Source organism: Muntiacus reevesi, chromosome 11, assembly GCF_963930625.1.
Source record: "Muntiacus reevesi chromosome 11, mMunRee1.1, whole genome shotgun sequence".
In the NCBI taxonomy this organism is placed as follows: Eukaryota; Metazoa; Chordata; class Mammalia; order Artiodactyla; family Cervidae; genus Muntiacus; species Muntiacus reevesi.
Genome location: NC_089259.1, coordinates 23,390,609 through 23,678,966, shown reverse-complemented (window position 1 = coordinate 23,678,966; position 288,358 = coordinate 23,390,609). Strand labels below are relative to the sequence as shown.

At 40.3% G+C, this 288,358-nt stretch overlaps 4 protein-coding genes and 1 long non-coding RNA gene across 8 annotated transcripts in view; 2 read left to right on the top strand and 3 right to left on the bottom strand.

The window, feature by feature from the left end:
- DCLK1 (doublecortin like kinase 1) overlaps positions 1 to 17,000 on the bottom strand; it is a 335,403-nt gene extending 318,403 nt beyond the window's left edge. For both annotated transcript variants that reach the window (XM_065901788.1, XM_065901789.1), the window contains exons 1-2: positions 16,721 to 17,000; positions 10,845 to 11,240 (exon numbers count right to left, since the gene is read on the bottom strand). In XM_065901788.1, the coding sequence (XP_065757860.1) occupies positions 10,845 to 11,220 (376 nt within the window). In that variant the 5' untranslated portion in view covers positions 11,221 to 11,240; positions 16,721 to 17,000. The remainder of the gene's footprint in view (positions 1 to 10,844; positions 11,241 to 16,720) is intronic.
- A 33,947-nt stretch (positions 17,001 to 50,947) lies between these two features.
- Positions 50,948 to 141,121, bottom strand: SOHLH2 (spermatogenesis and oogenesis specific basic helix-loop-helix 2). The gene is given in 18 exon segments (XM_065901738.1): positions 50,948 to 51,664; positions 53,091 to 53,347; positions 56,671 to 56,792; positions 57,431 to 57,522; positions 57,690 to 57,837; positions 62,241 to 62,351; positions 64,021 to 64,120; positions 67,950 to 68,054; positions 68,136 to 68,197; positions 77,373 to 77,587; positions 110,439 to 110,472; positions 112,722 to 112,798; positions 118,996 to 119,048; positions 119,255 to 119,357; positions 131,093 to 131,131; positions 131,218 to 131,330; positions 138,302 to 138,381; positions 139,898 to 141,121. Coding segments are annotated over 18 exon segments (1,815 nt in total). The 5' UTR covers positions 139,981 to 141,121; the 3' UTR covers positions 50,948 to 51,643.
- A 152-nt stretch (positions 141,122 to 141,273) lies between these two features.
- On the bottom strand, positions 141,274 to 170,810 carry SPART (spartin). 3 transcript variants are annotated; one of them, XM_065901734.1, is made up of 9 exons: positions 170,477 to 170,805; positions 160,733 to 161,544; positions 157,191 to 157,388; positions 154,728 to 154,883; positions 152,069 to 152,192; positions 151,343 to 151,537; positions 150,052 to 150,210; positions 149,884 to 149,974; positions 141,274 to 142,904 (listed from the first exon to the last, which is right to left on the bottom strand). In XM_065901734.1, exons 2-9 carry the CDS (start codon positions 161,540 to 161,542, stop codon positions 142,631 to 142,633), a joined length of 2,007 nt encoding a protein of 668 aa, XP_065757806.1. In that variant the 5' UTR covers positions 161,543 to 161,544; positions 170,477 to 170,805; the 3' UTR covers positions 141,274 to 142,630. The 3 variants fall into 3 exon arrangements, with proteins under 3 accessions (XP_065757806.1, XP_065757807.1, XP_065757809.1); XM_065901735.1 differs by lacking the exon at positions 170,477 to 170,805 and adding an exon at positions 163,334 to 163,355; XM_065901737.1 differs by lacking the exon at positions 151,343 to 151,537 and having other exon boundaries at positions 170,477 to 170,810.
- Positions 170,811 to 170,925: 115 nt separating this feature from the next.
- LOC136144211 (uncharacterized) lies at positions 170,926 to 178,683 on the top strand. The gene is made up of 3 exons (XR_010658501.1): positions 170,926 to 171,076; positions 175,577 to 175,642; positions 178,449 to 178,683. It is a non-coding gene; the product is annotated as an uncharacterized lncRNA (long non-coding RNA).
- A 52,754-nt stretch (positions 178,684 to 231,437) lies between these two features.
- Positions 231,438 to 241,856, top strand: CCNA1 (cyclin A1). Its single transcript, XM_065902380.1, has 8 exons — positions 231,438 to 231,611; positions 235,312 to 235,558; positions 235,745 to 235,869; positions 236,323 to 236,546; positions 238,171 to 238,375; positions 239,891 to 240,004; positions 241,121 to 241,254; positions 241,766 to 241,856. Exons 1-8 carry the CDS (start codon positions 231,447 to 231,449, stop codon positions 241,854 to 241,856), a joined length of 1,305 nt encoding a protein of 434 aa, XP_065758452.1. The 5' UTR covers positions 231,438 to 231,446.
- The last annotated feature ends 46,502 nt before the right edge of the window (positions 241,857 to 288,358 follow it).

The window sequence follows — 288,358 nt, the reverse complement described above, 5'->3', positions numbered from 1 at the left end:
CATAAAAATAAGTTTACTGAAAATAAAATGTGAATGTGTATATCAAGTCTATGGAAAATGTCAACTTCTCAAATATAAAGCAGCAAAAAAATAACATAAAGGAAAAGTTAAGGGACCCATTTTTTAATTTAAAACTGATACAACTGAAAACTAGAGAAGCTAAAATAAAAAGGGGAAAACAGACTGATGACCTACAATACAACAGTGGGTTAATATGCTATGCAAAGCCTTTTATAATTTACAAAAATACAAGGTACTAAAATATATGACAAAGGATAAAAACAAAATGTAGAAAATGCCCTAGAGACACTATAAATTGATATCAACCCTTTTGGAAAGCAACATGGCAAACTGTATTTGGAACCATGAAAATATTCTCATTGCTAAAAATTTTTCCTAAGTAAATAACAGAGCAACAAATAACAACACTGCAACAAATACAAGGAGCATTAGCCATGACATCAAAAAATTTTAGGCAACCTCCTAAATTCTCAATGATGGGCATAATACCTGAACAGAATTTTAAGTCATAACCTTATCTTCAAAGAGCTTTGCGAGCAAGATGTATATATGAAAAGATTTCACCACAAGACAATAAGTGATAATTGGTAAAGAAGTGGTCCAAGCAACTCTAATTCAGAGGAGAAAGAAATCATTTCCCACTTCCCACTGTGTGATCAATGAAGAAAAAATGGAATTCATGCTGACCCTGGAAGTGGGGGTAAGATTCTCATTAGCAGAAAAGAGGACAGCACTTCAGATAAAAATAAAATAATAATATGCTCTACTGAACAGTATAGTAAAGGGGATCGTCTGTTGGATATTAACATGTCCTTTTCAAAAAATAATATAAAAATCGTTCCAGGGACAAACAAGTTAGGCTAAGACTGCAGTAGGTTACAGCACCAAAGTTCTTATGCAAGATCAGAATCCAGGTTCTATTTTAAAGTCTTTACTGAATTTGTTACAATATTGCATCTGTTGTTTATGTTCTATCAGGGATAGAAGCTGCACCCCCTGGGCTGGAAGGCCAAGTCCTAACCACTGGACCTCCAGGGAAGTCTGGAGACCCAGGTTTTAGAAAGACCACACTGGCTGTAGTGTGAAGGCAGGGCTGCAGGTAGGACATGGGAAGACAGAAATCGAGATGCCTTTTAGAAGGCTATTCTAATAGCCCAGGCGAGAAGCTGGAGAGCTAAACTTTACACATCCCCATTAGGAACAAAGAGGGACGGCTGCTATGAGGAGTACTTACCAGACAGAACCAACTGATTGGATTGAAGAACTGGCAATTGACTGGATGCCAGCCTCACGGGAATACAGTCACTGGATTGATGCCATTGAAACATCTATTTTGGCCAACTCTCCATATATTACAATAGATCAAACAAGAAGGGAAACATGTTTGGGTTAGACGGTAAGGAATAAAATGAATTTGGTTGTGCACAAATCGAACTTCAAGTTCCTAAGAGCCAACTGGTTGGAGATTTTCCAGCAAGAAGTTAGAAATATACATCCAGGGTATGAGAAGTGGATGCATGGGGTAGCTGCAGTTTGGGGAACTGAAGGAAATGTTCAGAAAGACCCCACCCAGCTGGACAGGGTGAAGTCCAGGGCAACGCCAATACTGAGGGTGTGTCCAGAGATGGAGGGGCCGTTGAAGGGAACTGAGAGAAATCAGGTGCCTGGAGCCATGGAAACCAAGGGGTGGTGAGGATGCGGCTGGGAGAGACCCAGAAATCAGCATCCTACACTCCAGGAACGGCAGAGAAAATGAAGCTTCCTAACAGATCGCCAGCCGGGCCAGGAGGAAGCCACATGGGCCTCGGGACGGCCACTTCAGTTGGGCAGTGATGCCAGGTTGCTCTCATTCATTTATTTATCCATTCGGCCTCCCTCTCCTCTTGCTTCCAGTGATATTTACTGCGTTCTTGCCACTACCACGTTAACACCGAGGACTCCAACAAGCTCCCTGAAGTCCAGAAACACTGATATAAGATAAATAAGTATAATGATGCTAACTAAGCGGCTGAGGTTTGACTGGAAGTAGAGACAGCAAATGCAGATATTTCTCATGGAGGAAGAGCTCGTGGTTGAGAGGTAAGCAGGACGAAGCCAAGGACTGTCCAGACTGTAAGAGACTTGCGTGTCTGCTGGCTGAGAGGTGGAGCGGGGAGATGCCAATGGCAGAACAGGCTGAGTGTTTGCCATCAGCAGATCCTGTGGAAACCCATGCGCTGCGACCTGCAATCCTCAGCGTGACTCGACGAGCTAAGAAGGAACAGACCTCTTCTCCCAGGGCAGACAGACACACCAGGAGTGATGCAGTCTGCTCAGGGCCACCCCCAGCTTAACCCTGGCACGGCCGTGCGCCCACAGGAGGGCACCCCCAGAGCCGTCCTCACAGGGGGCGGGGAGGCCCGGGGTGGGCTGCACGAGGGAAGAGGGCAGCGGAGCAGCGTCAGTGGGTCCCGGGAGACAAGCCAGAAGAGACGCGAGGGCAGGGGCAGGCGCCGCAGAGAGAAACACGATGAAGGTCGTGGGCTGCATCCTCTGCGGACGCGAAGCAACGTGCGACACAAAATGCTTCGCCTGCAGCCTGGCTTCTAGGCAAGAAAACTGGCCTGAAGCCTGCTGTGTGGGACACGTGTCCGAAATAAAGGCCCCTAAGATGGATAAAGAAGATGTGGTACATACATATAGGGGAATATTTCTCAGCCATAAAAGTGCACAAAATTGGGTCATTTGCAGAGGTGTGGATAGACTTAGAGACTCAGAGAGAGTGAAGTCAGTCAGGAAGAGAAAAACAAATATTGTATATTAACACATACATGTGGAATCCAGGGAAATGGTACCAATAAACCTACCTACAGGGCAGGAATAGAGGCGCAGACACGGAGAACGGACATGTGGACACAGAGGGGAAAGGGGAAGGTGGGCAAACTGGGAGATTAGGACTAACAGAAGCACAGGCCATGTGTCAGAGAGATAACTAGTAGGACGCTGCTGCATAGCACAGGGAACTCAGCTCCAGGCTCTGTGAGCACCCAGAGGGGGGCTGGGGTGGGGGGTGGGAGGGAGGCTCAAGAGAGAGAGGGTGTGTGTGCGCGTGTGTGTGTGTGCGTGTGCGTGTGTGTGTGTGTGTGTAGCTGATTCATGTTGTTTTACAGCAGAAACTAACACAACATTGTAAAGCAATTATTCTCTAAGAAAAAAAAAGAGGTTGTAATAGTAACGGAAAGCAGGGGCAAATACAGATGCTATAAAAAGAAAAGAGAAAACAAACTGAAAAGGAAAAACTAAAACGCATGTTTTTAGCTTAGGACCCTAACAGTACAAGGAAGAGATGACAGGAGTCAGTGGCAGGAATATGAGGAGTTATTCTTTACTTTTTTAAAAACTTTTTTGCATCTTCCAAAGCTTTCTATAATGCTCACTGCATACAAATGTGTTACTCCTTCAGTTTAAAAAAAAACGTAACATTTTTAAAACAGTATTGAGAACTTAAAAACTATAATAATGGTGGCAAAAAAGGAACAAGCAAGCTGAAGAGATGTCTTAAGCAGGATGAACAGTAAATGACGACAGCTTGGATCTGTGGGATGAAGAAAAGGAGAAGCCAAGGGTGATGTTGAGTTAGATGGTGACACCATTTAACAGGATCCAGAGACGAGAAGAAGGTGCAATTCCAAATAACCTTAAAGAATGGGATTACATCTGTATGTGACAGGATGAAAGGACTCAGGATTAGAGGGCCACCTGATGCAGAGCCGACGCACTGGAAAAGACACTGATGCTGGGAAAGATTGAAGGCAGGAGAAGGAGGTGATAGAGGATGAGATGGTTGGATGGCATCATCGACTCAACAGACATGAGTCTGAGCAAACTCCGGGAGACAGTGAAGGACAGGGAAGCCTGGCGTGCTGCAGTCCATGGGGTCACAGAGAATCCAACAAAACGTAGCGACAGAACAACCACAAATAGGGTGAATATATGCAGGTTACTGAAGTGATGAAGAAAGGTCTGATCTGGGGCTAACTGGCCTTAAAAGAGTGGTAAAAATGATAGATTTGATGATGTCACAGTAGATGACCCAAAGACAGGAGAGTGAAGGAAGTATTTAAAGGAGAGGCAAGTCAAGAGGAAAACAGAAAGTCAGTCTTTGAACACCTTAATAATCACTGGTACAGGCAAAATCTAACAAGAAATACCAAAATTCAGAGGCAAAAGCTATTTAAAAAGCCACAAAGTTCCTCCTCAAAATATTTGTTAATTACAAAGGGGAAGAGAGGAACTTTAGAGTGAAGATAATTGGCAGACGCTCCTTAACCAACAGGTTACCCTCACCAGCAACAAGACGTGGCAACATGCACTCCTGCAAGGATGCCCCAAGGACACAGCTTCACTTCTATGGCATCCTGGCCACAAATGCGTAACTTCAACCTAAACAGCAGGTACACCCAAGTTGAGGGACACTTTACGAAATAACTGACCAGTACTCTTCCAACTGTCAAGTCATTAAAGACAGACTTAAGAACTGTCGGAGCTTGAAGGAGATGGAGGAGGCAGAATAGCTAAACGCAATGTTTGGAAACTCAAAAAAGAGGGGATATATGTAAACATGTAGCTGATTCACTTTGCACACAGCAGAAATTAACACAGCATTGAAAAGCAACTTTATTCCAATAAAAAATTTTTAAAGATTTATCACACACAAAAAACAAAAAATAATAAAGGTGAATGCAATGTGTGATTCTGAAACAACAACAACAAAAAGTCAATGGTGGGGAAATTGATGGAAGCCAAATAAAGCCCATAGTTTAGTTGCCAGTATTGTTCTCAAGTTAGTTTTTACTTTGATAATTGTGCCTTGGCTGTGTAAGATGGTCCCTCATGGGAAGCTGGGTCAAGGGTATATGGGAACCTTCCATCTCTGTGACACTTTTATTAAGTCCAAATTAATTTAAAAATTAAAACTCTTAAAAATGAGACAGGCATCCTGCAAAAAATAAAACTGAAGCCTTTCTTCAAATATTATATTAGTACAACTTCCATGAGAATATTTTTAATGAAAACATAAAAACATTAGAAGAAAAGAAGAGCAACAATTTTATCATCTGAGTCCAGAGGACAAGAAGCATGAAATTCAAGCCATAAATGAAAAGACTGATCCCTTTTGATTATATAATTTTGTTAAATCTGGCCAAAAAAGAAAAAAAAAAAAAAAAAACCACGATAAACAAAATCACTAAAGGACAAGCTGGAAAAAAACATACTTGAAATTAGTATCTTAAAGGGCTAATATCTTAAAAAATCCTAGAAGTAAAACAAACAAACAAAAAAAGACCCCAATCTGGTAGAAAAATGGACAAAAGCTATGGAGAAAAAAAGATATGGAAAGACGAAATTTAAAACTATAAGAGGGTACATGCTTTTCTTAACAGATTGGCAAATGACAAAACATTTGGTAACACTGTCTCATAGAAAAACAGCCACTCTCATACATTACTAATGGGGAGGACAAACTTGTACCACTTCTATGAAGAGAAATTTTCCAATAGCTCTTAAAAATTTAATGCCTGTACTTGTCTCTCCAGCAATATTACTTCTAGGAATTGATCCTGAGCATATTCCCCTACACGAGTGGAAAACTTAATATCCAAGGATTTCCTCGTCAAAACTTTTCTAATAACAAAGGATCAGACATAACCTAAACGCCCATAGATAAAAGACTGGTTAAATTAAAAAACGGTACTTTGTGTAAGGCATACCCTGAAGTCAGGAAAAAGGCTGCAGTGGTTCTACACTCACATCATGGTATATTGTTAAGCGGATGAAGCACAGTGCCAATGTGTGAGCAAAGAACATTAACTTATAGGCAAATGATATGTATATTCTTGACGAACACTGGTGTCTCTGAGAGGATGGATATTCAAGAAACTAGTGAACTATTGGCCACAGCAGTATTTTAGAGAGGCATGTTTTATAGTTTTTCAAAACTTAAATTTAAAACATCTTTAAATAGAGCAGAGAGGCATATAGTCAGCTAGTAAATTAGAGGGAAAAAGTACTGATAGATGATGACAACACGCCAGGGGGAAAGTTGCCAAGAGGGGTGGGGGCCCTGGAAATCATGACTGGAGAGACTCCCTGACTTTGGGGTGAAGTATGGGTTTATTCCTGAGAGGTTAATTCTGATGGGGACTTGGGAAAAGCCCTTAGGCTGGGGATTTGGAATCAAGCAGTGTCCACGGTGGGGGGGGGAGGGTGGGGGGGGCAGGTCACAGTATGTCACAGCTTGGTTGCCCAGGAACCCAGGGACTGCTCCTACGCAGATCTCACAGACATATTAACTTACTGGTATCCAGAAGACAGCACACTTGCATGTTTCTACCCTATTGCTTAAAGGAAACTCTGACTCTTTCAGACCGACATTCACACAGATACTAAAGGATGTTACTGAGACAGTGAAAAGGTCAGTGGACACCAGGGACTGGGGCACGGAGGGATGAACAGGCAGATTAGAGAGGACTTTTAGGGCAGTGAAACTCTCCCGTATGATACCACAGTCATGGATTTGGATACACATCATTATACCTTTGTGCAAACCCACAGAATGTGCACCACCAGGAGTGAGCCCCTGTGTCAACTATAGACCTGGGGTGATAATGACCTGTCAGTGTAGGCTCATCGGCTCTAACAAACGTACCCCTCTGGTGATAATGGGCAAGGCTGTTCATGGGTGGATGCAGGGGGATACGGGGAAGGGAAAGCTGCTCAGTCGTGTCCGACTCTTTGCAACCCCTTAGACTATACAGTCCATGGAATTCTCCAGGCCAGAATACTGGAGTGGGTAGCCTTTCCCTTCTTCAGAGGATCTTCCTGACCCAGGAATCGAACCAGGGTCTCCTGCATTCCAGGTGAATTCTTTACCAGCTGAGCTACCAGGGAGTTCCCCAGGATACAGGAAAACTGTACTTTCTGCTCAGTTTTGCCCCCAACTTAAAACTGCACTAATAACAAAGTCTATTTAAAAGTGTGGGGGAGGGGCACACCTATTCTTCAACACACAACCCTGATGTTTGAGCATCTGATAAAGAACAGTCAATCAGTCAGTGCTTGGGATTTATATATCATGTTGTATATAATAGTACATCTTTCTCCTAAGAGTTCAAAGGTTTTAAATTTTCCTCCTTCATTTATTCTTACAACATCCTCACACCTACAGTGGAATATAAACACTGTAAAATTGGGTAGAAAGAGGCAATATCGGGAGAATGAGGCCAAGTCTCAAGATGAATCACTTGCAGAAATAGACCTGCAATTCAACTTTCCTTATTGAGCATCACAATTTTTTCAAACATATAAAGGCCATGTTGAAAGCAAACAACTGGGAGTGTCATCTATGGTCTACTCTGAAGTGTATGTGTGTGCATGTGTGTATACATAAACATTCATGCACAGATAGATACACAATCATGCATTCATGCATACACACAGCCTTACTCATATAATTTCTCTCTCTCACACACACACACACACACACACCCTTACTCATATAATCATACTGCAGCCTAAGAGCCAGCTTTATCCTGACTGGCTAAACTTAGGCATTTTTTAAGCCAAACTTAGGCACAATAATAGTAAAATAGTGAAACTGACTATTAGCTATTATAAATAAAGAAACTCACATATGTCATTGTCTAGTCTGAGATAAGTGAGAACAAACAAACTACAAAAGACAATTACAAGTCAAATATACTTGTCACTGCTCCCACTAAAAGGATTTAATTTAAAACATCATCATATTGGAAGGAGAAATGAGAAGCTAATAACATGCACTGACTTTTACATAAAATTAGTATGTAAAGTGGAAGCTAGGAACCTAATGGTAAATATGAAGCAACGGCTTGCATTTTATCAGACTAAGCAAAAACGTAATTGACAGAGGCAAATCTAAATGAACTTCCAGCTATTTCAACACTAAGTGCAGCTGCATGCTAATTGTCAGTATTATAGATGAAAAAAATGCACTGAAACTGAAAAAAATTTTAAAGGCAGCCAATAGGCAAACTTACCTACTTTACTGATGTTACCATTTATTTAATCAGAAAAAGGTATTTTTTTCCAAAAAGGAATTTTTAACATCAGATTATTCCATCTGCAGTTACTTCAAATTGATTGAGGAGAAAAGTGTTTGGAGGCAAATGAAAATATTAAAATGTTTCTGGGAGCAGTATCTGCTATTCTTGAAATTAAGTCGAGGTTAAAAAACACTTGTTTTCAAGAACCCAATAAAATAATATTTCATTTAAGAGCCACTAAGAATATTTTATATGTATATATATAGGTACATACATAGGTACACACACACATATATATATGTAACAATCAGTTTTCTGTATACCAGAAACAAACACAATATTGTAAATCAACTGTACTTCAATTTTAAAAGGCCACTAAGAATACCCCACTCGGTATCTTATATTAGTGGCAGTTATGAGATCAAGCTCTGGCATCAGCCTTCTTGAGTTCAAATCCTAACTCTTTCTTGCTGTGTGACCCTGGCAGATCACTTAACCACACTGTGCCTCATTTTTCTCATCTTACTATGAGGGTGATTAACAGTACCTACCTCCTAGGATCATTGTAAGAATGAAATATGTTCACCTATGCCACACACATGCCCCATATCTGTGAGCGATCATTATTATCACCGCTCAGGACAGCAGTCTCTTAGGGCAGGTATTCTTTTGTACTAAAAAACTAACCAAGAAGATGGTAGCAACATGCCATGATTCTGCTGGTCCCCCGGATTATAAGTACTGTAATGTCCGACCTCTCATACCCTCTCCCTGGTCAATGGGAATCATGGGAATATCTTTGCTACTTTTGAGTCTAGATCAATCCTTGATGATAAACTGACTGAGGTACCACTCTCCCAGGAAATGTTGCACAAGTGACTCTAGACCAGAGGCTGCCAAGCCCAAGATATCTGAGAAGGTGCTCTGAGATTCTGGCATACCTTCCCTACAACACCATCAGTCCTTAAAGCGACGATTATAGGTGACTGGGCACACACCTGACTTTGCACTTGATCTTTATCCAGATCCCTTGGAATATCTCACTGAATTATTTATCCTGTATTTTCCAAGGTTATGAAAAGGACAAGGCACAAAAATCAAAGCTGATAACAGAAAGGTTTTATGTTCATTCTTCCCCTTTAATTTACTGGAAGTTCCAGCATCTGAATAGAAGGAAAAAGGCCAAGTCTACAGGCATCTTGGCAGGGTGACGAGTCATCGAAAAGAGAAGTGAATTCCCACAAAATAAACACACCAAACCCAGGCTTCTCTCAACTACAGTCAAACTGTGAGTGGACTGGCACCCCTGCCAAGGGATCAAGGGAAGAGAAATGGGAGAAAGACAGAGGAAGCCCTGAGGCTTGAATCACATACAAATTCTGATTTCAGAGGAGGACCAGAGTGCTTGCCTGTGCGCGGTCAGGGCATGGCATTCATCCAGGGTCCAGACAGACCACAGGGCCTGGCAAATATACCTGGAGTAGGGATAAACTCAGGGTGAAATCAAGCTCTCCCCACCTTCTCAACGTCCTTTTCCCTGTTCCTTTGTGCTGTTACTTCATCAGGACCTTGAGACTTCAACTTAGAAAACCTACTGCTCAAAGAGGATCGTTTACCTCTCAGCATGAATTTCATCCCAGTATTTCTCTCCAAATTATTTTGCTTCACTTATGATTTCTAAGGTGATCAGAGACTTCCTGCCATTCAAATGGGGTCGGTCCTGAAATAAGACTATTCCAGAGGAGGAAATCTACTCTGCTTGCATAAGATACCAGGTCTCACCTGTGGAACCAGACAGTCCTATTTTCACTGTGTGAGTGCTCAGTCGCTAAGTCATGTCCAACTCTCTGTGACCCTAGGACTGTAGCCCATCAGGCTCCTCTCTCCTTGGGATTTTCCAGGCAAGAATACTGGAGTGGGTTGCCATGCCCTCCTCCAGGGGATCTTCCTGATCCAGGGATGGAACTTGCGTCTCCTGCATTGGCAGATGGGTTATTTACCACTGAGCCACCCAGGAAGACTTATTTCCACATGAAATGTCTAAAGCAGATAATGACTGTTAACCACCGTTAAACTTTAAAAATAAACTGAGCAGATTAATTCCTCAAATACCATAGAAAGACAACAATCCTTTAAATTTAGAATTAGTCAAACTTCAGAATAATTTTAAAATTTAAATGTATCATATTGGAAAGAATAGCCAACAAGCCTAATTTTTTGATCCAACATCACCACTATCTTATCATGTAACCATAGACATATGTTACTCAAATTTTCAGGCCTCAGTCTCCAGTGATCAAAATTAATAGTTTTGGTATCTATCTAAGATTCCTTTCAACTCAAAATTTTCATGAATCATTAGTTATTTTCAGTTCACGTACTGGCAGACATGTGGGAGCAAAAGTTCAATTTGCAGCTAGCAATGAATATGAATCATTTGAATAAAGATACAGAAAATGGACTTTTAAAATTAATGTAGCATGGATGTGAGAAAAAAGAGAGAGGCTGCTGTAGAATTAAGACAGTTTTTCCTTCAGTCCATTATATAAGTTACCTGATCTAATATTACTAGGTCTTGTTTTGTTTTACACTACTGTAAAGCCACATGAATTTCCAAATGTGTAACATACAAGGACCACACCCACAAGACTAGATGCTGGCTCTTGGAGTTCAAGCAAGAAACGCTGAGAATAATACGAACTTTTGGGAACCGAGGCCATACCCTCCAGGGTCCCTCGGGAGGTCACTCCCAGTGCTCACCTTCCAGCAGTTGGTCCAGGCTGGAAATCTTCTTGAGTCCATCAATGGTGTAGATTGTTCTCACTCCCTGGGGCAAATTCACGTTATCCGACAGAGTTCGGGTCAAATCAGCCAGCAGGGCCTCAAAAGATCGGAACCGGTCTGGGGAGATGGCATACACAATCCCTTTGAAGTAGCGATCTCCGTTTCGATAGAAACGCACTTTCTTGGCCTTCTTCTCGGAGCTGAGGGTCTGCAGCGTGCGGGTGCGGTAGAAGCTGCAGTGGGCGCTGTGTGTGGGGCTGGGCAGCCCGTTCACCCGCGACCCTCGGCTGTACCTCTGGGCCTTGTCCCGCTCGTCAAAGTGCTCCAGCTCCATGTCTCTGCCGAAGGACATGACTTCGGTTAGAGCTGAACCTGGGAGGCACAGAAACACAAACAGCCACACACAGGTGTTATTTTAGCATCCAGACGGAAGGCTCAACTTGAGAGCAGCTGATGGGAGCACTGCTGTAACAGATGATGTGTTTCATATGAGTGATCAACTTGGGAGAGAAAAGACAATATTCAGGAGAGGCAGACCAAGGGAAACATTACTAATCAACCCCAGGTTTTTTACAATACGGCTGGTATGCGTTGACCATCTAGAACATGTCCGGCTTTGACCTGCTCTTATTTCTGATAGTCACAACAAACCTTTCAAAGTTTATTTGTTATTAACCCCATACACAGATAAAGAAACTGAGGCACAGAAAAATTTCTTCCAAATTTCTCTAAATAATGCAGTTGAGAAATGCTTGAGCCAAGAACTCTGACCCAGGTTTGTCTAACTCCAAGGATCCCTGCAGGTTAATCCTGATGGTAGGTAGGACATGAGCCTTCACATCAGTCCAGGGCTAAATATAAAAGATATAGCAGCGGGGGTGGACCAGGAATCAAAAGAGGGCAGGTAACATTTAACAGTCAGATTTTAGGGACCTCCCTGGTGGTTCAGTGGTTGTGAATCCACCGTCCAATGCAGGGGATGCGGGTTCGATACCTGGTCAGGTAATTAAGATCCCACAAACTGGGGAGCAACCAGGCTCACACACAGCAACTACAGAGCCCATGGGCTCCAGGTGCCATGCGCCACTAGAAAGAAGCCTGCGGGCCGCAAGGAAGATCCCCCACACTGCAGCTAGGACCCGATACAGCCAAAAATAAATGAATGAATAAATATATTTTTTTAAAGTCAGATTGTAAGCATTTTACCCAGTGTTTGTAGACTCCATGGCCAGACCAAGAGCAAAAAAATCCATGGGTTCTACCAATTTAAAAGTGATTTTTCCAAAAACAAACAAACAAATAAATAAATAAATAAATAAAAGTGATTTTTCTACATAGTGGTTTAGTCCCTAAGTCATGTCCAACTCTTACGACACCATGGAATGTAGCCCGCCAGGCTCCTCTGTCCATGGAATTCTCCAGGCAAGAATACTGGAGTGGATTGCCAAGTCCTTCTCCAGGGGATCTTCCTGACCCAGGGATTGAACCGGTGTCTCCTGCATCACGACAGATTCTTCACCACTGTGCCACCTGGGAATTTCCTAGGTAGTCAGTTGAAATTTACTTGAAAAGTGGACTCACAGTAACTCATTTACTTATACTTAATGCTTCAGATAAGGTGGATTTTTAAAAGGGGGGAAAAGGAAGGGACGGGGAGAAAGGGAAGGAGGGAGGGATGGAAGAGGAAAAAGAAAAGGAAAAGCAACAACAAAATAAAACCAAAAAGGGATCAGTTACTTCTTCTTTGGGCACTTGGCCCTTCTTTCCACTAAGACTCTGTGTGGAGGAAATCTAGACTTAAACACGCTGATCCAGACTTGATCCAGGACCAACTATATAACCCAGAGAAATCTACTTGTTCATCATCATTAAGCCCCGGTTTCCTCCGTCACACGTGGGAAACCCGATAGTACCTACCTCACAGTTAATATCAGCTATTAAATAAGTGAATACACATGAAACACTTGGGGTAATGTCTAGACTGTGATAAGTATTAATATTTTTCATTAATAAAATTTGCTTTTCTGTTCCTGACTCTGTCACAGAAAAAACTAGTATGAAGAAAATCTCCCCCGTCCAGTAAGGGGGGATCCGGGTGAGTGCGCACCTCCTATCCTCCACCATTTCCATGTCAGGACCTTCTGGAAGGCACACCTGTGCCCCCACAGTTCCATTTGATCTTGGACGGAGCTGGGTCGTGGGCAGGCTGCCCGTGGGATTATTTCACCCTTGCTCAGGAGTTAGCTGACGAAGGCACGTGCTATTGCCCTTCACAGGTGATCTGTGTTTTAACAGAACAATCTAGAAGATGGGAAAACCTCAGCATTCAAAGAAAGAAGTCTTAATGACAAAATCTCAAGCACACTGAAACAGAATATAAGGGAACTGAAAACTGGGGGCAAGAACTTTATGTGGTTGTTCAATCGCTCAGTTGTGTCTGACTCTTTGCGACCCCATGGACACACCAGGCTTCCCTGTCCTCCACCACCTCCTGGAGTTAGAACTTTATCAATGCCCCCCCAAACCCCACCATGAAGACGATGCCGCCGTTCTGAAGGTCAGTCCAAACCAAAGCCCTGCCAAGCCTCCCTGACCTTTCCTTCACCCTCCATAAACTGACCTCTGATCCACTCAGAGCAACTAAAAATTCATGCTCAAAAGCTTCATGCACTGCCAGAGACTGTGCACTCCTGAAATGCACGGAGTGGAAAAAGCTCACATTTATCTGATGTCTGTGATGTGCCTGGCACTATTAGGTGGCGATCAATTGCTGTGTAACATGCTAAAAATGCCCTCTAGACCTCAGGACAGTCCAGTGAGGGAGGGGATGTACTGTGACCGAGGGTGAGTATGGGCTGTATCCACGTGCCAAAGTCATAACTGAGGGCCTTGGGACTTGAACCCGGATTCACTCCAGTTGACCCTGAAGCTGGCACCCCTGGCCCCTCGTTTCTGACACGAGCTCTGTGTTCTAGAGGCCTAGACCCCCTGCCAGTGGCTGCTCATCACATGTAAAGCAGGCTTTTGAAAGCCTCTGCTCCTCTTGGGCAGACCACTTAAACTGCCAGAGAGACTCCAATGCACAGAGAGGAGGCAGGTCATCAGGCCTCCAACGTCGCCACCTGCGCACCCTGAGGGGTGTGGGGGGAAGAGCAGCGCAGTGGGATTCAATCTGGAGTGATGAGCTCAGGGCACGTTTTTCCTCCAGACATGAAAACTACCCCAGGCCACTGAATACCCCGGACAGCCTAAACTGGCATTTTCCAGGGGCTTCCCTGGTGGTCCGGTGGTTAAGACTCTGCACTTTCAATGCAGGGAGGCGAGGTTTCAATCCCTGCTCAAGGAACTGAGATGCTACATGCAGTGAGGCAAGGCCAATAAATTAACAATAATAATAAAATAACTTTATTAAAATAAAAACAAATTTGCATTTTCCAGAAAAAAATTTACCATATGTATGAATTGGTTTCACTGATTTTGAAGTTAGATAAGTTCAAAACAATTAATAGTTGATATTCAGTCCTTCAGATAGCGAGTAACTGAGTAAACAGAACAAATATTTTGCCTATGATATCATAACTGCTCCTACACTTATTAATTATTTGTTTTTAAAAGGCGTTCTTTGTCTTCCAAAAGGGAGTGTGTGTTGGGGTGATGACGCTGCCAGCACTCAAAGAGCCATGCCAATTCACTAGGTTCCTCAAACTTCGTGAAGTATAAAGGCCGGATTGGCTGTTGAAGATTTTATTTTTAAAGGCAGTGATAATTCTTCCTACCCTAGGCGTTTCCTCTCAAATCCAAATAAACTGAAACACACAGGACATGCGGAAAGGATGGTACAATTGTGTTGCAAATCTAATTCCAAGGGGCTCTTGTTGATTTGTAATTGGCAAGGGTCAAATGATTTAGCAATTGTTGGAATCCCCTTGAGGGAAAGGCTTCTAGAACCAAGAATCCCACACCAGACCCCCCAAAAAAGATCGATTTAGAACAGAAAAGTTGATTTTGTTTTATTTGTGTATTTCCCAAACTGGATCAGGCATTCAACCACAGCAGGGCCAAGAGCTTTTACTTCCTTTCACTGAGCCTGCTCCAAAGTAGGCAATGATGTTGGTGACAAAGAAAAACCACACTCCGGGTGAAATCATTCTGAAGGCTACAGCAACCACTAAATGAATGTCAAAAACCACACTACACATCCTCCTGTTCCAGATATTATGTGTGGCATTAAAATAGATGTTCTCTCCCTCGCTCAGCAATTCCAATGGATTAGTCGTTTATTTGAATCAAGAGCACCTGGGGAAGATTCACCAGACTTCCACGGCTCCCCTGCTTTCTGTGGAAGCCAGCTATGGAGCACAGCCACGGTCAAAGGGCCTGGGCACAGGTATGTCCTGATGCCAAGAAGGTAACCGCGAGGCCTGAGCCAGGCAGCTCACAGACGCCTGGGTGGGGAAGACCCCGGCCTGGTTCTTATCAAGAGATTTTCCTGTAAATACTGCCAGACTGAGAAATCAGCGTTTTAGATGGTTCTCTGTGGGATTTCTCACCATCATGAAGAACCTCTGTGTCCATCCTTCTCTAGATGAGCACATGAGTTCCTGTTCACAGATTATACTCAAACACTCACTCACTCACATTCACACCAAGAAATAACCTGATATAAAGACTACCGTGTTTATAAATGTTTATAAATAGATTTATATAAAATCTATATAGATGCTGGACCTAGAGATTCCAAGGCACATTTTGCCAGTAGAACTAGGATGTGCGGGAATGGACAGGCGTGCAATACGAGGCGCACACACATCTTCAGAGTGCATGCACCACCCTGGACGCAGCTGTATCACAGGATGCGATCGTTCCTTTCACAATGTTCTACACATAACCTCTCTCAGAATCCTCTCTGACCCGCATTCATGCGACATTTCATACTTAAAAAAACGCTGTCCTACTTTCCCGGGGAAAGGAGATATATTTAGGAACATTCATAAAACGTATTCACAGGACACCCTGCGGCGTGGCCACTGAACGCGTGTGCTCCGTAATCTGGACACACGTTCACAGGTGCGGAGAGGAGGCCGGTCTGAACGAGACCTTTCATCTGCTCCATCTCCCACAAGCTTCTCCCCGCCCAATCCAGCAGCGATTCGGAGCAAACCTGGTTTTCCACCGCCGCCCCTTTTGTGGGGCAATGCGGGGCTGTGCGTGCGCTCCCACTAGGAGGAGAATGCCATTTCCTCTCCGCAGGCTTTCTAGCACTGCGGGCACTAATTTGTGCAGGGGGCTGCCTCGCAGTCCCCGAAGGAACTTGAGATCCCGCAAATGTACTCGCTACATTTGCCCCCCCCCCTCCCCAAATGCAAGGACCCCCGTCCTCCACCCTCCAGGCCCACGGGAGAGCGCACACACAATAAGAGGCCTGGCCCGGCCACTCCTTCTGGGCGCAGACTTGGTTCCCGTTCCGCGGCCAGTTCTGACAATGACCAGCACTTCGCCCGGCCCCTGCGCCCTGGTTCTCCAGTAACAACGCGGCGGCCGGGAGCCTTGGCGCCCCACTCGCCCGACTCCCCGTTTCCAGCGCGGCGATGGCACCAGACAAAAGAGGCAGGTGCCCGCGGCCCCGGGGCCGCCCGCACACAGCGCCCCCGGCCGGGGCAGGACCGGGCAGCGCCTTTCGAGGAACGGCGGGCGGGGCGGCGGCGGCCAAGGGGGCGCCCACCGGCCCTCCGCGCCCGCGCTCCCCCGGCGCCCCGCGGCTGCGGGAGGAGCGGGCTCGGCCCGGCCCCCGGCGGGACCCCCGGCCGGCCCTCCCCACTGCTCCCTTCCCCGGGCGAAGGCAATCCACGCACCGGTCCGCGGAGAGACGCCGCCGGGGGTCTTTGTGGCCGCGCTCGGGCCGCCTCGTGCGCTGTCCTCGCCGGGCTGGGCGCGGCCGGGCCGCGGGGCTGCGGGGCCGGGGCTGGGCGGCGGCGGCAGGAGCGCGGGCGTCTGGGCTGCAGCCGCTAGAGCAGGGATGCGCCTCGGCCGGTCCTCATTGAAATGCGGCGCTTCGCACAGCCTCACTCCTGCCTCTCTCCGGAGGGCGGCGGCGGCGGCGGGCGCGCTCCCTTTTCTTGTGGCTGGCTCGCTCGCCCGCCCCGCTCCTCCTGCTCCTCCTCCGCGTGCGCGCCCCGCGCCCCCGCCCCTCCAGGCCGGGCGCACCCACCACGGCTGCGCCCCGGGCCCCCGCCTCCCGCGCCCTAGCCTGCCACGGCGACCTCGGTGCGTCTGGCTGGACAAACCCCCTGACCTCCCCGGGCCCCGGGAGTGGTTGTCTGGAGACAGGGGGCGGTCGGTGGTGGACCTGGGGGCCGGGAGAGAGAACGTGGACCGGGTCTGACCCGGGAAACGTGCACGGCGGAGACGTGAGGTGTGTCCTCCTCAGGGCAGGCCGGGGGTGGGGGAAGGAGGGACATTTCTCCCCTCAGGGTACACACACTTCCTTGTAACCTCATGGTTTGACGCCTTTCCCAGACCTGTGGAAGCCAACGTGAAGGCCTTGTCATCAGTTCTCACCCAGGACGCATCCATGCAGCATCTCTCGCGAGGAACATCCCCAGACACTCCCTACCTACAGACACGAGTGTCCCCCTCAGGCCCCCTAATTGGGAAGGGCCAGATCTGCGCAGAGATCCCACCCATCAACTCCACTGGAACCTGGGACTTGAGTCATCCTTGAAACTGTGACCTCTGCATGGAGCTGAATATGTCACAGCAGGCCTTTGATAACTTAGAGGCCACGTTTCGCTACTGGACACCTCGTGGCTGCCAAGGCTGGCGGTCAGCGCTGGAAAGCCCCATGAACTCACATAAGCCTTCCCTCCCGGAGCAGGAATGTTTTCGGAGCCCAGACTGCTCACAGCTTCCTCCCGATTTTGCACAAAAGTCCAAGGACTGGGATCAGGTCGCAGACTTCATGAAACCTTAGCCTGGTTCAGTGGGCTGCCTGAATTCCGGTCCAGTTAATCTCCTGACTGTGGGCCATGTCCCTTGAGACTTGTGGGTGTGCGTGAGCTAAGTCACTTAAGTCATGTCCGACTCTTTGCGACCCTATGGACTGTAGCCCACCAAACTCCTCTGTCCATGTGATTCTCCAGGCAAGAAAACTGGAGTGGGTTGCCATGCCCTCCTCCAGGGGATCTTTCCAACCCAGGGATTGAACCTGGGTCTCTTATGCCTCCTGCTTTGGCAGGCAGGTTACGACTAGCACCACCTGGGAAACTCCTTGAGACATGTATTTGTCCCAAATACTCACATACACAAATACACAGGTATTTCTCTCTCTTCCTGAGCTTACACCTTTTAATGGAAAATCATTTTTTTCTATCAGCTGAGCCCATTATGTATATTTGACTAGCTCTTATTATTAATAAGAGCTATTCTGAATTTCTTTCGAAGTAAATAATTACCGTTTGTTATAAAATGCAACTCAAATGAGATGCATGTTACATATTCAACAAGTGCTGCATATTTATTTTTGAACTCCTGAATAGCCCAGGGATGAGTACAATAAACTCACCAAATTAACTAAATGCAAAGTACTGAGACTATTCCTTCAAATTCTAATCAAAACGAGGCCAAGGGGTAAGTGCGAAGAAAGTAAGGAGCCAAGTGTATTATGAGAAGAGAAATAAGAGTTTCTGTTTATCTTTCCTATGACAGATGCCAAGTGATTTCTGCCAAAATGCTAAACCAAGAAATATATTCCATCTCCTAACCCCTATGGGTATTCTGTCAGGGTCATTTCTTAAGCACTTTAAGTAACTCAGCCATATCTTCCTCTTTCCTAGCTCTTCAACCTGGGATATGCAGATAATGTCCAAAGAAACACCTTTGGTTTGATCCTCGCAGTTGTGATGTGCTCTCACTAGGAACTGTTGGGCATTGTTAACCCTTTCACGACACCAAAGGGTAACTGATAAGTATAGATGGGCGCACTGAATAGTACCCACCAGCCTCCATACTTTGGTCCTGTCATTTAGTCAGGATAGCAGGCTGACACTAAATGGTACCCAGTAACCTAATGGAAGTAGCTATGTGTGCTGTGCTTACTCACTCAGTCGTGTCTGACTCTTGCGACCCCATAGACTAGCCTGCCATGCTTCTCCGTCCTTGGGATTCTCCAGGCAAGAGACCCACTGGAGTGGGTTTGCCTGCGTCCTCAGTCGCCTCACTCATGTCTGACTCTGCAACACTATGGACCTAGCCCACCAGGTTCCTCTGTCCATGGGATTCTCTGGGCAAGAATACTGGAGTGGGTTGCTATGGCCTCCTCCAGGGGATCTTCCTGACCCAGAGATCGAACCCATGTCTCTTGTGTCCCCTGCATTGGAAGGCAGGTTCTTTACCACTAGCGTCACCCGGGAAGCCCCCAAGTAACTATAGAAGTGCCTAAATTATTCCAGTGTGGCATATCTAACTCCTATTCAATAATAATTCCTGATTGAAATGAAATTTAACCAGGAAACTCCTTGTTCAAATAATTTTCAAAAATTGATGTTACTTTCTATACGTTACCAAGGTACTGATCAAAGACGTGACTGGAATCAATCCATCCTTTCCTCCATAAAAATCTGAAGGCAACAGAGATCTCACTGGAACTCCCTAAAACTAATGCTGTTTAAGCTGTGTACCCCAGCTGCTGCTCCGAGCAGCTACAGCGCTGCACCCCGCAAGATGACGATGGCTTGGACATTGTTCTGTCGATGGCACCTCTTAATTGAGTACTTGCTTTTTGCTGTGCTGGGGGGCTTTTATACATTTTCTTCCATACTCCTAAGAACCATTCAAGGTAGGCGTCACTATCCTCATCTAAGAGATGAAGGAATTTAGGCAGAGGGAGGTTACTTCATTTGCCCAAAGTCATGTAGCTAATAAATCTCAAGTCCAACTCCATTTTTTAAAAGTTCCTGTGTTTAAGATTCAAGTCAATTTTCCAATTGCTATGGCCTATAAAGCAATGCCAAATTCTAATGTGAAGTGTAATCTGTTCTGGAAAAATGCAGTCTTTTAACCAGTAGATTTATTATTTCATAACAGAGAGCGAGAACAACTCTTGCTTTTGTGAACACTGCTTTCTGTAGTGATGGGTACCATCAGCTTGTCCTTTCTGAGCAAGACTTTTCATGAGAACATTTGCCCTTCATGCTCATTCACAAAGTTGATGGACAATCTGATCTAAATGTGCTTTTTCATTTTCTTTCTTGAAATTAAGTTTTCAGGTGAGGCTAGGAAAGATAAAGAGAACGAAAGAATAATAATTTTTCGTTGACACATACCTCTTTTTTCAGGTACCTTTTATTGGCTTCTTCATAGAAAATGTGCTTAATCATGCAGATTCAAAGAGGCTTACCCAATAAGGGATATTAGCAGTGAGATGCACTTCCTGTTTTTCCCTCTAGGAGGGGGAATTTACCCTGGCCTAGTCATCATCTCTCTTCAGTCCTCCTCTGGGACCATGCAGCCTCTACATGTCCACTGGGACATCCATGCTCCTGAGTTGGGATACCCAGCATATTCAGTGCCCACCACAACAGTGGGAAATAGTTTTATAGAATATGGTCGTCATTTTAATTGTCCTTTGTATTTTTTCCCATCTGGTAAAGTCTCTTTACGGCATTTCCCACAGCGTTTCCTAATCGCCTCTAATTACAGAACACTTAACTTCTGCCTTCTTCCTGAATGAAAGCAACTCCCTGACGAGGGACCTTGTGGCAGCCAGTCCGGTTTTCACCACCCTGCGCATGAATCCCCGCCACCACAAGGGGCCTTTCAGCCTTCCTTCGGCTGCTTCTGAACATGGCACATTCAGAAGAGAAATGAGATTCTCCTCTGAGAGTAAGGATAGATCAGGGGATTCTAGATATGATGGACAAAAATCTCTAAAACTAGTTTTTTAACTGGCCGTTTCTCTCTGGCTTGGCACGTCAGACATGATGATGTGGGTCCCAACTACACAAGTTCTGGATCTGTACAAAGGAGCCAGGGACTCTGCCACCCCGAGAGGCCCTCCCAAAGCGGACAGAGAGCCTCCCAAAGCTCACATCCCACTTTCCGACGTGTGATTTCGTTTAGGAAAGGGGCGCTATGCACCACCCACTCCCCTGCTGGCAGAGCCTCAAGCTAAAACCCAGAGTCACTTCCCTCAAATTTGCCTGGTGGTTCCGGCCCTTCTCTTTGGATCCACAGAAGACAGATCTAATGGCCCTGCCTCTCCTTGACAGCCCTACTGTATTCTACCAAGTTCTGCTCCACTTTCACTAGGAACCCCAAGCCCCTCAACTGTTCCCCAGACGACATGGTTTGGAAGCGTCAGTGGTGGGCAGCTGTCAGGACCTCCCTCGACACCTGCCTCTGGACCTGGGTGGTGACAGGCGTCTGCCACAACTTCAACTGTCCTCCGCACGCGGCTTCTCTTAAAGCAGCCAGAGGCCACACGGGTGTGCCTGCAGGCGTGCTGCACTGTTGGCTCATCCAGCTAATGAAGATCTCCATGTGTCTCACACGCTTGGCTCTAAGGGCCCTCAATTCGTATTTGTTCAGTTAGATTCACAGGGCCTAAGTCCAGTGTTCTGTATCTTCCTTGTTAAACTGTGTGTTGTTATTGGATCCACCTTTCTAACCTGTTGAGTGGGATCCCTCTGGACACATTATGTCACCATCACACGCCAGTGACCTCTCCAGCCTCCCGTCAACCTGATCAACACCACACCAACATCCTCCTCTTATATGAATAAAAGCTTTCAACAGATGATGGTCACAGCAGGCCACATTAGCTACAGTGAATAAGAATATGTTCTCTACAGCAAATAAGTTATCTAGAGAACTGATGATGGCTGAAATTCCCATTTTTATATTTAGGATTATATCCTTGACTCCTGATATTTTGAGGTCCTGGATATTTACAGATATCACTATAAATCACTCACAAGTTTCCATTGCTTCATCCATTCATTTAATAAATAATTTTTGAGTGTCTCCAGTGTGCCAGACACTGTACTAGGAAGGAGCAGTATAACCATGAGATACATTTGCAAGTCCCCTGCCGATGACTTTGACAGTCTCTAGAGAGTAGGATGGTGTATGTACCCCTTACACAAATAATTCTTTAATTCCAGTATCGCTAAGTACCATGAGGGAAAAGAACAAAGAGCTTCATAGAGAGCTTCTCTTCCCTGAGGAAGTAACATTTAAGAAGAGACCTGAAGTTAGCTAGTAACAGGTGGAAGAGTGTGATTCCACGAAGAAATAGTCTTTTGAAAACTTAGTGGGAAGTGGCTTTTCAAGGAGCAAGAGATGGACCAAGGACAGGGGAGGAAACGATTCTCTAAGAATTGAGATACACAAGCTGGGCCTTGTGTAGGTTTGCAGCCTAAAGTCAAATTTTCTAAGGACCCCTAAAGCCTTCAAGTTCTCAATTAAAAATGGTCCCCAGGCACTTAAGAGAAGCAGACTAGATCCTCATTGAAGAAATCCATCTTTAACATCAGCCTCAAAGGTCACCACTGATAAACTTGCAAAGAATAAAGGCTTAGGGTTAAAAGAAAAATCACACAATATATCAGTTAAGAAGGCATCGTGAGTATGAACTAGAAAAAGAAGAAAAAATAGAATCAGAATCAAAATGATTTTTGACTGAATCAAAGTAATTATCTAACACGGGTTATAAAAATATATGTATGTAGAAGAAAGGATACAGCTTGCAAGCAAAGAGTGGGGTATTATTAAAAAATGACCAAGAGTATTTGAAAAAAGTATTAAAACAGGTTGTGAAAATTATAAATAAAATAACTGAAATTAAAAACTGAGCAACAGCTTGTTTAGCAAATTTGTACAACTACAGAAAGATTTAACAAACTGGAAATGAGATCCAAAGAATTAGCTCACAGAGAAATTAGCTCACAGAGAATTAGCAACACACAGAAATGAAGAGACAAAAGATATTAAGTAATAGTTCAATTATAAATAATAATTTAGTAAAAAGTTTAAAGAAAAAACATCTAAATAGAGTCTCAGAAGGAGAATGGGAAAAGGAATATCCAAAGAAGATATTTTGTTATTGTTGTTGTTCAGTTGCTAAGTTATGGCTGACTGTTCACGACCCCATGGATTGTAGCATGCCAGGCCCCTCTGGCCTCTACTATCTCCTGGGGTTTGCTCAAATTCATGTCACTTGAGTCAGTGATGCTATCTAACTAACCATCTTACCCTCTGCCAATATGGCAGATATGCCTATATGGCAGAAAATATGGCTTAGCTTTTTGAAGAACAGATTAGAGACATGAAGCCCAGATTTATGAAACCAACAGTGTCAAAAACTTAAATAAATTAAATCCACATATAAACCAACAAAAAGACCAACTACAGTTGATCCTCAATGTTCATGAATTCATATTTGCAAATTTGCCTACCTCCTAAAATTTATTTGTAACCCAAAATCAATATTTGTAGCAATTTCATGGTCATTCATGGCCATGCACAGAGTGGCAAAATATTTGAGTTTCTGCACAGATGTTCCCAGCTGAGGTCAAGTATAGTGACCCTCCATCAAATTTCAGCTCTCATAGTCTAAACATGTGTCCTTTCACAGTCTATTTAGTACCACATTTTCCCCAGCTTTGTGCTTTTTGCTGGAGACTTTGCAATTGAAAATGTCCTCCAAGCTTAGTGCCTAAGTGCTGTCTAGTGTCCCTGAGAGCACGAAGGCCGTGATGTGCCTTTGGAGAAAATCCATGTGTTAAGGAAGCTTCATTCAGTCCTGGATCACAGTGCTGTTGGCTTGAGTTCAACGTTAATGTTTCAACAATATGCATTAAATAAGGTATATTTTAACACAAACATATATAAAATAAGATTATACATTGGTCACTGATGAAAATATTTTAGCTAAAAATTTCTAGTGATGAAGAGATCTTACATAGTGATAGAAGATTCAGTTGATCAAGAACATACATTGGTTGTGAGTTGGTATGAACAAAATATGATCTCAATGACATAAGTCAAGAATTGACAGAATTATAATAAGAAAATGGAAAAAATTCACAAATTCCCAAGTATTGATGTCATATAGTCACTATTCTCTCCTGTAATGCATTTAAGACAGAAATGAATTATAGGGAAATTAATTTTAAAAACCCATACATTTAAAACTTTCCAAATATACTTTCAATAATACACTGTTCAAAGAAAAAATTATATGGATTTTAGAAAAGACAGGGGCTTCCCTGGTGGCTCAGATGGTAAAGAATCTGCCTGCAATGCAGAACATCTGAGTTCTATCCCTGGGTTGGGATGATCCCCTGGAGAAGGAAATGGCAACCCACTCCAGTATCCTTGCCTGGAGAATTCCATGGACAGAGGAGCCTGGTGGGCTACAGTCCATAGGGTTGCAAAGAGTTGGACATGACTGAGCGACTAACACTCACTTAGAAAATACATTAGAAAACCAATGAACTAACATCTAATATCAGACGTTAAAAAGAAAACAACAAAATAAAACCAACCTAACTTTTTTAAAAGGTAAATACAAGAACTTCTGGTAGGAAAAATTCTCAGATGCCACTCAAGATTTCTGCTTCTCTGTGCACACACTCAGTATAATCCCCACTTGTTGAGTATGGGTTGGCTTGACCTAATCAGGTTAGGTTCCTTTTAAAGAGAATCTAGGGGTCACAGACAGGCTTCCGTGGTGGCTCAGGCAGTAAAGAATCCACCTGCAACGGGGGAGATCCAGGTTCAATCCCTGGGTTTGGAAGATCCCCTGGAGAAGGGAATAGCAACCCACTCCTGTATGCTTGCCTAGAAAACCCCATACAGTGAGGAGCCTGGGCTACAGTCCATGGGATCACCTAGGGTTGGACACGACTAAGTGACTAACATTTTGACTTTGAGAAGTCATAGACAGAAGTCAAAGAGATCTAGAGCTTTGGCAGGGCTCTCCTACCAGCCTGGAACAAAGCAAATAGCCCTGTGGTGAAATTGTGGATCCACACTGCAAAGAACTGTGGCTTTTCAAAGTTGAGAGTGGTCCCCAGTCACATGCTAGCAAGAAAATATGTACTTCATGTAACCACAGGAAATGTTCTGCCAAAACCAGTGAGCTTGTAACTGACCGTCAACAAAATAGCTACAATAAGAGATGGGAAGAACAAGATTTCTGGTGGCTTGGGTGTCTAATTCGGATGTTCAATAAACGATGGATGATGAAAAGATGCTCAACATCACTCATTATCAGAGAAATGCAAATCAAAACCTCAATGAGGTACCATTACACGCCAGTCAGGATGGCTGCTATCCAAAAGTCTACAAGCAATAAATGCTGGAGAGGGTATGGAGAAAAGGGAACCCTCTTACACTGTTGGTGGGAATGCAAACTAGTACAGCTACTCTGGAGAACAGTGTGGAGATTCCTTAAAAAACTGGAAATAGAACTGCCATATGACCCAGCAATCCCACTCCTGGGCATACACACCGAGGAAACCAGATCTGAAACAGACACATGTACCCCAGTGTTCATCACAGCACTGTTTATAATAGCCAGGACATGGAAGCAACCTAGATGCCCATCAGCAGATGAATGATAAGAAAGCTGTGGTACATATACACCATGGAATATTACTCAGCCATTAAAAAGAATACATTTGAATCAGTTCTAATGAGATGGATGAAACTGGAGCCCATTATACAGAGTGAAGTAAGCCAGAAAGAAAAACACCAATACAGTATACCAACGCATATATATGGAATTTAGAAAGATGGTAACGATAACCCTATATGCAAGACAGAAAAAGAGACACAGAAGTATAGAACAGACCTTTGGACTCTATGGGAGAAGGCGAGGGTGGGATGATCTGAGAGAATAGCATTGAAACATGTGTATTATCAAGTGTGAAACAGATCACCAGCCCAGGTTGGATGCATGAGACAAGTGCTCAGGGCTGGTGCGCTGGGAAGACCCAGAGGGATGGGATGGGGAGGGAGGCGGGAGGGGGTTTCAGGATGGGGAAGACATGTAAATCCATGGCTGATTCAGGTCAATGTATGGCAAAAACCACTACAATATTGTAAAGTAATTAGCCTCCAACTAATAAAAATAAATGGAAAAAATAAAAAAATTAAAAAAAAAATATAGTCACGTCTCCCTCTTTTAAAAAAAAAAAAGGATGGATGAAGACAACTGAAATGATGTAATAGCTAGAATTTAGGTTTAAAGTTATTTGGGAAGTGACCACAGGAAGCAAGAGTGAAGGACTGGCAAAAGAGTATGTTCTATTTCCATTCTACCTCCCAGTTATGGAGCATGTAACATAAAAGTAAATGTCATGTTCCCCCTTTCTATTTTTTCATTTTTGATATAATTGTACAAATATAATTAGGATGGCATAATTCACCAACTGTATTGGCTCCATATCAGTCTACTTATACATTAAATTCTTTCTTTGCAACAAGTATGAGGAACCATCTCAGGATTTCAACTTTAAGTGTGAATTATCAGTTTCAGAGAGATTGAAATTAGGTTGAAATTAACAAAAGCATTGACATTTAATGATGGAAGCTACATTTATTAGAAAAGAGTAGATCTAAGCTTCTAAATCTATTGTATCATAGCTTCAAATCAAAATATTGTATTAATGTATTTTCATCATTACACAATGAAAAAGAGCATTACATTTACTAAGAATCTACTATATGACACCACTTAATATGTATTCTACCATTCACAACAATTCTTTTGACACAAGCTTTTCGGTTCCATTTTTATTTATTAAGAAAATTGGACTCATTATGAAATAAAGTAACTTTCCAAAGTTCTCATAATTATAAGGTGGCAGATTAAGAATTTGGGAGCAAATCTGTCTCAAAAGTCAGAGTTCCTTCTACTAAACCACTAAGCCTCGAAAATACTTAGAAAGCAAATGCAGTTCAGGAAAGATGAATGAAAAGCAAGTGGGTAGGAAAAACAAAAAAGAAATGTTCTCAAGGGTAGAGTCACATAATGTAATAATTCACACCTAGAATTGAACTAATATGTCAACATGACAAATAATTTTTCCTACAATGCTTATTGTATTTGTAAAGAAATTACCAAAACCCTGAAAGCAATTTGTTCTTTAGTTCCTTTTTTCTTAGTGTCAGCTATTGTTGAGATTATATGATTCATCACATTGGTAAAAGGCAGATCTAAAGATTCAGGATGCTAAATCTGGAAGGTATGCATAGCCTTTACACAACTATAGAACAAGCTATACAAACTGCAATGCTATGCTTCTTCTTGTCATTTCTTCTCAATATAGCAATTAATAAAGTAGCAAATAGCCCTATTCTCTAAGAAGTCAATGTTATTCCTAAAACCATATACACAAAAGGAATTTTCATTATAAATTCTACATATGATATCCCTGGTCTTTCTAATTAGTTTCCCAAAATAAAACCTAAGGAAATAAATAATGAAGATTAGAAAATAAATAGAAATAAAGTTTATTTATTTATTTTTAATAAAATAGAAAACCAAAACAATAGAGAAAATCAATGAAACCAGAGTTGGTTCTTTGAGAAGATCAATAAAATGGTAAACATCTAAAGAAACCATGAGAAAAAAGGGAGAAGAGACATACAAATTACCAGTATCAGGAATGCGAAAGGTTATAGCAATACAGATTTTACAGGTATTGTAGTATTAAAAAGAGACTCTTACTAACAACTTTATGTCCACAAATCCTACAGTTGAGAAGGACAATTTTTTTAAAGACAAACTACCAAAGCTTTGTCAAAAAGAGATAACTTAAATAGTCATTTACCTATGAAGGAAATGGAATTTGCACTTTAAAAACTTTCCCACAAAGAAACCTCAGACCTAGATGGCTTCACTGGTGTATTATACCAGATAAAGAAGAAATAATACTAATACTACACAAACTGTACCAGAAAATTGAAAAGAAGGGAATAATTCCCAACTCAATCTACAGACCAGCATCACTCTATACTAATTTCTGTCTGACAAAGCATCAAAAAAAAGAAAACTTTACACCAATGGGATTTTATTCAGTTGTAAAAAGAATGAAATCTTGCCGTTTGCAACAATAGCGATGGACTTTGAGGGATTATGCTAAGTGAAATAAGTAGACAGAAAAAGACAAATACCGTATGATTTCAATCAGATGTGGAATCTAAGAAAGAAGACAAATGAACAAACAGAACAGAACAGAATCACAGAGAAAAACAAGTGGCTGCCAAAGGGGAGAGGGGTGGGAAGATGAGTGAGGTAGGTGAGGGAGAGTAAGAGATACAGACTTCCAGTTATGCAATAAATGAGTCACAAAGATGAAGTGTACAGCATGGCAGCATGGGGAAGACAGTCAGTGATATTGCAATAATTTTTTATGGTGACAGATGGTAAGTAGACTTACCATGGTCATCATTTTGTAATGTATAGAAATAATGAATTACTATGTTGCTCATCTGGAACTAACATAACATTGTAGGTCAATTATGCTTCAATTAAAAAAAGATTAGAGCTGGTAATTTTGAAAGAAAAGTATAGGTGATAATGTAAAATAAAATAGTGGTGAGGCTAAAACAATAAAATAATGACATGCATTTGTTTCCAATGGAGATACTCGTGGCCAAGCTTCCCAAGAGTCATGCTTAACTGTAAGATGAAAACTAACACATTACTCAAAAAACATAAAATTATTCTGAGAATAAAAGCAAGGTAGGAATGTTCCCCATGGGGCTCTATAATAAGGATACTTTGGGATTTTAAAAAAATCTTAAATATTTCTAGGAGATGCTGCAATAAATACCACAGCATATTTCAGCATCTCTCAGTATGTTTGGGGACCTGCAAACTTCAGTCTGAGTAATTCTACAAGGGACCATCATAGTGAGTGGAGTCTAAAGAGGCCAGTCCACAAATCTGGCTTAAAACTCAGGTGCTCTAGCTATGTTCCTTATAAATAGTATAGGATTGGGCTCTGCTTTAGGAGCCAATTTGAGTTTTTTTCTTTTAATCAGTAAGTTAAACCCACTCACATTTATTGATATGATTGGATCTCAATTCTGTTATATTATTTTTATGTGTGTTATGTGTTTTGTTATATTTACCTTGCTTTATTCTTTATTTGGTGTATCTTCCTTGCTTCTTTTAAATGCTTGTTTTGGTGTTTGGAAAGATCTAAATCTTTGTTCTAGTAGGCATTTTGCATTTTTATCATTTCCAGTGCCATTAATCTCCCTTTTCTCCTGTTTAACCTTTTACTGTTTTGTCTGCCAGTTTAAAATGGTATACTTTGATACTTCCAATCACCTATAAGAGAGTCAAATCCTCAAGCTGAAAAGTGAATAAAAGTCTGAAGATTGACAAAGTATGGACAGATAAACAGCAGCATTCAAATTTCAGATAATGAATTCTGATCCTGAATAAGAATTAAACCTATCCATGTCAATTACACATAGAATGCGTTCAAACACCAGACTCACTGGTGCTAAAACTTTGGAAAACTTATAGGAATCTTGTTTTGTCTCATTCGTGAAACGAAAGTGATAATACTTTTCACACAGCTGTGTTAAGCATTACATAAGAAAAATGCATGGAAGATACTTAACAGAGGTGGAAAAAAGATGGTAAAATTTTTACCAAAATAGATACCTGGCAAATTGACCACAGTTAATTTTCCCTGACATTGAAGAGGACATTGCTGTCTGGAAATTGCACATGGAATTGCTACTGATCTCAGTCTGAGAAACCTCCTCAATTTTTGGAATTTGGTAGGTGTTCAGAAAGGGACTCAAACTTCAACAACTTATTTAAATGTTTCCTCTAAAACTGATGACTACCCTGGTGGTTTAGACAGTAAAAGTGTCTGTCTACAATGCAGGAGACCTGGGTTCGATCCCTAGTTCAGGAAGATTCAGTGGAGAAGGAAATTGCAACCCACTCCAGTACTCTTGCCTAGAAAATCCCATAGATGGAGGAACCACCAGGCTACAGTCCATGGGGATCACAAAGAGTCAGATACAACTGAGCGACTTCACTTTTTTTCTTTACAACTGAGGAAGCTGAAGATTGCTGGCCCAGGGCATTCAGCCTGTTGGTAGTAACTAACATGGAAGTTACTGGCCATAATCTGGCCATAATCAGCCACTACAGTCGTATTTCTGTCATAGCCTCCTTGTTCGGGAAAACAAAAACAGAGAGAATGACACTACAGCCCGAGTGGCAGAGAAAGAAATGATTCTTGCCTGGACCACTGCTTCGTGCTGTGCTTAAGTCGCTCAGTCATATCCGAGCCTTTGCAACCCCATGGACTGTAGCCTGCCAGGATCCTCTGTCCATGGGATTCTCCAGGCAAGAATACTGGAGTGGGTTGCCATTTCCTTCTCTGGGGATCTTCCTAACCCAGGGATCGAACCCAGGTCTTGCACATTGCAGGCGGATCCTTTACTGTCTGAGCCACCAGGGAAGCCTGGAGCACTGGTTTACTGAGCTATAATACTCTCCCCAGGTCCAGGGGCAGGAATTGAATCTATGACTTTAATAACCATTGGTTTCTAGATGCAAAAGCAGACAGTGAAGGGAATCTCCAGTAGATTCGCAAGCTGCTTGGAGAGCTGGGTCGTGTGCCTCCCACGTGAACAATGAACTCAATAGTAATCAGAGGTGGCAGGGGAATGGGAGGGCTGGGAGCCTGGCTGCCAGGCTCAAGGGCAGAGGTCACGACACATTAGAAGGGTCACACTTCCTCCCCGCCCCCAGCAGAGCCGGCCAGGGAGCCACATCCTGGAGGTGGGAGTCGCTGCAATGACCACGAGCTACACTTTCCCCCAGGCTCCCCATGTGGAAACAGCTTCTGTGTCTTCCCTCCATCCCCACCAGGGCCTCTTTGGGGCTCTTTTCACCCAGACCTGAACTCATCAGACTCCACAACAGCTGCTCATCCCCCTTGAGACGCAAAAGGTCTGTGAGAAACACAAGAAGGGGATGCGTGGTCATGCAGATATTCACACCCGAGCATAATTTTCACCACGTGATTGAGTGAGGTGCATACAAAATGTCTAAAGCCTCATAAATAAATAGCCCTGGGAGTTTAAACTGTCAGAGTAAGTTAAGACTTTCCCGACTCCACATAACACTACAACTACCTATGTTTTTAAAGTGGGGAGGAAAAAAAAACCTTCTTGAATATCTTAGACTCCAAATCATTAGGTCTATTAATTTGCTGTTTTCTTTCTCATCAATACAATTGGCTTCACCTTGTGCTTCCCTGGGTAGATTTTGTAATTAAAGGTCTCTGGAACTAAGAGTGAATAAAAATACAATCAGGGCCAGTGTGGAAGACCTTAGTTACAAGAATACATACCTATGTGAAAAAGTGGGATTTAAATTCCAAATTTCCCAAGTTAATTTCCCAAATTACCATTCTTTAAAACCATGAAGAAGGAAGTTGAAGTGGAGAAGGAACAATGTACTTACTGATGACAATGAATGAATATTTGATCTTTAATCTCTGAGACAGAAGCTTTTCATTTTAGGTCCTGATAAAACACCTTCTAGAAATTTTGACATTGCCCATTTTCTCACAGGCATTGGCTGCTGAAGGAATGCCTAGGATTGAGGTGCCCATAAAGAAGAGCCAGCGCTCTTTGGTGATAGAACTTTTGAGCAGTGACCTGAGTGAGTAAGTTAGCCAAGCAAATCTGGGGAAGAAAACACTTCATTCAAAAAGAACTGGAAACACGGAGTTCCCATGGTGGGCTTGTTCAAGGTACACCCGGGTGACCACCGAGACCGGAACAGGGTGATAGAGAGGAAGAGTTGTCCAAGAGGATGCCTGAAAGGGTGCAAGGACCACAGTTACAGAAGGTCTCTCAGACTCGAGATAAAGCCTTTGGTTTTTACTGAATGAGATGAGAAACCATTGGATGTTTGCAAAGGGATGATAGCTAATTTAAATATTTACAAGGTCATCTGGCTATTCTATGAAAAAAAAACAAAAAGAGACTGTATGCAGGCAAGAGTGGAAGCAAGGAGACCAGTTAGGAGGCTGGTTGCAATAACCCAGGTGAGAGGTACTGGTGGCTGGACCACGATGGGTGCAGGGCAGCTGGGGTGAAGTGGTCAGGTTCTAGTAAGCTTGTGAAACTCAGATAGGATTTGCTCATCAATTAGATGAAAGGTATGAGAGAAAGAGGAGTCAGGGATAACTCAGCGTTTTCTGGCTTGGTGAGGAACAGATTTGTCATTTACTAAGAGAGAGGAAGAGGAATGGTTGGTGGAGTTCAGCTTTTGTAACCTAAGAGTCCAGCAATAGAGGAGTGGATAAAGAAGATGTGGTACTTACATACAATGGGACATTACCCAGCTATAAAAGAGAAAGAAATAATGCTGTTTGCAACAACATGGATGGACCTAGAGATCATCTCATCATACTGAGTGAAGTAAGTCAAACAGAGAAAGACAGATACCATATGATGTCACTTACATATGGAATCTAAAATATGATACAAATGAACCTACGTACAAATCAGAAAGTGAAAAAGTGAAAAGGTTAGTTGCTCATTTCTGACTCTGCAACCCCATGGATTGTACTCCATCAGGCTCCTCTGTCCATGGGATTCTCCAGGCAAGGATATTGGAATGGGTTGTCATTCCCTTCTCCAGGGGATCTTCCTGACCCAGGGATAGAACCTGGATCTCCCGCATTGCAGGCAGATTCTTTACCATCTGAGCCACTAGCGAAGAGCTACAAATCAGAAAGGGAGTCATAGACATAGAAAACAGTTACCAAAAGGGGAAAAGGGTTGAGGGGAGGGATAAATTAGGAATTTGGTATGAATAGTTACAAACTACTACATGTAAGATAGATAAGCCAGGTCCTATTATATAGTTTATATCTTGTTATAAACTATAATGTAAAAGAAAAAGAGTTGAACTTTTGTTTTGCTTTAACCCTGAGTCTTCTTTTTAGCCCTGTGTTCTTTTACACAGTATGTTCATTGATCTTCAACCCCTTTCACCATCTTCTCCTTGACTTGATATAGTTCCTTCCCCCAAACCTCCCCCTTTCAGCATCTGCTTCATATCCCGATTATGCAGGAAAATTTTGTCAAACATCATTTTCAAAAGTTGGCATCATGAAGACATTGGGACTATTCTCTATCTTGGACTCCAGCCATTGAGAGCACTGCTCTCACCTGAACATTGTCTTCCATGCAGTTGTGATGTGCTAAAGAGACAAACCAAGACGTTTAAGCCCTCTTTGGCATAAAACTTTTTGCTCCTGCAGGAGGCTCAAGCTGGAAAGAAAGGACCCATAAGACTTGCTGGGAAACATGAATAAACATCACTCTTCTCCTCTGATCTTGTAGCTCCCTGGGATCACTGTTCTATCAGATCGCACCCAGAAAGTTGCTTGTTAAAATGGTGGAGGTGATCAGTGTGGACTGTCCAAAGTAACTTATTACGAACAGTGAAGGTAGGCTTGCATACTATCTATTTTTTTTAAAAGTGAATTGGAGCCAACTAAACTGTCCTCCTATCTTATTGTCACTCTCCCTTGCATTCTAACAAGAGAACAGGATGAAATTATCACTTGTTCCAGTGTTGAGAATTCCACTGAATCTTGAGCATCCCTTGAGAGTCAACGTGCATGGCAGCCATTGTGTGATTTGACAGAAAAGAGATTGAGGGTTGCTGACCTAGCTGCCTAAGGACAGCGGTGTGCAGGGGGCTCAGAAGAAATACAGGACACCCTCACTGCCTTTACAAAGCTTAAAATGCTCCTAGAGACTCCAAACGGAAGGCCAATCTAATGGTAGCATTTTTCAGTGATTACCCTCCCTCTCTTAAAGCCACCTTCCCCTGCCTCATCTCATACAGTTATTGATTGGTGCCCCAAGAAGCAAGGAATGGCACAAGGCAGCCTGAGGAAGAAGCAGCGGCAGTGGCTCAACTAGTAGGATTCATGGGCTGGAATCTATTGGCACAGGTCTCCTTTGCGCCCACTGGTCTCAGATGAGAACAACAATAGCATCATCACTACCGACAATAATAATATGGCTAACACACAATGCACGGTTCCTGTGTGCCAGGCCTGTCTTCTCATTTAATTTTACCACAACCTGGAGAGGCTGGTTCTCCGACTCCTCACTTTCACAGACAAGGAAACCAAGACACAGAGAGGAAAGGGTAACCTGTTCATAGTCCCCCACCAGGAAATAATGGAGGCTGGATTTCACGTGCAGCCTGGCTTCAGACTCTTGTCTGAATCACTCTTCACTGAATCACTGAATACAGGCAAAGGAATTGTCTTCAGTAGGCAGGTAGAAAAAATATTCTCAACAGTTGCTATAGAGACAGCAACACTGAGGCTCTTGGTTACCTTGCCAAGATCATTCTGGGGGGCAAAAGCTTGTAGAAGTGGGTTTAAGAGAGAATTCAAGAGAGAAATTTGGGACAAAAAGTAAAACTTTTTAAAAGAGTTTTGCCTCAAAGGGGAGCATTTCCTCACAGGTGGTAGAAGCTGAAAGTAAAATGCCCAGATATATGCATTAGAAATAAGTCTTTAATAGGTAGATGAGTGAGAAAACTGCATTTGGTACAACTCTAATCTTTAATGTTGATATATGAGGCAGGCACCCAGGCTACCCCACAAAAATAAATCTTGGTGCTACTACTCCAGAGAGATTATCTGCAGTGGACAGAGAAATGGTCTGGTATTATCTGCCATGTTCCTAAATTTCCTTATTTTCACATATTTACCTTTGTTTTAGAGAGAAATTTTAAGTTTTCTCTTAACAAATTTCAGTTATACAATATGGTGATATACATAGGGCTTCCCTGACGGCTCAGTGATAAAGAATTCACCTGCCAATGCAGGAGATGGCAGTTCAATCCCTGGGATGGGAAGATCCCCTGGAGAAGGAAATGGCAACCCACTCCAGTATTCTTGCCTGGAAAACCCTATGGACAGAGGAGCCTGGGTGGGGGGCGACAGTCCATGGGGTCACAGAGTTGGACATGATTTAGTGACTGAACAACAACAAAATATTTCATATTTTCTTTATCTGTTCACTGTCGACACTTAGCCACTTAGGCTGTTTCTATACCTTGGCTATTGTAAATGATTCTGAAAGGAACATGAGAATACAGCTATCTCTTTCTGATAATGAATTAATTTCCTCTGGACGTATACCTAGAAGTGGGGCTGCTGGATCACATAGTGGTCCAAGTTTTAAGTTTTTGAGGAACCACCATGTTGTTTTTTATAGTGACGGCACCAGTTTCCATTCCCACCAACAGTGTACATGGATTCCCTTTTCTCCACATCTTTGCCAGCATTTGTTGACTCTTGTCTTTTTGATAACGGGTATCCTAACCAGTGTAAGTATATATCTCACTGTGGTTTTGACCTGCATTTCCCTGATGGTTAGTGATATGGAACATTTTTTCATGTATCTGACCATTTGTGTATATCTTCCTTGGGATACTTTGACCATCTTTTAATTGGGGTATTTGTTTATTTGCTATTGAGCTTTGAGTTCCTTGTATATTTTGGACATTACCCTTTATCAGATGTGGTTTGTGAATATTTTCTCCCATTTAATAGGTTGTCTTTTCAGTTAATTGATGGTTTTCTCTGCTGTGCAGAAGCTTTTTAATTTGATGTAATCCCATTTGTTTATTGTACCTTTTGTTGTCAAATCCAAAAGCTCATACATAGCAAAAACCAATACTGAGTTGCTCATCCATACATATCTTCCAGGGTGTTACAGTGTCAAGACTTATATTCTTTAATGCATTTTGAGTACATTTTTGGATACAGTTTAAGATAGGGGTCTGTCATGTTCCTAGATTTGAAACTGACAAAGACCAATCCCATTTTCTGCCCAGAGTGCTGTGAAAACCAACACAGAACCAAATATTTGAATCCAAGTAAAAATGTTAAAACTTCCATTTCAAAAGATGAGGATTATCAGGACCAAGAAAAAATGTGCAGTTATAGCTGAGAATCCAACCGCAGGTAATCCTTGATTTCAACTGAGTCATTTGAAAACATGTTACCTAGAAGACAAATTTTTGTGATACCATAAGTGCTAAGAATAGCAAGAATAAATGTAAATCACATGCAAAACCTTACAGCTAGCTGGACAGGGTGTTACTGTATCTCCAATTATATATGTTTAGGCAATCCATAGCTTTAATACTGCCTATCAATCAGCTTTTGATGAGTCATTACTATCCCATCCTTCCCCCTTGGAGTTGAAATTAGATTGATTTTTCTAGCCTGGAGTTTGTTCTATGTTTGATGAAGTATTTACTTTTAAGACCCACCTTTTCAAAATATCAATGCTTCTATTTATTCTCAGCCATAAATTATCCTATTTTAATTTTGAAGATTACAGTTGCTTCCGGTGGCTATTTTTGTTGTGAAGGTGTTAATTATTTTCTGGGCCTCAATTGTGACAGCTGGCCTCATTATTGCAGGTCCAGCACTGAGCCCCGTTTATCACTGCTTTGATTTAGCTCCTCTGAGGGACTGACCTAAAATGCCTTTTATTTTTAAAACTGAAGAATTTAATAGTGTGATTGGGTCGTTGCAACAACTTCCTAACCAGTGTCTCTGGTTTTCATGTTCACTCTCCAGCCCACAGTCTGTTCTTAGGGTAGCAGTCAAGTGAAGCTTCTGGTGCAAACATCATATCATGTCACTCCTCTATTAAAACCTTCCAAGGGCTTCATTTCCCTTTGAAAAAAAAATTTTTTTCATTCTTACCTGAATTTCTTAGGCCCTATGTGATCTAACTGACCTCCACTCCACGGCTTGAGTGAATCTCACAGATGCAATGTTGGGCAAAAGAAAACATGGCAAAGACATACGCATGGCATGACTCCAAAACACTTTTTCAAAAACAGGCAAATCGATGTGTTAAAAATAATAATAGTAGTTATTTTGGAGGAGGAGGGGATGGTAGTGAGAAGAAAAAGGAACACGATTTCTGACACGTGCACAGTGTTCTATCTCTTGCTCAGGGGGTTGGTACGTAGTGTGTTCACTTTATGATAATTCATTGAGTTGTATACCTCCTATGTGCACACCTCCCAGTAGGTTAACTGTACTTCAGTAAAAATACATGCCAGAGAGGGACTTCTCTGGGGGTCCAGTAAGACCCTGCACTTCCACTGTAGAGGGTGAAGGTCTGATCCCTGGTCTGGGAACTAAGATACCACGTGCCGTATGGCGTGGCCAAAAAAGACACTTGCCAGAGGGAGAATAGGAGGTGAGGAAGTGTAGGAGGTGAGGAAGTGAAGATGGAAAGCATGAAACAGTTCTCTCAAGAAGCTTTACTCTAACAGAGGTAGAGAAACGGAGCATTAACTGAAAGAATGTGAGGTCAAGTCAAAGGATTTTTTGAGTTGGTTGGTTAAAATGAGATATATTAAAGTACGTTCACTGTGCTTATAGGATCTGCCCTGTCTGAAGCACTGTCCAGTGTTCAAGAGGAAGAGGAGTATTTGCTAAAGGGACTTTACATCTCCTCCTCATCGAGAGGGGATGAGACCCAGGACCCAGGAGTAGAAGGTGAGTCTAGAAAGTAGCATAGCAGAGTACAAAGGATCCGACAATGACTGAATTATATTAAGAAGAGCCTGGGTTCAGGGTAAGGGAGTGTCAGGGTCCCCATAGGGGATGTCAAAACGGTGGGAAAGGAACATGGGAAGCTTAGACTTCTGGTGGTTACTGCGTTAAATGACATGGAAAACTCTTTAGGAGTTGGTTTCAATTTATAGAGAAGGGGTAATTCTGTGTTGTAATAGGAGGAAGAAAATTGTATTTTTGTGCCCTTCTCATGTCTTGTATGGCCCCTCTGGAGGGGGAGAAAGTCTTGAACTTACAATGCATTCCTAGATATAGAACTGTGGGATTAAAAGTATGTACATTTGAAATTTTGATGGACATTGCCAAAGAAGTGATGCAAATTCAAGCTCCTTTCCACACCTAGGACAGTTTTCTCCCACCTTCTTGACAACCCTGTATTAACGTTTATAATCTTTGCTAAATCTCACAGGTGAGAAATAGCTCACTGTTATCAATGACTAGTGAAAACATTTGTTCATATACTCACCTCCTTTATGTTTCATCTTTATGAAATGCTGTACATGACTTTCACCCATTTTTCTCTACTTGTGTTTTCCTCATTGATTTAAAGAGGTTGGGTTTTTTTTTTTTTTTTTTTTTTGGATGCTAGGGAAACCTGCCACTTGTCAGTCATAATAATTGAAAATTTACAGTGTTCAACAATATGAAAAATCACACAGTGTATGTTTGTTTAATCACATGGGTCTGGACCTCACTGCCATTCTTTAAAATAAGTCATCACTAACAGCAGAAACCAATACAACATTGTAAAGTAATTATCATCCAATTAGAAATAAGTTAAAAAAACAAAGAAGTCATCACTTCAAGTTTACAAAAACATTCATCTGCTTTCTTTAATGACTTTTGGGTTGAGTTTTTAAATTCCTAAATCTTTATTAGGAATTACTTTTGTTGAGTGAAGTAGGAATAAAACTTTACTGCTGTTTTTTTCCTTCCAAAGAGCTAGCAGTGATCCCATCATTGTTTCTGGGGTAATCTGCCTTCCCTTAACATACTTGAAATGCCAACTTTATCCTCCCTGATTTTGAGAGCACTCACCACTCAGCTCTAGAGGAGGCTCATCTGGATCCAGTCACAAGCTATCAACCTAAGGACTTCCCTCCCTCCTCCTTGGCGCATACATGACTTGGCATTGACTCCTCGGCTCTGAGCTCTAAATCTGGGGTTACATTAATTTAAGTGTCTTACTGTGTTTCTGGGTCTTTCAGACATCAGTTTCTGCTTATTGCTATTGAGTGGAAGTAAACAAGATCAGCGAATAATTGACTCCCTTTCCTACATTTATTAAAATAACATTTTTTACCTTGTGAAAACTTTATTAACTCCCTGGAAATGGCTGGTTTTTGAGAATATTGGCTGATGGTAAATTATTCCTTAATGTGCTCATGTACTTTCTATCTCACCCTCTCTGTCTCTCACTCCCTGCCCGTATTCTATTCAAGTACTGAATACAATATCCCTCAGCAACATGACTGAAGCCACTCAGTTAACTGGCCATTAGAAAGAATCCTATCAGAATTCTTAAAATAAAACATATGCTTTATGTGTTTGCTTTCTGTAAGGTTCATATGAATGGGATTCTCAATTGCTGACAAGGCTGGAGAACTGAGGTCTTGCAGTTATTGGTGTGTGTGTTCTCTCAATAACCTTTCATAATCACACTTGACTTTTCCACAAACGAGAAAGCACGCTTGTCATTACACCAATAACAGCACCCTTTCCCCACCCAGGACCCTGAGTAACCCCTCTCTCGGTTCTACACCTGCTCTCACTCCCACCTTATCCTTAGTCTTGCTGCTCTATCTGGTGCCTGGTTCCAATCATTTTTTAACCAGACAGGACCAAGACCTGGATCCATGGGTCCCTTTAAGGTATACTTCCTGTCCTCCTTCCTGGTCAGAATTCTCTGGTTCTTTGTTTGAGTGACTCTGGCGTGTTCCCCCCACTCCCCAGCCCCCACCTTCTCTGCTGCTCAGGGCAACACTCCAGGTATATCTCCGCCAACTCGAATGGCTGCCAGGTAGGGGGATCCGCTGGAGAACACGCAAACACATGCTGACTGGTCTTACTCTAGGTTCACGACTGTGTCCCCGAGTGAACACTTGTGTGCACAGCAGCCCCACCCTGCAGGGCTTACTCCCTCTCCCGCTCTCCTGGAAAATCACTTCAAACTCCCTCCTCTCCACCTTCTGTGAGCTCCACCATCACATCTGTCATCACTCCTGCACCTGAGCCCCCTGGGCAGCCTCCCCTCCATCACCCACAATGGGCTGCACTGCTCTCAAACTGAACCACCCTCTGGCCACTCCAGAACATTTGTTCCAGCAATTACCCTTCATTTTTTGTAGTCTAAGTCTTTCATCCTTTACAGGATCATTTCTATCAGCATATGGTCATGCAGAAATTTCTCCTGTTCGGGGGGTGGGTGGGAAGGGAGGCTCAAGAGGGAGGGGGGTATATGTATACATATAGCTGATTCACGTTGTTGTGCAGCAGAAATACAACACTGTAAAGCAATCATCTTCCAATTAAAAATAAATTTAAAAAATTCTGCCTTAAAAAACCCTATTCTAACTCCACATGCCCCCAGCAACCACCCCAGGCCTCAGTACCCACTTTGGAGAGCTGTCTGCTCTTACCTTCTCTCCATCTTCCCCTGTTTTCTCATGGAACCCTCCAATCCAGGGGCTTCCCTGGTGGCTCAGCAGTAAAGAATCTTTTTGCAATGCAGGAGACTCGGGTTCAATCCCTGGGTAGGGAAGATCTGCAGATGGTGACTGCAGTCCTAAAATTAAAAGATACCTGCTCCTTGGAAGAAAAGCTATGACCAACCTAGACAGCATATTAAAAAGCAGAGATATTACTTTACAAGCAAAGGTCCATCTAGTCAAAGCTACGGTTTTTTCCAGTAGTCATGTATGGATGTTAGAGTTGGACTATAAAGTAAGCTGAGCACCAAAGAATTGCTGCTTTTGAACTATGGTGTTGGAGGAGGAGAGTCCCTTGGACAGCAAGGAGATCAAATCAGTCCATCCTAAAGGAGATCAGCCTTGGGTGTTCATTGGAAGGACTGATGCTGAAGCTGAAACTCCAATCCTTTGGCCACCTAATGCAAAGAACCAACTCATTGGAAAAGACCCTGATGCTGGAAAAGATTGAAGGTGGGAAGAGAAGGGGATGACAGAGGATGAGATGGTTGGATGGCATCACCGACGCAATGGACATGAGTTTGAGTAAACTCCAGAAACTGATGATGGACAGGGAGGCCTGGCATGCTGCAGTCCTTGGAGTCAAAAGGAGTTGGACACAACTGAGCGACTGAACTGACTGACTGAGGGAAGATTCCCTGGAGAAGGAAATGGCAACCCACTCCAGTACTCTTACCTGGAGAATCCCATGGACAGAGGAGCCTCATGGGCTACAGTCCACAGGGTTGCAAAACGGATACAACTGAGCGACTAAAACCACCAACCACTACCCCAGTCCGGCTTCTATGCTCACCAGGCCTCCCAAAGCAGGATTTTCATTAACTACTTTTCACCACCCAAGATAAAGCACCATCCTTAGTTGCCTAAAGAGTGTCTCACTGATCTTCTCCGGCTCTTGTTCCTGGTCTCTACTCTGCCCAGTGCTCAGATTGGTCCTTTCATAATGCACATTGGGTTCCATACCTCCTCTGCTCTCCCATTCTTTGGGAAGAGACAGAAGTCCTAACAGTGGACTTTGAGGATGGACACCGTGTTGCTCTCCACCCACCCCTCCTTCGCTCCACGCCAGCCTCGCGGGCCTCCCTCGCTGCTCTTCACACACAACAAGCCTGTTCCCACCTGAAGCCTTTGTGATCCTGGTGCCTTCTACCTTAAACAATCTCGTCTCAGATCATAGAATGGCTTGCTCATCTCCCAAGTGATGGCAACTTCTCAGAGAGTCTCCCGTGCCCTCCCTGTCTGAAATAGCATCCCAGCTCTACCCTGCCCCAACTTCCTTCCTTCCTTCAGATATGTATGACAGCCAGCTGACATGGCATTTTATTTTATGTATTCCCCTACCCCCGCCCCAGCCAGAACCTAAGCTTCTTGAGGTTAGGGAGTTTTCCAGCACAGGGTCTGTTACATAGAGGGTACTCGAGAAATATTTGTTGGCTGAATGTATCATGCAAATATATTTTCATAATTCTGCAAAGACACGATCGACATTTACTATAATATTGCTTGTAAAAATTAAAAATTAAATATGGGGGGAAAAAACCCTAAAGTCCTATCATTGGGAAATTAATTAAAGATATTTTGAGGTAGTCTGAAACATCAGAGAAGGCATTGGCAACTCACTCCAGTATTCTTGCCTGGAGAATCCCAGGGACAGAGGAGCCTGGCGGGCTGCCGTCTATGGGGTCGCACAAAGTCAGGCGCAACTGAAGCGACTTAGCAGCAGCACCCTGAAACATAGACTACAGAACACAGTGTCAAGTGTTAAAAAGGATGGAAGTCTAAATATCCTGACATGAAAATGTCCACAAATGAGTTGAGGGGGGTGGGGAGAAGGAGTGCAGAACAAGAGTATGACCATAATCCTATAAATCTCAAGTTTCTCCACATGCACAGCTTACGTATTTATGTGAGTAAGTCTGGAAGGAAACTCACTGATTTGTCAAGAATCGGTGTCAAGATTTGTCAAGAATCCTCCAAAGAACAGGATTTCAAGAGAAGGGAGAGAGATTTTTTTACTGTTTTTTAGTTTTGGTTTAGATTTTATAACCCAAATTACTTTCTTATTAGCAATTAGCATTATTTCAAAAGAAACGTTGATGAATGTTTGTTGGTGGTGTCTGTGGAAGAGGCAGGGAAGTGAGAGTTAGGGGGGAGATGAACCAGGGGAGACGCAAGCTTTCAGCAAATACAGGACACAGCGCAGCCTGTGCACAAGCACACACAAGGCTGATGAAATAGACATTTGATTCACTGAGCTCTGACCACCGGGAAGGTGCGATCCTCAGTGACAGGTCCCGCTGCCGTTTCTCAAATCCGCAGAACAAACTCGCAAGTTAGGTATTAGCTCTAGAGCAGTGGTCCCCAACCTTTTTGGCACCAGGGACTGGTTTCAGAAAGGGGGTTTGGGGATGGTTTGGGATGATTCAAGGGCATTCCATTGACTGTGCACTTTATTTCTACTATTATTACAGCAACTCCACCTCAGATCATCAGGCATTAGATCCCGGAGGTCGGGCAACCTCTCCTCTGTAGGATGAGGAAAATGGGACTCAAAGGAACTGATTTCTCAGGAGCCCTGAGTAAAGCCCAGAAGCCTTGGTGCCAGTTCAAATCTATTGCTGCTTCTCACGCGGGCCAGCCCCTGTGGCTGGGGTGACGGAAGTGCAATTGGGATCTGGAGATCCCCAACGCAGGTTCAGGTTCGGCAGCCTGAGGAGAAGCCACATGAACTCTTATTCCCTTCCTGCTTCTATATTGCTCCACCTGAGGCTGGCGGGGTAAAGATCCTGCCCTAGAGGAGAGTCAGGACCTCACATGCCACCGTCAGGGGCTAACGGAGCCCCACAGCCCAGAGGAAGCCCAGCATCCTCCGTGTTTAGGGTCCCGCACAGCTGGGAAGGATGCCCTGCAACACATGGAGAAAGCTGATTCTCTTCCTCCTGAGCAGCTGTCCTGGGGGGCGGAGGCTGCAGGCAGGGGGAGCCGAGCTCTCCGGTGGGCCAGGAACCTGATAAGCATTATCTCCCATCCTCCCAACCTCGGTAAGTAAAGGAATACTGCTACCTCTATTTTACCGAAGAGGTAATTTATGTAAATACACGCAGCTAAGAAGAGGTGGAACTGCGCTAGGATCACACGGCTCGCACGTCTAACCGCGTGCTCTTCCCAGGACACCAAGCTCTCTCTGGGTGGCCGAGGGGCCCACGTGTAGGTGCCCAGTGCCCAGAGCCAACGAATGAGCCAGGGCATCAGGTGTGGAGGAGGCCGTAAGGACCAGAAAGATGGCATCGGTAGGGCCGTGTTTCAGGAGCCTGGCCCGGCCAGGGAAGGATCGCAATCACCAGCGTTCAGCCTTGCCTTTGTTTAACTGGGAGCAGAATGTCCGTGTGTAGATAGTGAAAAACAATTTTCAGCTGGAAGCCTGGCTTGGCCTGGCGAATGGGATCTGATTAGTGTTTCTGAACTTTCATTAGCATTTGAACGAAATACCCAAGTGACACAAAGTCAATCCTAGTAGCAGAGACTTAACATTTTTTACTGTTTGTCTAAGGCAGTCAGGCACCTTCTTTTTGCAAACTACTTTGGGCCTCTGATAAGCAAACCATTTCTACAAGCAACCTCACATTCCCCTCCAGGCTGGAGGAGGTGGGTCCTGGGAGAGTTAATTTACATCACCGGCTGCTGGGCTGGAGAAGTAGGAGCCTTTTCCCACCCTCACTGGACCAGGGCCAAGGGCAGATCCCTTCACGTGATCTCCCTGGACCAGCTTCCGGAGCTGACAGGATCCCGCCCCTGAGAGCTGAGTTTTTATTGCCCCTTTTGTTGTAGGTTTTCCATTTTAGGGAGAATTGATAGCTGAGGCTAAGAATAAACACATTCTCTGCCAGTCAGATTCTATGGGGAGGTTTTTTAAAAGGACCTGGCCAACAATAATATTTATGTTGCAACTCAGCTCTTGCTTCACAGGGTGAGGGCCTGGGTGGTCAAGAAAGGAATTCCCTTCTCCGCATACACTTCTCACCCATCTCAAGAAAGCTGGGGAGTATTTGGAGCTCAGAGTAAATTCTGCATGGTTTCTTGGGATTAGGATTAACCCTTTAAAGTCTTTTAATGCCAAGACGGACCTTCCCAGGTGGCTCAGCAGTAAAGAATCCGCCTGCCAATGCAGGAGACCCAGGTCTGATCCCTGGATCAGGCAGATCCCCTGGAGAAAGAAATGGCAACCCATTCCAGTATTCTTGCCTGTAAAATCCCATGGACAGAGGAGCCTGGTAGTCCATGGGGTCGCAAAAGAGTCAGACATGACTTAGTGGCAAAACAGTAAAATGCCAAGAGGATATTTTCATAATTAAACTTCTCAAAATTTGATTTGTTTTCTAAAGAAAAAAAATGGTATCTCACTCTTTCTCTTAACTCTTGTCAATGGCTTTGAGGCATTTTTGTCCAGGTCCTGACTCACTAACCCAATAATAATTTAACTTTTTTTCACACCAAAATCCTTTAGCATTTTTTTCTTTTTGGCCACACCATGTGGCATGTGGGATCCTAGTTCCCTGATCAGGGACAGAACCCAAGTCCCCCACACTGGAAGCATGGAATCCCAAATATTGGACCGCCAGGGAATTCTCAGCAACTTAAATCATGATTTCACTAGTTTAAGGTCATGAAGGGTAGTTCAGTCACAGTGCTCCAGTATATGACAAAAATCAATGCTTCAACCACGCTGGCCACCCTTTTTTTTTTTTTTTTTTTTAATTATAGTAAATAAAATCTTAAAGTATTAAAAGAAGTAATCCCACAGGGAAACTCCTATGGGTTTTCCTACTTTTAATGGTTTAGAAACAACAGATTTGGGAATGTTAGAATACCAGAACATGAAATGACTAGTATTAGTCCAAACCAATAGATGGGGGGGAAATGAGTTTCTTCTTGTTTCTCTGCACCTGTATATACATGGCTACGGGAACTATTTCCCACTTCCCCATAGTTTTCAGCCCAACAATGAGATTAACTTTAGGTTTATGGGGAAAATAACCTGCAAGCAGTTTTCACGGTGTTTGCCAAGTTGAGATCTGTTATTGGAGATTTAAAAATGGTGTGGAGTCTAAGACCTAAGTCATAGTATTTTTAAAACTTTGGTTATTATTTTGAAGAACACAAGAAAATAGCTTGAGACAGGATACAGGAGGGGGAATTCAGTGTTTTAGAAAACACACCACTGCCAACACCCTCACATTGCCTATCTGGGGAGGAGAGAAGTGGAAAGGAATTTCTGTCTGCAAAGACTTCTTGGGATAAATGGTTTAGCAGACACCTTTTCAGAACCAGTGTATCTGTGCACATTAGAAGTCTATTTCAGTGCAGTACTCAAGCCCACCTAGTTTACAATCTGACCTCTTCTTCAAACAAATGTTTGCTTTGAGCAAAACTGAAAAATGCTTTTTTCTCGAGTTTGATGAGTAAAATTCAGCAGCATACAACATACTATGTAATGCAGTTTTTGTGTATGTGTGTGTATCTTCCTGTTCTTTGTTTTCAGAAAGGATATTATTCTGGGATGTTAAAAATCCCCCTTGAAAAACAGAGAGATAAGAGGTTTCTCTGTCTTGCATAGGGGTGTCACGTTTCCATAGTGATGAAAGCAGCTCTTGATACCTGATTAACCAAGGGTTTCCTGTTTCCTCATTCCATGTAATAGGGAGATAGGCAAAGGGGAAAACAACAGGGATAGAAAATTGCAAAGGCTCAGGTTTGGTCTCGAGGATTTTGTGATGATAAGTATCCGGAGACATGACATGTTTTCTGGTGTTAGTTATATTGCAAAAGGGGCTTTCTGCTTTTAACAATCCCTGTACTTTTACAAACATAAACATTTAATAAACTTGAGAAAGCACTTCCCTTCATACAAATTTTTATGCAATCAAGATAAGCACAAGCGAGCCAAGCAGACCTCACTTTCATGGTTTTCACTCTTCTTAGTTATTTCTGCTGAAACATTCCTGGGTCCTCTCCCGGAACCTTTGAATTGCCCCACAGCTATGCTCTGACCTGATCATCATTCTAACTTACCAAAGCAGTTTCTGAGACTCATCTCCTTAGCAAACCTTTTTCCGTCACCCAGTGGGGCAGTAATGATCCTCTTCCATGGGCTGCAGAAATTTGGGAGGCTGTGTTCCTCCTGTTTCGTTCCTCGACATATGCTCACAAGACACTTCACTAGCACGTTATAAATCAAGAGTGGGTTTCCCTCATAGCTCAGTTGGTAAAGAATCTGCCCACAGTGTAAGAGACCTGGGTTTGATCCCTAGGTCAGGAAGATCCCCTGGAGAAGGAAAAGGCAACTGACTAATAAATCTAACAGTGGCCCTCAAACCTGGCAGTGCATCCAAATCATTCTATGCTGATTACTGGGCCCTGTTCCAGAATTATGGAACCAGAGTCTCTGAGACAGGAACCCCCAGATGCATGGTTTTCATAAATCCACAAGTGCTTCAGGTTTAGAAGTCGATGACGTTTTACTGTGTCTATTCTGTTTCCCTGGTGGCTCAAATGGTAAAGAATCTGCCTGCAGTGCAGGAGACCCAGGGTTCAATCTCGGGATCGGGAAGATCCCCTGGGGAAAGGCATGGCAACCCACTTCAGTATTCTTGTCTGGAGAATGCCATGGACAGAGGAGTCTCGTCCATGGGGTCGCAGAGTTGGACATGACTGAGCAACTAACATTTTCACTTTTTACATTGCTTCATGTCCCCTCTGGGTATCTGCATCCATTTATGTGCACTGGGTGTTTTTAAGGAGGATAATCAGATGCCAGTGACACCTTGGGCAGTGTTGTTATAATATAAATTCCTTGGTACCGCCGTGACCAAGCCTGCCAATCTGACCGTGGGGCATGCTGCCTGGGAATGTGTGTTTTAATGTGCTGCCACTCTCCATCCCCCAAGTGTGGGGGACAAACTGGAATACCTATAGGGACCGGGCAAGTCATTTCAATGCAGGAAGCAAGCTGGGTGAGATGTGACTAGAAGGAACCTGATGCCCAATATAAAGGGCCAGGTACTACTTACCTGAGCAATGTGCTGGTATTTTGCCAAAGCAGAAACAGATCCAGTATTGCCTATGCTTTGAATTTTTCAGAAGCCAGAAATTCAGAGAAATTTAGTTTCTCACTGGGGTTGGGGAGAGGGGGAATTGGATGAAGTGGTTTCAAAAGGTACAAACTTATAAGATAAATAAGCACTAGGGCTATAATGCACAACATGATTAATATAAATAACCCTGCTGTATGTTATATATCAGAGTTGTTAAGAGAGTAAATCTTAAGAGTCATCATTGCAAGGAAAATTTTTTTTTCTTTGACTTTGTACCTATATGAGAAGATGGATGTTCCCTAAACTTACTGTCCTAATCATTTCATGATATATGTAAGTCATAATACTGTACACCTTAAACTTATACAGTGTTGTATGTCAATTACATCTCCATAAAACTAGAAGAAAAAATAAATAAAACAGTAAACACAGCCACCACAAGCAAGTTGTACCCCCTGCCTTAGAGAGTTCTACCCATGTCTCAAAACTCTGGTAACTTGCAGTGTCATGAGACACTTGCGGCCCAACCGAGTGACTTCTCATGATGAACTGTAATAGAATTGCAGGGTAAGGAGGCCCTCGTGCGTCACCCAGGCCACCATTTAACGACTGAATCCCCACCCCCGGCCACATTTTCCCACCTCAGGATGAAGACACCCTAAACCATCTCTCACCCCAATCCCTGCCTCTCTGTGTGCGCAGATCTGAGTGTTTTTTGGCCACCTCCATTAGGATACCCTACACACACAACAGACGTAACACATTCCCAGATGAAACTGTCATCATCCAACGCCATCCCTCCAAATGCGCGTTTCCTTGTGTCCCCCTAGTGCTCACTGTGACCCGTCCAGCAGCCAAAGCCCGGACCTGGGTGTTATCCTTACTACTTTGCCCTCCTTACAACCTCTGTATCGGATCATCTACCACCTCTTGCTAATTCTTCCTTCTTAGTATCAACCAAATTTGCCTCTTCTTTTCATTCCCATTGCCAGTGACTTATTTCAGGCCATCTCTTGTCTGAATTACTGAAATGGCCAGTCCTTCCCCTGCCAAGTTGGTTTTAGCCCTGCTTTGATTCATTCTGGCTTTAACTCACCAGAACCAGAATGGTCACCCTAAAATGCAAATCTGGTGACGTCAATACCGTGGCAGCAGTGAGGACTAGTCAGAGTGCAAACAGGGCGATGTCAAATGGCCTTCGCCTCTCTCCCTGCCCCATTCTTCCTCGATCCCATGCCTGAACTCTCTTCACAGCCACGGAGAATCACCTTCACTTCTCCAGGCGTGTTACACTGTTCTTTCCTTTGTTCCTTCGCAAATGAGTTTCTCTCTGCCTGAAAACTCATCTCCCTAACCAGTCCCCAAATCTCCACGACTTGGCTTAGTTTATGCCTACAGGCCCTTAAAATCTTAGCTTAATCATTGTTATAATTGTGGTGATGACAATCATATGATGAATTAACATGTATTAAATGCTTACTATGTGCCAGGCACTATTCTAAGAGCTTTCACATATTTTATCATTTAATCTTCACGACAAGCTCAAGAGATAAGTCATGTCACTACCAGTTTTAGAGGAGAGCACAGACTGGCAGGCTGCAGTCCATAGGGGTGCACAGAGTCTGACATGACTGAAGCAACTTAGCACACACCCACAGACATCAGTACCTCCATAGCCTCTTGTGAATCCCCAGAATGCTGTGGGCAGTGCTTCTGAGAACTTCATATTCTCCCCCTGCATAGCACTCACTAAACTCCACTGCAGTTTCAGCCAACCTGTCCCTCCCAACAGATTCTAAACGCCTATATATAGAACATAAAAAAAGACAATGTCTTATATAGTTTTCCCAGCATTTAAGACAATGCCTACCATGGGACTTCCCTGGCAGTCCAGTGGTTACGACTTTGCTTTCCAACGCAGGAGGTGTGGGTTCAATTCCTAGGCTGGGAACTATGATCCCACATGCCTCGGGGCCCAAAAAAATCCCAAAACACAAAACAGAATCAATATTGTAACAAATCAATAAAGACTTTAAAAAATGGTCCACATCAAAAAAAGAAGTCTTTAAAAAAAAAAAAAAGACAAAGTCTGCCAAATAAATAGTTAGAGAAAAGTTAATAAATAACGGAATGATTTTTTTAGTTGTTCAACATCTGACTGTTCTCCATTGAACAGACAACAGTTTGTTTGCAAACACTCCCAATTACTGCCATATCTGCTATGCTGGGAGACCATCCAACTCATCTATTAGAAAAGCATGGTTGAGGGGCAGGAAATAGGTGTAAACAGAGTAGTGATACCTTCTCTGTAAAAGCTATACTGATGGATGGCTAAGTATCTACTTCCACTCTTCCTTCTCTTTTGACTTCAAGTGGGTCCCTAAGTGCCTGACCCTGTCTTCTTTCCTTTCTCAGGATCATCACCCATGTTCAGATGACGCCTTCCTCTGGGCTCCTGCCCATCCAAGCACCTGGGCACCCGTCCATCTAACCAGCCAGATGGCTGACACGGAGGGTCTAGAGGCTAGCACAGCTAAGTCCCTCTCCTCAAAGGCAGATCTCCTAAACTGCCTGGGCCACAGAAAGGGCTCAATAAACAGTTGCTTCTGCCCCTGACCCCTATCTGGGGAAGGGACTGCTGTAATCATCAGTGTAAACCTGCAAGCCGCCACTTTTTCTCAACAAGCTCTTTATACCTTTTTCATTGTGAAAACAACATTGCAACTGCCTCCTGACCAGTCGTCCCGACTTCACAAAGGAAAACCATGTTCTGGTTTTACATGCTGAGGCCCAGCTAACCTTTCCTCCCCAGCTGACAGCTGAACTTAGTCAGAAGAGCAAATGTATTAAAAGTAAAATTCAAGTATTGGAAGCAATTTTGGACACTTGCATGAAGGATCATGGGAACCAGCACTGAAAAAAAGATGAATCTGGCAGCCTCTTTTTCACGTAGAAAGAGAAAAAAAAAGGGGGACTGAAAACTGCAGGTGGGTGGGATCTGTGTGTCATCCTTCTAAGTATTATAGAATTCCAAGCCACAACTGTGTCTCATGGTGCATGCATGGAGGGAAATGCTGAGGTAAAGAACAAGTCCCAGTATAAACTAACACCGACTGTGAACACAGGAAGTCATCCCAGTGCTCAAAACACCTCAACAGGTTCTCCTACGATGTCAAAGCCATTACTATTTCCAACAGCAAGAGTCCAGCACATGTTTATAATAAAAAGCACAGAATCTTAGTTAGAAACTTCGAGTTCCTTTATCAAGTTTGCCAAACATCTACAAATTCCATCATCTTGCCATCCTCAAAGAAAAGTTATACATTTTAACATTAAATGTAGGCTATGCCTAATTTTTAAACTGCTCAAAAATCTAGTAAAATTAATTTCCCTACATAGCACTACTAAAAGAGGGAACACGTATTCATTAAACAGAACAAAAACAGGTTATCATTTTCAGTATCAGAACTGAATATTTCCTTTAATAATAAAACTTATGCATAAGAACATTTCAGTGAAATATAAAACAAACATTTTTCTCCCCTTATTTCCAACAATCTTTTCTAATGCCTATAGGGAAAAGGACATGGAAAACAAAGAAAAACCTGCTAATCTGTAACTAAAGATCCAGAAAGAGACATTTACTTGTTAGCTCTAATTTCACTCAAGGGAAGGTGAAATGCAAAAATAAACATGTCAGTTTATTCATTAGTAGTCAAGTGAGGAGGTAAACACATCTCTCAAATTAAGGTATCTTAGTAGGAATAATGAAGGAAATGCTCTAAAATGCCAAATCTGGAAAAGATACTACCTAGAAATAAGTAACAGTAACTCACAGTGATACTAAAAATAAGAATCAAGTTGCAATATCTGTACTTAGCAACATCAATGCACTATGTGGATCTTTATAATGTAATTTTTGCATAAATTGTGGATCTTCTTTATAATGTAATTTTTGCAAAAATTGTGGAATATTTTTTGAGAACAAAAAGTGTCCAGGTCACCTAGGCCATTTGTTCTTAGAGCACTTTGGTTGGGGGAGATCCAAGTATATATGAAGCGAAGTATTAATAAAAACCTATGGCTAGCTAGTACTCTTGGTGCCTCTCTTTCTACCTGCAGAAGCTTTTAGCACATTTATCAGAAGCCATACAATGCAAACCCTTTTGATATTAGGTCTCTGGGTGTAGCTTTCAAGATCATTCTTTGTTCCATTCTTCCTGTATTGTCAAACGGCACCCAATAGGTGGTCTAGAGTGAATTTCAAACATGTGCTATTAATACGCCCAAAACTGTTGCTGCAAAGGTGAAAAAAAAAAAACAAAAAACACATTAATTGAATCCTGGCCTGTTCTTACTCATAATGACACAAATGTATTTTCTATGTCCTCAAGCAATAGGAAATAATTTGTAAAACCATGAACTCTTTAGGTGAATATGCCTACAGGTTTTAAAATATGTATTATTCATAGTTACTAAAAGTAATTATATTCTTGTAACAATTCTCCAACAAAAACTACATACAGTTAAGTGTAGGTCACAATTTAAAAAAAATAATGTTACAATCTTTTTTTTTTTTTTTTTAATTTACTCTAGTTTTCAGACTGGTATACTAATGATTATTAGCAACAGTATTATATCTGTAGATATTTCATGTTTTAAAATGTCTTTCTAATGCTCTTTAGAAAAGTTTTCTTAAATGTTTTTTGGGAAAGTCACTATTATTCCTACTCTAGAGATGTCATATGGAAATGATGTCCCTACCTCAAATGACTGTCAGAGGTTCATCAAATAACCCACATTAATACGTATGGTATTTGTATTAAGTACACATTACTTACTGAGTGCTCAAAACATGTTAGCTATTATTAATATACAAAAGTATTGACAGTTATATTAAGGCTATGAGAGTCTATTTTAAGCAGGCAAGTCTGGTTTGGCTCTTCCTCGGGAATTGCACAATTCTTGCCCAAAATGAAGATACCACGGTTTATATATGCTGAACCATCTGCCTGGAATGCTTTTCCCTTCCTCACTCACAATTCCTAACTGCTCTCCTGAGCTAATTCTCACTCTTCAGATCTCAGCATAGATAGTAGTTCCTCCAGGGACACACTGTCCCTAACCTTGCCCACATCTGTGTCACACTACATACACTGGGGTCTCCCCCTACATGCTCCAATGCACATCACCACTATCTGCTTCTACGTTTGCACCCTATGAGACTCAGCTTCATCAACGCAGGGATCGTGGTCTATCTTTAGACACTCCATTCTCGGTGGTTAGCACAATGCTGGAACACAGTAGGTGCTCAATAAATATCTGTGGTATGCAGACACCTGGGATGTGAAACCAGCCTGGCTGGCATTTCAAGAACAGGTTTTCATACAATGTAAGTGACTGGGGCCTAGAGATAAAGCAGCAGCCAGCCATGGGGCCAGTGGAGGATGAGGCTGGTGGGGTGGGGAGCAGTGAGGAGGGGTGCTAGAGGAGATTAGGTTCCATTAGGTCACGTCCGGTCAGAGCAGCAGGGCCACGTCCAGACTGACTCTGGGTATCTAGAGAGCCGTTGGGCAGCCCTGGGAACCAGTGCCTGGGCTGCCTCCCATGGCCCCAGTCTGAGAGATTTCTAACCCAGAGCGTCAGCAACAAGATGCAGGTCAGGGGCCCCTGTGGGCTGGAATGAAAGAGCCCGGTCTGACCCACAGACCCCAGGAGACTTACCAGACAGTTGGGGTGTGCTGTGCACGCCTGGCCCAGCACAGAATTGCAGTGCTGAGGAAGAAACTTGGAGACTTTGGGCACAGCTGTTGGGAAATGCACTGGAGTGTTCTGATTTGTTACGGCAGCTGCGTCATAGGAAGGGACCACTTTAGAATAGTATCTGACAGCGTGGAAGGAATTTAGAGACAGAGCTGTGCTGGGGATTCGGGTTTTATACACATCACCAATAGCGTTCTCTGACGCAGAGCTGGACTGACCTTTAATAAAAAAAGAGTATCTGTCAGTATATGCAAATTGATAACTCTGAACTACTGTATTTGAAATAAATCACCCTCTATTTAATTTCCCCACGGTACAAACTTAAGATAATGTGACACTCAAATGTTGATGAAAAAAACAAAGTGAACTTTTTGGTAGTGACATTTAGTGTAATACAAACACTATAAATTAGTGTTCACTTGTCATTTAAAGACAGAGATTTTAGAGAAGCATCAGATCTCTCTGCCTGTGTATGTGTGTGTGTGTCTTTCATCATAATAAGTGACCAATTCTATGAAGCAAGGACGAATGTTGGAAAGAAAAACTCCATTCAGCCACAAATAGTTTGGTCACTGATTTTTCCATCAGTGAGTGGGTTATACTGTTATATCGCTCTATTCTGTACAGTAACTAGAAGGCAGAAAAAATGTTTACTATCTAGTGAATGGTAACAATGTAGTCCATGTGCTGTGAATATTTATTTTCTTCGGGACACTAAAAGAAATGAAAGTAAAGGAATATAATTTTATATCGACTTTAAATACAAATGGACCTGAAATATTTGTGAAAAAAATCATTTCAGCAAAAGTGTACATAAATTTATGGAAAAGGACAAGTAAAAGCAGCTTAATGAAGTCTAAATGCTGACTAAGATCAGCACTTCTGGTTTACAGGTCAGATTTATCACAGAAATCAGGGGATCATAGGTGGCCACTTAACTTCTCTAACCTTCAATTTACTGGCCTAAGTGGTGAAAGTGCAATTTGAAAGACTTAACTGATTCCAACTGTTCCATTCCTCTCTCAAAAACCATTTTGCAACATGCATGGCCAGCTACACATGTGCTTACATCCAGCCCAAGGAAAGTCCAAAATATAGAAAAAATCCATTATATACAGAGATGTATTTTCTGAAATGTTATGTATAAAATCACTTTCCCCACAAACCTGGAAACATTAAGTGTAGCAAGAAAACTATAAATCACTGGATAAACTACTAAAACCATTAAACTGGTGATAAAAGCTGCATAATACAAAATATAAGTGTACAGGACACAATGTTAAGTAAAAAAGTCAGAGACAAAATCGGAGATCCGATATGATTACTACTATGTTGTTGTTGTTCAGCTGCCCCATCGTGTCCAACTCTTTGCGACTCCATGGACTGCAGCAGGTCAGGCCTCCCTGTCTCTCGGTGTCTCCCGGAGTTTGCCCAAGTTCATGTCCATTGCATCAGTGATGCCAACCAGCCTCTGATGCCCTCTTCTCCTGCCGTTGATCTTTCCCAGCATCAGTAACTTTTCCAATGAGACAGGTGTTTGCACCAGATGACCAAAATACTGGAGCTTCAGTTTCAGCATCAGTCCTTCCAATGAGTATTCAGGGCTGATTTCCCTTAAGACTGACTGGTTTGATCTCCTTGCTGTTCAAGGGACTTTCAGGAATCTTCTCCAGTACCATAGTTCAAAGGCATCGATTCTTTGGCATGTTGCCTTCTTTATGGTCCAGCTCTTACAACCATACGTAACCACTGGGAAGACCAATACTATAGAAGATTACTACTATAGTATTACTACCAAAATATATATATATATATACACACACACACACATGCACATATATATAAAGACTTGAAAGAAATACATTAAAAAATGAAGTTATTATCTTAGTTGGGTTTTGTTGTTGTTTAGTCACTAAGTCATGTCCAACTCTTGCAACCCCATGGACTGCAGTACTCCAGGTTCCCCTGTCCTTCACTATCTCCCGGAGTTTGCTCAAACTCATGTCCATTGAGTTGGTGATGCTATCTAACCATCTCATCCTCTGTCACCTCCTTCTCCTCCTGCTGTCAATCTTTCCCAGCATCAGGGTCTTTTCCAATGAGTTGGTTCCTCACATCAGGTGGCCAAAATATTGGAGCTTCAGCATTAGTCCTTCCAATGAATATTCTGGGTTGATTTCCTTTAGGATTGACTGGTTTGATCTCCTTGCAGTTCAAGGGACTCTCAAGAGTCTTCTCTAGCACCACAATTTGAAGGCATCAATTCTTCAGTTCTCAGCCTTCTTTATGGTCCAACTCTCACATCTGTACATGACTACTACTAGCTGGTTTTTAGTAAAGGACTAATATTGCTTTCAAATGAAAAAATGTATTTAAATAAAATCAGAATGAGGAGTTTGGTTCAATGACCTTCAAGGTCTCCTCCAGCCTGAACCTGACATAAGCCTATGGTCCTAGTGGATTTGTTTCTTCTTGGACCAGTCACTTTAGGTGATATAAAACCAAGAGATCTTGGGGCACAGAAAGGCCTGAATGCCTTTCTGAATGCCTTTCCTCATGCCTCAATGCATGAGGAGAGTGTTTCAGAGGTTCTGCAGGACATGAAGAGTGAAAACGCAGAACTGACAGGCATGTGCCTGTGGCCTGGTCCCTCTCAGATCTAATCTGGGCTGATTTAATTATTCTTTGTGACATTCAGCCAGAGCTACTCTAAGCAGTTTAACCATGGCTCATGGCTACTTTTTCCTTCTCTCCTTCCCTCCCCACTAAGTCAGGAAAAAAATCTAAAAGGACTAACAAACACCCTGAGGCTGATACATGAGCAAGGAGGGCTGTATCCTATTTTGGGCCCCTTTCTCCTTTGACTTTTGACATCAATCCCAGTAACCTCATTTGTTCATGTGGTCTCTATTATGTCCCCACAATATGCACATGACCTCAATGACACTGTCACATCTTTGATAGCACTACTAGTATTTGCTGAAAGTGCAGATTACAGCTAGCATTTTAAAGCAATGAACCTTTTTAAAATTAAGGCATGCATAAGACTCTTTAAGACATATACTACCATGTACTTAACAGACTATGGTATGGTGTAAACGTAATTTTTATATGCACTGAGAAATCAAACAACATGCGACTCTATTGCAAAGCTCATTTTATTGCAGTGGCCTGGAAGAGAACTCACAATATATCCACAGTCTGCCTGTACACTGTTAGCACTGAATTAACAAAAATACTTCCCTTGCTTTAGATTCTACTCACATAATACACACAGTCACCAGTGTGCTCGTCATCTGTGAGCAAGATGAACTTTCTGGTGATGATAGTCAATTTTCAGCCCACCCTCTGGGATAAGACTATTCAAATACCTGTGGCCAGCTGTGTCCTTCCAGTGGACAGCACCAGAAGACCCAGGGTGCAATCTCCCAGCTACGCCTCATCCCGTGGTATGGCAGTGGCTACACAGGAGCCCCGGGTGAGCAGGACACGCACACAAGCCCACATACACTGCAGCCGCAGAGCAGCGGGCAGAGCTCACCTCTCACAGCTTCATCCAAGGCCCCCCCTGAGGTAGGGACAGAATACACATTCAAGTGCTTGTTAGTCAGGAATCTGATGCCTGTCCCAGGTGAGTAAGTGCTGGTCAGCACACTGTTTCCCCTGAGAAGACAAAAAACATTCCGTAGGCATTTCTCAAAGAAGAGGATATGAACATTGCTGAGTTGAACTGCTCTTCTGTCATTCGAGTTCTAAAAGGCACAGAGATAAACTCTGCATTAAATATTAGAGCAAAGCATGGACTAGGACTCAGGATGGTTATTTAGGACATGAAGGAAAGGTTTACTTTTCCTTGTTAAGAGTTTTTCTTGGTTTACATATTCTAATCAATTTAAATAAGGAAGCATTCATTTGGCACACCACCCTTTACACTAGAAATTTCTTTAAGGACTCCTAACTGAAAAAAATGAGGCTGGATTACCCTGGTCACAGAGGAATGCTAGAATCTATCATGCCGTGAATACACTGTCAGTCACCACAGGCACTACTTGTGAAGTCTGGTTTAAAGAAACAACAAAAGAAATTAAGAGTGAGTCAAGTCATGAAGGGATCCCAGGCCTGAGACTATTTTATCCACTGTAATTCAATGATGCACATCAGCAGTGGGAAAGGTTCACTGATTCTTAGTAGATGCCTGAGTTCTCAGTATGGGTGGGTTCAGTGCCTGTCTTATTTCTAGTATTAGTATCAGAGAAAAATAACAAAGTGACTTTGGATTCACAAGATTCAGATTATCATACCTTTGTCCCATGATTGTGCCTGGGACAGATAGCTGGATGGGCATTTGTTGTTTCTTACAAAACTTCCTATTGCTCTGAAGTACTTCTGTAATCTAAGAAACAGACAGACAGAGACCTACTTTATCAATAGATAGCTATAGATGTTTTTCAAAATATACTAACAGGCATACATTTCCAATTATAAAACAAAAAGAAAGGAAACTACAGCATTAAAGCATTGTCTATGAGGATAAAATTCAAGGGCTTGAGAGTTGCATACCTGGCCCATGATGGCTGGAGGGATTTTCTCCCGGACAAACTTCACGTAATCAACTGTGGCCTCGAGGACAGAAGCCGCATCATTCTTTCTCCCCTTTATATATGGCAGCAGGGCGCGCAGCTGCTCACAGCAATACTTGATTCGTTCCCTGAGCAGAGAAGTGTGACAAGTAAGGAATAATTAGTCCACTTTCTTCCTGTCACAAGAACAAACAATCTTCCTCCTGGGTCTGTTTATAAAGGAACCAGCCCCTCTCTTTCTGGTCTCCGATTCAGAGGAAGACCATGTCCCCACAAGCCAGCAGCCTCCAAGGCCCCTGGAATCACAGCTTCCCGGGGCACTGGCTCACATGCTACCAAGTACAGTGTCTGTGCTGATGGCAGCCCAGTGCACTCGTCCTTGTGGGTGTGCAGGATGCCCAGACACTGAGGACCAGAGAACACCCCTTCTGCCTACGGAAATCCACAGGTGATGCAACCCTCAGAGGAAAGAATCACACACCACATGGGTAAATCCTTTTGTGACCCACACGAGAGAGACACCTGGAAGACAGAGTCCATGGGATAGTCCCGTCGCTCTGATCTGGACCACAATTCCAACAACACACAATTAGCATCTTGAAATACATGGGCTTTAACTGTGTTCTGAAGTGTCCAAAGGAAAATCAAAAGCCTGCTTCCTTGACACAAGGCGGGCACATGAGCAAAACAAATAAACCAATATGCAAATGAGAATGACGTCCAGGCTCATACCAGAAACGCACCTAAGTCTTTCATAGTTCTGAAGGGAAATATATAAGACATGTAACACCAAACTGACCGAAGCCTTTGGAACCTTCAGTTATCCAAGTTTTCATTTAACAAACATTCTTAAGCATGTTCTGTGCTGAATACTGCCTTGACATAAATGGGATCAAAGGGTGGCTTTGCCAATTTCTAGCTGGGATCTTAGGCAAGTTACTAAACTTTTCTGAACCTCAGAATGACAAAAATACATGGATTAAAAAATCCACTTTGACATATAGCCAATGAATAACTCAAATATTCCAGACCAGTGGGTGGTATTTTAATTGGGCTTTAAGCTTTGGGGGTTCCGTGGAAATGTCTCAGGGACCATTCTGTAAAAGGGGTGGAAGTGTCAACAATTTGACACATGGATGAAGGGCTTTGAAACTTCATACACCCTTCCATAGGGTACTTTCACTTATAAGGACTGCAAACACAGAATAAACTTTCTGTAGAATATCCATTATGGTAGCCTTTCAGTAAAATGACCTCCCTGTGGCTCAGACGGTAAAGCGTCTGCCTACAATGCAGGAGATCCGGGTTCAATCCCTGGATCGGGAAGATCTCCTGGAGAAGGAAATGGCAACCCACTCCAGTACTCTTGCCTGGAAAATCCCATGGATGGAGGAACCTGGTAGGGCTACAGTCCATGGGGTCGCAAAGAGTTGGACACAACTGAGCGACTTCACTTTCCATTTCAGTAAAATAGGAAAACCAATCTGAAGACACAAAATAAGCGGATGCTTAAGTAAGCTAGAGGATATTAGTTCAGCAGAATATTATCTGGACGTGGAAAGGATATAAAGCTTACTAGGGAAAAATAGGGTATTTCTATAGGATATAAGTACAAGATAGAAGATAGCATATAAAATATGATTACAGCCATTAACGCCAAAAGAGACAATAGTGTCAATTAGTCATTATTTCTAGATAGTTGGACTATAGAACATATTATTTCTTCCTTTTATTTTCTACATTTTCCAAGTATCTGTGGGGCATATATCACTTTTATAGTGAAAAATCATATTAAACATTTCTTCCATTAGGAAAATGTTCAAACATACAGGGAGACTGAGAGAATTAAAAATTCTTATTCCTTAAAAGCTGAAAAAATTAAGAATTTGTACAGGGAGCACTTAAATACCTATAACCTGGAGTCCACAGTGAATAGTTACTGTCCATGCTTTGTCATATATGAATCATCCCACTGGTCAGACATCAATCCATTTCATTACACTGAAGTATTTCAAAGTAAATTACAGACTTCAGTACACTAAATCCCTAAACATATTATGAGCTACAGTTAAAATTATTTTCTTTTCAGGTAAAAGTTACATAAAATAAAATGCACCAATCTTAAGGGTGCCATTCTGTGAGCTTTCATAATGCACAAAGCTGTGTGACGCGAGCCACCTCACCGACATTCTCATGACCCAGGAAGTTCCTTCTGTCCCTTCTCAGTCAGTCTCATTCCCCATAAAAGGCAACCACGTTTCTGATATTTTTCCCTCTCACATTAATTTTTTCCTTTTAACTTCATATAAATTAAATCTAACAACATGTGCCTTTTTATGTAAGGTTTCTCTCACTTGCATCATGTTTTTGAGATTTATCCAAGATAATCTGTTGTGTCAGTAATTTATTGCTTTTTATTAATAGCATTCCAAAGTATAAATATGCCATAACTTGTTTATTCAGGCTCTTATTAATCGGCACTTCCACTATTTCCAATTTTTGATCATTAGGAATAAAACTACTAGATCTTCTATACATCTTTTTGTGAATGTGTATTTTATTTCTCTTAGTAAATGTACAGGAATTGAATCAATGGGCTATTTTATAAATTTAGAAATTTAGAACTTTCCCCCAAATTCTACCATTTTACACTCCCACCATCAGTGTATGAGAATCCCTGTTGTTCCAAATCTATGACAACATTTAACATTGTCAGTTTTAGTTTTAAAATATTGGATTTTCTGAGGTATATGTGGTAGTGTCTCATGTTTTATAATGTGCATTTCCATGATGACAAATTACATTCAGCAATTTTTTCTGCTGCTTATTAGGCACTTTATCTTCCTTTGTGAAGTGTCTGTTCAAATAATTTACCTATGCAGGTCTTTTTATTATTGAACTTTAGGAGTTCTCTATATATTCTAGTGTCACTATTTTGCCAATATATTTGTTTTGCAAATCTCTTCTCCCTGTATGTAGTCTGCCTATTTATTTTCTGAGTGGGGTCTTATGAAAGCAAAAGTTGTAAATTTTGAGGAGTACTAATTCATCTACTCTTTCTTTTGTGGTTATTGCTTTGTGTGTCATAAGGAACAATTGCCTACCCTTAGCTAGTGAAACATTAACCTTTATTTTCTTCTAGAACTGTAGCTTTCAGTTCATTACCTATGAGCCACATGAATCTATTTAAATATAAATTCATAAAAAATTTATAAAAATTTGAATTCATTTCTTAAGTTGCAATACCCACATTTCAAATACTCAATAATATGACTTGCAGCTACCTTCCTGGACAGCAGATACAGGCCACTTCTAACACTGCAGAAAGTTCTACTGAACAGCCCTATTCTAGAAGCTTTACAGCTCTAGTTTTATATAGCAGCCCTGTCTATACTCCATGTTGAATTAATTTTCACATGATATGAGTAAGGGGTCAAGTTTCATCATTCGTTTCACATGGATGTCCAGTTGTTCCAGCACCATTTATAGAAAAGACGTTTGTTACCCAAGTTGTTTGCTCTGGTGATTTGCTGAAAATCAAGACACCAAAATATGTGGGTCTAATACTAGGCTATTGTGTTCTATTATCTACCAGTCCATCTTCATTTTAGTAAAATAACGATAAATGTAGCTGTATACTATGTCTTAAAGCCAGGTAGCTTACATACTCCAATTTTGTTACATGTTTTCAAGATTGCTCTATTCTGAGGCCTTTTATATTCAGAGACCTTTCCATACAGTTTTGAATTAGACTGTCAACTTTTTCCAAAAAAAAAAAAAAAAAAACTAATCAAATTATCTAGATATGAATAAAATTGTATTTCAGTTTAGTGAGGACTGAGGTCTTAATAACATAAATAGTTTAATTCATAATTATGTATAATGCATGATTTAGGGTTTTAGTTTATCACAGCAATATCTTGAGTGACCACTGTACAGATATTACATGTCTTTTATGCATTTTTGTTCCTAAATATTTTTGTTAGAAGTCTGTCTGAGCACTAGGCTAAGACCTCCTTGAAGGCAACAATTTATTTCTTATCTCAATTCTGCAATCATATTCTGGCACATTACACTCACACCTACTTGCTGAATGGCTAAATAAGTGGAATGAGTGAGTAGCATATATTCAGTTGCCAGATAAACTAGTTTCACAGTGATAACTTTTCTTTTGGCCATGCTGCATCTTTGCTGCTGCCTGCAGGTTCTTCTCTAGTTGCAGCAAGTAGGGGCTACTCTCTAGTTTCTGGTGCCCGGGCTTCTTTTGTTATGGAGCATGGGCTCTAGGCATGCAGGTTTCAGTAGTTGTGGTGCATGGATTTAGTTGCTCTGTAGCACGCAGAATTTTCCCGGACTGGGATCGAACCCAAGTACCCTGCACTGGCAGGCGGATTCTTAATCACTGGACCATAAGAGAAGTCTTCACACTAACTTTTAACAATGCTATAAAAAACTATGAAATTCATGAAAGTAATTTCTTCCTACAAAGGAATAATGCTAAAAAAAAGGGGGGTGCTGTATCAAAATTTACCTTCTCAGCTTTTCCTTGCTTGAATGAAGAAGAGAAACCTTTTTTTTTTCCTCAAAATTTGACAATGGAGCCTTTAAATCAAGTCCAAGGTCATTTCTTAGAGATTCAGAGCTAGAAAAAAGAAAAAAATTGTACCATATATTTAAAAGGAAAATTATGAGGCAATTGTAAAATAATCACCAATACACTAGTCAAAGGATGCTTCTCTAAATCCCTAGCTTTATACAATGGTGCAGTAATTATCAAATTACCTCATGTAACTGGTACAGAATATTTTATTTCAGAAGAATTTATTATCAAGATTATCATAAATTCAATCCAAAATTCTAAGATACTGATAAATAACAGACACAAACAGTACTATAATATTCTAACCTCACTGATTATAAGTATTCCAAATTACATGACTGTATTAAAGGTGCATTACAGGAAAACAGTACAGAGGAGGAGAAGGGCAAGATACACTATTCCAGCTTGATCAGCAACTGGTGAAGTTTCCCTCCATGTAAAAATGCATCATTTAATGGATATTTTCTGGCTCTACTATTTTTCTAGATTTGATTTTAATTGATTTAAAAATATATTTCCCTAAGAAACTTACAAATTAACATTATTTTCTTCATTTGAAGATAAATAAATGACTTTCAAATGACTTAATTTGAAAATTTACTTTTATTTATACTAGTAAGATAGTGAGGAAAAACAAAGATACAAGATGAGGAGAGCTCAAAAAGCAGTTTTAAGTAACACAAGAAAATCACAAAGCCTTCCAAAACCCTTCCCAAACTCAACTCCCAGAAAAAGTTTAACACAGAAAATTTCTTTGAGTTTAAAATCTTAAGTAAGATAAAGAAAGCTGTTGTTAACTCTGCACTATTGAAGTGAGTGCGTCCCTGGTTTAACCACACTTACTGGGTGCCAAGTCTCCTCCTTGTACAAAATAGTAGATGGTTACATTCTACAAATTCTGGAAGTGACTCAAAATTCTTACTGCCATCACCCAAATCCTCAGCACTTCTGTCCATTCTTTATAGTCAAATGCTCTATTTAAAAATCGCCTTGGAAATCAGCTTCAAGTGAAACAAATGAACAAATATAGAATTTTTACAAGCACTCAGTGTTAGAACTGAAAGGGTTTAAATGGCCTATCCTCTGCAGGTTTGAAGGCTAGTTCTAATATCCCAGAGGGACACAGACAGAGAGACTGTCTTTAAAGGCTCATTTTCAATAAACAGGGGGATAGTTCAGGAAAGACATTGGGGAAAAGCTTAGCGGCAGATGGATAACAGCTCAGGATTCCATTGTTTTCAAAGTCTGAACATCACTGCTTTTATTTAACCCAGTCTTTACTTGAAGGTGTCCAGTGATGGGAGTGGGTAGTCTACCCTTCTCCCGTGGATCTTCCTGACCCAGGATCTCCTGCATTGCAGGCAGATTCTTTACTAAATGAGCTATCAGGGAACCTGATGGGTAACTTACTACCTGACAATTCAACCTGCTCCCCTGTGGCTGTGGAGTGCTTCCTTACACTGAGATGGATACTTCTTTAATATGCACCCTCAGTGGCACCTCAGGATTCTGAAATACAGAACAAGCTGTATCCTTCTTCCACAAAACAGATACTTTCTTTTGCATCACACCCAGCACTGGAGCTGCTGTTCCACAATCAATAAGTCCTCCAGAAATGTTTTTTAATGAAATATACACAGTAAAAATTGCTATTAACATACACAGTAAAAATTGCTATTAGGAAAAAGTTAAGGAAAAAAAAAAAACTAACCAAGCAAATACATCAGTAGAAAAATATCCCAGGTGTTCACTGTAGGACTTCGGCAGAGGCAACTCAGGTTCTTCAGACTTCACAGAAATTTCATTCTTAACTGCAAGTTTTTAAAAAGGAACCATTTTAGTTATAAAATCACTGGTGAGGATGATGTCAATCACACATGCAAGCTCTAATCAAAAACAGTTGTTGTGTTTCACTCAATAGATTTTACAAAGCAGTGCTTTTAAAATAAAAAAGTAATTTATAGATTTCAGCCTGTGAAGCATAGAACAACTCGTGTAAGAAAGCAAAATTACAACACTACATACAATTTACTCCACAGCAGCCTCCTTTAACCAGAGTCTACTAATTAGTGATAGGTGTGCTTAAAATGCATTCAACTGAGCTTATTTATTATTTACAGGTAAATGTCAGAGGCAGAAAATGCACATGAGTCTTCAGTAAATGGCTGCATTGTCAAAGCATCTGATGGTTGTGTTGTTTTTTGGTTTGGGGGTTGTTCTTTTTTTGCTGTTTTGCCGCTGCCCATCCTCAGAGTAGAGCTGAGATGACTGGTGAGATGTGGTTATGACCAACAGGAATGTGCTAGACAAGTGGAGATGAGCAGCTGTTCTATTTCCAATGAGAACCAAAACTAGAAGAGATTACAAAAGGACCTTGGTCCAGAAGGGTTACCATTTCTCTCCCAGGAAGAACTCTGACACTTGCAGTGGCTGGGAGCCATTAGAATGCTACAAAACAGACTCACTCATCTTCCCTCCATAATGAAGAACATTTTAAAAAAATGAGAGGTGTACTGAATCTTGTGTCATCTGGGGTTTGAGCTTATCCATCACGATCCCAAAAGTGTCTTCCAGGTCCATTTGAAGAAAAATACCTTAATTTAAACAGATTCCTGCTTGTAACCCAGACTTTGAAAAACCATAAATAGTCACTGATCAACAATGATTCCAGTAGAATTTAATTTCAGAAATTGGAGTCTGCCCTTTTACAAGCCATATTAAAACTAATTTAATTATCTTAAGTGTTTAGATGCTGGCAATACACATAATACAGTATAGGTGAGGAGTTTAGAAATGTAAGGTCTCATTGAAGCACTGACACCAATTATCTGTATATAAAAATCTAAACCCCCCCCCAAAAAAGTAACACACAATAAAAATCTAAAGCAGAAAGGATAATCACTCTATTAACTTAAAGAAGTAAAATAATTTATATACAAGTGTTCACCAAAGCACAAGACTCAAGGTAAATGGTGCTGGCTTTTACATAATCACACAATGACAAAGCATGAATAAGTCCATTTAAATGACTAAGGAATGATGGTAGCAGCTACTAAAACAAATGACAAACCAAAAAAATACCCTGTGCTTAACTACAACACTGCATTTGTCTTTATGCAACACATTTGAAACCTTTGAAGACAAACTTTCTTCACAGGAAGAGTACATATGGTTCCCTTTATTTTATTCACACTTGTTTTCTTCAGTTCTGTTTAGTTCAGTGGTGTCTGACTCTTTGCAACCCCATGGACTGTAGCACGACAGGCTTCCCTGTCCATCAACAACTCTCAGACCTTGCTCAAACTCATGTCCATTGAGTCAGTGATGCCATCCAACCATTTCATCCTCTATCGTTCCCTTCTCCTCCTGCCTTCAATCTTTCCCAGCATCAGGGTCTTTTCTAGTGAGTCAGTTCTTCACATCAGGTGGCCAAAGTACTAGAGCTTCAATATCAGTCCTTCCAATGAATACTCAGGACTGATTCCCTTTAGGATTGACTAGTTGGATCTCCTTGCAGTCCAAGGGACTCTCAAGAGTCTTCTCCAACACCACAGTTCAAAAGCATCAATTCTTTGGCACTGAGCCTTCTTTATAGTCTAACTCTCACATCCATACATGACTACTAGAAAAACCATAGCTTTGACCAGATGGACCTTTGTTGGCAAAGTAATGCCTCTGCTTTTCAATATGCTATCTAGGGTTGGTCATAGTTTTTCTTCCAAGGAGCAGGTGTCTTTTAATTTCATGGCTGCAGTCACCATCTGCAGTGATTTTGGAGCCCCCAAAAAGAAAGTCTCTGTTTCTATTGTTTCCCCATCTATCTGCCATAAAGTGATGGGACCAGATGCCATGGTCTTCGTTTTTTGTACGTTGACTTTTAAAGTCAACTTTTTCACTCTCCTCTTTCACTTTCATCAAGAGGTTCTTCAGTTTTTCTTCACTTTCTGCCATAAGGGTGGTATCATCTGCATATCTAAGGTTATTGATATTTCTCCCGGCAATCCTGATTCCAGCTTGTGCTTCATCCAGCCTGGCATCTTGCATGATGTACTCTGCATAGAGTTAAATGAGCAGGGTGACAATATACAGCCTTGATGTACTCCTTTCCCAATTTGGAACCAGTCTGTTGTTCCATGTCCGGTTCTAATGTTGCTTCTTGACCTGCTTACAGGTTTTTCAGGAGGCAGGTAAGGTGGTCTGGTATTCCCATCTCTTTCAGAATTTACCATAGTTTGTGTGATCCACACAGTCAAAGGTTTTGGTGTAGTCAATGAAGCCGAAGTAGATGTTTTTCTGGAATTGTCTTGCTTTTTCTATGGTCCAACAGATGCTGGCAATTTGATCTCTGGTTCCTCTGCCCTTGCTAAATCCAGCTTGAATATCTGGAAGTTCTCAATTCACACACTATTGAAGCCTTGCTTAGAGAATTTTGAGCATTACTTTGCTAGCATGTGAGATGAGTGCAATTGTGGTAGTTTGAATATTCTTTGGCATTGTCCTTCTTTGGGACTGGAATGAAAACTGACCTTTTCCAGTCCTGTGGCCACTGCTGAGTTTTCCACATTTGCTGGCATATTTAGTGCAGCACTTTCACAGCATCATCTTTTAGGATTTGATATAGCTCAACTGGAATTCCATCACCTCCACTAGCTTTGTTCTTAGTGATGCTTCCTAAGGCTCACCTGACTTTGCACTCCAGGATGTCTGACTCTAGGTGAGCAGTCACACCATTGTGGTTATCTGGGTCATGAAGGTCTTTTTTGTATAGTTTTCTGTGTATTCTTACCATTTCTTCTTAATACATTCTACTTCTGTTAGGTCCACACCATTTCTGTCCTTCATTGTGCTCATCTTTGCATGAAATGTTCCCTTGGTATCTCTTAATTTTCTTGAAGAGATCTCTAGCCTTTCCCATTCTGTTGTTTTCCTCTATTTCTTCACATTGATCACTTAGGAAGGCTTTCTTATCTCACCTTGCTATTCTTTGGAACTCTGCATTCAGATGGGTGTATCTTTTCTTTTCTCTGCCTTTCACTTCCCTTCTTTTTCCAGCAATTTGTAAGGCCTCCTCAGACAACCATTTTGCCTTTTCGCATTTCTTTTTCTTGGGGATGATCTTGATCACTGCCTCCTTGATCACCAACCTCCATCCATAGTTCTTCAGGGATTCTGTCTATCAGATCTAATCCCTTGAATCTATTTCTCACTTCCACTGTATAATCATAAGGGATTTGATTTGGGTCACACCTGAATGGTCTAGTGGTTTTCCCTACTTTCTTCAATTTAAGTCTGAACTTTGCAATAAGAGTTCATGAACTGAGCCACACTCAGCTCATAGTCTTATTTTTGCTGACTATATAGAGCGTCTTCATCTTCAGCTGCAAAGGATATAATCAGTCTGATTTTGCTATTTACCATCTGTGATGACCATGTGCAGTGATGACCATGTGCAGTGTTGCCTCTTGTGTGTTGTTTTCTTCAGACTATGATAAACAAGGACTATATGTCCTTATAATATAGAGAATGTAGTTAGTCCTCAACATATAAAAGGCATCAGTGGAAAACCAAATGTATAAATACAGTTCTCAAAGAATTTTAATTAGAGTTTTTCAAATCTTTGGAAACTTGTTTTCCACTCACCAGTATGTGAGAAATACATTTTCCAGTACTTCAACACAACACTCATTTTTTCCATTGTTAGTGGTTCGGTTAAAGCAATATCAGCTCCATGTTCTGAAACACAACCTAAGAATCTTTGTATTAAATATTGACCTTATGATTTCTACTTGGAGAAAAAAACAAATAATATACCCAACAGGCACATACCTTTAAAATTCTCAGGGATTATAAAAACAAACAGCAAATGTGTATTTTTTTTCTTACCAAATCTGAAAGGGAAAAAAGAAGCTTAAAATGAAGCAAAATCATCACTAAAAAACTTGGGATTCATACATTTAGCTTATTAGGAAGTAACTACACCAGGGTGATTTTCTTTATTTCATTAGAATTTAAAACGGTGATGTTAACATGGAAATTTACTGACAGCAGCGTCTTTAATCAGTGAGGGAAAAGACTGCTGTTGTTCAGTCGCAAAGTCATGTCTGACTCTGCTACCCTGTGGGCTGTAGCCCGCCAAGCTCCTCTGTCCATGGGATCTTCCAGGCAAGAATACTGGAGTGGGCTGCCATTTTCTTCTCCAGGGCATCTCTCTGACCCAGGGATCAAACCCGAGTCTCCTGCATCTCCTGTACTGCAGGTGGATTCTTACCTCTGAGCCACCAGGGAAGCTCTAGGGATGAGAAGGATTTTTTTCTTTTTTTCAGTTTACAAGAGAAGATGTTGCATTTTGATTTCACGCAATTGCACAAAGAGGGTTCTGCAGTGTGTGGCTGAGGTGGACAGTACAGTTACAGATTATTTGAAAAATACAAGGGAAGGGGATATCCTGAAACTCATGCTTGCTCTGTTGAAAGTTTTATATATAATAGATGCTTTAGCTTCTCTGTTTCCTTTTAATGGGCAAGAAAATCCAAATTTTGAATCATTAATCAGAACCCTGGCTTCTCTGAGCAGGAGTTCACTCTGTTAATAAGAATAGTCTTTTTACAGTTCATTTCTATAGCAACCACTAATGCCAGCTATTTAAAACTGGGCAAGGGGTAAGTGAGAAAGAGGTGATTTTTTAAAAATAAACCTTTAACTTTAATATAATTTTACATTTACAGAAAAAATATGAAAACAGTAGACTTTCCATACACCCCAAACCCAATTTCCTATACTGCAAACACCTTGCATTAATTTAGAAAATTTCTTACAATTAATGAGCCAACATCAGTACATTATTATTAATTTAAGCTCATTCTTTATTCCAATTTCCTTAGTTTTTCCTAATGTACTTTTTATCCTATGCCAGGATTCCATCCAGGATCCCACATTACATTTAGTGATTAGGCTCTCTTAGGCTACTCTGCACTGTGACATTTTTGCTGACTTTTGTTTTTGATGATCTGGATATTTTTGAGAATACGACTCAGGTATTTGAAAATATGGCTCATGTATTAGGTAGAATATAAGATGGACTACTTTTATTCTCACTTTAAAAAAAAATGAGCCAAAACCTTATCCAGATTATTGATCTAACTACACGTTTACACGACATTTAAAAAAAAGAGGATTTTAAGATGCTATGGGGATGAAATTGGAATGAGGGAAATTTATAAGACAAATGGCCACTTTATAAAACATATAAAGAAAAGATAAAAAGAAAAAAATCAAAAGGAAAGGAAAATTGAATCTTCGTTTGTATAAAACTCACAGTTCAAAAAATAAATCATAAGATAAACAAGAGAAATTTGAACATCAACTGGATTTTTGACAATACTAAGGAATTGTTATTAATTTTTTAGGTGTGATTATTGGTATTGCTTTTTAAAGATTCCTTATCGTAGATAGGTACTTAGTCAAGTTCTCATGGATAAAAGGAAATGATGTTCTAGATTTGCTTTAAAATAATCCACCTTGCCTTTAAAATAACCTACCAGTGAGCAGGGATGGGAGGCTGGAGATGGAGGAGGTGTGGGAGAGGGTAGGTATGAAACAAGATTGGCTGTATATTGATAACTATTAATATTATGGGCACTTGGAAATTCATTGTACTTTTCTAATACACTTGAAGATTTCCAACATGATTTTTTTTAAATTGTGGCATTATTGTTAACTACATTTAGGAATTCAGTAATGTGGAATTCTGATAGTTTGGTGGACACTGAGCATTGACATTAGCTAAAAGAAAATGATTTTCCATGGAGAATAATACTGTGAACCTGACTTTAAAGAGAATAGCTAAAACTGCTGAAGACAAACTATTCTTAAATATGTAAAGCATCATTTATCAGTACATGGTCATATATATGGTTATTATTTATTCCTTAAAACAAGACCTGGAAGAACCCCCACTGAACAATATTTGGTCATCTTATATCTGCGTTTGAAAGTAAATATACTCTATTCTACACTCCAAATTACATTACACACAGTATATAGATCTGAGCCATACATACTGAGAACCTACTGTGTGCCAGATTCTGTGCTGGCTCTGGGGGATACCATGAACAGACAGAAAGACCAGTCCCTGTCCTTGTGGAGTCAACACGTTTTTGGAGAGGACAGACACTGATCAAATGCCTGTAGTTGAGTAATTCAGTGGCAACTCTGTGCCTAGCACTGCAAAGGAAAGCCATGGGGTCTGAGGGGAGCACGGCCTGGGCACCAACCTGCTCTGCAGCTTCAGGCAGAGGTACCCCAGCTGGCTGGGAGGAGCCACAGGACAGGCAGGGGCTGTGGGAGGGTGGGAAGCAGACAAGCAGCAAAGTGCATTCTGGACAGGGAACAGCAGATGTACAGGCCTGGGAGTGCAATGAGCAGGTGAATTCCAGAAAGTAAAAGAAGCCCAGGATGGCTCTAGTACAGAGTTTCTGAAGGACAGACACTTAAGACAAGACTAGACAGGGAGGCAGGGCTGGAGTCTGATTACAGTACGCCTTTTAGGCCAAGTAAAAAATACAGTATTTCATTAAAATGAGCAATAAATAAATACAATAAGATGGACAATGGAAACTGTTAAGCCTGGGAGTAACATGATTCTCTTTGCATTTTTGGGAGACCACTCTGCCTACAACAGGGTGAACTGACAGAAGGTGGCAGAGAATACATTTGAGAGATCACAGTGTAAGCTATCCAGGCAAGAGCTAACAGAGAAAAAACTACTGAGACATACTAAGAACTTTCTTTAAATGATTCACGATATTTACTAAGTCAATTATGTCAAACAAGCAGGATATTGCTAAAATGTGACAATCACTCAACTGAGATGTATTCGGGGTTGATTCCTTGCTATGAATTCTGAAAGAGAATGTGGACTGAAAGAGACGAGAGGAAAGAAAGGAAAGAAGAGAGGAAACCTCATATGCTTTCTATGAGGCAAAGAGAAGCTCAGGAAGTTGTTCTACCGTCAAAATACGCAAGAGTGGGAGGGAGGGTAGAATCTGACCACAGACTGACGTGACAGTAAGAAAGGCCCATTACCACACGGGTGGTGGGGGTGTGGCATGGATGGTGGGGGTAGTGAGGAGAGAATAACCCCTGCCATGATGTAAGCTTTTCATATCTATTTTGTAAGTGATGAAAAAGTGTAGAGTATACCAGGGGTATGGATAACAGGATGAGATGGGAGGCACAAATGGACTGAAGAGATAGAAACTGAGTGGGTAGTTCAGTCCAACTTTTGAAATAAAAAATACTTTCCAGATTAATGAAAAAATACATCATTGTAAGTTAAAATATTCTAGAATTAGAGAAGTTTTAAAAGACAGATTCTCTTCTTTTAGAAATAATCCTGTTTCTACTTTTCAATTGATTTTACTGACCAGAAAACAGGTTAGATTTGGGTATATGGATTTTTATACCCTGATGAATTTCAAGCTTTACAGAGTTGGAATTCCTGGATTTTTGTCAAGAGAACAGAATCAATTACCAACCCAAACACTTCCCCTGCCGGTGGAGCCCTAATTGTACAGTAACCCCAGCAATCAATAGAGTTCCCAGAATCCAACACTCTGGTCCACAGATCAGCTTCTCAATCACATTCTGTACAAATCAATAAGCTGAAAGAGTTTCTAGTTTCCAGGGTCACCAAAAAAGGTCCTCTTTCCACTAAATGAATGTTCCTTAAAGCAAAACTAAGCAACACTAAAATACAACAAAAATCTCCTTCCTCCACCCCAACTGACACCACTTCTTTCACTTACCAAAGCCAAATTGCAGGTTCTGTGACCTTATGAACACCTTCTCAGTTGAGGTCTCCTGAGATTTTAAAAATCTGCAGCTTGCTGGGGGATAATTTATTTCCCCTCCTGTTTCACCACAGAGAAGGCAATGGCAACCCACTCCCCGTACTCTTGCCTGGAGAATCCCATGGACGGAGGAGCCTGGTAGGCTGCAGTCCACGGGGTCGCGAAGAGTCAGACAGGACTGAGCGACTTCACTTTCACTTTTCACTTTCATGCACTGGAGAAGGAAATGGCAACCCACTCCAATATGCTTGCCTGGAGAATCCCAGGGACGGAGGAGCCTGGTAGGCTGCCGTCTATGGGGTCGCACAGAGTCAGACACGACTGATGCGACTTAGCAGCAGCAGCAGCATGTTTCACCATATACACTGCTTAAATGACGTGACGGTTCCTCCATACATGAGACTGGGTATTGATGTTCTAGTGTCCACACCTACATGTCCATCTCCAGCACCCTCTGGAACTGGAGGCTACTATAAGCTCACATTGCAGCAGTGCCCACCCCCAGCCTGGTCCCCATCCCCAAGTCCAGTCCCTGGTAGCTGGAACAAAAAAATAAAAAGATCATACAAAGGTGTTTTGAGCCGAGTTGTACACTCTGATGATCAAAGAACCTCAGAAAAAACCAGCTGGCTTCTGAAATCTGTCATCTAATAGGAGAACCAAAAGGTTCTTATAAGTCCATATGAAGCCAGCGGACATTTTAAAATGCACTTCCTTTATAACACAAGGATTTCAAAAGACAAAAGCCAGTGTCATTTTTGAGGAGCAGCCTCCCTGAGTACTGTTTCCATTATGCTGCCTGTGGGCCCAATGCAATCAAATTAACCTGGCGTAGTCTAGTTTGGATTTTGTAACAAGTAATATCCTTTATTAATTAATTAAAACAACAATCATTTTCAGTGAGAAAATTAAGAGTTTTTCTATAAATATGAAAACTGTGAGTTTACTTGCTACTAATAGGGCTCCTGCAATAAAATGCAAAGACTTCTTCCAGTCAATGTGCAGGCTGGTGTGCCCTGCTCACAGTGTGCTTTTTGTCAGAAGAATTTCTGCTGCGACCCTAAGTCAGGTTCACCAGATGATGTGATGCTAGAAACAAAAATCATCCAGCATGTTCCTCAGTTCTTATCTATAGAATAAAGCTTTTAGAAAAACTACTTAGGTGTTTTGCTATTATAGTGTTTACTGTCAAGAATTCAGGTCATGCAGACTGGCTAATCGGATTTTCTGAGCAGCATTGTCAAGTCAAGGGTGTTCTGGAATTTGGGGACGTAACAGGACGACCTGTAAGGCCCCTGTGGCTCATGAGACTGTGTTTCCTTAATGAAGTAATAAGTTAACTGATCAGACAACTGGATCTACATGGGAAAAAGTGAAATCAGAATCAAACTTGATTTGCTGACTGAGCAGATGGAAGCACATTTTGTGTTCCCTCCCCGTCGCTGTACTGCTCTGAGCTCATGAGAATCACAGAGGTTGAAAGACCTCAGAGAAAGTTCGTGGACTAGAAAATCACAATGCCAAACAGGATGCAAACACAGTGGATGAATCTGCAACATACTCTGATGTTCTGTAGTGGTCTTTGTAAGATAGAGTGTCTGGATGCATCTGAATTACCAAGTGTCTGCCTTTTGAATTTGGCTCAGTTTTGAGAACTGACCTGCACCAAGGGTCAAACACTCCTGAAATTCTGGAACCAAGAATATGAATCTTGAGATCATCTTAAAATACTTTACCACTGCGTGGTAGTTCATCTGGCTCGTGAAGAATATATTCATGAAATGACATCAAAATCAAAAAGAATAACTAAAGAGCCTCTTGATGAAAGAGGAGAGTGAAAAAGTTGACTTAAAACTCAACATTCAGAAAACTAAGATTGTGGCATCCAGTCCCATCACGTCATGGCAAACAGATGGGAAAACAATGCAAACAGTGACAGACTTTATTACTGGGAGGCTCCAAAATCACTGCAGATGGTGACTGTAGCCATGAAAGTAAAAGACGCTTGTTCCTTGGAAGAAAAGCTATGACCAACCTAGACAGAATATTAAAAAGCAGAGACATTACTTTGCCAACAAAGGTCTGTCTAGTTAAAGCTATGCTTTTTCCAGTAGTAATGTATGGATGCGAGAGTTGAACTATAAAGAAAGCTGAGCAGAAGAATTGATGCTTTTGAACTGTGGTGTTTGAGAAGACTCTTGAGAATCCCTTGGACTGCAAGGAGATCCAACCAGTCCATCCTAAAGGAGATCAGTCCTGAATATTCACTGGAAGGACTGATGCTGAAGCTGACGCTCTCGTACTTTGGCCACCTGATGTGAAGAGTTGACTCATTGGAAAAGACCCTGATGCTGGGAAAGACTGAAGGCAGGAGGAGAACGGGATGGCAAAGGATGAGATGATTGGATGGCATCACCGACTCAATGAACATGAGTTTGAGCAAGCTCCAGGAGCTGGTGATGGACCCAAAGGCCTGGTGTATTGCAGTCCATGGGTTGCAAAGAGTAAGACATGAGTGACTGAACTGAACTCAACTAGGAATGTCAACCTATAATTGAGACGTGCCATCATTCTTGAGGATGTCAGGGTATAAAGTACTATTATTTTTATGAATATTTAAAACTATTTCATGATTAGTCTCAGGCCAAAAACATAGTTCTTCTGCAAGAGTAAATTTTCAAATCTTTTTAATGAGCTTGCTTGCATTTTATCCTAAAAGAAGTTTATATAGCTTACAGAGTACATTCATTCTTATTTTCAATAGAAATCGATATGCATTATAGATATACAGACATTTGTGATCATGTGCTCTGAAAATAAACATGGACCAATTTCACTCTATAGTAAGTTCTTTACTTACTGACAAGGGCACGTAAGTGCCCAAAGAGAGAAAAGTAAGGTAAATACTTCTATATTTTCCTGAACCTATCCAGATTTTGAGATATAACAGAACAACGACAAAGTTCTAAGGGGAAAAATCCAAAATACGGCATAAAAAAGCTAAGCTGAAACCCTTTATCTTGGCCTAGTCATTTAATGTTAGCCCCAAATTCATGAGATAATGTGTTCTAGGAAAGATAAAGATTTAATGCCTTATAAATGGGGCAAGGTGTTCATGAGACTCATTATCCTAAGAAAATGTATAGCCTCAAAACATAAACATGGTCCATAAGGGTATCAATAAGTCATAAAGTCATAACAGTTCTGAGGACAAGAACGGGAATTTCAGAGACACTTCCAGCTGCTGAGGTCAGTATCAGGAAACACAAAGCTTCCACAAAGAAACCTTGGTCCCTTTTTCAAAGAGGAACACGAAAGTTAGGACTCATGGTCCTTCTGAGGTATGCTCACCCACCCATACCTAGAGCAAAGTATGGAATATCCAGTATTGGTCAATACCTAAACTGAATATTGAGAATAACATAATGAGACCAAAAGAAAAAAAGAGAGAGAGAGAGAGACCAAATTTAAGTGTACTCGACAAATTATCTATTTTTTTTTCCTTTTCAAACAAATGACTTTACAGTAAAATAACCGAACTATCATATACATGTCTATATAGTTAGTTCCTTTATCTGTCTTCTTCTCTCTGCTAACACATCTTAAGCTTTGCTATTCAGAGCAGAGAAAGAATCCACAGAGGAAAGGATCACACAGAGGCTCTCTCCTCTATCCCTAAAGCTTTTAACAACTGTGACTAGACATAAAGCCTGTTCTTCAACATAACTTTAATCTTATCCCATTCAAAATGTAGCCTCAATCATGCACATACATGAGGGCTTTACCACATTTGGAGGAGCACAGCTAGACTCTGGCCTCTGGAATGAAGCGAGATCAGCCACCTGGCTGGTCCACTGCTCTTCCAAAATGATATGTTTAGTTTAAAGTAAGTTTGGCATTTATGGGATCTCAGAGGTGTAAACAGCCAGATCATTACAGACTTTTAGAAGAAAGGACGTGAAGGGAAGAATAAAGAATTCTAGTCTGAGCTGTGTGAACAGAAGCCATGTGGTCTCATGCAAGCCACTTCAGCCTCAGGTTTCTAATCGGCCGAGTAGGAATGATGAAGCCCTGCCCCCATAAAGCTGTTGTAAATTCTTTAAAATGCTATATAAGTGAGATATACTGTGCACCTTCAATGAGAGGTACTCTATGTTTAGGAGACTTTTTGAAAAGATGTATTAGCAAAAGAGGCACATCTTCAGAAAGAAGATTGTACACAACATGTTTTGGAAGTGAAATCTCTTTGAAGTAATTTGCCTGGTTTGTTTAGTTCATATTCTGAGTAGAAAGCCAATGAAATTCATAAGACCAAAAGTTCCAAGAAACCCCAGGAGCAGGATCTGTCTTCTGTCTTGTCTTTAATAAGTAACCAGTGGCTCTGGCTTTTTCCCAGTCCCATCTTTCTTTTCTCCTAATGTAATATTCTTGCTCCTTTTTATTCTGGGATTACAGTATTGCTCTGAACTTTCTTCTTTGGTCTAGAAAGACCTCTCCTATAATGATGAGAAGTCCTTAAACATATATCAATATTATTTGCAATTACACTTCATCGAGTCTTCTCACAGAAGGGAAACACATTCAATCTCACCTAACCCTATTTAAAAACATCCTAAATGACTCAAAATCGTATGTAATCAGGCAAGGAAGAACCTAACTCTTCACCTCTAGACCCCAGATCTCCAGAGTGAAGTGGGTCAAACAGAAGCAGAACGTCTATGGACCTGCTGGATGAAACAAGAGTAATGGAATCGGTATTGATTTGGACTCTGTGGATACAGAGAAACTCATGGCTCTTTCACATCAGGAAATTTCTTGAAAGAGACACCTTCAGCCCACAGCCATCATGACCCAGAGTGGTCACCTGTTTTAGTATCTGCTATAACAATTAATGAACTCTGAAAAGATATGCCATGGTAATGACATCGTTATTAAAATGGAGTGCCTATCGAATTAAGGGAAGCATTATATACCAAATAAATTTCTACGACCAATTAATTCTTATACCCTCACCTATTACTTTTGAAGTTAAAATGACAATTCTTATAATAGTATGCCAAACTGGTCATAAAAACAAAGACATATAGAGAGATTTTGCCCTTGAAAATATCTCTCACCTTAAAAATTAAAATAGAATAGTATCAACTTCTAAGGATTTTTATAGAAGCAAGTTTTAATAAAAACTATTCTAAAGATAGAGTCAAGATCTTACCTGATTAATTTGACCACTTCCAGCTCCTCAGCCGTTGGTGAAGAACTCAGCTTCAGGAAAACCATGTCAAACGTGCAGTCATCCACAAGTGCTGCTGCCCTCTTCACATCACTAATGATGATGGTGACTTTTGCTATATTTGAAAATAATTTCTGTACAGTATCAGCCAGGTACTGAACTGTGACATCGCCCACTAACAAGAGGTCTACATTTGCCTGAAAGAAAAGGAAAAAAGCAGCCACACAATTAACGTCTAGGCATAGAGAGTAAGTCACCATGCATGGGAAAATAAATAAAGGTAACAAAGAAAGAAGTCATCATGTATGAGAAAATAAATAAAGGTTATAAATAGCCAATGACTGACTATTCAGCTGGACTGAATGGCCAACTATAAGCATACATCAAGGGCATCATGTCCTTGGAACCTAGGTATTGAACAGATTTGAAAGTCAGGCTATTTTAAAAAGTTTTGCTCACAAATACCATTCTACTGTGGTTGTCCTACAAGTCTCTTTCTCATCCTATTAACAATAGATAAGATTCTTTTGGTCCAGTTCTCCAATTGTCCACTCTACTGGTAAACCTGTTTATTAACGAGAGAAACCAGCTGGTGCCTTTCCCACGATATATGTGTGTGTATTTGCATATGTGTGTGTATATGTATACCCTACATCCAAGGAGCGGCGGCTGTGCGGGTGCAGGAGGGCCGAGAGGAGCTACTCCACATTCAAGGTCAGGAGGGGGGGGCCGTGAGGACATACCCCTCGCCCAAGGTAAGAAGGAGCAGCTGTGCTTTGCTGGAGCAGCCGTGAAGAGATATCCCATGTTCAAGGGAAGAAAAACCCAAGTAAGACAGTAGGTGTTGCGAGAGGGCAACAGAGGGCAGACACCCTGAAACCATAATCACAGAAAACTAGCCAATCTGATCACAGGACCACAGTCTTGTTTAACTCAATGAAACTAAGCTATGCCGTGTGGGGCCACCCAAGACGGCTGGGTCATGGTGGAGAGGTCTGACAGAATGTGGTGCACTGGAGAAGGGAATGGCAAACCACTTCCATATTCCTGGCCCATGAACCTGCCCCATGAACAGTATGAAAAGGCAAAATGATAGAACACTGAAAGATGAAGTCCTCAGGTCGGTAGGTGCCCAATATGCTACTGGAGATCAGTGGAGAAATAACTCCACAAAGAATGAAGGGATGGAGCCAAAGCAAAAACAATGCCCAGCTGTGGATGTGACAGGTGACAGAAGCAAGGTCCGATGCTGTAAAGAGCAATATTGCATAGGAACCTGGAATGTTAGGTCCATGAATCAAGGCAAATTGGAAGTGGTCGAACAGGTGATAGCAAGAATGAACATCGACATTCTAGGAATCAGCAAACTAAAATGGACTGGAATGGGTGAATTAACTCAGATGACCATTATATCTACTACTGTGGGCAGGAATACCTTAGAAGAAATGGAGTAGCCATCATGGTCAACAAAAGAGTCCAAAATGCAGTACTTGGATGCAATCTCAAAAATGACAGAACGATCTCTGTTCGTTTCCAAGGCAAACCATTCAATATTAGAGTAATCCAAGCCTGTGCCCCAACCAGTAACACTGAAGAAACTTAAATTGAACGGTTCTATGAAGACCTACAAGACCTTTTAGAACTAACACCCCCAAAAGATATCCTTTTCATTATAGGGGACTGGAATGCAAAAGTAGGAAGTCAAGAAATACCTGGAGTAATGGGCAAATTTGGCCTTGGAGTACGGAATGAAGCAGGGCAAAGGCTCATAGAGATTTGCTGAGAGAACACACTGGTCATAGCAAACATCCTCTTCCAACAACACAAGAGAAGACTCTACACATGGACATCACCAGATGGTCAACACTGAAATTAGATCGATTATACTCTTTGCAGCTAAAGATGGAGAAGCTCTATACAGTCAGCAAAAATAAGACTGGGAGTGACTGTGGCTCAGATCATGAAGTCCTTATTGCCAAATTCAGACTTAAATTGAAGAAAGCAGGGAAAACCACTAGACCATTCAAGTATGACCTAAATCAAATCCCTTATGATTATATAGTGGAAGTGAGATATAGATTTAAGGGACTAGATCTGATAGAGTGCCTGATGAACTATGGACGGAGGTTTGTGACATTGTACAGAAGACAGGGATTAAGACCATCCCCATGGAAAAGAAATGCAAAAACTCAAAACTGCTGTCTGAGGAGGCCTTACAAACAGTTGTGAAAAGAAGAGAAGTGAATAGCAAAGAAGAAAAGGCAAGATATTCCCATTTGAATGCAGAGTTCCAAAGAACAGCAAGGAGAGATAAGAAAGTCTTCCTCAGTGATCAATGCAAAGAAACAGAGGAAAATAACAGAACAGGAAAGACTAGAGATCTCTTCAAGAAAATTAGAGATACCAAGGGAACGCTTTAAGCAAAGATGGGCTCGATAAAGGACAGAAATGGTATGGACCTAACAGAAGCAGAAAATATTAAGAAGATGTGGCAAGAATACACAGAAGAACTGTACAAAAAAGATCTTCACGACCCAGATAGTCACGATGGTGTGATCACTCACCTAGAGCCAGACATCCTGGAATGTGAAGTCAAGTTGGGCTTTAGGAAGCATCACTATGCACAAAGCTAGTGGAGGTGATGGAATTCCAGTTGAGCTATTTCAAATCCTGAAAGATGATGCTGTGAAAGTGCTGCACTCAACAAGCCAGCAAATGTGGAAAACTCAGCAGTGGTCACAGACCTGGAAAAGGTCAGTTTTCATCCCAATCCCAAAGAAAGACAATGTCAAAGAGTACTCAAACTACCACACAATTGCACTCATCTCACGCGCTAGTAAAGTACTGCTCAAAATTCTCCAAGCCAGGTTTCAGCAATATGTGAACCGTGAACTTCCAGATGTTCAAACTGGTTTTAGAAAAGACAAAGGAACCAGAGATCAAATTGCCAACATCCCCTGGATCATCCAAAAAGCAAGAGAGTTCCAGAAAAATATCTATTTCTGCTTTATTGACTATGCCAAAGCCTTTGACTGTGTGGATCACCACAAACTATGGAAAATTCTGAAAGAGATGGGAATACCAGACTATCTGGCCTGTCCCTTGAGGAATCTGTATTCAGGTCAGGAAGCAACAGTTAGGATTGGACATGGAACAACAGACTGGTTCCAAATAGGAAAAGGAGTATGTCAAGGCTGTATATTGTCACTGTGTTTATTTAATTTACATGCAGAGTACATCATAAGAAACACTGGGCTGGATGAAGCACAAGCTGGAATCAAGTTTGTCGGGATAAATGTCAACAACCTCAGATATGCAGATGACACCACCCTTATGGCAGAAAGTGAAGGAGAACTAAAGAGCCTCTTGATGAAACTGAAAGAGGAGAGTGAAAAAGTTGGCTTAAAGCTCAGCATTCAGAAAACTAAGATCACAGCATCCGGTCTCATCACTTCATGGGAAACAGATGGGAAAACAGTGGAAACATTGGCTGACTTTATTTTTTTGAGCTCCAAAATCACTGCAGGTGGTGACTGCAGCCATGATATTAAAAGATGGTTACTCCTTGGAAGGAAAGTTATGACCAACCTAGGTAGCATATTAAAAAGCAGAGACATTACTTTGCCAACACAGGTCTGTCTAGTCAAGGATATGGCTTTTCCAGTAGTCATGTATGGATGTGAGACTTGGACTGTGAAGTAAGCTAAGAGCTGAAAAATTGATGCTTTTGAACTGTGGTGTTGGAGAAGACTCTTGAGAGTCCCTTGGACTGTAAGGAATCCAACCAGTCCATCCTAAAGGAGATCAGTCCTGGGTGTTCACTGGAAGGACTAATGTTGATGCTGAAGTTCCAATACTTTGCCCACCTCACGGGAAGCATTCCTGATGCTGGGAGGGATTGGGGGCAGGAGGAGAAGGGGATGACAGAGGATGAGATGGCTGGACGGCATCACCGCTTGATGGACATGAGTTTGATCAACTCCGGAAGTTGGTGATGGACAGGGAGGCCTGGCGTGCTGCGATTCATGGGGTCAGAAAGAGTCGGACATGATTGAGCGACTGAACTGAACTGTATGGGTGTGTATATATATGTGTATGTGTGTGCGCACACACACATACATATATATATACACATATGTATATACATGTATATATGTACAAAATGTGCTTTTATTGAACAGAATGATTACAATGTACAAGTTTCATATTTGAGAAAGAACTCTCCACAAAATTTTTACTTGAAGATGTTGAATGTCCTGGATGAAAGCATTTATTAGATGCTTACAAAATTTAAAGTTTGTTTCTCTTAATACTACTTTCTAATTTATACAAGTTTATATGCTTACTTTAAATGATTACTATTTAGACAACATCTAAATAAAAAGTATTAGTAGAAAACAAAATGTTTTTAGATAGAAAATTAATACTTCATCAAAGGCTCCAGAAAAATTGTTTAGCAAATAGCATGGCCTTTGCAGTCTTGCTGTTGAGAAAATACGATTTTTTTTTTTTCATTTAAAAATTTTTAATTGGACTATATCATTGATTTTGATGAAACACACATTTCAAAGAACAGAGAAGGATTTAAATCTCCCAATTCTAAGAATTACTCAAACCAAACCCTTTCTTTGAATGGAATATACGTGCTATTCAAATTCCAAGATTAGGAACCAAAAAGGTTCTTTATTTTCATTTGGGGATATTTTCAAACACATTTAGTTAGAAAAAACAGAATTCCCATCTTAATCTTTCATTTCTGTGTTTTATTCTACACAGATATTAAATACAACCCAATTAAAATATCAAAAAACAGCATTAATGAATAAGCTAAACTTCTCTTAGTAGTTTCAGATGCCATATATATGTACTATATAAGTGTGTATGGATGTAAATTTTGGGGGACTTCATTCTGATGCATTGATCTATTTGCCTATTCCTGGTTAATAGCACATTGTCTAATTACATGTTTTATATTTGCTAGAGCATATGGTTCCCTCCTTAATATTTTTCTATTTGGTCCTTAGATATTTTCTCACAATGTCTCTTCCTACAGAATTTTACCATCAGCTTGTCAAGTTCCATAAGGAGTCCTGTTGAAATTTTGATTAAGGTTGGCATTTACTTTTAAGATTAATTAGGGACTAGCATTATGGTATTACATCTCCCTATTTAGGAAGCATGACTCAGAGAAATCCGGTCTTCTGTTGTTCAGTTTTCTTGTTGTTGTTGTTCAGTGGCCGAGTCATGCCTGACTGCAACTCCATGGACCGCAGCACGCCAAGATTCCCTGTCCTTCACCATCTCTCAGTTTGCTCAAACTCATGTTTGTTGAGTCGGTGATGCTATCTAACCATCTCCTCTTCTGTCCTCCCCTTCTCCTGCATTCAGTCTCTCCCAGCATCAGGGTCTTTTCCAGTGAGTCAGCTCATCACATCAGGTGGTCAAAATATTGGACCTTCAGTTTTCTAGTTACCTTCACATAGATTTTTCAACTGTCTTCACACATTGATTCCTAGATTTTTCAAGATTTCAGCATCAATGTGAAAGAGATATATTTTCTCACTATACTTCCTGACTGATTGTAGCTGACAAAGAGAAGTACTATCGATTTCTGTATAAGAAATTTGCTTCAAGTACTTTTAGATACTCTCCATTTAGTTTCAATACTTTTCAGCTGATTCTTCAATTTCCTTGATAGATTATCATATAGTTTTAAAAAATGACATCTTTATCCCTGTCTCCAGAATTTATGTCTTTTACTTATTGATCTTAAAGCATGGCTAGGACATTCAAAGGATTTTCCAGGTGGCGCTAGTGGTAAAGAACCTGCCTGCCAATGCAGGAGACATAAAAGATGCCAGTTTGATCCCTGGGTTGGGAAGATCCCCTGGAGGGCACAGCAACCCACTCCAGTATTCTTGCCTGGAGAATCCCACAGACAGAGGAGCCAAGAGGGCTACAGTTCACAGGACTGCAGAGTCGGATACAATCGAAGCGACTTAACACACACACAGAGGACATTCAAAACAATGATAAATAGCAGGAGTGAATTGAGCATGCATGTCTTGTTCCTGACTTTCTCTAATGGGAATATTTCAAATGTTTTTACCACTACTGAAGGTCAATACCCTTTACCAACTTAAATAGTTCTCTATTTGGAGGCTAAGAATTTTAAATCAGAAATGGGTGTTAAAATTTATCAACAGCTTTTTCAGTATCAACATGACTGTATTTTTTTTTCTCCTATCATCCATTAGTGAATTACATTAATAGATTTCCTAATGTCAAATCATCATTGAATTACTGGGATAAACCTATGTTTAATGCAGACAGATTCATTTATTTTATTTTCGATTTCTGCATCTATGTTCATAAGTAAAACTGGATCTAATTTTGTTTTATGGTACTGACTTATCTGGCTTGGGTATCAAGATTATGCCAGCCATGAAGAAATAGAAAGCTTCAAAATTATTCTATGGTCTTGAATATTTTATAAAACAAGAAATTATTGGCTTCTTGAGGTTTGGATAAAACTTGTCTGTGAAATCTCTGCTTGAAGTCACTTTATAAAGTTAAGTTTTAGACTGCCTGCTTTGTTCCTTAATGCTTACTAGTAAAGTAAGTGTTATTTTAAACACCTATATAATGAAGTTATTGTCAAGTGGTTAGTGGTTTTTTCTTTTTTTAATTTTGGGGGCTATTGACTCATTTCTTGTTTCAGTGCATTGTCATCAGTGGATGTACCCAACATGACTCCTACTTTTTAGAACTGGTTGGTATTTTCTCTGTGACTTAATATACAATGTTTAATGTTACAGGGATACTTAAAAAAAACTGAATATATTCCATTGGGCATATAGTCTTTACATAGCTTTCAGATTAAACTTGTTCATTGCTGTCTCACTTACTTTAGGTCTACTTGAGCTTTCAGTTTATGAAGCAGATGTATAAACTGTCCCTCTCTAAATATGGTTTGTCAACTTATTGATTTCTCTAACTATAGACTCTATGTATAACTATGAAATTATTAGGAACCTTTATGCATTAGGTACATAAAGGTTCCTAATAATTTCATATATTCATACAAATATGTAACTGTAATACTTAATATGTACTAGATATAGTGATCTGTTTATTCAGTATGTATTAACATATAAATATCACATATTGCTAACTACATTGAGAATAAACTATATATAAAATATATCTTTGCTTTTTTTAATGCTTTTCATCTGAAATTTTATTTTTTTCTGATATTCAGCAGTTAGTTTTTTGCATCCCTTTGAGGCTTTCTATATCATTTTGATTTTGTATGAATTTTGCAAGTAACATACATTTGAATTTTTTGTTTTTTCCATCAGATTTCAGTTTTTTATACATAATTACTGAGTTTTTAATAAGTAATTACATTAATGGCACTAGTTAATGAGCATTAGCTAATTAAGGTAATCAATATAATATAATTAATTAACATTAATTAATTGTGAAACATTTATAACTTAAAATGAAATGCTCTTATTCCTTTCATTTGTTATCTCAGGTTTTCCATTCACTATAATTTTGTTTCTCTTTTCCCAAGCTTTCTGTTAGGCTGAGTAAATTTTCCTTTTCCCTCCTGTTGCTCCTACAATGTTTTAAAACTCCTTATTTATGTTCTTTGGTGGCATTAGGGCTCACAATTCAATGCTGGTTTTCTAATCAAAATACTCCCAACACATTAGAATCTCTTTATCTCTGAACTCTGAAGATACTGGGTCACTGACTTCTTGCATCCAGAGTTGCTGATGAAAAGAAAAGGCTGCCTTGCTTTTCTTTTAGGGCTTTTCTCTTATGCTGTGGACTCTGTTTTCTAGGATGTGTCTGGGTATGGGTCTTACTCAGCTCACTTGGCACTCAGTGGATCTTCAGCTCTAGAAAGTTCCTCCTATTATTTCTTTGGTCATTTCCTCCCTTCTGTTGTCTCTGTCCGTAGGAACAGTCTGTTAGATGCTGGTCTTCCTAAATTGATCCTTCATGTCTCTACTTTTGAGAGACTTAAGTTTTTGTTCATATTACTAGCTCAGGCTTTAGTGCTATTCTAAAGATTTTTACAATTTCAGTTAATTTAATGTGAATTGCTCATTTCTAATATTTTTTTCCTTTAATAATTGATCATAGTCTGCTATTTTTAGGATATGATATCCACTCTAAAGATACAAATTAGAAATTTAAAAGTTTTTCCTACCACCTTTATCACCTATCCCTGGAACAGCTGTCTGCCATTCTTGGTTATCCAAATATAAAATATGAATCAAGGACTCAGTAGAAACAGTGTGAGCAGTTTCCTCTGAAGGTGGGGTGGTCTGCTTCCCCAGTCATTATTTCTTTTAAAGGAACCACCAACTGTGGGTTTGATGTGAGCGGGAAGGATGGTGGAAGAAAGGCTGGAGGGCAGAGACACGGACTGGCTATTTGTCTAAATAAAGGCAGCTTGACTCTAGAAACTAAGCACTCTGTTTTCCCTCCGGGGTAGAGACAGCTGCCTTTCCTTTCATTTTCGTCAGCTGGAGACCTCTGGAAACACCCAATACCAGGAGCCCGTGGCAGATAGAGTTCATTTTCCTTAGAAAAAGCAGTGCCTGGGTCTGGCTCTTGGCTTGTAAGCTCCATGCTCTGGCTGTAGCAGGAATGAAAGGGGAGAGTCCCGAGTAAAGAACTCCAGGGCCCCAGCTGGCCCAGGGTTCTGCAGAGGGCTAATTCTTTAGCAGGGAAGCGCCCTTGGGCCCATTTCATGTTCCTTTCTCCTAACATTCTGCCTAGACTGTCACTAGAATTGTTTCACCTGAGCATTATTTCTCTTCTCCATGTCTTTTAAGCTGTGGGGTTTTCTTCTATTTTTATTTTAGTGGCAATTTGATTCTTCCATCTGCTTTTTAAATTTCAAGCTTTCTTGCGTTTTTCCTTTTTTTTTTTTTTATGCTCAGATCTTCTTCAAATCAAGATCCCGTTAAGGACTAAGCATTACATTTGGTTGTTATTAATATAAGTCTGAGCCACAGTCAGCTCCCAGTCTTGTTTTTGCTGACTGTATAGAGCTTCTCCTTCTTTGGCTGCAAAGAATATAATCAATCTGATTTTGGTATTGATCATCTGGTGATGTCCATGTGTAGAGTCTTCTCTTGTGTTGTTGGAAGAGGGTGTTTGCTGTGACCAGTGAGTGCTCTTGGCAAAACTCTGTTAGCCTTTGAACCCGGTTTCATTCTGTACTCCAAGGCCAAATTTGCCCATTACTCCAGGTATTTCTTGACTTCCTACTTTTGCATTCCAGTACCCCACAATGAAAAGGACATCTTTTCTGGGTGCTAGTTCTAGAAGTTCTTGTAGGTCTTCATAGAACCGTTCAACTTCAGCTTCTTCAGCATTACTGGTCAGGGCACAGACTTGGATTACTGTGATACTGAATGGTTTGCCTTGGAAACAAAGAGAGATCATTCTGTCGCTTTTGAGACTGTATCCAAGTACTACATTTTGGACTCTTTTGTTGAGGGTTACTCCATTTCTTCTAACGGATTCTTGCCCATAATAGTAGATATAATGGCCATCTGAGTTAAATTCACCCATTCCAGTCCATTTTAGTTTGCTGATTCCTAAAGTGTCAACGTTCACTCTTGCCATCTCCTGTTCGACCACTTCCAATTTGCCTTGATTCATGGAACTTACATTCCAGATTCCTATGCAATATTTTTCTTTACAGCATTGGACTTTACTTCCATCACCAGTCACATCCATAACTGGGTGTTGTTTTTGCTCTGGTTCTATCTCTTCATTCTTTCTGGCGTTCTCCACTGATCTCCAGTAGCATATTGGGCACCTACTGACCTGGGGACTTCATCTTTCAGTGTCCTGTCTTTTTGCCTTTTCATACTGTTCATGGGCTTCTCAAGGCAAGAATACTGAAGTGGTTTGCCATTCCCTTCTCCAGTGGACCACATTTTGTCAGACCTCTCCACCATGACCCGTCCATCTTGGGTGGCCCTACATGGCATGGCTCCTAGTTTCATTGAGTTAGACAAGGCTGTGGTCCACATGATCAGATTGGTTAGTTTTCTGTGACTGTGGTTTTCAGTCTGTCTGCCCTTTGATGGAGAAGGATAAGAGGCTTATGGAAGCTTGTTCTGATGGGCGGGGCCATTAATCCAATATTTGGTTGAAGGGTGGGGCTGTGTTTCCTCCCCGTTATTTGCCCTGAGGCCAAACTATGGTGGAGGTAATGAAGATAATGGACCTCTTTCAAAAGGTACCATGCAGGGAGTGCTATACTCAGTGCCCCCAACCCTGCAGCAGGCCACTGCCATCCCACGCTTCCACCAGAGACTCCTGGACACTCACGGGCAAGTTTGGGTCAAAATTCTCCAAGTCAGGCTTCAACAGTACATGAACTGTGAACTTCAAGATGTTCAAGCTGGATTTAGAACCAGAGATCAAATTGCCAGCATCCGTTGGCTCATTGAAAAAGCAAGAGAATACCAGAAAAACAAATACTTCTGCTTTACTGACTACACCAAAACCTTTGACTATGTGGATCACAAACAAAATGTGGAAAGTTCTTCAAGAGATGGGAATACCAGACCACCTGACCTGCCTCCTGAGAAATCTGTATGCAGGTCAAGAAGCAACAGTTAGAACTGGACATGGAACAAACAGACTGGTTCCAAATAGGAAAAGGAGTACATCAAGGATGCGCATCATCTCTCTGCTTATTTAACTTATATGCAGGGTACGTCATGAGAAATGCTGGGCTGGATGAAGCAGAAGATGGAATCAAGATTGCTGGGAGAATATCAAAAATCTCAGATATGCAGATGATAACACACTTATGGCAGAAAGCAAAGAAGAATTAAAGAGCCTCTTGATGAAAGTGAAAGAGAGTGAAAAAGTTGGCTTAAAGCTCAACGTTCAGAAAACTAAGATCACGGCATCCAGCCCCATCACTTCATGGCAAATAGATGGGGAAACAGTGGAAACAGTGTCAGACTTTATTTTTTTGAGCTCCAAAATCACTGCAGATGGTGACTGCAGCCATGAAATTAAAATATGCTTGCTCCTTGGAAAAAAAGTTATGACCAATCTAGACAGCATATTAAAAAGCAGAGACATTACTTTGCCGACAAAGGTCTGTCTACTAGTTTTTCCAGTAGTCATGTATGAATGTGAGAGCTGAACTGTAAAGAAAGCTGAGTGCTGAAGAATTGATGCTTTTAAACTGTGGTGTTGGAGAAGACTCTTGAGAGTCCCTTGGACTGCAAGGAGATCAAACCAGTCAATCCTAAAGGAAATCAGTCCTAAATATTCATTGGAAGGATTGATGCTGAAGGTAAAGCTCTAATCCTTTATCCACCTGATATGAAGAACTGACTCCTTGGAAAAGACCCTGATGTTGGGAAAGACTGAAGGCAGGAGGAGAATGGGACAACAGAGGATGAGATGGTTAGATGGCATCACTGACCAGATGGACATGAGTTTGAGCAAGCTCTGGGAGTTGGTGATGGACAGGGAAGTCTGGCGTGCTGCAGTCCATGGGGTCGCAAAGAGTCAAACACAACTGAGCAACTGAACTGAAATGAACTGAATATATGTCTCCATGGACTTCTAATTTAGAATACCACCTCCGTTTTTTTGTGTGTTTTTTTTTGTCTTTTCAATATTTACGTGCTAAAGGTTATCAGCACACTGTTAAGCAACTCTTGCCAGTAGACTAGGGAGGCCAGAATGTTGATAGGTGTGCTCAATTGATCATCATAAGCCAATCCCACTCTCCAGCTCCACTCTATTTTAAACAGAATAAAAATTCAAACTCCTTAGCATGGCCTTTCATAGCCTAATATCAACCCATGTCACCAGCTTCATGTCCTCCTTCTACATTCTAAGAAGACAGCATAACACTCTTAAGTGAATTTTGAAATCTGGCATTTGTACAGTAGAGAGTATCAGGACCCTTTTAGAGTGTTTCCTTTTAATTTTGTAAACATTCCTCATTTCCATTAATATTTGGAGGAAGTGGGAGTCTAAGCCACCATGATGCTTTTGAGTGAAGAGTGTTTAAATATCTCCACTAGGGCACAGGGTTTCTTTTATACTATTACAATCCCTTGTGAACCAAACACCAAGCAGTGAAACAGTCATTAACAAGGGGTCCTAAACAAGTAACTATATTTTTGTTTTTCAGTTAACCAGGTTAACTGAAGCAACCTACGAATGTCCAAAAGTAACAAGCCTGCTACAGATGGGCTGATCATTTAATTTACCTTCCAAACTGAGACTCATGAGAACAAAGTGGGCGCTGTTAATCATTATACTAAAAAACACATATCAACTAGAATGTCCTGGGCTATGAATCACTTGCAAACCTTTCTAGTAGTAAAGTTTCTTTTTTTCCTTTAAGACCTCCTGCCACTTTTATTGCATCTGCTTAAGTATACTTGATGTCTAAGTACTCTCACCATTGGTATTTACTGAGTCCCTATTCCAGGGCAGATGCTGTGCTGGGAATTCAAGGTGAACAGACAGACCAGCTCTCTGTCCTCATGGGGCTTATATCCCAGGAATCTTTTTTTTTTTTTTCTTTTTGCTATTAAGAAAAAATGACTTTCAATCCTTGGAACACAGGAAAAATAGTGGAAGATCAGTTGTACTAAAGCTGTCACTGATCCTTTAAAAAAAAATTAGAGCATAACTGCTTTCCAAAGTCGTGTTAGTCTCTACTGTACAACAGTGTGAAGCAGCTGTGTGTACACATACACCGCCTCCCCCTTGACCCTCCCTCACCCCCCACCCCACGCTCTGGAGCACGGGGCTCAGCTCCCTGTGCTGGACAGCGGCTCCCCACTAGCTAGCTATTTCCCACATGATGGTGTAAACAAGTCAGTGCTCCTCTCTCCATTCATCCCATGTTCTACCTCCCCCAATGTGTCCACAAATCGGTTCTCTATGACTACATCTCTGCAAATAGGTTCATCAGTACTATTTTCCTAGATTTCATATATATGTGTTAATATACAACATATTTTTTAACAGCTTGACACAGTTTGCAGAAGAGGGCAAAGGTTTTCGAGGTAGGTGTAACAGCATCCGTTGCCTTGTTCAGTCACTAACGAGCATCTCTGAGTAAGATACCTCTGCAGTCCTCATGTGGCCGGGACAGTGAAGTGAAGTGAAGTCACTCAGTCGTGTCTGACTCTTTGCGACCCCATGAACTGTAGCCTACCGGGCTCCTCCGTCCATGGAATTTTCCAGGCAAGAGTACTGGAGTGGGTTGCTATTTCCTTCTCCAGTGGATCTTCCTGACCCAGGGATCAAACCCGGGTTTGTAGGCAGACGCTTTACCGTCTGAATAATACTAAATCGCAGGAATGTTGTTAAGGAGAAATGTTTGTACAATGCCCTGCAGGTGGTAGTACTGCTCTATGATCCCAGGTAACACCAAACTTGAGCACATGGAACTCATCAAATCAAGGAGATGGGAAGGGGAGAGTAGAATTAGAAAGAAAATGTGTCCACATAAGGCAGTGAAAATAGCCTGAAACCAAACTGCTGTCTTCATTACTTAAGCCACAGGTAATGCAGGTTAATTTCTGAACAATGTGCATCAGTTACTAATGTGAACCCTTTTCTGGCTAGCTCTAATGCTTCTCATCGCAATATTCTGCTCAGAGGCCCAGTTCTAAATTCTCTAGAATTCCTCAGCTAGTCTTGTGGAGAAAAGTCAAGAGCGAGATTTGACGGGCAGAACCCAGGTACTGGAGAGAAACTGAGGAGAGGTGGAAAGAGATTCTGAAAGAGATGAGGAAGTACAGTATTCCTTATGGGCCCTTCTGCACCTTGCAACAGGGCACGGAGGGGCAGAAAATAAAGCTGGTCTGAGAACTGATTCACTCTCCTACCAAAAGCTTCTGTCTCTGCCCTGCAAAATCAGCACATGAGGAACGTTCCTAAATCAGATAGATCAGAACACTGCCCTGCTGTCCCCAAGTAACTCAAATTAACTGAAGAGCTTCTAATCAACTTAAATTTGAATATTTATACAGTTAAAAATAGCTTGTTGATGGTGTAATATAAGCACAGGTGATGAGAATAATCCACTGGTAAGAATAAAAGGAAAATGAATGAAACGTTCTAGTATATTCAGTTCTGGAAAACTGCCTTTAGTACCTCTAAGATACTCACCTGTGAGCACACTGACCCAAACTGATGCCGGGCTTCATTTGGTGGAATTTTTTTTTTCCTATCTGAATTGTTTACTGCATCTTAACAAAGGCAATACATATTCATTGTGGGAGGTTGGAAAATTCAAAGAAGTCCAAAGAGAAAATAAAAAGCATTTAATTCCAGCACTCAGGGATAAACACCTTGGTGTAGCTCCCTTAAATGTGGGCAGTTTTTTACAACGCGACACCATCATCACCCACGCTCTTCATCCACTCTGATTACTGAGATCAGCGTAACAGGCAGGGCACCGCAGTCTCTGCCATTTTTAAAACACTGGATTTCCATTTGCAATCTGTGGCAGGCTAAACCCTTAATTAGTAACAGCAGGTGCTGAAGTGCTTAAAGCAAATCGCTCCTGCATTTTAGTGAGCTGTTATTTATGTCACTCGTATCACCGGGAGCAGCGCTGACAATCAGCAGCAGCTGGGCGGGCTCGTGCCCTGACAGGGGCGCTTGCTGGCCACCAGTTTTCCCAGGAGTCAGGGTTTTAAGCAGCTCTATCTGGAGAAATGAGCAAGCTGCTCAAAGGGTGCAGTTGGGGTTTCAGGGTCTCTTTAAGGGTGGAAAGCCACAATCATCTATGTACTAACTACTTGGGCATCAGATACTTTATTCAGAATTCCACTGTGTGCAGCTCTGCCGAATCACATACCCCCAAAATACTGTTTTTCCTGAGTTTAAATCTATCTCTCTCTCTTCAGTTGCTAAGTCGTGTCCGATTCTTTGCAACCCCATGTCCTGTAGCCTGCCAGGCTCCTCTGTCCATGGGATTCTCCAGGTAAGAATGCTGGAGTGGGTTGCCATTTCCTTTTCCAAGGGATCTTCCCGACCCAAGAATCGAATCCCGGTCTTCTGCATTGCAGGCAGATTCTTTACCGACTAGGCTATGAGGGAAGCCCAATAAGTGCTTCCATTTTGAAAGAATTACAAAAACCTCTTAAACATGGTCCACTTCCAAGTGGTAGTAATTCGGTTCAGAAAGCTTGTTTGGTTTCCCTCTCACATTTATCAAGACGTGAAATAGAAGAAACTCAACGCCAGCTCGCCTTGCTTCCTGGGGGGGCGGGGGGGGGGCGGGGGTTTAGCTTATGCTTCCTTCCTGGTGGGCTGCTAATCCCCTTTCATTATTATCGAAAATGAGTCACAAAAATGATTCTGCATTTCTGCCGAGGGGATGATAAATAAGGTTCCCCCCCCCCCGCACCCCCGCCTCCCTGAGGCCGGGGTCGGGGCAGATTTGTGAATAGGGTGGGAGGATGTGGGAGGAGGGCAGCCGCCTTTTCCCACCAATGACGACATCTCGACACGCGTCAGCCAGTTTGGGGGTGGGAGCGTGCAAAGACACTCCGGACACCCCGCCAGTGAGCAAAGTGAAAGAAAAAAAAAAAAGGCACCCGAGTTGTGCAGACTAGAGACCTGACGATCAACTTTCCCGTATTCAAGATGGTGACTAATAGTCTCCATATCCAAACTGAAACGTGTGGAATCAACTTATGTATATTCAGGCGAAAACATAAAAATTGCCTGTCCCATTTTATCTGGTCACCAGCCCATGACGTCTTGCCCTCGGGTCGCCCCACCGGTGGTCCGAGGCCCCGAAAATGAGTCTGTGCTGGGCGAGCGTCAAGAGCTCGAGGGGGTAACTCTGTGACGACAACACGGCCCGGTCCCCTTCCCTCCTTGGGCCTCTGCTCCTGAGGTGACCGAGCGCGTCCGTGACCTCGAAGTGGGCAGGCGCCCGCCGAGGGCTCCCAGGAGCCAGCTGGGTTGCCAGGGAGGCGTCTTGGACTGGCTCGCGCCCCGCAAAGACCCCCGGGGCCGTCCCCGCGACGAGCTGGCCTGCACCCAGCGGGACTGTGCCGCCCGACGGGGCCCCGCGCCGGCCGGCGAGCCGTTATAAACGCAGCTGCCTCCCCTTCCTCCTCCTCCTCAGCCTCTTACCTGCCCAGGGGTTTGGCCGAACTCCGGGCCGGTAATTGAGGCCGCCATGGCAGGTTGCGCACGTGCGGGTCCTGGGGCAGCCTCACCGCGGGAGGAGCTTGGCAGCCCGCCTGCCTCGTCTGCCGCCAGCCCCGCGCCAATGGCTCTGGGCCCCCAGCTGCGGGGCGCCCGCCCCCGGCCCGCCCTTAAAGTGGCCATGCCTCCCGAGTGGCTCCGAGTCTCGGCAGGACCGGGGAGGGGGGGACTTCCGGGGGGCCGGGGGGATGGGGATGGGCCGCCCCAGGGTGCCCTGCGGGGCCTCAGGAGACCCTGTCACTAGCGGCAGCCCACCTAAAGTTCCATTTCACTTGCCCTGGGACCTCACACAGCTCAGGCCTGGGGCAAGGACAAGTCTAAAAAGTCTTCAGTGTCTTATGGGAATGCTTTCAAGTTTAAACATTAGGAATTAGAAAACTGGATTTGTTTTTCTTTTTCCAAGACCAAGGAATGGTGGATAGGGATGGTGAAGACTGATTGTGGTGCTTTCTTTCCAAACTACTAAGAAACTAAGAGTTTTAGAAACCTTTCATTTTGTCCTGAGTCAACAACAAATATTGTCTCATTTCTCAAGTGAGAAATCACCAGGTGGTGGCTGCTATGAAACCTGCTTTGTTCAGCCTTGCTAGAGATTTTATTGAAATCCACTGAATGCCCCGACCCCAAGGGATCCTTCCTCTTGTCTTTACCACTGTTCTTGGTTTCTTTCATTGCTAAAAAGTTGAGATGGGGGGGTGGGGATGTCACTTTGGATTTGGCTAGACTCTTGATCTTACTTGAACATATAACACACACGTGCTCTACTTGACCCACCACCTCCCATCTCTGGGCAAGCCTACTGTTTCCTGAGCAGATGGTGGCGGTGTTCTGATTTAGATCATGACAGCGTGCAAAAATACAGTAGTGGTTGCCCATGATTTTCATGTGAAAAAAATGCAGATAAATTTCTGATGGGATCATTCTGCATTATTTTTGGAAGTAAATGTACACATTTTAATAGATATTAAGAAAGCTGTAAATGGACCATAAAGAAAGCTGAGCACCGAAGAACTGATTCTTTTGAACTGTGGTGTTGGAGAAGACTCTTGAGAGTCCCTTGGACTGCAAGGAGATCAAACCAGTCAATCCTAAAGGAAATCAGTCCTGAATATTCATTGGAAGGACTGATGCTGATACTTTGGCCACCTGATGTGAAGAACTGACTCATTGGAAAAGACCCTGATGCTGGGAAAGATTGAAGGTAGGAGGAGAAGGGGACGACAGAGGATGAGATGGTTGGATGACCTCACTGTCTTGATGGACAAGAGTTTGAGCAAGGTCCAGGAGTTGGTGATGGACAGGGAAGCCTGGTGTGCTGCAGTCGATGGGGTTGCAAAGAGTCAGACAGGACTGAATAACTGAACTGAACTGAATTTTGGCTCTCTTGTTTTTCCAGTTAATCAGAAACTAAGAGTGTTTAGCTAAACATCTGTGAAGCAGTTAGCTTGCCCAATAATATCAACATAGGTGAATTCATCCCCAGGCACTGAGGTAGAGATGAATTGAGGCAGCATTAAGCACCTTCCCCAGTCTGGTAATCAAGTTTATCATTGACCTAAAGGTCTAGATTAGCAAGTCTGATGCTAATAGTGATGAAACTATTGTGGAAACTGACACAGTCATTGCTTTTAAATTTGAGTGGATGATGACTAAATTTATGCAAGAGGAAGTAATCATTTCCTGTGTTGAAGGAAGCAAAAAGGTGATAAAGCTCTTCAGTATCAAAAATATAAGACTCCAGGTTCCATAAGAACCAATTTAGATATTTGAGAAGTTTCCAATCTCCTAAAAGAAAGAAGCTTACTCTGTAAATGACCAGGCATCTATGGAAACACAATGACACTCACTGGGGGCAATTTTTGTCTCTCAAGAAACAGTTGTCAACATCTAAAGACATTTTTTTTTCCATTGTCACAACTAGCATCTAATGAGCAGACATCAGGAATACTGCTAAACATCATACAGTGCCCAGAACAGCCTCCCAGAACTGAGAATTAATTATCTGGCCCCAAATGTCATTAGCACTGAGGTTGAGAGGCTCTACTATAAACCTTCTGAATTTTAACACAGAATTTTAAACCATTTAACTTCTTTTTCACCATGAACATTCTTGAATCATACTCATTTTTATTACTGGAGATAAATGGACAGACGAACTCTTCCTGTGGTCCCCTAGAGTAACAATATGCTAGTTATATTCTTGATGGAAAGCTGAATACCAAGAATTATAAAATATATAAAAAATAATAGAATAATTCTATAGAGAGAAATATATTTAAAAACATAATCAAAATTAACAATTCAAATTCCTCTTAGAAAATAGTTTTCCAATCATTTAAAATTACTAGCATTCATATGCTATATGCATTACATATAATGCATAATTACATTATTTCCCCCAAAGTAAATATAATTATGTATTTCTCACAATATTCAAATTACAAATAGGTTTGTAAGTAGAACAGTAAGTACACCTGGTCTCCTCAAATGAACTCGTGAAGAACCTATTCTTAAAATATTTGGAAATTTTCCATCCAGATATTTTCTAGAAACTGTTCTATACTTGGCTTGTTCTCAGAATCAGAGAAGTTTAGAATCTGATAGGAACCTAGGAATTACCTGATTGTCTTTTCTGTTTAAAGACGCTGAGGCCCAAAGAATGCTCTCCTAAGTAAGTAGGACTGTAACCACAGAGATTGAAAGCCAGAGACTTAACTGATTTCAATCATTTTTACTAATATTCTTTTACATTTACTAATGCACTATGAGGATAAGATGGCTGGATGGCATCACCGACTTGATGGGCATGAGTTTGAGTAAACTCTGGGAGTTTGTGATGGACAGGCGGCCTGGCGTGCTACGATTCATGGGGTCGCAAAGAGTCAGACATGACTGAGCGACTGAACTGAACTGACTGAATGCACTAAATTCACTTTTAAAATACATATACTTTTAATCACTGTGCCTGCAATATTTTTGGAACATTGAATCCAAGAGTGTACCATAACTTGACTGTTAATTTCCATTACAGAATTGCAAACAAGGATATTTTTATACTGGTAACTAAGGAAGGTGACCTTTGCTTCTACTTTTGCCATTTTCCCCCATCTCCTTTCAGGCAGTTCATCATAGAATAGCTAGAATAATCTTTTAAAATAAAAGTCAGAGTATTAACTCTTTCTCAAAACCTTTCTGTCAGAAAAAAATTTAAATTATTTTCCAAGTCTAACAAGGCTTTATATCATCTGACTCCATCCATCAACCTTATCTCTTACCACTCCTAGGACCTCTCATGACCTCCTCTTCTTCCTAAAATACCACGTAAGTGCAAAGCTAGAATATTTTACTCTTGTTATCCTTCTGCTTTGAATGCTTTTCCCCAGGTTTCTCCATTTCATGTAGATTTCTGTTATGATGTCATCTCTGTGAATACTCCAATTAGAATCTAACCCCTCCATTTTTCTTTACAAAATTTTTCTAATGTTATATAGCATATATATGTTCTTTACTTGTTTTTCTCCCCTCTCTAGAAAAGGAAATTTGTATCATTCATTATTATCACCTTGGCCTAGAAAAATGCCTGGCTCATAGCAGGTACTAAATATGTGAATGAATGAATGAAAGTCATTTCAGTAGTTGATTGGTATACACTGACTTGGACTCCGGTCTTTCTGCCTCCAAGTCTACAACCTGTCCTTTATTTCATAATGCCACTCATTTCATCATGGAAAGAAAAAGACAAGGTTTAGAGGAAAGGAAAAAAATATTGCAGGCACCAAAATGGCAAGCTTGGTATCTCAAAGTTAGAACGGTATCAGTTGTGTTGGTGGTGGCACAGGAAATGTGGATAGGTTAGTTTTAATCTCATCCCTTCCTTATTTAAAGTGTGCAGGGCTCCTCTGCTTATGAAATTAACTTCTCAATCCTCAGTGAGGCACTAGGGCACACATTCTCTTGCCCCTATCTGGCTTTCAAGATTCAGCTTTGAATCAACTAGATTAAACTAGATCAAGTGAACAGGATTCCCTGACAGTGTCCTGGGATTCTCCCCAGCGTAGGATCCCCACAACAGCCAAACTGGCCTCTTTCTTGAGACTACAGTGCTGAAGGGATGAATCACCTGAAGCCTAGAGAAGCCCGGAGCCACGTTCAAAGGACAGGGCAACGTTGGCCAGCGACCACTGTGAACAAAGTTCACTGATTTAGACACCATTCTGGATATCTCTTCTAACCCTCCCCAGCTGCTGACCCATTTATCCCTGGGTTCTGGTTTCAGTCTAAAAACTCTCCCTGTTATCCCTATATCAAAGAGGCTAGGACCCTTTCTGCTCCCATGCCTCCTTTGTTTAGCTCAGTTGGTTCTCCCAACCTGAAGGCTCATCTCTGACAACTGCATAGTGTAAAGTTTATTAGTACACTTACCCCTGAACATTCTCATTCATCCTGGCTTGGGGGCTCTCCCATGCTACTCTCTGACTCAAACTTTCCTTTGGTGGTTAATTTGGGAAGACAACAGGAAAATTCCCAAGGTATTCCCAACTCTGTCTGACATCTCTGCTTCAACAATTAGAATTCATTATAAGTAGCATGATAAGGCAGAGATTGTTTTGTTTTGGGTGCAAAACATTCATTTTGCTTCTTTTCCTAATTTTGCTTAAATTTCAACTGTAATAGTATATGCTTTAAAATAACATTCCTTTAAATAATATGATAAAAAATAATGATTAAGTACAAAGGAAATAATGGTATCTGTGAAAGAATAAATGTATACGTATAACTGATTCACTTGATTTGCTTACAACAGAAACTAACATAATACTGTAAATCGACTATACTCCAATAAAAATTAATTTTTAAAAGTCTTGATATTTGCCTAAGCCACTGAAATACTAGAGGAAAAAAACAAATAATCTTTATAATACAAAGTAACTTTAAAATAATAATTTTTTATGTAAGTTTTATTTTATGTTGGTGCTGAGTTGTTTAACAATGTGTGAGTTCCATGTACACAGCAAAGTGGTCCAGTTATACATATAAAATAACACATTTTGACTTTATTGTGAATAGTTATTCTTTCACAGCGATTTCTTTACTACACTTGGTATTCTAGTATGCAGCATATAGAGGGTGATCAGTAAATATGTTTTCCCCAGTGAATTAGGAACCATTGCCCTTAGGCAGTGATGAAGGTCAGATAATAGTATCAACTTTTAATGATGCCTTGCAGCCAATAACACTAAGATGTGACAGTTTTCTCATCATCCAGTATACCAATATACTTTTAACAACAGAGTTTAGTTTTATGGAATGAATCTTTACTAGGAAATGTGGAGCTAAACCAAAGTGATACTCTATGGATGAGGGGGGCTGCGTCACTCAAGGTCCAGAGTGAGGTGAGGCACTGCCATAGTGATGGTTCTGAGGGCGTCCCTCCAGGTAACCACACAGCAGAGCCACGAAAAGCAGCTTCCCCGGAGTCACTGATTATGGCTTTACTGCCTGAGGAGATCAGTAGTTACAAAGACACACAGCCTCCTTTAAGCCACAAAGACTGCGGACTTAAAGTCCTGTGGAATTTCTACATCACAAACATACTAGACAATCTTAAAGAAGTCTCTGGTATTGTGAAGGTGGCTGATGAGGTGAAGGAGAAAAAAATGATGTTCACACTTTCCTTGTAAATACATGTATACTAACATGAGTTAAAGTCAGTTGGAGAAATTTTTATTATGAAAAATTTCATACATATATGTATGTAATAGATGTACAACATAAAGTATATGAGTGTATATGCACCTACCACCCAGCCTAACAGACACTCAATAATTCTGAAGTCTTTCAAGTGCCTCTCCCATTCCTGGTCTCCTTTGTCTTTCAAGATATATTTATCCTTTTTTTTTTTTTAACTGCAGAAACCTGAATGGATTGTACTGAGAGAAAAATAAGCCTCTGTGTGAAGCCCCTGAGGTCTAGAGTTCTTTCTTATAGTCATGATGCAAATATTGATAACTTGAAATTAAGTGCTGCATTAACACAATATTAATACTAAAACAACTGGCATGGCATTAACTTAGCAGGTTTGCAATGGGAGGGAGGGACACCAAGTCTGGGGACCCCTATTATACACAGAAGATTAAGTGCTTTGCAAAGCTGTGGGTGAAGGAAAAGAGGTGTGAAAACTAATAATGATGCATGCCTGATGTTACTGGCTGCCTTTAACAGGCAGAAGAAAAAAATGAGCTTAGGATATCATCAGCCAGTTTGCAAGGAACAGGGTATAGAGAGAGTCTCAAGGAAAGCCCAGAAATTTGGGGGCATGAAAGGGTTGGAAAGGCCAACTACTTTTAGACCCAAAAAACAAGAAATAAGACCTAGAAGCGTTGTGTGCAACAAGAAGCCACTAGGACAGCCTGTGGCAAAGATCAGACTATGGGTATTAACTTATGCCCAACCACAGATGCAAGGTAGCTGCCCTTTGGTAAGTAGAGAGATACAGGCCAAAGAAACAAATCCTGCTCTAAAACTGTCATTATTATACATGGAATTGACTATTATTTTAATAGAGCTCTATTATCCAAGAAACCATAAACGTGGACTAAAAGGCTTTTGACTATTTGAACTAAGAAGCCACTGTCTATGGCTTCTAACAGAAAGTTTGTTCTAACAAACAAAAGTTTGTTCTAACAGAAAATGAGCTCTAAAAGCTGTGCATCTCCAAAGGGGGGGTCTAAAGCCCAAAGCCCACTTCAAATATGAACAAGAAGATGGAAAGGGAAGAATCTTTCAGGGAGTAGAGTTAGAGGCCACTGAGAAAAATAAACAAGGACACTCCTACCAGGAAGCAGAATCACAGCCTGATCCAGGAAACTACCCCATTAATAGGATTCCATAAATGCTATGGACCAGATATGGTGTGCGGTCTTCTTTTCTGAGTGGAAGTGCTTATGGGTTCCCCTCAGACACAGATTGGTATATTCCACGGTTGTTTGGGCCCAACCTGTATTTGGCTTGGACTGTACAGCATTTGCACAAGGCTTTAAAGAGCTTCTTTGTGGCTCAGCTGGTAAAGAATATGCCTGCAATGCGGGAGACCTGGCTTTGATCCCTGGGTTGGGAAGATCACTTGGAGAAGGGAAAGGCTACCCACTCCAGTATTCTGGCCTGGAGAAGTCTATGAACTGTATAGTCCATGCAGTCACAAAGCATCAGACACGACTAAGCAACTTTCACTTAAAGAGCAGTATCCTAGAAACCAGTGGATGAAAGAGCAAGAGATTCTCTTTAGTGAAAAAAAAGAAAGAAAATTATTTTGGTTCTGTTCAGTGGACTGGAAAATACACTGAGTTAGAATCTCTTTAAAAATATCAACTGAAATTCTAGAATCCGACTCAATGATGGAGGCAGGCCAGGGGCCATCACTATCAATAAAAGACTGAATTTATTTCTAAGTAGTTTCAAAGAAAGATAACATTATCTGCTGAAAACAATATCCAAAGACTTGTAAGCTTTACTAAAAATATTGTTTGATACTATATTAGTGAGCATAGGCTGCTCGAACAAGTAAAACCCAAATCTCAGTAATTTCACATACTCACTCACTCACAGAAAGATTTACTTTCCATGTACCCCATAATCAAATGAGAGCTAGCAAGGTAAGAGAAATGGATTTGCTACATGATTTTAGTACTTAATTTTACCATATTAAGATATCAGAATTGTCTCAAATAAAAAAGGTTTCCCCCCTCCCCTTCCCTATCACATACTCTTCAAGGTACCTTTGAAATCCATTAGTTCTTTTTTTTAAGATTTAACCAAAATTGTGATTTTTATATTGGGGAGTAGCAAAAGGATAAAGAGAGAAAAAAATCCTTATGTACTATAATAAGAAAGTCAATCGATAATGTTTTAAAACTTAAGAATCAAGAAAACAGCTTGCACATATTTAAAAATATGGAAATAAATCTCCCAAAGGTTGAAAATGTACAATAACTGACCCAAGAATAGAAAGTTGGAAAATGAAGGACACAGGGAACTGACACAAGGAAGTTTTGGAGATTCTGGGATAATAAGTAAAGTGACTGTGACAGTCCCAGTTTATGGGCGGTTTTTCCCCAGCATCCTGTCCAATTTAGCAGTTTTTCTTGTGAAATCAATTAGTTCCATCTTCATTCTGCAGAGAAGACACTTAAGACAGGAAAGTTATGTAAACTTTCCTAAGTTAAACTGCTTGTTAAAACATGCTCCATTCTAGTACTCCACAAGGCACTCTCCCTCTCCACCTATTTCTGAATCATCACTTGGAGCCTACCTCATCTTCCTCTGTAGAGCTGGACAGGAAATTTGTGTAACAGAACACATTTTTGGCACTTTCAGTAGACTAAACCCCATTTTTGTAGCCTCTCCTATATTTCCCAATCATTAAAATCATATTTTGTGTATGACTTTGCATCACTATGTTAACTTTCTAATGTTAAGTCCTCTCATGATCTGTTTTGCAAACTCCACTGAAAACAAACAAAATGTACTGTGTGCCTGTCATATACTAGGTAATAAGCTAGCTGGTGACAAATGATGAATAAGAGTGTTCATTATATTAAAGTGCTGGAGATAAAGTACACTGAAGTACGTCAGAATGGAGATATATGAGAAGAAATAATTTTAATATAAGATAGCAAATACTAACCACTGCAGAATATTTAACCATGTGGAAGAAGCACAGTCCACTTATGCATTTCCCTTTAATTGTACATTTTTTGGTATGACAAATAATACCGATAAAGTAATTGTCCTTGCATGTTTTCTAGGTGCAGGGTTTTTCATTAGACTTGATTACCAGAAGTACAAACATTAAGTCAACATAACATTGTCTTTCAAAAGAATTATATGAATTTATATTCCCAACTGCAGTATATTAGAACTTCTTAACTTCAGATCTATTAGCATTGAAAGTTATCTTTTTGAAAGCCACTGTTTATTTTATAGATGAAAAATGATATCTAATTTTAGTTTACATTTAACAAATGGACAATAATAATATTACTCCTAATTTTGCTAGTTTTGGCTACTGGTAAAGCAACAACATTTTTGAAAGTTCATATTTACAGTCTATAGATACACGGCCTATAAGATGCAATTAACAAATATTTTAGGAAGCCATTTTTTGGTCTGATAATGGACAGGGATGCAAAGAAATAGATAAAAACAATAGAATGGGAAAGACTATAAATCTCTTCAAGAAAATTAGAGATACCAAGGGAACATTTCATGCTAAGATGATCTCAATAAAGGGAAGAAATGGTATGGACCTAACAGAAGCAGAAAATATTAAGAAGAGATGGCAAGAATATACAGAAGAACTATACAAAAAAGATTTTAGTGACCCAGATAACCATCATGGTGTGATCACTCACCTAGAGCCAGACATCCTGGGCCTTAGGAAGCATCACTATGAACAAAGCTAGTGGAGGTGATGGAATTCCAGTTAAGCTATTTCAAATACTAAAAGATGATGCTGTGAAAGTGCTGCAGTCAATATCCCAGCAAATTTGGAAAACTCAGCAGTGGTCACAGACCTGGAAAAGGTCAGTTTTCATTCCAATCCCAAAGAAAGGCAATGCCAGAGTGCTCTAACTACCACACAATTGCACTCATCTCACACACTAGTCAAGTAATGCTGAAAATTCTCCAAACCAGGCTTCAACAGAACATGAACCATGAACTTCCACATGTTCAAGTTGGTTTTAGAAAAGGCAGAGGAACCAGAGATCAAATTGCCAACATCCACTGGATCATCGAAAAAGCAAGAGAGTTCCAGAAAAACATCTATTTCTGCTTTATTGACTATGCCAAAGCCTTTGACTGTGTGGATCACAACAAACTGTGGAAAATTCTTCAAGAGATGGGAATACCAGACCACCTGACTTGCCTCCTGAGAAATCTGTATTCAGGTCAAGAAGCAACAGTTAGAACTGGACATGGAACAACAGACTGGTTCCAAATCGGGAAAGGAGTACGTCAAGGCTGTATATTGTCACCCTGCTTATATAACTTATATGCAGAGTACATCATGAGAAATGCCAGGCTGCATGAAGCACAAGTTGAAATCAATACTGCCAGGAGAAACGTCAATAACCTCAGATATGCAGATGATACCACCCTTATGGCAGAAAGTGAAGGAGAACTAAAGAGCTTCTTGATGAAAGTGAAAGAGGAGACTGAAGAAGTTGACTTAAAACTCAACATTCAGAAAACTAAGATCATGGCATCCAGTCTCATCACTTCATGGCAAATAGATGGGGAAACAATGGGAACAGTGACAGACTATTTTTTTTTGGCTCCAAATCACTGCAGATGGTGACTGCAGCCATGATATTAAAAGATGCTTGCTCCTTGGAAGAAAAGCTATGACAAACCTACACAGCATATTAAAAAATAAACATTACTGTGCTAACAAAGGTTCATCTGGTCAAAGCTATGGTTTTTCCAGTAGTCATGTATGGATGTGAGAGTTGGACTATAAAGAAAGCTGAGCGCCGAAGAATTGGTGCTTTTGAACTCTGGTGTTAGAAAAGACTCTTGAGAGTCCCTTAGACTGCAAGGAGATCCAATCAGACCATCCTAAAGGAAATCACTCCTGAATATTCATTGGAAGAACTGATGCTAAAGCTGAAACTCCAATACTTTAGCCACCTGATGTGAAGAACTGACTCAATGGAAAAGACCCTGATGCTGGGCAAGACTGAAGGCAGGAGGAAAAGGGGACAACAGAGGATGAGATGGTTGGATGGCATCACCAACTTGATGGACATGAGTTTGAGTAAGCTCTGGGAGTTGGTGATGGACAGAGAAGCCTGGCATGCTGCAGTCCACGGGGTCACAAAGAGTCGGACATGACTGAGCGACTGAACTGAACTGAACTGACTGAATGGACAGGGAATCAGAGTATCTTAGTAGCAGAAGGGATACTGGCAGTCATCAAATTCACCCAATTGCAGAGTTCTTTCTGCAACATCTCTGACAAAGGGACACCTGGCCACTGCACGAACAATTTCAATGATGATAATAAACTCACTGTTGGGTAGCTCTCTGGATAGTAACACGCTCTCTAACTGATACAGAAACATGAAATTGCTTTATAAAGTTAAAAGGATGCTCTATAAATTCAAGATTTTTTCCTAATTCATAGGCTGGATTAATTTGTTAACTTGTTTTAAAAATAGTGTTCTACTCTCGAAACGGTATGATCTTGCATTTAAATACAGCTTTATTATTTAAATGTTAGTCGCTCAGTTGTGTCCAACTCTTTGCCACCCCATGGACTGTAGCCTCGAGGCTCCTCTGTCCACGGAATTCTCCAGGCAAGCATACTGGAATGGGTAGCCATTCCTTTCTCCAGGGGATCTTCCCGACCCAAAGAGCATACTCAGGTGTCTTGCACTGCAAGCAGATCTCTACTGTCTAAGCCATGGGAAGTCCTATATTATATTTTAAAGATACTTTCATATTTCAATCACAGTGAGTGATTTTAATAGCAGCTTTTAATATTCTGGTATGCTTACTCTCTTTAAATGCCAAAATTGCAGTATCTTTGTTGTCCTAAGTCTGTTATTCTGCTATTTAAAAATCAAAAGTTCATATTATTTACATATTGAAATAACTGTTGTTCAATTACTTAATTTATCCAAGAAAGGACATGTTATATGCGGTCTAGAAAGGCTCTCACTTGGTGCACAAAACAAAAAGTGTTAAGCTTCTGTTGCAAGATATAATTCTTAGTCCAAAATAATTTCTTGTGCAGTGGATTTTGACCATCACAGTACTAAAATTGACATAGGTAACTTCACATTGGGATCTCCAGCTATACATGATAAAACTAATGAAGATGATGAAAACTAGAAAATGTCTTTGAAACAAAACCTATATAGCTCTCTATAAATTAGGGGTAAAAAACCTAACCCTAGTCAAATGTCAAAAGATGCATTATTAATATTTCTACAAGGTTATCAAATGAGATAGGATTATTCAAAAGAAGTCAAGGAAATACTGGGAAGTAGTATATAAGCTTCATTGTCCTTCTGACTAGTGTAGTATCTGAAAGATCTTCTTCATTCGAAAATTATGCTAAAAATATACTCGACTCAGCAATGGCACTAATGACAATGCATTTTAATGTTTAAGATCATATTTTCTAAGATCAAATAAAATCCTATTAAAATTCATCTGCCAATTTATATTAAAAGGTTAACATATGTTTAATATTTGCTTTTTAATAATAGTTTTATTAAGCTATAAATAACATTACATGCAATTCACCCATGTAAAGTGCTTTCAATATTTTTTAGTTCATTAATGAAGTTGTACAACCATCACCATGATTAATTTTAGAACATCTGTATCAGCCCAAAGAAACCCTATACACATTAAGCAGTTCTTCTCCATTACCCACCCTCCCCTTCAGCTGATGCTGAAGCCCCATCAGCCTTCAGCAACTATATTAATCTACTTTCTGTCCATATAGATTTGTCTATTCTGGACATTTCAAATAAATGGAATTATATAATATGTGATCTCTTGTGACTGGCTTTATTCACTCAGGATAATGTCTTCAAGGTCCATCCATGTTGTACTTCATTCTTTTTATAGCTGAATACTATTCCATTATTTGGATATACCAGAATTTATTTACTCATTCATCAGCTGATGGATATTTGGGTTGTTTCTACTTTTTAGCTATTATGTAGAATAGAGCTATAAATACTTGTATACACATTTTTATGTGCACCTTGGTTTTCATTTCTCTGGGGTGTATCCAGAGGAGTAGAAATGCTGGGTGACTATGTTTAACCTTCTGAGGAACTTACAGACTGTTTTCAGAGCAGTGGTGCAGTTTTTAATGCCTTAAAAGAACACGTCTCATACTCTTGTTCTATTTCCACTCTAGACTTGAGTACTGTGAACACTTGGCCAGTGTGTGAGGGTTCTAATTTCTCCACATCCGCATTATTACTCATTATATCTTTTTAATTACAGCAACATTTTTTTTTATAAATGGTACTTTTTAACATTTTGTAATACATTTATAGGTGCTAAAACTTTTGAAATAAACATTGTTTACCGATATTTTACTTCAGGAATTGTGAATGCTTCAAAAAAACATCAATAATGATATTAATACATACTTCAATAATCAATAAAATAAAGGCCCCAAAGTATAAATTTTATACTGATTATTTCAGTAAATGCAACTTTGTATAAAGCTTCACATGACAAATTATCTTCAGAGCTCAGAATTAAGTATAACTTTTCCTCGACTTGTATATCCCCTCCATTAAAAAAAAAGAGAGAGAGGTATGTAATTTGTTCTTTCTTTGTGCTGATTATTAAGAAGCTTAAAATAGAGCTTTTTCTTAGTTGGGAATCTAGCAAAAGTAACTTTTATTTTTATCTTTCATCTTATGGGTCTTGTTCAATTTATAGATATATCTCTGTATTTAGTAAAAGGTAACACAATCCTTTTTAGAAATAGTGTACACAGAAGTAAATAAATAAAAATGTAGTATCTAGTAATTATTTAATAAAATGAGTCATGGTACCTGATATATCTGTAGATAGCTTAAACACCGGTGAAAATATTTCCAAATGGTTTCTATTTGGAATAATTTACAGGAAGTTACTTTGTTTCTCTGCATTACTTTTTAAAGTCACATAGAATAATTATTTGTCTATATGAAATGTATGTATTCTAATTTAAAGAAAGTGAATATCTATAAATAGTTAGAGAAAAGCATTTGGCATCCATTATTGGTGATACTGAATATAATTTAGGGTTTGGTACCAGATATAAGGTAAGAATACCAGAAACTATACTTACCTCTGAGTGATTTCTGTAAAGTCCAATAATTTAACTTATTAAACAGGGGGAATAAATCATATGTATCTTCCAGACATAGGTAACAGTAAGAAAACAATCTAAATAGAAATAAGAGAATTTGTAAATTTTTTTAATGCCTTAAAATAACACTTCTCATACCCTTGTTCTATTTCCATTCTAGACTTGAGTATTGTGAACACTTGGCCAAAGCATGGCCCAAAGAACGAGGCCATCCCCATAAATTAATACATGTCATAAAATGACTTAAATTTCCATGTGTTAAGTGGCAGGATCTTGCAGATGAATAAGTACTGGCTTTCTAGAATGGTAAGAAACCTTAGAAATTGTATAGTTTGCTTCAGTTACAGATGTGGGAAATGAAGATGAGGTGAAAGAACTTACCCCAGATCTCTAAAGTTCATAGCAGGGTGGGAACTATACCCCAGCTGATTCCTGATCGAAGGCTATTTCCACAACACCATGATAGTTCAAATCAAAGTTTAAAATGTATTTGATTTCCAGCTTTGTTTAAACCTTGAGTTTTAAAAAGATGAACATGACATAGCCTGAAATAGCAGAAAAGTTCTGATGAACTCACATTTTTAGCTAACAGCTAACTAGAATCCAAATAAAATAGCAATGTTACTATCAGAACAGATCATGAGTATATCATTAAAAGCAAGTGTAATGATGTCAACCTTAAGGCTTACTAGGATATTTTAAAAGTCATAAGAATGCTATTAGATGGTTTATGGTCACTTGAGAAAATTACTTTCATACAGACAAAAGAACAAACTTCTAGAAGAAAATCTAAAGAGAAGATTGATAGCTCTTTCTTATCTATCTCATTCCCTGAAAAGTATGTCAAACATTAACTTCACTAACTTCAGTTAAAATGAAAAAAGGGAAGAAATACTAAACTATCCAATTCAGGAATCACAGATTGAGTTTTGAAAGATGGTTTGATCTTGAAATCTTTTTTACTGGTCCTCTCATGACTCATTGTCTTTTGATTCACTTAATTACATCTTACCCTGAAATAAGATAAGCATTAATCATGATCTTTTAGTTACCATTGTGTGCAACAAAAACACTAGTATGTCACATGGGGAGAACTACCTAGTTATCCTAGTTCCTCCAGCCCACAGTCCTTCACAGAGAAATCTCTCTATGCAGATTTTCTGTTTACTGTATAATCCTAAACAGCCATATGTTACAGCATATCATATCATCTTGTCAAGCTACAGAGGCAACTCCCTCAAGGGCAAATAATCCAAAGGCCTAGAAGTAGCCCATGAGGTGGCCTAATGTGGAAAGTTTTGTCCAAAAAGGGATGAGATGGACCAATCTGATGCTTGTCTCTGGAAATGTGAGTTAAAGCTAAGAAAATACAATCCATGAGGCAGAGCATGGACAAGATGGAAATAAGAATTCATGAGTAAGCCAAAGATACGTGACCTAAAATTACAATAAAATTGAAACTATGATATATACCAGAGTCTGTAATGTAAAAGTGTAGAAAGTGAAATTGGCAGTTGGTAATGAGAAGAAAAAACAAGCAGAGAATAAACTAGTGGTCTATTATACTACAAATAATAATAGCAACATTCTTAGATCTCATAATCTGAGTCAGGGACTATTCTAAATTTTATTTATTGGTTTACTCATTATCAACTTCACAAAATCTCTATGATGCAGATACTATCATTAGCTCTGTTAGCTCTGACAGAAGACAGAAACAGGTTATATAGCTAGTAAGTAGATCTGGAATTTGAATCCAGGAAGTCAAAGTTCAAAGTCTGTGCCTTTAATTACTATCCAAATGGCAAACCACTAAAGTGATGATCCATGAACATCTGCTGAGGTCTTTAAGGCTTCTCTGAATTTAAATTCTAGTATCTGTGGATCCAGTTATATTGGAAATCCTGTTCTTGGATTTCTATGAGTCTGTCTTTCCCTTATTGACTTATATGTCTTTTTAAGGACAACTTCCCCATGAGATAAGGTTATAGAAGACAAGGACTGCCTGAGTAATTCTTCTGTACTTGGTACAGGACCACAGAAAAGCGTGTGTAGACATAACCTCCTAAACTCCTAAAATATTCCTCTGTTCTTAATTCATCCTAAATTATTTTTATTCACATACGAAAACATAGTTTAAACTGCATTGACACCTACATTTATTGCAGTGTCCATACTTCTGCACTAAAAGGTTCAGTTCAGTTCAGTCGCTCAGTCGTGTCCAATTCTTTGCAACCCCATGAACTGTAGCACGCCAGGCCTCCCTGTCCATCGCCAACTCCTGGAGTTTACCCAAACTCATGTCCATTGAGTTGGTGATGCCATCCAACCATCTCATCCTCTGTCGAACCCTCTGTCGTTCTCCTCCCACCTTCAATCTTTCCCAGCATCAAGGTATTTTCTAATGAATCAGTTCTTTGCATCAAGTGGCTAAAGTATTGGAGTTTCAGCTCCAACATCAGTCCTTCCAATGAACACTCAGGACTGATCTCCTTTAGGATGGACTGGTTGGATCTCTTTGCAGTCCAAGGGACTCTCAAAATTCTTCTCCAACAACACAGTTCAAAAGCATCAATTTTTCAACACTCAGCTTTCTTTATAGTCCAACTCTCACATCCATACATGACTACTGGGAAAACCATAGCTTTGACCAGATGAACCTTTGTTGGCACAGTAATGTCTCTGCTTTTTAATATGCTACCTAGGTTGGTCATAACTTTCCTTCCAAGGAGTAACCATCGTTTAATTTCATGGCTGCAGTCACCATCTGCAGTGATTTTGGAGCTCAAAACAATAAAGTCTGCCACCGTTTGCACTGTTTCCCCATCTATTTGCCATGAAGTGATGGGACTAGATGCCATGATCTTAGTTTTCTGAATGTTGAGCTTTAAGCCAACTTTTTCACTCTCCTCTTTCAGTTTCATCAAGAGGCTCTTTAGTTCTTCTTCACTTTCTGCCATAAGGGTGGTGTCATCTGCATATCTGAGGTTATTGACATTTATCCCGGCAATCTTGATTCCAGCTTGTGCTTCTTCCAGCCCAGCGTTTCTCATGATGTACTCTGCATGTAACTTAAATAAGTACAGTGACAATATACAGCCTTGACATACTCCTTTTCCTATTTGGAACCAGTTTGTTGTTCCATGTCCAGTTCTAACTGTTGCTTCTTGACCTGAATACAGATTCCTCAAGGGACAGGCCAGATAGTCTGGTATTCCCATCTCTTGCAGAATTTTCCATAGTTTGTGGTGATCCACATAGTCAAAGGCTTTGGCATAGTCAATAAAGCAGAAATAGATGTTTTTCTGGAACTCTCTTGCTTTTTCGATGATCCAGTGGATGTTGGCAATTTGATCTCTGGTTCCTCTGCCTTTTCTAAAACCAACTTGAACATGTGGAAGTTCATGGTTCATGTTCTGTTGAAGCCTGGTTTGGAGAATTTTCAGCATTACTTGACTAGTGTGTGAGATGAGTGCAATTGTGTGGTAGTTCGAGCACTCTTTGGCATTGCCTTTCTTTGGGATTGGAATGAAAACTGACCTTTTCCAGGTCTGTGACCACTGCTGAGTTTTCCAAATTTGCTGGGATATTGACTGCAGCACTTTCACAGCATCATCTTTTAGTATTTGAAATAGCTCAACTGGAATTCCATCACCTCCACTAGCTTTGTTCATAGTGATGCTTCCTAAAGCCCACTTGACTTCACATTCCAGGATGTCTGGCTCTAGGTGAGTGATCACACCATCGTGATCATTTGGGCCGTGAAAATCATTTTGATACAATACTTCTGTGTATTCTTGCCACCTCTTAATATTTTCTGCTTCTGTTAGGTCCATACCATTTCTGTCCTTTATTGAGCCCATCTTTGCATGAAATGTTCCCTTGGTATCTCTAATTTTCTTGAAGAGATCTCTAGTCTTTCCCATTCTATTGTTTTCCTCTATTTCTTTGCACTGATCATTGAGGAAGGCTTTCTTATCTCTCCTTGCTGTTCTTTGGAACTCTGCATTCAAATGGATATATCTTTCCTCTTCTCCTTTGCTTTTCGCTTCTCTTCTTATCACAGCCATTTTTGAGGCCTCTTAAAACAGCCATTTTGCTTTTTTGCCTTTCATTTTCTTGGGGATGGGCTTGGTCCCTGTCTCCTGTACAATGTCACGAACCTCCATCCATGGTTCATCAGGCACTCTGTCTATCAAATCTAGTCCCTTAAATCTATTTCCCATTTCCTATGTATAATTGTAAGGGATTTGATTTAGGTCATACCTGAATGGTCTAGTGGTTTTCCCTGCTTTCTTCAATTTAAGTCTGAATTTGGCAATAAGGAGTTCATGATCTGAGCCACAGTCAGCTCGCAGTCTTGTTTTTGCTAACTGTATAGAGCTTCTCCATCTTTGGCTGCAAAGAATATAATCAATCTGATTTCAGTGTTGACCATCTGGTGATGTCCATGTGTAGAGTCTTCTCTTGTGTTGTTGGAGAGGGTGTTTGCTATGATCAGTGCGTTCTCTTGGCAAAACTCTATTAGCTTTTGCCCTGCTTCATTCTGTACTCCAAGGCCAAATTTGCCTGTTATTCCAGGTGTTTCTTGACTTCCTACTTTTGCATTCCAGTCCCCTATAATGAAAAGGATATCTTTTGGGGGTGTTAGTTCTAAAAGGTCTTGTAGGTCTTCATAGAACCGTTCAACTTAAGCTTCTTCAGTCAGGGCACAGACTTGGATTACCTTGATATTGAATGGTTTGCCTTGGAAATGAACAGAGATCATCCTGCCGTTTTTGAGATTGCATCCAACTACTGCATTTCGGGCTCTTTTGTTGACTATGATGGCTACTCCATTTCTTCTAGGGGATTCTCACCCACAGTGGTAAAACTAAAAGCTTAAGGCAGATCATTTAATTGGATCTGTTGTTAATGGTATAGTTCTAAGCTCTACTTGGGAACAGCATCGTTTTAGCTTAGAAAATAATATCATGTTTGAGGATGAACAATATTCCTGGAACCTACCAGATATATATAAAGAGTAAATGGAGAATACAAACTTCTCTAAGTTCTCTTACCATCTGCTATTTTACATTGTTGCTATAAAAGTTAAGCTTCCAAAATATAATGGACACCTGTTTCATGAGTACCATTCACATTTGAATGTAATTAATTAGAAAGGAAAGATCTAGACTTACGTTTTCACTAGATTCTCTTTCATTTTAGGCAGCTGATCCATCTGTTTCCTTTGAGAAACTGGGTAGGAGCCAGAGATCTGAAATACAATAGTTTATTTAGCATTTATCTTCGTATTTCTTGATTGCTTTCAGAGATAAGAGGAATAGTCAATTCTCAATTAACTCTTTCCTAACCAGGTATGGATACTGTATTTTAGATATAATGCTGTTGTACTACATTACAGTATAAAAAAAATTTTAATATGGACTAGAAATCAAAAAATTCATGTGACTCACCTAAGTGTAATATTTGTTTTACTTTATTTTGATGGTCAGGAATCAAACCTGCAATATTTCCTAGGTATGTCTGTATATCTTTTTTTCTCCTTTCTTTCTTTTTTAATTTTAATATAGTTGTTGTACAATATTATATGTCACAGGTGTACAATAGTGATTGACAATTTTTACAGGTTATACTGCATTTTGGGGACTTCTCTGGTGGCTCAGATGGTAAAGAACCTGCCTGCAATGCAAGAGACCAGGGTTTGATCCCTGGGTCAGGAAGATCCCCTGGAGAAGGGATTGGCAACCCACACCAGTATTCTTGCCTGGAGAATTCCATGCACAGAGGAGCCTGGCAACCTACAGGCCACCGGGTTGCAAAGAGTCAGACACAACTGAATGACTAATACTTTCACTTCATTTTGCTTTATACTGTAAAGTTATTATAAAATATTGGCAAGATTGCCTATATATTCTTAAAAAGCAATGTCCATACTGTCCATATACCATGAAAATTGGAAGAATCCTAAGATGTGGAAACTCAGTTTCAGCCAAAACTGTGAAGCCAGCAGAAATAGAAACAGCAGACTCAGCAAACAGCTCTAGTTATCTACTAAAGAATCAATTATTTATGTATTCAGCATGGAAAGAATGGCAAATCATTCATTGACCTTTCCAGTCACCATAGTATTCACATAGTCAGAACCATCTTTGACTATAAAGATTAACAATTCACTCTGGAGTGAAAATCCTTATTAACATTTATACAGGGAAACAGGATTAACATCTTCCTGGGAAGCTGTTAAAATAGGCTTTGATTGTATGTTCAGTGATCCTGTATAATCAGAGTAGGAGCTATTCCACCCAAATAATCTTTTTCAGATAAACAAAGCTAAAGGAGGATGGCTAAGGCAAGTAGAAATGCTGACGCCCCTGTCACAGAGAGAAGGGCTAGGGAGATCGGAAGGAAAAACAGGAAAACAATATTCACTGTTTACTGGAATTTAGAACCAATTATGTGCCAGGCATTTCACTCAACACTTTACATATATCATATCTCCAGAACCTCACAAATCCCCCACAAGATACTCCCACTACTTTCCTTTTACAGAGGAGGAAAGAAATTGAGGCCCCCAAAGCTCACACCACAGTAGGTACAAATCTGGGATTCAAGTCCAATTTGCAGTGACTCCAAAGTCTGTGGCCTCTCATCGTATCATGGCCTCATAAAGGAGAGGGCATTTGGTTCACCTTGAAGGAGGCAGAACTGGAATGTAGGAGAAACAGCATATTCCAAGGAGACAGAGTGCAAGGTATGAGGAAAGGCACATGGATGCTGGTACAGCAGGAGGAAGCAGGGCTTCTAGCCAAGCATCCAGGACTATAAAAGGTGGACTGACTGTCCATTTCATGGGTAAAAGACCACAGTTTTGTCTCAATTTCCTACTTACCTTCGTTGGCACTAAAGTCCAAGCTTACCTTTACCCCTCACCCTGACTTTCATTCTCAAGTTGTTCTGTGCATCCCATTCTCGATTCCAATCCCCAAAGCCAACTCCCTTCCTTCTAGTCCCTTCATTTAGCCTCTGGAAACACCAAATCAGTGGTCAGGTGATTACTGTTATGTCAAAACCAGTCCTCAAGGTCCTCTACCTCCATGTCTCATGTACCTATGTCTTGAGGACACTGACCCTCTTTTTGGTTCTTCTTCCCTGGCTATCACTGCTGAAACTCTTCAAAGCTGCATCTCAGACTATCTCTTCACCCTGTGTATTCTCCCTGATGCATTTGATTCATTCACATGGGGTCATTTACTATCTATATGCTGCTGCTGCTGCTAAGTCACTTCAGTTGTGTCTGACTCTGTGCGACCCCATAGACGGGAGCCCACCAGGCAAGAGTACTGGAGTGGGTTGCCATTGCCTTCTCAGATCTATATGCTAAAAAGTTCTAAATCCATTGCTTCAATCCTGATCTTTTATTTTTTTCTCTTAGATTCACACATCCTACCCCTCTTTGGACACTTCCATTCAAATGATGCACATTGAAAAATGAATTTGCATCCTAACCTGAAAACATATATCAAAATAGTTAATAAGGATTAAATATCTAAATGTCAAATATTAAGCCAAATAAGTACTAAAGAGATGTGATGAATGTTATGAAACACTGAGACAAAGACAGTCTTTTAAAATATGACATAAGAAGCCATAAATAAAAGATAGCTTTGACAACATCTAAACAAAAACTCTATATACCAACAACATCATAAATGAAATGAAAAAGCAAATGAAAAACTGTGGAAAGTATGTGCAGTGTCTTTCATAATTCATTGATCACTTCCCTGTCCTGCCGCTTGTAGGTACACACTTTGCAGCAATAGCAGTGTGGGGTCTATCTTAGACTTCATTATGCATAGCTATGAGGTAAAATGCCTTGACTTTCATGACAAGGAGTGAAAACTACTTATCTGTGTGAATTCTAGTAATTACAAATCAAACTAAAGGAATAACTAAAGAAACAAGTACACAAAATGTATTAATTTAGGAAGCATATATCTTATTTTTACCTTTTTATAAAAGTCCAGCAGCTGTGATGGACTGTGCGGCTGCGACGGACCGTGCACAAGCGTGGCGAGGAGAGCGACCCCACGCCTGAGGTTGGGGCGGCAGCCAGGAGGAGCAGCCCCGCGTCCAAGGAATGGCGGCTGCGCGGGTACAAGAGGGCCGAGAGGAGCTGCTCCACGTTCAAGGTCAGGAGGAGGTGGCCGTGAGAAGATACCCCTCGTCCAATGTAAGAAGCAGCAGCTGCGCTTCGCTGGAGCAGCCATGAAGAGATACACCACATCCAAGGTAAGAGAAACCCAAGTAAGACAGTAGGTGTTGCGAGAGGGCGTGAGAGGGCAGACACCCTGAAACCATAATCACAGAAAACTAGCCAATCTGATCACAGGACCACAGTCTTGTCTAACTCAATGAAACTAAGCCATGCCGTGTGGGGCCACCCAAGACGGCCGGGTCATGGTGGAGAGGTCTGACAGAATGTGGTCCACTGGAGAAGGGAATGGCAAACCACTTCCATATTCTTGCCTTGAGAACCCCATGAACAGTATGAAAAGGAAAAAAATTGGACACTGAAAGATGAAGTCCTCAGGTCGGTAGGTGCCCAATATGCTACTGGAGATCAGTGGAGAAATAACTCCAAAAAGAATGAAGGGATGGAGCCAAAGCAAAAACAATGCCCAGTTGTGGATGTGACTGGTGATAGAAGCAAGGTTCGATGCTGTAAACAGCAATATTGCATAGGAACCTGGAATGTTAGGCCCATGAATCAAGGCAAATTGGAAGTGGTCAAACAGGAGATGGCAAAAGTGAATGTCGACATTCTAGGAATCAACTAACTAAGATGGACTGGAATGGGTGAATTTAACTCAGATGATCATTATATCTACTACTGTGGGCAGGAATACCTTAGAAGAAATGGAGTAGCCATCATGGTCAACAAAAGAGTCCCAAATGCAGTACTTGGATGCAATCTCAAAAATGACAGAACGATCTTTGTTCGTTTCCAAGGCAAACCATTCAATATTAGAGTAATCCAAGCCTGTGCCCCAACCAGTAACACTGAAGAAGCTTAAGTTGAGTGGTTCTATGAAGACCTATAAGACCTTTTAGAACTAACACCCCAAAATATGTCCTTTTCATTATAGGGGACTGGAATGCAAAAGTAGGTAGTCAGGAAACACCTGGAGTAATGGGCAAATTTGGCCTTGGAGTGCAGAATGAAGCAAGGCAAAGGCTCATAGAGTTTTGCCAAGAGAACGCACTGGTCATAGCAAACACCCTCTTCCAACAACACAAGAGAAGACTCTACACATGGACATCACCAGATGGTCAACACTGAAATCAGATTGATTATATTCTTTGCAGCCAAAGATGGAGAAGCTCTATACAGTCAGCAAAAATAAGACTGGGAGTGACTGTGGCTCAGATCATGAACTCCTTATTGCCAAATTCAGAAGAAAGCAGGGAAAACCACTAGACCATTCAAGTATGACCTAAATCAAATCCCTTATGATTATACAGTGGAAGTGAGAAACAGATTTAAGGGACTAGATTTGATAGACAGAGTGCCTGATGAACTATGGATGGAGGTTCGTGACATTGTACAGGAGACAGGGATCAAGACCATCCCCATGGAAAAGAAATGTAAAAAAGCAAAACAGCTGTCTGAGGAGGCCTTACATATAGCTGTGAAAAGAAAAGAAGCAGAAAGCAAAGGAGAAAAGGAAAGATATTCCCATTTGAATGCAGAGTTCCAAAGAATAGCAAGGAGAGATAAAAAAGTCTTCCTCAGCGATCAGTACAAAGAAATAGAGGAAAACAATAGAATGGGAAAGACTAGAGATCTCTTCAAGAAAATTAGAGATACCAAGGGAACATTTCATGCAAAGATGGGCTCGATAAAGGACAGAAATGGTATGGACCTAACAGAAGCAGAAAATATTAAGAAGAGGTGGCAAGAATACACAGAAGAACTATACAAAAAAGATCTTCACGACCCAGATACTCATGATGGTGTGATCACTCACCTAGAGCCAGACATCCAGGAATGCAAATTTAGCTGGATTTAGCAAGGGCAGAGGAACCAGAGATCAAATTGCCAACATCCACTGGATCATCGAAAAAGCAACAGAGTTCCAGAAAAACATCTATTTCTGCTATATTGACTATGCCACAGCCTTTTACTGTGTGGATCACAGTAAACTGTGGAAAATTCTGAAAGAGATGGGAATACCAGACCATCTGACCTGCCTCTTGAAAAACCTGTATGCAGGTCAGGAAGCAACAGTCAGAACTGGACATGGAACAAACAGACTGGTTCCAAATAGGAAAAGGAGTACATCAAGGCTGTATATTGTCACCATGCTTATTTAACTTACATGAAGAGTACATCATGAGAAACGCTGGGCTGGAAGAAGCACAAGCTGGAATCAAGATTTCTGGGAGAACTATCAATAACCTCAGATATACAGATGACACCACCCTTATGGCAGAAAATGGAGAGGAACTAAAAAGCCTCCTGATAAAAGTGGAGGAGGAGAGTGAAAAAGTTGGCTTAAAGCTCAACATTCAGAAAACTAAGATCATGGCATCTGGTCCCATCACTTCATGGCAAATAGTTGGGGAAACAGTGCCAACGGTGGCAGACTTTATTTTTTTGAGCTTCAAAATCACTGCAGATGGTGATTGCAGCCATGAAATTAAACGATGGTTACTCCTTGGAAGGAAAGTTATGACCAACCTAGATAGCATATTTAAAAGCAGAGACATAAAAAATAAATAAATAAATAAAAGCAGAGACATTACTTTGCCAACAAGGGTCTGTCTAGTCAAGGCTATGGTTTTTCCAGTTGTCATGTATGGATGTGAAGGTTGGATGGTGAAGAAAGCTCAGAGCCGAAGAACTGATGCTTTTGAACTGTGGTGTTGGAGAAGACTCTTGAGAATCCCTTGGACTGCAAGAAGACCCAACCAGTCCATCCTGGGGGAGATCAGTCTTGGGTGTTCATTGGAAGGACTGACGTTGAGACTGAAACTCCAATACTTTGGACACCTCATGCGTAGAGTTGACTCACTGGAAAAGACCCTAATGCTGGGAAGGATTGGGGGCAGGAGGAGAAGGGGATGACAGAGGATGAGATGGCTGGATGGTATCACCGACTCAATGGACATGGGTTTGGGTAGACTCCAGGAGTTGGTGATGGACAAGGAGGCCTGGCATGCTGTGATTCATGGGGTTCCAAAGAGCCGGACACAACTGAGCGACTGAACTGACTGACTGATAAAAGTTACACGTTTTCTTTTTTACCTTCCATATATAGAAACTGGTACTCTTTCTTCTTTAATTCCAACAGCTGCTTTCTACTAAACCAAGCCAATCAAAAAACCTAGAAAAGTGAAAAACATAATTTACAGTACCTCTTAAAAACTCAAGGTAAAGAAACAAGTTACCTGAGACATTTCAGCGAGGTATGTACAACGCTCATTGTTGGTCCTGTGGTAAGCTTATGTGAAAGATACAAAAGTAAAGAAACTGATATCAAAGATTTACAATACTAACAAGACTACTGCCAAATTATGTCTCTATGCTTTTTAAAAATAGTATACAAAATAGTTTTGTAAGTATACTGTAGAATTATATAGTATGTTTTTAATAACATACCAAAAATCATGGCAGTTCCAAAGGAATTTCTTAGCATAGAATAAAAACAAACCTTTGACTCTTGTTCCAGTCTCAGTGCATAGTCTTTCACTTGATTTTCAAGATTCCTTTTTTCTCTCTCTAATTGTTTAAGCAATGCATTTAAGGATTTCTGAAAGTATAAACAGTATTTTTACATGCACTCACATTTTAAATATTAGGACCACCAATTTCTTCATTGGCAAACTCCTTCTATTCCATATCATTCTGTTACTTCAAAAGCCTATAATATGTACCTTTTCAGCAATAATAATAATAATATTTATTGAACCCTAACAATAGCCAAATACTGTGCTAAATGATTTCCACAGATTATTTTATTTAATCCTTATTACAGACACCGAGATGGCTAATATATTCATTTTACTGTTGAGAAAACTGCATCTGATAGAGCTTAAATAACTTGCCCAAAGGCACAGAGCTAGTAAACGGCAGAGCTGGAATCCAGGTAATCTGACTCCAAAGACAATACACACTAAATGAGTACTATATGTGTGTATTCATACGATTGCTATCAGGGTAACTAAAATACAGTGTTAGAACAGGCAGTAAGGGTTTTCCTGGTGGCTCAGTGGTAGAGAATCTGCCTGCAAATGCAGGAGACATGGGTTTGATCTGCTCTGGGAAGATCCCACATGCCATGGAGCAGCTAAGCCTGTATGCCACAACTACTGAGCCTGTGCTTGAGAGCCCGGGATCTGCAACTTGCGCCCTCGTGCCACAGCTACTGAAGCCAGGGCACTCAGGAGCCTGTGCTCCACAACAACAGAAGCTCCCACTTGGTGCAGCTAGGGAAAAGCCCACACAGCAACGAAGACCCAGTACAGCCACAAATAAATAAATAAGTAAAAAGAACAGGCAGTAAAGTTGATAATCAAGGGAACTGTGAAAATATGGCAGAGTAGAATAGTTCTGGAAACCACGATATCAACCCATCACCACAAATAGGTGAACAGCATAGAGAAAAGGGCTAGCCAGGCACCAGAACAATAATGCATTACACAGACTGGGTTTAGAATGTTAATTCCTAAACTAACTAACTGATCTTTCCCAATAGCTCCCATTATTTCTCATATTCTGACACATTAAATCAAAAAATCTCCAAGTTGAATTCTACACAGCTTTTGCTGGTCATGATCTGGGTCACGGAATCTATTAAAAGAAACATTCAAATAAAAATGGAGGCAACTGATTTAAATCGCCACAAAGCAAAACTGCAAGTTATTTTAGAGCTCATACCTACCTCCTGAAATTCAGCTCATTCTCTAAAAGCTTACTGATTTTCTCTTAGATACTTGCTGGTAATTATTAGAAGTGTAAAAAAATTGTATTAATGGGAATAATTAGGTCAGCTCTAACAGGACAAGTTCTAGTGTCTAAAAATAATAGCAATGATAAAACAAATCCTTTGGAAGTGACTATTCTCCACTATGCATATTTGCTTAACATCTCTGTTAAAACATGATCAGTGATATTTCTCAGGCAGGCATTATTTGTCTTCAAAAATTATGCACTGGTGTCCTAAGTGGTTTCCAACCCCCAACCCCCAAATACAGGCTTCCCTGGTGGCTCAGTGGTAAAGCATCTGCCTGGATTGCAGGAGACGCAGGAGACTCGGGTTCAATCCCTGCATTGGGAAGACCCCCTGGAAGAGGAAATGGCAACCCACTCCAGTATTCTTGCCTGGAAAATCCCATGGACAGAGGAGCCTAGTGGGCTATAGTCCATGGGGTCGCAAAGAGTCAGACACGACCGAGCATGTACACATACATACATACCTCCAAACACAAACTTGATCCAGAAGAAAATCAATGAAAGTCCTATAAGTAGAAGAGGATAAATGGACTGAGTTCTCTATAGAAAATTAAACCCTTACGAAGTAAACCAGTGCTCCAAAATGAGAGTTTTTGAAGGGACAATCAGGGAGTGATGGATGTAGTTCAAAATTTTGCTACATAGGCCCTTGCTCCAAGGATTCCAAGCTTAGCTTTCTGTAGGAATATGCTTCATTTACACCATTTGTTAATACATTTTTAGAGATGTAAATAGAATCTAATCATTTTTAATACTGAGTCAATGGGAAAATGCACTCAAAATACAGAAAGAAATTAATTTACAAATAAACAAATGAAACACAAATTATTTTCATATTAAACAGATATAAATGAGATACAGCCAAAACTCTAGAGGTTCATACAAGAAATGTAGATAGGAAATAGATAAATTCAAGAGCTGAAGCAATTAATAATATCTGATCTATTAATAAGAGGCAAGGTAAGATAACTAGGGAAGGTCTTGGTTAGAGAAGGCTTAGGATGCTAGATTAAGGAGTCAAAACACCGGAGATATTGAAAGTTATTAAAGAAGCGATATGATGAAAGCAGGGGTTTAAGAACATTAATCAAGTGGTAGTTTCTACAATAAAAGGATGATTTCTGTTATTTGTCAGTGTGTTTGCAGTTTTAACCTTTGAGGCTTAAATATTTTCCATCTGCTTTCTCTGTGTGAAGACTGTATCTTGGTGCTATTCCTATGATGATCTGATTCCTTGTCTTGTCTCCCAATTTTACAATTCATTCCTTTATGCAAAACAATATTCATCAAGCACCTCCTGTGTGTCAGGCATTGTGCTGGGGATTCCACAGTGAGATTGATAAACCCAGACCCTAACCTCATGAAGCTCAGAGTCTAACGGGGTGCCTAGAATGTGCTTTACACTGCTGAATGTTACACCCAAGCTTGAGGAGAATCTGTATTCTGCTGTAGTGGGATGGAGCATTCTATAAATGTCAACAGATTGAGTTGACTGATAATGCTATTCGGATAAGCTATTGAGTATCTTTATTGATTTTTCTGCCTTTCTGATTTATCAATTACTGACAGGGGGTGTTAAGTCTCCAACTTTCATAATGGATGCACCTATACGTCCTCCAATAATGCATCACAATTACCATTTAAGTGTTCCTATCAGTTTGTATTCCAGGCTAAGCAGATCTCAATGCCTGTCTGGATTTGTCTGTTTATACAGATTTCAGGGTGGGACTTTGCTCTGCAAATTCAGTTTTTTAATGAGTAGAATCACTGATTTTCGGGTTACCCATCTTTGGTATTGTTGTGGTGACAAGATCGATGACTTCCAAGCACTATACATAACTGGAACTGAAACTAGAAACCACAAATTGGTCTTGACTCTCTTTTCTAGTCAGAATGGAAAGAGTACACTCCCCAAAGCAGTGGCCATACACCCTACACTGAAGACCTGCTAGTCTGCTCTAGCAGTGATACCACACCTGGCAAAACAGTTGGGGCTACTAACTGGTTACGTCTGCAGTAACCTACAGTCTTTCTCTAAGATACACCCAGGGTTTGCAGAGGTCAGACTGGCAAATTAAACAGAGCTATGTTAAGCCCTCTGCTGTCTTCCCTGGGATAGGAAATTATTTTTGTTCGGCAATTTGGGCCTGGGTGGGGGAAGGCACCATTTCCCACATTTCTATTTGGTTTTCTGCACCATGATAGCTTTTACTTCAGAGATGAGGGCCTGAGGGAAGGTTAACTTCAACTGCCAAGTATATGTACTTCATTAGGTATTCAGGGACTGAGAAAATCATCACTGTGGGGTTAGGCGAGCCTGTGGGCACATGGTCACTGTGATGTGTACTCCAGGCTTAGACCCCCATCCTGGTTATGTCTTTTCCCGCAGTGTACAACCACTTGGGGACGTGGTCAGAGGTTTCTTGAGGGTCAGGCTGGAGGTACTGTCATGATACGTACTTGGACTGCTACTGCAGGGTCCTTCCTTCTAGTAACCCAGCCACTTCTTTGGTCAGTGATTTCTGGGAAATAAGCAGAGTCATGCTTTTCACTAGGCTAGCTGTCCTCAGCCTCCACTTCTCTGTTCTTAATTTTTTCGTTTTAAACATTATAGATGTTCAACAACACCCTCCCTGATTGTCTTGGCAGCCAGGAGAAGAGGCAGGGGCAGCTCCAGAGGGGGCAGATGGTCACCCTATTGGCGAGAGGCCTGTGCAGCAGCTTCCAGGACTGTGAGTGCTCCAGCCCTTCCCAGAGCTGGAGGTGGGCCGCCTCTGCTCACCCGGAGGGGCCGGATGGAGGGGTAGAGTCATGATGGGCAGTCATCCAGATGTCCTGCCACAGGTTTAGGGTCCCTGGTTCCTCCCATCAGGGCCCCGCCCTTCCCAGAAGGGCTGCGTGGATAGCCCTGCTGTCCTGTTGTGGCCACCCTTTCACTACTGTATACAGCCTCTTTTAGACACTACCACACCAAGGCTCTCTGCTTTCACTATTAGGTATTAAGGGCTTACTATTCTCAGCCTCTCATTATCCTTATAAAGGATGAAAATACAACTTAGTAATAATCCTGTATTTTCCAAATGTCTGCAGGCTTCTTTCACAGTATTTTCCTCCACAAGAACATTTTCCAAGGTTGCCATTGGCGAAGTCCTTAGCAACTGAATGGCCACACTGAGCCGGGATCCGTGGGTGCCGATCTAGTAATCTACTGATCAGGACAGCACCTGCTGGCTGTCACACAGTAAGTGGGCCAGGCCCAAATCTCATGTGACCCCTGTTTTCCCATAGCACCCCCAGTACCACCAGTTGTAGGTGTGGTCTTCTAAGAAGCAGATACCAAGATGGGATTAGATGTGAAAATAATCCATTGTTAGAAACGCCTGTGTGAAAGGAAATAGGAAAGGAGGGGGAGAGGGCTGGGAAAGTAGTCAACTGTAATGCAAGTGTGACCCCCCGTGAACGGGAGAAAGAGATGTCAGGAGGAAGAGGAAGCAACCCAGGCTGGCAGCCGCCTAAGGAAAGTCTGGCAAAATTACCGACAAGAGGGTAACTATGTTTCCCAGGAATACGTCTGCCTTGGTATCCCCCCTGCATCTGATCATGTGGTAGGAATGGTGGGAGGTGTGGTCTTCATGAAAAGCAGTGATGGACTTCAAAGCCCAAGACCAAGGGTCCTCAGTCAATGACCCTCCCTGTGCTGGGAAGTCTGTGAGATACATTCTCTGGGTGGACACACTGACTGCTTTTCTTACGGGCATCTTAGTTTCTCAACTGAAGAACCCCCCAATTTCCTATGCTGTGAGGAGTAATCCTGGCTGCTGGTTTTTTGGAATAGAGCAAGGGGAAGAGAGCTGAAAGAATGAGGACAAATACTGGATTTTGTGAAAACTACATCAGTCATGGACCATTAAATGCAAGACATTTGTAATTCCATTTATAAAACTGTTACACACATTGGAAATCCTTTAAAAATTATAAAGTCATACTACAATAACATTAAGATTCGTTCTAGATTTTGATTCATTATTTTACTGACTTCAAAATAAACTAGTATTTAAAAACAATTTTATCAAAGGCACACAGTCTCTTATTCCATCACATCCAAATCACTGAAGACTCACAAGTTCTTGGTCTTCCCAAAGAGCTGATTTTATCTGATTATATAGTCAGTGGTCACATGCTAGAAAACTGCAGCTTGGAAAGATATAATAAAGCTACAGCTAAATTGAAGACTCCACTAGAAACTATGCCCCTTCCTCCCCCACCCCAAATCTCTCTCTCTCTCACACACACACACACACAATTAATTCTACTTCTATTATGGAAGAGCTGTTTTATTTTTGAAACTAGTCAGTTCTTAGCATTGCAAGCAGTATCATACTTCACCTATATTCATGTCTTAATCTGTAAAAAGTCACCTTCTAACAGAAGACTGAAACAACAGGGTAAGAATAAGAAATTTCAGGGCATATTTATACACCTGAAATCAACATACTTAGACTTTTTTTTAATGTCCCTTTCCTTTATCCCAAGTAGAAAAGAGACTCTATTAGCCACCTCAATTCAGTTCAGTTGCTCAGTCGTGTCTGACTCTTTGCGACCCCATGGACTGCAGCATGCCAGGCCTCCCTGTCCATCACCAACTCTGAAGTTTACTCAAACTCATGTCCATTGAGTCGGTGATGCCATCCAACCATCTCATCCTCTATTGTCCCCTTCTCCTCCTGCCTTCAATCTTTCCCAGAATCAGGGTCTTTTCAAATGAGTCAGTTCTTCACATCAGGTGGCCAAAGTATTAGCCACCTATTTTTCTAAATAGTGGTAATTGCTCTATTAAAGAACATATAAAAACTACAAGCTTAAAAAAATCACTCTATTGAATGTTTATAAGAGAAAACTCTAAGAAAACAGTTAATCACAACTTGCAGATATGCCATACTTCTCAAGGAAGGCAATTGTAACAATGAACACAGCATTCTGCATGCTTAAGTGTCAAGCGCCCCCTGGTGGAAAGCATTGTTATTATAATAGATTTACACATAAAATTTAACTTTACTCTGATTTGAGGTTACATTTGTCTCCAAATTAACCATTCTGATCTTTGGGGAGAACACAAATCTGGTGACGTCTGTGACAGAATACCTCATATTGATTCTACAGACCATTTTCAACAAATTGAACCTTTTTGAAAATGTCTTAAGATTATAAGAACAAATTATAAGGATTTGGATTTTGGCAAATTGTTTTTCTATGAATTGATTTTCTATAGATTGACCAAAAGTCCTGCAGAGAACACTTGAGGTGAACCAAATATTTTCCTAAATAAATAATGTTTTTTTTCTGTTTCTACACCCCCTTCCTTGTGCCTCACACCACCAGCCCGTCTGTTGGCTTTAGGAACAGAATCTCCTGTGCGCTAACCATCTGATTGACAGAGCACATGTGTTGGCAAGAGGTTTCCTTGAAGAGTCCAAGTTATCTAGATGTAGTGGAAAACAAAGGAAAGGACACTGGGGAAGATTATAAGCAGAGAGAAATAGGGGTGCTAGAGTCTGAATGTCCCTCTCCCAAACTCATATACTGAAATCTTAATGCCTGATGTGATGGTATCAGGAGATGGGGGCCTTTGGGAGATGCTTAGCTTATGAGGGTGGAGCCCTCATGAACAGGGTTAATGCCCTTATGAAATAGACCCCCTCGGATCTCCTTAACCCCTTGCACCATGTGAGGACACAATAAGAGGGCGTCGTCTATGAACCAGAAAGCCAGCCCTCAGCAAACACTGAATCCGCTGGCATCATCATTCTGGACTTCTCAGCCTCCAGAACTGTGACAGATAAATTTCTGCTGCTTAAAAACCACTCAGTTTGTGGTTTTGTGTTTTTTTTAATAGTATTCCAAACAGACTGAGATAAGGGATCATTGATTTCATGACTCCAGATGTGTCAGGACTAGGACTTCCACTTTGCAGTAGAGCAGGCCACAGGGAAATGGCGGAACTTGGTGATAAAAACTTTATAGTAACTTGTCACAACACAGGCTGTCTGCACCACCTTTCTCTGATGGATATAAATTCCCCAAATCTTTTTTTTTTCCTTCAAATTGTGCTCTGCAATAGAACCTATTGAAATGCCTACTAAAAATACTAGTGTTCAGGGCTTACCCTAGACCTACGAAATGAGGATCTCTTGGAGTAAACCCCAAAACATAAACTTTCAATACATTATCCATGTGATTCTTAAAGAGTTTGAAAGTTAAAGAACACAACTTGATAGACAGGCTAGCAGCTAAGGATGTGGCAGTGCTGGTCAGTAAAGAGAAGCTGGGAAGCAGAGGAGCCAATCTTCTTTCTTGTATGTGGTGCAGTGTCATGGGTACTAAGCTTGACTTGGCCTAAAGCAGCTAACCTAGGAAAGAAGGCACGCGTTGCCAAATGTTAGTCATGACAGTAAAACACTGAAAGATTGCTCAGAATACTGCTGGGGAATCATCTGTGGGGCTGCATACTGGAGGTTATCAAGCTCTGATAAAGAGCATAGTGCGTCTTCAGCTCCGTAACCTACCTAAATGAGATTAATGAAGAAACCCAGAGGGCCAGATCAGAACCTGAGAAATAGCTAATGCTCATCAGAGGTGAAACAACCTAATTAGCCTTGACATTAGTTGTTTGGTACACTTAAAACAGATTCTAACTTTCCAAGGAAAGGCTACAGATCTTTGTGGGACACACCTGAAAATTCTTGGAACATTAGGGAGGCTCTAGGTTCTGTTTCCAGTGGATGCAAACAAAAGGGGCTAGAAAATGTATAACCCAGCTGGCCCGAGGGAAGTAAAGGTTCTACACTTTTTATTTGAAGCATTAAATCCCTACAGAAGTCCCTGATATCTGGACAGGTACAAAAATCCACAGAATTCTACCAGAGCTTTCAGAAGGTACCAGAAGATTCACAACTTGTGTGACAGCAGAGCTTAGTAAGTCAGGTTGCACATCTCTGGGCTTTGCCCTTGCCCTTACTCCTTCAAGTGGATCAAGGTTAATTTCACAACAGACTTGCTTCAATGAAATTATACTTCTCTTTTATCAAGGGAAGGAAGGAAGGGAACTAACATGCTGCTCACTGTCAGGCACTATGTGTACTGGCTTTATATATCTCTAGTAGCCTTCACGACAAAAGAAGCATTCATCCTTTTGTTGCTCATAAGCAAACTTGTAATTTGAAGTTACTCAACATCAGTATTCAAACTAAGAAACATCAGTTTCTTAAGTATGCATGTATGCTGCTGCTGCTAAGTCACTTCAGTGGTGTCCGACTCTGTGTGACCCCACAGATGGCAGCCCACCAGGCTCCCCCATCCCTGGGATTCTCCAGGCAAGAACACTGGAGTGGGTTGCCATTTCCTTCTCCAATGCATGGCAGTGAAAAGTGAAAGTGAAGTCACTCAGTCATGTCCAACTCTTCGCGACCCCATGGACTGCAGTCCACCAGGCTCCTCCATCCATGGGATTTTCCAGGCAAGAGTACTGGAGTGGGGTGCCATTGCCTTCTCCGGCATGTATAGGTTACTCCAAAAGACTAAGCAATCTACAACAAGGATAAAGTGTCTGTAAATTTACAAACAGAAACAACTAATTTAAGCCCTTTTCTCTGATTATCAACCTAATATTAACAGACTAAAATGTTTGCATTATACAAATGGTACATGTCTGATCCTCACAAATACTGTTTTTTCTATAAAGAATAAGACAATATCTCTTCTGTCCTTGGAAAAGAGAGATTTCTTGACTGGATGCAGGATTCTAGAATCCCAAGTTTTTTTTTGCTTAGCAGTTGGTTACTTCCAACTTCCCTCATAGCTCAGTTGGTAAAGAATCTGCTTGCAATGCAGGAGACCCCCGGTTCAATTTCTGGGTGGGGAAGATCCGCTAGAGAAGGGTAGGCTACCCACTACAGTGTTCTTGGGCTTCCTTTGTTCAGCTTCCCTTGCTCAGCTGCTAAATAAAGAATCCACCTGCAATGCGGAAGACCTGAGTTTGATCCCTGCATTGGGAAGATCCCCTGGAGAAGGGAAAGGCTACCCGCTCCAGTATTCTGACCTGGAGAATTCACAAAGAGTCGGACAGGACTGAGCGACTTTCACTTTCACTGGCTACTTCCAGCACCAGCTCCCTGGCTAGATTCCTAATCCCTGCTCTTTAGACAAACCCCTCCTGAATTCCACTGTGTAAGAAAACCAGAACGCTCAGGGGATCTACCCAGAGAATAGAGAGGGTCAGTTCCTTAGGAGCCTGAACTTTCATTATCTTTCCTTTCTGCTCAGTATGTGGCCCCACTCTTGGTTCTTCTAACATTTTTTTGTTCTTTTGAAGAGAAATATAATTCTCTGCTTCTTAGAGAATGACATTTTCTTCAAGAATAACAATTCATCAAGGGAAATAAATGCATTTTCTGTGAACAGGAGTATGTCACAGAGTCTGAGGTAGCAATGAGAAAACTGATGAAATGCTTCCTAGATATGCTGCGGAGCCTTCTCTCAGGTCACACCAGCACTTTGTTGCACAACTTCCAGAATGCTAGATACCCTCATTTCTTGAGCTAGGACTGGGAGTGGGTTATCTAGAGGAAGGAAGCCAGAGTATTTTATATTCTGTAGGCAGTACTTGATATTTTACATTCTGTAGGCAGTAGTAAAATTCTACCCACAGTTAAAACAGCCCTTGCAGCAATTTCTAAATGCCACAAGATGGAGATATGACTCCATGGCAGAGGGAAAAAACTTGGCCACTTTTCCAACAATAAAAAACAAAAACAAACAAAAAAAAAACCATGTTATTTTTCTGACTTTCTAAAACATAGTCACAGTGGTATTTCTGGATTGTAAATAAAAGGTTTGCAAAAAAAGTTTCTTTATCCCTAAATTCATTAACAAAAGTAGACGATTTTTCTATACCTTTGACTAAAGGTTTGCAGGTATTCAGAGTACTCTCCATAAATGCCCAGGAATAGAGCAGCAGCTTAGTGCCTTACCACAGTTACTAAAACACACATTACTTCTGACCAGCAGTACCACAGGGCTGTTGGTACAGCAGAGCTAAATGGCATAGGTTTAAGAGTAAGAGAATTTGAATACACATTTCCAGACATGTGAAACTGAGTAAATCATTCAATCTCTTTAAGCTTAGAATCACATATATTAAAATAACAATATTAAATTGTATGACATGGGGTTTGTTGCAAGACATAAATAATGTGTATGAAATTAATTTGCACATTATACACATATGTTTAATTAAGGACAAATTATTACTACTATTAAGAATAATGTTAAGTCCTGCCAATTTAGCTGAGTACTGTATCTTCATCTTCGTGCACAGTACCCTTGATTTATTTACAAGGTTTTCATGTGTCTCTGAGTATTCTTGCAATAAAAACAGCTAGAGTTCAACATAAGTCATGTTATGGGCCTCCTCTACATTTTAAACAAATATTAAAAAATATTAGAATGAATGAAATGCAAATGAATATGTTCTGTAAAGTATAAAACATAAATTCACTTATCAGGGATTAAAATTAGGAGATCCAACCAGTACATCCTAAAAGAAATCAGTCCTGAATATTCATTGGAAGGACTGATGCTGAAGATGAAACTCCAATACTTTGTCCACCTGATGCAAAGAACTGACTCATTAGAAAAGACCCTGATGCTGGGAAAGGCTGAAGGCAGGATGAGAAGGGGACGACACAGGAGATGAGATGGCTGGATGGCATCACTGACTCAATTGGCATGACTCTGAGTAAACTACAGGAGCTGGTGATGGACAGGGAAGCCTGGCGTGCTGCAGTCCAAGCAGTCACAAAGAGTTGGACATGACTGAGCTACTGAACTGAACTGAAAATTAGCTCTCAAAGGAAAAACAATGTCACAAGGCAACCAAAAAATGAAGTAGGTAAAGCAGCCCAGTGAGTTAATTGAATGGGTTCTTTGTTAGATTTTATACATTGGAACTGATGGGTATGAGAAGAGCTATTTCCAATTGGCGCTAGTGGTAAAGAATCCACCTGACAATGTAGAAGACATGGAGAGACGTAGTTCAATCCCTGAGTCGGGAAGATTCCCTGGAGGAGGAAATGGAACCCACTCAAGTATTCTTGCCTGAAGAATCCCATGGACAGAAGAGTCTGGCAGGCTACAGTACATAGGGTCAAAGAGTTGGATACGAGTGAAGAGATTTAGCACACAGCACACAGGCACTTTTAGATTGCAAGGAATACACACACTCAAGTTCCCCCCCCCTCCCCAGCCTGACCACTGAGATCCTTTCACTTCCATTTTGTACTTGCAACAGAATCTCTGTCCAAGTTTATAAGGGAGAGATCAAGGCCTTATGTATAGGATTCCTTACATTCTAGGAAAAGCTCCACTGAGCAAAGTATTTTATTTGGACCTTTAAAATTTTGTGTAGAATCTGCCTGGGGGCAGGAAATATACATAATTTCTTCAATTATTCCTTTTGTTTAACCATCTTTTGCTCACCACTGGCATCTGTTCATAGACACAAATAGAAGACAGTCTGTATACAACAAAGCAAATATAAGTAATTGATCTTTTACCAGTTTTTACTCAACTTGTGAAACATACATATATATAGTTGCTTCCATACCTGAAAGATTTTCACAAATTTTTTCCATTTTCTCTTTGAGAGAAACAATTTGCTTTTCTAGTTGATCATTTAGCTCAAGTTGTGTCTCCTAATGAGTTTTTCATTCACCACCTGAGTGAAAAGCGGGGCAGGATCAAGAGCACCTCATCATCTCTCATTATTCATGAAAACAACATTAATCAGCTCAGCCTGACTCTGTCACTATACTGGGCTTTATTAGTAACACAGACACACCAGAGTGAACTAACGTCTAAGGAGGGACTCTCTGTTAGACAGGATCTGTGTAGCCAGCAGACTCGCAGATTCCCACCAGCCTGGACCTCAGAGTCACTATACTGTGATTCCTCGTCGGCTCACTCTCCGCCCTCTTTTGTTCTTTGAGTTCTTTGTGTATACTTATAAGGAATTCTATTAGAGGAAATATCAGGAACATGTTTCTTTCCTCAGAACTTGAAATAGCTATAAATGGGCTGGCCAAAAAAGTTTGTTTGGGTTTTTCCATAAGATGTTATGGAAAACTCGAACAAACTTCTTGGCCAAACCCAAATGTTTGTGTTATATCCAATGTAATATTCATTTTTTTTCCTTTGCAAAAGAATTCTGAAGTCCATTTAACAACTACAAATTATGTGTTTGCTGTGTTAAAAGCACACAGTGCCTTATATATATTAACAGATTCAATCCTTATTTACAAACATTTAGTTATCCATTTAACAGATAAGGAAAACAGGCTCAAAGATGTCAAATAACATTAAGGTGACAAAGCTAATGAATGGGGAACTGGGGTTTCAACCTAGTTTGTTCTGACTTGAAAGTGTGTCCTCTTAACCTCTGTGCTATGGTAACACTACTTCTATATCTGGCCACCTGTTCAGGCATCTTTTCTTATCTGTAAGCAGTTTTCTTTAAATTCCTTTGGCTGTTGAGGCCAAAACATCAATCTGCCTTATTGCTCTAGGCGGAGGAGGAGGATACAGCCTAGAATCAAAAGCTCCTTTTCATGATGTCTGTCTACTTTGTGAATTGTATCTTTTTACCATTAAAAATATCCATCCTTATTTCATTTAAAATATACAAATTAAAAAAATTTTTTTAAATAAACTAAAGATTTTAAAAATAAGACATGAATGAGATTTAAAATTTTTTAAGAAATACTTAAAAGAATAAATAGAAGTATACACACACACACACCAAGTTCCTTTTCAGCTTTAAGGCTCAAAGCTAATTCTTTTTGGTTTTGAGTCTGGAAAGTCACACTTTGTAAAAGAGAGAAAAAAATAGCCTGCTTCTAAACTTTAAATGTTCTTTACATATATGAGGCAATTTCTGCTACACAATAGTTGATGGAGGACTAAGCAGAAAGACATTAGCTCACATCACTGCCAACGTCTTCAACCCTGCACAACCCTGCCCTCACCCTCATCTCTAAGCAAATGTAGTCTACAAGGAGAGGGGGCAGGAACATGCTCTCATACCCAAGTCCAAAGTCATTAATCCAAATACTCAACAAGTGGATGAAGGTCCACAAAACTGGAAATTAACAACTTTTTTGCTTTCTTGCTACAAAACAGTATTGCCACGCCCCCCCACACCCCCCTCCCCCAAAATCTGGTCAACTTCCTACTATCAACTGTTTTATTTTTCTGAAAAAAATGAGCACACTGAGTTTTATTTTCCCTACCACACTTTGTTTCATGATAAGCCAAAAGTATTGAATATACTGAGGTTTGTAATTTTTTTGCAAAATTTCTTGAAAAATAATTTTTCATCTGTCTTTAAAATGCAATACTATTTAAATTGTGCTCTTGACTGGGAATAAGATTAACAATTCAAAATGGCAAATTTTGGAAATAATCTTGATTCTAAGGAATGTTAACAGCCATCTGAAAACAGCCCAGATAAGAGATGTGGTGCTGTCATTAGACAATCACAATGAACATGACTCCAAAAAAGATGATCCATGGCCTTGAGCACAACAGCGGCCAACCTATCAAGGCCTAAGATGAACCCATAACAAGTCATTATTAAAATGCAGATTATGAGGATAAAGTTTAGCAGAAACATCTGTGTCTCTTGGGAGAAAAAGTACGGTAATAATTCCATGAAACCATTGCATTTACAGTAACTCTAAACTCAAACAAAAAACAAGCACTGTACTTTGGAGGGGAAAAATCAAACTGCTTTGTAATCTCAAAAGGAATCTTGGCTAGAATCACTACAATGAAAAGCAAAATCAAACCAAAAATTGAAAAATACTGGAAATTTGATTTATGGTCAAAATTGACCTTAAAGAAGGAAGTTCATAAAGCAAGACAATACTAGGTGGAGGCCTACCTTTCAGATATGGACTTTTCTTTTTCCCCCAAAGAGAGATAGCACGTTAACAAAACAAAGCCCAACTAAACAACAATGCCAAATATTTAACTGTTAAAAAGAACATAATTAAATTGAAACTTGATCCTACATGGACTTTCATGCCTGTATTGTTCACTATAGTTATTACAGTGATGGAGTTATATTAACTTGAAAAAACTCTGTAAGATAAGAAAATATTAACAAGGAAAGGAAAGAGCTTACTATGTGGCACTATACAAGGCAGGAGGGATACAAAACTAAAATAGACATAGTCCCTGCTGTCAATCAGTCAGCAGTAGGACAGCTGGGAAGCACAGAGAGTAGAGAGACATATAGCCAGAATATTTGTGAGAGTCTTTGGTTAACTGGATGTAATGGAACACAGAGAAGGACATCCAACCTGGAAGGTGGCAGAAGGGAATGAGAAATGAGATCAAGATTGAAGAGGGTCAGAAAATGCTTCTTGAGGGAAATGACATCTATTCTAAGCCAGAGAATAAGAATATTCAAACAGTGAGAATTACATGAATAAAAATACCAATGTGTCCCAAAGGGGGAGTATGGTGCAAAGAGTATCTCCTTTGGGTAAAGTTGTCCTCCTAACAAAATTTTCAAGAGACTCCATAAGGAAAAACATCTCCAAAGAAGGACTAGTGGGTTTAAGTCATGTCTCCACCATTCACTAGTGTCTTTCTATGATCCTGAGCAAGTTACCTTTCCTGTGCCTCAATTTCTCATCTGTAAAATGAGGATAATTAAAGTTCCTACCCTCTTAGGTATTGAGAGGATTAATTAAACATTTGAAATTCTTAAGACAGTGCAGCACACACAAATTGCTATAGAAGTTAGTTGGTTTTGTTATTATTTTTATCATAAGAAATTTGCTGCAAAATTGTTTCCCCAAAGGGTAGTACTACACTGCTATCAGTAGAGTATAACGTTCCTATTTCACTTAAAACAAAACAAAAAAACTCTACTTTTTTGATAGGCAACACATTTCTTTAACTTAAAAACAATTTGGGTACTTTTCCACATTTATGAGTTGTCTCTAGGTCCTACTTGTATTTATCTACTGGGACTTAGTGTTTTCTAACTGAAACTGCAGAGGATACAAGCCAAGAAGGGAGATCTCAGAAGATACCAACTCTGCCAGTATCACAATCTTGGATTTCCAGTCTCTAGAACTGTGAGATAATAACCCAGTCTGTCTGCAGTACTTTGCTATGGAAGCTTTAGCAAACTGGTACACTATCTATTCTGTTCTACTGATTTGTTTCCAGTTTTAGTCATTATAGCTCTATTTTATCTTACAGGAGTCCCCCAACCCCCTGTCAACTACAAATTGGCACTTACCAAGAGCACTGCCAACGACAGAAGAACAAAGGCATTTGCCATCTGCCTCTACGGAGATTGCGCCCCAAGCTCCTATAGCTGTTGACCTTCAACAAGCCCTGAGGGAGTTCAGAGCGGAGTGAGGCACTCTGTGCTCCAGGGAATCTTGTGGGATAGGTCTTTAGATAGTTGGATGTTTTTAGAACAGATTTTATGATCTCAGTCCTTGCATCTCCTCATATCTAGAGAAGCACTAAATCCTCATGACTAACAAAAACCTTTTGTAAAATGAGTGCTTCATGGCACTGAACTCCCCTTCACCAAAACCTTCTATGTTGACTTTCCCCCACTGCTGCTTTGGAGCAGTCTCTCAGAGCTATCTGAGATGCTGCCTCCTGAGCTACAGTCCTTATTTTGCCCCAAATAAAACTCAACTCACAACTCTCAAGCTGTACATCTTCTTTCAGTCGACACCCACTACACAAATTCTTATCAGTTATCCACGTCTATTTATTCACCTAATTAACTTTAGAGTCAGTTATTGAAGTTAAGAAAAAACAGCTCGGTGTTTTAATAAGAGTAAATTAATTGGATGAGAATGAGCACATTTATAACACCCAATTCTCTGATATAGAAAAAGTCTATGTCCTTCTTATAAAACCTTATTAATAAATTCTCCAATTACATTTTATTTTAGGGTTTCTCTCCAGTATTAAATTTCTCATGTCAAATAAGGTGAGAATTCTTGCTGAATGGCTATTACCTCATTATAGTCATAGTTTTCTTTTTTCTCTTCATGTGGATCCTGAATATTTCTTATCAAAGATATTATCAGATATTTTATGATTTAGTCTGGAACTGTTGTGCAATATTAAAAAACTCTATTTTCTAACTGGTTACTATTACACATAATGTTTTTAATAAAAATTTCTTCCACTATTGTATCCAACCATTTTCTAATTTTTCACTAATATACTAGTTTTTCCACTGATCCTCTGGAAAGTTATAGATATCAAATTATAAAAGTTTAAAATTATAATAATTTTATCTCTTCCTAATAGCTATAACTCTTATTTCTGTTTCATATTTTATTGCTTGACTGCAACCTTCAAAACAACATTAAATTTTAATGGTGGCAGGAGGCATCTTTGCTGTTTTTCCAGGAATGGGGGTGCCTCTAATGTTTCATCACTAAATATTATGCCAGATCAAGATAAATAGAAATATTTTTTAATAAGAAAGATAAATTTTATTAAAAACATATTTTAGCATTTACTGAGATGAACCTAGATTGTCAATGTCCCAGAGCCTCAGTAAATCAAGGTTCTTGTCTCGAGATGAAAAAAAACTTGAGAAGCAAACTTAAGTGGAAAGAAATAGAGGCTGAGTTGGGGTTCTGATGCCAGAATGTCTGGATCCAAATTCCAGATCTGTCCCTCCCCACCTTCACAGCCTTGAGAAAGCCATTAAGAATCCCCAAGTCTGTTTTTCATCTATAAAATGAAAGGATACACTTTTCAAAGGGTAGTTGTGAGGTTTCAATTTTTAAAAATGCACTCAAACCCCCCTACACCAATATGACTCTTCTCACTTTTTAAGTACCCTAGGTATTTTTTTTTCCTATTCCTTATCTTGGGGCCCAGTTTTAAGATGGTGAAATTCAGATTTACTTCAAACATAAACCATTTTTTTTGCATATAGTTCCCTATGAATCCCAAAGGGCTTCAAAAGGCCATTAAAATATGTGAATTCCTTTGAAGTTCATTGTGTTGGCTGTTTTGCCTAAAAATTAATCCTGTCACAAGCCAGGTAGATTAAACAGGAATAAAGAGGTAAGAGTGGAAATTAAAAAAAAAAAAAAAAAATTGAAGAGTTTTGCCATACATGGAGTAGTGAAAGGGTTTATAGAAGGTGAAATGTGAGGCCAAAAGAGAGTTGCTATTTGTTTTTTAGATAAAATAAAGTTGGCATGTCTGCGTGCTGTTAGGGATGAGCCAATGGGGCAGCGAAAACAGATGGTTCAGGAAAGAGAGAAGACATTCAATTGTTGAAGTTCTATCCTGGAGGTGAGGGTAGACTGGATCGGCTGCACAGGTGGCGGGATTAACCTTAAATAAGAGGAACACGGAACATGCAAAGGAACAGGAGGGAGATAAAATGATGTGCCAAGATGCAGGTAGGTGGGTAGCTTTCTCGGTAGAAACACTTGTAAATTCTCTTCTGATTATCTCTTTGGGTACACTCAGTAAGTGTACCCAACAGTCTGCACCCGTGGAGCTGGTTTCATTAAGGATATAGAAAGGGAGGCAGAGGAAGCTACTTCAGCCTTGGGATAAAGTAGTGGTCTCCAATCAAGCTCTAACAGAGCATTGGGCATTATAGTCGTCATATGGCTGCTAATCCATTTTGTTTACAGCTTCCACAATAGAAGAGAGCAGCATGAGCAGGTTTAAGAACCAAAGCCCACCCCTATAACCCTAATAAGCTCCTACTGTCCTCCAGCATTCAATTCAAGACTGCCCCTTCCCTCATGCAGGTTGTGTTAGGCTGCCCTTACCTGAGGTGCCATTTCTCCTTATGCAAAACTTACATAACTTGTCATGTTCATATTTTAATTTGACACTTCCTCCCAATAGTCAGTGAACCTCTTTAGAAAAGGGAAAAGAAAGGTCCTCCTTTCAAAGTGTTGACATATGGCAGGATCTCAGTCAAGTGTAACAAATTAACACCTTACATACATTACAAATTTTAAGGACATATGGATGCCTGTGTGTTAGGTGTGCCGTGTGTGTGTACAACACTCGCCTGCCCCTCCCCCATTCTTCCAACACAAATAGTCAAAACCTAGATAAGGATTTTAAGACTATACCTCAACTTTAGCAGTTAAGGTATAAAAGTTATTACTCAAATTATGTAGAAAACTTTGTGGTAACTATTTATTTAAATAAATATTTATTAAATTAATTATTGATATAATTAAATATTAATATATTGTAACAAATATATTAATATCAGATAGTATCTATGTAACAACTTTACTGATATTTATTAATACCTTATCAAATATTTCCTTGATAAATAATATATTTTATATATTTATTTATATATTTATTTTTTATCTATCAAGGAAATAATTGATTTCACATAACAAAGGTTCTTCTAATTGAAGAATGAACATTTTGAACTCATAAGTTGATAAATAATTATAAAATAACAGGTTTGACATTCCAAAAATCAATTTTTAAAGCCTCGATATTAAATTATTATTAATGCTGCCAAAAAGCGACACTAAAATTTGGGAACTATTATCCCAAATATCTAATGTACTACAGATATCTTAGTACAGTGAACAATAACTATATAGGAGTCACACATAAAAATATTTACTTCTATACCTTCATCATCAATATTGAGTTTGGTTTCCAGTTCTGCAATCTTGTATCTTATTTCAAACACTGAGAGTTGCACTATATCCCTATTACTGAACACATTTAGTTAATTATGATTCAATTAAAAATAACATGAAAAGAATAACACATGGTAACTCACTACTTCAGAAACACCATACTATGAAACATCACTCACTGATGGTCTGGTTGAGAATGAGGAATCAAGAAAAAAATGCAGGCTTCTGATAACCTGGGTCCAGAAGGACACTCAAATGCACTAAAGCTCAAAGCTCTCCATGTAACCACTTAACACCCTTTATTCTTAAAGTTGACCCCAAGAAGTCTGACAGTTTTTGGTTATCTGGTTTCTCAAAGCCCAACAAATGAGCTGCAAATACTATAAAAAGGAATAGCTAGGACAACAGGTAACAACTGGCAACCTGATACAAACAGAAAAAAAGAAGCACTAAAAAAAAAAAAAATACATACCCACATAACACAACAGAGATAATCAATTTAGGACATCAATAAGCACAGTAGTTCTCAAAATACAACAAAATCATTTATTCAATACATATTTTTGAATGCCTATTATGTTAGAGGCATTGTGATAAGTGCTGAAGATATACCCAGTAAGAACAGCAATATGCAGCAGCCAACTTCCACTGAATGTTTATCACAAGCCAATGCTAACTGCGTTACAAACATTGCATTTAGTCCTGGTAACAACCACATGATGTGTGAGATAAACATTTCTACTGCAGTCTTAGATTTGAGAAAACTGCGGCTTGAGAGGTTCATTAACTTCCTCAATATCATGTAGTTGCTGAGTGAAGACTGCTGGGATTTGAACTTACGCAGGATTCCTCTAAAGCACTGGTACCTATACTCTACTGTTTCAGGGACTACAGAACCTGTCCTCAGAGGGCTTACAGCTTATTATCAGACCAAGAAATGACTGAGCAACTAAAAGAGTGTGGTTGGAGCTGTTAACAGAGGTAAGCAAAGGAAGCTATAAAGACCACTGCTTCCACACAGGTGAGTCTACCCTCCTGTGGCCTACTGGTGGGGACAGGGGAACCTTAAAAAACAAAACAAAACATAAACTGCTTAAAATGTTCCAAAGTTTTAGTAAGAATACTTACATGGTGTTTTTTAATAAGTATATATATAGGAGGGGTTTCATTTTTACAAAATGTCACCAATTCTTCTAAAGGGATGAAACAGCAGTATAATAACTGAACAAAATGTCTGGCAATTAAAACAGAAAACCTGAACTTACTGGAACATCAAAAGCACACACACTTTTTAGTATTAGAGCATATGCACACAGTACACGCCATTTGACTTGATCCTGAAGGCAGTCCCAAACCTGCCTCTTTGTAACACCAGATGTACGAGGTCAATTAATCTACAGTTTTCAGATGGCACGAACTCTCCCCGGGTATCAGTGACCCTGCAGCTGTCACATCGGCCGCAGGGCCTTCGACCTTGAGCCCTGGACGCGCCCCCCCCCCCCCCGCCCCCGACTCCGGCCTTTGCGTTGGCGGCGTGGCCGTGATTCCCACACCCGGCGGGAGCGCGCGCCGGCCCCAAACTCACTTCAGGTGCATTTCTTCCGGTAACTCCAAATTAAGGCGGTCGGTGCTCACACCGTCGAAGTTGTCGCCTCTTTCTTCCAACATAGCGTCAGTTCAGAGGGCACCCACGCCCCTCCCTCACACAGCTGACAACACTAGGCCTGAGGGGACACTCGGAATGTCAGGTGAGGGGAGGCTCTCACAGCCCTGGTCGGGGGAACGGCCTCAAGGTCGCGGCCAGGCTCCTCCCTGGGACGTCACAGGGCGGCGCCGCCGGGCTGGGCTTCCCACTGCTGTTCACAGGTGATTAGAGGGCCAGTGCTGGAAGTTTCGAATTGAATTGTTTAAACAGAACGTGAGGTAGTGTGGTACGTTAGACGGATAGGGTGTTTAGTGTCCAAAAGAACCGTCCTGAGTTGTGGGCCAAAGATAATTGGCAGCATTTTGAGGCATCAATTCAATTAAATGCAATTGAGGGTTTATTTTGTACAAAGTTATGTGTAAGATACCAAGTACGTTCACTGCCTTCAAAGAATCTACAGCTTAACTGAAAAGTGCAAAAGAACTCTCCTCACAGCATGTCAGCAGTCACATGGTATGGCAGATTTTGTACTCCTAACTTCTGTGCCCAGCCTGAGCCAGGTGGTGGGGAGCAAGGTGCTGGTCCCCTCTCGACACTCACCAGTGTCTGTTCTGTTCCCCTTCTTCATCCTCAGCCACTGTTCTTAGTTCTCTCATAGACTGGGAAGGTGGGGATGAGAGTGAGCTGGATGGTAGAGAGATAGTCACATATTCTCCCAAATCTGATTCACACATAAATCATAGCTTTTGAAATGTAAAAAGATGAGAACTAATGGATTTATTCTCTAGTTTGTCTACAGAAATTCCTGCTCCTTTGGGTAAGGAGGGTCAGGAATCCTCCCTGCCTCTAATGCTGCTTCCAGCACCACTACACGCTTCCATCTTCATGTAAAAACCCACTCCTCTGATATGCCATCTTGGGGGTGACACATCTACTTTTCCCCTTGCTTCACCCAGACTTACTAGTCACAACCTGTCTACTGACTCTGACTAAAAAGGTAATCTTTCCACTGTAAGTCTTTCTTCACCCTTCAGTTTGCAACTCTCAGCACTTTTAATTTCCACTCCACTTCCATAGTTACAGACTGAATCCTGTCATCAGTGTGGCTTTAGTTCAAAAGCCTTAATTTAAAAACTGCTGTTGATCTGAAACGGCAACCCACAAACAAGTGAACAGAGTAGAATGAAATGAACGGGACAACTAGGTTCCTGTTGACAATCCAGCTTTGCTGACCTCTGCTCTAAAGTAATTTTTTAAATTTCAGGCTCCATAATTGTCATTCCATTTCTTAAATAAGGCAGAGACTGACTGAAAGCTATTTACTAATTCAACTTTATTTCCATTTCAAATAGAACATTATCCTTGGCCCTAGGAAAAGGCTCCAATTCTGTGTTCCTGAAATACAAGCCCATGAATACATTTGAGGCCACGTAAATCAAAGACCGTTTATTCACAAAGTGCACTCTAGTTTCAAATAAAGTCTAATAAAGTAAATAGCAATTGAGGTTCAGAAATATCAGAATGGACTATAGTATGAAAACCAATGCCAATCTTTTAAAATCAAGAAACAAAAATAAAATGCCACTAGCTATTTTAATTACATGTTTGTAGCTTACAGGTCTGTGAATATCCTGTCTTCTGCCAAAGTGGACACAGTTATGCCATCCATGTGGATAAATGCCTAAAGTCTGAATTATCTGAACTATGAATAAAACCTTTCTAATAATTTAATTCATTGGCTTTTTAGTATATACAATTTTAATGACTGAATCCCAAAATAAAAATTATTTACCATTCATTAACTCAACTGTTTATATTTTAGTTTTCACTAAATTTTAGCCTTTTGGAAAAACTTACAGTAGAAGTGATTACATTTTTGTCCAATTAAGCTGATAATAATCACTTTAAATTGTTACAATACCAACCACAGTCCCAAATTTCCTAGGTTCCTAATAGATCAGTAACAGTATAAATCTAGAAGACTTAATTCTAGAAGACTTAAAAATCTGTTTGTATTTTTTTTAAATCAAAAAGACTGTCCCATTTTCTAACAAAGAGGTAAGCTACCAAATTATTTTATAGAAACTCATTTTAATTTTCATGATTAGTCTATTCCTTGTTTTGAAAAAGTCATTTAAATGTTATGCAAGAATTCTTTTCATTTAGGATCACAGTTTTTGTTTAGCTTACATACTGACAATTCTGACAAGCACCCTAAAAAAAATCCACAATTAGTGCAAAAAGAGGAAATAACATTTTAAGTAATTCCTTCCCAGTACACATAGAACTAAGGTTATGACGTGCCAATTTTATGTATATGTGAATATAACTTCCTACTTCACTTCTGAAAGACAGCAAATACAAAAATAGATTACCATTAGGTTTAAAGCACATCTATTAGTCTTTTCTTAACTGCAAAAATATTTTAGCCACATTTAGAAAAAAATAAATTCACAGAGAATGTTAACTATATTTCTAAAGATCAGATCCAAGAATACTGATTCTTTTCCACAGAAGTAGAATACATGACATAAAGTTTATGAAATAGTCACTCTGTAGGAATGAATACATTTTAAAACTCCTGGTTAACCTGTGAGGATTACCACATTAGCCTATTTAACAAAATTGCATCCGTCTGTAAGGCTTTGGTATAGGCAATGCACAGCACTTCCATCACTTATCTTTCTTCTTTGCCCCGTTCTTCTCTGGTCCCTCTTTCTGCTCATCTTTCTCCTCTTTTATGTTTGCACTTGCTCCTCCTCCTTGATTTTCCCCCTTAGAATTATCAATGATTTTATAGTCCTCAAGCAGTGTGTGTCCTGTTTGTTTTGCAGTTTTCTTCACCATTGCTTTGATGCCAATGTTGTCAATATTATAGGCAGTTACACCAACATTGATGGCAGAATCTACTGCGTTGTGCGTAGCTTCTCCTGCAGTATGCCCATATCTTAAAAAAAAAAAAAAGATTAGAGAAAGCACAACAAAATTATAAACATAAATCAAAGTCTTCTGAAATAGTGTTAAATAGGTCACGTGATTAGTATATTATCCTTGGAAGCAAAATCAAAGATTAAGTTTCAATTTAATTAATAATGTAAAACATAGTAAAGAATAAAATCACACTGTGCCAACACTGTATTTTCTCCTTCAGTAAAAATACTATGAAAATAAACTGAGGCTGAGATTAATGCAATGAAGGCTGTTTATGGTGAAGAACAGAATGTAAATTTTAATAAAGGTTGTTAATCAGTCATTTCCTTTTTTATCTCTTTCTGGAAATGTTAGAGAATTTTAACTGAAACAACTATAGGTCACTATAAATGGTTTTGAGTTCTAACTTAAGTTAGAACTTAACTCTAGTTAAGCCTTTCAAACTACTGGAAACTGAGACTGTCTCTAAACAGAGATTTTTCAACTTTCTCTCTCACTATACTCTGCCCTACCCCACTGCAGACTCACTGGCCTTCCTGCTGTTCTTTGAACCCACCAAGCAGGCATGTAGGGCCCTATGACCTTCATACTGGCTGGTATCCACGCAGACTACTCTCACCCCAGGTATCCACATGGCTAACTGCCTCACCTTCTTCAAGTCAGCTATAATCCTCTTAGCATTTAACCTATTTTAATTGCCTCATCCCACAACCAATCAATCCTCCCTTAACAGCTCTTTCTTCTCTAACTTAATGACTTTTTCTACTATAGAACTGACTCATTGGAAAAGACCCTAATGCTGCGAAAGACTGCAGGTAGGAGAAGGGGATGACAGAGAATGAAATGGCTGGATGGCATCGCCGACTTGATGAACAGGAGTTTGAGCAAGCTCTGGGAGTTGGTGATGGACAGGGAAGCCTGGCGTGCTACAGTCACTAAGAGTCGGACATGACTGAGCGACTGAACTGACAACTACAGAACAACTTTCTAAACACCAAAACAAAAACACCCACTATTTCTGTTTTGCTTGTTTGTCTCACTAGAATATAAACCCCATTATAAAAGGATCTCTTTGCTTTGTTCATTAATGTATCTTAAGTACTTAGAACAGTGCCTAATACCTAATATTTGTTGAATGAATAAGTAAGCCCTGCCTTAGCCTTCTAAGAGTTTCCTGGGTTCTCAAGTAGACCAAAGGACTTGGGAAATTGTAAAACATCACACAAAGCAGTTATTCCTGACCACAATCAATACAATTGATGGTGTTTAATACCATTTCCATAAGAAAATACAACTTGAGGTGTTATACAAGGACACTAAACCTTATTCTACTTTCTGTTTTACCCTTTACCTTTTTCTAAGTACCAGGCTTTAAAATATTTTCCTGTCCATAGGTTTCCCCAAATAGAGGATTGTTTAAACAACAATTAAGAACAAAAGGCAAAATTTTACAGTCTTTTTTCCAGAATATACTGAAGTTTCCTAGATGCTTTGTGACCAGTATCTGGACATTTTTTCTTACACAGGATCAGACCTCCAAATTAACAAGTCCCCTATTACTATTAGCCTGGCCTTCTGTGGTTTGTGATCCTACTGGTTTATTCATGGTTTTTTTTTTTTTTTCAACTTCAGGCTAGAAATTTGCAAAATCTTATAATGCTTCTGAATGATATTTCATTCAGAATGTTAATCAGAACTAGAGCACAGCAGAGCCTACAATCTGTCAAACCTTATGTCTACACCACTCTTGATTGGGGCTTTCGCAACATTTACCCAATGGAAAAGCTCCTGACTACTTTCTGCCAGTCCCTGCTGCTTTGCAACCCCTCAGAATTCCACAGAATTGCTGATGTTGCAAAAGACACGGGGCCTTCTCACAGTCAGTTAAGCCCCAGTCACAAATGCAGTCATCACGTGGCAATGGCTCAGGCTCTATGAGAAGAAAAGGGCGGAGGCAGTTTCGGCACTGGAAGGGTGCCCAAAACTCCTGGTTGAGCAGGTCCCTCTCAGGGCTCCTCTCTCCAGGCCTGGGTTAACTACAGTGAAGTGACATGATGACTGAAGAATGTGGCCATAAACTGGGAGTCAGAAAATTAAGATTCTAATACCAAATGGGCCAACAATTAGCCATGTGACCCAGGTGAAGTCCCCATCTCTTTGTACCTCATAAAATTTCCTCTCCTTTATCTTATGAGATGTGTATGTGATAGCACTTTGAAAATTCCATAGGACTAAAGATATTTTTAAAGACCCTACAGAACAGTTTTTCAGAAGTTGTGTTTATTTTTTAAATATCTCCCCCCTCATCACCTCTGCTTCCCAACATGTCTAGGAGCCAGGATTCCTGGCAGACATCCCTTTCTCCTCTCTTGCCTTGATAAATAACTCTTCAGTTCTTCTCTTTATTCAGACCCTACACTCCTAGAAAGCCTATCTCTGGCAAAAAAAAAAAAAAGCTTATTTTTTATTCTTCCTTTTAAAAAAGTTAACTATAATTAGCTAATTGAATTACATCTCATATACTGAATACTACCAACTTAAGAACAATAAAAAATGAATATAAAGAATGCTCTAAATAAGTCAATGGGATTTAGATGTCAATTTGAATGAGACTTTTCAGGAATTTCTCCAGTGCATTCAGTAACCTTTAGCAAAATAACACCCTGGCAGTGATTCCAGATTTCACTCATTAAAGCAAAATTTCATCACAATTTTCTAATAAATCTGCCTAAAATTCAATTTACATGCAACCTTCAAAGTTATTCTTAGAAATGTTAACCTTAAATATTTAAAACAGAAATAGCTTCTTAATAGTTCTCAAACACAGATGGATTACAAGCAATCTTACAGGTGAAGCTAAGGAATTTAAACTTTATCTTGAAATCAGTAGGAACGGTATGACCAAATTTTATTTCAGAAGGATCTATCACAGGTTGCATTGTGAACTGTAAGGGTTTAAGACTGAGGAACCAGTTAGGAAACAAGTTTTAAGCTGGATGAAAAATGATGAATATCTATTCTAAGGTAATAGCTGCAGTGGTATGCAGCTGGGATGTATGAGCGTGTAGATTAAAAGTTAAGAGGAAATACAGATCTAAGAGTCACTGAGATATAGGTGATATAGGTGGCCACAGGTGTGGGGGTGTGTGTGTGTGTGTGTGTGTGTGTGTGTGTGTGTGAGTGTGAGTGTGTGTGTGTGTGTGTGTGTGTGTGTGTGTGAGATAGCCACACAGAGCAGAAAAGGGAGTACAGAGTACAAGCACAGACAGAACAAATATTGAAGGAATGAGTGTGGAAGACAGCCACCTTGAGAAGTATCGGTAAGACAAAACTGAAAGGTGGTAAATGACAGTACTGTGAGGAGATGTGTAGACAGCTGACCCACCAGTTTCAGTAAGTATTAAATCTTGGATAAAGATCAATCAGGAAGAAAGGCTACAGTAAGCATGTGATTTGACTTTATCCACACACACAAAAAAAAAACCTGTGGAAAAAATCTTAAGACATAAGAAAGGCATGTCTTTCAACCTACAGGTAACTCAAAATGTAAGGCTAACATGGCACACATCAAAATCTGAAGCCAAAGTGATAGACAGAATCAATGATGGGTCAAAATCAACAAAGTGCAATTAAGCCAAAATAAATGTAAAGTTTTTATTTAGGTACAAATATCAACTGTCTAAAAATAAGGCAAAGGTTCAGATTGTAAAGCAATTATAATTCAGTTAAGAAAAACAAGTTGATATGGGTCAATAAAGTAACAGCTACTATAAAGACATACCCTTTGTCTTCTATTCCATATTTATCACATGCTAAATATGACCAAAACAAGGGAGACAACCCCACTGTTTTCAATCTGGTTGCAATACCTCTAGAATATTAGATTCAACTCTGGGTTCCATATTTTGAGAACAATACTCACAAAGCAAAGATCTGGAAACCATACTATATATGGAATTGTTAAACTGGGAGTATTTAGTAGAAAAGAAAAAATAAATGAAAGACATAATGATCATATTTAAATATGTCTACAGTTACAATGTTGAAAAGACAAGACTGATCCCATAGAACTCCTGAGTAGATGTGATATAGAGTTTTATGGATAATATGACATCTGCTAAAGAGGATACCCTCAAATGGATTTGAATTTGCCCCTTCACCCAGTGAAAATTTAAGGGAAACTTTAACTAAAATTTACTAAATAAACCAGTTAAATACTATACCTTAAAAGTATTAATTTGTTACAGGAAAATATTTTTACTAAGCTTATTCTTCACAGATATATGTTCTAAGATAAAATATTACTGAGGTGGAAACAAAAATGCACCTAATTTACTAAAGTTGCATTATTTTCCTTTAAACAATTTAGAGTGGAAAAAAGGAACTTAAAGGTGAAAGTTAGAAGCTATGAAGAAGAGTGATGAATTATTTAATAGATACTATACTGCAATTAGGCATAGTAGGTTTAAAGTTACTCAATTGCTTTTTCCTTATTCCTATAGGTCTTCTTGCTCCTCAATCTAAATTATAATAAAAGTAGTAATATAACTGACAAAAATAAAGTCTTAACAAATCTTTCTTATACATTTACCTCAAAAAATTAGTAGGAGTGTAATTAATTATATAGGTCATTAGGTAAGTCATTCATAATGAATGAACACAGTCCTGAATCAGAATCAAAACCATAAAAGGCATGGAGAATATACTTATCTACTACAACCTGCCTTTAAATATACCTAAATTAAAAAAAAATAATAATTATTTGTATTTGCTTATACTACAAGAAACCAGATATGGAAATTTATGTAACATATTTTTCTCCTAGGCATAGTGCAAATAATTAAGGCAGATTTGAAACAACTACTTGGGAGAGTAATTTCTCATAGGCAATAAAAATACACATGTTCAAATAATAGTAAGTTATCTTCATAATACCATCATCAGTTGGATTAGAGTAGAAAAATACAAATGTTCCATCTATCAAATAGCTTTCATAGTGTAAATAAGTGTAAATTCATAAATGTAAACAAATATAAATTTATGTCAATTATGGAGAACTAAACTAAATGGAAGAACTAGATTTTCCAATTCTTCAGTGATAAATATCACTGAATTATTACTGGTTTAATACCTGCAGTTTCTTCTCCTAAAAGGCAATTTCTACTTCTGGGCAAGAGTATTCATAAATGAGAAAATAGTACTACTTGGACAAACCTGTTATTTCCCACTGTCCCTCCCATCTTTCCAAGTTTCTAATTAAGTTACTGCCAACACTAAGGTATCCTGATAATTGGAAATACAAATCTAATTAACTAAATCTTCACCTGCTTCTTTTCTGAAAAAAAGAACTGAATCTTTGGAAGAAAGGATAAAACTAGCAATATACACCATAACAGAAATAAATTAGCTCCAAAACACAGTAAAAATACTCTAATATCACATTAATTCTCCTCACTAAGGACAAGAAATACAAAATCTACACCAAAACCTTGTACTTCCTAGCTAGGTGAATTTCAAACTTTTTAAAAGACTCAACTTAATTCAAGTACTTAAGTACATTTTTTTTAAGAGCAGGAAATGGACAAATCCAATAAAGCACTTCCTACTTAGTCATGTGACCACCTATTTAGCCATGCTAGCACATAATAATCTAAAAATAATCCACTTTTGGTCTAAAAAACACTACTGACTTTCTCCAGCACTTGCAACAAAAAAAAGAAGCCATTTTTCTAATGATGACTAATCCATCAAAGTAACCTAAAAGGCATAACAAAAAGAGTATCAGATTAGAGGTCAATGCCAAGAGTAGCAAGAAGTCAGCTGGGACACTTGGGTTTTACATGTCCATCAAAATTTCAGATCTACTCTGCATCTGGTTTTCCAAGTCCTCTGGTAAAACTGATACTCCATGATGATATGCCATGTTGCTTTTACTCAAAGGTATGTTTGCCCCAGACTGAGCAGACCAAACCAACTTAGGCTGGAAATTAAGTTAGTAATTTACTAGTTAGCTAATTTACTATGATGGGAGAGAGTCTAAACATACCGATGTAGTGCTGGAAAAGAATTCCAGATACTAAACTCACACAGATATCCCATTAAGGAGAGTGGTGGCCTGGCACTGTTTCCTGACACTTCATGCATCTCAGCTTTACCACTTACTAGAGTGTAATTCTTAATCAGGTATTTAATGATCTATGCTTTTGGTTTCTTCATCTATAAAATGGAGATAACAGCATTAAAAATTAAACACGACATATGGAAAGCACTGAACACAATGTCTGATGCATAAGTATGAACGCAAATGCTGTCAGTGAGTAAATAATTAACACATATAACCAAGAGCTGAGAACACGATTAACTTTTTCTTCTAAATAAATATTAACTATTAAGATCTAAACAAACTCAAAGTTAAAAAAAGCAACTGAGGTCCTTCATACTAAATTTGAGTTTAGACTTCCAGTACTTATAAAGACAGAAGAAAGAGCTAAAATCCTGTTTTTAAGTCTCATTTTTACTACCACTTATCAGATGAGCTTGGATAAATCATTCAGTTCTATGTTCTATGCCCATTTCTTAAAGGCATGTCTTATACCATCTCTCTGTTCCAATACATATGCACAGTGGTACATTCAAATAAGATGTGAAAATTGAATATTCTTCATATATAGAAGGGGCTAGTACTAGCAAAGTATACTACCTTAAATATAATTCAAGTTTTCCCCACCAAAATCACAGATAAACATCACTCATCAAGAACATGAAGGCATATAGAAACTCCAGGCATTAAAAATAACAGGAATCTATTCTTTCCATTAACGATGGACAAATATAACAAAATTAGTAATACGAAGCAAAGTCACAGTAATACTATTGATTTCTAGAATCTTTATTCTTCTTCCTATTTAGAAATAGCAAGTGAAAAAAACTGTTTTATCAGATATTTAATAAAAAACAGCTATAAAATCATTTTAATTGTCTAAAATTCAACTTACTTGTATCTGACAGTTTGTACAGTTTCTGCTGAAACATTGTTAACAATGCATTTAGCTGCACATTCCAATCCTTGCCAGACAGTTGAGAATCCTGAAAATACATTCAAAAGTAAGTAAAACCAACCCTTGGGAAACAGACCTTCCTAAGTTTTCAGAGTTTTATGTTACCTTGAACACTACTTGCTGCTACAACCATAGCACCATCCAGGGTAGACTTTCCATTTCGGTCTTTCTTAAGAGACTCTGGAACAAGCTTGCTTCCATGCTTCTTGACATGTGGAGCTAATTCCTTTCCAACACAGTTTGCCACAGAACAAACTCCGTCAACTAGTATAACCATTTAAAAGAAAAAAACTTAGAAAAACATGTATTTTCCCCTTGATTTTACCATTCTCACTAAGCAAAATTCTTTCATGAGTATCTAAAGTTGATTCATTGCACAATGTTACCATTCCTATTTAAAAAAGGATGAAAACAAGGCTGGTCATTTTTTTAAACAAAGGCTATTGTTTGGTTTAAGGATGTGTTTGCAGAGCTTCAGTTCAGTTCAGTTCAGTTCAGTCGCTCAGTCGTGTCCGACTTTTTGCGACCCCATGAATCGCAGCACGCCAGGCCTCCCTGTCCATCACCAACTCCCTGAATTTACTCAAACTCATGCCCATTGAGTCCGAGATGCCATCCAGCCATCTCATCCTCTGTCATCCCCTTCTCCTCCTGCCCCCAATCCCTCCCAGCATCAGGGTATTTTCCAGTGAGTCAACTCTTCGCATGAGGTGGCCAAAGTATTGGAGTTTCAGCTTCCGCATCAGTCCTTCCAATGAACACCCAGGACTGATCTCCTTCAGGATGGACTGGTTGGATCTCCTTGCAGTCTGTTTCATCTCTTTGCTTAGAAGAGAATCATTCACCTTTTCTATTTGCAATGCAAGATCGGTAGATCCAACTATCATGTTTTCCAGCTAAGCGAATTTGTACTTTTTCTCCCTATCAGCAAATACTCAACTGAAATAGTAATAAAGTATTTAAGTGTATATAAAAGTAAACACACCAAAAACCTGATTCAAATGCAATGACTTGTCATCGAAAGCATGTCATACTCCAGGATGGTAAATACACTTGGCAAATACATTCCCTTTCAAAGGCACAGATGTTCCCCTCTCCAACCCATCAAAATAACCTTTAACCAGTGCTTCTCAAACTTTAATAAGCAAGTGACTCACTGAGACACCTTGTGAACTGGAAATACCCAATCAGTAGGTGTGTCAGTGCCCGACATACTTCTAAGGCTTTCAGGTCGGTGCTGCTGGTCTACAGATCCCACCACAAGGAGCAACGCAAAACTGCTTTGTCCAAATTCTTTACCCTCAAAGTTAAACCACCTAAATGAGATTAGATTAATCTGGACTAAAAGATTTTTAATTTAAGTAAAAAGTAGTAAAGGAATCTAAAGTCACTTTACCCAGAAACTGACTGACTTTGGCTGCTCCTCCAGTCGCCTGCTTTGCCATATAAAGTCCCTTGGTCACAGCTGGACTAACTTCCACAGGCTTTTCTTCTGGTTGAATCCGTTCTCGGAGTTTAGATGCTCCTTTCTGGATGGCTTTGCCAGTAAACTCAGCACCTTTGACCAAACCCCAACTCACCCAGGAAGCACCTTTTAAAGGGAAAAATAACTGGATAAAATTAGGACTGGGTTAAAATTATCTGGGTTCGATCCCTGGGTTGGGAAGATCACCTGGAGAAGGAAAATGCTACCCACTCCAGTATTCTGGCCTGGAGAATTCCATGGACTGTACAGTCCATGGGGTCGCAAATAGTTGGACACAACTGAGTGACTTGCACTTTCATACTATACATTTAATACCTATACCAGGATTAAGGGGGGATTTCCAAGGGGAAAAGAAAATAACTGATTTTACGTTCAGAGTTATTCTGAAAGCTTGGGGCTTCTTGAAGCTTTTCACTACCAATTCTCCCAAGAGTAAAAAAAGAGAAAAATAAACCAAGAAGAACTTACAACAATATGACAATATGTAACATTCGAAGAGATCAGTTCTATTTTTAAGTATTTATAAACTGATCATTTAAAACCAGAACATAAAATAGTATCTTTCCAAATATTCTCTAATGGGACCCACCTAAAGGCTTCACATCCTAAGTGAAAAATGTTACCATTACTCCATACCTGACAAAATGTTGTGAGCCACCTTCTCACTCCACTCAGGTATCTCCTTTGCTCTCTCTTCTGAAAGTGGCTCACAGGGCACAATGTGACTCAGATTAACTTCTTCACTTGAAGTACCTTTGGTCTAAATGGTAAAAAGATTTCAAGAAGTGAAAACAATAAAAACTAAGATGAGAGAAAACCATAAGCGTTTTGTAATAAAATACTAATCCAATAAATACTAATGAATGAAAGTATTTCCAGCCAACCTAATTATTAGTACATTTTAGTACATAAAACACAATACCCATAACCACCATGAAGCTGAAAATTGTTCTGGTCTTATGTTAGGTCCCACTGGTAAGTAAGATTTAAATATCAACATACCTCCAATACAGCATTTATCAGATTATATGTAAATTGACTTTTCTCTTTCCTTGACTAGACTGAGTTCCTTCAGAGGGCTAAATACCCATACGCATACAGTCCTCGGTAAGGTTAAAAGATGTGTTAAATAACTCAATCAGTAATGAAGAATGCATCCAAATGAACTGGTTTTGACAGACATCAAGTAAAAGCAAATAAAAATACATAAATAGAGAATCTGCCATTCCATTTTAATGGAAACAGGAAACACAGAAATACTTGCTAATTCAATGGCTAGGGCCAACACTCAAAATTTCAAAGCTAAATTTATTTTTTCATTCTAAATACTTAGCAGTAGGCTAATTCAGACCTCATAATATTATAAAACAACTTGAAACTCAAATTTAACCCAACAGAAATACAACCTGATTTAAAATATAAAACATTAAAAACAAAAATTCCTACACATGGGGAAAAGCCACTCATAAATAAAACCTAAAGACAAAATGAACAAAGTACTTGCAAGTTACATATCTTTGACAATGGGCCAATGTCCCTAATATATAAAGAATTCTTAGAAATTAAGAAGGACTGGCAACCCAGTAATAAAAATGGACATGCCCAGACATCACAGAGAAAGGATATGACTAGACACCATGCAGAAAGCAAAATTTGAGTTAACCTTACACATCTGTTCAAATTTACTCACAAAAAGATCAATGCAAACTAATATATTCCAGTATATTTCTCTCATCATCGCACTGCCAAAATACAGAAAGAGCAACCATCCACTCTGCTGAGCAGGCTATGGGGGAGACAGGTGCTCACGTACCCCTGGTACTGTCTGAACTGTGTAATCCTTAGGAAGGGTAATGCAGCAAGATCTATCAAAATCACAAACGCACTGATCTGTTGACACAGTAACCCCACCTCTAAGAATGTGATGAATTACCTACAGATGTATGAATCAATAGCTCTACAAAATTATTCACTGATGCACTGTTTGTAATAGCAAACAACTACACCAAATACCCCTCAATAAGAGGCTGATTAAATAAACTGTGATCTATTCATACGATGAAATATAACATAAAAAAGACTGAGGAAATTCTAGGACACTCTATATGATGCCACCTTTTGTATAAGAAAGAGAGAGAAATAATAACAGATTTTGTTTGCTTTTATCTACCTCAAAAAACCCAGAAAAGAAACAGAAGACACTAATAAAATTACCTACAGTGGCAAAAGAAAAGGTGTAGATTGGGATGAAGGTGGAAGTAAAGCTTTTTGAAGGTATCTACCATCTCATGTAATTTGATTTTTTTAATCAAGGAATTAAATTTTTAAAAATGAACTTCTAACTTCCATTTTGAATGCCCATGTTCTCATAAAGCTGGTTCAAGATGCTCAACATAACCCACAGTGACAGTTGGTGTATAAAAGTACAATATTCACGTGACATTAATTTCAAAGACAATTACCAAGCACTGATGAGTTACAACAATGAACAGTGCCAAATTGTTTATAATTCAATACTACACAATTGTACTTTCCTTCTTCATAGGTTTGCTTACTTCACTTCAGGACTCATCTCAGCCATAATGGCCTCTAGGAGGAGCCTCCTCAACTGCTTCCCACACCACACATCTTGGAAGGTACAACCGAGCCTTGTATACAACCTGTGTACTTTCATCTAAACATCACATTGGGTAGAAATTCTCTCTTTGCTAATCCATCCTCCCCACTAGATGGTAAATATTTGAGATGAGGAATTTCAACTTTTTTCTATTATGCTCAGCTTTCTAGCACTCAATAAATACTTACTGACCTCTAATCCAAATTCACCATTTGGTACATAACACAGAATCTAAGAAATGAAAGAAGAAATTGCTAAATAAATATTTTTAAAAGCCCATTTTCTCTGTTCTGCTGACTACATGAAGACATAAGGAACCGAATAAAAATGGCAGTATAAGGAAAAGTATACCTAGGCCCAAGATCTTGGTGTATACAGGAAGGCAGAAGATAATACAAAACAAAAAAAGCATATTAATCATTAATGTGAATATAAAAATCTTTCCAATAGTTGAATATCCTCCAAACACAGGCTATTGTTTAAGACAGTTTAAATAAATACTTGGAAAGGGAAACATTAATACTGATTCTAATTACCCTACCAGTGATCACTCTGTGAATCTGCAAGTTGCTCTGCTTTAGTATATGGAGATCTTATATATAATTTAAACTGGTGACAGTTACCTTTAGGCTAGAACACACCCTCATACCTTGTTGACTTTTCATTCACTTTACTTACCTTTTTCCCTCGTTTTCCCTTATGACGCACATCCTTACTGCCTGGGTCCAACTGTCTCACATCAGTGCCACTGGCTTCCTTCAACTGGTCAGAGGCAGATCCTGATCTCCCAGGGATCTGGAATTCATTTTCTCCTTCTGCCCGGTCCCAGTTGGTCTAGGGATAAAGGACTCAGTTTAGTTCAAATTCACATTTCTTCTAAGCTATGGTACATCATGCTGCAGTAATATACTTATTCAAATGACAGTGTTTTACAACTATTTTTGCTAGTCTTTCTATTTTTATCGCATCACCAAATCTCAAATCTTTTTGAGTTCTCTGGTTCATACGATAGGGCCTAAAGTAAATTTCAAAAGAGAAAAAGGTATTTGAGATAAACTTACAGCAGTTGCTGGTATAAGTGATCATAAAATCAGATGCAGATACATTTGAATTTAGTTAAATAATAAATAAGTTTTAGGAAACACATACAGGACTAAATGAGTTTAAAGGAAGTTAACAAACCTCATATCCAGTTTAATTACTCTGCATTGTCGGAAGGCTGCTTTTGTTTTTTTCACTTTTGCACTCAACACTGAAAGTAATCTGCTTACATACACTTTGCTGAATGAATGCTTAAGTGTAAAGACAAGTCAAAAGTACAGCGAGTAACTAAGCTTCTTTTTACTGTTGGAGTTCTAGGATAATACAGAAAACTAAAAATAACATGCAACTGAAAAATAAAACCAAACAGAGGAAATAAACAACCAAACTAAAGGTCAGTTTAATTTCTTGCCTAGAGCTTGGTAATACAGGTCAAATGAATGTAGGGGTGAAGAGAGTAACAGCTCCATAAAAAGTCTGGATTACTTAAGAATGGCACTCTTCAGCTAGTTAACAGTAAAGCTTAGATTTGAACCCATACCCATTTGACTACATTGCTGTCTTTGTAAACTCTCCTGAGCATATTGAGGCTACACACACTTCCATATGGGGGTCATAGGTTTTGCTGGTATAGCTTAAATAACTGACATTTTAGTTCATACTGATCATCAGGTTATTCTCATACACAGTTCTTACAATCTAACACTGAGATGACTCTCTGGCCTATCGCTTACCTGGTGATCTGCTCCCATCACCTTTGCCCTTAAATGTTTAATATAGGTATGGACTGAAGGTGTATTCTACTTTCTGAGATAAAAGGAACAAATCTTTCATAACTGAATTCAAAACTATTTTGTGAAATCCTCTCTGACCTCCTTTCACTTTTTTCCATCATCGATTACACTATACTGTTATTTAACAGACTGTTAACATGCTCAAGAATAGGAACTGTTATATATGTATTTTTTATAACCCCCTCTGTTCTTCCTTACCATCCCATCATTTAGCACAGAACCAGGTTAAATAATGAATTCTAAATATCTGTTGATTGAAGGAGAAAATAAGAAGTTTTCTATATATACTATATATATATATATGTTACCAGGCTGTCAATCTTCTTCAACCTCTAATAACTGTCAATAGGCACAATAAAAAATGGTTTCCTCCCTTGTCCTACATTAGGATGGGCAAGAACACCTAAAGAAAACATCTCCATTATACTCTATTCCAACTTCCTAAAACAGATCAGTATCGGGCAGAGAAAATGGGTTAAATGAGGCAAGTTCACAGGATGACCAACCACTTTCTAAATCACATTTTGCCTTCGTTCATCATAACAACAAAGACAATTTCCTCAGACAAAATCTATTCCTCAAGACATACTGCTAAAATGTCTAACACTATCCATCTGTTAATGCTGAAATTAATTTCCCTGGTGGCTCAGACAGTAAAGCATCTGCGGGCAACACGGGAGGCCCTGGTTCGATCCCTGGGTAAGGAAGGTCCCCTGGAAAAGGAAATAGTAACCCACTCTAGTACTCTTGCCTGGAAAATCCCATGGACCGAGAAGCCTGGTAGGTTACAGTCCATGGCGCAAAGAGTTGGGACACGACTGAGCGACTTCACTTTCAATGCTGAAATTATCTTCACTTTACCACTGAGTCCCATTAGTCCACTTTTCCAACTGAGAAGTAAGAGAGTGGTCATAACAAGAGCTAATACCCACACTACTTGCTAGCACTGATGTACGTGTCTTAAGGCATTAAATTTAAATCTTCATCATAGCCCAATAAAGTGGATGTTATTATCTTCATTTCATGATAAAGAAACTAAAGTATAGGGAAGATCAACAAATTGAATTAGACAGCTATTAAGTGCAACAGTTCAAATTCAAACCGAGACAATTTGATTTGAGAGACCACAATAATCACTATTTATAGCCAATTCCCAACATGTATTAAATATTTGTGAACACACAAGAAAATTATATACTATTTCCTATTTCCTACTGATCAAACTGGAGCTTATTACAATTTCTTTGAAAGCAGGAGTGATTATGTTAAAGTAGGTTGTCATCCTGAAGGTGATCACACAAGTTACCTGGAGCCGAAGGTCAGACATTTGTCTTAACAGATCCTCGAAGAGTTCTCTGTCATCTTCTGGTAATTCAGATGACAAAACGACCCCAACAAAGCATCCTGATGCTTGTAACATCGTATCAGGAAACATGTAGGCACCTACAGTACATTTAAGAACTGGAGACCTATCAGGAACTAGAGGATACAACCAGTCACAAACCTGAAAGGATTAATCGAAAACAAATCAATTAACAAAACAAGGTTTTCACTGAGATTTTAGATATTGTTTTACTAGCAAATACACACTTTAAGGTTTGAAATGCATTTTACAAGACTCTGTAGAACCATCAGCATCAACAAACCCCCAATAAAAATCAGTCATTTGCTAGTCTGATCCCCCCTGCACAACACAGGAACTGTACTAAAAATCTTACTGCTCCTCTAATTAAAAGTCTTAAAACCAGTGTCCTGAAATAGCCCACTGTTAACTGATAATGAGTCTAGCTTTAAATAAATAATGGTCAAAGTAAATTAAGCTTTTATTATTAAACATCTCTGTAGAAATTAAATAAAATCAAACTGTTTCCAAGTACTCCACATGTATTTACTGATTTAATCCTCAAAATAATACCATGAAATTGGTTAGTGTCACTTTAACCACAAGAAAACTGAGGCACTGAGAGGTTAATTAAGTTGCTCAGAGTCAACAACCAAAAAGTGAAGCTAGGATTTAAACACATGCTATCTGCCACTGGAGAAGCTAAACGATTCTTTTAATTAGAAACACAGTTTTTTTTTGTTGTTGTTGTTGTTTTTTACTAAGTCCAACCTGACCTGATAGAGCAAGAACATTAAGTTACATTTGTGGATCCACTATCTACTGTCAAGTTAAACCAAAAGTAGCCCAGCAACATCATATGGGGAGGTCAGATTACCACATTAAGACTTAAACTCACCTCCTGAAGATCTAAATTCAGAAGAAATTAAGTTTAAATCAGAATATCCAAATGTATTAATTTCCATTATTCTTGGAGTGACCAGAATAAAATTTTGTCCCTCACCAAGACATTCTCTAATATTAAGAAACTTGGAAGAACAATTGATTATCATCAAATATTGTGTGATGTATATGAATCAAAGAGATGAAAGATTTCATATAAACAATGGAAAATTCTGGTGTACTATCATATCTCTGACCAACAGAATACAAATACATAGAGATCAAGCGCACAAGGCTGACTCTTTCCTAGAAAAGTGGTTAACAAACATTTTCAAATTCTTATTTTAGTGGATTATCTTTGTTTTAGTCATTTCAAAAGTCACTCTCCAGCTTTAATAAAAATCAAACTTCAGACAAAATACAATAAAATTGATGGCTGTGTTTTCCAAAGTATGATATACAACCATCTGTAGTATGTGAAATGACTTCAAGTAATATACAAACTATTTAAATTTGAGTAGCTACATATTTCAATATGTATTAGGGAAAGTATAGCATCTTTCCCTCAATTTCACAGTTGTTATTGCTTAGGATAAAGTTTTAAAAAAATGAGACATTTTAAAAAATATGAACAACAGGTGGTGGATTTAACAAAAAAAGTCGTAATGGTCACACTTAAACGACGAAAGTTAGGGAAAAGGTTTCTTTTACTGTGTCATGATTCTCTAAGATAAACTACATTCTGGTCACCTTGATTGAAATGGAGTATCCTCAAATCTTCTCAAATAAAATTTACAGACCTTTCTTAGGACAGAGTATTATAAATTGGTGAGCTCACCCACCACAGGCTGACTTCTCCCAGTTTCACTTTCACAGAGCAACTTCATATCCAAGTTCCATATGAACTGACTACAAATCTGACAGGTTTAAAAAGTATATTAAAACTAAATTCAAGAGAAAAATAGTTTTTAGAAGCCACAGAACTCTAGTCTGCCAACTTTAAATTAATTTCTAATTTCCTAAATAAAGCAAGAGTGATTGCTAAGAACAAAAAATTCAGTAAACACAGGGCAACTCTCTTTTAGGACACTGTTATAAATACCTGAATACATGTAAACAAGAGTCCATTAAAAAGACTCAAATTTTGGGTTCAATTTTACTTTTTTATTTAGGACTCAAAATAGGATACACTAGAAAAACAGAATTAAAAGCACAGAACAAATTTTTACTAAAGGACAAGTCATTTTAATGATTGAGCTCATGTAATCAATAGAATGTTTCAAGTTTTCACTCCCTAAGCCTCCAATAGACCAGGACCCAAAGGTTTTTTAAATTCCACTCTTACAATGCCACTTTTTTATTACCAGGTCAGTAGAAAATGTTTTATCTTTTATCAGACCCCTCAGAATCAGTAAGCCTACTCTTTTCAACCTTAAGGCTTCTTTTTAAAATATAACTTATGATTCACACTATTCTTCCTGTCCATTAATGAAGTCTTTCTTCCAACAATGCTCCCAGATATCTCCTTCATACACTCCTAGTAAATCTCCAACTATCTGTAAACAACCTTCAAGTGGACTTCACAGAGTAAAAGCTGCAAAGGAATTGAAAATATACCAAAAAAGAAAACAAATGTAGATAACTAGTACTGTAGCTAAACCACATCACCTGGACTTTTAAAAGCACGTGCCTTGCTCAAATAGTCATCTCCCTACCATGCAGATCCTTTTGTTATATCCAATGAATATGAATCTATACTTCTAGAAACCCATCTCCCCATCTCTCCAAACTAAAACAGATTGATACTGGACCATCATCTTCAGAATACCTCGGGAATTCCATAACAGTGTCCTAACCTCAACCTTTATTTAGCAACAGTCTATGCTCTTGGACCAAGTGTATCCTGGTAAATGTATATGTTTGGAAAGTTAGAATTGCTTCTCAGATGATTATCATCACAGTCTCTACTTGCAGACCATGGTTTCTTAACCTTGGCATGACTGACATTTTCAGTTATTTTTTTTAACTGATAAGAGCCATCCTGTTTAATGTTTAGCAGTATGCCTGGCCTCTACCCACTATATATGCCAGTACCAACAGCACACACCCCAGTCCCAGCTGTGACAACCAAAAACGTCCCCACTACTGTCTAAATATCCCAGGGTGTGTGGAGACTGCAGGGGTGGTTCCTACTAGTTGAGAACCACTATTCCAGACACCAGGGTGCATCTAGCCCAGTTTAGCTCCTCAGTGGGGGCTTGACAACATTTGCGCAAATTTACGGTTACACATTCACATATGAATTACACAAATCCCTTTTGAAATTAAAGTTATTAGGTTTCTTCTTCAGATAAAAAACTAAAAGAATGAATATTTCAATCTCCTTCGGGTCCTGTCATCACAAATTTAATACTAAAACGAGACTTTATATCTAAAGAAAAATAAATGTTGTCAAATACAAACATGGATGCTGAAGGCACATAAATTTCATGAATTTAAAAAGGAACTAGAAATTATAGTAACCTTTTTGCATTCACTGTCTTGGACACATCATAAATATTATCAAATAAAAGTAGTATATTCTACACATATTTCAAATTTGTTTACCTCTTTCTTTGGCTTACCTGGAGAAATCCAGGAGGACGATTTAGAAAGGTATCAAGAGAATTATCCAAGAACCTCACGATTCGAAGGTACCCAGGATATGAAGGTGCACTAACCTCCCCTGCGGGATTTACAAAGAAAATCTGTACTCCGTTTGGTATCAAAATCAACTCATCTGCATCCAGCCCTAAGGTCTCAAGAGGTGGCGGCTGAGAGTGATTCCTATAGAAGTTCTCCCCAACTGACGAGAACTCCCCAGATTCTGTTCCATAGGAAACAGTGTAGTGACCCTCAGCAGCCTGAGGAGTGTAAGCAGGAGGTGCTTCGGAAGGATGACTCTGACACGGCAAGGACAAAGTAGCAGGTGTACTACTTGACTCCGCACTTGCAGTTGAAGTGCTTCCATTTACTTCACTGTGTTGAGGAACTGAACTAAAGCACTGAGGCTCTGGTGACTTTTCAGACATGTCTTTAGGTGGAAATTCTGGATACAACTTGGGCACCTCCTGAAGATCATTCCGTAGAGAAGTGGCAAGACCCTTCTCCAGAATTTCCAACCTGGTACGTACATTCTGTAGCGTTTCTTTCATTTTCTGTTGCATCTGCCTAGCAGATTCCCACTCAGGACCTGTGTATTCAGGATCTGTTGATGAAATGCTGATTCCTCTAAGCAGGTGCCCTATTCCTTGCTTATAGTAGTTCTTTGCTTCTTCCTTTTGACCTAATTCATCTGTATTCAGCCCTTTATTAACAAATACAAAGGCTTTCTTGTATGCTTCCTTGATGATCTTAATTTCAATAGGTTCTCCATCTTGGGGTTCTTGTTCCATTTCTGCAAAACAGGAAATACATTTTTAATTACCTTATTTAGATATTTGCTTTTTTATTTATTATCAATTCCTCCCACCTGAATATACTTCAGAGGACTGGAGCCTCCTTGTCTTTGTTCACTGATGTATTTCCCAAGCCTACTTAGATATGACATACAGGAAATACTCAGTATGTATTTGCTGAATGGATAAATATTGCTCTTGCTCCTAAGTATCTTTTTAATTAAAAACGTAAGAGAATAAGCCAGAATATAGCTACTGAATAATTTTCTTGTTCCAGTTTCTTGTAAGAAAGAAAAGTTTCCTAAATTTTTTAGGTTGGAACAAAAGAATCTCATTCTAAAATTCATTATACTTCTGGATTACAGTAGCTAATTAAAAATGAAGCTGAATCACATATTGGAGAGGACAGAAACGAGGAGGAAAAAATGTATCTGAATGAAGCTTTAAAGTTACCTTACTTTTATTTAAAGGTGGCAGGTTTCTCACATGCAGTTATTCCCCTTCCCTCTCCAAATTCCATTAAAGTGACTCACAAGATTATTTAAAAGGCATAAACATTTCTTTCAATGAGAAAGAGGCATGAACAGATACTTCACAAATGGCCATGTGAAAAGGCATTCAACACATGACTCCTTCATGGAAATGAAACTAAAACCCAAAATATGACTACAGCTGACCCTTGAACAGTATGGGTCCACGTATACATGGATTATTTTCAATAAACACAGTATTGTACTTTCATTTTATGGCTCTTTAATTAAGTGTGGGGAAAAGTTTGTGTTTGATTAGAGATCACAACATGTGGAATCAAAAGAAAGAGGGTCTGTGTCCTGATTCAATCCAAAGTGTTTCAGTTTTCTGCCCTTGTTATTTATTAATTCCTTTATGTCTGAGGCAGAGACAGTAATACAGAGATTTTTAACTATGTAGTGACTGGCACCTCTAATCCCATTGTTCAAGGTCAATTATATATACTTATCAGGTGGCTAAAATTGAATACTGGCAAATGTTAGAGAAGATGGAAACTGGAACTCTCATATACTTTGCTGGTGTAAGTGAAAAATGGCACAGCCACTATGGAAGTCTGGCATTTCTATCGAAGGTACGTTCACTCACTCTATGATCCAGCAATTCCACTTAGAGGTATATAACCAAGAGAAATGAATGAATATACACACCAAAAATATGTACAATAATATTCATATTATTTTATGAATATATATAAAAATATATAATTATATATATTTGTATATACAATATAAATATATATATAACAATAAATAAATATAAATAATATTTATTCACAAAAGCCAAAATCTCGAAACAACCCAAATGCCCACCCACAGGAGAAGGGATAAACAGTGGCTTGTTCATATTACGCAATAATACACAGAATTTTTTTTTTAATTGATGCCTGCAATGCGGATGACTTACCAAGTCTTTGCACAAAAGAAGCTACATACAAAAGATTTCATACTGAGACTCTATACTGTATGATTTTGAGGAACAAGCAAAACTAGTCTTTGATGAGAGAAACAAAAATAATGACTACAGGTGCTGGTACAGACTTGAAAGGGACACAAGGGGACCTTATAGCATATGGAAATGCTCTCTATCTAGATCTGAGTGGTGACTATATAGTGTATGCATGTATTAAAAATCTGTAAATTTAGGATTAATGCACTATATTGCACCTTGTTATACCCATTAATATATCCATTAATTATATATCCATATATCCATAATTATATATCCATTAATAAAATAAATAACAAAGTCATAACTCACAAAGAGGGAGGATGGAGGGAGTCAACAGTATCTCGTTTTTCAAAGGGGCGGCAGACATGGTGACTCATAAAACAGATCTGAGAAAGCTGAAGCCTACACTGTCAATCAGGAAACCATGGAAGCAGCCCCTCATATATTTCCTGGTAGAACCTCCAAAAGGCACAGGAACTGATGGGATTCAGTCCTCCTCTGGAAGAGAGAGTAGAGGACTGAATATGGGATGGATTCAAAGCTAATTTGCAAACTAATACAGCCACTATGGAGAACAGTGTGGAGATTCCTTAAAAAGCTGGAAATAGAACTGCCATATGACCCAGCAATCCCACTCCTGGGCATACACACGAGGAAACCAGATCTGAAAGAGACACGTGCACCCCAATGTTCATCGCAGCACTGTTTATAATAGCCAGGACATGGAAGCAACCTAGATGCCCATCAGCAGACAAAATGGATAAGGAAGCTGTGGTACATATACACTATAGAATATTACTCAGCCATTAAAAAGAATTCATTTGAAACAGTTCTAATGAGATGGATGAAACTGGAGCCCATTATACAGAATGAAGTAAGCCAGAAAGATAAACACCAATACAGTATACTAACGCATATATATGGAATATAAAAAGATGGTAACGATAACCCTATATGCAAAATAGAAAAAGAGACACAGATGTACAGAACAGACTTTTAGACACTGTGGGAGAAGGCGAGGGTGGGATGTTCAAAGAGAACAGCATTGAAACAAGTATACTATCAAGGGTGAAGCAGATCACCAGCCCAGGTTGGATGCATGAGACAAGTGCTCAGGGCTGGTGCGCTGGGAAGACCCAGAGGGATGGGATGGAGAGGGAGGTGGAGGGGGGATCGGGATGGGGAACACATGTAAATCCATGGCTGATTCATGTCAATGTATGGCAAAAATAAACACACTACAATATTGTAAAGTAATTAGCCTCCAACTAATAAAAATAAATGGGAAAAAAAAACAACAACAAAGCTAATTTACAAAGTAGACCCTCAGATCTCTCCTAACCAAGACCAAGAACACTATTTCTCTCCAGCCCTGAAAGAAGACTGGTGCTTTAATTCAAAAGAGTAGAAGAAAATACCTAATGTGTTCTTAAGTTTTCAGAAGAGATCCATATATTATAACTGTGGGAGGACTCAGGGTTTAATCAGCAATAAGTACACGGTAAACTAAGGAAATAAAAATCAAGACAATTATTAACTCCAAGGAAAACAAGATGCTGAGCTAGAAAGAAAAGTAATCAATATACTGCATGTTTCCATTTTGATTAATATCATAATAATATAAATAATGAATCCTGATACAAGCCAAATTATAATATAACCATCATGAGAAGATGGGAAGATGAATGGATAGAAAGTTTATGTGCCTGTGGTACATAGCATGGGAGACCTAAAATTCCATCTTTCCTACTAGGAAGTTAATGGACAATGCCTAACACTGAAAAATAAAGTAACAATATAAGCATCCTGTTTATTACAGATTCAGACAGAAAGACCAGATGTGGTAAGAAAATGGATACAAGCTTTGGGAGTAAGGGATGAGACTAGGGTGGTGGGATCTCCGATTTTCACTGCAAGCCTTATAAAAATATTTAATTCTTTATATGTGCAGGATAAAAACAATTACTAATTTTAAAAAAGTAAACTAAAGCTTTAGAGCAGCACTGTCCAACAGAATTATAAATGTTAACTACATATGTAATTTAAAATTTTCTGATAGCCACATTTAGAAAGTAAAAAATTTCAGTGATAGCATTTTATTTATCCAAAAACATCCAAAATATTATTTCATCATGTACCCAATATAAAAATTATTATGAGATAGTTTTCCTTATTTTTGGCATTAAGTCTTCAAAACCTAGTGTGTATTTTACACTTGAGGCATACCTTAATTTCCACTACCTTCATCTCAAGCCCTCAATACCCACATGTGCCTACTATAGACACTGTGGTTTTATTTTCCTGTGATCTCAGTAAAAATTATAATGATAGGATAATTTAAAGGACTTAAGGCTCTTTTAGCAACCATCTGCACTATAAAGGCATCACCAAACTAGCCTAACCATATTTTCTAACCTGAAAAATAAACCACTGGTCAGTCACATACAGGGACTTCACAGTAGTTGAGTGTGTGTGTGTGTACATTTATATATATTTGTCCTCAATTTAGAAAACATCACATACAATCAACCATCATCAGAGATCTTACTTGTCCCACCTTGAATCCCCTGTGAAAACTGACAATCCCATCCTGGAATCCTGTCTTTAGAACAGAATGCCAGTAGAATGCTTTCTTTCCTCAGACACCATGGGATAGGAATTCTGCATTCCACCTTCCTTAGGATACAAGCAGACTCAGAGTTCAGAAAGCAAGACAGCAGAGGTAACACAGGCTATGGCGAGCTGACCCAGGAATTTAACCAGCACTCTTAAGTCTGCTCAAATGCCTTGAACAGGGTCTTGAACAACACCGTGACTTGGCTTTTTTTGCTCTGTGTTATAGGCTATCAGTGTTCTTCCCTGATAGTTCAACTGGTAAAAAACCCACCTACAATGCAGGAGACCCCGGTCTGATTCCTGGGTAGAGAAGATCCCTTGGAGAAGGGATAGGCTACCATTCCAGTATTCTTGGACTTCCCTTGTGGCTCAGCTGGTAAAGAATCCGCCTGCAATGCGGGAGACCTGGGTTCAATTCCTGGGGTGGGAAGATCCCCTGGAGAAGGGAAAGACTACCCACTCCAGTATTCTGGCCTGGAGAATTCCATGGACTGTATAGTCCATGGGGTCGCAGAGAGTCAGACAGGACTGAGCGACTTCACTTTCACAGGACATCATGACTACCAAGGACACCATTTACAGAGCTTTTAATGTGTGCTGGAGACCAAGCTACATGTTCATTTCATTCAGTCCTTACAAACAACTCTTGAGACATTGCTACTGTTACTAGTACTTTGCAGAAGGAAGAAAAATGAGGTTTGAAGGCCATAACTGCTTTAGATCACATGTTTCTGAAAGACCTTGGAGCTAAGAATTACTTTCATATTTTTAACAGCATATAAAAACAAGGATATGCAACAGAGATTATATGTGACCCACAAGCCTAAAACATCTTACTATCTACTTTCTGGAACTTTACAAAAAGAGTTTACTAACCCATCACCTTAGATTACAGAGTTAGATAGTCTGATTCCAAAACTAATCCTCTAAATCAGGGTTTCTCAATCTCAGTTTGATTCACATTTTGGGCTGGAAAATTCTTTGTTATGGGAGGCCGTCCTGATCACTGGAGGATGTTTATCCCCACTCTGATCTCTATCTACTAGGTGCCAGAAGCAGTGTCCCCCTCTACCAACCATGTGACGATCAAAAATGTCTCTAGGGCTTCCCTGGTGGCTCAGTGGTAAAGAATCTGCCTGCCTATGCAAGAGACACAGGTTCGATCCCTGATCTGGGAAGATCCCACATGAGGCAAAGCAACTGAGCCTACTGCAACTACTGAAGCCCAAATGCCCTACAGCCCGTGTTCTGCAACAAGAGAAGTCACAACAGGAACTAGAGAAAAGCCCATGTAGCAACTAGGACCCTGCACAGCCAAACATTTAAAAAATAAGTAAATAAAGTTATTTTTTAAAAAAATCTCCAGGCATTGCCAAACGTACCCTGGCTGCAAAATCATCCCCTGTTGACAACCACAGCTCAAATGGTCTTTAAATGAGGGAATGTGTATTCAGGGGAACATGAAGATCTGTCGAGGAACATGTAACAACAACATATATAATTTTAAGAAAAAGGCTTTCAGATCCCTCCTCACTAAAACAGACCTATAGGCAACATGCCTGCAGTTTAGCTATCATGCTATTGCTTTTCCTCTTTCAAGCTCCTTTCATAGTCTTCCCAATTTGCAAAACTTTACCAAATATACCACACTCCCATTCCTATTTTTAGTATGGTGTATTTCCCAGCATGGAAAGGCAGAATTCATGGTAGAATGAAACAGCCCAAAAGTCACAGGTGTCAATTTCAATTTTATGCATGACTCCAACTATCCATCTCCTTAAAATATAAATTTCCACTAAAATTCCATTTTTATATTGAATTATCCTTTATCAAAATCCATCAGATATTATGCTGTTCTGAATAACTATTACTACTTGTAATAATTCAATCCAGAAGAAAAGTAACTCCTAGAGCAATAGTCAAAGAAAAAATTTAAAACTTAGTTTCAACTTACACAAGTATTTTTATTGAAGACATGTATGGCAGAGAATAAAAAGCTTTTGAGTATAAATAAATTACATTAAGATAATACTCAGGAGTTGGTAACAGTAGAAGTGGATAAAATAAGAGTACAATTTCAAGAAAAAGGAAGAGTGTAAAATAGCTTGTATTTTAAAAACTGACGGTGATGGATATAAAAGTGCAATATTATACCCCATGAGATACAGTTAAGAGTGATGAACCAATTTTATATTAAAATGTCAGTATCTATACTATGTGGGATACTGCATCCTTTCCAACCACCTGAGAGTATAATGCAAAACATTATAAATCAACTTAGACCTATGCAAGGGGAATTGTTTTACACAAATTATTTTGGGGGTTCACAAGTAAACTAAAAACACAGTTCTAAATCCACTCACTATATTATATTGCAAACATGAGACACACATGGTCTGTGACACTTAGAAGCACTGTAATTTACTGCCTTTTATTAAGCTCTCTGGACATGCTTGGCACTGTTATATGCTCCATTTACTCCTCATATCCTTGGAGGGTTGTTCTGATTTAGAAAATGTTTAACAAATACTCAGCAGCTTGCTCAAGGACTAGTCAGTGAGCTGGTAAATGGAAGAGACAGATTCAAAGAGTCAGGTTCAATAGGTATTTGTCAAGAAAACGACATGTCTGACTCCAAAGGTAAACCTCCTGCTATATGAACAAGTGAGCAGAGTGAGGAGGTGTGAAGGGTAACTGAACTGTTTCAGTTACTTAGAAAGACTTCAGGTTTAAGTCTTAAAGGGTAGATAGCATTTGAAGACAGAATGCACGAGAAAGGAACCCTAGGTAGAAGGAGTATTACCTTGCAAACGTCTTTATTTAAAAACTTATTTCACATCGTGAGCTGAAAGATTTCCTAAATAATGTGTCACTGGAGGAAAGGCGGCGGGAGCTATTCACAGCGAAGGCAGGTGTGTGTGTGCACACATCCATGCTGTGTGTGGGGTGGGGGTGTTCCTGGCTCAGCTGCTGCTGAAGAGTCTTCCTTGCTGTCGTCTTCACTTTGAAGAGGGAAATATATATAGAGAGCAGAGAGAACAGCCTGGAGGTCCAGCAGATGAAATGTAGTTTGTAATCTCATCACAGAAAGAAGATACTTTCTACTAAAATATTACATTTTCATTTTGTGGTTGTTACAGGATTTGCTTTTTCTCAGTAGTCTCTGAGAAGATGCATTTCACAGAAAAAAGGACTATACGATGGTGACTTAAAAACAAAGAAGTCTATCCTACCCCAAACCACAGTCAAGTGCTTATCAACTGTCTTGAAAAGTAAACACTATTATTACATGATTTGGCGCTTTAATTTTTAAAGTTGAGAACAGAAAAAAAGTCCTTGAAACGTCAATCTGAAGTATCAAATAAAACAATACCTACACCACTACATTCACCTTCAACCACAAATCAAAACCTGGCTCCAGATACCAATGGCGCATTTAAATTATTTTTTAAACGTTCTAATAAAAATAAAATGCATTTATTTCATATAACAGTGTGTGTGTGTGTGTGTGTGTGTGTGTGTGTGTGTGTGTGCGCGCGCGCGCGCGCACGCGCGGCTTTAAAAATATACTAGGAGCAAAGAGGTTCAATTCTGAACCAAACACTTAGTCTTTATTAGTTCAACCTCATAAACACTAAAAGTAGTAACAATCATGCTAACAATCAATACCACAACAAGTCTTTAATAATATAACCATTTATCTCCCTAGAAGGAGGAGCAGCAGCAGCTGTTCTGATGCCCACCCATCTCGCCCTTTACAAAATAAAACCAACCAACCAAACAATAGGAGCAGGAACTTTCCCCAAATATCTATCTGTAACTGCCTTCTGTAGCAACCCGCCCTATTTTGGCTTGCTACAGGAACTATATATAGTGACATTTCATAAAGCCTCACAGGTAACAGAGAGCACACGAGAAAAGAGCTTCTTATTCCAAATACGTTTCACATAAAGTCAACAACTTAAGTCTGCTAATGTGAAAGAGAGCGAACCAAAAAGTACCTGCACTTATAATGGCAGGGGGATTCTCATACTACTTTTGCTTTCGGAAATTTCAAAAGAAAATTGTTGAATTCCTAAACATTTAAGGCCACGCATTTCACAGGCAACAACAATGAAGACAAGCTCATTAAATTACAGTACAATAAAGCAAATCTCGAGCATCCTCAAGTGACAGAGTAAAGCAATTCATTTACAATTAAGAGAGTGGAGAACTGGGCCAACCCTACAGTAACGCAATAATGCCGTGTCACGAAACTGCGCATTCCAAGAGCAACTTTCCAGGCAGAGAAACTAAGTCGGAGGGATCTTCTGCAGTGTTCAGTGCCCCCCGCCCCCCCAAAACACGAACAACTGTTTTCGAAGGAGTAAAATCGCGAGCTACCCACCCCCATGTGGCTGACTTTCTGAAAGGTTACGGAACTTTCACTAAGCTGTAAGCCCCGGGTGAGGGTGAATAATCGGTAAACAGCGGGGGTGGGACGGCCAGAATGGTCCACAGATGCTCCGGGAGGAGCGCCAGGGAGGAGGCCAGGCGGCGCCCTCCAGCCCAACAGTAAATAGGGAGGGGACTTAGCGAGTTCCAAGGTTCCGTAGATACACGAGATGAAGGTTAACTAAGAACAACTTCTCAAACGAAACCCTCCCGAAACCGCTCCCTTCCACGAAAGTTCCATCTCTGAGACCTGGATGGGGGCCCGAGGCCTTCTCGGCCCTTCCCGCCCGGCCAGCCTGCCTTGGGCCCGGGTCGCTGACGCCACCCGCCCGCCTGAGGGGGGTTTGGGGGAGGGGGTCCGCGCAGGGGCGACTCCTTCCCTCCCTCCGGCCGCCGCCCCACCTGTGCCTGCCAGACCGCCGGGCCCTTCGGCTGCTGCGCAGAGTCCGCTCCCTCAGACGCGGTGCCGTCGCCGCTGCCGCCGCCGGCCCCCAGCGCTCCGCGCAGACCGGCCCGCGGGTCCCAGAGCCCCGCACGCGCGCGCCCGCCCGCCGGGGCTGACAAAGCCTGAGGAGGCGCGCGCTGCGGAGCGCACCACGTCACGCGGCCGCGCCGCCCCGCCCGCCAGCGCGGCTCCCGCGTGACCCGAGCGCGCGGCCCCCGCAGCTCGGCCCTCACGTGACGCCCACGCGGGCCCGCCGCCTCGCGGACTCGTCCCCCACTTTCCCAGCCTCAGTTTTGTCCGCTCAGACCTTCTGAATGGCCTCTGGGGCGACGTCCGTCCACTTGGAACGTCTGAGTCACCGTAAAACTCTAGGGGGAGAAAAACATAAAGGGCCGAAGGCCTGTGCTGAACCACTTGAGCCAGCGACTCGGCGCGGACTCCCCAGCTGGGGTCTCCCGGCCACGTTGACGGTCCGGCGCTTGCGCAGTCTCTTACTCTCGTGCGGACCCCGGGCCGCGGAAGGGAGTGGTCCAGAGCGGTGGGCGATGAGGTTGATGGTTAGTGGGAGCTGTGTGTGCTTGAAGTTTGTAGCAACAGCATGGTTTAAAAACAAAAAGTTAAGTTCTTGACGCCTAAGGTTAAATAGCAAATGTGCTCATTCCATTTATGATTATGGAACGTCAAAAAGGGAAAATCAAAGTAAACATATGCTTCTTTAAAAGTTCTTTAAAGTTAATAAGATAGTTTCGGTGCGTGTACAGGGAATGTTGCCTGATTTTCCAGTTCTGCAAGGATCAAGCCAGTGCAGCCACCCCTGACCCCGCATATGAGCCCTGAGGCGAGTTTAGGATGGAGAAAAAACACAACAGGTCTGTGCTTTGGTCCTAGATAGTGAAGATGCCTATCTAAAGATTAATGAACCCAGACTCTTGCATCTTCTGATACAGAGAAAGGGACTGAGAGCATGAACTTTAGATAATCTGTTCTTTGTGATTAGCAGTAATCTTTTGAAGTTCCACTTTTTTCCCCCTTAAGGGGAAAACACTTCACAAAACTACATATTCTGGTTTCTCTCTGATTCTTCAGAGCAGTTCTTCAAAATTACCTAAGACGCTGTCTCCAGGGCAGTAGTCTTTAGTAATAGCCTGGTTTAAGCTTACTCTTGAAACTTAGATTGTATGTTTTTCTTCAGTCTGCAAATGGCAGATTTTAGTCTTGAATAGACTTGCCTTAAAAAACTATATACATATGTATAAAGTGCCCTGAGCTCTTAAGACTAGCTAAGTGACTTGTTTGAGAATGGCAGTGACTTAATTCCAGATGAATTGTTATTCCGTTCAGTCAAAATTGGGCTTCCCTTGTGGCTCAGCCGGTGAAGAACCGCCTGCCAATGTGGAAGACCTGGGTTCGATCCCTGGATTGGGAAGATCCCCTGGAGAAGGGAAAGGCTACCCACTCCAGTATTCTGGTCTGGTGAATTCCATGGACTATAGAGTCCATGGGATCGCAAAGAATTGGACACCACTGAGCAATTTTCACTTTCAGTCAAAATTAATGATGGGAAATGCTGGATGTCTATTGGGGGAGGCTTTTAAGTTTAAAATTTGGTAGTTCCATTTGGTATATTAATAGTTCTCTGAAATCTCAGAAAGATAACAGCCATCCATCCCAAAAAGAAAAACCTACTGGGGGAGGGGATGGTATACATTAATACAGTGGTTTTAAATGATTTTTCTCATACACCTTAAAAAGAAGTCTGAAAAACTGTGACTATGTACCTTCTGCCTCATTTTTCATTGAGCACCAAAAATTTTCATCTCACTTAAAGAGTTGTAAAGGATACAAATTGTTTTCTAGTAAGTTGACATTCTAAAATAAGAGATACATAACTTTTAATTGTAGCCAGTAGAGCCTAAATACCAGATAGTTTTATATCATCATCAATTTTTAAAACTATATTAACAAGCATTTCTTTAATAGGGGAAAATGTTATACCATTCCTTTTCTTCTTTTTGTTTATTTATTTATTTAGCTGCACCAGGTCTTAGCTGTAGATCCTGTAGATCTCAGACAGGATCTTTTGTTGTGGCATGTGGGATCTAATTCCCTGACCAGAGATCAAACCCATTCCCCCTGATTTGGGAGCATAGAGAGTTAGCCACTGAACCACTAGGGAAATCCCCATTCCTTTTTGCCTTAAACTCATGTTTCCATATCACTTGTTGAAATTTTACCCTGATATTTATTCTAGTTATCCCCAAAATATAAGCAATAAAAAGAGAAAAAAAGGTAAATTGTATGTCATCAAAATTAAAACAATTTGCTCTTCAAAAGACACCATCAAGAAACTAAAAGTACAACCTACAGACTGAGAATATATTTTCAAATCATCATATTTTACTTGTATTTCAAACACATGAAAGTTATCAACAACCTAAGTTATAAAATTTTAAGTGGGCAAAAGATTTGAATAGGTATTTCTCCAAAGATATACAAATGTCCATGAAAAGATTCTCAATGTCATTAGTCTTTCAGGAAGTGCAAGTCAAAAACATAATGAGATGCTGTTACTTACTCACTAGAATGGTTGTAATAAAAAGACAATAACTAGTAATAAAAAGACACTAACTAGTGTCCTACAATGGAGAAGGCAATACTATTAGGTATTAGGTACCAATGGCAATGATGCTCCCACTCCAGTACTCTTGCGTGGAAATCCCACGGACAGAGGAGCCTGGTAGGCTGCAATCCATGGGGTCACGGAGAGACTGGACACGACTGAGCGACTTCACTTTCACTTTTCACTTTCATGCATTGGAGAAGGAAATGCAACCCACTCCAGTGTTCTTGCCTGGAGAATCCCAGGGACGGGGGAGCCTGGTGGGCTGCCGTCTATGGGGTCGCACAGAGTCAGACACGACTGAAGTGGCTTAGCAGCTTAGCAGTGTCCTACAAAAATGTGGAGAAATTCAAACCTCATGCATTACTAGTAGCAATGTTAAATGATGCATTTTTTGAAAAAGTTTGTTTCTTAAAAGGTTATGCATAGACTTACCATTACTATATGACCTAGAAACTCCTCTTATAGGTGAGATTCTATAGACATATGTTTTAATTTTACTTGGTTCAAAATATTGGGATATGTTCATTGGAAGGACTGATGCTGAAGCTGAAACTCCAATACTTTGGCCACCTCATGCGAAGAGTTGACTCATTGGAAAAGACCCTGATGCTGGGAGGGATTGGGGGCAGGAGAAGAAGGGGATGACAGAGGATGAGATGGCTGGATGGCATCACCGACTCGATGGGCATGAGTTTGAGTAAACTCCAGGAGTTGGTGACGGACAGGGAGGCCTGGTGTGCTGCGATTCATGGGGTCACAAAGAGTCGGACACAACTGAGCAACTGAACTGAACTGATGTTTTCATTTTACTTGGTTCAAAATTCTGGGAGATGGTCCTGTTATAAAACTCTTTCCACACCTATATATTTATTAATAGTGTGTTTAGGTGGCTAGAGTTTCTGTTTTCATATCTATAAATATTAAAAGTGAAATATGTTGAATTCTGTCTTGTTCTGGAAATAGTTTACATATAATACAAACAATAATATAAATACTTGTACACATATACAAAGTGCACAAGAGGACTTGACAGAACTGTTCATAGCAACCTTATTTAAAACAGCCAAAAAGAGAAAACAACCCAAACGTCAATCAACCAATGAATTGATCTTTGAAAATGCAATATAGCACTACAATGAAATACTATTCTATTCCCAAAGTTACCACAAAATGGATGACCCTCAAAAACATTATGCTCAGTGAAAGAAGCCAGACATGAACATAAATTTCTTTTTCAATGATTTTTCTTTGAAGGGCAAATATAAAGAGGCAGAAAGTAGATTACTGGTTGCCGAGGGCTGGGCTTGGTAATGGAATTGACTGTAAAACAGGAGGTTTTTCCTTTAGGGTGATGAAGATGTTCTAAAATTAGATTGTGATGAGGGTTGTACAGCTCTGCAAGTACAATGAAATTCACTTGAATTGCATATTTAAAATGAGTGAATTTTATGATATTTAAATTATATTTGAAACAGTTTAAAAATATCTCCTGGGGAATTCCCTGGTGATCCAGTGGTTAGGACTTCACATTCTCACTGCCAAGGGCTTGGGGTCAGTGCCTGGTTGGGGAACTAAGATTCCACAAGCTGCAAAGTGCAGCCAGGAAAAAAATAACAACTCCTTGATTGACTATTATAATTATTTATATTATATGTATTATACATTTGGATAAACATTTATTGAACAAAGAGAATATATTTATTGGAAATATACCCTGATAAGGTGATAGAGACTTCTTCAATTAATCCATATATTTGTGGATGACTATTATTTATTTTCAAAATGGGACAGGATTTAGCATCAATTCTATCCTAATTTTAATATTTAAAAATGTAAAGCTTGAGAAACTGCCTGCATAAACAAAATAAAATTAACAGAAGGAATTTTATAACAGCATTGTCATTCAGTTCTTTAAACTATCAAATCTTATGCCGCATATCATTATGATACATCATGTAAATTTGTATTTTACTCCAATGGATCCTTATTCCATTTTTTTAAATTAAAAAACTGAGAATCACTTGACAGCCAAAATATCTGTCACCAAGTTATAATAGTTATTTGCCTCCTCAGTTTCTGGGAAGAACACCAAAAAGACTTCATTAACATTGACCATCTGGTACCATTGAGGTCCCAGTATCCTTAGTAATGCCACATTCAAGGGACTGCTGAATACCTCTAGTGGTGGCTGGGCACACTCACTCAGAACTCAGCTTCAGCAACAGGTAACAGGCAGGAGGAATGCTGGTGCCCCTGGCCCTCCTAGCAGAGAGCCCTCCCACTCCCAGGTGTGGGGAGAGGGAGCCCACACCTAGCAGTGGTGTGGGAAGCACTGCTAGGTCTGGGAAGTGGGAGCACAGAGGGCCGGAGGGCAGAGGAAGGGACAGAGTGGGTCTTGATTTAAATAACACAAACTCTGTTCTTGCGATTTCAGATCTTTTGGGGGAGTGGTGTGCGCAGTGCCTTATGCTGTTAAGGCAGAATTGACACTCTCAATAAGGTGGGTTTTAATTGCCTTACTGAAAATCCACAAAAACTAAACTCATATTAAAGTTTTCCTCTCTGTGTTTTATCCTGTATAACTTGATTTTGTAGCCCTTTAAACATTACCACTCTATTTTAAGTGATCACCATAATGTGGGTTATTTGGTTAACTATTAAGGTCCTTTGTTTGCACAGGCTATTTGCACAGCCTTCTTCCAAGGCAGCACTTGAAATGTGCTCACCTGTATGTTTTACTAAAATTTGCAGAAAGAAAAAAGATTTTAGTCACAATCAGTTGAGATCACTGACTCTTTACACTTGACTTCCCTTCCTGTCCTTGGTATTTACATGACTGCAGCACGTTTGAGATCTAGGGCTTCCCTGGTAGCTCAGAATCTACCCACAATTTAGGAGACCTGGGTTTGATCCATGGGTGCCTGGAGAAGGGAATAGCTATCTACTCCAGTACTCTTGCCTGGAGAATTCCATGAACTGGTGGGCTACAGTCAATGAGGTCTCAAAGGGTTGGACACAACTGAGCAACTTTCACTTTCAAGGAGAAGTGGAGTTGGTTGTCGTTGTTGTTCAGTCACTCAGTCGTGTCCGACTCTTTGCGACCCCAAGGACAGCAGCACACCAGACTTCCCTGTCCTCCATCATCTCCCAGAGCTTGCTCAAACTCATGTCTATTGAGTTGGTGATGCCATCCAACCATCTTATCCTCTGCTGTTCCCTTCTCCTCCTGCCTTCAACCTTCCCCAGCATCAGGGTCTTTGCTAATGAGTTGGTTCTTCCCATCAGGTGGACAAAGTATTGGAGTTTCAGCTTCAGCATCAGTCCTTCCAATGACTATTCAGGACTGATTTCCTTTAGGATGGACTGACTTGATCTCTTTGCAGTTCAAGGGACTTTCAAGAGTCTTTTCCAACACCACAGTTCAAAAGCATCAATTCTTTGGTGCTCTACATTTTTTATGGTCCAATTCTCACATCCATACATGACTACTAGAAAAACCATACCTTTGACTAGACGGACCTTTGTTGGCAAACTAATGTCTCTGCTTTTTAATATGCTGTCTAGGTTGGGCATAACTTTTCTTCCAAGGAGCAAGTGTCTTAATTTCATGGCTGCAGTCACCATCTACAGTGATTTTGGAGCCCAAGATAATAAAGTCTCTCATTGTTTCCACTGTTTTCCCATATATTTGCCATGAAGTGACGGGACTTGATGCCATGATCTTAGTTTTCTGAATGTTGAGTTTTAAGCCCTCTCCTCTTTCACTTTCATCAAGAGGCTCTTTAGTTCCTCTTTGTTTTCTGCCATAAGGGTGGTGTCATCAGCATATCTGAGGTTATTGCTATTTCTCCTGGCAATCTTGATTCCAGCTTCTGCTTCATCCAGCCCAGCATTTCTCATGATGTACTCTGCATATAAGTTAAATAAGCAGGGTGACAATATACAGCCTTGACATATTCCTTTCCAACTTGGAACCAGTCTGTTGTTTCATGTCCAGTTCTAACTGTTGCTTCTTGATCTGCATACAGGTTTCACAGGAGGCAGTTAAGGTGGTCTGGTATTCCCATCTCTTTAAGAATTTTCCACACTTTGTTGTGATCCACACAATCAAAGGCTTTAGCACTGTCAATGTTGTGCATTTAATTATGAGATACGTTTATAGTTGCTTCTGTGTGTGATTGTGTTATTGCTAGCCATCCTATTGTAGCACCGACTTCCAAGAAAATTCCTATTCTGCTGGCTTATCTGTTGCCATTTAACATGAAGATGACAGCTAAGGGTCATATTGCCCTATGAACATGTCCTACAGTACACAGCATCAAAAGACTGATGGAAGAGAAACAACATTTGAAATATATGGGGCTGGAAGCAAATCTATTTCAAATGATTCCAGTCATCAGACATAAAAGGATGCCTGCATGGGTGTGTGCTCAGTCATGTCCGACTGCTACATCATGGACCATAGCCCACCAGGCTTCTCTATCCATGGAATTTTCCAGGCAAGATTACTGGAGTGGGTTGCATTTCCTTCTCTAGAGGATCTTTAGTTGGTTTCTTTAGCAAATACATAAATATCTTTTTAAAAGAACCTATTAACTAAACTATGGAAAACAATTCTTTTAACATTTCTTACTAACCTGATTTGGGTTTGTTCTGATCAAGTTGATACTTTTTATATTATAGAGAGGTTAATGACATGCTCAGTAAAGTGCCTTATTTTCTTTATATTTATATGTATAAATATATGTCTCTGTTAAAAAGCAGAGACGTTGCTTTACCCTCAAAGGTCCATATAGTCAAAGCTATGGTTTTTCCATGGACAGAGGAGCCTGGTGGCCTACCTAGGGTCCATAGGGTCACAAAGAATCGGACAGGACTGAAGCTACTGAGCAAGTACACACAAGTTCCTAAGGACGCAGGCAGATAAGAGACAAATAAATGAAAGAATACTCATAGCATTTTGTAATACTGTTACTAGATTAGAAATGAGCAGAGATTGGCAGCAAGTGGAGTGAAGAATGAGAAGCAGTGCACATTCAGAAGAGAGGAGAAAGCAAGCAACCTAGTAGACTGACAAAAACTCAAAAGAAAAAAATTTACCCATATTGCATTTGATTCTGTTTTGATTTGTGATTAAGAAACCTAAATTTCCTGAATCTTTAGTGTAGTTTGCAAAAAAAAAAAAAAAAAGAAAGAAAGAAAAAAAAGAAAAGAAATGCATTGTGTTTTGTTTTTGTTTAATTTGAACTAAAAATTTTGGGAAATTTCTCTAAAATTTCAATATCCATCTTGCTTACATTCTCCAGAACAAGACAAATATACAATTGATGCTGAACAGAACTAAACTAGGGAAGGCATAATCTCAGAAACAGAATTGTCCTGTAGACTGTGAATGCCTCGGGAATGTCTGGACATTTGGATGAGAGCATCGGATTTTCTACAAGAGGTGGAGATAGAGGCTCAAAGGAAATGTCAGTGCCTTCAGTCTAAGACCATCAAGGATACATACGAAGTCTAAACTTCTGTTTAAACACTGCTTGTCTTTTTGTAGGAGAAATCTGTGAGTGGAATGTGAAAGAACCCCTTGATAAAACAGTGAAGTTGTTTCATTTTCTGCATAACGAAAATGGTGGTTATATTTAAGTATTCAATGTACAGGTGTAAAGGTTTTCCAAACTTTGTGTAATCGGGGATGACAAGCATAAAGGGAAGAGTGCTGCTTGGCTAGTTACATGTTAGCTCCTTCTCCTCTTGAGAATATCACCTATGGGGAGCTGAGAAGAAAAATGTGTGACGACTCAAAACCGATATAGTTCCATGTATTCTGGCATCTAGTGTTACTGCTAAAAGGCTAGAAAGCTTATCATCTTAGTGATTTTAAAAAAAAAATTGAATTGAATGAGGCTTAAAACTTCTCATTCAGTTCTGAGAATACAAATACAGAAAAAAAAAGAACAGGAAATTAACATGTGATACAGTGTTATTAACTGAAGTACAGAGTTTTGTTTAAATTTCATAAAATGTCATGCTACTGTCCATTATTTGTTTTCATATCTTATTCGAGATTCTGCATTGTATTTAGTTGCATTGAGCATCATGCAACAAATTCTGGTAAATTCTCTTTTCACTTTTTTACTGTTACTATACATTTTTATACTGTTCTAATTTTTCTTATTATGGCTTTTTAGATCCACTCATCATTTAAAAGTGGACATTTAATTTCCAAATGCCTGGCGTTTTTAAATTATCTTTCATATTAATTTTCTCATTTAAATGTTTTCTTTTCTGCAATCACCCCCTCTGTGTTTTTTCAGTCTTCCAACTTTATTGAGACTTTCAATGGCTAAGTCAAAGATCTCTTGGTAAATGTCACATTGCACTTGAGAATATGTAAGATGTTTTCAAATATATTTTGATACTGATTTCTAACATAATTCCACAGTGTTAAAAGAACAGACTCTGACTTTAGTACCTTTAGACCATGCAATTTTTGCACCTTGTTTTATGTCCCTGAATATGTTCTAGTGCCTCCTAGTTTATAGTCTATGGGCACTTGAATAGAATTTGTATCCTACTCTTCTGTGAAAATTGCATAAATCTTAATTATGTTGAATTGGTTTTAAAGAAAAAAAGAAAAATGTGCAATGAGTTACTACTAAAATCCACTGAACACCAGGAATTCATTATTGGACATCCTTGATTGTCTTGGGGGGATTCCCCTTATAGAACAGCTAAGTCTTTTCTGGCAATATTCAGGCAATTTGAATGGAAAGATCTAGATCCAGAAATTCCATCCTCAGCACTTTCATTACTTGGGGCAGCTCCATCCTAGCCTGATTGTCCCCAAAACTGATGTTACAGCAGATGACACAATACTGGACACAGATTTGAATGCATCAGTTCACACAGAGTTCAAAAGAATAGATGCTATTCATGGGGGGAAAAAGTCTGCTATTTTATGAAATTTTGTAAAAATACACCAAGGATTACATTTTACAATTAAAAACTTCAAACAATTCTATCCAGAAATTCTTTCTTTGTTGTTCAATCATATTTATTTCCTGAATAACCTGTGTTTCTTAGTCTTTTTTACATGTTTGAATTTCTAACTGGTGATGTTGCTTTAAAAATAAAGTTTCTTTTCCTAAAGTAATGCAAACTTTAAACAATATTTATCTTCCTATAAGACAGCTGCAATGACTTGGTGTCATAATTAATATGTGAAGATAAGAAATTCAATAAATTTGGATTATTTTTTTTCCCCTACAGTCCCAGTTTGTCTGGAACACTTATTACTACCAACAACCAAGTTATTGGCTTTTTAAAAATCATATTCTGGATAGAAGGTGATCTTGAGGATGCTTATTTCTTTTAAAAGAGCCAGTTCTGCCATCCAAAACATTTCTTTAGTTTAATTTGCATATAGACAAGTCCCTGTGTTGTCAGCTCACAGCATAACTAAGCATCACTGATCTTTATTTAGTCACAAGCCTTGATTGTAACAGCAGGGTGCTTCTTAGGCAGTTCTAAAGTAACAGAAATTAAAAAACTAACAAAATCACGTTTAAACCAGTCCATAGAAAACTGTGTATATATATTAAGCCTACTCTCAGAGTCTATAAATTACCCCATCAGAGTAATTTAAGTAAGAGTTTTTGGAATTTGATTAACTCAGATAAAAACAGTTTCTATTAAATTTTTTGAAAAAATAAAATTGGGGCTATAGTAATAAATATCTTTTTTGTGTAGACCAACTCTATGGAAGGTCCTCTACTGGCCATTTTACCTACTTCATTTATTTCACCCTCTATGAACCAGGAATAAGAAGGCAATTGTCAGATGAAGAAACGGAAGCTCAGAAGATTTATATAATATATTCTAAACCACACAGCAAGTACCTGACAAAGCCAAGATGCCCAAAGATTGTTTTCAGAATTATTTTGTTGAAATCGACATTTTCTGTTACTATATTTCAGTATGAGTAGTTTTCTTATTATATCTTTGAATTCCCCCAAATAGTATGGAATGAGGTTTATTAACATGCAGTAATATGATCAAAATCTCAAGGCTAGTAAGTGGTAGAACTACAATTTAAACTGGAATTTTTGACTTTAAAATGTTAGCATTTCTGGGACCTTCCTGGTGGTCCAGTGGCTAAGACTCTGAGCTCCCAATGCAGGGGGTCCAGGTTTGACCCCTGGTCAAGGAACTAGATCCTGCATGCAACAACTAAGAGTTCTCGTGCCACAACTAAAAGATCCTGCAAGCTGCAACTAAGACCCGGAGCAGCCAAATGAGTAAACTAAAATAAATACATATTTTTTAAAAGTTAGCATTTCCTACTATAAGATAGTGTTTTGTTGGTTATCTAATTCCCAAGGGGTAACATATTTTGGAAGAATCTGAAACATCCTAGTAAAGAAAATTTTACCAAGACTAGAAATTCAGGGGTTTCTTCAATTTAGTTCCAAAAATAAACATAGAATCATGAACTATCAAATGTGCTTGTTTGAATCCTTGCCAGTCTTACCTACTACCTACATAAACATAGGCAATTTAAGCTCAAAGCTTCAGTTCTCACCTATACATAACTGGGATAACAATAACTACTTTGGAGGACTGTCCTGGCCAATAACAAAGATAATGTATGCCACACTCTGTACCCTACAAAGAGGCAGCAGTTTGGAGTGGTTAAGAGCTCACACCCTAAAACCAGCTACCCGAGTTCAACCTCTGAGTCCCCGTGTCAGCTCTGTGATCTTAGGCAAATTTACTTTACCCATCTGCATCACCATTTTCTCACAGGTAAAACGAGGTAATGATAATAACTACTTTATGAGTTACTGTGTGTAAAGTGCTTAGGAAAAAAATTGTTCCATTAAATTAAATGTGCCTGGCATATTGTAAACACTATTTAAGATGTTGTTAAATTTTAAAAATATTTGAACATAATAGATGCTGAATAAATGGTAGCTACTTTACTTGGCAGCTACTTGGGTGATTTTAATATTATATATATATATATATACACACATGTAATACATATATTGTAAAAGGAAATGACAACCCAATCCAGTATTCTTGCCTGGGAAATCCCATGGACAGAGGATCCTGGCAGGCCTACTGTTCATGAGGTCATAAAAGAGTTGGACATGGCCTAGTGACTAAACAACAAAAAATACGTATATAAAGTAAAAACTAAAAGTAACATTTTTGGTCCTTGGACAAAATTATTTTATTGCCATTAAAGGAATATGTGAAACTAAATCAGCAGTCCCAGAATGATTAGTCTTATATCTACCCTAATAAGGAGATCCAACCAGTCAATCCTAAAGGACATCAGTCCTGAATATTCGTTGGAAGGACTGATGCTGAAGCTGAAGCTCCAGTACTATGACCACCTGTTGTGAAGAACTGACTCATTGGAAAAGACCCTGATGCTGGGAAAGATTGAAGGCAGGAGGAGAAGGGGACAAGGGAGGACGAGATGGTTGGATGGCATCACCGACTCAATGGATATGAGTTTGGGCAAGCTCTGGGAGTTGATGCTGGACAGGAAGCCTGGCGTGCTGCAGTCCATGGGGTCACAGAGTCAGATATGACTGAGCGACTGAACTGAACTGAATAAGTCCCCTGGAGTTTGGGAGTGGAGAGGAGATATGGAGGGGAAGGGACTAAGCATAGTTTTCAGATTGGGGATTAACCAACTGCCTCCAGGTGCTACTGAGATAGGAGACACTGGAGGACTGCACATAAGAAAACTAACAGCTGTTTAGTGTTTTCCAGGAATCTCACACTGTGCTGGGCACTTTGTATATATATTATGCCATTTCCCTCTCAAAGCCATCCTGTGGGTACCACTCTCTCCATTTTACAGATCTGTGAAAATCTTTGAAGAAATCTGCTATGCTATGTAGACAAGTGAATCAACTTGTCAAATGAAAAATTTTTTTTTTTTTTAACATGAAGTGGCAAGAGGACAGCCCACCTCCTTCCCTTGCCCTTAAGTTCTGAAATTTCACATCTATATTTGTTTTGTTGTGTTGAAACAGTCACTACTTTCAACCCAAAGTGACCCTTTTCCTATTATGCCCTGAAGTCCTTTATTTAATACCTTCATAGACAAAGATTTTGAGATGCCATGCAGTCTGTAAAAGTTCACTAACAACTTGGAAATCTATAATTAGATTACTCTGCCCAGAAATGTCATGAGAGTTGCTGTATTTCTCTAACACTTTAGGCACAGTCATATTAACATGGAGCTAAAATGCATGTGCGTGTGTGTGTGTTAGTTGCTCAATCGTGTCCAACTCTTTGTGACCCCATGGACTGTGGCCTACCAGGCACCTCTGTCCATGGGATTCTCCAGGCAAGAATACTGGAGTGGGTTGCCATGCTCTTCTCCAGGGGATCTTCCCGACCCAGGGATCCAACAGAGGTGTCTGGCATTGCAGGCACATTCTTTACCATTTGAGCTACTTGGGAAGCAATATTGCATATTCACTTAGTAATGTTGCCTGTTATCAGCTTCAATACCAATATAATATAACTGGCTCCAACTGAAAACAAATAAAAGTATGTATCTACTCCAGTCTTTTGAATAATGCATACGATCTGCATTATCTCAAACTTCTGGGAAAAAAATGCATTGCTGCTGCTGCTAAGTCACTTCAGTCGTGTCCGACTCTGTGCGATCCCATAGATGGCAGCTCACCAGGCTCCCCCGTCCCTGGGATTCTCTAGGCAAGAACACTGGAGTGGGTTGCCATTTCCTCCTCCAATGCATGAAAGTGAAAAGTGAAAGTGAAGTCGCTCAGTCGTGTCCGACTCTTAGCGACCCCATGGACTGCAGCCCACCAGGCTCCTCCATCCATGGGATTTTCCAGGCAAGAGTACTGGAGTGGGGTGCCATTGCCTTCTCTGGAAAGAAATGCATTAAACTAAGCATAACCTCAAATGGTCAAAAGAATTTGTCTTTTTAAGGGAGCTTTTCCTTAACTTTCTGACAACAACAAAAAATTACAAGTCCTGAATCATATAACCCTTGATGTTTTTTAAAAAAAGCCCCACCAGAGGAAATTTTAATTCATTTTTAAAATTTACTATAGCGCAAATATTGGGTTGTTGTTGTTATTCAGTCATTAAGTCATGTCTGACTCTTTGTGACCACGTGGACTGTAGCACGACAGGCTTCCCTTTCCTTCACTATCACCGAGTTTGCTGTGTAGAACCATACAAAAGCACTGATACCACCACTTTAATGTGGCTCCACCTAATAGTTCATAAAGAGCAAAGTTCATACTATTTTGTCCCTAGAGAATTTAAAAATTAATTTTACTCCACTGCTTTTTTGCATGTGTGAGGTTATTCTCCCATGGTGGCAGGCAGTGCCCTCTTTATTTTCTATGGATGATTATCAATGTGGTGGAGGGGCAGGATTGGCTGGACCAGGGCTTTGAATTCTTAAGCTTGCACAACTTGAACTCTGAACTGCAAAGCCTTCCTCTGAAGGCTTTAAAAATAAACAGATTCAGATTCCATAGGTCTGAGGAGGGGCCCTGAGATCCTGCATTTCTGGCAGGTCCCCAGGGAATGCCATGTTGCTGGTCCACAGACCACGTTTTGAGAGCACAGCGTTAAATCACTTCAAACAATCCTACATCCCCAAGGATCTGTGAGAGTAGGACACATCCAAAGATGATTAAGGGCTTCCCAGATGGTGCAGTAATAAATACTCCGCCTGCCAGTGCAGGAGACACAAGAGATGAAGGTTCAATCCCTGCATCAGGAAGATCCCCTGGAAAATGGCAACCCACTTCAGCATTCTTGCCTGAAAAATTCTGTGGACAGAGGAGGCCAACAGGCTAGAGTCCATGGGTTCGCAGAGAGTTGGACACAACTGAGTGACTGAGCACATACTTGAAGATTATGAATGATTCTATTTTTCTGAAAGCAACAACCCCAAAGAAAAACTAGTTAATTTTGCTTTATCTTTGTTAATTTTTCTATGAAAGTGTTTCTGTTTCTTAATGTCTGGGAATAAACCTAGCGTTGGGTTGAACAGGTGCTTTTCTCTCTCTCTTAGATCCACTCCCTTTTAGAATTTTCCCCTCTAGTCTTCTCTGCCTCTACCAGATTCTTTTCTTTTTGTTCCTATAAAGTCTTAGGGTTATTGTTGACCTGAGACAGACTGTAACAGGAATGTCACAGTTGTTTTAGCTTGTGCAGTTGGTTGCATTCTTTAGAACTTAGCCTGAAATGAGATCGCTGCTCAAGAAAACCTTAAAATAGTGTCAGCACACAATATCTTACCCCAAATTATCCAACAACTTTGGATCAGCCTTATCTATTAATAAATGAGTATGTCCGTCCCTATCTGCAGTGAATCTGTTGCAGTCAAGGCTTTTTAAAAAAATTTTTTTTCTAATTTTGAAATAAAAACAAAGAAGATGCGAAAATAGTGATTTCATGGACTCTTTCCCTAACTTTCCCCCCAAATAACATCTTGCATAACCATAATACATGATCAAAAGTGAAATTTATGCCAGTACAGTACTATTAACTCAACTTCAGACCTTAATTGGATTTCACCAGTTTTTATATGCAATCTTTTTGTGCGGGAGGGCAGTGCACAGTATTTTGAAATTATACAGATTCGTGTAACCACCATCACAATCTGACTCATTCTTAAAGATTGGTGTCTCCCAGGATTCTGTTCTAAGCCCTCTTCAATTTTCATTTTACACATGCTCCCTGAACCTTCTCATCCATAATTGTGAGGTTAATTATTTTTTTGTATTTGGATAATTTTCAAATTGATATCCTCTCTCGAGCACTCTGAGTTTCCCCAGTGGCTCAGTGGTAAAGAATCTGCCTGCCAATGCAGGAGACACAGGTTTGATTCCCATAGGTTTGGGTCAGGAGGATCCCTTGGAGAAGGAAATGGCAATTCACTCCTGTATTCTTAGCTGAAAAATCCCCATGGACAGAGGAGCCAGGCATGCTACACAGTCCACAGAGTCACAGAGTCAGACACAACTTAGAGCCTGGACAACAACTCTTGAGCTGTCTAACCATTTCACGACCTACTTCCTTCTGTATACTCACTGAATATTTTATCTTCACTTTAAATTTCAACATATCCAAAACTAAACCAGTATTCCTTCATTTTAAAACTAAATAGTCTGTCTATGGGAAACTAGCCTGCTGCAGCCCAAGCCAGAATACTGAGGGATCATCCTAGATACACCCACCATCCATATTGCACTTCCACATAATAGAAGCAGCTGACACTCCTATGGAAAGTACCATGTATCACACACTCAACACAGATTAGCTCATTTCACCCTGAACGCATTGCGAAGCCTTGTCGGAAATGGCTCCAAGTTTCCCAAGGCCTGAAACTTGTCTGGTTTTAGGGGTTGTAAAGAAAAAGAACAGAAAAGTACAAGTACCAAAAAAAATCCTGCAATATAGAGCAACATGGATGAAACCTGAAGACAGACATTATAGAAGTGAAATAAGCCAGTCTCAGAAGGACAAATACTACATAATTCCACTTGTATGAGATTCCGAAATAGTCAAATTCATAGAGTCAGACAGTAGAATGATGGTTATGAGCGGCTGGCAGAAGGGGAAATGGGGAGTTGTTAATCAACAAGTAGTTTAAATTATGCAAGATGAGTAAATTCTAAAGATCTACTTAGGACATTGTGCCCATGATTAACAGTACTGTGTTGTACACTTAAAATTTTGCTAAGAGGATAGATCTTATGTCAAGTACTCATCGCAGGAAAATAAAATTAAAAAAAAAAGAAAAAAGGAAACCACAATTACCAAAATTAGTACTTATAACAGTGAAGAGTCCTGAAAACTGACCTTCATTAGTTTCATGATGCATCCCCCTGTAAGGCAGCTGCTATTCTTATTTCCATTTTACAGGAGGCACCAGAAGGTTAAAGATTTAACTTGACCAGAGTCCTCCTGCCATGGGAAGTCCTGTTATCTCCCAAACACTAACCAGCCCCGCTTCAGTTCATTCTCCGTGCTGACTCTAAATGAATCTGTGCATGGGACCAGGTCTTTCTCCTGATTAGGAGCTGTACCTAGTTCCCTATTACCCTTTTTTTAACCTATTTCTTTTGACTGTTTATTTATTCATTAAGATTTTAAAAAATCTTTATTGAATTTATCACACTGCAGCTCCTGCTTTATGTTTTGGTGTTTTTGGCCCCAAGGCATGTGGGATCTTAGCTCCCCGACCAGGTATAGAACCCACACCCCCTGCATTAAAAGGTGAAGTCAACCACTGGACTGCCAGGGAAGTCCCTCCCTCTTACCTTTTGCAGGCACGATGCCGGGCTGTCTTCTTGCAGGTGATGCTGAACTGCTAGTGACTCTCTCCACTCTCCATGCTTTCAACCCCTTTCCACTCACCTTTCCTGCTCCCAGGACTGTTCTCTTACTATCCTCTTAACTATCTATCAATGCTCTTGATCATTTTTTCCAAAGTGAAAATAGCATTATTAGTTATTTTTTAGCTTATAGGAGTAATACATAGTTAAATTAAAAATATATACAGATAAATGCAAAAAAAAAAAAAAAAAAAAGCACAAGAAATTAAATAGGAGCCACCACACCACAACCTCATTATCTGAGAAGAATCATTATAAATAATTTAGTGTATATATTTTCCATTTTTCCTGCATATTAGTGTTTGCGTGTGTGTGTGTGTATGTGTGAAAACACTATTCTATAAAACTGGGATATGTTACTGTGATATTATTATTCTTTTCCGTCTTTATCATTCTGCCAGTTCTCCCCCCAAATGTTTTTTGTTGTTGTCTTAATGGACAACATTGATCACAAAGAAAGTCAAGCATCTCTTCATGTGTTTCTTCTCCCAAGAACTGCCTATCAATATCTACCCACTTTTTACCTCTTCAGCACCAGAATCTAGCACAAGTCTGCAATAGAATAGGTGGTTGATGAATATTTGTGGAATGAGTGGACTAAAGACGCATCACCTCACTTTACAGTGCCCAGTGTTTTGGAGGTGAAGTCTCAACTTCTGATTTCTTTACTCCTTGCACAGGATCAACAGTCAAATCTTGTGAATTCTACTTTTGAAATTTTTTAAACCTCCCACAACCGCCACCCTAGTTCAGACTACTGTCATTTCTTACCAGGATTTTTGCAATAGCCTCCTCTGTCTAGTCTCTCTAACCCAATTCTTTCTCCAGCTATGACCAGAGTTTTCTAAAACGTAATTTGTTCAATTCATTCTTTCACTTAAAAGCTTTAATATTGCCTGGAGAATAAATCTAAGCTCTTTACAAAGGCATCCAAGACCTTCCATAAAATCTGGTCAGACTTTATATCTCCGCCCCAGCCCTCTTCCCTCCCTCTCTTTACATGTGTTCCAGCCACATCACACTTTCAGCTGTTCTAGGATAGACTTTGCATTCCACAATTCTTTGCTTTTCAGATCTTTCAAATGTCAGAAATACCATGGAAGCTCATCCTATCCCTCCACCAGAATTATCTCACTACAATCACACCACCGTCAGCACCACCACCACCACAAAAACGCCCTTGTCTTGCATACCTCCATACTTCCTTATTGTTTTCTCTCTCTCTCTCTTTATTCTAACTTCCTGCCTGCATAGGAATTCTGGATCAGCAATTTTAAAGCATCAGTCAAATATCTGAGTAGCTATTATGTGTAAAGTACTGATCCCATTTATGATACTCAACTTAATTTCCAGCTAAAATTTGGAATGCAGCTGAATTCCGAAAATAAATTAGCTCTAAAAGGCTGAAAACTTACATGTACCTTGGAAGGCTCCACAGGGTCCTGCTTTATTCAATCTCCCCCCAACACACTTTTTTTTGGAATACTTCAATCCTGAGGGGACCAGGGGTGGGACAAGAAAAAGAAAGCAGTCTTGGATAAAGAGGCTAAGCTCTGTAAGGGAACTCATAAACTCTGTAAGGGAACTTGGTTTTAGGAGGACTCAGTTTCAAAAATATTACCTCCCCACAATCTCTATGAGTCTCATCCAAGATATTTTACTTGTCTTTATTTTTAATAATTTGCCCATAGGAAGTTATTTCTAATATGTCATTTAAATGCCTTGCCTAATGATACAGGATGCTCGGGGCTGGTGCACTGTGATGACCCAGAGGGATGGGATGGGGAGGGAGGTGGGAGAGGGGTTCAGGATGGGGAACATATGTACACCCATGGTGGATTCAAGTCAATGTATGGCAAAACCAATACAATGTTGTAAAGTAAAATAAATAAAGAATTTAAATAAAAATAAAATAAAATAAAATAATGGACTAATTTGTAATTTTAAAAATGAACCTTTTCATTATGTAGTTTAGGGGCTAAAAAATAAATAAAATAAACGCCTTGCCTAAAAGATTTGCAAATCAAAGTGTTAGAACCTAAAACATCTTGTCAAGATAATCCATTGGTTACTATGTGTCAAATTTAATACTTAGAGATATTTAATATTTAGACAAGTCCAAGTTATTAATATATTAACGATATTTATTTTAATTTTCCAATCAGTTACTTAGTTCAGTTCAGTCACTCAGTCATGTCTGACTCCTTGCGACCCCATGGACTGCAACACCCCAGGCTTCTCTATCCTTCACCAACTCCCAAATCTTGCTCAAACTCATGTCCATCAAGTCTGGGATGCATATTACTGATGCTAAAATATAAAATCTTAATATGTTGCATGTAAGTTTTTTGAGCACAAATAAGATGACTAAGAAAAAAGAAATTGCAGACTTTGTTCTTGAAATACTCTATTATTTTCTAAGTTAAAGCAGCTATTGATTTGCTTCCAAAGTCATTTGCCTCCCATCTTTTTTTTTTCTTCCAATGGTCCGCATATTTTTCACTTCACTGTTTATTAAGACTTTAAATAGCAAGAGCCCCAGGCAAAGTGAAAAAAGAAACTTTTATTAATTCATTTAGTCACTTAAAAGCTATCATAGAAGTGGTAGTAAGAAAAATAATAGAATTATTAGGAGTATTGCAAGGGAAAATTTATCTGACACTTGAGTCTTATCCTCCTCAGAGTAATAGGTATTGGGCTCTCATAGTTTTGATATTAGCAGATGCCTTCTATGTTATATGATGCAATATAGCATAATTTGTCTCAAAATCTTACTGTTATCTCACCGTTCCTTTTTTGTTAGCTCCGAGTTTTCATTTTCAACTGGAACCAAAGTCATCCCAGTTTTGAAGATTGTCTGGACTCTGACTTGGAACATTTCCAAACCCAAGGTACCTTCCTTCATGAGAATACAGATCTCTTTGCCCAGACTCAGAGACACATATGGATCTCATTTGCTGTGCTTTATTCCAGGGTGATCCTAACATGACTCTATGTACTCTTAGAATCTTTACTCCTGAAGATACAAAACAAAGGATTCAACTCTTAGGAACTTATCCTCATCTGACAAATGGGAACATTTCCCTATGCTTTCCACTGCCAGTTTCCCTTGTTCCTGTTTCACATCCATTCAGTAATTCACTGAATATTCATGGACCTCCTAATGTGTTCAAGGCAGTGAACTCAGCACTGTAGGAATGACTGAGACACAGGTCCAGGTCTGACTCTCCAACCCGTTGCTGTGTAAAGATGTTGAGGTCTGGAGAGGATGAGACAGATACCCACCCCGTAAAAACAAAGTCTCCCCTTACATACCTTCTGAAGGAAGGAGAGATATTGTGCATAAATAAAATAATAGTGGTTATTAATTATATTAATGTTTATTCTTTCACTCACTCAAGAGCAATTCTCCCTGGGCAAGTTGCTTAGGATTTCCTTCCAGAATTGAGGCATGCATTCACAGAAGGATGGTGGGGGCTATAGCTGGTGCCATGCCTGGCATGGGGGAGGGAAGAAGTAGAGAGTGAAAAGGCTCTTTCATTTTCTTGGCAGAGGGAGCCTTGCAGCTGGGGCCACAGTCTGCTCTGCTGATTCATGGCCTCCAGAGAGAGCATGTGTTCCTCTAAGGATCTGAGTCTTAGCCACCAGCCTCTAGAAGCAGCCAGGAGATGGGGAAGACAGTTAATTAAGCCATTTAATTTCATAGAATATGGTTAAATATTTTATTTTTCTTTCAAAGCAAGAATATCTACTCAATTTGAACTTTTACCTGTGGTCCCTCTTCCTCAGAACCCGGATTGTGAATTTCTGTTGCACACGTGTGTCAGTAAGTCCTTACCCATCAGGTTGCTCATCTGTAAAATGAGAAGGTACCAGATGTTCCCAAGGTTCTTTCCAAATGAAAATAAATATGATTTTTACATCAACAGATTTTCCAGGGCCTCCCACTTGATAAGAAAAAGAATATATAAAACAATTTGCATATTTTCCTATTGGCCTTTTTCTATCATTTTAAGATTGTTTTTGTTCCCTTGCTAAGTTGTGTCTGACTGTTTGCATCCCCATGGACTGCAGCCCGTCAGGCTTCCCTGTTCTTCACTGTCTCCAGGAGTTTGCTCAAATTCATTTCCATTGAGTTGGTGATGCTATCTAACCATTTCATCCTCTGCCACCCTCTTCTTCTTTTGCTTTCAGTCTTTCCCAGCATCAGGGTCTTTTCCAGTGAGTCAGCTCTTTGCATCAGATGGCCAAAGTATCATATTAAGATCACTGGTTGTTATTTACTGATGCCACTTTCATTTTTATTATTACCTCCATTCATGGATCAAAACAAGCAAACAATTAAAGGTTGTTATCTTCTAATATTTTAAACACACATGCACACAAACACACTATGGGTGGTAAAACATGGAAATGAAAGCCCCACCAAGATCTAACTCCAGTGGTTCTCAAACTTTAGCAAGTATTGGAATCATCTACCTAGGTAGGTAAAGAAGAGTCCCAGAATGAATGTCTCTAAAAAGTCCCAGGTGATACTGATCGAGGTACCAGTCCAGCTGATCCAGGACCACACATTTAGAACCATTGTTACTGAGCACAGTTACCTTGGAGACACAGTCCCTGTGTCTGTTCTCTTCAAATCTCTTAAAGTCATGATATGTCTCAGGCAATCTTTTCTCCCTTCTATTTCTCAGTTGTCAGAAAGTCCTGAGGACGGTAGTGTTATCCTTCATGTCAAAGCACTTTCCACCTATTTATAATCCATCGCCTACTAATTTCTCTGTTTCCTTGAAAGGATTTCAAGCCACTATAAAGCCTGTATTTTAACATCTAGCATGAAACTTTTATGAAATATCATAAAAGCATGAAATATCATAACCTCAGATACGCAGATGACACCACACTTATGGCAGAAAGCAAAGAAGAACTAAAGAGCCTCTTGATGAAAGTGAAAGAGAAGAGTGAAAAAGTTGGCTCAAAACTCAACATTCAGAAAGCTAAGATCATGGCATCTGGTCCATCACTTTATGGCAAATAGATGGGGAAACAGTGGAAACAGTGACAGATTCTATTTTTGGGGGGCTCCAAAATCACTGCAGATGGTGACTGCAGCCATGAAATTAAAAGATGCTTGCTCCTTGGAAGAAAAGTTATGACCAAACTAGACAGCATATTAAAAAGCAGAGACATTACTTTGCCAACAAAGGTCCATCTAGTCAAAGCTGTGGTTTTTCCAGTTGTCATGTACAGATGTGAGAGTTGGACTATAAAGAAAGCTGAGCGCCAAAGAATTGATGCTTTTGAACTGTGATGTTGAAGAAGACTCTTGACAGTCCCTTGGACAGCAAGGAGATCAAACCAGTCCATCCTAAAGGAAATCAGTCCTGAATATTCATTGGAAGGACTGATGCTGAAGCTGAAACTCCAATACTTGGGCCACGTGATGCAAAGAACTGACTCATTTGAAAAGACCCTGATGCTGGGAAAGATTGAAGGCGGGAGGAGACAGGGACGACAGAGGACGATATGGTTGGATGGCATCAGCAACTCAACGGACACGGGTTTGAGTAAACTCCAGGAGTTGGTGATGGACAGGGAGGCCTGGCGTGCTGCAGTCCATGGGGTTGCAAAGAGTTGGACACAACAGAGCGACTGGACTGAACTGAACTGGTGAAACTTTTCCTTTGTTTTGCTTTATTTTTTGCAGCAGATCAAGAACTACCACTAGTGCATATCCGTTTTTAATCCCTCAGCCACTGTGGTCCGAAACTCTTTGCAAGAACTTTTGTGCTGCCCAGAACAGGAAATGAATTGGAAGGACAAGAGGACACTCAAGTCAGGGCAGTAAGGCAGCGTGTGTGCAGTGACTTAGTGTGTGCTCCTAGAGGTGCAGGGTCTGTACCAAGTCTCCATCTTTGCTTTAAGCAGGATAGGAGCCCAAGATTGTAGAAGGAAGGAGTCTCTCCAAAAAATGTATTTTGTGGTATTTGGGTAGACAGTCTTTATTAAAAAAGAAGCATTTTAGGTCTAAAGGACTAACTACAGGAAATATCCTTCAGTTAATGCTTCTTCTTTTTTTTATTTTTTGGCTGCACCATGAGGCATGTGGGATCTTAGTTCCCCAACCAGGGATCGAAACCATGCCTCCTGAAGTGGAAGTGCAGAGTCTTAACTGCTGGACCACCAGGGAAGTCCTGATATTTCTTTAGAATCAATGTGATCTCAGGTCTCTGTCTTTTAAAAGGGATCTAGAGAATAAATTACTCTGGCAAGTTTGTGGTATAGCACAGGAGAAGGAAGAAGGGGTGTTGATTTGCATAAAATAAAACTCATAACTTTACCAAAAAAGTACTTAGATGACTTAATTTCTTAAAAGGCTGATACCATATGCTAGAGATATAGGTACATACTCTGTTCATTTACCATCTGCCAGTATAAGGAGTCAAGCCCAATGTATTGTTAGAGGGCCAGCATTCAAAGAAGATAACTCTAGAGACTTATTTAGGGACCCTTTTCAAGATGATGAAGCAAGGCCCACTGCCTTGTTAGGTGCTCCTTTTTTCCATACCCGCTGTCCCCCCACCCCACCCCCACCCCCAATGAGTCCATGATGAGGAGGAGGCCAGTGGGAGCAGAGAGAGCAGAGGGTTTTCCAAGTTCAGGTCACTCAGTGGGCCTCCCAGGCACTGAAACATTTCTTTCCCATTCATGGTGGTCTATGACATATTTAAAAACTTGCATGTATGTTTGCAGTACATGGTGTGTGTGTGTGTGTGTGTGTGTGTGCGTGCGCACGCGTGTGTTTGGGTGGGTAAGGGTCACTATGCTTCAGGACTTCACTACCTTAGATGTTGCCCTCTATCTCAGGGTTTCAAAATTATTTTCCTCGAAATGTTTCTGAATTAAAACTTTCTGTGTCAAATTTAATCTACTCAGTAGAACTCCAAACTTCCCTTTAGAATAGCTTAAATCTGTCAAATAAATTTTTTTTCAAAGCTTCTCACTTCATGACATCCTTGACACCACATTTCCAGAAACATTTATCATATCTCACTGAAGAGATTCCAATGTCACACAAAACTTATTCAACACATCGCTTTGACTTTAGGGGTTGGGTTGTGAATTATTACTGTGCTCAGAAGGGACAATATTACTCCATGACTTCTGTTAGTAAAGACTGACCTAAACATTTATTTTTCTAGATTTCTTACATTTTATTTTATGCTTTAGTTAGATTGAGGTACTAGAGTGGCCATTCCTTTTGTAAGTGTGAATATCTTCATTTCTGTTGCCATTTATAATACAAAAATAGATGCTTCCTATTTATTCACTCTGGCCAGGGGCATTATTTATTTACAGAACTGATAATGTTATATGACCCCTGTAAACTAATCTGTATCAGGGTCTTACTGTTCTAAATTTTGCTTTCCATTTAACTGCAATCTTGAGCTAATACAGATGTTTGTTTTCAGCTTTTCATTAGGTATTCCAGTCAAGAAGGTAACAGATCTCCTATTTGAACCCTGTATGATAGCAGAACTTCTCTGAGGAGCTTCTAAGAATTGGATCCCTTCAAGACTGAAACTGCTGTTCTCAACACTTTGGTAAATCTAGATTCAACCTTTTTTTTTTTTTTTTTTTTGGTGATTTGTGATGTAGTTTGTACATGTACATTCGTAGCTGTGTACATGTACTACAGAGTTGCTGAGACTCTTGAGAGTCCTTGGACTGCAAGGAGATCCAACCAGTTCATCCTAAAGGAAATCAGACCTGAATAGTCATTGGAAGGACTGATGCTAAAGCTGAAACTACAACACTTTGGCCACCTGATTTGAAGAACCGACTCACTGGAAAAGACTCTGATGCTGGGAAAGATTGAAGGCAGGAGGAGAAGGGGATGACAGGGGATGAGATGGTTGGATGGCATCATCAACTCGATGGACATGAGTTTGAGCAAGCTCCAGGAGTTGGTGATGGACAGGGAAGCCTGGCGTGCTGCAGTCCATGGAGTCACAAACAGTTGGACACGACTGAGCGACTGAACTGAACTGTGATGTAGTTGTGTCCATGTACTACAGAGTTTCCGAGACAGTGAATGTGAAGGATTGGCCTCGAAGCTATGACTGCCAGAGGAGCCAGGAAAGGGCTGGGGAGAGAACAGCTGTCAAGGGCTTGCTTCGCTTTTGCTGCTCATGGAAAAAAAGAAAAAGCCTCTCCGGTTACCTCCCTTCTCCCAGAATATTCTGTAAATCCCCTCACCCACAAGCCCAGACATGCACTCAGGTTTCTAACCAGACGCTTGATGACCAATGTACCTCAAACAGCTGTAGCCCGGACACAAAAGATGATGAATCCTTTTGAAAGGAAGCCAAACCAGTGTTAACCAAACAGAAATATGTTATTATTAATAGCCATGAAACTGATTTTACCCACTTCATCTTATAATCTCAAGTCTGTGAGTAAATCCAGTTTTTACTGGATTACTGGCTGTATGGGGTTTAGAAGTGGAGAATGAGGAAAGGTATTCTACTTAATAATTTTGAGAGTTAATAATTATTGCTGCAGCACAATAGCTGTCTTTCATCATGCTATTATTACATCGCTACCATGTGTCAGAGGCTGTATTTGTGTTTTATCATTTAAGTCTCACTGGCCTCGTTGGAGAAGGAAATGGCAACCCACTCCAGTACTCTTGCCGGGAGAATGCCAGGGATGGCAGAGCCTGGTGGGCTGACGTCTATGGGGTTGCACAGAGTTGGACACGACTGAAGCGACTTAGCAGGAGCAGCAGCAGCAGCCTCATTACAAAAAAGAGATGTCTGAGCTTCCTAAAGATTAATTAATATCCCCACAGAGGGTTGTCTAAATGCAGTTAAGTCAAGGTCTGAATCCAACCTTTCTTCCTCCAAAGTTTGTGCGTCTGTCACTAGTCACTATGCCTGTTACCTTAAAGAACTAATTGAAAGGGAAACAAATCATTCATATATGTCATTTAGATTAAATACCGGTCAAAGTGCCAAGGCACAAAACTCTGATTAAGTAAATTATTATCCAGCAACTTAACAGACCTGTGTAGCCATTGAAACTTCAATTAAAAAAAAATATTAAATGACATTTAGAATACATATAATTATAACCATTTAAAACTAAGCATACACAGAATTAAAATTCATAAAAGTTATAAAGGTGCAAAATATATCTCTTAAAGGGAAGGCAAGTGGGTTATATATTTTCTCTAAGATTATTTAAATTTTTAGGACTTTGTTTTTTGAAAGAAAAGAGTGTCATTCCTCAGACTGTACTGCTTTTGCTGACTATAAGCTTTGCAAACTCAAATTCAAGCTGGCAAAGCTAAATTCCCAATGTTTTGGAAGATTAAGACAATTCATAGTCTATATCTCCTCATCCTATTTCTAACAAAATAGTACTTGACAATAGCATAACCTAAAGCAAAACAAAAAACGACCAAAATTCCTGTCCTTCTGCCCTGCAGGGGGCACTGTGGGCTTGATAACATCGAAGACGCCTGGCACCAGTTCCAAGCAAAGTGTAAATGAGCGAGTCTGACCTCAGCCCACCTTCAGGCCCATTCCTCTTATGTCAGACTCTAGCTCCCTGTCCCCCTGACCACTCTGATAATTATCCTAGTAGAAAAGATTGGTATCATTTCAAGTGTGACTTCTCCCTGGGAGATTTGTGTTAAATCTCAAAGCCTCACTCTCCAAGGGAAATGGAGACCCTCAGCTAAATGGAACACAGGCATTGTTAGGAATGCTGGAAAGATACACTTAAGACCAGGCCCACTCTGCTGGTCCAGATCAACATCTTTGCTGGTGTTAAGACAGTCTTACTGAGGGCTGTATCCTCAGAGGAAAAGGTTCTTCTTTTTCTTTATAATAGCAATTCTGAGGTTTATAACTTTCACAAAAGGTGATGTTCGAAAAAGAAACTTACCAGAGTATATAAAATAGTTTTCTGTGCTCATATATCAATTCATGCCTTTTTTCTAAAGTAGTACCTCTTTTTTTCTGAAGGTGCATGTGGAGTCTCTTACTAGACAACTGGTATGAAAGTATTCAAGATTCAACAACTCTATCATCCTCTTGGGCAAATCTATTTTAAATTCAGTTTTTGTTTTTCATAATTCATCAGAGGATGCCTCACTGGGCTCCAAATGTCAGGCTTTGTTAGGACTCTGAGCTTCTGGCAGCCAAGGTATTCTGTGTTCTGGGTGTGGATGTCTGGTTGATGGTATGGATTCAAGTAGGTATAAGCAGAAACATTTCATCCTCTGCTACTTTCCTTCTATTTATTGCATTTTCATGCCCATCATATTCAAGAAGGTGCCTAAGATCAAGGAGTCAACAACCCCATTCTCTCACCTCATTGTTTGTACCTTTTATTTCATTCACATATCTATGTACAGAGCTCTCTGGCATGGTTCCAGGTCAGTAGTTCCTAGTAAGCTGTTCAAGGAGGCAACTCCTTTTGTATTTATGCACTCATGCATGTATTGCAGAACACTATTGAGTGTCTATCATGGGCCCAGGACTGTTCTAGAAGCTATGGTTAGAGTGGCAAACCTATGGAGGTGAGTCGCAGACTTTCTTTATTTCCTTTTTATCCTTGGAGTTTATATTTGATTTCTTTTTGAGTTAGTTTTGATCCCAAAACATTAATCTCTGGAAGTTGTTTGAGGATGGTCACCAAGGCCAGACACAGTGGGAACCTCCTCCACCCTCAATCCAAACAGTCCTGTTTCTCTCCTAAAAACAAACAAACTTATTTGACTGTGCTGGGTCTCAGTTGTAGCACGTGGGACCTAGTTCCCTGATCAGATATTGAACCCAGGCCCCCTGCATTGGGAGTGTAGAGTCTTATCCACGGAACCACCACAGAAGACCCCTATTTCTCTTTTTAAAGAGGTTTCTCTGACTCCTGAGACAATGTCCCACATCTATCCTGAATAATGTCCATCAGTTCAGTTCAGTTGCTCAGTTGTGTCTGAAACTTTCTGACCTCATGGACTGCAGCACGCCAGGCTTTCCTGTCCATCACCAACTCCTGGAGCCTACTCAAACTCATCTCCATCGAGTCAGTGATGCCATCCAACCATCTCATCCTCTGTCGTTCCTTTCTCCTGCCTTCAATCTTTCCCAGCATCAGGGTCTTTTCCAATGAGTCAGTTCTTCACATCAGGTGGCCCAAGTATTGGAGTTTCAGCTTCAGCATCAGTCCTTCCAATGAATACTTAGGACTGATCTCCTTTAGGATGAACTGGTTGAATCACCTTGCAGTCCAAGGGACTCTCAAGAGTCTTCTCCAACACCACAGTTCAAAAGCATTCCTGCTTCAGTGCTCAGCTTTCTTTATTGTCCAAATCTCACATCCATACGTGACTACTGGTAAAACCATAGCTTTGACTAGATGGACCTTTGTTGGCAAACTAATGTCTCTGCTTTTAATATGGTATCTAGGTTGATGATAGCTTTTCTTTGAAGGAGCAAGCATCTTTTAATTTCACGTCTGCAGTCACCATCTGCAGTTACTTTGGAGCCCCCCAAAATAAAGTCTGTCACTGTTTCCATTGTTTCCCCATCTATTTGCCATGAAGTGGTGTGGCTGGATGCCATGATCTTAGTTTTATGAATGTTGAGTTTTAAGCCAACTTTTTCACTCTCCTCTTTCACTTTCATTAAGAGGCTCTTTAGTTCTTCTTCGATTTCTGCCATAAGGGTGGTGTCATCTGCATATCTGAGGTTATTGATATTTCTCTTGGCAATCTTGATTCCAGCTTGTGTTTCATCCAGCCTACTGTTTCTCCTGATGTACTCTGCATATACATTTAATAGGCAGTGTGACAATATACAGCCTTGATGAACTCCTTTCCCGATTTGGAACCAGTCTGTTGTTCCATGTCCAGTTCTAACTGTTGCTTCGTGACCTGCATACAGATTTCTCAAGAGGCAGGTCAGGTGGTCTCATAGTCTCATTTCTTTAATAATTTTCTACAGTTTGTTGTGATCCACACAGTCAAAGGCTTTGGCATAGTCAATAAAGCAAAAGTAAATGTTTTTCTGGAACTCTTGCTTTTTTGATGATCCAACGGATGTTGGCAATTTGATCTCTGGTTCCTCTGCCCTTGCTAAATCCAGTTTGAACATCTGGAAGTTCAGGGTTCACCTACTGTTGAAGCCTGGTTTGGAGAATTTTGAGCATTACTTTGTTAGCGTGTGAGATGAGTGCAACTATGTGGTAGTTTGAACATTCTTTGGCATTGCCTTTCTTTGGAATTGGAATGAAAACTGACCTTTTCCAGTCCTGTGGCCACTGCTGAGTTTTCCAAATTTGCTGACATATTGAGTGCAGCACTTTCACAGCATCATCTTTTAGGATTTGAAATAGCTCAACTGGAATTCCATCACCTCCACTAGCTTTGCTCGTAGTGATGCCCCACTTGAGTTCACATTCCAGGATGTCTGGCTCTAGGTGAGTGATCACACCATCGTGGTTATCTGGGTCATGAAGATCTTTTTGTATAGTTCTTCTGAATATTCTTGCCATCTCTTCTGCTTCTGTTAGGTCCATACCATTTCTGTCCTTTATTGTGCTCATCTTTACATGAAATGTTCCCTTGGTATCTCTAATTTTCTTGAAGAGATCTCTAGTCTTTCCCATTCTATTGTTCTCTTCTATTTCTTTGCACTGATTGCTGAGGAAGGTTTTCTTATCTCTCCTTGCTATTCTTTGGAACTCTGCATTCAAATGGGTATATCTTTCCTTTTCTCTTTTGCCTTTCAGTTCAGTTCAGTTCAGTCGCTCAGTCGTGTCCGACTCTTTGCGACTCCATGAATCGCAGCACGCCAGGCCTCCCTGTCCATCACCAACTTCCAGAGTTTACTCAAACTCATGTCCATCAAGTTGGTGATGCCATCCAGCTATCTCATCCTCTGTCGTCCCCTTCTCCTCCTGCCCCCAATCCCTCCCAGGATCAGGGTCTTTTCCAATGAGTCAACTCTTCGCATGAGGTGGCCAAAGTATTGGAGTTTCAGCTTCAGCATCAGTCCTTCCAATGAACACCCAGGACTGATCTCCTTTAGGATGGACTGGTTGGATCTCCTTGCAGTCCAAGGGACTCTCAAGAGTCTTCTCCAACACCATAGTTCAAAAGCATAAATTTTTCGGCACTCAGCTTTCCTCACAGTCCAACTCTCACATCTGTACATGACCACTGGAAAAACCATAGACTGGACCAGACAGACCTTTGTTGGCAAAGTAATGTCTCTGCTTTTTAATATGCTATCTAGGTTGGTCATAACTTTCCTCCCCAAGAGTAAGTGTCTTTTAATTTCATGGTTGCAATCACCATCTACAGTGATTTTGGAGCCCGCAAAAATAAAGTCTGACACTGTTTCCACTGTTTCCCCATCTATTTGCCATGAAGTGATGGAACCAGATGCCATGATCTTAGTTTTCCGAATGTTGAGCTTTAAGCCAACTTTTTCACTCTCCTCTTTCACTTTCATCAAGAGGCTTTTTAGTTCCTCTTCACTTTATGCCATTAGGGTGGTGTCATCTGCATATCTGAGGTTATTGATATTTCTCCCGGCAATCCTGATTCCAAGTTCTCCTTTAGCTTCTCTTCTTTTCTCAGCTATTTATAACCTCTCGTTAGACAACTATTTTGCCTTTTTATATTTCTTTTCCTTGGGGATGGTCTTGATCACTGCCTCCTGTACAGTGTCACAAACCTCTATTCATAATTCTTCAGGCACTCTGTCTACCTGATCTAATTCCTTGAATCTATTTGTCACCTCCACTGTATAATCATAAGGCATTTGATTTAGGTCATACCTGAATGGCCTAGTGGTTTTCCCTACTTTCTTCAATTTAAGTCTGAATTTTGCAATAAGTTCATGATCTGAGCCACAGTCAGCTCCTGGTCTTATTTTTACTGACTGTATAGAGCTTCTCCATCTTTGGCTACAAAGAATATAATCATTCTGATTTTGGTAGTGACCATCTGGTGTTTTGTGGGGGGGAAAAAATCACCTTCTTTAAACTAATACAATGTGTCTGTCCCCTAAAATAGAATTGGCTGCTACTTCTCTTTCTGAAGCAGGAAACCTAAGTAATCATTAGAATTCTGAAATTTGAATACATATACTCTTTTAACTGTGGTTTACGTGACTCATACAGCATTAGAGAAATTAGCTTGACAGTCTTCCTTGCAGAAAAAATTCAATTTTCTTTTGGTCTCAGTTGCATAAACTTGAAATTTGCTGAAGGGATTTTAGCAAAAGGCAAGTCTATCATTATCACATTAGAATTTATTAGAGGCAAAAATGGGACCATTATTTAGAAATTACAGCATGGACTATATTTTAACTGTTTATACTTTCAGTGAAACTGTGTGAAACAAGAAAATCCCTACTGGAATTAAGATTTTAGAGTAGCAGGATATATTCAGTCCATCCCACTTGAGGGGTTTTTTTTTTCTTTAAATTTTTTAGTGAAATTCTAATCATTATTAATATAAAATGCTAATTAGTCTAGGAGTAATTAAAAACTTGCCCAAGCCCAAAGAGATTGCCTATTTGGCAACTGAAAAAGAAGAAATTTTCCTTTGTAGCTATGCATTTCCTTCCCTGGTGGCTCAGATGGTCAAGCTGCAATGCGGGAGACCCAGGTTTGATCCCTGGGTTGGGAAGATCCCCGGGAGAAGGATATGGCAACCCACTCCAGTACCCTTGCCTGGAAAATTCCATGGATGTAGGAGCCTGGTTAGTTACAGTCCATGGGGTCACAAAGAGTTGGACACAACTAAGCGACTTTACTTTAGTTTGCAAAGACATCTTGCATTCTTGTCAGGAAAATACTGGGACTTGATAGAAGATCAAGTTTGATGATATAAGTAGTATATAGTACTACTACAGTAGTACTTTAAGTAGTACTACTACTGTAGTACTATACTAAGTACTAGTAGGGTACTAGTACTACTAGTACCCTAGTAGCTCAACTGGTAAAGAATCAGCCAGCGGAGGGAACTAAGATGGCGGAGCAATAGGACAGGGAGACCACTTTCTCCCCTACCAGTTCATCGAAAGAACATTTGAACGCTGAGCAAACTCCACAAAACAACTTCTGATCGCTAGCAGAGGACATCAGACACCCAGAAAAGCAGCCCACTGTCTTCGAAAGGAGGTGGGACAAAATATAAAAGATAAAAAGAGAGACAAAAGAGCTAGGGACGGAGATCCGTTCCGGGAAGGGAGTCTTAATAGAGGAAGTTTCCAAACACCAGGAAACCCTCTCACTGGAGGGTCTGGGGGAAATTTTTGAATCTCAGAGGGCAACCTAACTGGGAGGAAAAATAAATAAAACCCACAGAATACATGCCTAAAAGCAACTCCCAGCAGAAAAGTACCCCAGAGGCCCGCATCCGCCACCAGCAAGTGGGGGCGGAACAGAGAGGAGCGGGCGGCATTGCTTAGGGTAAGGACTGGGCCTGAGTGCCCTGAGGGCAGTCGGAGGAAGCTAACGTGAGATAGCAACTTCAACTGTGGGATAGCAAGAGAGAGAGAATTAAATTGGGAAAAGCCCTAAACTTAGGCACTACCCACCTGTTCCCAGAACGAAGGACTGAGCAAATACTAGAGAAGAGCTAGCTGGCGGCAAACTGGCCCATCCCCCGCCGGAGGCTGGAGGCAGGGGGGAGGGGAAAGGGGCAAACTCGGCCCCAGAGAGGGCACCCCCTACCAAATTGCAAACAGGCCTCCAGCTTCTAAGCAAACACTTCCTGAGATTCTGGATGGTCAACATCCGCCAGGAGGGTCACAGCCAGAAATCAGCTTCCCAGAAGGGACACAAGGCGCACCTCACCGGTGCGCACGGAAACTGAGGCAGGGACGGGGAGGGGAGAAGGCGCACCGCCCCGGGGAGAGTGTGCTCGTCAAGCTCCTGGCTGCCTGAGCTGCTCGGGCGGGGAAGGCACAAAACGCAGGCCCAACTGAGTCTACGCCTTTGTGGAGTACCCGAAAACCTGAAGCTGAGTGGCTTAGGCCTGGGAAGTCCACGCAACGTAGAGCCTGCTCCCTGGAGAGCAGCCTGGAGCCTGAACAGTGTAGACGGGGAAAGCACACACACCCGCCCCGAGTTGGGGCAAACCCAGTGTGGCCTGAACACAGCGAATGCTCCCCACACATGCCAGTGACATTTGTCTGCAGCGCCCCTCCCTCCCCACAGCACGACTGAACAAGCAAACCTAAACAAGAGACCACCTCCACCCGCCTGTGTCAGGGCAGAAATTAGACACTGTAGAGACCTGCAAACAGAAGCCAAATAAACAAAGGGAACCGCTTCAGAAGTGACCGGTGCAACAGATTACAATCCCTGTAGTTAACACTGACTACACTGGAAGGGGCCTATAGATAGCGAGAAGTGTAAGCTCAAACAAGGAGCTATCTGAAACTGAACCGAACCCACACTGCCCACAACAGTTCCAGGGAAATTCCTAGATATATTTTTACTAGTATTTTTTTTAAATTTTTAATTAAAAAAATTTTTTTCTCTTTCTTTTTTTACTTTTTCTTTTTTAAAAAAACTCCTCTATTACTCCTTAATTTTCATTTTTATAACCCACTATAACCTGCCAAAAAAAAAGAACCCTATTTTTAAAGCGAACTTTAAGAAATATATATTTCTTAAAATTTTGTGTTTTTGTTGTCTTTTACTATTATATTTTTAAGAGTCTAACCTCTACTCTAGATTTTTAATCTTTGTTTTTCAGTATTTGATATCAATTTTGGACATTTAAGAATCCAACCTTCAGTACCCATTTTTACTCAGGAGTGTGATTACTGGTTTGATCACTCTCTCCCCCTTTTGATTCTCCTTTTTCTCCCCCAGATCACCTCTATTTCCTCCCTCCCCATTCTCTTCTCAATCCAATTCTGTGAATCTCTGTGGGTATTCTGGGCTGCTGAGAACACTTAGGGAACGGAGTACAATCTAGATCTGTCTCTCCTCTCTTGAATCCCCCTTTTTCTCCTCCTGCTCACTTCTATCTCCTTCCTCCCTCTCCTCTTCTTCATGTGACTCTGTGAACCTCTCTGGGTGTCCCTCACTGTGGAGAATCCTTTCACCATTAACCTAGAAGTTTTATTATTAGTGCTGTATGGAGGGAGAAGTCTTCAGGCTACTGGAAGAATAAGACTGAAATCCAGAGGCAGGAGGCTTAAGCCCAAAACCTGAGAGCACCAGAGAACTCCTGACTCCAGGGAACATTAATTAATAAGAGATCATCCAAAAGCCTCCATATCTACACTGAAACCAACCTCCACCAGAGAGCCAATAAGTTCCAGAGCAAGGCATACCACACAAATTCTCAAGCAACGCAGGAACATAGCCCTGAGCATCAATATACAGGCTGCCCAAAGTCACACCAAACCCATAGACCCATCTCAAAACTCACTACTGGACCCTCCATTGCACTCCAGAGAGAAGAAATCCAGCTCCACCCACCAGAACACCGTCACAAGCTTTTTAAACCAGCAAACCTCGACAAGTCAAACACCCAGCTCCACCCACTGGGAGAAACCTCCACAATAAAAAGGAACCACAGACTACCAGAATACAAAAAGACCACCCCAAACCCAGCAATCTAAATAAGATGAAAAGGCAGAGAAATAACCCAGCAGGTAAAGGAACATAAAACATGCCCACCAAGCCAAACAAAAGAGGAGGAGATAGGGAATCTACCTGAAAAAGAATTTAGAATAATGATAATAAAAATGATCCAAAATCTTTAAAACAAAATGGAGTTACAGATAAATAACCTGGAGACAAAGATTGAGAAGATGCAAGAAATGTTTAACAAGGACCTAGAAGAAATTAAAAAGAGTCAATTAAAAATGAACAATGCAATAAATGAGATCAAAAACACTCTGGAGGGAACCAACAGTAGAATAACGGAGGCAGAAGATAGGATAAGTGAGGTAGAAGATAAAATGGTAGAAATAAATGAAGCAGAGAGGAGAAAAGAAAAAAGAATCAAAAGAAATGAGGACAACCTCAGGGACCTCTGGGACAATGTGAAACGCCCCAACATTCGAATCATAGGAGTCTCAGAAGAAGAAGATAAAAAGAAAGGCCATGAGAAAACACTCGAGGAGATAATAGCCGAAAACTTCCCTACAATGGGGAAGGAAATAGCCACCCAAGTCCAAGAAACTCAGAGAGTCCCAAACAAGATAAACCCAAGGCAAAACACCCCAAGACACACATTAGTCAAATTAACAAAGATCAAACACAAAGAACAAATATCAAAAGCAGCAAGGGAGAAACAACAAATAACACACAAGGGGATTCCCATGAGGATAACAGCTGATCTTTCAATAGAAACTCTTCAGGCCAGAAGGAAATGGCAGGACATACTTAAAGTTATGAAAGAGAATAACCTACAACCCAGATTACTGTGCCCAGCAAAGATTTCATTCAGATATGAAGGAGAGTTTAAAAGCTTTACAGACAAGCAAAAGCTGAGAGAATTCAGCACCACCAAATCAGCTCTTCAACAAATGCTAAAGGATCTTCTCTAGACAGGAAACACAGAAAGGTTGTATGAACGTGAACCCAAAACAAGAAAGAAAATGGCAACAGGACCATTTTTATCAATAATTACCTTAAATGTAAATGGGTTGAATGCCCCAACCAAAAGACAGAGACTGGCCGAATGAATACAAAAGCAAGACCCCTATATATGCTGTCTACAAGAGACCCACCCCAAAGCAAAGGACACATACAGACTGAAAGTGAAGGGCTGGAAAAAATATTCCACGCAAACGGAGACCAAAAGAAAGCAGGAGTCGCAATACTTATATCAGATAAAATAGACTTCAAAATAAAGGGTGAAAAGAGACAAAGAAGGACACTACATAATGATCAAAGGATCGATCCAAGAAGAAGATATAACAATTATAAATATATATGCACCCAACATAGGAGCACCGCAATATGTAAGGCAAATGCTAACAAGAATGAAGGAGGAAATTAACAATAACACAATAATAGTGGGAGACTTTAATACCCCACTCACACCTATGGACAGACTACTAAACAGAAAATTAACAAGGAAACACAAACTTTAAATGACACAATGGTCCAGCTAGACCTAATTGATATCTATAGGACATTTCACCCCAAAACAATCAATTTCACCTTTTTCTCAAGTGCACATGGAATCTTCTCCAGAATAGATCACATCCGGGGCCATAAATCTGGTCTTGGAAAATTCAAAAAAATTGAAATCATTCCAGTCATCTTTTCTGACCACAATGCAGTAAGATTAGATCTCAATTACAGGAAAAAAAAAACTATTAAAAATTCCAATATATGGAGGCTAAATAACATGCTTCTGAATAACGAACAAATCATAGAAGAAATAAAAAAAAGAAATCAAACTATGCATAGAAATGAATGAAAATGAAAACACAACAACCCAACACCTATGGGACACTGTAAAAGCAGTGCTAAGGGGAAGGTTCATAGCGTTACAGGCTTACATCAAGAAACAAGAAAAAAGCCAAATAAATAACCTAACTCTACACCTAAAGCAACTAGAGAAGGAAGAAATGAAGAACCCTAGGGTTAGTAGAAGGAAAGAAATCTTAAAAATTAGGACAGAAATAAATGCAAAAGAAACAAAAGAGACCATAGCAAAAATCAGCAGAGCTAAAAGTTGGTTTTTTGAAAAGGTAAATAAAATTGACAAGCCATTAGCCAAACTCATCAAGAAACAAAGGGAGAAGAACCAAATTAACAAAATTAGAAATGAAAATGGAGAGATCACAACAGACAACTCTGAAATACAAAGGATCATAAGAGACTACTACCAGCAGCTCTATACCAATAAAATGGACAACTTGGAAGAAACGGACAAATTCTTAGAAAAGTATAACTTTCCAAAACTGAACCAGGAAGAAATAGAAGATCTTAACAGAGCCATCACAAGCAAGGAAATCGAAACTGTAATCAGAAATCTTCCAGCAAACAAAAAAGTCCAGGACCAGATGGCTTCACAGCTGAATTTTACCAAAAATTTAGAGAAGAGCTAACACCTATCTTATTCAAACTCTTCCAGAAAATTGCAGAAGAAGGCAAACTTCCAAACTCATTCTATGAGGCCACCATTCACCCTCATACCAAAACCAGACAAGGATGCCACAAAAAAAGAAAACTACAGGCCAATATCACTGATGAACATAGATGCAAAAATCCTTAATAAAATTCTAGCAAACAGAATCCAACAACATATTAAAAAGATCATACACCATGACCAAGTGGGCTTTATCCCAGGAATGCAAGGATTCTTTAATATCCACAAATCAATCAATGTAATACACCACATTAACAAATTGAAAGATAAAAACCATATGATTATCTCAATAGATGCAGAAAAAGCCTTTGACAAAATTCAACACTCATTTATCATAAAAACTCTCCAGAAAGCAGGCATAGAAGGAACATACCTCAACATAATAAAAGCTATATATGACAAACCCACAGCAAGCATTACCCTCAATGGTGAAAAATTGAAAGCATTTCCCTTAAAGTCAGGAACAAGGCAAGGGTGTCCACTCTCACCACTACTATTCAACATAGTTTTGGAAGTGTTGGCCACAGCAATCAGAGCAGAAAAAGAAATAAAAGGAATCCAGATAAGAAAAGAAGAAGTAAAACTCTCACTGTTTGCAGACGACATGATCCTCTACATAGAAAACCCTAAAGACTCTACCAGAAAATTACTACAGCTAATTAATGAATACAGTAATGTTGCAGGATATAAAGTTAACACACAGAAATCCCTTGTATTCCTATACGCTAACAATGAGAAAACAGAAAGAGAAATTAAGGAAACAATACCATTCACCATTTCAACAAAAAGAATAAAATACTTAGGAGTATATCTACCTAAAGAAATGAAAGACCTATATATAGAAAACTATAAAACACTGATGAAAGTAATCAAAGAGGACACAAATAGATGGAGAAATATACCGTGTTCATGGATTGGAAGACTCAATATTGTAAAAATAGCTATACTACCCAAAGCAATCTATAGATTCAATGAAATCCCTACCAAGTTACCAACGGTATTTTTCACAGAACTAGAACAAATAATTTCACAATTTGTATGGAAACACAAAAAAACCTCAAATAGCCAAAGCAATCTTGAGAAAGAAGAATGGAACTGGAGGAATCAACCTGCCTGACTTCAGGCTCTACTACAAAACCACAGTCATCAAGACAGTATGGTACTGGCACAAAGACAGAAATATAGATCAATGGAACAGAATTGAAAGCCCAGAGATAAATCCACTTACCTATGGACACCTTATCTTCAACAAAGGAGGCAAGGATATACAATGGAAAAAAGACAACCTATTTAACAAGTGGTGCTGGGAAAACTGGTCAGCCACTTGTGAAAGAATGAAACTAGAACACCTTCTAACACCATACACAAAACTAAACTCAAAATGGATTAAAGATCTAAATGCAAGACCAGAAACTATAAAACTCCTAGAGGAGAACATAGGCAAAACACTCTCTGACATAAATCACAGCAGGATCCTCTATGACCCACCTCCCAGACTATTGGGAATAAAAGCAAAAATAAACAAATGGGACCTAATGAATCTTAAAAGCTTTTGCACAACAAAGGAAACTATAAGCAAGATGAAAAGACAGCCCTCAGAATGGGAGAAAATAATAGCAAATGAAGCAACAGACAAAGGATTAATCTCAAAAATATACAAGCAACTCCTGCACTCAATTCCAGAAAAATAAATGACCCAATCAATAAATGGGCCAAAGAACTAAACAGACATTTCTCTAAAGAAGACATACAGATGGCTAACAAACACATGAAAAGATGCTCAACATCACTCATTATCATAGAAATGCAAATCAAAACCACAACAAGGTTCCATGACACGCCAGTCAGGATGGCTGCTATTCAAAAGTCTACAAGCAATAAATGCTGGAGAGGGTGTGGAGAAAAGGGAACCCTCTTACACTGTTGGTGGGAATGCAAACTAGTACAGCCACTATGGAGAACAGTGTGGATATTCCTTAAAAAACTGGAAATAGAACTGCCATATGACCCAGCAATCCCACTCTTGGGCATATACACCAAGGAAACCAGATCTGAAAGAGACACGTGTACTCCAGTGTTCATCGCAGCACTGTTTATAATAGCCAGGACATGGAAGCAACCCAGAGGCCCATCAGCAGATGAATGGATAAGGAAGCTATGGTACATATACACAATGGAATATTACTCAGCCATTAAAAAGAATTCATTTGAATCAGTTCTAATGAGATGGATGAAACTGGAGCCCATTATACAGAGTGATGTAAGCCAGAAAGATAAAGACCAATACAGTATACTAACGCATATATATGGAATTTAAAAAGATGGTAATGATAACCCTATATGCAAAACAGAAAAAGAGACACAGATGTACAGAACAGACTTTGGGACTCTGTGGGAGAAGGTGAGGGTGGGATGTTCTGAGAGAATAGCACTGAAACAAGTATACTATCAAGGGTGAAACAGATCACCTGCCCAGGTTGGATGCATGAGACAAGTGCTCAGGGCTTGTGCACTGGGAAGACCCAGAGGGATGGGATGGAGAGGGAGGCAGGAGGGGGGATCAGGATAGGGAACACATGTAAATCCATGGCTGATTCATGTCAATGTGTGGCAAAAACCACTACACTATCGTAAAGTAATTAGCCTCCAAGTAATAAAAATAAATGAAAAAAAAAAAAAAAAAAGAAGAAGAAGAAGAATCAGCCTGCAAGGCAGGAGACCCCAGTTTGATTCCTGGGTCAGGAAGATCGCTTGGAAAAGGGATAGGCTACCTACTCCAGTATTCTTGGGCTTCCCTGGTGACTCCTCTGGTAAAGAATCTGCCTGCAATGCCAGAGATCTGGGTTTGATCCCTGGGTTGGAAAGATCCCCTGGAGAAGGGAAAGGCTTACCTACTCCAGTATTCTGGCCTGGAGAATTCCATGGACTGTATAGTCCATGGGGTTGCAAAGAGTTGGACACAACTAAGCGACTTTCACTCACACTTCACTTGATGATATAAAAACTTTGAGATTTTTCTGCAAAACAGTAATAATATAAGCACCATAGGCACTCAGTACCAGAAATATCAATCCTACCCTAGCACTGAAAACACTTAACAGGAACATGTCATAGGTGTGTAAGTTAACATGTTGCTGCTACAACAAATTATCACAAATATAGTGGCTTGAAACAGCATACATTTATTATTTCACAGTTTTAGGGCTAAAATCAAGGTCTCCACAGGGCTGGCTCCTTCTGGTACCTCCAGAGGACAGTCCACTCCTTGCCTCTTCTAGTTTTTAGAAGCTTCCCACATGCCTTGGCTCATAGTCATTTCCTCCCAATCACTCCAATCTTCTACTATCCTCATCATCTTCTGGGTTCTCTTATAAGGAACTCTGTGATTTCACTGGGCTCACCCAGATAATCCAGGATAATCTCTCCATCTCAAAATCTTTACCTTAATCATATTCATGAGGTCCTTGTACCACATAAGGTCTCTTTTACTATTCACAGGTTTCAGGGATTATGGTGTGGGCATCTTTGGAGCATTATTATTCATCCTACCACATTCTCATATCTCATATTAAGTCCCAGTCTATTTAAATCCGAGAACATCTCAAATGGAGAAAATAGTGAAATGAAGATATTTTGTAAACTCTAGAAAGATGATACCCATATTAACAGTTAATGCCATTTATCTAGTACTGTGGGTCTATGAAAATCTCACCCCAATCAGAAGAGCTTCATTACTATTTCTTTTTCAGCTTTACTGAGGTATGATTGACAATAAATTGTACATACTCAAAATGAACAACATGATTATTTGACATAGGTATACTTTACAAAACTATGGCAGAAAGCAAAGAGGAACTCAAGAGCCTTTTGATGAAGGTGAAAGAGGAGAGTGAAAAAGCTGGTTTAAAACTCAACATTCAAAAAATGAAGAGCATGGCATCTGGTCCCATCATTTCATGGCAAATAGATGGGGAAACAATGGAAACAGTGACAAGACTTTATTTTCTTGGGCTCCAGAATCACTGCAGATAGTGACTGCAGCTATGAAACTAAAAGACACTTGCTCCTTGGAAGAAAAGCTATGACAAACCTAGACAGCATATTAAAAAGCAGAGACACTACTTTGCCAACAAAGGTCTGCATAGTCAAAGGTATGATTTTGTATGGCTATGAGAGATGTACCATAAAGAAGGCTGAGCACTGAAGCATGGATGCTTCTGAACTGTGGTGTTGGAGGAGACTCTTGAGAGTCCCTTGGACTGAAAGGAGATCCAACCAGTCCATCCTAAAGGAAATCAGTCCTGAATATTCATTGGAAGAACTGATGCTGAAGCTGAAGCTCCAACGCTTTGGATGTGAGGAGTCAATTCATTAGAAAAAACCCTGATGCTAGGAAAGAGCGAAGGAAAGTGAAGGGGACAACAGAGGATGAGATGGTTGGATGGCATCACTGACTCAACGGACATGAGTTTGAGCAAGCTCCGGGAGATGGTGATGGACAGGGAAACCTGAACAACAACATACTTCACAAGCAGGTTAATTTACACATCTATTGCCTCATATAACTGCATTTTTTTGGGAAAGAATGCTTAAAATCTATTCTCTTAGGAAAGTTCAATTACATAATGCTCTATTATTAACTCAATCACCATGCTGTACATTCAGTCCCCAGAGCTTATTTATTTTCACTGAAGGTTTGTACCTTTGACCAACATTTCCCTATCTCCCCAACTCATCAGTTCTTGGTTACCACCATCCTACTGTCTGTTTCTGTGAGTTCAACTTTTTTTTTTAAAGGTTCCACATTTATAAGTGGGATGGTACAGTATTTGTCTTCCTCTGGCTAGTTTCACTTAACATAATGTCTGCTAGATTCACTCATGTTGCTGCAAAATGGTAGGTACTGCTTGTGCTGCAATTTCTTCTCAGCTGGAGATTCTCCTGAAACTCTTATCAGTTATAACCAAGGATGTGAGTTGGGTGGGGGTGGGTCTGTCCTTGATCTTAAAAAAAAAGAGAAGCTAACATTTCCACTGGCCAGAATACTAGGACAAAGCTGCACAGAGAGTGGGGCTCAATAAATGCTTGCTATTGAATGGAACTTCACACTGCTTGCTCTTATATCATCTCTGCTTCTCTACAATCAAGCTGTGTCCTGTGGGGGAGCCAAGGGATCAGAAGTGAGTAAGAAATCACCATAAGATGTGGTTGCAGCAGGAAAAATCCTTTTTCTTCTACTTAAACCACAACATGTTCAGATATCCCGGGGGGCAGGGGGGGCGGAAATTATTCTCACCATTGCAGTATGCCAACAGTTCTAAAATCAATGGCAGTTGACCCAGTCTGGAAATATGAGGATGGATGTTAACAGAATGGAACAAAGAGACACATAGGTAAGGGAGTCAGTATTGAAAATGGTATATGGATTGGAGAAGGAATTAAAGGACAATGAAGTACTGACCAGAGGTGCAGCTGCTATTTGCTAATTAATTCTATAGCTGTGCAATAACAAAAGAAAGAAAAGAACGTGATAGCAAGTAAGTGATGATTTCAGGATGAAAGACAATAGTACAGTGATTATGTAAGTGTTGGTTTTTACAGAATATCATGCTCATTAACAACTTTAAAAAGTGACAAGACTCAAGTACAGTCCAAAGCTGATAATTGATACTATAAATATCTTGTAACATAACTAAAAAGAAATGTGGATTTAACTATAGAAATGTAATTACACATAAAGATCACAACTTCTGGGAGGTTGACCAATGGTGTTTGAAATGCTTCCAATTATTTTAAAATCTGTTGTTGGCTATAATATGACAAATTTGAGAAAATCTAAAAGCAACACTAAAGTTTTTAAGGTATAAGTCAACGGAAATTCTAAAACTGCCTCATTAACATGTTATTAAAATATGTGGAATGCTAATGTATTTTAGCATTCTATTATTTTAAAGCCCTCAGATCCAAAGCCCATAGATCCAAAATACAAATTTATAAAAATCTCCCAGTGTGTTATAAAATGTCACCATTGGTTTCTTGGGTAAAAGGAGACTAGCTGTTCAATCAATTAAAATTTGAGCACTGTACTTCCCCAATGGCTCAGCAGATAAAGAATCCACCTGCCAATACAGTAGATGCAGGAACGCGGGTTCGATCCCTGGGTCGGAAAGATCCCCTGGAGAAGGAAATGGCAATCCACTCCAGTATTCTTGCCTGGAAAGTCCCAAGGATGGTGGAGCCTGGAGGGCCACAGTCCATGAGGTCTCAAAGTTGGAAATTCAGAGATTCATCTCTTTAAGCTTTTCTTCATGGTGAGTTGGATGTAGCTTGGAGGATCTCAGAGGAGGATGGATGCTTCTTAGGACATTAGCTAATCATAGCTAATTATTACAATAGAAATATTGCTAAGGAAAAACTTGCTGGTGGGTGAGAGTTATCTTGGATGAATCCATAGTCACCAGCTTTCTTAGGCTGAGGAAAATAAATATTACCAGTGGGTTTGAAGTTGAGGGAATTCTTTGGGGTTGATTTATTCAAACCAAAAGTGAGACTCATAAACCTGAAAATTAAGGTATTAATTTATATTGGGAGCAATAACTCAGGATACTTTGGTACATGCCACTTGTTAAGGGCACTCTGTCCTGGAATCCGCTCTGAGGAATAAATATGAGGCTGAGAGCAGAGGCCGAATAAATGGAACGAGGGGCTGACCAACAATGAATGCTCTCTGCAATACTGGAGACAAACCTATCTAGGTATCAGATCCTCTTCATCAACCTGCTGTCATCTCAGGTAGTGGAAGGGCTGTCTAGTCCTTGATACGTCACATCTCTCGTCAGCTCATTTGGCTGATGATATATATTTAAAATATTTTGAGGCTGACTGATCTCTTTATCATTTTATTAATTCTCTACATTTTTCATATTGGGTGACCATATTTTCTGATCTTATCTATAACTTTTTAGATGTTTTCTTGGTCAGCTCTACAGACTGACATTCAATTGTATCTGGTGTTCAACTGGAAATCCCATCTTATGATTTATCTACCACATGCTGCTGCTTCTGCTGCTAAGTCGCTTCAGTCGTGTCTGACTCTGTGCGACCCCATAGACAGCAGCCCACCAGGCTCCCCCATCGCTGGGATTCTCCAGGCTAGAACACTGGAGTGGGGTGCCATTTCCTTCTCCAATGCATGAAAGTGAAAAGTGAAAGTAAAGTCGCTCAGTTGTGTCCGACTCTTAGCGACCCTGTGGACTGCAGCCCACCAGGCTCCTCCATCCATGGGATTTTCCAGGCAAGAGTACTGGAGTGGGGTGCCATTGCCTTCTCCGACCTACAACATAGGTGACATGAAATATATCTAAAGGCAAATCTAACCATGTAACTGCCCAGCTTAAAAACTCTTCAGTAATTCCCTGCTGTTCATCTACTGAAATGAGCTTCCCGGGTGGTACAGTGGTAAAAAAATCCACCTGCCAATGCAGGACACCCAAGTTTGATCCCTGGGTAGGGGAGATCCCTTAGAAAAGGATGTGGCTACCCACTCCATTTCCTTGTCTGGAAAATCCCAAAGACAGAGGAGACTGGAGGGCTATAGTCCATGGGGTCACAAAAAGTTGAACATTACCAAGTGACTGAACGTGCACACAAGCTTCTTAGTTGTGGCAGACCAATTGCCTTCTGAGCTGACCCTTGCCTTTCTCACCAGCCCTGTCTTTAGGGGTGGCCCCAGCCCCTCTTTTTTTCATGCTAAGGCCATGTGAAATTTTTTTGCAGTTCCTCTAATATGTTATATGATTTCACTCCAATCCTCTCTGCACACACATGTATCCTTCTGCCTGGAATGCCCTTGATTCCCTTGCTGGCTTGGAAATACATTTTCTATTAAGTTGTCGCCAATCTCCTCAGGTTTCATAATCAATTACTCCCTCCTTTGTTCTCCTAAGGGCCTAGGATATGTTGGTAACAGCATCTCTAACATGATATTTCCTGTCCTTGTCCATCTATCTGTCCAGACAGTAAGCTGTTTGGTTATTTCCAGTGCCTGGCACAATCCCTGGTGAAAAGCAAGTACTCAATGAATGGTTGCTGAAAACATGAATAAAAGTCTTACATTTATAAATTTGCAGCCTACAGTACTGAAAGAGACAAAAAAAAAAGGGGGGGGAGAAAGAAAGGCCACATGTTAAAATCTTTGAAGGATGAAGCCAAGGACTGATCACATAACAGGAGAAAGGAATGTGCTGGAGGAGAAATTTATGAAGTAGATTAAATGCTTTGATAACCCTGCCAAATGTCATTCCCAAATTATGTTATAATATTTGTATAGGTTTATCCATATTTGCAAATTTCTTTGTTATTCATTCTTTTATCTCAGTTTTTCCTTGCGGAATAATTTTACTTATTTCTTAAGTAAAGGAAAATGTCCGTCTTTTGTTCACACTCCTCTAGGTAAAGTACTCTACTTTGATGTGATTGTCTCCCAGCATCTTGAGGATATGATATTTTTCACACAATTCTGGCTTCTATTAAGACTTCAGTTGATTGTCAATGCTTCTGTGTTTTCTCTCATTGTACATTTCTTTTTACTTATCCTATGTGGGATATATCTTGCTTCATTAATATGATAAACATAATGTGTGTGTATGTGCTTAGTCATTAAGTTGTATCTGACTGTTTCCTGCCAGGCTCCTCTGTCCATGGGATTTCCCAGGTAAGAATACTGGAATGGGTTGCCATTTCCTTCTCCAGGGGATCTTCCCAACCCAGGGATCGAACATATGTTTCCTGCATTGGCAGGCAGATTGTTTTCCACTCAGCCGTCAGGGAAGCCCTAAGATATGTATCATGTATATTAAATTCCTTATATGTGTAGTATGTATAAAAAATCATATATGTTAAGAAATTATATATTAAAATAATTTGAGATGAAATTCATACAGAAGAATTAACCATTTGAAGTGAACAATTCAGTTCCCTAACTCTTATATTTTAGAACATCATTTCTGCCCTATTCTGCCTATTCTCTTTCAGAAACTCCAAGTAATATTCAATTTTTTTATATTCAATTTTTGTTCTATCCTCTATGATTCTGATCTCTCTTTTATTTTTCTCTTTGTGCTATATCATGTGTAATTTCTTCAGTTCTGTCTTTGACTTCAATAAATCATCTGTGAATATTTCTTTCTTGTGATGAGAACTTTTAAGATCTACTCTCTGAGCAACTTTAAAATATACAATGCAGTATTATTAACTGTAGTCACCATACTGTTTACTACATCCATATTACTTTCTTTATAACTATACATTTATACATTTTGACCCCCTTTATCCCTTCACCTACTCCCTACCCTGGTTTCTGGCAGGCACCAATCTATTCTCTGTATTCGAGTTCATTAAAAAAAAAAAATTCCACATAAAAATATCATACAATATTTGTCTTTCTCTACCTGACTTATTTCATTCAGCATAATACCTTCAAGTTCCATGCTGCCACAAATGGCAAGATTTCCTTCTTTTTTATGGCTGGATAACATGCCATTACACACACACACACACACACACACACACACACACACACACACACACATACACACACACACAAATGTGTACCACATCTTTATCCATTCATTCATCCATCCATGGACACTCAGGTTGCTTCCTTCAATGACAACATTTTTAATTTTAGAAGTTATTTTTGGTTCTTTTCCAAATATCCTGGTCATTTATGATACTCTGCTATTGTTTACTCATATTTTTGACACCTTTAGAGGAATCACATTGAAATTGATGACGGGGTTCTATAAACATTTATTTTACATTATCCATGAGATAATTTCAATACCTGAAATTCTTTGGCATCTTATTCAGTCATGACTTTTTGCTCATGGTGACTCATTTCACCATTTTAAAAAATTTTTGCCATTTTATGTTGATGTCACTGGCAAAGTCCATTAAATAATTCCCGGGGAGTAAAATCAGAACCTGGGTGATAAAGTCTAACCTTTTTTCTTCCCTTTTGTGCTCAGCCTAGTGTCACTTGCTCTTAGGTGCTACATGCCTTGGCCTTGAGCCTGGCACATCAGATCCAAGTTCCTCGTGTGAACGGCTGCGCAGGCACCTCAGCTCTGCGGGCGGACGCGCACTGCAGGACACTCTACAAGATGGCGGGCGTGGCGCGAGAGGGGCGGGCGCAGAGCGGCTGCACCCCGGCACTGTGGTGGCAGCCTGCACAGAACGGCTGCACCACCCCCGAACCTCCTCCCCGCTCCCCCCAGATCCCTGCAGAGCAGGCCCGCCCACAGCCTGTCAGGGAGTGTGTCCTCTATAGCCCAAGCTTCCGCCTCGCCATTCGGTCAAAGAGGAAAGCCTTCCTTTGCTTCTGAATCTAATTCAGTCCTGTTCCATTGGCTCCGACAACACCGGGCAGGCAGACCCTAGTCAGGGACTAACTTGGGAGGTTTGGTAATGCTGGGAGCTCACATTTGGCTGATTTGGGGAATCCTAAATTCTGACCTGAGGGTATATTTCCTTATACCCTTATACCCTGGATAATGGATGTAGTATGATTTGAAACACAATTCCAAGTGAAAGGGCCACAGTTAAAAATGCTCAGCTGAGAATTTCCGATTTTTATATTACTCTTTGACCCAGAGCAAGAATCAGAATACAAAGTTTCCCAGTTTTCTCCCTTTTTCCAGGAGACGGGGCCAATGTCTGCTGGTGCCTGGATTCTAATTCTGCTTTGCTCAAGTCGAGGGCTTTCTTCTTGTTCCACAATGGTCATTAAAAACCTAAGGTTCTGGGGACTTCCCTGGCAGTCCAGTGGTTAAGACTCCATGCTCCCAAGGCAGGAGGCTCAGGTTTGATATCTGGTCAGGGAACTAGGTCCCACATGCAGCAACTAAGAGTTCACATGACTCAACTAGAAATCCCACATGCTGCAACTAGGACCCAGCACCCAAACAAATAAATAAAACAAAGAAAAATAAAGTAGCAGCACAGTATACATGGCTCAGTGGTAAAGAATCTACCTGCAATGCAGGAGACTGAGGAGACATGTGTTCGATCCCTGGGTCAGGAATATCCCATGGAGTAGGAAATGGCAACCCACTCCAATATTCTTGCCTGGAGAATGTCATGGACAGAGGATCCTGGTGGGCTATAGTCCATGGGGTCACAAACAGCTGGACATGACTGAGCACACACATACACACACAGACACACACACACAGAGTATACATTATAAAAGACTTATTAATCTTCCAATATTAAACTATAAATCTGCAGAACTGTCTTTAAAATAAAGAAAAACAAAAAACCAAACAAAAACCTATGGTTCTTTTTACTACATTTGAGGTGTCTTTGTGGAGGAATAGTTAATTTTCCAGTATGTGCTATATCACTGAAAGGAACTATCATCTTTGACAGTGGAAACACCTACTGGACCATTTCATATTAAAATATAAAGAAATCAGGAATTATTAATTAACCATATAAGGTCTGGTAATAATTTTCTTAGCAATTTTTGATAAAGAACAAAAATACAAGCTAGTTGACGTATGATACAAGTTGAGGTATATAATGAAATTCTAAGAAGAGTTTTATTCTAGGGTAATACAGATACAGTGTTTTTTCTAACATGATAGCCAAAAGACTAATAGTGCAATTTGGAACTTATTAATGAAAATCATTACTCAGATTGAAGCATTCAGTTAGCACCCTAAAAATCTATCTTTTTATATGTTGTTAAAGGAAATTGGCTTTGATCTATGAGTATGTATGTATGCATCAAGAGTAGTCACAGTAGAACTGTCAGTTTAAATCATGTGAAGCTAACACATATTTTTCCTTGGAAAGAATTCCACTAAAAAGGAACTGACTGGACCTTAAAGGTCATTTAGTACAAGTTCCAGCTAACATGAAATGTGTGGTCAGTTCACTTCAGTTCAGCTCAGTCGCTCAGTCATGTCCAACTCTTTGCAACCCCATGGACTGCAGCACACCAGGCTTCCCTGTCCATCACCAACTCCCGGACTTTGCTCAAGCTCATGTCCATCGAGTCAGTCAGTCGATGCCATCCAACCATCTCATCCTCTGTTTTCCCCTTTTCCTCCTGCCTTCAATATTTCCCAGTATCAGGGTCTTCTCCAGTGAGTTAGTTCTTTGCATCAGGTGGCCAAAAATTTGTGGTATTTCATACAAATTCCATTCTTGCCAAGAGATTAGTAAAAGTATGCTTTTTAAATGTTGAGACTTATTTTTTGCACAGTGCTATTAAATGAAAGAAAACCAGTCACTTTTCATGTAAATATTCTGGGAATTCTCCATCTAGTTTCTAGTTCAGCAGTAGATTAACCAGAACATCTCCTAAGGATATCTAGTCTAGATTTACTTTGGGGAACCACTAACTCATTCATATTGAGCCAAAGGAAAGCCGGGAGCAGTCAGTCCCAGGAGACAGCTTCTCTATTTCAGTATTCGTGGAACTCACCAGGGAGTTAATGGGAATTCCTAACATAATCTGGGCAAAAAGCTCATCCTCTGTAAACATGAAAGCTGAAACACATGAAGATTGTCAGGGTGCTTATTAATAAGTGAATCCTATGGAATAATACGGCTTCCCTGGTGGCAGACAGTAAAGAATCTGCCTGCAATGTGGGAGACCTGGGTTCGATCCCTAGGTTGGGAAGATCCCCTGGAGAAGGAAATGGCAAGCCCACTCCAGTATTGCCCGGAGAATCCCATGGACAGAGGAGCCTGGCGGGCTACAGTCCATGGGGTCACAAAGAGTTGGACACGACTGAAGTGACTTAATAGCAGCAGCATGGAATAACAATGATGATGGTTAAACAAACAAGATTCTAGTTCTGTGCTGTTCAGAAGCCTTGAGGTCAGCTGAAGCCTCAGAGCCAGACAAACTTTCACATATTAGTCCTCTCTCATTTTCATATGATCTCAGCTACATGTTTACACAGTTTTGTGAAATTTATCTGGTATCTAGGTGTTCTGTTGCAGGAGGATTTAAAAATACCTGTCTGCCCTCTTGCCAGAAGCAGAATATCCTAACCATCCCTTATTTTTGATTCTTAGTAGGTAACTATAATGTTTTTGTGAAATGCAATAATAAACACATTCATTAAATCATTGTTAAAACAAAAATGAGAGAGATGCTATCAGCTTCATTGCTGAGCAGTAGCTCATCCCCAATATATGCATTTGCTCAGCTGACCCTTTTGTTCATTGCATGACTTTGGAATTTCAAGAAAACAATACAAGTAAGAATGTCTGCTGCTCAGTAGCATCTGATTCTTTGTGACCCCATGGACTATAGCCCACCAGGCTCCTCTGTCCACGGGATTCTCCAGGCAAGAATACTGGAGTGGGTTATCATTTCCTTCTCCAGGGGATCTTGCCAGCCCAGGATTGAACCTGTGTCTCTTGCATTGCAGCAGATTCTTTACTGTCTGAGTCATCAGGGAAGCGCCACAAATAAGAGAAGTAATATCAAACAGTCCTACATGCTCTTTTAATTTTCTTTTAAAAGCAAATTTAGATAATGCATTTTGTTTTTAACCTGGTCCTTTTTCTGGAGTGTTTTTCTTTGTCTTAGTAAATAAATAACAACAACAATAAAATCTCTGAAGCCTCTAAATACTCTATTTTTCTTAGAGCCTGTATGATATCTCTGTAGTATAAGTTAATTTGAGAAGCTTTGAGGATGTTTGAAATGACTTTTATATCATTTCTAAAAACTGGCAAGGGAAATTATCTCTAAAGATATCAATCTCATTGACTTGGCAGTTTTATTAAATTTTAATTGCCTTTTCAACATTTCCATTGTTGAGGAGTACATGTTCCCATAAGGTAACATTCAGTCATCTAGAGCTTGAGAGATAAATATATAATTTTCATACAGATCCTTTAATCCTTAGATATGGTTGAGCAATAACACAGAACTAAATAGAACTGTCAGCACCGAATCTATGACTGAGTCATAGCTGGTGACCTGTGTTTTAGACGGAGAAGCTTGGGCCCTTGTGCAAGAGCAAAGGTATTTGAAAAGTTCACTGTTTCAAATCTAGAGTTCAGTAGAGAATTTAAGACAATGGGTAGGATTGATTCACAGCCACTATTAGAAGAGAGTAGATTAATAAATTCTGAGGACAGGAACTCACATCGCTCTTGTGACCTGTTGCAAACCCAATACCTAATAAGTTCCTGGCACACAGTTGGTGCCTAATAAATATTTGATGAAAATGATGAGATTAATACACAAACAGGGAGGGGCAATAAAACTTTATGGCTTTAGGTACAGTTCTGATTCTCAGCCAAGAGCCTTTCTATGAGTCCAGACTCTGCTTACTTATAGCTTAACAGAAGTCTGAGAGATTGTCAGAAAGAAAATAGCAATCATTATTTCACCTTCATTCTAAATACTTTCTAAAAAATACTTACATAGAGACTCAACGTGGATAAATATCAGGTTAATTCTTAAGAATCAGCTACAAAAACATAAACTGTTGGTAATATATACATATATATACTTTGCAAAACATCCTAACAACTGCAAAAATATAATTAATTTACAAATTAAAATTCAAACATATCATGGTAAGGCATTGCATGTAAGAATATATTCATTGAAACCTTTAAAACAAATTTGATTTACTTATGTATTCGGCTGTGCTGTGTTTCCACTGCTGCGTGGGCTTTTCTCTAGTTGCGATGCACTGGCTTCTCGTTGTCGTGGCTTCTCTTGTTCCAGTGCATGGGCTCTAGAGCATTTGGGCTTTGGTAGGGCTTCAGTAGTTGTGGCATGTGGGCTCAGCAGTTGTGGCTTCCGGGCTCTAGAGCACAGTCCAGTGGTTGTGGTGCATGGGCTTAGTCCTGCAGCATGTGGGATCTTCCTGCACCAGGGACTGAACCTGTGTCTCCTGAATTGGCAGGTGGGTTCTTTACCACTGAGCCACCAGGGAAGCCTTCATTCAAACTTTCAAAAAATTCTACAAATAAGTTAAAGATAGTACTGGGGGCTAGATTTGAGGAATTTTAGAGGCATATTTAGAAAGCTACTAAGGAAATCAGAGTTTGGAACTGTGCCTATTTCTGTTCTGAAAAACAGTATTTCATAATAGTAAAATAATTCTTATTTATTATATACAGAATATAATAAACTTCAAGTATTAAATTATAAGCTTTTTCCAAAGATAACATGTAATGTATGCTTTTCTCCTCCCAAAGGAACATAGGAATGTTCAGAAAAAATAATTTTGGTGTGCAATTTTGGTTTTACATAATTCAGATCCTTATTTTTCCCCAAAAGTGCACTATTAAAGAGGAAAATGAAGATGGGGTGATTTACAGCTCATAGGGAAAAAAAAAAAAGATTAGACAGTCTTTTTGATCAATGATTTAAATAAGAATTTAAATGGATATGTTTAAATGAGTTCCACCCTGAAACACCTCAGAATACACTGCAACAGATGATTAATTTATTCAAATGATTTAGAATTTGCATTTTATTTATCACATAAAAATCACTGTTATTGTTGAGCTGACAGATGGTCAGTCCTCAACAGATTGCAGTTTATTAGAAGGAAAGAGGAACATTACACCCCTCATATCTAGGGGACATGACTGGCCCTGTTCCTCCAGCTTCAGAAGCTTTTCTCCTTTTATTTCTTCCAGTGGGATTCTCTCTCTCTTTTTTTTTTTTTTTTTTGCAGTGTTTCTTCCTGACTACTGCTTTGGTCTTTGCTTGAAATCAACAGAAATTTTAATCTGAATGCCAGAAGTTTCCATACTTCGTATTCCTTTGACAACAAAACAGTTTTTTTTTTCTGTATTTCTTCAGTAAAAGGGTCCAAAGTCAGCTTCTTACATAATGAAGACAACTTAAAAATGGTTCAGTTATAGTGGGATAAAATGTTGTGTATACAAACTAAACAAAAAGAAACAAAGAAAATATCTATTATTTTCTTTACCAAGGATATTGCTCAGAGAATTCCCTTATTTCCAAATCCCACTTATAAATTATGCATTACATCATCACTGTTTATTTGAACTTGTTTTCATTAACTGGGTAAATAAGTTTCCTGGTTATTTTCCTGAAGGGTTGGCATAACAACCTTGTTTAGACTGATCTAACTCCCTATAGCTTCCTGTCTCTCCCCTGGACCTGAATTACAAACTCTCCATTTCTCTTCTTTTTAATCTTCAGTGAAAATTTATAATTTATTCTAAATGAATTCTCTTGGATTTGAAAGCCAAAAATAACTCATAACTCTAGCTGTATATCTTCTTTATTCATTGAAATCATAAAGCTTTCTCTCAGAAAATTTCTACTTGAAAAATCTATCATCTTAATAATGTTCCTAATGTTATTCCCAGCACAATTCTGGAATTTTTAATCACTATAGTGCTCTTGCTTTATCAAGTAAATTAATATGATGGAAAGCGCTATGGAATCTATTAAAAATAATCCTACTCAATGAAAGGAATTAGAGAGAGAAATGATTAGTTCCCCATAATACCAAGAAGTAGAATTGTGAGCACACTGCTGCATAAATTAACTCTTATCTTCTGGAAAGCAGAAGTTTGTTCCTAACAGATCAACTGTCTCATCAGTCGGGAAGCAAGAAACAAAACAACAGATCCCAAATAAGGACGGATCTTGGGTGCTGATCAAATATTGGTAGAGACAGGAAGATTTCACAAACACTGGTGTCAATCCGAGAGGAAAGTTCTCAAATCAGGGAAAGAGAGTATGAATTTGGTCATAAAATTCAAAATAAAACTTTAGTGACAAACATAAAGCTTAAGCTGAAATTTATATCAACTATTATGTAAGTCCAGCATTCAGCATACCCAAGTAAATAGTTACAGCTATAAGATGAAATGGCGAAAGTTTGATTAATGCATCCGGTGAACAGAATTCAAATTAATCTTTCAGTTGTTCTGGCTCTATCTCTAGATTATTGCCTGATTGGGGGAAAGGGTAAACTTTTCATTTTAATGAAGGAAAATGCACTTTTTTCCTTGTTCGTGTATTAATGGGTCCTCTTTATGAATTGCATGGTGAAATCAATGCTTCTCATAGAACCGGCACTAAATAGATGACTTTGTGTCAATATTTATCGGTGTACTTTATCCCAAGGTATGATATAAGGATAACATAGGAGGAAGCAAGTCAAGATATTCATATTTGCATACACAGTAGAATTAGATTGTCCACAATGCCTCAACGCCCTGTAACTGTTCTCAACTACCAAAATATATTCTAATCCTACGTTGACCAATATGGTAACTGCTGGCTCGATGTAACCACGTGTGCTGTGTGCCAGGTGGCTTCAGTCGTGTCCGACTCTGCGACCCCATGGACTGTAGCCCGCCAGGCTCCTCTGTCCATGGGCTCTCCCGGCGAGAATACTGGAGTGGGTTCCATTTCCTCCCCCAGGGAATCTTCCAGCCCCAGGGATTGAACCTCGTCTCTCATGCCTCCTGCATTGGCCAAGCAGTTTCTTTACCACTAGTGCCACCCGGGAAGCCCCATGACTATGTAAACTAAGTTAAAAACTCAGTTCTTCAGTTGAACTGGCTATATTTCAATGCTCAACCACTACACTTGGCCACTCATTACTATTTTGGACAGTGAGAATATAGACTATTCCTATCATTACAGAAAGTTCTATTGAACAGTGCTGTTGGTGTGATCCTGAAACTCTCCCTGATAATTTACTTCTTCAATAATGATTCTTTTTCTTATTAAGCAATTAATATTATTATAGGAAATTTAAAAACTATAAATAGGCCAAATGAATTTAAATATAACCAGTAAATCCTATAAAGCACAGATAACTACTTAGTACTGTTTACTGTTGGTGCTTTTTCTAAGCATATAAAAATTTTAAAAATGTAACATACTACACACTGTTTTTCTTCTTTATATCCTAAAATTATGAGCATTTTTGTATGCTATTTTAAAAATCTACATTATTTTACATGACTGCATAATAGTGATTCAGACTACTGCTATGAAGTGACTTATGGTCACTTTCTTAGGTAAATCCTGGAACTGGACATCATGTGTGTTGATTTATTTCTGAAGCTTCATTTTCAGGAGCTGAATTTGGAAAGAAAGAGAAGTCTGAACCCGTGTCCTCATCTGTGTAACACATGATTTAATGAAATAACTTCCAAGTCCTCTTCCAGCTTTCCAAGTCTAAGAAATTTTTCAGTTAGTGCCAAACTCTGAAGTTACTAAAAAAGAAGAAACAAACACAAAGGCTTGAGAAAGCAATTTTAAGAAATTTTTCTCTCTTGGACACATGAGTTAAAAGATTGGGAAGAGTAGAGGAAAAATATAACCACATGGTGGCAGTAACATACAATGAGCTTTATTGGGGTGCTGCTTTGAGAGGTTTGGGTGGGGGAGTGGCTCAGTGGTAAAGAATCTGCCTGCAATGCAGTAGCTGCAGGTTCGATCCCTGGGTTGGGAAGATCTCCTGGAGGAGGGCATGGCAACCCACTCCAGTATTCTTGCCTGGAGAATCCCATGGACAGAGGAACCTGGCTACAGTTCATGGGGTCGCAGACAGTCAGACAAGACAAGCAACTTAGCATGCAGTGCAGGGAAGTTCCCTCAACCTTCAGGAGACAATGGTGTGGGAAAGAAAGTGAAAGTGAGAGTCGCTCAGTCATCTCCAACTCTTTGCAACCCCATGGACTATACAGTCCATGGAATTCTCCAGGCCAGGATACTGGAGTGGGTAGCCGCTCCCTTCTCTAGGGGATCTTCCCGATCCAAGGATCGAACCCAGATCTCAATATTGTAAATCAACTGTGCTGTGCTGTGCTTAATCACTCAGTCTCGTCCGACTCTTTGCAACCCCATGGACTGTAACCCGCCAGGCACTTCTGTCCATGGGGCTTGTCCAGGCAAGAATACTGGAGTGAGTCGCCATGCCCTCCTCCAGGGTATCTTTCCAACCCAGCGATCAAACCCAGGTCTCCCGCATTGTGAGCAGATTCTTCACCAACTGAGCCACCAGGGACCCCCTCCCCCCCAAATGAATGAATCAATAGTAGACTTTGGCTACTTTGATGTATGTATTCAAACTGCTTTCATTCAGAGAAAGTGACTTTACAAACATACATACATCATCTGTCATGCATTAAGAGATCCACTTTGTACCACCCGAGAATATATGCTTCCTAAGGCGGTAAATTTTTGGCTGCTTCTCAAACTGGACTCACTTGATCCTTTGGTCAAGTGGGCTAGAATGTCACAAATCTCCTGTCATCCCCAACATCTGTCTCTCATCTTACAACATAGTTATGTTCTAAATTTAAATGTATACTGAGAATGGCAAAGGCATGTTTGTTAACAGGTAAAATATGTCCTTAAAAGGACCTCGGTCCTTAAAATAAAATTGGCTCTTCTACTTTTTCATCTCTTTTCCATCCCTATGCTGAAAATCAACTTCATTTCATACAAATTAATGAAAACTGAAATGTTTGAACAGGAGGTTAATTACTAGCTACAATGAGCAAATGGGATAGACATAATAACAGCTTCGGAACTGCCAGGTAATTGCTGGCAAACAGAAAAGACTGTCTTTGAATTAAAATTTGGAACGGGGAGGAGTCAGTTTTAATAGAACTTTGAGGTTTTAAAAATCCCTAGTAAAGAATTCAACTGTCATCCTTATTATGGAAATTAACCCTAGCATCCAAACAGCTGAGCACTGAATATCAGGCAGGAAGTGCTGACCAAGTCATTTGTTGAACTAAGAAAGTGTTATATTAGCATATAAGCTATACCAAATATTTTAGACATTAAAAATGTATTTATAATAAAATGTATTGTTCACGTCTCAATATATTAACAGATAGGTTATGTAAAACATGCAGACCTTGAAAATCTACTCAACTTTGATTTCTAATCCTGATTTTGCTACACTAATAGCAAAATAATGAGTCTCACTAAAAATGCATAATTTGTGAGGAAGTCCTTTGTATTCTCTCTGCTCCAATTTTTCCTAATTACAAGGCCAAGCTTTCCATTTACATTTTTTATAAAAATTGTGATCTTACTAGTTGAGTTTGTTTTTAATGCCATGAATCATTACTAGTTCAAATATTTAATGATGATTTTTTTTAAACCCAGGAAAACATAGTGTGCAAGTTATATAAATATCTGAATTAATATGTGCACACATATTTTAAAAATGCATAAAGTTCACCTCAATTACTCTCCAATTTAAGATCTCACCAGAGAACTGTAATGATTTAATACTGAATTCAAAGGCAGTACAATAATAAACTCATAAGCCACATATTGGTGCTCTTTGTCAAGTTTAACAAAGTGGATGGAGAAAGAAGAAAGATGGTAATATGTAATGATAATATTTCATATGCATTAAGGTTGGATTAGGCTGCAGCTATTCACTTGAGCAAACTCCAGGAGTTAGTGAAGGACAGGGAAGCCAGGCATGTTGCAGTCCATGGGGCTGAAAAGGCTCAGACACGACTAAGACACTGAACAGCAACAACCACAAAATTCACACGAGAAGGGGTGGGGGAAGATGGCTGTGAAATAATCAGAGGGTCTCATCTGGTTAAGAGTTCTTTTCTCTTTAAAACGCATTTTTTTGGACTAGAGACAGCTGAGAGGCACAGACCCCTTAGTAGCCTCCTCCACTGGTCCTGACCAGATGTGTGAGTCAGGATAGCCAGTTTCAAAGACCTGCCTCTGCCGGGGGCCAGCGCTACCCTTTTCCCACTTGAGCTTCAGTCTCAGAAAAGGGGATCAAAACAACAGGCCCCAGGAACAAACACTGCACTGGCTCCTTCTGTTTTGGAAGAAAGGATGAGTATGAGGTTTCTGGTCACTTTCCTTGAGTAAATCATATCAAAAGGGATGTACAGAGCGTCAGGTCACAGGAGGGCATGGAAGTGAAAGTGAAAGGCACTCAGTCGTGTCCAACTCTTTGCGTCCACCAGGCTCCTCTGCCCATGGAATTCTGCAGGAAAGAATACTGGAGTGGGTAGCCATTCACTTCTCCAGGTGATCTTCCCAACCCAGGGCTCAAACTGGGTCTCCAGCATTACAGGAAGATTCTCTACCATTTGAGCCTCTAGCTCCTGCCAAAGTAACCCTGGCTCTTGGCTAGACCTGCTCCTGAGTCCCTAACAGAGTCCGCCCCTGATGCCTTCAGAATCCCCAGAAGTCACAACAGTGTGGTCAGATGGTGGAAGCCTCCCCAGAAGGCTTCCAAAAGCAGCACCAGATGAGAAGGGGGCAGAAAGGCTCTTTTCCTCACCAGATAGCAGCACCTTGCAAAACCAAGCATTTGGGGCCTACCTACATACGTTGCCACAATTTAAGTTGTTATCAGAGCTCCTGCGTTGCTTTCATATCTGAAGGCATAGGGATTCCAGGATTTAAAGGGATCACTGCTTCATTCATCATTCATTAATGAATGAAAGTGGGTAATAAACGTATAGAAGTTAGTTTCACATTAAAAGCCATTTCTACTTTCCTTGGGCATCCAGGACTGATTTGCAAGATGCCTCCTAACTGCATCTTAACACCTGAATTAACACCTGACTCAATCGCTTTCTTCCTCACTTCCTGTAGAATACTTCAATTTTCCCATGAAAGTAATGTATACACAGATTACTGGGTGAACCCATTAATAAAGAATACTTAAGAAAAAATTGGGAGAGGTGTAAGATTAGCAATTATTTTCATTCAAAACAGGAAGAAGGCAATAAATAAACAGTTCTTAAAACGACCATTTGAATGGTTTCCATAATCTGTTTTATGGATGGGAACTTAGGGATGGGAATTTAAAAATTAAAAAGACAAAAACAGTAACATATATATAACGTGTGTGTGTATGCACAAGAACATTTTCAAAAAATAATAAAGGTAAAAATTCTTATACCTGGCTCGCTAGTTACGTCTGCAAATTCCAGGGCTCCCTGGTTTCCAAGGACCCCTCTTCCCTTCCTGCGTGGCCAAGGCCCCTTCTCCCTACTCTCACCTCTTACCCCCAAAGTAGGCCCCCTGCTTCCACCTTACCTTGCCACGAACCCCGGACCCCGGATCTAAGGATTCCCTTCCCACGTGGCCAGGCCACCTGCTCAGTCCCTAGTTCCCCGCTATTCCCCCTCAACGTCCCAGACCCCATCGCTGCCACTCGCGTTCCTTCCTCTTCCTGGGCCAGCTTCACGCTGGGGCTGCCGGAACCGTCGAGGAAGGTCTCTTTCCTGGGGACTGAGAGCACCACGTGCGACCCTAAAACCCCGGGTCTCCTCTCCCGCCCTGCCGGGATACATGCACCCGAACCCAGGTCGGCCAGGCGTGGCCTCCGGTACGCAAGGACCCAAAATGACCGAAGACACGCCGCCACCACGGACTAGGAGGCCGCGACTCCAACCAGAGGCCCGCTCGCTGCCACTGGGCCTCTCTCTGGGAGCAGGCTTAGGTGTGTGATCGGGGGAAAGGGGAGTGAGCCGCGCTGTCTGCCCGGCGCAGTCAAGGCGCCGCGGCCTCAGCAGCCCCGAGGGCCCGCGTCGCCCTCCCGGGCCAAGGTTCTCAGGAGCGGGCCGCGGAAAAGACGTTAGCGGGAGGAGTTAGCGGCTGTTGGGGGGACCGGTTCAAGTAAAAACAGTCCCTTCCAAACCCCGGTCATCGCGGGGCGGGCCTTCTTCCTCCTTTACAGACATCTGCCACACGGGGGCCGTGGGCGCCCACCGCGGCCGCCAGCCCGGGCACGCCCAGGCAGGGCCGCTTAGGAGGGGCCCAGGGCCGCCGCCAGTTGGCCCCACCCGGCCCCGAACGCCCAGGGGTCGCGGTGCGTCCTCCCGAAGCGTGTCGGGTGAGGAGGTCGCCATAGAGATGCGGTCGCGGAGCGCGCACGCCCCCCTGCGGTTGGCATGGAAACGGCCCCCGCGACGCCCGGGAGCTGCGCTGATTGGCCCATTCAACAGACGCGGGGGCCGGCGGGGGGGCGGGGGGAGTTGAAAGTAATTAGCTCTGAGCCGGGCCGCAGACGCTGGGAGCCCGGCGCCCCGGCTAGAATCTACTAACACCTCCGTCCCCTTCCGCCCCGCCCCGCCCCCGCCCCGCCCCCTTCAGCAGACCCTTATTCCCATCCTCGTGTGCATTTGCTAATTGTTCGAGACTTATGTGTAAAGAGATAAGACTGAGAAGAGCAAGGTCCGCTGTGGGTTCCAAGCAGATTTTGGGGCTTTCTGTCTTGTGGGAGAAAGGCCGCAGAAGAGCACTCTGCTTGTCACTTGAGAAGGGGAAGTACTTTCCGACAGTGATGTATCCTGGGTCACTGGTTTGCAGGGAAGGGGGTGGTGGAGTGATGGATAAGCATCACAGCTAGGAAAGACACGGGCTTGTAGGTTTGGACTCCCCGCTAATATGGGGGTTAGTGTCTTGGCTTGGAGGTTTGTCATATTCCCTTTCCAGCCATCAGCCAGGTATTGGAAGAAAGGCTAGAGAGATTCAAATCACCATTTTGATTCAAAGTGGCTTTGATCACTTGCACTGTGGCTCAGGCCCTTTCAACCCTAATAACTGCAAGGAAGATCATGTGTCACAGGGCTCTGTCTTCTACAGTCTCAGCATCCTTGGATCCTTGGTGGAAGAGGCTGACTAACCGGCATGTCTGTTTCTCCTTCCTTGACAGCAGTAAGCTGTGGAGACTGAGGCTATGCATCTCAGCAGCTCCAAGAGTGAAGTAGTGCTGGCTCCAGTGTCCCGAGGTCCTGATGCCTGTCAGATGATAACCAGAGGCCAGTTCGGCCAGGATCCGCCACAAAGAACAGTACTAGGAGTGCTAACTGAGAATGGGCAGTACAGGAGGACCTGTGGCCAGGTAATGCCTGAGAAGAGCTGGAAAGGCCCTCGTGTCTTTGGTGGGAAGTGGGATCTCTTGAGATTTTCTGCACAAACTCCCCTTGAGTATTCAGCCCTGGAATCTGGCCTACAGGGGCAATGAGTTTTTAAAAGAGCACTTTGTCAGGTCCCTTTTTCAGCTAGCAATATTGAATGATTTTCTTTGTTATTAGGAACTGTGTAAGTCAAGTATGTGTAAAGTCACTTAAAAGAAAGTGAAAGTGAAGTCGCTCAGTTGTGTCCAACTCTTTGTGACCCTGTGGACTGTAGCCTGCCAGATTCCTCCATACATGGGATTCTCCTGGCAAGAATACTGGAGTGGGTGGCCATTTCCTTCTCCAGGGGATCTATCTTCCCAACCCAGGGATTGAATCTGGGTCTCCCACATTGCAGGCAGACGCTTTACCCTCTGAGCCACCAGGAAAGCACTTAAGTTCTGGGCTAAAAGGAAATTGTGAATGCACCAAAATAAACTATTGTTCAGTTGCTAAATTGCGTCTGACTCTTTGCAACCCCATGGACTGTAGCCTGCCAAGCTTCTTTATGCATGGAATTTCCTAGGCAAGAATACTGGAGTGGGTTTTGATTTCTTTCTCCAAAATAAACTTGTGGTACTGGTGTTTCTCTAGATCAGAATGGTATTCAGATTGACCTAGGCTGTGCCTGAAGCATCTCCGATAACCTTTAAGTTCATTGGTGATGGTGTTAGAATAAGGATTGAATCACAGTATACTAGATTACTTCCAAATGTGTGCTTTGAAAGTCAGCTTCTCCCCAGGATCATGGACAGTTGGGCAAAAGATCGTGGACCATCTGATGTCCAGTTGCTTGTGCTTAATTAATCATAGGTACCTCCCTTAACAGAATGTAAACAGAGGGTAAATAAATTCAACACTTAAAATGCAAATAAGGTGTTTGGATCCTTAAGAATGAATTTTGAGATTAAAAAAACAAAAAAACTTCCTCAAATCTGTTATTACACCAGCTTCTCATAAGCTTGTATATCTATAGCGGAAGGACATTGGCAGTAGTATAGTGGAGTAGGTGGGCAGGTATCCTTTCCATTTTATAGGTGAGAAAATTTGAGAGGTTTGAGAAAGCCTTCACACCCAAATAAAAGTCATGATGGAGGCCAGATCAGAAGCTTCTCCTCATCTACTGACTACTCCTACTCCTCTTCTACACAATGACACAAGTCATTTGTGTTTTGGTGGCATCTGGTTAGTGGGAGAAAATTACCCAAAGTAATCTGTTTTAAGTTTTGGAAAAAACGGAGTAAAGGTGGTTTTAACAAACAATTTGCTTAGCGACGTGGTGTACTTCTTTAAACATGAAGTCTAACAGTGGGGGAAGGAGAGAGTGGGATGAATAGAAAGAGTAGCATTGAAACATGTACATTACCATATGTAAAACAGAGAGCTGGTGGGAATTCACTGCATGACGCAGGGAGCTCAAACTCAGTACTCTGTGACAATCTAGGGGGGTGGGATGAGGTGGGAGGTAGGAGGGAGGGGACATATGTATGCCCGTGGCTGATTCATGTTGATGTATGGCAGAAACCAACACAGATTGGAAAGCAAATATCCTCCAATTAAAAATAAATAAATAATTAAAACACAAAGTCTAAAACCTCTCATGAATCGACAGTTAGCCCTGTGTTTAGTGGTTTCACTTTAAATTCATAACTGTTAGTTAACCTCTATGTTGCTTGGTGCTACCTCTACATTTCCTGTTTCTATTCCTCTACAACTGTCTTATAGAAATCTTTTATTTAATACTTTCCCTTCTCTCTTTATCCTCCAAAGCCTCTATCTCCATCCGGCCTCTCAACTTATAACTTTATATCCTATTTTCCTAAAAATATGAATGCAACTGTAAGAATTTCCACATGCCCCCATGTGTCATATACCCTGCCACCCTCCTCCTGCTCCGTGACCTATGTGTTCCTGCTCTTATGCAAGGTGTACCCCCATGTGTGAGGCACACCTGATGCCCTCTTACCCCTTCAAGGATATCATTCCATCAGCTCTTCTTTCTCTTCTTAGTTTTCTCTTCTCTACTGGGCCAAACCCAAATGCAAATATATTGTGGGTTTTTTTCCAATCTTAAAAACCTTTCAACTACAAAGCTCTTTATAGCAACTGTCCCATTTATGGCAGTATTTCTTGAGAATTTTTCTACTATAAACTCTATCAGGATGAGGATTTGAGATATCAGGTTTTCTGCTATACTCCCAGTGTTTAGAAAAACCATGCCTGGCCAAGGTAGCATGCAAGTATTTGTTGAACAAATACTCTGTCTCGATTTCTTCTTTTGTTCTCTTTGGCTCAATTCTTATTTAAAGTTGTAAATATTTGTTTAAAAATTATTATCTATTTGGCTGCAATGGGTCTTAGTTGCGGCATGCAGGTTCTTCAGTTGCAGCATGTAGACTCTTAGTTGAGGCATGCAGGATCTAGTTTCCTGACCAGGGATTGAATCCAGGTCCCCTGCATTGGGAGTGGAGAGTCTTAGCCACTGGACCACCTGGGAAGTCCCTCTCTTTGACTCAATTTGCAATCCTTTCCTTACCTGTCTGAAAGACACTGTTTGATATTGTTGGTCATTCTCTCTTCCTTAAAGTAATTTCTTCTGACTTAGCCCAGAGAACATAGCTCTCTTCTGGTTTCTCATCTCGCTCACTGGTCACACCTCATTATCTTGGTTCTTCTTCATCCACTCTCTGAAAGTTAGAGTGTGCTAGAGCTTAGTATTTGATCTAAATTGGCACTCACTCCCTTCACAATCTGTTCAAGTCTCCTGGCAACAAATACCATCTTTCTGTTGATGATTCCTTTTTCTATCTCTGGTCTGGAACTCTCAGCTAAGTTTCAGGCTCAAGTTTGCTATCTACTTGACATCTCCACTGGGATCATGCAGTAGGCATCTCAGACTTAGGTGAAACCAAACACTGACTCCAGCCCCAACCTGCTCTTCCCAAAGTCTTCCTCGTTTCAGTAAGTAGAATATCCATTCTTCTCATTATTTAACCCCAAAACGTTGTCATCCTTGACTCTTCTTTTTCTCCCACCCCACATCTAATTTGCTGAGAAAATGCTGTTGATTGTACTTTTAAAAATGTCTAGAATTTCATTTCTCTTTCTCATTATGTCATATAATAGTGTTCCAAGCTTGTAAGAGAATTAATTCATAGTACACATTTTTAAAAGCATCGTGTTTCTGAATAACCGTGTATAAATGGGAACTTTCCAGGAGCCTGTTGACTAAAAGGAGGATTCTGTAACTGTGTTTCAAGAACCTTGCTGGGTTGTTATAAAAACCTGGCATGCTACAAGCACAAAAGCTGATTTACAGCACCCCCCCAGCCCCCCAATATGTGCTACCTAGTTCACTTTGGAGGAGTTTTTCTTTTTTTCTATAATTTTGCGCTCCTTTGATAAATACATGAAGAAGATGACAAATTTTAGGTTAGCTCCTTCCCCAGATGTCACATATAGACAAAGATAAGGGCAAAGTAATCCTTTGGAAGCTTCAGGTTCTGAAATTCAATTGCAGACATAGATATTTCAAATTCAGATTCCTCTCATCTTTCCAGCCTGCTGGTTTGAGTCACATGTGTTGTTAGCACCTATGCGGGCTCTGGGGTAAGCCCCTAACACAAAAAATTCATCCTTTTCTAGGGGCTCACCACACTCAGGTGTTTCTCTGGATCAGAAAATGTCTTCCCTCCAGCTGGAAAGAAAGCGTTGTCCGACAGCAGGGTCCAGGCACCTGCCAAGCAAGGATTTGACATCTACATGGATGAGCCTGAGCAGGGGACCAGAGATAGCTGCCCAGGGCGAAAGGGGATGGCATTAGAGGATGCGTATGAAGTAGACACCAGCGCACTCAAGTCAGACCTTCACTTCCTGTTGGATTTTAACACAGGTAATGGGACTCACCCATGGCTGACAGTACCCTGTCTTTGTCATCGCCTGCAGTGTTCAGTAGCATAGAACTAGCAAGAGAACTCCCTGGAGTAGTAACTGTTTTCACAGCTGCCTGTAGAGGGTTAGTGGATGGAACTAGTTTTGAAATGAAATGTCTTACCTGATAATGTTGAACCCCCTGCAGTTTCCCCTATGCTGGTAGATTCATCTCTCCACTCCCAGTCTGAAGATGCATCAGATTTTGGTACCGATGTGATAAATGTGACTGAATATGCTGAAGAAATTCATCAGTACCTTAGAGAAGCTGAAGTGAGTTTTCCCAACTTCTCCTCCAATTTCCAGCACCCCAAGCACTCTGTATTAAGATAGTTATATGCTCTTGGCCATGACCACTAGCGAATGGCATTCTTGTGACATCTAAACATGAGAACGTTTATGAAAAATAATAGTTGGGTACGGTGAGTAGCAGTTACTTGGGCTATTTCTCTGTCTCAGAAGGGTTTGTATATTAAGTATTTCACTCTTGGGAAGAACCATTATTGCCATGTCCCCCCTCCTTGAAGTTACTCATTAACTAAATTGCATTACAGAGCCAGAATTGCACAGTTTGTTCCATATCATGATGTACAGATTCCCCTGGCTTTTGACTGAGTTTCCTGCTAACCTTTGCCCATGAGCTTTTTAAAAATACCAACTGTACTGTGGAGTGATCCTTCTAAGATAACAGGTATTTAAACATCAAAAAACTCTCTCCCCAAACAGATAAGACACAGGCCCAAGGCACACTACATGAGGAAACAGCCAGACATCACAGAAAGCATGCGGACCATTCTGGTGGACTGGCTGGTTGAGGTCGGAGAAGAATACAAGCTCCGGGCAGAGACCCTCTACCTGGCCGTCAACTTCCTGGACAGGTTTCTTTCCTGCATGTCTGTTCTTAGAGGGAAACTGCAGCTTGTAGGAACAGCAGCTATTCTCCTGGCTTCGTAAGTCCTTCAGCTCAAATAACATGAAATGTCAGCCTGTCTAAACACTTGATTTCTGTTCCCATTTATTGGAGAAATATAGTGCTTGATAATTAATACTTACTCATGCCTCCTTTGATAAAATATCATTATTTTTACAGTGTTTACTGAGAAACTGAATCTCACCACATGTTCACTCTTCAATTTGGATGTTTAAGATCCTCTTAACGACAAGTTCAGGAGAAGGCAATGGCAACCCACTCCAGTACTCTTGCCTGGAAAATCCCATGGATGGAGGAGCCTGCTAGGCTGCTGTCCATGGGGTCGCTAAGAGTTGGACACAACTTAGCGACTTCACTTTCACTTTTCACTTTCATGCATTGGAGAAGGAAATGGCAACCCACTCCAGTGTTCTTGCCTGGAGAATCCCAGGAATGGGGGAGCCTGGTGGGCTGCCGTCTATGAGGTCGCACAGAGTCGGACACGACTGAAGTGACAGCAGCAGCAGCAATCACAAGTTCAGTATCATGACTAAGGCAACCATCAGCTCAAATTCAGAATCTAGTTTAATTATTTTGTAGTATAGTCTTTTGACTGTATTCTACTGTGAGTAAAAGCCCAATTTAAAGAAATTTGGGTTTATGAAAGCCTTCTCCAGACTCTAGCAAGTGACTCATAATAACCCAGTTTATTTGGTTACAGTGAATAAACTATTTTAGCTAATTCCTGTTACTATCAGTCATTCATAACAATATCTATTTGTGTAGAAAAGGTCTGGGTTGTGGCTAAAAGTGAAAGTGTTAGTTGTGTCCAACTGTTTGCAACCCCAAGTACTATGGCCCACCAGGCTCCTCTGTCCACGGGATCCTCAGGCAAGAACACTGAAGTGGGTAGCCATTCCCTTCTCCAGGGGGTATTCCTAACCCAGGGATCGAATCTGGGTCTCCTGCATTGAAAGCAGTTTGTTTACCATCTGAGCCAACAGGGAAGCCTTATTTGTGTAGAAAAGTGCTGGGATTGTGGCTAAGCTTCTTTTAAATAAGTGACTAGATGGTGAATAGTAGTTTCCTTTCTATTCTTCTGGTCTCAGACTTTATACTTATTAACTACTATAATTTTGCAAAAATTTCCCTGTGGAAAGGAGAAACAAAAGCAAAAGCAAAGAATTGATACCAGTGAAATCATTATCTTTCTCTCAGATAGTTAGCATCTTTTGCTAATTCAATAGAAAAAGCTAAGTACAATCTTTAAAAAAAAATCTAAGTCCTAAGGAGGTTGTTTTTTTTTTTTCTATCATCATGTTCAACATAAAATTCTTTTCCACGAAATGAAGTTTGTAGAATTAAGAGGAATTTACCCACATGTCTGTCATTCAGAATCTTTCAGCTTATCAGACGCCAAAACCTAAAATCCCTAGTTGAAAATTGTCTCTTTACTACTCATAGCAGTAAGTATGACATATCCTTATCATACTCATGCTCTTTATGAAAACAAGCTTCTGTATTTTTTCACACCTGTGCCATTTCATGATTCATAAGTGATATTTAAGTCTACAAGGGCCACGTGATAAGCCTGGTTGGGATAGCACAAGAAAGAGAGTCAGAGGGTCCAGGCTTTACTTTCCCAAACTCTTTCCCTTTTGTAGGAAATATGAAGAAATATATCCACCCGAGGTAGACGAGTTTGTCTACATAACCGATGACACCTACACAAAACGACAACTGCTGAGAATGGAACACCTGCTCCTGAAGGTCCTGGCGTTTGATCTGACAGTGCCAACTACCAACCAGTTCCTCCTCCAGTACTTGAGGAGGCAAGGAGTGTGCGTCAGGACTGAGAACCTGGCCAAGGTAGGCCACGTGACTTCCGAGAACCTCAGTGCCAACGGGATAAAAAAAGTAGCCTCCTTCAGTTCTTCCTTCCTTTTCAGTTCTTTGCCTTGGGTCCAGAAAAGCTTTTTAGCAACTGGAAGAGAACTAATTTGAAGAACATGACTTCTGCTTACGAGATGTTTCCATTAATCATGTTTGGCAGATGTGGGTTGTCTAATCACCCACAGGTCTTAGAAAAAAAATGTAAGCTTGGAAACCATTCTCTTGTTGTATACAGACCATAGGCAAGCAGTACCTCTTTGGTTTACAGAAAGGAAACAAGATAAATATGGTTTGATTTGGCTCTAATCTCATTCTAACATGTTAAGTAAAGAAGCACTGTTTGGTCATTTTGGAGTCCTAGAACTTTAGTTAGAGTCACTATAGTATTGGTTTGGGAAACCTGGTTCCCATCCACTATGATCTAATATATCTCGTATTTATATGCAAATGCAAAGAGCAAGAAGAACATCTCTCTAAATTTCCCAGTATGTTTCTTTTAATCTGATAAGTCCCCCCTGGTCCTGTTCTAGCCAATGAACTGCATGCATTTGCCTGATAAGTTTTTAATTAATTTTTTACTGGAATATACTTCATTTACAATGCTGTATTAGTTTCTGTTGTATAGAAAAGTGAGTCAGTTATACACATATGTATATCTACCCTTTTTTAGATTCTGTTCCCATGTAGGTCATTATAGAGTATTGAGTTTAGTTCCCTGTGCTCCCTCACAGCTCAGTTGGTAAAGAATCTGCCTGATCTGCTGGAGAATGGATAGGCTACCCACTCCAGTATTCTTGGGCTTCCCTTGTGGCTCAGCTGGTTTAAGAATCCGCCTGCAATGCGGGTGACCTGGGTTCGATCTCTGGGTTGGGAAGATCCCCTGGAGAAGGGAAAGGCTACGCACTCCAGTATTCTGGCCTGGAGAATCCCATGGACTGTATAGTCCATGGGGTCAGAAAGAGTCGGACACGACTGAGCGACTTTCACTTTCACTTCCCTGTGCTCTACCGTAGGTTATTAATTATCTATTTTATATATGATAGTGTGCATATGTCCATCCCAATCTCCCAGTTTATCCCTCCCTACCCAACCTGATTAATTAATAGCTATAATATGGACATATTTTTGCCTTTCACTGAAGTCTCCAGTCTATTCCAGTGGCTAGAGGAATGCTATTTGACCATCATAAACCTGCACTACTAGTATAGGTAACCTACCACATACATTGTACAGATAGGCCAAATATTGATCCTTGCCTATACAATATTGAAATTTACTTGTAATTAAATGTATTAAAACATAGATATTATTCTGGTTATGGACAGGCATGGTGATTACTGACTCAGTGAATACTTTTGAGCATCTATTTCTGTGCTTATCACTAGATACACTTTGAACAAAGATGACAGTTTGTTCCCTTGACATTTCTAGGTTTACTTGGAACCTTAGCCAGATTCCTAATTCCAATGAGACTTTCTCTCTTGTGCTTAGTATGTAGCAGAACTGAGTCTCCTTGAAGCTGACCCGTTCTTGAAATACCTTCCTTCACTGATAGCTGCAGCTGCTTATTGCCTGGCAAACTATACTGTGAACAGGCACTTCTGGGTAAGATTCTAACTGATTGTTTCTAGATGATGCTTAGGCTTCCCAGAAGGCTCAGTGATAAAGAATCCTGCAGCACAGGAAATGTGGGTTCAATCCCTGGGTTGGGAAGGTCCCCTGGAGAAGGAAATAGCAACCCATTCCAGTATTATTGCCTGGGAAATGCCATGGACAGAGGAGCCTGGCAGGCTACAATCCATGGGGTTGCAAAAGAGACTTAGTGATTAAACAACAGCAACAAGATGATCCTCAAGGCCTGTCTAAAGTCTGTTTAGTAACTCAAGGCTTAAAACTGGTGGGCCTGTTAGGAGGAAGAGTTAGTTTTATAGGGAACTAGTTGCCTAACCCCCAGATTACAACGTGTAGCTACTCAGTGTTCATGGCTTGGACTCTGTGGCTTAGCTCACTGGGCTGCAGAAGGTGCAGGAAGTCACCATCTCCTGATGGTGGTGACACACTGGTTCAGTGGAAGCTGGCCTGGAAACCCCAGTGCCTACCCTTATGTAGGGAGTGCCCTTGTAGCATAAGCGCTGACCACTTCAAGGCAAAGGATGTTGACTCTTCCCCTCCATGTAAAAGAACCTCAATCCAGTTACGATGGTCAGATGTTGTATGAGGCTTTCAAGGGAAAGGGGAATTATTGTTGCTTCTTGGCTCGTGATAGCTGGCAGGATTAGAGATGGGCCCCTAAGATTTGGTTCTGAAGGCTCACTTTTGTACTAAGAGAGCAGGGCATCTACTTTTATTTTCAAAAATTCTTATTTCTTATTCTGCATTTGGCTAAGAATCTTTCCATATTTTATTTAAATAGAGTGTTCAAGTAAGTTGAGGCTCTTCAGGGGCCGATAAAAATCCTGCTCATAAGAGAATAAACTGCCCCTAAATTAGGCATTTATAATTGTACAATATGAGCAAATTTAGAACTCTGATTGTTCTTCCTAATATCTTGTTCCTAAAGGCTCTGAATAAGGATTATGATTTCTTTTGAGATGAACATGGATACTTTCTAAGTATACCTATTAATTCCCTTCAGTTCGCAGTTTTATCTTCAGATTTCTGATATCATATATTAAGATCTTCAAGCTCTCTGATACAAATTTCTTCTTTTGTCTTGATTAGCCAGAAACCCTGGCCACATTTACAGGCTATTCATTAAGTGAAATCGTGCCTTGCCTGAGTGAGCTACATAAAACGTGCCTCAGTATACCCCATCGACCTCAGCAAGCAATCAGGGAGAAGTACAAGGCTTCAAAGTAAGTTCCCGAAAGTCTCTTATCTAGGCTCACTACTTAAAACTTGAGTAAGTGATAGTAATTTCAGAATTAAAAAACAGAACAAATTGTATATGGTGCTGGGCTGAAAAGTAGGGTCGCATGTCAGACCGAGAAAATCAGTTTGTCAGGGCCTAGATTTATAATCCGTCACCTTGTAGAGTAGCAGGTGGCTCAGTAAAAATCTACCTGCAATGCAGAAGACCTGGGTTCAACCCCTGGGTTGGGAAGATCCCCTGAAGAAGGGAATGGCTATCTACTCCAGTATTCTTGCCTAGAAAACCCCATGGACAGAGGAGCCTGGCAGGCTACAATCCATGAGGTCGCAAAGAGTCAGACACAACTGAGCAACTGACACTTTCCAGAGTACATCTAGTCAGCCAGCTCGTTCCTTTCTGTTAAAACTACCAGATGGTTTTCTGGGGCCTACATGAGATTTTTATGAAACCAAAGTCCTCGACTCGCGCTGAACTTGCCATGGGTCTTGTTTCAGGTACATGCACGTGTCTCTCATGGAGCCACCCACGGTCCTTCCTCTGCAACGAGTTTCAGAACCGAAGCGCCTTCAGGATTTAACCTCCTGATCAACAGACTCGGTCGTGATTTTTACAGGTTTTCTGCAGGTTGCGTCAAACTAGTGTTGCTGCGATATAGGTGACATACTTTTTAGAATGTAAGTGTATTTAGGTTCTCTTAGACATAGTAGCTTGTAATATAGTCTAGTACTTTCTAAAGAATAAACCTGCCGTCTGACCATGTGTTAGACTTATTTACTGCTGACTGGCTGACACGCTTGCCTGGAATTTTCGTTGAGAGTATTACAAATGTCATTTCTATTTTAAGAGTGCTTCTACATTGGTTTTATAAATCTGGTATGCTGTTAGGATTAAGTGTTCTGAGGAATCAGAGATTTTCATGTTTGGTAAATTGCTACCCTGAGACGTTTTTCTTCCTATCTTTTTACTCCTCATGTAGCTCTCCATAAACTGGCAAGGATGAATGCCAAGCCTAGATGGATTAGTGAAGGGACGTAAGCAAGCACTATCTATTCTGGTGTCCCTGTCAGGCCCTGGGGGGTAAAGACAGTGGATGAAGAATAAATGTTATCAGGTACCTCAGAGGGGTAATTTACCTAACTTCATTCTAACTGAGGGTTATGATGCTTATTTTGTAAAGGACTGTTATTTCAATGTCCAGTTTTGATTTAGTCACCCATCAAGCATATATTCAGCTTTAGAAGATGTTCGGAGAGGTAGAAGAAAATTTTACCATACGATGGGACCTCATAATAATTAAGCTAATCCTGGGCTTCCCTAGTGGCCCAGTGGTTAAGCATCTGCCTGCCAGTGCAAGGGATACAGGTTAAATCCATGGTCCAGGAAGATTTGACATGCCTCGGAGTAACTCAGCCCGTGTGCCACAACTACTGAACCTGCGCTCTAGAGCACACGAGCTGCAACTACTGAAGCCCATGCACCCTAGAGCCTATGCCTCACAACAAGAGAGGCCACTGCAGTGAGAAGCCTGCACACTGCAACGAAGAGTAGTCTCCACCCGCCACAACTAGAGAAAAGCCCGCGCAGCAAGGAAGATTCAGCCCAGCCAGAAATAAGTAAATTAAAATTTTTTAAAAATTAAGCTAATCCCTCATGTTCATCCTTGGAAGATATCCATGCTAAATACAGCTGAAACTCAAATTATTCACGATCCTACGGTTAACTCACTACACATTCGTACATGGTCCCTTTCAGCACATATATGTATATGGGATGAGGAAAACTGGAGCAGAAATGCACTTGTTTTAACTTTCTTTTAAAGATTGGAAGGAAAATCAAGAGTGGACTTGGCCTTGAGGGAGAGTGGTGCTTACTGGGGATTGCATAGAAATGTTGCTAATCTCCAGTTTAGTAGCCCCGGGCCAGCAGGCCTGGAGGCTCAGGAGCCTCTGGCTGTGTTCTGCCTCCAGGCCTGCCCCAGGGCTCAGCCCACATGCTCTGCAGAAATGAGAACAACAGATTTCCTTTACACAGAAAATATCAGACCCAGGTGGAAAAATGGGAGTAGATGATATTAACTCTAAATCTAATGTTTGTTCCAAGCAAGTAGGAAATGGCAACCCACTTCAGTATCCTTGCCTGGAAAATTCCGTGGACAAAAGAGCCTGGCAGGCTAAAGTCCACAGGGTCACAGAGTCGGACACGACAGCACACACGCATGCACCCTAATGGAATTATAAGTATAAAAATATAGCCGTATTTGACATGTTTTGTGAAGTCTTTTTTTTTTTTAAAGTTTCCACAAGCCCTTAAAAGAGTCTGGCGTAGCCTTTTTTTTTTTTCCTGCAGATAAATATTCTCAAGCTGTCTCCATTTCTGATTCCACTGAAGAAATCAACATTTCTCTAAATGGTTTTGTGGTTTATGGCATAAGTTTCACAAAAGGGATTTAGGACCTGTATCAGTACTAGATTCTCTGTTTTTCTATGCTATTTTGCAAAAGAGGCTTTTGTTTCTAAAGTTGGATCTGACATTTGACCTTGACTTTAGGTCACAACACCATGCTGCAGGCCATAGAAGTCCGAACCCACAACTCCCGTGTTCCTGGGGGCCAGCGGTTTGTACACAACCCGTTCCCACCCTGCAACACACACATTGACAGGTTGCAAAGAGGTGGTCTCCAACTTGACTTCCCTTTCTTATTACTTTTTTGTGTCCCTGAAATAATTTATTAAAAATATACAAATATGACTGTCACCTCTGTACCTTCTACCCAGCTAAAGAGAGAGCAACAACCTGTGGTATGTGTCCCTCCATCCCACTCTTTGTCTTCCCTAATTTCAGTGTTGACCATGGTTTTCATATTTCACAGAACATGTCCATAAACAATAATGCTTCTTTTTAAAATTTCCTGAATATTGACTATCTTTCAGATTCTTCAGTGATACATGTTTTAGGCAGCATTAAATTTTGAGATGATCTGTGTGGACAACTAGGATTCTGGTTATACTGTTATATAGTTTTAAGTAAACATACATATCTGTTCTCATCTCATATCTGTTCTCTTGATTTTTCCCCATCTTTCTGTTTGACCCACTCCTACCCACTGCCTGTCAGCCAGTAAAGGAAGCTGGTCTAGGCAGGACTGTGGATCTGGGAGGGCCACCTCTGTTTGCCTCTGTGGGCTTTTTGAAAGCCTGTGGCTTCAGACAGACTCTGGCTTTTCTGAAGCCTCATAGAGACAGCTGTGAATCAAGGGGCGCTTGTTGAAATGGACCATGAGAAAGGACTAAGGGAGCAACATTTGCCTACACATTATCAGGACCCCAAGAGAGAAGCTCAGGTCACCCAAATGGTTCCGTTGTCTCCTAAGTTCTCACCACCAGAATGAAAACGCGTAAATCTAATGTACCACTCAAACCTTGAAATTGAAGCCCACACTACTTATGTGAGAGTGTCCTCGCCTTTCTGATCCTTGTGTCCAGATTGGTCGGGGTGGGGGGGTGGTGGTGGTGGGAATTGGGGGTCGGGCAGATGGGACACTCTCCTCAGGGCTCCTGGCCATGACCCTATTTATTATAGCATCCCGGCTCCAGGGCAAGGCCCAGTGTGTAAAACCTAATATCCCCATTACTCCGGGAAGATCTTCCCTGCAGTCTCATAGGATTTGTGTGAACTTGCTTTAGGCAGCAACCTAACTATTGACTTCTAAAATGTCTTTTATTAGCAATTGATGGTATTCTTAAAAAAACAGAATGGCCAACGGTCAATTAGCTAGAGTAACGATGAGGAAGGGTAGGGGAAACGGGCAGGGAGAGGGGATGTGGGAAGGAGGTCATGGGAAATCAGATCAGTTAAAATGAGTCAAAAAAGGATCTGCAAATGGAAGTTTCCACCCGGAGGTGAAGTGTTCTGAGGCAGGTAAGTTGAGAGGCTGTGCCCACAGTCCTATTCACCTTCCAGGACAGGTGTTCGCCCAGGCTACCTGCTCCTTCGTCCACCAGGTATGTGTGTGTGTGTGTGTGTGTGTGTGTGTGTGTGTGTGTGTGTGTGTGTGTGTGTGTGTGTGTGTGTGTGTGTGTGTTACCCCTTGGGAAACACCAGCTTCAATGAGCTGAGATTCTGCCCAACTCTGCAGAAAGTTTGTAATGCATGGAAAAGTAAATGCCAACAAAAATTCACTTTATTTTTTATGTATCTTAAACTTGAGGGTGCTTGGGCAGAAAGTTTGAAGGTTAGTTGTGAACTGAATTCTCTACTGAGAATGGCAGAATCTTAGGATGATGAAGAACCACTAGCTGGGAGTGATATGTATTTAGGTCTTCAAAATAATGGGATAGTATCTCATTTCAGCCTCATTTCTCCTCTTTTCCTCCCCTGCAAGTAAGAGCCAGTGAAGTGGGAAGATTGACTGCCTCTGTTTGGAGTGGAAAATTCAGCGTGGCAGTTCTGACACTGAGGGCAAGAGAAGGACTGGGAAAGGTGCATAACATTGAGATGATGTGTCAAACTAGGACGTCTTCTAGAAATAAAACATAAGAGGGGTTATTTCCCCAACGCCTGAAACCCTCCCTCCTCATGCTGTCTCTGCCTTGGCTCAGCCCCCGTCATTTCTCATGCACACCCATCACTGTAGCAACCTCCTCATGGCGCTTCAGTTTCCTTTTGCCTGCTTCCAGGGCTTTCTGAAATGAAGTTGATGGCATCTCTTTACTGCATCTGATTCTTTAGTGCTGCATCACCACTGGGATAAAATGGGGGGCAGAGGGGTGCAGGCTCTTGAATGAGCCAGGCCCTGCCTACCTGGAAGGAAGAGCCTCTGCTTTGTTACCCCCGCATTGTCCCTTCTAGTTCCTCGCTGGCCCTTTTTCCCTCTCCCTTGACTCACTGGCGAACACTCATCTGTCTCTCTAAACTCTTCCCACGTGACTGCACTGCTTGGCAAACTCCGAAGTGATTCTTCAGATCTAGCCTTTGGCCTCACCTCCCTGTCAGCCCCAGGGTAGGTGCCTCTTACGCCCACTGGCTGCTGCTTGTCTGTCTCCCCTCCTTTCATCCCTGTCCTCCTAGCATCTGGCTTCATCCTAGAGATTCTACCATATTTTGTTATGACTGAATGAATGGGTAATATTTTTTTACAATCACTAGCCCTCAGTTTAGTCAAATCTAAAGTGATATTGCTGGGAATATACAAAGCATAAAGCTTTTCAAAATACATTTGGATAAAATGAGTTTAAAATGAAAAATCACAATCAGTGGTAAGAGTAAATGGTATACACATATTGTAAAAAGTTCATTCTCTTTGTCATTCTTACATTCATTTTAGTGTAAGAAACGATGATAAAGGAAAACTTTCATTAGGGGTCTGGAAACAAAAGGTATGTCTTAGATGAGAATGGGGAACACAGTGGCTTTTTTTGAGAAGTACATCCAGGGCTCTGCTGTCTTCACATATTCCTCTATCTGCCTTAGAGGATTCACAGGGAAGTCTCCTGAACACATCACTGTACCATAGTGGGAGTCTCTTCATATGCAACCCTTCTTCCCCTTCTCTCCTGCACAGGGGTGGGGCTTGCATCCTTGTCTGAAGGTTTTCCATGCCTTTTCTAGCTCCTCCCCTTTTATCTCATTGGCGATCCCCCCCCAATCAATCTCTTGCACATCTACTCCTATCTCCACGTCTGTTTTGGGGAGGCCCCAGACTCACCCAAGAAGCCTTGTAAATCCTAAGAAGTGGGAATAAGTGGTGTTTCCAAATGTACTTGTCTAGAGAAAATGTTCTTTACACAAACCTGTCAGTGTTTAAAAGGATACTAATGTTTCAAGGAACACGGATCAGATATAATGCCCTAGGGGAAAAGGATAAATAATTACCCAAGCTAATCTACATTTTAATTTCTATGTTATGTACAATTTGATTTGTACAGATATATTTAAATTATCTGTTAGTATAATAAATTTTATATAATCCTTTCATAGTCAATTATTTCAGTGTTCTGAACTTAATGCATCCCTCAAATTATATTAAGAAAGATTCCTAACTGCTTAGGTGCAATTATAGCTATTGTCATGGTACCCAAGCAGAGGAGCGGCAATCTAGGCAAGCAATAGCTTTTTGCCTCGGGTCCCCTGGGGGCAACCCGTTAAATGCCATTAATGCAAATCCCCAAGATGGTGACTGACTGTATATTAAATATTGACATGAGGGATTTCTGGAATACTAAAAAATGTCTGATATGTTATTAGACTTCTAGTGATTCTATTATAGCTATTATTATTCCAGGAGAAACTAAAATTCTGATTATGAACTTCTGATAGCATAGCATAGAAAATTTATAACTCTTTGGCACTGGCTTTTTGAGAGGAACTGAGCCCCCAAGGTAAATGTAAGTACTATATATCGGAGAATCATTCAGGCGTATGTTTTGAAAAGTATTTGAAGTTTCTTAAAATGATCTGTCCATTGACAAGTAAATGGATAAAGAAAATGTAGTGTATACATACAAAGGTATATCATTCAGCGTTAAAGGAAACTCTGACACACGATACAACATGGGCTAAACTTAAGGGTATTATGCTGTGTGAAACTAGCCATCACCTGAAGACAAATACTGATTCCACTTCTATGAAGTATCCAGAATAGTCACATTCATAGAAACAGAAAGTGGAATGCGAGTTGCCAGGGGGTTGGCAAGGGGAAATGGAGAAGTTGTTGTTCAATGGATATAGAGTTTCAGTTTTGCAAGATGAAAAGGTTCTAGAGATTGGTTGTATAACAATGTGAATATTCTTAGTACTAGTAAACTGTACAGGGCTTCCCTGATGGCTCAGTGATAAAGAATCCACCTGCCAATGCAGGAGATGCAGGTTTGATCCCTGAGTCGGGAAGATCCCCTAGAGAAGGAAATGGCAACCCACTCCAGTATTCTTGCTTGAGAAATCCCATGGACAGAGGAGCCTGGTAGGCTACAGTCCACGGGGTCCCAAAGAGTCAGACACGACTAAACGACTAAACCACAACGAGAAGTTAACTGTCCACTTAAAAATGGCTAAGATGGTAAATTTTATGTATATTTTTCTGCAACTTAAAAAATGAAATCTGAGAAGTTTCACGCTGGTATTTTTAAGTATTAATATAAGAACAGTCCATTTTGTGGGAAAATACAAGCTCCTCAAGAGCAGAAATGCTATTTCATTGTTGTATCCCCTACTCTTTTGCTGCTCGAAGTGTGGTCCATGGGCAGCAACACCAGTATCACCTGGGGAGCTTGTTAGAAATGAACAGCCTTGGATCCCACAGCAGATTTACTGAACTTAATCCTTAATTTTAACAAGACATCCAGGTGATTCACACGCACATGAAAGCTTGAGAGGCACTTGCTCTACAGCACCTAACTCAGAAATATGAGTTTAATAAAGTTTGGCTGTTCTTTGCAGACTAGATTCTGCAAGATTTGGTAAACACATTCAACTGTTTTGCTCTAAGGGTTGCTATCAACTCTAGGCCTCACTATTATCTGCTAGAAATCAGTTTCCCAGGTGGGTCAGTGGTAAAGAACTGGCCTGCAATGCAGAAGATGTGGGTTTGATCCCTAGGATGGGAGGATCCCCTGGAGAAGGCAGTGGTAACCCACTCCAGTATTCTTGCCTGGGACATGCCATGAACAGAGGAGCCTGGCGGGCTACAGTCCATGGGTTTGCAGAGTTGGACACAACTTAGCAACTAAACAGCAACAGTAAAAAATAAGCACTGAGAAAAGATTTACATGGGCTGTCCTGGTGGCTTAGACTGTAAAGAATACTCCTGCAATACAACCCAGGAGACCTGGGTTCCATCCCCTGAAGAAGGGAACGGCTACTGACTCCAGTATTCCTGCCTGGAGAATTCCATACACAGAGGAGCCTGGTGAGCTAGAGTCCATGGGGTCCCAAAGAGTCGGATGTAATTAAGCACGCACACAAGATTTACATACATTAAGATAGAGGTCTTAAAAATTAATATTCTATTTGCTTCCCTATCCTGCATCTGAAACAAAAACTGAACTTGGAGGTGGCGCCATCTCTGCCACCCTCCCACTTTCTCTTGACTACTTAATGACCTCTATGTGGCAGTATAACTCAGAGAAATGTACAAAAGAGTCAGCATTTAGTCTCTAGGCACCATTCCTGTGCTCTGAAATGCTTATTCCACAATCACATAGTGGGAAAAGACCATGGGTGAGGCCTTTGTGTATGGAGGGGAAGCCCTCAAGGCTCTTCTTTCCTTCCTCTCTCTCATTAATTCAAGAAGCCACGAGTCCCAGATCTGATGCTTTGTTTTTCAGTCATTCAGTCGTGTCCGACTCTTTGCGACCCCACTGACTGCAGCATGCCAGGCTTCCCTGTCCTTCAGTGTCTCCTGAAGTTTGCTCAAACACGTCCATTGAGTAGATTATGCCATCCAACCATCTCATCCTCTGTCGCCCCTTTCTGCTTCTGCCCTCAGTCTTTCCCAGCAGCAGGGTTAATATATACTATATATTGACCCCTGCCTCAAGCTAGGATCTAGAATGCTTCATGAGAAGGGAACTCTAGAAACTGTGGAAAACTCAAGTTCAGGATCAGGAAGCAGCTGTGATTCCTGCCAGAGGTCACACAACAAATGCGTGATTACGCTGGACCTGTGATTCAAACCATCTTCTTCTGGTTCAAAGTTCAACGGTCTGCCCATTATGCATCAGCGTGAGAAATTTTAGACACATCTCAGACTTCATCTTCATTAAGACGTATTCTCTGGTCCCATCCCCCTTCCTGGCCACGTGCCCCACCTCTCTCTCCTAGTTGCATTCTGTACCTCACTAGCTTACCACTCTGTGTATCGATCCCCTAAACTCTAAGCTCCCTCAGGACTTGGGACCACCTTCTTTTGTTCTGGTATCACCAGAGCTGGATCATTGCCCGTACATAGGAAGCACAGTAAATGTTTGTTAATTTTAACTCAAGGATGGCTCCTGGTAGGAATTTTGATAGGAAGCAGTCTCCTGTTCAACCTTTGCCACAGAGAGCACACTGTATCCATCTGCCTGTGTTTCTTTGTTCAGTTTGACCCCCTTCTGTCTTTTATATCTTCTCCTAGAGATCTATTTATTAGCTATGCCTATAATTCTCCAGCTTTCATGCAGTGTTTGAATAAAATCACAGTTTAGCTCCAGCCGTGTAGATTTCTGCAACCCAATATGAAGCTCCTGCCTGCTGCTGAGAAGACATACAGATGTGATTTATAATCAGATTTCAGGGGGATGTGGCAGATTGTCAAGGTTTAATTTCTGGCCAAACAGGAGGGAGGCACTAAAAATGGGGCTGCCAGAAGATGAAAATGTCAGGTGCTTGAAAGGAAGCGTGAAACTCAGGTCTCTAAATGACGCTCTGATGGTCTTTGTTGCTGCCGCTGTTGTTTTGGCTTTACCTGTCTAATTTGAGACAAGTGAACTATACTTGATCAAAACAAATTCATTGCAGATTATATATGTGAATGAATAATACAAATATACAAAGATATGCGTGCATATAAGCAGGGATGGGTACATATGCCTTTGTTTTCTGGAATTAGAAATTTCCATCCTATGTAGCAAAGCCTTGATATACAAGCCCATCTCCTTATTTAATCAGTGTTATTAACATTAATAAATTATTCAAAAGTCTTACTATGATATAATAAAAGTCACAATCATTAACCTACTCTATGTAACACATTGAATGATGTGACCATTAGCCATTTACCAAATGAAACTCCATTCTAATAAATTAAACAATTTAAAGGAGGAATTTCATAAGCTTAGGGGAGCATTTCAAGACAACAATACATTAACTAAATATAATCAATCTTTTTCTTCCATATTAGAAATCTTATTGTTTTGGGCACTATATTAGAAAAATAATCTTTGCTATTTTTGCAAGTTGTCCAGTAGCTGCTTAAAGTCCAAACTTCCAAAAGGATGTAATACAATATTTAAAGCTACTTTAGTATATGAAATAAGAATAAGGGCTCTCTGAATTGGTATACTATTTTTAAGCTCTTCTATTCTTATGAGAATAACAAACTTGTTTAATTTAAAACATTACACCCCCTGTATTTCCTTGGTTTGAGAAAATATAAGCAGATATGTCTTCACATTATTTTGGCAAAAGCTGATGAAAGGTGGGATGTGACATGTTAGTCAATGACAACCGGAGCTAACCAGGAGATAGCCAGGGTCGTTTTGAAATCAATTGATGACACAGTCCCCCGGTAAAGTAGAGGGATAATTTTTTCCAGACGTTTAGTGGTGAAAAAAAAATGTCATGCTATTAATTTTGATTATAATTGTAATTTAAAGCGGCTCTCCAATTTTGAAGTGATTATATAAAAGCATTGATTTGGTGCCTAAAACACATTTGCTCAGGTGTGAAGTGAGAAGTTTTTAAATGAGCTGCATACATTTCCTTCACTTTAGAAAATAGCGAGAGATACAGCCTTCTCTTACAAATTCTGCTAACCCAAAGCTTTGATGTATTTGTCTTAAGTTAATACAGTTTCTGATTCTAGATTAGCTGTGCCATAGGAAAAAAATTAGTAATATTTTTTAATTAATTTGTGTGTGTGTGTGTGTGTGTGTGTGTGTGTGAATGAGCTCAGCAACCTCAGTTTCAGAAAAAGAAATGATGACTGCATCAACACCCAAGTTCTGCATCCAGGCAGTGAACAGTCCCGTTTTCACTGCCTGGTTAGAGAAACTCGGCTGAGAGGGAGAAGGGCTAGTAATCCTGTGAGTTGTCTTTTACCTGCTGTTTGCCCAGAGGCTAGGTTTAATTTGAGTGATGGCTCCTGCTGTCTCAGTTTATCCAACTTTGATTGAGGTAAGGGAAAGAAGGAAGAAGCGTTCTGCCAGGCAGGTTAAGGAGAAGATGCCTCAGCTTTAAGTCACCTGGGAGATGTTAGAAGACAAAAATTCAACAGAGGAAAATAAATGTGAAGCTCTAATTGGGTTTATTCAATGATTCGTGAATCTGGGAGCATCCCAGCTAGAAAGTAGAAATATACCCCCAGGAGTTAAACCAAGTAGGAGGTTTTTATAGACAGAAGGCGGGTGCAGCAAGGAAGTTAGCAAAAGAAATGAGATTTTTTTTTTTTTTAAGACAGGGCATCATCTTTTTGGGAAAGGGAATGGTAAGCGTCTAACCTTGCAGACTACCTTGTTAGTGCTAATTGAAATTTCAGACTGATTGGTTATAAAGGTCATAATCGAAAGAGTCTGAAACTGTAACAAAGTCTTGGGATGCTGTCTGTAGAAAGAAATGATTCCATTTGTAGTCTGTTTTTTTTTTTTTTTTTTTTCTTTTTTTTTAACAGGGACTATCAGGAGAGTTCTATATTTTAGGAGTCCTGAATGACAGGATTCCAGGCCAATTTAGAGAAAGGAGAACATAGAAAGAAAAAAGGATTCCAAATGAAAATAATCTAAGCCAAAAACTCTGATGAGAAGCCAACGGTACAGAAATTCTGTTTAAAGTATGACTAATAGGTTGTTTTAAAGCTTAGCCTTAAGTGGAAAACGCTCAGAGGAGCCCTAACCTAATCTTCATTTAATTTAATTTTTTTTTTTTTTTGTATAATCTCATTTTAGATTCATTCTGTTCCTAGACCCCTGTGTGTGCGTGCATGCCAAGTTGCTTCAGTCGTGTCTGACTCTGCAACCCCATTGACTATAGCCCACCAGGCTCCTCTGTCCGTGGGATTCTCCAGGCAAGAATATTGGAGTGGGCTGCCATTTCCTCCTCCAGAGGATCTCCCTGACCCAGGAACTGTACCCACATCTCTTATATCTCCTGCATTGGCAGGCGTATTCTTTACCAACTACGCCACCCAGACCCCTGAGTTGCTGTCATTGTAGGACACCAGAAGGACATTGCTCCAGAAGGAATGGTCAACATTTCACTGAATAGACTGGGATTTTCTAGGGGAGGTAAGAACATGATGAGGTGAGGAAAGGAATTTAGCCAGTGATGTGCTACTTGTTTAATGACTGGTCTGTGGGCAGGATGCTTATATATACATATATACATTTATTATATAAATCTTACAGGTGTAAAGAATATGTTTATGGTGTTTAGTAGTTAAGTCATGCCCGACTCTCTGCAACCCCATGGACATAGCCTGCCAGGCTCCTCTGTCCATGGGCTTCTGCATGCAAGAATTCTGGAGTGGGTTGCCATGCCCTCGTTCAGAAGATTTTCCAACTGAGGGATCAAACCTGAATCTCTTATGTTTCCTGCATTGGCAGGCGGGTTCTTTACCACCAGCGCCACCTGGGAAGCACCCTATCATCTATTACTGCTGCCAGAAGGAGCGACTATCCGGGAGGGTGGCAACCCTGAGGACTGTAGCTGAAATACATGAGAAATGCATCTGCTAGCTGAAAAAATAGGGAATTCAGAGTCCTTAGCCCACATACATTTTCAGGGTCTGGTTCCAAATACACGTAAGTAGCTTAAGGAGTACTTTTCTCTCTGGAGAAAAGGGATGTTCACCTCTGCCGTGTGGCACAACCTGAGGGGGTTGGTCCCCACTGTACGGTATCCTGTGCTGTGCCCCTGGGGTACAGCGTGAACAGTCTCTCCTGGAGCTGTGCCATGCTGCGAGAGTTTGCTGCCCTTATCATTGGTATTGTATGATTAATGGGGTTGGGAAGGGAGTAAGGAGGAATCATCTTACCCTTTGTTCTCCATTTTAGGCAAAGCTAAGAACCTAGGTTTTCAGATACTTAAATTACGTGAAAAATTATCAGTGCTATAGATACATTCCAACATTATTTTTTCAGAAAAAAAATATTGCCATTATAATATACTGATAGAATACTAATCAGGGATTCAAGGATTTCTGGGATAAATTCTCTTCTTATCAGTGAAGGATAGAGTTGTCGCTGCTGCAAAGTTCTATGGGGGTAAGCATATCCTGCATCCTCCTGTCTCCCCCACAAAGGGGTTTATTTATCTAGAGAAGGTGAGGCTGTTGGTTTGAGAAGAGGAAGATTGTAAATCTTCATTACTCAGTAGAGGATGAGTAATTTTAGATCCTAAGATCTAAAGAGAGTGATGATAATGTTTGTTATTTTAGGCTGTTGGTGTGTGAATATTATTCATCATAAACTTAATCCCGATATCTTGGGACTGCAGCAGAGTTCTAGGACTTCATTTCTTAATGTCTTCGTTACAGCTGCATATCTCAAAATAAATACAATTCTTACAAGGAAAGCATCAGCAGCTGGGGGTAGTTACATGCTATTGCCTTCTGCTAGGCAGACTCAAATTAAGCAAAATATGTGCTCTTCATTACAAAAGGATTATTTACAGGTAAACGTTCCATAGTAAAAATGCTACTCTTTCTGCCAAAAGGAGCAACTTATCAAAGAGGGTATCACCTCTGGGGCCCCTGAGCATCCAAATGGAGATGCTCAAGCTCAAATGCAAAAGATAAATGGGACCTGAAATTTTTGGACTCCTAGAGCCCCACTAAGCCAATGACTGGGCACAAAGATGGGTTGTTTTTTTTTTTTTCCCGTCTCAGATCGGAAATAGATCTGTCTTGGAAAATCAACGAAATAATCAACAAGTATTTGTTGAAAACACACCATCATCCTCATTGTTATCAACTACAGCGAACATTTATTTATGTGGGTAACACACACATTGGGGCTTTCCTGGTAGCCCATACGGTAAAGAACCTACTTGCAATGTGGGAGACCTGGGTTGGACCCTGGGTTGGGAAGATCTGCTGGAGGAGGGCATGGCAATCCACTCCAGTATTCTTGCCTGGAGAATTCCATTGACAGAGGAGCCTGGTGGGCTGCAGGCCATGAGGTCACGAAAAGTCAGACACAACTCAGCGATTAAGCACAGCACACAACACACACATTACCCAGACATGAGGTGAAAGAACCATAAGATATGGATTAGGCCACAGAGGACCAAACATCTGGACTCTAGTAGGGGAAACTAGATACTAAGATGTAAATTTCAGGAACGTTCCTGGTGGTCCAGTGGTTGAGAATCTGCCTGCCAATGCAGGGGACACGGGTTTGATCCCTTGACCCGAAGATCTTACGTGCTCCAGGGCAACTAAGCCCGTGGGCCACAACTACTGAGCCCACAAGCCACAAGTACTGAAGTCTCCATGCCCTAGAGCCATGCTCTGAAACAAGAGAAGCCGCTGCAAGGAGAAGCCTGCGCACGGCAACTAGAGAGTCACCCTGGTTGCTACAACTAGAGAAATCCCGTGCGCAGCAACGATGAACCAGCACAGCCAAAAAAAAGAATCAATTTCAATGAAAGTATATGGTAAGAGATAATAGAGATAGCGCTGCTTTAGTGAGCATTTTTCTGGATTCCATGATACATTTAATAAGAAGTGTAAGAACCCCTCTCTGTGCTAAGGGAAATCACAGTTTACCCAGGAGATGGGCTAAACATGAAACAGTAAGAAAACAAGAGGATATTATACTATGAAGAGCTAAGCTATAACATGCAGAATGAGGATCTGTGAAGACTGGAAGGAGAGAAAGTGAGCAAGCAATATGACATCATTATTAACCAGGGATGGCTCCCTACTGGGGGTGGGGGTGGCCCTCTATGAGACCTTTAAAGTCAGGGAGAGTTTGAAGAAGTGAAGAGGAGAAGGGAGGGTTCATTTCAAGTGAAAATCTCTTCAGTTTTGCTAAAGTTTGAAATGTTGGTACGGAAAGCATTTATTCAACATTTATTCAGCATCCTGATGGGGGGATAGGACTATTCTGAATAGAAAGTGAGGAGCAGTGTAGCATCGTGCCTATAACTGTAGGTTCCTCTGGTGGGTCCACGCTTGTGTTTGGGAAACAGAATTTTGTTCATTCAGGAAATACTGACCAAGGCCCTGTTATGTGCTCATGTCATGCTGGGTGCTAGGATACACAGGCAGGACGAGATATACACACATCAAGGATGCATCAGAGTGAACAGGTCTGATTACAATCCAACGTGATCCATACTCCAACAGGGATAAATGCAGAGATCTACAGGAACACAGAGGAGAATCTCCATAATCAGGCTTAGGAAGTCAGTAAGAGTTGAGATATGGAGGATGAATAGGGGTTAGTCAGGCAAGGGATGTGGGATTCTGGAGGAGGGCATGGCAACTCACTCCAGTATTCTTGTCTGGAGAATCCCATGGACAGAGGAGCCTGGTGGGCTACAGTCCATAGTTTCACAAAGAGTCAGACTCGACTGAAGCTACTTAGCATGCACACATGGACAAGGGATTGGAGAAAGCATATCGAGGCGGCATGAACAGAGTGGGTAGCAAGTCTACCTGGCTGGGTTTGAGAACCCAGAGTTGTTCTGTTTGGCTGGAGTGGAGAGGCAAGGGTTGAGGCTGGTGATACTGACAGTTGTCAAATGGTAAAATATTCCTAAGCTGTGTTAAGGAGTTTGGACTTATCCTTGAAGACAGTGGAGACTCAGTGAATCATTTTAAACTGGAGATCAACACGATAGCATCTGTTTAGAAACCTCATCCAGGCTGTGGTATGGAGAATGGATGGATGGGCCAGGTTCAAAGCTGATGCTACTTACTGGAGCATGTTCATACCCACGCAAAATCAGAAAGGGAAAACTATGTATGGTTGTCTCCTCCATTCAAGTCTATTGCCTACCTCTTGACTCAAGAGTGCACATTTTATTCTTAGGACCATGGAATTCTAACCGTCATTATCTACTGGAAGGTTTTCCTGATTCTACCTGGGTCCATCCCAGAAACAGGTAAAGGCTGCTCAAATTTATGTCTGCTCAACTTGCAAGTACACGTAACAACCATGGGATTCAGCCTGATGACGCTATGGAGGGAAAAACACCAGAGAATTGTAGTAACTCAATTTAAAGTCTGCTGAAAGCTTTGCTAAAGGCTTATGTGACTCTTCAGAGAAATTGCATGAGGTAAGAAAGCCATTGCCCCAGCCACAGAAGAGCAGCCGGTATTTCGACAAAATTAAAATATTCTCCCAGGAAAGGCTCTGTCTTTACCTTGCATAACCTTTGAGATCTTGAGGTAAAGGCAAGGGATGTGTGTGGTAAGGAACTATGTTCTGGTTATACACAGTGCTCAGCTTATGATCCAGGAGCTCCATATTTCTTTCTTTTTTTTTTTTTTCTTTTCTTTTTTCATCTCGGGCAAGATTAAGAGCAAAATTGATCTAATTTCACAGTCTGTGAAATTGACAAGTTCTAGTAAATTTTTAAAACACTTAGAAGGTTATTTTGAAAATGAGATAATAAAACAGGACATCTGTGCATTATTTTTATTCTAGGATTCTGAAATAGGCAGCCCAGCAGCATTCCAGGTTAATAGAATCTGTGTGTGACTGCAGTTGTTAATATGCACAATTAAATGCTGATTCCAATCATCAAGCTGCCAGATATAAATACTATCTGGGGAGGATTGTCTTATAAGATGACAAGACTAATAGTGCAAACGTTGCAACACCATTCAAGGGAGAAAGGAAGCCATTCTGGAGTTCTACTAAAAATAGGATGCTTGTAACAAGGAAATTAGAAGTGCATGCTCTATCCATGGCAGTTAACCATCCATTCCATTGCAAAGAGCAGGAGTCATTTCCAAACTGCTCTTTGAGATAAAAGGAGCTTCAATGGAGGAAGAATGAGAGACTGCTATATATTTTGTTATTTGCACAATAGATCCTTTCTTCCTTCCCTTCATGTAAGTGTACAATTTTAACTGAATAAATGAGAAATTAGTGGAAGAGATAAAAGAGGGCCTAAGCATAGGAAACAATGGTTTCATTATGCAATATTGAACATGTTTTCTAAAACCAACATGCACACTTAATTTTGCTCTATGAAAAAAAAAAGTTTTGCTCTATGAACAGATTTTTTTCAGTTGCATTTGATAAGTTATATTGTTGTTTAGATCCATTACTTTTAGATTTTTATATTCTTTCTTTTTTTTTTGGCAAAGTCTTGGGGTATGTGGGATTTTAGTTCCCTGATCCCTGGTTGAACCTAGGTCCCCTGCAGTGGAAGCATGGAACCTTAACCACTGGACCACCAGGGAAGTCCCAACTTTTAGATTCTTATCCCAATGCATGAAACTATTTAAACAGAAAGGAACATGATCTTGGAAAGCAAAGACAGTCAATGAGTATAAATCTGATATCCACACATGAGAAAAAGCATCATATTGGAGAGCATATCTCGCTGAAAAAGCAATTTATTTCTGGCATAGCAAGAAAACTTCTTTCTTGTTGGCACATTTAATCCATTTTTTGAATCCCTAGTAATTTTAAATTTCTAATGCTTGAAGCTAAACTCAAACCCAAACACTTTCAGGGGGATATGAGTTGAAGTGGATAAAGCACTTTGGAAAATTCTGTAGCAAGTCAGATGAAAGATGGTGGTGGGAGAGAAGGAGATGGTGAGAAGTCGGCTGACTCAAGTTACATTTAGGAAGATGTGGTGCAGAAAAAAGGGAAGAATCAAGGATGATCTCCATTTGAGTGGCTAGATGGTGGCGGTGCTGGTTAAAGAGATGAGAAAGAGCTGTGGTTGGACAAAGGTTACAGGAGAGTTCAGATAAGAGTTCCCTCTTTAAAAAAAATAATGGGTTAGAACTAGGCTACCTGACAAAGAGAATTACATAAGGTATTATTGATTAGAAAACTCAGAAGTGGGAAATATGAATAATAAAAATAATCTAGACGATAAGGTCCCATTTGGGAAAGCAAAATCGGCAAAAATCCCCATTTGGTCTTGCATACACACAGACACACAGATGTTGTTATGTATGCTATCTTGTGAGAAGGAATGGGATGGTGGTGGTGTTGGGGAACAAAATGCAAAAAGATTGCACAAAAATGATATTCTATCTATGTAAAATAATATCTTGGTGTATATACAGGTGAAGTAATTAAAAAAAACAGGAATTAAAAAAAAGTGAGGGGGGTCGGTCTTGACCTCCCTCTATCCCTTTCTTCCTCCTCTCTCCCACTTTCCCTCCCTTACTTCTTTTCTTTCTTCCAAGAAGGGTGAGAAGGCAGGTGGACAGAGGATGGAGCCCACACAGTTGAAGGCAGTTGAGTATATTTAGGGGACTGAGGGCTTTGTTGGGGTTGGGCCTGCACAAGGAGGTTGTGGAGAGGCAGCATGGTGGGGTAAGGGGAAAGAGTGGGGACCTGAGGAGGATTAAGAAAATAGTAAATATATCAAGGAAACCTGGAGCTGGGTTTCTCCAGGAAGAAGATACAAATGTGGAAAGGGTGAAAGCTAGAATGAACTTGTGGCTTTGGAGGGCAACTGGCTATATCTATGTGAATTCTCAATGTGTGCATGTGCTTATGTGTGTACATATACATGTATGCATACATCATACGTACACACAAATGTGTATATGTGTACGTAGGTATATATGTAGGCTTCCCGGTGGCTCAGTGATAAAGAATCTGCCTTTCAATGCAAGAGATGTCAGAGACGCAGGTTGGATCACGGGGTCAGGACGATCCCATGGAGGAAGAAATGGCAACCCACTCCAGTATTCTTGCCTGGAAAATTCCACGGACAGAGGAGCCTGGAGGGCTACAGTCCATAGGATCATTGAGGGTTGGACATGACTGAGCACACACACACACACATATATGTGTGTGTTTGTACATATATATTTCCTAGATCTGTCCAACATCCATGCTGAAAAAAATACAAGACAAAAGCCCCACATTTCCCTATGTAAAGCCATATTGTATAGTAACTGGAATACTGTTCAGAGCACTGGCTAGAATTAAACAGTACAATTATATACAAAGAAAGAATCTAGTAGAAGTGATGCCTGGCAGCTATGAACACATCTGACACTTAGATCTTGATTTCTAAATCGCACTCTCCACTAAGACACTCAAGGAAGACACTCCTTAAAGAAGTGGCTGACTCCAGGGCTAAACGGGGAAAAGAACAAGATGAGTTTGTGACACTTTTTTTTTTTTTTAACCAAAAAGTAAAGATGTACTCAGAGAATGATGTTCTAGGTCAAAAAGACACAGAAGCTGCCTTGAAGTGGCTTTTCCTGGTCAAATACGGGATAACTTGAGCATCAAAATAAATAATGACAGCTGTGGATTATAACTCAAAGAATAATAAAGGAATGCATGGACGCACACTGATATAAACAACTGAAAGAAAATAAAGCTTTTCTTTACAGCAGAAGGCCAACAAATACATGTACAAGGAATGATGGAATTAGAGAAACATCATTTGTCAACCATCATAATGATAATTGATTCAGGCAAAAATCATTGATGATGCTAAAGCTAGTGGGTGAAAGGGGATTTTACTATAGTCTAAAAGTATCTGTCTATGAAATATCTATTAATTACTAAGGGTAAAATGTAACTTTGCATTGAAGAAATCTGACAAAAATTTCCAATCATGTTAAAATATGAGAAAACCTCAAACAAACTCACACTGAAAGGACAGTCTGTGAAATGATTTTCACAGACTTAAAGGTCTTGAAACTTAAAGGTCATGAAAGTAAGGAAGAACAGAGGAACTGTTCCACAAAACTAAAACAAAATATCACATGACCTAGCAAGTCTACTCTTGGTTATATATCCAAAAACAAAACAAAAACAAAACCACTAATTAGAAAAGAGGCATGCCCCTCAAGGTTCATTGTAGCATTATTTATAATTGCCAAGATATGGAAGCAACCTGAGTGTCTCTCAATAGATGAATGTATAAAGAAGATGTGGTATACATATATATATACACATACATACACACAATGGAATACTACTCAGCCATAAACAAGGGTGAAAATTTGCTAGTCACAGCGATGTGGATGAATTTGGAAGGAATTGTGCTAAGTGAACGAAGTCAAAGACAAATACTGTACGATATCACTTACATGTGGAATCTAAAAAAATACAATGAACTAGTAAATGTAACAAAAAAGAAGCAGACTCAGATATAGAGAACAAGTTAGTGGTTACCAGTGCAGAGACAGGGAGGGGCCGTATGGGGTAGGGGAGTGGGAGACATAAACTGTTGCATAAAAGACAGATTCAATTGTGTATTATTCAATACAGAAAATATAGCCAATATTTTGTAATAACTGTAAATGGAAAGTAGCCATTAAAACTGTATACAATTAAAAAAAAATTGCTCTTGGACTCAATGACAGATTCATGAGACAACTCTTAAACTTCTGTCCAGAAATGATACATGGTCCTTCCTCTAACATCTTATTGGTCAAAGCAAATCACATGGTCAACTCTGATACTGATGGAGAGAGGGTGTGGTATAATTCTTCCATAGAGAGGTACAAGGTCAGCAGTGGGACACAGCACCACTGTGTCTTGTGGAATCTCAGGAAACTAGCGAAGACCTGGGTACAAATCTTTGTTCTTTAACGTGATGAGTTCAGATATCCCGGGGCTGACATCCATGCCCTGGAAGAAGGCATAGCTGGACTATGGAAGGCCCAGGAGAGGGGCTTAGTAGGGAAGAGCAGCAAAACTGCTCACCAACAGTATGCTGTTGGTGTTCAGTCGCTAAGTCATGTCTGACTCTTTGGGACCCTGTGGACTGCAGCGCGACAGGCTTCCCTGTACTCCAGTATCTCCCAGAGCTTGCTCAAATTCATGTCCATTGAAGTCGGTGGTGCCATCCAACCGTCTCATTCTCTGCCACCCCCTTCTCCTTTTACTTTCAATTTTTCTCAACATCAGGGCCTTTTCCAAAGAGTTGGCTCTTTGCATCAGGTGGCCAAAGTAGTGGAGCTTCAGCATTAATCCTTCTAAAGAATATTCAGGGTTGATTTCCTTTAGGACTGGTTTGATCTCCTTGCAGTTCAAGGGACTCTCAAGAGTCTTCTCTAGCACCACAGTTCAAAAGCATCAATTCTTCAGCGCTCAGCCTTCTTCATGGCCCAACTCTCACATCCATACATGCCTACTGGAAAAACCATAGCTTTGACTATAACGATCTTTGGGCAAAGTGTTGTCTCTGCTTTTTAATACACTGTTTGGGTTTATCATAGCTTTCCTTCCAAGGAGCAAGTGTCTTTTAATTTCATGGCTGCAGTCACCAACGGTATAATCTGTATAAATCAAAAACAATTGAGTTTTCTCCAGCTTAAAAAGAAAAAAGTATGACTTCCACTCCACCATGTTTCCTTCCCTCTTTCAGTTGGCTTAAAAGTATGGAAAGTGCCCATTAAAATGCAATTCTTATACAAATGGGGAGGCTTATTAGGCCTATACCAGCCAATATCTTAGATTGATTTAGTTTATTGTTCTCCAGAGTTTGAGAAATGCAGGATCATTGTTACAAAGATGATATTAGTAGCACATGAATGAATATATACTTTTTCTTTAACATTTCTACATGTATTTCTCCTGTTTAATTAAATAACATATCTAATCTGTAATTTCACAGATACTATTGATTAAAATGAAATTAAAATGATTGCCTACAGTTAAAAAGTGAGTCACTTAAAATAAAAATACCAGCTAGATAATAATGCAGGTGGTTCAAGCGCAATGCAAAAAATGTGAGGATGGGTGATAAGTGACAAAAGTTTGGGAAACACCAATTCTGTCAATCAGGTTAACTAACTATTTTCCCATTGAAAGGGAAGGTATGTAGGGAAGACAAGATTTGCATGGTAGCCTGCGTGAAGGTGGGACGGGTCCTGGGGAGGCTGGTGTGACGCTGGGTCCTTGAGATTTGAAAAAACATGTCCACACTGGGGTCATAATATGGGGTGGGGGGCATAAAAGTTAAGGAAGACCATGGAAATTTGAATAGAGAAAAAGATGCTTCTTTCTTCATATCATCGTGCAGAGTGAGCCTGGCTCAGGTGTTTGGTGAATGGAAGGCTTTCTTCAAGGTGGTGAATGGCCAGCCTACAGAAGGAGGAACATCTTTGCAATGAAGACAGACAGTCGTTAGATTGGGATGATTCTGGTACCCCCTATTACAAAAGCTGCCCAAACATTCCCAAGGCATCACATATGTGGCAGATTGATGGATGAGAATTCAATGACAGGGTAGACTGGCAAGAATTTTATTTTTCTGTGACACTAGCTGGAGGATTTAGCAGACAATGGCTGCCATTCTACACCACCAGTGTTCATAACATCTTTGAAAATAAAATGCTCCAAGTTCGTAGAGGAAACTTGCTCTGACGGAACACAGCAACAAAGAGAGCCTTTGAAGCCCTGCCTTCTCCAGTGCCTTCTGATTCCTGGTTTCAGGCAAATAAAAGCTTTCATAAAGTTCTCCTAAGCCTCCCTGGAGCTGTCCTTATTGCTCAGCGTGAGGAACAAAAACAGCTTGGGAAGCAATCTTCTGGTTCTCACCCTCAGGAAACGCCGGGGCCGAGAGCTTCTGAGTTCCAGGCAGGGGAGGGGGATGGGGACCCCCCACCTCCCAGTGGATTGGAGGTAGGAAACAGTGCTCCTGACTTGACTACTTTAGGCTGGTTGGTTACAAGGTTCAGACATTTCTCCCGATAACGAGATCTGAAAACCGAAGTTGCTCACTTGCAAATTTCATGCTCCAGTGTGGCAAATGTACAGAATGCTCTTTGGAGGAATGGCATTTTTCTACCTCAAGGTCAGCAGAGCTGTGTAATTAGAGTTTCAGTCTTGTGAATACAAGTTTCAGTCTCATGAATCAAGAACTGCCAGGCTGGGTCAGGCATACGCATTAACTAGCTGTGGGCTTTCGGTGGATATTACCCTTTCTGGACCTTGGTTTCATCATTTTAAAGTTCGAGGTTTCACAGACATGTGGTTGCCACAGGGAAGAGGGGCGTGGGAGGGATAGGAGCTGAGATTAGCAGATGCAAGTTATTATGTCTAAGATGCATAACTGAATCACTTTGCTGTTCGGCAGAAACTAACACAATATTGTAAATCAACTGTGCTGTGCTTAGCCACTCAGTCGTGTCCAATTCCTTGCAACCCCATAGACTGTAGCCCGCCAGGCACTTCTGTCCATGGGGATTTTCCAGGCAAGAATACTAGAGTGGGTTGCCATGCCCTCCTCTAGGGGGTGTTTCCAACCCAGGGATTGAACCCAGGTCTCCCGCATTGCAGGCGAATTCTTTACCATCTCAGCCACCAGGGAAGCCCAAGAATGCTGGAGTTGGCAGCCTATCCCTTCTCCAGGGGATCTTTCCCACTCAGGAACTGAACCAGCGTCTCCTGCAGGCAGATTCTTTACCAACTACCAGGGAAGCCCTATATATAGGATGGATAAACAACAAGGTCCTACTGTATTCCACAGGGAATTATATTCAATATCCTGGAGAAACTGAATGGAAAAGAATATGAAAAAGGATGTGTACATATATATGCGTGTGTGTATCTGAATCACTTTGCTCTACAGAAGAAATTAACATGACACTGTAAATCAACTATACTTCAATAAAATAAATTTAAAAACAAAGTTAGAGGTTTCAACCAGATAATTGATAACTGCCTTCCCACTCTAACGAGCCGCATGCCAGCACCTTCCCAAAGGTGATCATTAGTTTGTTCTGGCATGTCAGGTGCGAGAAACTGAGACTTAAGAGGAAAATGGAGAAGATATTTCTCTGTCACACACACAGAGGCAGGCTTTGTGCAGGTCTGGCAGTAACTGTGTCAAGGTCAATCCTGTACAGGGTTGTGTGATTTAGCAGGTATTTACTTGTGGGCAATGAATGAATGAATGAATGAATGAATGCTAACAAAAAGGAAGAATAATTTCAGGCATCGAAGTGACCTCTGACAATGGCATGGAAGGATCACTGCATTTTATTACCCAATCTTCATTCAGAATAGTAATCTAAAAGCTGTTTTGTTTTGTCTCTTAAAGCTCCTTTCTTCTGTCCCTTGTACCTGGGAAGACTCAGTTATTATTTGCCTGTGTACTCTGAGTCAATTTGTACCCCAAGGAAGTATGAATTTTGTGTTCATTCTACTTGAATGCACCAGCATTTTGTGAGAGCTGACTGCTCATTTTCAGGAGGGGTCAACAGGATGGCAACCTTGAGGAGTCAGGTGCAAGCCCTTTTTCTTTGGAAGAATGAAGATCCTGAATAAGAAACATAAACATCGGTTTCAATGAACTTCAACAATTTCAAGAGCTAAATCCCCTGCTGCCTATTATTTTGAAAAGTTCATTCAAAATAGGTCTGCAAAGGATATATATTTATTCATCCACTCATCCCTTTGTAAATAATTCAATTCTAGCTCGCTGCCAACCCCTGTGTAGCACCAGGGGTACAAAGGTGACTCTGCCGCAGTCCCTGACCTGAAAACTCACCTCTGAGTTTGGGAGACAGTCATGTAAACACTCATTAAAGAACTATATTTCCATCAGTGGTGGTTGCCAGAAGCAGGAGGTGAAGGGGATCAAAAGGTATAAACTTATAGTTATAAAATAAGTCATGGGGATATAAAGTACAGCATGGTGACTATAGTTAATACTACCATATTGCATATTTGAAGTTTCTATGACAGTAGATCTTAAGTCTTCATTACGAGAAAAAAAATGTAACTATGTATGATGATGGATGTTAACTTGAGTTACTATGATGATTATTTTACAGTATATTTTAACACACAAATATCGAAAAAAAGAACTATATTAGTCAAGACTCTTGGTTTGTTCATGACCAAACTCAACTTCAAACAGCTCAGGTGTACGGGGGCATTTATTCGATTGGAGACAGAGGGAGGGGGGTAGCCCACATTGAGATTTTTTAATATAAAAGCCTAAATTTGGGGTCTTCTTGGAAAAATAATAGGATATTCTAGAAATAAAAGAAATATTCTTTTAGACTGTCTCCTAAAAGAAAACCATAACCATAAACGAGAGTGGGTGCCCCTTATATATGGCACAAGTATTCTCTCCATTGCACCAACCCACCATCTGCATGGAGTTTTCACATGTATTTATATCAGCCCTGGTCACTCATTTGTGTTTCTTCTAATTAAGCATTTGAATTTTTAGGCCCTTGGGTGAGAAGAAGGTCAAATTGGAGGTGGGAAGACCAGTTGGTAAGCTATTGCAACACTGTCTTCAAAAAAGATGATGGCAAAGCAGATGGAGAGTCAAGAACAGTGGCGAGATATTTTGGTCATGGTGACAGAACTTGGTCAGCAAAGGATTATGTATTTTCACTTATTCAAAGATATTTTTGGAAGTGTCTGCATTTTTTTCCTTCATGTAATTATCTTGCACTTTATAGAAATCTCTGTTGCTGCTACTGCTGCTAAGTCACTTCAGTCGTGTCCGACTCTGTGCGACCCCATAGATGGCAGCCCACCAGGCTCCCCCGTCCCCGGAATTCTCCAGGCAAGAATACAGGAGTGGGTTGCCATTTCCTTCTCCAATGCATGAAAGTGAAAAGTGAAAGTGAAGTTGCTCAATAGTGTCCAACTCCCAGCGACCCCATGGACTGCAGCCTAGCAGGCTCCTCCGTCCATGGGATTTTCCAGTCAAGAGTACTGGAGTGGGCTGCCATTGCCTTCTCCGTAGAAATCTCTAGACATTATGTTTTTGGTTTTTTTTGCCCCCCTCAAGGAACAAACCAAGACACTGGGGAAAATAAGTCAGGAAGGGCCTGGCTAAGTATCCATAAACAGTAAGCTAACCTAGGCCCAGGTGGAGTCCAGGGGGGACCTGCTAAGGAAGGGGGCAGCTACTCAGGACTTAGGAAGCAAAGCAAGATCTAGAGACTCCGATGTCAGGCCCAGCGTGTCAGGGGCCCAGGGAAAGACCCAGAAAACCAGAATCAGGGGCCTTGGCTTTGATGGCAGTAACAGGTCAGAATCCACTGAGGAATCTGAGTAAAAGTCACAGCATGGGAAGTGTGTGTGTGTGAAGAGAATCAAGCTGAGCCTCTAGCTGGAGGAATTAGGTAGGAGTGAGGAACTGGGAGGTCAGAAGCAAGGCAGTTCCTGATCTTTAGGGGACCTTCCTCTCTGAAGATTCTGCTCGTGGCTCCCTCTGTGTATTATTTACCCTGCTATTGTCAGGTCATTCCACCCAGAGGCGTCCAGACCAAACCCATGGTCTGCTTCTCCCCAAGGCCAGAGGAAGAAAGGAATCTCTTTCTTTAAGTCCTTTCGTTACATACGGGTTTCCCTGGAGGTTCAGCGGTAAAGATGCCGCCTGCAATGCAGGAGATATAAGAGATGCTGGTTCAATCCCTGGGTTGGGAAGATCCGCTGGAGGAGGGTATAGCAACACATTCCAGTATTCTTGCCTGGAGAACCCCATGGACAGAGGAGCCGGGTGGGCTACAGTCCATAGGGTCACAAAGAGTCGGACGCGGCTGAAGCAACTTAGCACACATGCACATTACACACAGCATTTTCTTGTTCTCTTTTCATAAGACACGAAGAAGGCAGTTTTCTCAGAGACAGAGGTAGGTACCCCATATTTGATTTCCAGAGATTACTTTCTCTTGATTTCTCTGTATTTACTGAATTTCAGACCTGTGGATTCCCGCTGTCTTGCACACACACTCGGTTTCCCATGGTACACTATCTCCAGGGAACTTAGCTGGATCTTGGACCCAGAGGTTTCCTTAAAGTATACGTGAGCAACATTGCCTGGAGGGGGCAGAAAAGGCTTCCCACAGGCTCAGGTGACACATAAGGTGGGCTTTGAGATGAGGAAGACACTTTAAGGTGGTGATAAAAGTAGAGAAAATGGTATTTTAAGGAAACAAAAAAGTATACGTAAAGGGCAACCAGGTGATAGAGTTTGTGTTTTTCCTGAAGAATTCCAGGGATGGAGAGAGCTCCCTGAGATTTTTTATAATTCTTCCCAGCTGTTTTCTAGCTCTTTTTGGCCAAAATGTTCAGTTTCTTTCCAATTAATATTTGATTTTAAAAAACATTTTAGGAGAGTAAAAAAAAAAGTCTTCAAAACGCTTATAGTGTCCTTGCGTGCTGCTTGCTAAGTCACTCAGTTGTGTCTGACCCTTTGGGACCTCATGGACCAGGCTCACCAGGCTCCACTGTCTGTGAGATTTTCCAAGCAAGAATACTGGAGTGGATTGCCATACCCTCCTCCAGGGGATCTTCCTTACCCAGGGACTGAAACTTCATCTCCTGCAGCCCCTGCATTGCAGGTGGAATCTTTACCACTGAGCCCCCAGGGAAGCCCCGGTATCCATTAAGGGTTTAAATATTTAAACCTATTTTAAATGTATACTTTTCTTAGAGAACTTTGGAAAATTACTAACAGTCTCACCATCTAAATATACTTACTAATACTATAAAGTATTTCTAGTCTTTTTTTTTTGTATACTCAATGAACTGAACTGAAATTGATTTCTATGTGCTCTATTTTTATCACTTGCATCTTTAAATTTTTATTTATAATTAAATAATGAGAAGACCACTTTAGTTCTACTGTTCTTTTTTTTTTCTCAAGTATTTGCAGAAAAATACTTGGCCTTTTAAAGAGGGAGGTTCTTACTTCAGACAAGTCCTGGGAAATGGTGTGTGTTTCAAGTGGTTCAGAATAAAATATCAACTTTTTTTGTCAATTTTGGATATTTTAGTAAAGCTGAACAAGCACAACATGATCCAAAAATTCCACCTATAGGTAAAGTATATGTGTTAAATCTTTTCCATCAGTCTCTACTGAGGATTTAATTTATATTGGCTCTTCCATTCTGTGTGATTTTGGATAAGTCATTTTACCTTTCTGTGCCTTAGCTTTCTCATTTTTGAAATGTGGATAATTTTATTTCAGACACCTTAGAAATTGCTACTTATAATGTGTTTACTGCTATTGCTGACAGTAGTAAAGTCAGAGGAGAAATTTGAAGATGACTTATCAGTGTAATGAGATTCAGATATATTCTGAGTATCAAAATTTTAAATAATTTTGTTAAAAATAGATGAAGGTTTTCCTAATATCTTTCCATTGGGGAGAAAGTTTTCACCTCAGTTGACAGGGTCAAGGAATGTTCTCTCTCCCATTAACATGCAGGCAAGTCTCCAGCAATCTAATCGACTTTGAAAAGGCAAGGAATACATTCAGTTTCTCTCACATTCGTAGTCTCAGGAAATGAAAGTTAGTAAAATCCAGCACCATCTCTTCATTAAATTTAGGAACAGAACTCATCCTCTAATTGAATTCTTATCTAATGAGCTTTAAGGCAACTTGAGAACTTGAATTTTGATGCTTATTATCTATGTTAATTAAAACACAATCACAATTATCTACTTCTTGTCTGTCTCCTTTCATCTCTATATACCACGTCACTTCTCACATCCAAATTATGTTTATTGTTGCTTAAATGGTAGTGAGCATTTTCCAATTTTATTATTTCTTAAATTGAAGTATAATTGACATACATTATATTAGTTTCAGGTTTGCAGAATAACGATTTGATATTTACATATATTGCATATTGTCACCACAATAAGTATAGTCAACACCTGTCATCACACATAGTTATAGAATTTATTTTTCTTATGATAAGAATTTTTAGGACTTACTCTCTTAGCAACTTTCAAATATGCAGTAGAGTATTATTAACTATAGTCACCACACTGTACACTATATCCCCATGATTTATTTATTTTATAACTGGAAGTTTGTACCTTTTGACTACCTTCATCTGTTTTTCCCACCCTACCACAGCCCTCTTGCCTCTGGCAACCCCCAATCTGTTCTATTTATGAGCTTGGTGGGTTTTGTTTTGCTGTATTTTTTGTTTTTAGACTCTACATGGAAGATGATACACTATTTATCTTTCCCTGTCTGACTTATTTCACATAGCATAATGCCTTCATCTATGTTGTCACACATGGAAATATTTCTTTCTTTTTTATGGCTAAATAGTATTGAATGGCATTTATATTTCACATTTTCTTTATCCATTCATCCATTGATTGACTCTTAGATTATTTTCATATCTTGGCTATTATAAATACTACCACAATGAACATGGGGGTGCATACATCTTTTCAAGTTAGTGTTTTCATTTTCTTCTAATACATTACCCCAAAGTAGAATTGCTGGATCATATGGTGGTTCTACTTTAAATTTTTTTGAGGAACCTCCACACTGTTTTCCATAAAGGCTGTTCCAGTTTACATTCCCACCAAACATTACACAAATGTTCTCTTTTCTCCATATTTGGCCAACACTTCTTCTTTTATTTTACTTTTTTTGATAATAGCTATTCTAACAGGTGTGAATTGATAATCTCATCATGGCTTTGATTTGCACTTCCCTGATGATTAGTGATGTTGAGCGCTTTTTAAATGTACTTATTGGCTATGTGCATGTCTTCTTTGGAAAGAAGATCTATTCAGATCTGTCCATTTTAAGATTGGATTTTTTTTTTTTTTGCTATTGAGTTGTATAAGTTCTGTTTTGTATTTTGAATATCAACCCTTTATCAGATATATGATTTACAAAATTTTCTCCCTTTCTACCAGTTGCCTTTTCATTTTCTTGATGGTTCCCTTCAATATGCAGAAGCTTTCTAGTTTGATATAGTCTCAAGAATGAGCATTTTTTTTAAAATGAGAAGCACATGGTAGAACTAGAGGTATAACTTATCCTTCTTTCTTTTTCTCAAGAAATTAGTGATTTCGTGATCTAGCTCTTGGGTTGATGATGGGGTTCAGAGCAGAAGCCATGGTAAATGTAAATAGCAGTGATTTGGGGGTTCTAAAAGGGCTAGGGTTCAGGAAGAAGCTTGCCTTCTGAGAGGGAATATATAAATGAGTTTACGTGACTCTACACTAATAAGAATATATACCTCTCAAACAATAGCTGACACAAGTAGGACTTTAAGTAGTGATACTTCAGTGGAACTTACTAGGGTTTGAAGCAACAGAAAAAAAACAAAATTGCCAAGCATTATGAAAAGACCATCTCTATCTCTGATAATATTCTGAGTTCTGAAATATACTTCAATATGTAGGAAGCCCAAGAATAGTGGAGTGGGTAGCCTATCCCTTCTCCAGGGAATCTTGGTGACCCAGGAATTGAACCAGGGTCTCCTGCATTGCAGGTGGATTCTTTACCAGCTGAACCAGTAGAGCTACCAGGGAAGCCCTAATATTAGAACAGCATTTCTTTTTTCCCTTATTTTCTTTTTAACCTATTTATTACTTTTTATTTAAAGTGTTTTTTTTTCTAGACAGCATATAGTTGGGTCTTGCTTCTTTTATACATTCTGACAATCTTGGTATTTTAATTGGGAAGTTTAAACTGTTTCCATTTAATATAATTATTGAGTTATTTAGGTGTGTATTTATCATTTGCTATTTATTTGCTGTTTGTTCTATTTGTTCTTTCCTTTTCTCTTCCTTTTCCTCGTTTGATCAGTTATATTTTTTAAAATTATTTCATCTTTTTCTATTGTTTTCTTATAAGTGGTAACAGTCCTGTATTTATACTTGTGGATTGATGGTCTATAGTACACATTTTCACTTGTCACAATCTAGCCTCAAGTGAGATTATAAGACTCATCACTAATAGTATCAGCAACCTACAACATATACTTCCTTGTCTCCCCTCCCATTCTTTGTGCTATTGTCCCACATCTTCATTTTATAAATATCACAAACTTCACACTGCCTTGTTATTATTTTTATTTAGAAAGTCAATTATCTATAAAGATATTAAATAGTATGAAAATATTTACACATCTACCCCTGAGGTTATAATTTCCAGTGCTCTTCATTTCTTTGTATAGATTTATATTTTCACCTGGGATCATTTTCTTTCTGCCTAAAGAACTTGCTTTAATCTCCCTTTATATCTCTAATAGTGTGTGTGTGATGATGATGAATGAATTCACCTTTTTGTAAGTTTGAAGACTTTATTTCTTCATTTTTGAAAGGAAATTTTGCTGGATATAGAATTCTATGTTGGCCACTTTTTTTTCTTTCAGTGTTGATTCACTGTCATCTCACTTAAAATTCCCAGTGTCATAAAAACCATTGCTTCATACATTTTGTCCATTTTATGTTTGCTTTAGGTGAGACCATAAATCCCTTCTTCTCTTAATTTCATATTGGTTGGAAATATGTTGGTAACTATTTTTTTTTCTTTTTAAACTTGAAGTATAATTGATTACAATGTTATACTAGCTTCAGGTGTACAACATAGTGATTCAATATTTTTAAGCATTGCAAAATGACCATTTTGCAATGGTCACCAGACAATGTTATTACAATATCATTGACTATATTCCCCCATGACTCATTTATTTTGTAACTGGAAGTTTGTACCTTTTAATCTCCCTCACCAGTTTCACTCATTGCCCCATGCCCCACCCCTCAGGCAACCACCAGTTTTGGAACTACATTTTTAAATTTGAGTTATTTTAAATTTAAATAGTAATATGTGGCTAGTGGTCCCATATTTATCAGGACAGTCTAGGGAATGAGGGAAAGGTGAAGTAGAACAAGCCTGGGATTTGGCTTCATGAGACATACTGAGAGATGGTACATTGGACAGTTCCCTGAGACTAGCCCCCTTGGCCAGTGACTTAGAGTGTTCCTGTGATCATGCCTGACAATAACTGCTTGATGCTGAAATGAAGTCCATTACTCCTTCTGCATGGCTTTCTGCTCTATTGACAGCATTAATTTCTGGAAATCTGGCTTTCTTTCTCATTTCAAAGGTCTGCTGTCTAAACTCGGCAGGCTGTATTTGGCTACTATTCTGTTATGACCCTGGGTAAAATGCCTGCTAAGGAAGCACTCAGAAAGTGCTTCCAATTGACTGACAGAACAATACTATGTTGCTGTGATTTTATGTTTATGAAATGAAGGCGTCTCTCAATCCATTTGTGAAATTAAGAATTGACACTAGTAAATGAGACACTGAACCTTTTTCCATTCATAAAGATTGCTAACCCTAGACAACTTAAAGCCTTAAAAAAAGCAGGCTTGGTTTTGTTTTAAAAATCAACTAGTGTCTTGTTAAGGATGTAGGTAGCACTTGTCTGCTTAACTTATTTCCATTAAGATAGTCAGAGAGGACTTGCCTGGTGGCTCAGTGGTGAAGAACCTGCCTGCAAATGCAGGAGACATGGATTTGAACCTTAATCCAGGAAGACCTTGCATGCTGGGGAGCAACTAAGCCCATGTGTCTCAACTACGGAACCTGTGCTCTAGAGCCTGGGAGTGGCAACTACTAGCCCAAGCACCCTAGAGCCTGTCTTTTGCAACAGGAGAAGCCTGTGCACTGCAACCAGAGAGGAGTCCCTGCTTGCTGCAACTAGAGAAAAGCTCACACAGCAGTGAAGACCCAGCACAGCCACAAATAAATAAATAAATAAAATGTAAGAAAAAAGATTATTTGCAGATGTACAGTGTTGAGTTTCAGACTGTTGTCTAATATCAAATAATATTATGTGCTTTGATATGGTAGTTTCTCTGGGTCATAAGTCTAGCAGTAGATTTTTACTACAATTGAGTTTACTGGGAGGAATAATTCTATTTTAGTGCCTCCACCAAAAAAGTAGACATGCTTCAAACTGACTTATTTATCCTCAAATTATTTATTATCTACTATGTTCCAGGCATTAGAGATAAAACAATGAAGAAAACAAACAAAAATCCCTCACTTCATAGATTATTATATTCTAGTTGGAGGAAACAGTCAGTACACAAATAAAGAAGTAAAATATTTAGAATGTGAGATGGTAATAAATGCTATGAAGGAGAATAAAGCAGGAGGAGTGGGAAGCTTCAGGATGGCTGTAATTTTAAAAAGGAAGGTCTAGAAAGCCTACTGAGAAGGAGGTGTTTGAACAGAGGACTGAAGGAGGAGAAGAAATAAACCACTCAGATATTTGGGGAAGAGCATTTCTGGTAGAAGGAACAGCAGCTGCAAATGCCCTCAGGCAGGAATGTGCACAGAAACATCTGCGTGAGCAACAGCAAGGCAGCATCTCAGACCTAAGGACACAGCTTGAATTTTTCACTATGTAACAGACTGCCAACTTCATCATTCAGCCTCCTACTATTACCATAGATACACTGTACTGTCTCTAACTAATGCATAACTTTATGTATATATGAATTTATTTTTTATACTGTTATTCTAAAAATGTTTTTGATAATTTGTAACCGGACCTTTGTCTTCACTTTTCCTTTGAATTCAACTATTAGAGTAATTTTCCTAAAACACCATTTTAATCATGTTTATCCCTTTCTCAGGAACCTAAAACTGTTTATTTAACCAAATTCAAAATTCTGATTTTGCCATTGATAGTTTTCTATGAACTGGTATGATATCCTTCATACACCCTGCCTCTGAATTACCTCTCTACATCCTCTCTACATGTCATATCTATCCCTATCCTTGTGTACAATTATGCTGGTCCCCTTGCCTTGAGCTCCTCCCATTTCTCACTGCCAATTCATTTTATGCATATCCTCAAAATAAAAACTCACATCTACCTCACTTATTTATTCAACAAACCATTTGTTGCAGCTTCCCTGGTGTCTCAGAGGTTAAAGCATCTGCCTGCAATGCAGGAGACCCGGGTTCAATCCCTGGGTCGGGAAGATCCCCTGGAGAAGGAAATGGCAACCCACTCCAGTATTCTTGCCTGGGAAATGCCATGGACAGAGGAGCCTGATGGGCTACAGTCCACGGGGTCGCAAAGAGTCGGACACGACTGAGCAACTTCACTTTCACTTTCATTTTCACTTATACACTAGACATAGAACAACTTGAAACTTACTGCGATTGACATCACCCCTGATGTAATGAGTCAATTCCTTACTCGCCTGCCCCCCGCCCCCGCCCCGCCACCCCCCTGCCCTGGACTCCTACAACATTCTAAGTTACATAGCAGTCATTATATTTCATGATTCTTGTTTCATCTTCAGTGCATCCTTTCTCTAGGGGTTAGTTGCAGATCCCTGAGGGCAGAAACTTTGTCTTATATTACTTTGCATTTTCCACAATGCCTAGCATAGTAGAAGCAAATTAAAAACTTGTTGCTAGATTGACTCAATTCTAAAGGGTTTTTAGAAGCAGTCACAGCAATCCTCTGAAGATCTTCTTTTTACTTCATATTTAGCTACTCTCCCATCTCATTGATTAAGTAAACATGGCACTGTGATGAATGCAGAGCATTTCATTGGTCAGAGGGATCATCCAAGTCTTCTGTAACAATGGATAAAAGATGTACCATCTACTTCCTCCTTCCAGCAGATGGCATTTTGATCTGAACAGAAAATATAGGACACTGACTACTTTAACAGTGACAGATGTGGTCTAAAGCAGATAACGTTGAATGCTGTGCTCAAGATGAGCACATCCACCTTGTCTCCTTCTTGGTGGGTGGGGGGACAAATCCTGGGGTCCCCATTGTTCCTGATGAGACAGGACACAGCTTCGTCTTCCTAATGCGGCAAGATAGTTGTTCAAATTTTCATGGCATCTACGAGGTATCCATGGAACCATGCGTTATAAGATGATCGTATTATGCAACTAGGCTCCAGCCCCACTGGGTTCCTATCTCTTCCTCAGCTATATCAAGTCCTTTTCTACCCTCACACCTTCTAAACTTGCTGTGCTCCCTTCCTGAAATGCTCTTCTCCCAAACCCTGCCCAGCTTCCTTTTCCTTTTTCAGCACTCAGCTCAAATGTTGTCCTCCAGGCACTCACCCCTGACCACTCCTATTTAGTGAAGGTATCCTTCCCCACTCCCTACTAATATTCCACATTGTTAGTACTGTTGTGTCACCTCTTTCTTTCTTTCATGGTATGTATCCTGATTGAGGCTGAGCAGAGATCTGGTGCCTGGTAGACCTTCAGTAAAAATCTGTGGAGTGAAAGAACAAACGAGCTGTTGTAAAAATAGCTGTGTGTGGTTTTTCAGCATCGTTCATTACCCCGTGATTTATAGGAAGGGCAATGTACACAAACCACATGTGTGGCACTTAACTCTCAATAATATCTAGCTTTAAAAATTATTATTGTTCTTAGATGTACAGACAGGACTAAAAAAATTAAAATGAGAAATGCTCTATAGACTCATATCACTACTCTGTCCTGTTTTTTGTTCCCTAAACAGCCTTAGCTTCTCTTAATAAGCTTCTGGTTATCTCCTAGCTCTATGGGTTTAACTCTGATTAAACTCATTTAATCTTTCTCTCAATAACAGGGCAATACTAATGTGACTCAGAATCCTTCATTTGTGTTTTGCTTTACTGCACAGAAAACATCTGCACCTTTAGAAGAGCTCTGCGATTTGGGCAGAGCATGCAGCCCATTGAGATCTATTGCACAGATGAGAAACAGGTTCAAAAAAATAAGTGACTTATGCACAGCAAAGAAAACCATAAACAAGGTGAGAAGATAGCCCTGAAAATGGGAGGAAATATGTGCAAAGAAAGCAACTGACAAAGAGGTAATCTCCAAAATATAGAAACAGTTCATGCAGCTCAATATTAAAAAAAAAACAAAACAAAACACAACACAATCAAACAATGGGTGGAAGACCTAAATAGACATTTCTCCAAAGAAGACTTACAGATGGCCAACAAGCACATGAAAAGATGCTCAACATCACTAATTATTAGAGAAATGCAAAACCACAATGAGGTATCACCTCACACCTGTCAGAATGACCATCATTTAAGAAGTCTACAAGTAATAAATGCTGGAGAAGGTGTGGAGAAAAGGGAACCCTACTGCACTGTTGGTGGGAATGTAAATTTGTACAGCTGCTATGGAGAACAGTATAGAAGTTCCTCAAAAAACTAAAAATAGAAACCATATGACCCAGCAATCCCCCTACTGGGCACATATCCACAGAAAATCATAATTCAAAATGACACATGTACCCCAATTTCAGCACTATTTACAACAGCCAGGACATGGAAGCAACCTAAATGGTTCATTAGAAGAGGAACAGATAGAAAAGATGTGGTACATGTATGCAATGGATTATTACTCAGTCATAAACAGGAACAAAATTAGGTCATTTGTAGAGATGTGGATAGATTTAGAGACTCTCATACAGAGTGAAGTAAGTCAGAAAGAGAAAAGCAAATATTTTATATTAATGCATTTATGTGGAATCTAGAGAAATGTTATCGATCATCTTATTTGCAAAACGGAAATAAAGAGACAGATGCAGACAACAAATGTATGGACATCAAAGGAGGAAGGGGGTGGGATGAATTGGGAAATTGGGATTGACATGTATAGACTACTGATACTATGTATAAAATTAATAATAATCTATTGCAGAGCTCAGGCAACCCTACTCAGTGCTTTGTGATAACCTAAATGGGAAAGAAATGCAAAAAAGAGGGGATATATATATATACACACACACATACACACACACACACACACACACATACATAAAGCTGACTCACTTTGCTGTGCAATAGAAATTAACACAGCAGTGTAAAGTAACTATACGCCAAAGAAAATTAGTTTAAAAAAAAGTGACTTAATTAAGGTTGCTCGGGTAGACCATGAGAGCGGAGACACAGAGGGGCAAAAGGAGGCTCTTGCTCCATTTGGAAGTGTGCGGTCATGGCATCTAAAAAATCTTACTGACAGCATCCTTCTGCATGGTGACGGTGAAGACAGACCGTGAGACAAGCAGGTCCTCGACTGCTAGTAGGAGAGCGTCATTACCCTCTGCCCTCATCAGGATGGCAGAACTGACGGTTAGTTCAGAAAAGCAGAGACGTTCCCATGCTGTCAACTGCGTCTGTCTGGTTTCCCATACGCCCCTCCTCCGCTGCCCTCTATTCCTTTTGTCAGTTGGCTCACATTTATCTTAAGTTAATCTGGGCATTCTGCCATTAGTCTATCTTTCTGGATGTTCTTTTCTTTATTAAGAGTACATAACATGATATCAAAAGATGTGCTTTGATATAGAAACAAAATTTGATATTTAAAGAAGACACACCCAAATTATAATGATCCTAATTAAGTTTTTTGAGACTCTTTCTAAAACAGAATTACCTAGGAGGGAGAGAGTTCTAAGAGCATGTCCCAGTATCGATAGAAGAAAAAATTTATCGAGCTCACTGGGAAGATGATGTATGCCTGTGATTGCATGGACATGCATATTTTATTGTCCTGGTCTGTAGATGGCAACACTCGGGGTGCTGCTGAAACGACCTGAGTAGGTCTTTAAGGAATGATCTCAGACAGCCTGCTGAACCTGCCAAGAGGGACTTTTTGGCTTCTTTAATGCCTGTCTAAAACTGGCATGTTTTGGGTGGGAGAAGGGTGTGACTGCCTCTTGGGCCGTGCCTCACTGTTGCCCTGAAGTGGTGCCCTGAAGTCATGTGATCAGTGACGAACCCAGTCCCTTCATGGGCTGAGGTCTCAGTTTCCTCCTCTGAGAAAACAGCATCACTGTCTACCCCGTTTGCCATAGCTGTGGGGATCAAGAGGGAGACATACGGCAGACAGAACATTGCCATCCATTAAACTTCACACAGGAAGAGGTTTTCTTCATGTTATTACTGCAGAGGGACTCTTGCTCCTTGCTAGTTCTGCTAATGACTTCAGGGTGTTCCTGTGTTATTTCTTCAGCTCTGCCTTTTAATGGTCATTTGGTTTCAGCTCAGGATATAGAGCCTGCTTAAAGATCCCGAGCTCATCTGTGTTTTCCCGTGTCTAGACTGGCAAGGCAGACTTGCATGAAACGTAATTACGATGCTGGCAGGCCAGCTGCTGCTAAAGATATCATGTAATGTGACCTTACATTGCTTACAGATGTTAAACTTTGCTTGCAGGTGACCCAGATATTCTGTTCATGTCTCTACTCTGCACACTAAGCCTCTCTGTCAATCAGAAGTAAGCATATAGGGTAATCTGTTTTGCTGAAGATCTTACAGGAATTTGCTGCTAATGCTGACAGAAGAGAAAGGCAAAAAAGAAAGGCCAATTTATTTCCATCTGCAAAGTAGCAGATGTTTTCTGTGCAAAAGTAACATCAAAGCAGCATGTTATATCTGCACAGTATCATATGATTTTAAAAAACAAATGTTTTAATAATTATACAAGGAATTATGAATATATTCTTATTTTTAAAATTCAAGCATAGAAATATGTAGAGGCGATGGTTTCCCCTGGGAAAAGAGGGGAACTTCAGGTGATGTGGGAGGTGCTGGATAAAGGACACTATTCAGTTTTTGACTTTATATTGAAATTTTAGGGTGAGTCCTTCTGTAGTTTTTTAATAGGCACTTAAATATATACATAAGTATACATAAAAATACATAAAGAAAACTTTCTTTACATAGTGGAATTATACTAAACATGTGGTTTAGCACTATTTTTTACTTATTTTGACTTGAAGGCTTTTCTAAGTCTTTATAGGATAGATTTGTTGCATGAAAATATATAGCTGATGTAGATAAATAACAAGGTTCTACTGAATAGTGCAGGGGATTATATTCAATATCTTGTAATAATCAATAATGGAAAAGAATACCAAAAAGAATAAAAATATGCACATATAGCTAAATATCATTCATTCCCAGAATATGCCATAATTTAATCACTTCCCTACATATGAACATTGATTTTAGATTTCTTGATACAACAGTGTTGCCATAATCATCCTTGTGCATGCATCTTTCTTCACATGGACCATATTTCTTTCAATAGGACAGAAACCTGGGACTTCCCTGGTGGTCCAGTGGCTAACACTCCATGCCTCTAATGCAGAGCACGTGGGTTTGATCCCTGATTGGGGAACTAAGATCCCACGTGCCCCATGGGATGGTCAAAAAATAAAAATAAAATAAAACTTAAAAAAAGAAAAAACAAGATAGAAAATTGGAAGTCTGCTGAGTCACACAGTTTCCTTTTCTGTAAAACTGGTTTACTATAGCCTACACCTCAAGGGTATTTTGAGAATTAAACATTAAAATTAAACTTTCAAAGTGAAAACGCAAGTCCATTTTCTCTTAAAGTATTTTATAAAAATCAACCTAAAATACTTTTTCCTCTCACTTTTCTCCAGATCATTTTTATTCCTCTCTGTCTGTTCTATATTAAGGTGTTTGATGCGCAGAAGAATAAGTCAAACAACTATTTAAGTCCCTCTCCTCCGCCTTCAATTCCATTCTGTTCCTCTGGAGAAGGTGCGGAGTCCTCTGAAGAAGGCCAGAGTTCTGCATGATTCCGAGCTCTTCTCTCCATCTTCTGTTACCCCCTTCCCTCTCCTGGTTTTGTCTTTGCTTCCCTTCCTGTCTTTTCATAAGCAACGTGGGTAACTGTATGAGGCTGGGGGAAGCAGAAGGTGAGCGGGGGAGCCACTGGGGTGTAAAGATGCAGGGACAAGTTGAGAGCTTAGGGGCCAAGTGAAATCAGGGCTGACGTGGATGCCAAAGCATTTAATGGTTTAAATGAATCCCTTGGGTGGGTCTGTTACGAGCTCCTCAAGATGTAATGGAGCAGGCTGAGAGGGCCCACAGGCGACGGGCTGAAACCTGGCAGCCCAGAGAGCAGCCTGGAGCTGGCTTCTGGTCTCTCATTTGGGAGTCTCAAGCCCCAGTGTGCACTGTTCTCCAGGGGCCAACCCTGGTGAAAGTCAAGTAGAGGAGGAAGGTTTGGTTTCCAGTTCTTATTTGTTATAGTCTGCAAGTTCCAATATGTTGTTTAAACTCCCCTGTTAAATGTCAGCATACATGGCATTGTTTTCCCCCTTAAAGCTTTTCTTCTCTCTTGAAATTCATCATTCCTTAGCATCTTATGTATATGTTTTAAAGAGAAGGACCAAAGCAAGTTTGCAGCCTGTAGGTTCAGGCCATCTCTGATTAAATGAGGACACCCCCCACAGATGTTATAACCGGAGGTGTGGGGTGTAAAATAACTCAGAAAGCCGACCTCTGTTTCCAGAGCTTGGCACAGGCCCGAGGCAGTGTACGTAAGCCAGCAAGATAAGACAGGTCCTGATCCTTTCCCTTGTGGCCCATTAATAATGCCCATTAATTGCTAAGGAGGTGATGAAACAGGGACCTCTCCGAGGACATTAAAGAGAGACAATTTAAGTTGCTGCTGAGTTTCGATGTTAGCACCACTCAGCCTTGCGTCTTCATATGGCTGCACAATTCCCTCTTCATTCATCTATTCTATTCCTCGAGAAGGCTGGTGTCATCCACTTAGATTGGAAGGCCAGAAGGGACCGCAAGGGGTCAGTTTGCCTTGTCTCGACTCTAAGTAGCCTCTGATGTGTTTAATAAACACACTTTGATAAAACAGAGAGGGAGAGAAAACATGGCACATCCAAGCTTAGCTCTTCGATCTCTCCATCCTTCCCTCGGAAACTTCTGCAAGTGAATCCATGCTGTTCATTACGCTCCCCCGAAGAACATGATGAGCTGTTCTTTGGGGCCAGATTTTCAACCTACGGTTCTCTGAGAATAGTTCCCATATTGTGGAAGAGATGAGTATGTGGTCCAATGAGTCAAGAGGGATAAAAGCACAATCTATTTGGAAAAAAAAAAAAAGACACGGGTTGGTGGCTAAAGAATGCAGATCCAGCTTCTATCCTGTATGTGACATTTAGCTCAGAGGCTCAGGCTTGCTGTTTTATCTTACATTACAGGAAACTTAGGAAGTGTTGTAGCTGCTTAGGGACTGGGTTGTTCCCAAGATTTATGCCTTCAATATGCTTTAGATTTTAATTCAAAGTACAGAATGCCATAGCCACAGAATGCTGATGTAAGTCTGTGGCTTCTCAATTGAATTTAGGAACGTTAGGACTTTCTTACATTTGCTTCCATGTTATCCTTTGAAAACACATGCTGCTCCTCTGCATCTCATTCTGATGACAGAAAGAGCTCTCTCAACATTATCCTTGACTCTTCTGCCTCTTTCATCCCAGGAAAAGAAAGCTTTGAGTCACCCCTGTTCCTGTATTCTCCTTCTTATTTCAGTATCTCTATTCCCATCAGTCTTTACAGCCAGAAGAATCTCCCACTTTCTTCCAAATGATAACTCTTCTTACCTCTAGTTTTCCTGTCTTATGCCATTTTTCAAATTCTCTTCACTCATTTAAAAATCACTATTTTTTTTTTTTTACATTTATGGACTTGGGAATGATTTTTTTCACTAATCATGACAAAAAGTATCTCCTTTAGCCTTTAGTACCTAGCACAGTGCCTACCATATGCTAAATGGCTCCTAAATATTTTAAAATAAATGAATTTTAAAATTCACAAAAAGCACTTGATTACAAAATGTGAAATGTGAATGATGGATGCATGCCTATTTATTGTGATAATAATGATACGACGTCAAAGTGACAACAGACTGTCTACTTTGCAAGAGGCACATTGTTGCCTCTGTCTGGAATGCCCTCACCTCCACCCAGGGACTTCCCAGTTTCCTCACCCTGACCACTTCCTACCAGTCCTTTAGGACTTGGTGTAGGGGGACTTGTTTAAGAAGACTCCTCCTCTGTGCTTCCAGAGCAAGCTCTGTGTGTCTCTATTTAGCTCTTATCCTGTGGGACTGCCATTTCCTCCTATCTCTTTCCCCTCATCCCAGTAGACTTGAGTTATTCTCCACTGGCTCCCTGGTACCTCACAAGGGTCCTGAGACACGGAAAGCAAAGAGTGCATGCCTGTTGAATGAATCAGTGAAGACTTCTGTGAGTAAGAAGATTGGAAGGCTCTTAGAAGAGGGACAAAGAGACTAGGACGCGGGGAGGAGCCAAGATGGCGGAGGAATAGGACGGGGAGACCACTTTCTCTCCTACAAATTCATCAAAAGAATAACTGAACGCAGAGCAAACTCCACAAAACAACTTCTGATCGCTAGCTGAGGTCATCAGGCGCCCAGAAAAGCAACCCATTGTCTTCGAAAGGAGGTAGGACAAAATATAAAAGATAAGAAGAGAAACAAAAGAGCTAAGGACGGAGCTCCTTCCCAGGGAAGGGAGTTTAGTTTCCAAACACCAGGAAACCCTTGCACTGGCGGGTCTGGGGGAAGTTTTTGAATCTCCGAGGGCAACCTGACTGGGAGGAAAAATAAATAAAACCCACAGATTAGGGGCTTAAAAGCAACTCCCAGCAGAAAAGTACCCCAGACGCCTACATCCACCACCAGCAAGTGGGGGCAGAACGGAGAGGAGCCGGCGGCATTGCTTAGGGTAAGGACCGGGCCTGAGTGCCCTGAGGTCAATCGGAGGGAGCTTTTGTGAGTCACCAACTTAAACTGTGGGACAGCAAAAGAGAGAGAGAAAATTAACCAGCCCGAACACACTGCCGGCTGTTCGCAGAACAAAGGGACCAAGCAAGTCTAGAGAAGAGCTCGCAGGCTGCGGACCGGCCCAGCCCTGCCAGAGGCAGGAGGCAGGGCGGAGGGGAAAGGGACAGGCTCGGCCCCAAGGACCGCATCCCCTGCCGCACTGCAAACAGGCCTCCAGTATCTAATGAAAGACTCCTGAGATTCTGGATGGTCGACATCCGCCGGGGAGGGTCGCGGCGAGACAGAGGGCGCAGGCACCCGACTGGTGTGGGCGGGAACTGGGGCTGAGGACGCGAAGGGCAGAGGGCGCACGCACCCAACTGGCGCGGGTGGAAACTGAGACCGGGACGGTGGAGGGCAGAAGGCGCGCCGCACCCAGGGAGAGTGCCTCGTCAAGCCCCTGGGAGCCTGAGCCGCTCGGACTGGGTAGGCGCAAAAAGCAGGCGCAGCTTTTTGTTCCGCGCTTTTGTGGAACACCGGAGGGCTGGAACCGCGCGCAGCGCAGGGCACACTCCATATAGAGCAGCCGGGAGCCTGAGCAGCATAGACGGGAAAGCAGCGCCAGCCCCTCCCCGCAGCGCGACGGAACTAGCAACCTGAATAAGAGACCACCTCGGCCCGCCTGTGTCAGGGCGGAAATGAGGCCCTGAAGAGACCGGCAAACAGAAGCCAAATAAACAAAGGGAACCGATTCAGAAGGGACCGGTGCAACAGATTAAAATCCCTGTAGGTAACACCGACTACACCAGAAGGGGCCTGTAGATATCGAGAAGTGTAAGCTGGAAGGAGGAGCTATCTGAAACTGAACCGAACCCACACTGACTGCAACAGCTCCAGAGAAATTCCTAGATATATTTTTACTTTTTTTTTTAAGTAATTAAAAAAAAAAAAACCTTTTTTTCTTTTTTCTCTTTTATTTTCTTTTAAAATTCCCTATTACTCCCCCATTACTCCTTAACTTTCATTTTCATATATTTTTATGATATTTTTAATTAGGAAAAAATTTTTTTTCTTGTGTTTTTTTTTCCTTTTTCTCTTCTATTTTCTATTTTTCTTTTTCTCTTATTTCCTTTTAAAGTCCTCTACTACTCCTCTACTACTCCTTAATTTTCATTTTCATTACACTATAACCTTACCAAAAAAAAAAAGAGAAGCCCTATTTTTAAACCGAACTTCATATATATTTCTAATAACTTTTGTGTGTGTGTTGGTTTTTTATTTTAATATAGTATTTTTAAGAGTCTAACCTCTACTCTAGATTTTTAATCTTTGTTTTTCAATATATGATATAAATTGCATACATTTAAGAATCCAATATTCAGTTCCCATTTTTATTCAGGAGTGTGTTGATTACTCTCTCCCAATCTTGACTCTCCGTTTTCTACCTCAGAACACCTCTATTTCCTCCTTTCCCCTTCTCTGCCCAATCCAACTCTGTGAATCTTTGTGGGTGTCTGGGCTACGGAGAACACTCGGGGAACAGACAACTGTGTAGACCTGTCTCTCTCCTCTTGAGTCCCCCATTTTCTCCTCCTGCTCATCTCTATCTCCTTCCTCCCTCTCCTCTTCTTCATGTAACTCTGTGAACCTCTCTGGGTGTCCCTCACCGGGGAGAATCTTTTGCCATTAACCTAGAAGTTTTATTATCAGTGCTGTATAGTAGGAGAAGTCTTGAGACTACTGGAAGAATAAAACTGAAATCCAGAGGCAGGAGACTTAAGCCCAAAACCTGAGAACACCAGAAAACTCCTGACAACATAGATCTTTAAGTAATAAGAGACCATCCAAAAGCCTCCATACCTACACTGAAACCAACCACCACCCAAGAGCCAATAAGTTTTAGAGCAAAACATACCACGCAAATTCTCCAGCAACACAGGAACATAGCCCTGAACGCCAACATACAGGCTGCCCAAGGTCACACTTAACACATAGACACATCTCAAAACTCATTACTGGGCACTCCATTGCTCTCCAAAGAGAAGAAATCAAGATTCATGCACCAGAACACCGACACAAGCTTCCCTAACCAGGAAACCTTGACAAGCCAATCGTCCAACCCCACCCACTGGGTAAAACCTCCACAATAAAAAGGAATCACAGACCTCCAGAATACAGAAATCCCACTCCAGACACAGCAATCTAAACAAGATGAAAAGGCAGAGAAATACCCAACAGGTAAAGGAACATGAAAAATGCCCATCAAGTCAAACAAAAGAGGAGGAGATAGGGAATCTACCTGAAAAAGAATTTAGAATAATGATAATAAAAATGATCCAAAATCTTGAAAATAAAATGGAGTTACAGATAAATAGCCTGGAGACAAAGATTGAGAAGATGCAAGAAATGTTTAACAATGACCTAGAAGAAATAAAAAAGAGTCAATTAAAAATGAATAATGCAATAAATGAGATCAAAAACACTTTGGAGGGAACCAAGAGTAGAATAATGGAGACAGAAGATAGGATAAGTGAGGTAGAAGATAAAATGGTAGAAATAAATGAAGCAGAGAGGAAAAAAGAAAAAAGGATCAAAAGAAATGAGGACAACCTCAGGGACCTCTGGGACAATGTGAAACACCCCAACATTCGAATCATAGGAGTCCCAGAAGATGAAGACAAAAGAAAGGCCATGAGAAAATACTCGAGGAGATAATAGCTGAAAACTTCCTTAAAATGGGGAAGGAAATAGCCACCCAAGTCCAAGAAACCCAGAGAGTCCCAAACAGGATAAACCCAAGGCGAAACACCCCAAGACACATATTAATCAAATTAACAAAGATCAAACACAAAGAACAAATATTAAAAGCAGCAAGGGAGAAACAACAAATAACACACAAAGGGATTCCCATAAGGACAACAGCTGATCTATCAATAGAAACCCTCCAGGCCAGAAGGGAATGGCAGGACATACTTAAGGTAATGAAAAAGAATAAACTACAACCCAGATTACTGTACCCAGCAAGGGTCTCATTCAGATATGAAGGAGAATTCAAAAGCTTTACAGACAAGCAAAAGCTGAGAGAATTCAGCACCTCCAAACCAGCTCTTCAACAAATGCTAAAGGATCTTCTCTAGACAGGAAATACAGAAAGGTTGTATAAATGTGAACCCAAAACAACAAAGTAAATGGCAACGGGACCACACCTACCAATAATTACCCTAAATGTAAATGGATTGAATGCCCCAACCAAAAGACAAAGATTGACTGAATGGATACAAAAACAAGACCCCTATATATGCTGTCTACAAGAGACCCACGTCAAAACAAGAGACACATACAGACTAAAAGTGAAGGGTTGGAAAAAAATATTTCACACAAACGGAGAACAAAAGAAAGCAGGAGTCGCAATACTCATATCAGATAAAATAGACTTTCAAATAAAGGACGTGAAAAGAGACAAAGAAGGACACTACATAATGATCAAAGGATCAATCCAAGAAGAAGATATAACAATTATAAATATATATGCAACCAACATAGGAGCACCGCAATATGTACGTCAAACGCTAACGAGTATGAAAGGGGAAATTAATAGTAACACAATAATAGTGGGAGACTTTAATACCCCACTCACAACTATGGATAGATCAACTAAACAGAAAATTAACAAGGAAACACAAACCTTAAATGACACAATGGATAATTGACATCTATAGGACATTTCACCCCAAAACAACCAACTTCACCTTCTTCTCAAGTGCACACGGAACCTTCTCCAGAATAGATCACATCCTGGGCCATAAATCTGGTCTTGGAAAATTCAAAAAAATTGAAATCATTCCAGTCATCTTTTCTGACCACAGTGCAGTAAGATTAGATCTCAATTACAGGAAAAAAATTGTTAAAAATTCAAACATATGGAGGCTAAATAACACACTTCTGAATAACCAACAAGTCATAGAAGAAATAAAAAAAGAAATCAAAATATGCATAGAAATGAATGAAAATGAAAACACAACAACCCAAAACCTATGGAGCACTGTAAAAGCAGTGCTAAGGAGAAGGTTCATAGCATTACAGGCTTACATCAAGAAACAAGAAAAAAGCCAAATAAATAACCTAACTCTACACCTAAAGCAATTAGAGAAGGAAGAAATGAAGAACCCCAGGGTTAGTAGAAGGAAAGAAATCTTAAAAATTAGGACAGAAATAAATGCAAAAGAAACTAAAGAGACCATAGCAAAAATCAACAAAGCTAAAAGCTGGTTTTTTGAAAAAATAAACAAAATTGACAAACCATTAGCAAGACTTATCAAGAAACAAAGAAAGAAGAACCAAATTAACAAAATTAGAAATGAAAATGGAGAGATCACAACAGACAACACTGAAATACAAAGGATCATAAGAGACTACTACCAGCAGCTCTATGCCAATAAAATGGACAACTTGGAAGAAATGGACAAATTCTTAGCAAAGTATAACTTTCCAAAACTGAACCGGGAAGAAATAGAAGATCTTAACAGAGCCATCACAAGCAAGGAAATCGAAACTGTAATCAGAAATCTTCCAGCAAACAAAAGCCCAGGACCTGATGGCTTCACAGCTGAATTCTCCCAAAAATTTAGAGAACACCTATCTTACTCAAACTCTTCCAGAAAATTGCAGAAGAAGGTAAAGTCCCAAACTCATTCTATGAGGCCACCATCACCCTCATACCAAAACCAGACAAGGATGCCACAAAAAAAGAAAACTACAGGCCAATATCACTGATGAACATAGATGCAAAAATCCTTAATAAAAATTCTAGCAAACAGAATCCAACAACATATTAAAAAAATCATACACCATGACCA

What these genes read in the sequence shown, in the direction of transcription:
- SPART (XM_065901734.1), bottom strand. Translation starts at nt 161,542, where the DNA reads ATGGAACAAGAACCCCAAGATGGAGAACCTATTGAAATTAAGATCATC. An exon ending in GTCCTCCTGGATTTCTCCAG is followed by an intron (nt 157,389 to 160,732) that starts GTAAGCCAAAGA and finishes TAATCCTTTCAG; the next exon opens with GTTTGTGACTGGTTGTATCC. An exon ending in AGCAGCAAGTAGTGTTCAAG is followed by an intron (nt 149,975 to 150,051) that starts GTAACATAAAAC and finishes ATGTATTTTCAG; the next exon opens with GATTCTCAACTGTCTGGCAA.
- CCNA1 (XM_065902380.1), top strand. Translation starts at nt 231,447, where the DNA reads ATGCATCTCAGCAGCTCCAAGAGTGAAGTAGTGCTGGCTCCAGTGTCC. An exon ending in CCTGTTGGATTTTAACACAG is followed by an intron (nt 235,559 to 235,744) that starts GTAATGGGACTC and finishes AACCCCCTGCAG; the next exon opens with TTTCCCCTATGCTGGTAGAT. An exon ending in GAGAAGTACAAGGCTTCAAA is followed by an intron (nt 241,255 to 241,765) that starts GTAAGTTCCCGA and finishes GTCTTGTTTCAG; the next exon opens with GTACATGCACGTGTCTCTCA.